The 288358-nt window shown below is 38.5% G+C and overlaps 4 protein-coding genes and 1 long non-coding RNA gene across 8 annotated transcripts; 1 reads left to right on the plus strand and 4 right to left on the minus strand.

The window, feature by feature from the left end:
• Positions 1–722: 722 nt before the first annotated feature.
• Positions 723–156379, minus strand: LOC101156495 (kazrin). Its single transcript, XM_011476908.3, has 17 exons — positions 156251–156379; positions 130234–130423; positions 62901–63008; positions 30543–30734; positions 18696–18832; positions 18442–18612; positions 16273–16356; positions 15048–15237; positions 12884–13020; positions 12408–12531; positions 6332–6540; positions 6097–6215; positions 3607–3838; positions 3417–3518; positions 2935–3101; positions 2583–2724; positions 723–1793 (listed from the first exon to the last, which is right to left on the minus strand). The coding sequence occupies exons 1-17, from the start codon at positions 156284–156286 to the stop codon at positions 1635–1637; spliced, it is 2499 nt and encodes an 832-aa protein (XP_011475210.2). The 5' UTR covers positions 156287–156379; the 3' UTR covers positions 723–1634.
• A 22129-nt stretch (positions 156380–178508) lies between these two features.
• Positions 178509–187903, minus strand: LOC101156736 (PR domain zinc finger protein 2). Its single transcript, XM_023956502.1, has 5 exons — positions 187770–187903; positions 187436–187548; positions 185991–186049; positions 180804–184577; positions 178509–180077 (listed from the first exon to the last, which is right to left on the minus strand). The coding sequence occupies exon 4, from the start codon at positions 184459–184461 to the stop codon at positions 180823–180825; it is 3639 nt and encodes a 1212-aa protein (XP_023812270.1). The 5' UTR covers positions 184462–184577; positions 185991–186049; positions 187436–187548; positions 187770–187903; the 3' UTR covers positions 178509–180077; positions 180804–180822.
• Positions 187904–196077: 8174 nt separating this feature from the next.
• Positions 196078–204264, minus strand: LOC101169033 (podoplanin). 2 transcript variants are annotated; one of them, XM_011476913.3, is made up of 5 exons: positions 203835–204264; positions 199263–199703; positions 198993–199101; positions 198572–198620; positions 196078–197952 (listed from the first exon to the last, which is right to left on the minus strand). In XM_011476913.3, exons 1-5 carry the CDS (start codon positions 203896–203898, stop codon positions 197896–197898), a joined length of 720 nt encoding a protein of 239 aa, XP_011475215.1. In that variant the 5' UTR covers positions 203899–204264; the 3' UTR covers positions 196078–197895. The 2 variants fall into 2 exon arrangements, with proteins under 2 accessions (XP_011475215.1, XP_004070410.1); XM_004070362.4 differs by lacking the exon at positions 198572–198620 and having other exon boundaries at positions 203835–204262.
• Positions 204265–206382: 2118 nt separating this feature from the next.
• LOC101156973 (forkhead box protein J3) lies at positions 206383–282687 on the minus strand. 3 transcript variants are annotated; one of them, XM_023956507.1, is made up of 14 exons: positions 282206–282316; positions 282038–282118; positions 268403–268517; positions 267717–268193; positions 238953–239027; positions 234713–234796; positions 226658–226759; positions 223626–223784; positions 217354–217564; positions 215206–215448; positions 211632–211733; positions 210083–210343; positions 209710–209802; positions 206388–208264 (listed from the first exon to the last, which is right to left on the minus strand). In XM_023956507.1, the coding sequence occupies exons 4-14, from the start codon at positions 268080–268082 to the stop codon at positions 208146–208148; spliced, it is 1815 nt and encodes a 604-aa protein (XP_023812275.1). In that variant the 5' UTR covers positions 268083–268193; positions 268403–268517; positions 282038–282118; positions 282206–282316; the 3' UTR covers positions 206388–208145. The 3 variants fall into 3 exon arrangements, with proteins under 3 accessions (XP_023812271.1, XP_023812275.1, XP_023812272.1); XM_023956504.1 differs by having other exon boundaries at positions 282038–282137; positions 282206–282314; XM_023956503.1 differs by lacking the exon at positions 282038–282118 and having other exon boundaries at positions 206383–208264; positions 282206–282687.
• LOC110015342 lies at positions 279405–282685 on the plus strand. The gene is made up of 2 exons (XR_002290527.2): positions 279405–281775; positions 282197–282685. It is a non-coding gene; the product is annotated as an uncharacterized LOC110015342 (long non-coding RNA).
• Positions 282688–288358: the final 5671 nt, after the last annotated feature.

The following is a 288358-nucleotide window of genomic DNA, read 5'->3' on the forward strand; positions in this document are numbered from 1 at the left end:
TATCTAAAATGTATCTTTGACAAATTTGAAACCAAAGCTACATTTGCAAAGAGCATATTTTTTTCCTCGAAACTTAAATATCAGAGATAGCAAAAATCTTATCATTCAATTCAATCTAGGCTTTTGCACATTATGGCAAAGTTAAGCAGCTACGCTCCAAACATGGTCATACTTAATCTGGCATAAAGACTGAGGCACTGTGGATAAGGAGCCATTTCATCAATCTGAGTTGCACAGGTGTGAGTCAGCAGAGAGAGAGAGTTGATTACTGACGTGACTCATAAAATGGTTGTCGAGAAATCAATTGACAAGTAGGTAGTACGTGTGAGGACTGGTTTGACCCCCAATGAGCAGCACTTATTGCTTCATGCAAAAAATTCTCATCTGTTTTTATCTCACCTCAAGAGCTGAAATGGTATTGAAGGTTTTGAATTGTGTGTTATGTCGAGTCATTTTTACCATAAATACTTGATAGGATTAAAAAAAATAATAACTGGGACATAAACGTAAAACATTTCTTTAAAACAAAACACCCATGGAGTCAAGAGTGCTGACAAAAATGTGTCACCATTGTTTAGCAACAATTGTAAAAATTTATGACATCACATGAATAATTATAAATGAACATTTTTAGACTGTAGTTTCTCTAAAATTGGATAAATATGTCAAATGCAGACATCATTTTTTTAAGGTTATAAAGTAAAAAATAGAATACATTCCAAGCAAATTGAAGAGCCATTTATTGCACAGGTCTTGTTAGTTACAACATGTTTTTACTGGAACTGAAAAAGTAGACTATGATGAAGAAAATGAGTAAAAATTGGAGCCACGAAGTGAAGAAAATGAACATTTTAAATTCCACTGTTTTATTTAATGAAAGAAAATATTTGACAAACTTTCAGCAATCCTATAGATGGCCCTTCTTAAGCTGTACATTAAAAAAACATTAAGAATGCTTTTACATTTATGAGACACAATAGTATAAATGTGCAAAATTAACAAAACACCCTTGAAGAGAAATTTAAGCTTAGTAAGTCTGTTCTTGTTTTTGCATTTCTAACTAGACACATAATCAAAGTACCACAGACAGCCTACAACAAAGGTTTATTTTTATGATATTAGACTTATTGGATTAATTTGATCAAATATTACATTGTATACCTTTTTTTTAATAAACAGCCCTCTGAGGAGAGCTCTGTATCATCTGTGACAAGTGACAGAAAACAAATCTGTGTGGTAATACTGATTTATACTTAAAATTAAACACAAAAAATTAATTTAGCTTCAGTTTTTTTATTCCCTTTGATCTGAAATTACAAAAGAAATTTTGAATTTAGCAAATTACCATTTTTAAAGTTTGAGGTTTCTCACACTTGATGGCAATCTGGGTAAAGTGTCTTGTTCAAGGATACAATGTGGGATTTGAACCCTTAACTGTTCATTTGGCAGAGGACTGCTCAACCCGATGTGCCACTGTCATTGGGGTCTTAAAAAAGCACCCTTGAAACGTGATGTGCAACTAACCTTAAAACGCAATGTTATTTAAAGACTCATGTCCCTTTCACAAAGTGGGGTCCGGCCCGTAAACACTTTGAAATGATGACTGGCAGAGGTTTCTGTTCAGCTGTATGACATCACACATTGGTGACTTCAATGCTGGTACACCCCCGGATTGGGCTTCCCTCTGCTCTGGGCGGAGTGTGGTCTCGAACCTCTCGGGGTAGAGAGCCAAAGGTCCTATGGCGGCTCTGATCCCCCCCACCATGGTTTTTGGGACTGAACCCTAAAGGAGGCTGAGACAGAAAAAAACCTTGTTTATCACTAATACAAATGAGGAACCTTTTTATTTCTGATGCCGGGCATCCCAAATTATACCACTGTTTGTTAAAGACCCACTCCAATGAATTTTTTGTGTTTTTAACATGTTCTTGAAGCATGTTTCATGTTATAAGGGACACTTATTAAGAAATGAACTTGCATTTTAGGGCAATTTTTAGGCAGAGGGTTGTGATGGTTTTTCTTTATTCAAATCATTGTGAATCAGAAGCAGACAAAAAATGTTGTTGGAAAAAATTACAAAGCTCCCTGCTCCGCTCCATTCTGATGCATCCACTTGCAAACAAATAGATCCGTGTACATCTTTGTTTTCCTCGTCAGAGCACCTGGTTCAAAACTGTACATCTGGATAACTCCAGTTTTTCTCGCCATTTTTGTTGCACCACTAATGTTAGGTTGGGAGTGTGAGGGGTTGCAAGCTAGCGGGAGAGCATGTAGACAAATGGATGATGAGAAATGAAAGAAAGCTCACTCCACGCCAACAGTCACAACTCTGAGGCAAATTTCTGATGAACTCCTGCCGCTCTGCAGAAACTATGGCATTTTTGGCCATTTGCGGCCAAAATGGCATATTCACAATTAAAGGACCACTGGAAACTTACAACAGATCATAAGATGATTGGAGTGGGACCCTAACACATGTGATTAAATATTTTACAGAATTAAATTATGCATTTATTTTGACATTATGGAATTTTGGTAAACATATAAAACAAATTCAAGGTGAACGTCATCTCCGTGTCTACCTTCACAGCCCTCCTTTTTAACAGGCTCTCTTCATCAGTGTGTTTGCAGTTGGAGCTGGGCAGTTTGCCTGGGGAGTTCTGGCACAGCAGGGTTGGGGGAGCTCCAAGGCCTAAACACTCATATTCCTGCTTGGCATCAACTCTGCCAGAGAGCAGAGCAAAAACATTTGGGAGATACAAAAATGTGCTGTTATATTATATTTATAAATCAGGGGGAGCAAAAATTAAAAAACTAATTTTTTTTTGCTAAGGTTAAAGGGAAATTCAGGGGGGGGCTCTTTTTTATGGGTTTTAATAATAAAGGAGTTGTCACTTTGTCTATTCTTCTTTTCTATTGATCATTTCCTCAAACCTTGCTGAAGGAATGAGTGTCCTCATCTCCTCAACAAGGTGCCGCCTGACCATGTGCTTGCTGGTGGGGATCCCCAGAGCTGTTGCCATGGCATCAGTGTTGAATGTGGGGTCAAGTATCAATACAGCTCCATGAACTCCACTGTTTTGAAGGTTGTCAGCAAATTCCTGTGCAAGGATAGAAAAAGGAAACAAGTTGTGATTTATTTTTGTTAAAATAATCTACTCTGGTGATGGTCTTGTGAAAACTTGGGAGGAAAATAGATCTGTAATAAATTTAAAAAAAGTAGGAGAATTTTTTTATGTCACAAAAAATCTAGAATTTAGTCCTTGGATATGGTCTTTGCACAATCAAATCTAACAGGGATCTAAAACAATTCTTAAGCTCAATCACTTCAATGTTGTTCTCCAAATCTTGTATATCAGAAAAAGATTAATCTTTTCATTTTTGTAAAATTTAAGCCCCTCTCTGGTTTGTCCCACCTTGAGATCAATGTCTCTGATCCATTTCATGACCCGATGAGAAGTCCACACAAGCGGGTCCACATTTTGGTGCTCACACTGTGCCCGACGAGCCTGAAGTGCCTGGAAGAAGTTTGACAAATATTTTTTTCACAGTCCACAGCTTCATTGATCACATACAGCCTCATCAAAGTCTCCGTTCCTGACTCACCTCCTTCTCAAAACTGAGCAAGTGTAGCAGCTCGATGCCCAGCAGCAGGCTGACCTGGTGGAACTTTTTGGTGACATTGAGGTGATATTCCAGATCAAACCGAGTCAGGGAGTTCAGCACGCGTCCGTCGACGAGGTGAGTCTGAAAGGCCTGGGAGTATTGAGGCAGGCCCACATCATTAAGCCAGGCCTTGGCCACCCAGTGGTGGTCCATATCTGCAGCCTTTGACAGCCTACAGACAGACATGATTGCAATTTCATATTTATATTCACAGCAAGTAGAACTGGAACGTCTGACTTGCAGGATATTTCTTCCGGCATTATCGATCTCCAATCGTCAACCCCATAATTTTCCCATACAACCTGGTACATTTTGACTTAAAGCTTCTTTTATTCAACAATGTGTTAATTCTTGATTTAAAATGACACATGCGTCTCCCAGAAGTCGATGTAGAAACGGCATCCCTGTGTTGAACGGAAATGTAAGTAATGTAAGTAATGTAATAGGCTAATTCCCATCTGTAGTTCCCTGGCAGGTCACAAGTAAAATTGATTTTAAGAGGAAGAAACTAAAAATAAGAATATAAAACAGGTAATACTGAATACAGTATTAAACCCAATCAAATATAACATTTTAAAATCAGTGTATTCGGTTCTAAAATCTTCTGATTCATAGTCAAATGTGATTACCGGTACATATTTGAGATTTTTGAAGCCACAGCTACAATTGTCTCTTAAGGATAAAAAAAGACTTGTATTTTGTCTTATTGTAACAGATATGCTCTTCTGGGAAGTTGAGCTCTGGTAAGACAGAACTTGTTCAGTGTTAAAAAATAAAAATAAAAAAAAACAGCATTTATTTATTTATGCATTTGAACAAATGTGACAGAATATTCTTTAAAGAAAAAAGAAAGAAGAAAAAAACATAATTGTTTTGGCTGTTGCAGTAATTAAACTGTTACTGCAATGGCCCAAAATATGTTTTAATGTCTCCCCTGCTATTTGTGTCAATTTGTCATCTTGCATAAGTTCAAATTCTTTCAGGGGGAAGGGTCTCTGTGCCACCACCCTGAGCTTTAGCTCCCTCCACAGATCCTTAGTGGGATTTAAGCGAGGCCACAGCAAAACTATCCTGTTGTTCACTAAACATATCTGAAGAGTTTTTTCCGTTTTGGGTCGCTGTCATTTTAAAATCCGGTTAAAATGTTCACTGGAGGCCAAGGCTGGTGTCTTTGCAGACTGCCAGTTTTTTTGGACATCCTGATGACTTCTCATTATTTCCATTTTACTGTGACTTGGAAAAAAAAAATCTTTTGTAGTCAATCTATTAATTTTTAGTTTCACCAGACCGTGGAACAGAGGACATTTTTGTTTGTCCACATGAGCCCAGTTTGGAAGAGATATTGTGCCTCATGTGGAGAAGCGATGTTCTGGTGTGGTGTGTTCTGTGTCCATGGAACCCAAAAGTGTCACCAGCAAAGCTCAAATTCCCAAGAATGACCTTGGTGAAGATCCTTGGATTGCTTTATTTTTCCATCTCTCAGTATCCTCCTGTCAGCACAGATGACCCTTTTAGCTTCCATATCACTCTTCTGAGATGTGGAACGACTTGTATATTTTAATAATATTTTGCATTGTTACCACTGTAACTTGAAAACACTGGTTTATGGGATTTTTGTTCTTTCCATACACAAGAACAACTGCAAAGCAGAGCTGCAGGTCCCCTGAGAGGTCCTTTGTCTTAGTCTAGACGTCCCAAAATCTCTCAAAGCTGCTATTTTTTACCTGTTGAACTGATTGAAACACCTGTAGCCAATGAATCCAGGTATTTTGAATAAATTAGAACAACTTGGGCTTTTTGGAATGGTGTAAGTATTAAATTTCCAATAGATTGACAGCCTTTCAGTTTTTGTTTGATTGTAAATAGAGGCGGAGAAATGTTTCATTGAGAAACATTTCTCAGCCTTTTGAAAGGTTTCCACAATAAAGCCTATTGTACATCAGCTTGATGTGTTTTTGGAGATACATTTGTCATTTGTCAAAAGAACGCTTTCTGGTCGAACAATAACAAGTCAAAATTTGCTGGGGTTATGATCCTTTCATGGCTGTTTTTTTTTATGTACATGCTGCATGATGCCCCTGCGTATCATAGCCAGAGATGAGTGTGAATAAGTGCTATTAAACTGAATTGAATTGTTTTTGAAATTCTTATAAACTGCAATAAAAAAAAAACATAAAACTCAAAATCAGTTAAGTTCTAGAATTACAGTAAAAACAAGTCGATTTTAACAGCTATCAATTAGAGAGATAGGCCACTGTGTTAACCTTGAATGTCTGTGTGAAAAACAAGTTCTGAATGTAATTCAGCCATTTTCCTGAGCATCACGAAATGCTGCCTCTTCTTTAAAGGTGAGACTCTATTTCCAAATTCAAGTTCAGGAATTTTAATATAAGGATACTGTACCAGACATGAGATTTTACGACTTCATACCCTTTGCCGTTATCAGCGTCTCTGTAATCTTCAATGGCGAGGCGGAGTTTCCGGCGATGCATCAGATTGGTGACGCCTAAACCCTGCTCCAGGTCTTCATCCGTTAGTCCCAGTAAAACCTGCACAATGTTCAAATGACAGTGTTTTTACAAACTACTTCATAAGTGAGTAATGCAAACAACTGCAGGCAGATTCGCTGCATTATATTTATGTAAAGTGAGCAGTTTAAACCAACCTTTCCACTTTTGACATTTTCTGAGCAGGTGCGAATGTACATAGGCATTGCCATGACAACCTCCAGCCATGCCTGCACGGTGCCCGCTCTCCACTGAGACATGGGTGTCATCCTGGCCAACTCCACCTGTTGGAGGCGGTCCAGCTGGTCCTCTGACCCATCTGACAGATTGAGGCTGAGGTGGGCAGAACTGTAGAGGCTTTCTGAGTCTGGGTGGGTGAAGGGATGGTGCAGATGTTTGGGTGATGCGGTTGTGAGTGAAGATACAGTTGGCAGTGAGAATAGTGATAGATATCAGACATTAAAATGCTAAATACTGAAAAGTAGTCTTTAATAAAATCAACCTTTGTTCCCTTTTATTTTATAAGAAAGATGCGGGTTACAAAAACAAGCTCCTCACTTAAGAAGTCCATTAAAGCAGCATCTGTTTTAGCAGTTGAATTAACATGACTCATCTGTCTAAATTAGTCTGCCGCACCAGCTGCAGAGGAAATGGATGGGTATTTTGATGCATTAGGACGGCGTCTCACTGACATTATTATAATCTACTGTCATAAGTTTTCATTTGCTCCTCGTTATTCACTGCAGCTTTCTGAAGACTCTTTACTTTGGCACCAACTCATCTAACTACTGTTGTTTTCCTAAAAACAAACCTGTCAGCAGGAATGGTCTGGCCAGGGGGAAAAAAAGTGGGCGTTCATTTCAATGCCACTGCCAGCAGGTGGCAATGGCGCCACAGCTTTGACCCTGGCTTTGCTTCCTTGTATTCTGAGTGCATTAACCTGATAGCAACTCTAGGAATTACACCGTAATCTTTGACTTGCTCTGTGCCTGACTGTAGGCTGGAACCATTAAGGATAAAACTGGAAGGAACACACAGAGGCTAATGTGCTGTGGATAAAAGCATTCTTCTTACATCCTTCTGTTAATGGAAAGAGCAGAAGCTTTTTGCTTGTTTGTTTTTCTACTCTGCATCTCTTTTGTTATTTCAGTGGGAATGCTGCTCTCTTTGAAAATCAGTCACAATCAGTCATCTTTATTTTGAATCTTTCATTTTTGAAAAATTCATTCAAGGTTCTTTGTTTTTCCATCGCTTAATTTACCAAGATCAGCCATTGGATATCCTAACGACTGATCTTTTTGGCAGCTTCTACCACCTCTTATTAGGCAAAAGATTAATAAAATGACTGTTGCATTAAAATAAACCTATTTTCATTAAAGCTGGCTTAAGTCATCTTTAGAAGCATTCTTTTACTTAAACTCCTGGAAACAGAGCACAGACTTGAACTGAGTTCAAAAGTACAGTTTAGGGGATAAACTTCACAGAATATAACAAAGTTTGAGACCCATTTTTAAAAATGGAAATGTCAATTATCTTCCATTTGCACCAGGTTGTCCTGATTATCTTAGACATTTTTTAGATAATGAGAGGAAAGTAAAATGTAAAAATTGGTTTGAGAATAACAAGCATTTTAAATGGGGAAAACTAAATTGATAGGTTTTGGTGCAATTAAATAAAGGATAATATTAAACTTTATTTTGTTGGAGTAGAAAATGAATGTGTTTATGAAACAAAGTTCCTTGGATTCATTATTGTCCACCAGCTTAACTGGAAGTCACATGTTGAACATATAAAAGAATATATATCTAGAGCCACAGGTATACTTTACAGAAATAAAACCTTAATTCTTCCATACTTCCTGTCTGTTTTGGAAATTGAGGGAAATATATATAAAACAAATATTGATCCACAAATTAAACATCAAAAAAAGAGAAATTCGAGTAATTATTAAAGATGGTTTTGGTGAATCCACAGAGGTGCTGTTTATACAATCAAATGCATTAAAAATGGGGGAGATTGTGTATGTGCAAGAATGTTTGAAATTTCTTTTCGTGCCTTTCAAAACAGTTTGCCCTTGAGAGTGCAGATATATTTTGAGAAAAGGGAAACATTATAATTTAAGAGGTAATTTTTGTTTGAATCATGCATCTTCTGTTTTTGGAACAAACCCTTGGAATTCTTTGGATAAAGATCTTAAATTAGTTAATACTGTTAAACAATTCAGGTTACTGTTAAAATGTGAAAAAAATGGCAAATACTAGAGAAATTTTATTTTGTATAAGTACATTTATATTATTTTATGTGTAATACATGTTTGTATATATATGTATGTATATGTGTATGACTGTGTATATATGAATATGTATTTGGTTAAATATTTAGATTTTTCTGTTTGTGATACATTTGTGAACTTCCAATTAGGTTTCGTTTCTGTGTGAATTGTATCTTTTGCTTTGATGAGCATGATGCTTCAGCCCATTTCTGTTTGGTTAATGTTGATTATCATTTAAAAGTTGCAAAATGTTGCATTTATTGAACCAAATAAACTTCAACTTTGATAATAAAGAATTTTCTGTTATTAAAAACAACGCAGATAATTATCACAGAGTTCTGAAACTTTGCATATTTATACTACGGTAGTTTGTTAAAGCTTCAGTTTTATCCACCTTAACCCCTAATGGTGAAAATATGTATCAAACCACTTCTTCTCCAAACTTACCTTAATTTAGGATCTACTTGAAAGCAAAATAATTTATGTGTTTTTTCATAGCTGGATATAATTTCAGGTTTCAAGGGGTAAAAGACATTGGCATAAAATAACAACACTCGTAGTTATAGCGCCACTTTTTTATACCAACCTGGACTCTCGGTTTAGGATTAGATAAATTATTTGATTGTTTCATTGATGTTGAAAATAAATCATGAAGATGAAACGCTGTCTGATGTGTCCGCTGCTCTGCAGTAAGAATTACAGAGTTTTAAACAAACAGGCCGCTCATTTGGTGCTGGGTTTGGTCAATGTGATGGGTCAGACGGCACATCTAGTGCAGCAAGTTATCACCTAAATCACCAGCAATATTAGTGTGCCGTCAAACACTCATCCTACAAAAAAGTTGGGGAAAAATGGTTTTGCCTGCGAAACACACTTTACCCAGTCACTGTTCTAGAATTTTAGAAATAGATAAAAATGCAAGCATCCCTGATGAATTATAGAAAGTTTCAGAATTTTGAGAATTTCTTCTCGATTTTTCTTAGATTTTCATAAATCCAACTTGAAGAAGAGCTGAACTAAAAGGTCAGTTCAGAATGTTTTTTTTGAAGCAGATACAAATATCTACAGAGAGTTTATCTCCAGCAACCTTCTCCTATAGTAAGTTTCACAGGAATTTCACAAGATGGTCAGAGTTAGAAATGGATTGATCATATCAAAATAGACTCATGTTAACATACAAGTTCTCCCCATTTCTTTTTTCTCATCTTTTTACTTTTTTTTTTTTTTTTTAATATTATTGATCCCAATTTCTCACACAGAAAAGACGCAGATGAGAAAAAAGGAGGTCATTTGAAGGCACAGTCCACCTACAGAAGGGCTTTCTGGGCTGAAGGAAGCCATGTATGAGTTAGAAATGCCAGCCGAACCCACAAATAAACACCAACACAACACAAACCGGTTAAGAGAGGACAGCCACATGAAAATGATCACTTTGCATTTTATTGAAAATAGTCTTATTTTTCTCATTTAGTTCTTTGAAGGGTAACTTTGTTGTCATGCCTTGAAAAGTTGCTACTATTCACTGCTAAACATCTCAGGGCTTCAGAAAAGAAGTCTGGCCATGAGGCCTACATCTTTAACCTTAAATAAAACTCTTTAGCAATAATAATATTCATTCATTTTCTGTATTGTAATCTCATTTACAAAAAAAAAAATATTTATGAAAAAAAACATTGTGGCTCAAGAAACAAAATAGTACAGTAAGCTTCTTTTATATTTTTTCACCATTAGCGGATTCAATTTGGTTACATTGAAAAGTAAAAGTAGCCTAAAGTTTCATACATGTTATTGAATATTTGATAAATTAAAGTTGTTGATTTCTTTGTTCCTATGCAAAAGAAATGACTAAAACATATATTTAAATTTCTTACATGAACACTCCTAAAAACACTTGTTAAAAATAAATCCAATGTAATCTGGCACTCCTTGTGGTTCCAGATGAGGATGAGTATTACACAATGTTGGTTAAATATCAAGAAGAGAAAAGATTTCCTGGGAGGGAAGTGCAGACTCCAATCCAGAGAAAGGATGAAAAGAATTCGATGCCTTTGGACATCCCCCCCCTCCCCCCCGATGAAATGGTTTTAACCTTTACCTCAAAGTTAATTGCTTTTTTGCAGCACTGGTTTAAATTCTGCAAAAGATTTTCCGGTGAGTTCACACGGTCATGGGAGACGGTATGTGGTTGCTTGATTAGTGTATTTAAATCCTGATTTTTAACTTTTAATGGCTGCCCTCCCCGATGTTACAGTGGTTTGTTTAATGTCTGCTTATCTTCTTTGGGATTCTGGTTATCGTTTTAAATAACCTTAATTCCAGAGGAGCAGAGGTCATTAAAAAATTTTTATAGTCTGCTTTCTGGTTTTGAGCTGCAAGTGAGTTCCTGATAGAAGAAATGGACAAAAATGAAATGGTTTCTTGCATACCCACTTAAAATGGTGTTTTTAGTGTTTCTAACATACTCTTTTGGCATTTTTCTGATCATGGAGGGCATATATTAAAAACTTAAAGGTTAAAAGTGCATTTATGAGTATTTTTCGTGTGAATCTGGGGCAAAAAAAAAAAAGCAGTTTGAAAGAGATCTTATTTGTGACGTAAAAAATATACTGACCAGGCCACAAGCTTCCTGCTCCACGACTAGATCCACGTACGTCTTTGTTTTCTTTTGCCCTAGAAACGAATCACTGAATCAAACGTATCATTGGCTAGCTTTAGTATTGCTTGCCATTTTTGTTGCATCAATAAAATTAGATTTAATTGCCTGTCAGCTAGCGGTAGATTGTTTAAACAGTTAGTTCTCAGCAATGGGGAGGTGAAGGGGAGACGGGTTTGCTCTGTGCCAGCAGTCCCACCCTCAACTCAGAGGCAAATTTGGAATAAACTACTGCCGCTCTGCAGAAACTATGTCCTAGAAAAACTACGCCGATTTTTTATTTGGACTAAAGTCGTCATAACCATAATAAAAAGACACTGGCAACGCTTTTATAATAGATCAAAATGTAATTTGAGTTGTTCTTTAAATATAATCACGTGTTCTTGACAAAATCAGTAACTGACCTCTCTTTTCAGCATTCACAGGAACAGGCGACTCTGCAGTGAGGTTCTAATAAACATGCATTTGGAGACGGTTCATGCAAGGCAGAGGTTACGCATCTTCTATCTGAACAGATAGAAAATAAGTTTTACATTTCCTGTTTGGCTGTGTAGAATTGGGAGAAAAGATATTTTGAATGAAAAAATGCTAGCTGCTTTTTGATGTTTTTACATAAACAGCAGCACTTCTGATTATTTTGTATTTTAAATTGTTAAAGTAGCATTGGATTTGGGGAGTCTGCATGTTGCCTACAGGAAAGTGTTCTCATCATGAACATGTGGAAAAGGGAGGGATTGAACCAAACAGGACAATGAATAGAGGCAACCGTAGTAGTAAGGGAAAGGGAGGGTACAATGTTAAGAAAAAAAAAAAAAATCCAGGACATGAAGACATTTACACCCACAAAGTGCACGACAACCAGTTATTATTTACAGATACAGCAGTCCTTCAAGTTTCCAGTCGAGTGAAAACAAAGAGTCAAATATAAAGAATAATTAGACAATCATTCCACACAGCTGTTTTGGGGCAGATACAACAGAGCATGTCCACACCATCGCTGTGTTACACTCACCACGCTATTTACATGAATTGTACACACACGGTTGCAATTTTCTGTCAAGATTTACCCTAACGAAAGCAAGGCTTGCTTTCCAACATGGTTTTGACTGGCATTCATAGGGAAAGTGTGCATGCTGGTGAGACCACGCATACTTGTTCGTTATCCGCACACAGCACCCCATCTTCGCACACATTCAATGTACTGATGTCCTCTTAAAACTGCCACAACGGCTCTGTAGGGGGTTCACTCAGACTCATGTGTTTTACCAGTCTGCATCCTCCTCTATGTAATAATCGGGTGTTGAAGTACCATCAAACAAACCGGGGTCCAAAGACTTGCGTTGCTTCCCCCGAGCAAAGACACGGGACAGCGAGCCCAGCCCCATCTTCTCTTTTTTCTTCTTACGCTTCGCCTCCTCCAGATCTTCTAGGGACTGAGAGAAGGGGCGCCAGAGGGAGATGAAGGGATGAGCAAAGAGGAAGAGATGCAGAAGTGGAAAGGAGTCAGTGAAGGAGTGTGAGGAGGAACAGAGGTGAGACCTTAACACAGATGGGAAGTGGCACTTTCCATGCTGCTAGGCATGCACTTTTTCCATAACCACCACTGGTTTCCACAATGATTCAAGTCACGACTGCAGAGTGAAAACACAACAAGCAGAGGGGCAAACATGAACTCAGCCATGTGGGAGGTGTAAGGAAGTGACAGCAGCTATGCAGCAGAGAAATCAGCAGTTACTTAAAAGGGAGGCGATTACTTGGGAGGGTGCGGTGGTGGGCAGCTCTTACATTGCAGAGGGAGTGAGTCCGATGACGTGGGGAGTTGATGTCGCTGGGTGTGGATGACCGATCCCCCTCCATTGCAGAGGCGTCAGAGATGATGGAGGGCTGACGCGAGTGGCACGGGCTCACCCGCACAGCCGCCACTAAACAGGACGAGAGGGAGAAGAGTGAAGCCTCGTTTCTTTTTGCGGGTGTTTCTGGGAGCGAGGCAGTCAACTCTGATCTTCTTACATGTCTCGAAAATTGCGCTGAAAGCTTTAAAGAATGCTGTAGCCACAGAAGAGTTATTAGCAACCAGCTGCAGTTGCTTAGCAACAGGAAAAACAGCTTCACAAATGTTGAGTGCGTGTACCAGCGCAGCTGATACATGAAGTACAACTAATAAAATAAGCTGGGGTTGATACTGTAGGTGTTTATGCATAAGCCTATTTTGAGGAGTTTTGTCTCATATTTTAGTCATCAGCTGATAAAAAGTAATAAAAAGTAGAGCTTCTTGATTTCTGCAGCTGTTACTTATGATTTTGTTCTTTCTTAGTTCTACATGAACCTTTCATTCCTAAAACCTTTGAGTGACATAACAGGAAAAAAAACATGTTGACACAGTAAAAGTTAAAGTTTTAGAATACATCAAAAGTGTTACTGACCATCTATCCATCCATCCATCTATCCATTAATCCATATACAGCAGGGGTGTCAAACTCATTTTCACTGAGGGCCACATCAGCATAGTGGTTGTCCTCAAAGAGCCAGATATAACTTATACAAGTGTCTAAACGTAATGAAAAATAAACGTAACTACTCCTTAATGTTGAATTACTAATTTATTTATTTATTATAACTTTTTAAAGTGACAAATACAGTTGCATAGAAAACATATGTTTGCTTGTTACTCTAGCATAAATCCTTTCAAATTGGATTCTGTCAGGTTAGGTTATATGGAAAATCCGATATTTAAAGTCAGATTCCCCTTAGATATGAATAAATACACACAAATTTTTATTTTAAGAAATGAAAAACGTTTATGCTCTCGCGGGCCACATTTCGCCTGCGGGCCTTGAGTTTGACACATGTGATCTACAGTATCTATCTAAAACTTGCAAAGATTCCAAACCTATCTTAGACATTCAAGATTTTTACTAGGTTTTCAGTTGTTTTAACTTCTCTTTGCTTTAAACCTTTCCAAGCTTATCTAAAAGTCAGCACAATTTGGAATGTTTTGTCCAGTTAAAATATAGAATCTAGAAATTAGTGAATTATTATAAAAATGAGTCAAAAGTCTTTTGCGGCGAACTCCTGGCAACAGAAGAACTTAAATTAAGACTCAAAAAAACTCAAATGAACCGCCATTTTAAGGATGTTATTTTAAAGTTTGATAAATGTTAGTAAGTTACACTGGCATCCATTGCTATTATTATGGAATAATAATAAGTGCGAGTTTTAGATTTTACAAGGATTTAATGAAATTGACCAACTGCTAAGAAAATGCTCTCATTTTCTCCACCTTTTGTTCTGAAATAAGTACTTTCCTCTTGTTACATTGTTTTTGTCACCGTAACAAAATGAACTATTGGGGTGTTTAACATTCATTTTGCAGTAATTCTTTCTAACAGCTTTTTTTTTCTTGTTTTCTTTTTGAATGCATGTGTGAAACTCCTTGTTGTAGAATTTGATGTCCTATAAGAATTCTTGTTAAGTAAGAATGGCTTGCTGCTTGGTTGGACAGATAATTTTACAACTTTTTAGGGATTTTATTCTTCTTTTCCTATTTTTAGGCTACCTTTTTTGGATTGTATCTATCTATAGTGTGTTGTCAATTATTTTGAGGAGAAACAAGTTGTAGAGAAATAAGGAAATGGGAAAGTGTGCAGCTGAAAAATTGATTGATTAATAAGCAAAAATATGTCAACAATAGTTGAACTAAAACACTTTCATTTTTAGTGGAGTTTCAGTATTAAGTTAACCAGCAAACCCTGTTCAACATGCAGCTGATTCAGAGCCAGCATCAGTCATAGGTGAGACAAACAAAAGAGGACAGGACATCATGACCACAGGAAGCAGATGGTAAAACTGAAAGCATGTTAAACAGCTTCAAACAAGCATGCAGAGGCTTCAGGCCGCACTATGTGGTCCAGTTCATATGCAGGGAGAAGGTGCACTCATACTGGCCTACCTTGTCTGTCAGTGGGATGGCCCGTGTGGACATAGAGAGTCTGCTGACTCTGTCTGATGGCAGCAGTCAGTGGCAGATCTGCCTGCATCACCCACTCTTGATTGTTGCCGTTGACGACCGCCTCCGTGGGCATGGCCAGAGAGTGACGCTTGGGCACATCCTTTGTTAAGGTGGCTAAAGACTGTTTGGCCTTAAGAGGGAAGATCGACATATGCAGCCAATCAGTGAGCAAATCAGCATCGTGCAAGCAAACCGTGAAAACAGTTTAAAATGAACATACAAAATGAACATTTTTTTCTTCTTCTGCTCTACATGCTCACATTTTCATATTTATAAGCTTAGTTATAAATTCTGAATTTTTAAAACAGTTAGAATTTAATGTCGATGTTCTGTCTGCCTTGCTTTCCTGGTCCTTTGGTAACCCTGCCCTGCATGTCTGTTTTTTCCTGTCTAAAGCTTCAACTCATCAGCTCTGCATGGAGCTGATTATCAGTCACAGTTATGTGAATCAGGTTTACTAGAGACATAAAGCATGCAAGACAGAGTTCCTCAGGAGCAAGGCTTGGAAACTCAGCTTTTTGTGTTCTAAAAATTCTGCAACATTTCTGATTTCCTTTTGCTTTATTCAGAGTCGGGTAACTGAAAACAATGAAGTCTTTCTGTTGGTGCAATGAATACATTTGCTCTGAGCTGTCATTTAGAAGCGACAACAGACGGCTAGAGCCTTGGGAGATGTGCTTGTTTGTATTTGCAAAATGTTCTTTTTTTTTTTCTTTTTTTCTGCCTTTTATGATTAGCTGTGACATGCTGTTGTTCAACAAATGCAAAAAAACTCTTTTATTTGAATGTTATTATCATGCCAAGCACAAAAAGACTGCAAACCAAAAGGACAGTCAGCTTCACTGCATTCATCTCTATCTACCAAAAGCACATTTCTTATCAGTCTCAATCTTTTCCATGCATAACACAATAACCTATTGTCAGATTTATTAATTGTGAGAACAATGGTAATTGTTTGTGTTCTTTTTCTCGAGCAAATAAGACTTAAAACACATCACAAGGGAAGACTGGGATAACTGAAGTTGAGATCACTGGGATCACTGAGGGAGGTTGAAGATTAGTCAAAACGTGCATCTGAGAGGGGACTTAAAAAACAAACTGAAGAGATTTCCAGGGACTGGGAGGGACATGAGAGGTCAAATGGTCAAACTTGTGCCCATCTTACCGCTATGAACCTAGGAGAGTAGTCCCTGTCCCCAAGACGCTCAAACAACCGGAACTCCATTCTCTGATTGACACAGTTACTCATCTGGGGGGTTGGACACATGAGCATGTCTGTACTATTATTTTTATTTAGATCTCTTTTTATGAATTCAGGCAAAACATAGCAAATGAGAAAAAAGCAGTTCAATCATGACTAAACTTCTTTGTTACTGTAAGTACAAGTCAATGACTAAGAATCAAGGATAATAAATGTCAGTCACAATTTACCGAAAAAAAAGACCTCATAAATTTAAAAGTTAGACAATTGTTAAAAATTCTGAAAAAAGAGTGCTGCATTCAAGCACATCACTGGAGAACAGAACGGGGAGAAACAATGTGGTTAAAAAAAGATGCAGAGGTGACAACACCCCTGAAAGGAATTAAAAATGAAACCCGGGGGGGATATTTCTATACAGGAGTCAGTTGCAGGAATCAATGATACATGGACCACCGTACATCCAGGAGATGGTCTTTAACCATCATATTCATTAGGCGCTCTTTAACCAGATAAAGCTGTACTGTAGAAGTCTCGACTGAAACTACATCAGCAGTATTGTTCGTTAATATAAAGTCCTCTTTTCTTTAGAAATCACCAGAGTTTGGATCAAGAAAATACAAGCACCAAATCCAAGTTACTTGATGTCTTGCAGAAAGATTCCTCAGTAGACGTATAAAAGAGTTGTATTGTCTACTGGCATTGGTCCACGTCGTTTGATCAGGTCCAAAGTCAGTGTCTACCAGGAAGTGTTAAGCTACGTTCACACCGGGATGTGCAACGAGTGTTCAAGCGACCACTTCCAATAAAAAGTCTATGTGAACGCACACTATTATATACGTATTTTTGGGGCTTCCTTGTTCAAAACTGTCATGTTTGTGCATCGCTACGCAAGTTTTATGTCCAATTTTGGACTCTACCTTCAAGCCATTGAATGCATGTTGAAAGTTAAACCAGTTGGACTTTGACCAATCAGGGACTCAGATTTGGTTGTGATGTATGGGTAGCGTCCTTTTTAATTCACGGAAGTGTCAACTTTGAAAATTGGTCATGAGGAGAAAATAATAAATGTTGCTTGTGCCCGGTCACAAACCAAGTCTTTGATATATCGGAATAGACCTATAAAAGAAAAAAGCCTGTAGACTGATTCGCAACATTTGCCCCGCTTTGACATTTTGCACCAAGCCTCTCCCAACTGTAGGTGGCGGACATGCACTAGTATCAGGTAGCGACAATCCAGTGTGAACATCATATGCTAGAAGCGCATGGAAGAACCCAAGTTTGACGTGTTCTTGAACGTGCAACACATGCCCGGTGTGAATGGACCACTGTAGAACTTCATATATTCCCCTGGTGCCCATTATTTTTGACTATGATCATTTTATTTAACAGCAGGACCTGGTACCAGCCAACACTACCAAAAATTCCAATTCCCAGTTTAGGGGACATCCCTGTGAATGATGAGAGAATTCCACGGAGAATCTATGGGACGACATGGGACACCAAACCAAGAGCCGAAGGCCTCAGACAGAGTAACCTGGGCATCCATAACTCCTCAGCTTGTCCACAGACTTATAGCATTTCTGCTGTTATTTATGAAAATAGATTTTCACTTTATGAGTTGATTTCCCAAAATAAATTAGCTTTTAATTATTGTGATGAACCCATCCATGAACTAATGATGTTTAAAGTGAATTCTGTCTTCTTAAAGTCAGGGGTTTAAGGGGCACATTGTGTTTAAGGAAATACAAAACTTTAAGACAAATGCCTATAGTTAGAGCAACTTCTTTTCTAAAAAGTAATTTCATTTTTTTCATAACACAAAAAATTGTCTATTACATTCTTAAAGGCTTTTATGTTCCCCCCCCACAAAGCAGAGGATAATATACTGTCCTGTACTGTTCAAAACCACTTCTATAAGTCAGTCTAAGTTAAAATGATGTCACAAAGAAATAAAATAGATCTAATAAAAAGCACCAACTGGAAAAACTATTGAAATAAAAAAGGTGATTCTGTCTGCAGAGGTGAGGGTTGATCAGTGCCTTGTATCCCACTTCAAACTGAGCTCAAGGAAGAAAGAAGAATTGAAATAAGAGAGGCCGACTGAATGATCTCCAACTCATCTGTCTTTCTTACCATGGCCAGCTCAGCTTCCAGCTCCTTGATGCGGTTCTCTTTGAGGTCAAGTTGGGAGCGCAGCATCCCTGTGTGCTCTGTGGCTTCCTTAGTCTGTCGTCGGAGGTCCCACTTCTCTCTTTCCAGTAGATCTTTCTCCTTGGCCAGAGCTTTTACTGCATCCTCGCTCTCCTAGCAGACACACAGATCCTGATGGATCGGTTCACACATTGTTTTGCTGTGGCAGATACACGGTGTGAGCATGAGTGTCATACTTTTCTGTGCTGCTCATAGTTGCGAATGAAGTCACGGAGCTGCTCCTCTCTGCTTTCCAGAGTGGCATAAAGTTGCTGCATCTGGTTCACCAGGTCAGCTTTCTCTGCCTTCAGACGCTTACGGTCAGACTTCATGGCTGAAATAGAACAAAATGGAAAAAAAAAGAGAAGGGAAAAAGTGGCGTTTTAATTTGGCATCAAATTTGCATGGAAAGGAGACATTTCATATGTTTTTGGTAATTTGTTTCCTCCAGTGAGGGAATACAACTCAAAGACACAATTATAGATTTTTTTTGTTAACAAACACAATCAAATTAGAAAGCATCAGCTGTTCATTTGTTCACAACAGTCTTTTTATTTAATTACAAACAAATCAAATTTGTGTATTAAATATACATTCTTTCATGTAAATCACATAAATTTTACATTTTATTTGAAAACCATTAAAAAAGGATATAAAATATGAAAATGAAAGCCCCACTCCAATCAGCACTTGATATTGCAAAAGCATTTCCGGTGGTCTTTTAATTATAATAAATCTGTTTTTAGCCAAAATGGAAAACAAATCCATCGATTTCTTGGACATAGTTTCTGCAGAGCGGCAGGAGTTCATTAGAAATTCACCAGTTGTGGGCACAACTGTTGGCGGGGTGTTCATTTCCCACAATTCCTTTGTTTGCACTCTCACCCGTTAGCCTACAGGCCCTTTTCAACCCTAAGCTAACATTATCTGTACAACAAAAATGGCGAACAATTTTAGAGCTATCCAGCCGCACTGTTCTGATATTCCAGCTCGGACGAGGAAAACAAAGACGTACATGGATCGAGTTGGGAAGGGAGATTGTGGTCCGCTGATTGAACTACAACTGTTTTCAAATGGCATAAAGATATTCTGAGAAACACAGTTTAAAACATAATTTTCTTTATATATATCCTCCATCAAGAGATAAAATTCTTCAAGAACATGTTAAAAACACCCAAAACACCATTTTCATCGGAGTGGGTTTTTAACTGAATGATACGCCTGCCGTTGCTGCTGGTCCAATAGGTGTGACTCCTTGTTGATTGAGCCGTGAATCACACGTGAACATCTCTGTCAATCTTCTCCTCAGCTGGTGCCTTGTTAGTGACTGAGACTTGCTTTTCATCTATCTCTCTGCCACACGCTCTCTGTTCTCCAGACTCTCCAGCTCTGCGCCCACGCATCCTGATAAAGAATACTTTTCACAGTGGTGATTTAGAAAAGCTGTAATTTTCTTGAACACTGCGTCTCTTTTTCCCCCCTCTGTTCTGCATCTGCTTTTTCTCCTGCTTTTATTTGATCCTCCAAGCCTCCTGTCAGCAGTTGAACTTGTGTTTGTTTCAAACGCAAGTTCAGTTAATAATTAAATTGTTTTGATTTATTCCTTTTTTTTGTATTTTGTTCCACCTTTAACGTCCTTGCTTGAACAGACCAGCAGAGCAGCTCTCTCTGATTTGTCACGAGACAAGAATCCCTGTTTTTCTCAAGTGCTTGGCGTAATGTGCTCACCCGAGCCCTTCAACTCCGCTGTACATCATCAAATAACAAATATCAAAGCTTGGTTTACTGTGTCACAAGTACATCTGGGGAACATGCTCAGGCTATCAGGATGAAAAATTCCTCCATTTAGAAGCATATTTGGCCATCTTTTCCCCTTTCCTTTTTAAATACTCATATCTCTTCTTTACACTTGCTCCTCCGGGTGGACCCATCCAGGCAAAAGATAGAAGATATTCTGGAAAATGAAGAACCCCTTAGTGACCACCAAAAAAAAAAAGAAACCTAACAGCAGCTGCCTCAGGAAGTGAAATGAAAGCCATCTTTAAGATGAGCCAAAATCTCTGCTGCTGCCTGACATCCTGCACCTGCGACCGTTTGGCATTGGAGACCCTCCTGGTGTTGGATGCAAGAAAGACCTCACTGTGCCTCTGTGAAAGCACCCATTCACTGCTGCACACCATGTTACTGTTGGTTACCAAATGAAACCTTTATCAAAACACTTTTGGATTAAGTGTTCAACTGGTAAATCCCTTTAAGAATGAAAAAAGAAAATCCCAAACCTTTGCCTGCTTGCAGTTATTTTGACCATAGCAAACATGCAGGGAGCCACCTGGAGTTTCTGGACTAGGAAGACAGCCTATGAAGAAGCAGTTTAACGATCTATTACTAACAAATGACATGTCTGTGCAAGCACCTGTTCTCCTTCTTGTCATCAACTCCATCTACAGAGGAGTCCAAAAGTCTGATGTAAACCTCTATAAAAATCTGAGCACATTTGCAATTGGGCCACATAAGAAACTATTCTCATTGTTCTAATAAAAATTCCTTTTTAGAATTGAAATACATTTATAAACTGATAAAATAATGGAAATCCCACTGAGTCTAAACATGTTTGGTGAGGGTCCTGTGTTTACTCTGATCAGGCTAGAGTCTAGTATTAAATTTAAGTCAACGTTTGGGTTTGTTGGAACCATCTATGGGATTAAACAACAGGAACAACAACATCAGAGGCCTGGTTTGAAGCCACAGTTAAAAAAACTGAATGAAGAAGAAATGTGTCACTGTTTATGAAAACTCCTTAATCCCTTCACGCCGTATGCTGCTAATTTGCAAAGTATCATTTAATCTCATGGTGTTCTAATGACGCCAGCCTAACGTGGAATTGGAACCAAAAAATTGGCATTGGAAAAATATATACATATATATATTTGGAAAAATAATGACAAGACTTACATTTTAAACCAAAAGTAACTTTAAAAAAATTCATATACCTCTCAAGTCAAACTTATTTTGCATTGTTAGTCTTACTCATCTCTTTTTTACACTATTTTATTTTTACCATGTCCGTTTTCTATTGATTCTTTTACTTTCAATGCCAAAAAACTGGCACTGTTACAAGAAGCAAAGGGGCGGAGTTTGAGGGTCATGGCTCCGAATCGCTCGGATATAGAAAGGGCTTTTTTTTAAAAAAAAAGAGAAAAGTGATCAACTAAAAATGCAAAATCAGATTGACTTAAAACTTTTTAATCTTTTACGCATTCAATGTAATCCCAGCGGTTTCTGAAACAGAGAAAAGCACCATTGAGCTCATGTGCAACACTTTACAGTATCTTATGCAATGAATGTAAATTAGCTTATCTTGATGAAGAAAAAAAATGGATTTGCACTGTTATGCAAATAAGTCAATATGAAAATTCACTTTTCTCCACGTTAGAATCACAGTGATGGCGTAAAACCGGAGTGTCCAACTCCAGGGCCCACCGGCTAACATCCTAGTGCTTTTAAGCTTTGTTCTTCCTTCTGGTGATTACCTGGATCAGGTGTCTTCAGCCCAAAAAAAAAAGCTTTAGAGGTAGGTTAGCAGGAAAACATGTAGGATCCTGGCCCTTTTTTCATGGAGTTCCAGTTGAAGAGTTAAGATATATCACAGAGCATGTATTACTTAGATGCTGCCAGTGAAATCTGTGTTGTTAAAGGGTTAAAAGCTACACTAAGACCATACTTTATCTCATTAGTTCCCCTAAAAAGGATCTAATATGTCATCTTTCTCTGTCTAGCTGAAGTGGGGCATCTGTGGGCCGTCTAGATTGACAACAAATGCTTCTTAGTATCTTGCAGTGTTTACCTTGATACTCCAAAGTCTGCTGTTGATATCTTGTCGTGTTACAAACCATTCTTCATAACCAGAGTCCAGCCTTTGACTGAACATGCACTGGTGGATGGATCTGATTAAGAGTTTTACTCCAGAAAATATAAATACAAGGTCTTCCGATGTGCTCAAACCACTGCAGTGTCACCGTCTCCTTGGAAAAAACGCTCCTGCTGTCATCTTTATCACTTTGTATGACACTTTCCCTCCAGTTTGTGCTTAATGCTAGCATGGCTTTTCTCACCTGAAGCTGCATGATCTCTTGTGTGAGAAGTCACAAAGTGTAGAAATGTATGTGATGCCACGTCGAAAATGTCTGAGACTTGATCTCATGCTTTTAAATTAAAAATAAATAACGATTGAAATGACCTGTTTCAACAGAACAACACGATTAGAACCGTTTGCTCAGACAGAAGCAGATAAAGCAGGTAAGTCTCCATTTTAATTACATATTTTTTTGCTAAACAAATCAGCGAGTCACATCTGGTGTGGGTCCTTGGGAAAGACCCTTAATGCTACTGCCTAACTATGTATCTACAAGTCTGGGTCCCCCTGTGCCGGTCCCCAGCCCAGCTAATATACAGCGTTGCGTCAGGAGAAGCATTCAACGTAAGAATGCAAATCAGTGAAAGCTGATTCGCTGTGGCGACCCCTGAAGAGATATGCCGAATAGTGAATAACAACAACAGCTGAAAGAAGTGTGTTTGTATTCAAGAACAGGGAAACAATCAGAAAGCAACCGTTTGTTTTGACACCAATTTCACTTACATTTCTGCAAAACAACATCAATGTCCATATTTCCTAATTAGCCGACATGATGTCTGATCACACCCTGTTTGCACTTAGTTATATCTGCATAGGAGTTTATCAGCTCACCACACAGAAGCTCTTCTGCTGCTGAATCCCTTGGGCTTTGAGTAGTTTAATGTGCCAGTCTACTGTTCCAGTGCGCTAAAAGCCCTCATCTGCTCGGCTCCTCAATGATGCTTTGCTGCTGAAGGATTTAATGAGGGAGCAACAGAAAAAGTGGACTTAGCCACCCATTCAAGCAGTGGCTCCTAGCATTTTGAAATTGGAAAAAATATGTATTTGGAGTTCTAACACTGGTTGACACACACATTTATGTAATTCTAAAAATGAAGAGTCTGATGCAAAACCAAGCAATAGGGTTGTATCTTTATTTGTTTCTGCACATGTTGTTTTTTAATAAAGATTTCTGATATGTTCACAATTTTCTTTAATCTTTTGATGATTGTTTTTGGAAAAAATGGAAGAAATGAAAGTTGAACATCACGTTTACAACAAAATCTACTCAAATATAAGCCTTATGACAGATTTTACTTTATTTTAATTAACGTTTTTTTTGTTAAGTCAATATATGTATTATTTTACTTAAAGTATTATACTTAACACTTAAGATTTTAGCTTTGCTTTGTAAAAAAAAACGTTTTTTTTAATAGTTTTGGTTTTTAACAACAGCAAGGCCACATTCAAGCAGTGTGAGCCTCCCTTGAGAAAACAGCCTGCCTGAGGATGTGAGGGCTTCTTCCACTATGGAGATTTTTAAGGAAAAAACTTAAACTTCTTGTTTTTAACTAAGATTTGAAGTCGGTTTTAAATTTCCTCATGTTTTAATTTGATGTTATGGACATTTCTCCCCGTTCGATTTTTTACAATGTGCAGATTGTACATGATTACTATTTTTACTATTATTTTATTACAATTAATTTATGTAAAATTACTTTGAGGTGTTTTGCAAGAGGAAAAGTGCTTTTTTCTTTTGGAATGTAAATCAATTCAATAAAGCACTTTAAAGAAAAGTCCTTAGATAGATAATCAGCAGTTCCTCTGAATCATAAGAACATACTCAAGACATTCCAGTCCAAACCTTTCATAAAACATCCTTCTTAAAATAATGAGAGACCAAGTCATGGTGACAACTCTCCAAATTGTTTAAGTCCTCAGAAAAAATGCTTTTACTCAGTTATTACTATTATTATTCTCAAGAGAAATAAACAGACATTGACTCATTGACAGAGTTCTATTGTTTGCATTTGAAATGCTAAATCCATCAGCTGAATAATGAAGCGAATGCCTCGAGGCGGTGCGGCTTGCTCCTTCTCTTTCTCAGTAAAAACAAACTCATGATTTGTATGAGGCTTTGCATGTTTACCATAAACAACCGTCACAGATAGATTGCGTGCCCCCCCCCCTTCTTTTTTTTATTATTTTAACCTTCTTTTGTAAGTAAGTGAACCACTAAAACCCAGATAAATGACATTTGCTCAAAGTTTGAAGCTGATTTGTGGGTGGACTGTTAAAGCAGAGATTTTTCCAAAATGTTGGTCAGCTCTTAAGTAGTTAGTTAGATGTAGCAACCCTCTGTCCTGGTGTGTATGTGTGTACATCCTGATGTTTTTGTGTAGCATGGAATGACCCTAAACAGAGCAGGCTGTGTTCTCTGACGACTCGATAATCTATATCGGCTTCCCTCCATGCCGAGACTCTTCAGCAACAGTCAGAGGAGCACACTGGGCTTAAAAATTGTAAAACAGAAGTTCGCTAAATAAACACATAACATAAAAGATCATTTTGATCAGCACACTGTGCTTTACTCTTTCTTTTTTAATATAAATTGCACCATTACAATGTCATTTCTGAGCTCAGACTTCGCTGTCTGAACCAAAGTCTTTTAATTAATCCCACGTTGTGTGAGAATAGAGAATATTAACAAGGAGAGCAGGCGGATGTAAAGCATACGTGCAGAGAAAATGAAAAGTTTTGCTCTTTGCTCCAGTTCTCATCTTATATTCATGGGTGCTAGAAAATCTGAATGTAATTTGGCTGCAAACTGTCTTAAGTGAAGCTGGAGCAGCAACAGAGTTTCTGTGAACCATTTGCAAAGTAAACAGGTATTATCTCAAGAGGCAGAAAGCAGGGAGGGGAGGCAGATGAAGGTGTGATGCCTTTCTGTCGTGCTACACCCCATTTCCCCGAGCTTCTTGCCTTTTCTTCTGAAGCAGAATAAAGGAAAATGAAACAGCTTCTCTGCTTTCAGTGATTGCTGGTGAGCCATCAATAAAAACACTCATTTGCTCAAGTTTGGCAAAACTGCTGCCATTTTTTTGGCAAAAAAACAAACAAAAAAAACACTTGGCATCTGGTAAGACGCCACAACATGCTAGCTTTAAAGAAAAAGAGAGAGAGAACGAAAGAAAGTCAATATTTTCCTTTCAAGCAGCAGCATATGGAAAATGTTAATGAAGTATAAGATAAAGAAGGTTTTCCTCCACATCAAAAACCTTTTCAAAAGGAACACATTTCTTAACTCCGACATAAAATAATGTTTATGGTCAAATCCATACAGAAAAATATCTCTAAACACCTTATTTGAACTTAAGATTTGTTTCAGTTATTACACATCTTTTTCTTATTAAGTGAACCTGATATGAGCACATCTTCATCAAACAAAATATTAAACTTTTGTTTAAGGCAGCTTCAAGCTTTTGCTTCACTAATGAAAGACTTGATAAAAGCAAAATCATTTCTTTGTTCAAAAGCGTCAGATTTTAATTTAATGAGGCCATTTCTTTTGACCTCATAGAACAAACAGTTTTATTCCATGGCCATTTTATGTTAAGATTTGACAAATGAGCAGGAAGCAGAGAAAGAAGCAAGACAAGATTAACTCTGCCTAAAGTCCTTTGTCCTTGTTCCCCATCCTGCTTTAGATGCTTATAATGATGCTGGAAGAACCATGTCCTAAATATCCCGGCAATGTGCACTTTACATCCAGACCGCTTTACTTAGCTCATTTAAAGCTTTATTTCTATTTTTTATATACTTTTACTTGACACCATCACTTATTGTGGGTTTAATGATAAAACTATAATCAATAAAAGTGTTCAGAAAAAAAAATGTGAGAAGAAAAGCGATGGCAACATCAGGAAGAAGGAACGTCAGAAACTGGAGAAAGCCTGGAAAGTGAAGGTGACAGTGGTGCCTGTGGTCATTGGAGCACTCGGGGCAGTAACCCCAAAGTTGGAGGAGTGGCTCCAGCAGATTCTGCAAAGACCTCAGACCTCTGAGTCCAGAGGAGCGCAGTGCTAGGAACAGCTAGCAAGATACTGCAGGACCCTCTGGTAGAGGACCCAGAGGGTGGTAGTGTGGTAGTGAAGTAATGTCCTATTCCAGTAAGAGGATCGGTGTAGAGTGAATAAAGTTTTTGCTTTTGTAGATGGAGTCAGATGTTGACTTCTGTTGCAAAGAACAGATCGGAAAGAAAAATAAATCTTACTGCTGTTACATCTGAATGCAAACACATGAATGTTTGAGTCTGTGGTGGAAAGCTCAACCTCAGCTTCAACTCTTACAGATTCAGGAATAACAAAAAACGTATTTTTTCTTCAGGTTCACAGTTCTTTCAATTTGCCTGTCTGAACCCACTCGGATGAATCAAACTTCAACAGCCAATTTCCTCTTGTTCTCCCACATATCCCATCTTAATTGGACAGGAAATTTTCTCTGCTTAACATTTCTGGACATTTTAAGCCAAGCAAAGACCCCTTTTATCAAGCTTTCATTACACACTGATTACTGTTACAGCTTGCTAGGATGGCTAGACTTTTGCTTTCATTAACAGAACTAAGTCATAAATGACAGAATGGCTTTTGAAACTACACTGTTTACAAAGCCAAAGCTGAGCAGAAGTGCACTGTGGTGTATTCTGCCTCAGTCCATTTAGCTTTCAGGCCTTTTTATGAGAAAAAGCAGCAACAACAAGTATCCCTAGCTTTTATAATATCACTAAAAAAGAGCTTGCCATTTTTTTGACTGCATCTCATGTTGATAATCTCCAATCTATAAAGCAGAGCCTGCTTTTTACTAAAACACTCATGTAGCTCCATATTATTGCCTTATTAAAAACACAGCCACACTTTCTTATCAGGTACCCCATAACATGGATATAAAAACACTTTATTCCAATTTAGGACTATTAAAGATTGACTTTTTTTAAGTCTGGCTGTTAATGATAAACTTTAGAGTTATGTCCAACAACATGTTATCATTCTGCCTTGATTAAAATGTTCCGATGCATTGACTTATAATATTTTTTATTACATGCAAACCAGCGTGATCTGAAATGGCAATGCAACACTAACTTTAACTGCAATTACTGTTTTAAAGACCCACTTTGATGAAAACTGTGTTTTAGCGTTTTAACATGTTCTTTTGGTATTTCTCTGATGATGGAGGACATGTATTAAGAAAATAATCTTAAAATTAGATTTCTGAGTATTTATGTAATCTGGGGTGAAACAAGAGCAGACAAAAAAATGCAGTTTAAAAATGTTCCTCATTTTCCTCATCTGAGCTGGCATCAGGCTCACACTGTACGGCTGGACAGCTCCAATATTCTTCATCCTTTTGTTGCAAACGATAATGTTATGGGGTTGCGAGGGGCTGTAAGCTAGTGGGAGAGTGTGTAAACAGAAAGCTCTCTGCAACGAGGATGGGAAGGGGCAAGATTGCTCCACATATTGTGAACAATTACATGATCACAATATGTTTGATGCATTTTACACAAAAAGACTAACATTATTTTGATGTTTTCTGTAGCTACACAAAAAGTGGACATATTAAAGTTCTATTAATTTTTCTCTTGTCTTAATCAAAGATGAAGTCTTTGAAAACTTTGAATAAAATCTTTTATTTATTTTTAGACGAGCTTTAGCTGGTATTTTTGTTGGAACTGAGAGACTTTATCAGCTAAATCGGAACAAGGAAGTGAAGACTTTAACCACTTCTGATTGGTCAGACTGATGACGTGTGATTAAGCCTCCAAGGATGATTGGTGGAGAGAGTTAAAGGGGCGGGACTTTTCAGAAAACAGAGCTGAAGCTGCGGCTAAATCGCGGTACCGTCATTCTTATCAAAATGTCTTTAATAGAATCAAATAAACACAAAGAAAAAAGTATTTTATGATCTTTCATATTCCTAACTACTCAGTATTTTATCAGGGCCTGTTTGGATGAACAAAGAGCTGATATCCTGGAGATATTAAATGTTTTTAGATCAGTTAATGAGGGCAATTTCCAACGGCACAGCTGACCATCTCCCATGGCACACTAGTGTACCACGGCACACTGGTTGAAAAACACTGTTGTAACCCGTTAAGATGAAACTGAATTCTCATTTAACATCAAACATGCCAAAAATTGAAGCAAACTCACAGGGACTGATGTTCTGGTTGGTATTTTGTCGCATAAAAATTAAGACTAAGGAGCATAATGCAGCAGGAGTGGGACTGGTAAACAGAAAATCTAAAGGAGCCGACTGCTGAGTGACAGCACTTTGCTCTGTGGAAAACATTGTCATTTCACTTTGCCTGTTTGTGTCTTTCTGTTATTTTCTTGCAATATGTTACCTTTTTTTCTAAATGTGAGTCTCTGAATCTCCAGTGATGTTTATAATTTACGGTTAATGAAAAAAACTGAAGTAACGTGAGTAACACTATTGCAAAATCTTATGACAACAAAGCCAATTTCTCTGTAACCTTTGTACTTGGCATCTATGTGGATTCATTAAATGCACAATGTAAACATTCCCTTCCTTTGTTCTTGACAGCATTGTTATTACATGACTTACTGTATTTGAACCGCAGCTGGGAAGTAAGATAAAAGCCCCGCGTAACACAAGATTGTCACTATGAGCCTCCAAACACAACTCTACAAACACACAATGTGACAACTAAAACCCACATCACAGAAAAGTTAATCATACAATAGCTGTGGTTGATTACCCACATTTTGGATATGTTGTGCAAGCAATAGCATACTAAACTAAACGCCGCCTTAGTCTACCATACGTTTCCAACACCAAAATAATAAATAAAAAAACTAGATAGATGTACAAAAATACAACTAAAACATGCATCAAATATTAGCTAATTGTTGCCCTTTCTGGTAATAATTTTCATTGGCTGAAAAAACATCTTTTTTACTTTCCTTCATTATGTTTTTTTGTTACTCATAAAAAAAAAACACTTGGTAAAAGCAAAACATATACAATGAATCTTCCCTGTCTGCTTGAGAATTGTCTCCAACTGAGAAACTTCCCTCTCCAGGGTAACAATGGCTGCCTCTTATCAGTAGAGGGGGCAGAAGGGGCTTTTTTCATCTTTTTCTTGCAGCTTCAAATTCTGCTGATCTTGGGGTTTAATTAAAACTTGAGAACTGGGTGAGCATCAAGGGAACTGTGCTAAACTTCATTTGCTTTTTTTTAAACCAACTCTTTGAAGGAAAATCTCAAGGCTCAATCAGCTCGGATATTTTGGTGTACCACAGATTTCATTTAAGGTCCACCTTTGCTTTTCATTGACAGGTGTCTGTCATGTCATGAATCCACAAATCCCAAATACTGGGTTTCTGTCTGAGTTGAGGTTAAAATTGAAAGAAAACTAAACATTTTTTGTCAGCGCCTCTGCCTTAGTAATGAATTGAATGAGTAATTTATTCCATCAAATTATCACTGACAAATTAAAGTCCTGTGAATGTTTAGGCCCTGCAAAATATTTGCTGACCTCTGATAAGACCATTTAACATTTTAAACATTTGTAAGGCAGGCATGTGCAAAGTCCAGGCTGTGGGCCAAATGCGGCCCACATATAATTACCACAGGAACTAGAAAAGATAAGGACAAATGGTGGAACCTAGCTACTGCTAAAGGCATTATGGTATGGGCATGGGACTGCTGTTCGTAGTATGTTTGTGCTGTTATATCTGTCATTCAATAAATAAAATCAATTCAATTTAATTCAAAAAGAAATGTTGATCATAAGGGCCACCACTTCCAGGAGAAAGTGAATATTGGCAAATGTTTTCATTGTTTTTGTGTTTGACAGTAATTTTTGTTAAAAAACAAACAAACTTTCTTTTGATATATTTTTTTCTATGTGAATAAAAAAAAGCATGCTATTGCAAGTCTGAACAATGTCAGGCCATACAGTTGATCCTGAAACATTTTCATCTCCCCAAATCTGGCCCTCTTTTCAAAAAGTTTGGACACCCCTGTTCTAAGGCCAGAAAAAGCATTGGTCGGTTTTATGTGTTGAGCGGAACAGCAACAGCCTCCCCGGTCATGTTGCATGACTTGCTGCGACACGCTCTCCCCTCACCTTGCAGAGCCTCCTTGGCTCGGTCCAGCTCCTGCTCCTTCTGCGTGAGCTGCACACGGAGCTCTGTGATGGAGAGCACATCAGCTGAGGATCCGCCCTGGGTTTCCTCCAAGTCTTTGCTCAACATGTCCTTCATCTGTCGCAGCAGGTGGACCTCCTCCTGGAGCTGCGCCACCTCCTCACGCAGCAGAACTACAATGCAGAAAGTGAGAAGCAAGCTTTAACCAGAAAGGTGAGGCAGTGTTTATGAACAAGAAAACACCCCAAAGCAGAAGATTCAGATTAAGTTAATTGACAGACTCATGCTGTGCGCCTGTTTCCATCAGGTTGCATAAAATCAATTTTAGATCACTACAGGGGACTATGTTTAATTTTTGAGTGAGATAAAAGCTGCATCAAATTACGTACCGTCTGTGATACCAATCACAGAGATCCCGCAGATTAATACAGATAAGACGCAGATCCTTTAAATTGTAATTTTCTTTGAAAATGCCTTTAAACAGGAGGTAATCTCTCTCTGTTGGCAGGAATTATGACAAAAAAAGTTTCCATTTAAAGTTCACTGAAGGATGATGTGCTCTGTTCCACTCTGGTTTGTCAAACCATAAAATATGAGAAGCATAAGAAAATTGGATTTTTCTCATTCAGTTTGAATCAAAGAAAACTTGTTAAATGCTTTCAAAGCACTAAGAAGAAAAAGTAATTTAAAACAAAACAACAGAAACATTTCATGCTTTATCTTCACGCATAAGGTTTGACAAAGAACGGCAAAATAAATTAAAATAACTTTCACACAGTGAAAATCCTTATTGTTGTGGTGTAAGAAATTTGATGAGTTTTAGTTTTTTTGCTCAATCCTCATCACTTGGAACAACTGGGAAGAAAAAAGCCGATTTAATCAATTTTTAAGTGCTTTAAATTACTCAAATCTTATACTCATATCTCTAAAAAGAGGAGACATAAAACCCTACATACGAAAGGCATAAAAATTATATATTTATTTGCAAATATTAAGAATAATGTGGTGGGGATTGGAAAAATACACAAAGAGTTAGATCTGAATGTAAAGTCTGGAAAATGTTTTAAGAAAAACGTCAAATATTTGCAAACATTTAAAGGTTGGTGGATTTAAAAATGTGATGACAAGCAAAAGTCCCACAGCATGATATTTAAATGCATCATTCTTCTCCTATTAATAGTAAATGAGAAGGTTGATTTCCCACCCATATTTCAAATGCATTTTGCTTCTGCAAATAAAATAAATAACTTAAATGAAAAGTTTTAAACTGTCCGCACAGAGGGAATCAGATTGATTTAGTTAATTATAGATTTAATGTCAGTTTCTGCTTTAATGTTGCAGTTGGAGTAACATTTTCAATAAAGGTTATGTGAAGAAATATTGTTGTCTTAGGATCTGCAATATTCCAGAGTGTCATAAAGAATGTCTGGACAAGGAAAATGAGCTGAAAAATCTGGAACAAAGTTAATATAACTCAATCATAAACGCTATAAATGTTAGAACCACTTTTGGTAGTTAGTTGCAGAGCATTCACCGTTTGCAAAAAAGAAAAAAATCAGTGATCTTGGAGAAGCTTTTGCAGCACATCGAACAAATCAATTCAAAGAGTTCTGAAAAACACATTCTAAATGCCTCAACCCACAAGGATCTGAAATGTTTCATTGTTTTTGTTCCTCACCACTTTTTCTTTAGAAAAACGGAGGATTATAACTCCTGCATGGCTTCAAGACTCCTAAATCCTTCCTCATACCACAAAAGATCACAGAAATGTACTGTCTGTGAAGCAACAATCATCAGCAATAAAACGCTGCTTCTCTTTTGAAACTGTTCACAGGAAGAGTCAATGCAGCTGATGCCACTTCATGCTAAGGAATGAAACTGAATTGTAAAGGAGAGGGGTCAACCACGAGATCCTTCAGCTCCATAAGTGTCATTATGCAGAGGTGAAGCACATTTTACAGAGCAACTCAAACAGCATTACTGTTGGAGAAAACTCAAATAAATCTTGAAGTCACACTCCCATCCTCTTTATATCTTTAAAGTGTTCAATGTGGTCTTTCATTTAAATATGCAATTTTTAGCCCCAAAAACCTGTGTGGAGTTTCTAGGACATATTTTCTTCAGAGGGGCAGTAGTTCATTAGAAATTTGCCTCTAAATTGTGGGCGTGGCCACAAGAAAGGGTGGTGGCTCGCCCAAATACGCCACAAAGCTCTTTTTAAAAAGGCATTTTTTCCATCTGCTTCATCTGATTCACAATGATTGGAATAAAGAAATACTAAGAAATGCAATTTTCAGCTTAATTTTCTATATATTATATACTACACACTATGCACCGTCAGAAAAATTACCAGAAGAACATGTTGACAACCCCATTTTCATTGAAGTGTGACTTTAAAGAAACTGTAAACCAAACGCCGCAGCACACTGGCTTTTGAATATCCAACACTAAATAATTCCTTAAATCCCTTATTTATTAGGTTTGTTTTCATACTGATTGTGCAAGAAAGCAACACAGTATAAGAGAAAAGAGGGAGTTATAAGTTATAATCTGTCCCAAAATCTCCCAAAAAGCATCTCTTCAACACTTCTCAGGAGAGAATGTTACAAAACATAGAAACTTTTTTTACTTTGAAACTTAAGCACAGTTCTAGCACAGTTGAATGAACTTGAAAGATGCAAGATGAAGTAAGTCGTTGGTTCAGAACAAATTTTTAATAGCAGACAATTCGTGATGATCCACTTTGTAAAACCACAAAATGACCAACCATCCCTTCTTAAACATTTATAGTTGTCATTTGATTTTAAGACCTTATAACCCCCCCCCCCCCCCGTCATGAACTGGCGACCTTGTCCAGGGTGTACCCTGCCTTTGCCCTGAAGCAGCTAGGGTAGGCTCCAGCCACCGCTACACACAAGCACAAAGATAGCTTATCTTCTGCAGGAGAACTTGGAATCGTGGAAACATAAAGTGAAGTCTGCTTAATATTTTTTCAGTGCCTGCATAGCCTCTAGGTTGCTTAGAAGCATGTGCTAAAGCTTTGCATTACAATGACAGAGTGGAAGCCTCCTGATAACTCCTATCTTTCCTGCTCACCCTTCCAGGGTCTTCCCTGCAGGAGCTCCTGGGTCGAGGAACTCGCCGACACATTGAGGTGCTAAAACTGACAAAAAAAGGTTTTACTGTTTAATTTTATATTTTTAAACGGTTTATTCCCTGTTGCAACTTTACAAATCCCCAATTGCCATCCCCCATCTCATTCAAAGGCATATATGTCTCTTCTTTCTTTATTTTTTTTTTCAACAATAGGAACATCTTTAATAACGGAATGTGAATTTCACAAGTCTGTAATCCTATAGTTAAACATTAGTTTGAAAGATTTTGATCTCAACGCTTCATAATACACAATCAGATAAATCCCAGTGCATCAACAATAGCAACTTGTCATCGGGTTTGTTTTTCTCTGATGGAAACCCAATTGACTATCAATTGCCAAAAAATAAAAGAACCTTGAGAACCTTAAGTTCTGATCGGACTGAGGAAAGCTGCCTAACCCAGCAAAAGCTGGAGGTGGATAGAACCGGCCGTGTCACACAGCCCATAATTACATTTTACCCATTTCGCTCTTTTTTGATATTTTTTCAATGTGTGTAGATGTTCTTTGATGGTTTGGGTCGACAGGTCTATGTATGATTCTGGTTTTGAGCTGTTTAAATTTTTTCTTAGTTGAGTTTACGTGTATTTTACATAGTTTATACGCCATTGTGTCGTAAATCTTATGCAATCGTGCGTGATTTTTATGAGATGCATGCAGAAATTTGTGGCTTTCCATGACCATTCCAGGTATGTCCACGTATGTCTAACAGACTTTTCACGCATGTACAACTGATGCATAACTTTTACATTGTGTATTTGGCATTCAAATCACATTAAAATTATGTAATCGACAGATAGACACTAATGAATTGCATATAAACAGTATAATAATCACGCACGGTTCATGTTCTAAGTTGATTTTTCTGTTCTCTGTGTGGTTTATTCATATCTCCCTGGTGTTCAGCGTAAACAGAAGAGCAGACACTTTGTTTCCGCTTTGTAAAAAATTTGGACGTGATGGAGTCTTTCCTCAAACCTTGAAGATCCTTCTTGAATCACTGATTTACTGCAGTCAATTAAATGTGAGATATAGAGCTGATGCAGTATCTTTTCATAAGACAAACTGACATGTGAGGATGAAACATGGCTTTTAAAGGACACTGAAAGGCCATGATGGATGCAAAGTATCCTAACCAGAAACATATCTGCAGGAAAGAACAACCTTAGTGACACTAAAAGATATCATTCATCAAGCTCGAAAAAAAAAAAAAAAAAGCCTGTCACATGAAAGTGGGCAGTTGAAGCTCACACGATTCAGGTTCAAATTCCACAGGCAATGTGTCCTTGAGCAAGACAAATAGCCTCCAATTGTAAGAGTAATATGTAAGTCACTTTGGATAAAAGTGTCAGCCAAATGCTGAGTAATGTAAAATAAAATGAAGAGGGTGTTTGAATGCTGGGCTAGAAAATAAAGAACTGTTTTCTTCTATCCATCCGTCTATCCATTCTTCTATCAAGAAGACCTTGTCTGAAAGTCACCAGATGGTTTCTTTAAGAAATCACCTCAAGACAAGATTTAGTGATGAAGACACAAAGCAAAGGTCACTTTGCAATTACCCGGTGCAAGTACAGGATCAATAAGAGCACATTCCTAAAAGTGACATGTCTGCCAGAATGCTAATTTTGCATCAGGACAAGATATGCTTGTTGGTTTTATTAAACGAGAAGCAACTGCTCATCCATAAGTCCAACTCCTTCCTGCATAGTCTTACTGTTGATGTATGGTTTTCCCACTAAACGCTACATGCTGTGCCGTCTGGTTTTTGAAGACCCACTCCAATGAAAATGATGTTTGTAGTGTTTTTAACATGTTCTTGTGGCATTTTTCTGATGGAGGACATATATTAAAAAAATGTACACTTAAAATCCCATTTCTGAGTATTTCTATATTCCCAATGTGGTGAATCAAAAGCAGGTAAAAAATGGCTTTTGAAGAAAGCTAGTCGCTGTCATTTAGAACATACAACATCAGGCCACAAACTTCCTGCTCCGCTCTATTCTGATGGATCCACTTGCAGACGACTAGATCTATGTACGCCTTTGTTTTCCTGGTGTGAGCTGGAATGTGGCACAAAACTTTACTTCTGGATTGCTCTGATATTGCTCGCCATATTTCTTGCACTGGTAATGAGAGGCTGTAAGCCAGCGGGAGACGGTGTTAACAGATGAATGATAGGAAGTAAGGGAAGCCTTACTCTGCAAGAATGATCTCCCATCCATTTAGAGGGGGATTTCCAATGAACTACTGCCACCTTGCAGAAACTATGTCCTAGAAAACCACACAAGTTTTTTGATTTTGGCTAAAAATGGCATAATCATAATTAAAGGACCACTGGGAACGCTTTTAAAACACATTAATAGATGATCAGAGTGCGACTAAGATCTCTTGAAGCTATGGTTCCAATTGTGACGATGAGGAAGGGTCTGCAGTGCTACCAGACTCCAGACCACTGATTGGCCAGAAAAGGACGTTGCAAATCCACAGCATCTGTTGTTTGCAGTCTGTAAATAGGATATTTTACCTTCAAAAGAGAAGCAATATAAAGATACATTGCGACTTCTTCTTTCAGCAAGCACCACGGACTGTGTCCATTTTAACCATTTAATTTTAACATTTTCCCTCTTTTCCACTGTTTTGATGAGTCATTACAATGACTGTATGTCCACAAAGGTTAAGATTGTCAAACTACAAACAAGCACAACCACTTTGAGGCTTGTAGATAACTGAAATTCAGCTTAAACTTGTGGAAGCAGTTCAGAGTTTAGAAAATGACACAGAGCTCTTTGTATACAACTTCCATAAAATAATGTTTAAAAATATATTATAGGTTATGAACATGAGTATAGATAAATTAAGAACTTCTGACTTAATGTTTTATTTTATCCCATGGGATACTAACAAACACATTAATTATCTTATTTTCCATTTGGTTGCTATGGTGAATCATCCACCTCCTCTGCATCCTCTTCACTCACTCCAACCACCCTCATGTCCTCCTCGACTACATCCACGAGAATCCTTCCTGAACTTAATTTAAACCTCTTTCTTGGTAGCTTTAACCTTTACTGAGCATTTTTTAAAGTGGAAAATAAGACTTTGTTCAGATTTGTTGAAGTGGGGTGCTTGAAGCTTAAAATATTTAATTTTACCTCATTAAAATGTGCATCTTTTGAAGTCTTGCACATCTGTTCGATGCCAGAAGCACTTTAATGAAAGTAATGAAAGTTGTCAATGGAATGATGGATGAATTATGTGCATGCAGTGATCCACTTAATGTATTCTGTTATTTTCCTTAAAACTAGCTCTCCTTCGGCTTTTATGATCCACCGACAGTAAATAAAATCTGTGATAGTGATCTAAATGACTGCTTAAATGCGTGGATTTGCATAACAGCATCCATGCATCAGCAGACATGCAATTGGTAAGGATGAGTTATGAACTTATTCAGTGTCATATCCTATCTGTGTGATTCAACACTGTCTTCATATAATCCTTCCACCACTTCAATGACCGCTTTTGTGCTGCAAACAGGTAATCAGGTTTTTAGTACCTGAGCAGTTTTTTGAGAATGTGACTTTTATGGGCTATTTTTGATGACAACAACATTTCTGTTATATCAAGGAGATGGGGGGGGGGGGGGGGGGGGGTGTCTTCTAACCTGGAGCTCCTGCTGTCACTCTTCCACAAAAATACAGAGACCCACAATCCAAAGTTGCAAAAGGTTCAACAATTTGTTAGAACGTGCAGTGGCCACAAGGCAGCTGAAATTGGAGTTGGTTTGAACAGCAGTGGAGGTGGAAAAATTGATAGAAAATGCCAGAAAACGTCTGGGAGGGGGTTATGTGTAGCTTGTTTTTCTTTTCCTCTTTTTTCCTCAATTTTCTTCAGATACCAAAGATAAAATCAATGATAAGGTTCCAATGAATTTGTTTAAATCAAACAACAGATTTTCTTGTTGTGGTAATCACATTTATTGTACAGAGGTTGATTATCTTTGAAAATCTCTTTTATTCCACAAATGATTACCGGTAATTGTCAATCTGATAAAGTCACAGTTCTAAAAAGGTGTTGCTTGCAAGCATGCACTACAATCTGGATTGTTCTGTAAAAGCAACTTTGAATTTGTTTTCCCGTGAACATAAATGGATGTGCTCACAGTGAGGTTTGCTGTCTGAAGCATTTGTCCCACTTGTGCTGGACAAAGGGACAGCCCACCTCAGGAATGTGTTAATAAGAAAGGGGATGTAAGAGCAGCTGAGGTCAAGAATGTGACTTTGACAGGAGGCAACGGCTCACTTCCTTCTGTTTATTTTGAGCTAAATAACGAGCCACAGCTCAGGCATCAACCTCACATAAACTCAGAGATAATTTCGTGATGAACTAATGGTGTTTACGATAAAAGGTCATTGGTCAAATTAACTTAAGACCTTTTCATAAATTCTGCTTTGACTATGTTTAAGTCACAGGTCTATCAACCCAATCCAAAGAGAACAAAACATCCACGCCATCTCTTTCAGTGAGACACAGAGGCATTTTCAAACCAGCCAAGACACTTCCAAGTTTTTTGGGTCTTTGAGGCTCCTCCTGGTTTGAGATATCCAAACACACCACCAAAACCCTGACCGGGCATCTGACCCGTCCCAGCTGGCTCATCTTAAGCTGCGTACCCATAAGTCCTAGTCTCTCCAGCACAGTCTTACTATAAATTGATTTCTGGTTTTCCCACCTAACGCCGTGGCGTGCTGTGTCGTACTTTTTTAGAATGCTCTAGGCTGCGGCTGCAGTTGTGCTGACCAGGACTGGATTGTCAAGTTACCAGGCCACTGGTCGGTCAGAGATCAATATTACAAACACATCAGTTGTTTATGGTCCAAAGGACAGCTACTGTGGATATTTTCTCACCAAAACAGAACAGAGTGGAGCTCCCTGGAGACTTATATGACCATCTTTTTCCCTATAGTGGCAATTTTGTTCCATGTTCACACTGATTCCCCTGCTTTACCAAAAGCTGGAATAAAAATATCTAGCAGAAGAAGCACTCCCTAAATTGTCTCCATCGTCAAGATGATACTCTTTTAAAAATGAGACATGTTTGCTGCACTCAGGAAGATGGTAACACATTTTCAAACTCAAACCAAAGTGTGTCACGGTGTAAAGAGACCATGATGAAAAAGTGGCTTTAAACCGGAGTAGCAGACCTTTCACTAACTAAACCACTAAACCAGCCTTGAAAGATTTAATCAAATCTCCCTAAAGTAAACAAACTTCAGCTGTTCTTTTATTTACTGCTGATAATGACAACTAGTGCTTGGGGGTTTAAGTGGAAAACAAATGTAAATAGCTGAAATATTGTTTTCTTATGAACTATTAATTGAAAATCATTTTGGCAGCATTTGAAATTAATACAAATATTGCCAAATAAAACATTGCTTTATTTTACAGAATCATTTTTTTCCTCCAGCACCAAATGCCTATAATGGAATTTACCAGTGGCATTTTAACAAAACTGTTTTTGTAGTAAAAATAATCGAACAATACACAGAAATGTGTTTTCAAATACATTGAAAAAATAGTTTAACTGATTTTTTAGAATATTTTTGGACTTTTTGAACTCTTATCTGCATGTCGAATATATAATCTCTCCTTTTCAAGTTCTTTATTGCTGCTATATATTAAGTAATTGATTGAAATTGAATCGGTTAGTTCAAAAGGGGTCCAAGTCCAAGAGTTTTTTTTCTTCCAGGAAATGATTTTAATTGCATAGCTTAAAAGGAGGCTACACCAAATGATTGATACATTTCCCAGATTTAGCACCAGTTCATAGCTTACAAATGCTATAATATGAAGCACTTCACTTTTATCATTTCAGAGGACTAGCAAACTAAAGTCTCTGGACTTGGGTCCTTCTTGAATAAAACAGGAGCGCTGCCATATTGGATAACTAGTGCTGCCATCTATGGGATAAAGCTAAACCCATGAAAGAAAGCCCAAGTCCAGGAATTTGGCACTTCATGCATTTTAAATGTCAAGCATTGTCAATACATTACAATGGAATTGGGACTTTTTTTGCACATAATCAGATAGCTTTTCCCTTGAAGACCATGGAACATAGAAAATATTTTGAAAAAACTGTGGATTTGGGCCCCTTTTGAACTAACTGATTCAATTGGTTCAACAGTAATGAACGGCCACAGCGTCATTCCATGTAAAGCTATTGTCCTTCAGGCAAAGAGTATTCCCTAGACAGTCACAAATTACATATGGGAGGAACAGGGGATTGGATTCACCATGACATGATCTACAGAGTTTCATTATTGATCTTGTACACAGAATTTGGGAAAGATGGCATAAAACCATTGAATAACTTTCCCTAATTGAGATACAAGAATCATTATCAAAGCTCTGAGTGTCTCTTTCTTACACGGACCCTCACTCTGCAAATTCATCAATGTTGTAACGTAAAGCTCTGACTGATGAAGGCAGCCTGCAGCGTCTTCCTTGTCTGGCAGTTCTTTGCTCGGGATCAGCAAGTCAATTCTCATCACCAAAACAATCTCCCTGCATCGCCTGAGGAGACGGCCGGGTCACGGCTGATGAAGAGTAAAAAAGAAAGAAAAGAAAAAACACTTTGCCTCAGGGTACTCCATTATAGAAATCACACTAATATTCTGAATCAACAGAGACAGTGACGAGAAGAAACTGTTATTGAGGATAGCATGTGAATGGATTGTAATTTATCGATGAAAACACTGGAGTGGAGGGCAGGCCGTAAGTCATTGTCTTTGCTGCTCATAGCCCCATGCGAACTCATCATATAGTAACTTCAATGATTACCCTATTTTCTGCACTATAAGGCGCACTTAAAAGCCTTATATTTTAATTTTGATTATTTAATTTTCAATAAATTTTAATTTATTGTTACTTTTGAACATTTCATTTCATTTCAGTGAGAATTGTGGACTTTCTTTCTTTAACTGAGGGGTACCAACAATTTTGTTCACCACTGTATATTTATATAGATATATAGATATATATCTATATAGATATTTAGATATACCGCGCAAGACCCTCAAGCTCCCAGGCTCCTTTATTATTTATTTCCAGTAGTCTTTATTCTTAGAATAATGATTTTTTTTCCCTGTATCTCTCAAAGACCATTTTCTTCAATTTATATTCAAAGCAATGGATGTCTGTGCATTGTTTTAGCTGAGTCCCAAGTTCATTCCAGCCATGATTTTAAAATAGACCATTTGTTGATGTTATAATCAGGTGTACCCTATTATATGGAAAATATGGTACAAGATGACAAGATAAGGAGTAACTGAAGTGTATATCAGAGAAATAATTATGAATCTTATCTGAATATAAGGCATAAAGGCAAAGTTTTTAAACTGAAAGAAGAAAATTGCAACTATTTTTATAGGAACACTTAAAATTCATGGTGAGCTTTTTCTCATCGTGAATTGTTCCTTTGTCCTTTATATATTATTTAAAACCAACGCATTCCAAAAAACTGTTTCAAAGTTTACACTGAAAAAACAAAACTGTAGCTGCAGAATGGAGGAAGAAATAACTCAAATAAAGATATTCAAATCAAAATGTCACAGATTTTATGAATTGTTCCCTTCAAGTCAGTCAGCGTCAATCAAGACGTCGGCGCCTTAACATCATAGAATATGGCATCCACATGCTGGCAAGCCTATTTCATGCTTCAAGTCCTCAGAGTAACGTGCGCAAGAGCACGGCTTAGAACAGAGCTCAAAGGCACCCAAAAAAAAAAAAGATTGGAGCGAAAGATATGTTCAGACACATTCTATTACAATCCATGTCTGTTGGCTTAAAACCCTCTCTGTGGAAAGCATCAGCAACACCAGCTGAAACTTGCATCACTGCCGCTGGAAAAACACAGAAAACTGTAAGTACTTAGTAAACATAGGCAGCCAAAAGAGCATGAATAAATAAAAAAACATGTTGGCATAAATGTTGTCCATGTTCTGTTTGCCTAATTCGTGAGCAATCATATATAGTTGTGTGTTTGGTGTGTCACTACAGAGCAATCATATATAGTTGTGTTTGGTGTGTCACTACAGAGCAATCATATATAGTTGTGTGTTTGGTGTGTCACTACATTAAATTGACAGTTATTTATCAGGATAGTGTGCTTTTTTTTAAAGCTAGCTGTTATCTCTTAAGTGAAAAAACCACAAGACATAGTTCCTAGGAGGCTGCAGATAGACAGACGGACAAACGTACACGACTGACTTCTGAATTTCTTTTTTCATGGAGATTAGCAAAACAAGTTTCTTGAACTGAAGGAGATATGGTTGAGGTCATGAGGGAAAGCCAACCAGATGCAAGATAAGACAGCTGATGTGAAAGAGCAGTTCTGTGAAAGCATCTGGAAACGGTTGGAGATGTGGATTTTTTTTTTGTTTTTTTTAAGTTTCTTGGAAAACACTACAGAGAAAAGGAATTACTGTGTAAATATGTGAAGGAGAACAAGCCGAGAAGAACATTTCCACAACTTATATTGCTTGACGCAATATAGCTTGCCCCAAATATTTCATCAAGTTCATAAACCTTTTATTTACATTTGACTTGCTTTTTCCAGAAAAATAAAGGTTTTAATTTTGATTTTCCAAACCAAATCTTTAAACTTCACCTCACTACATTTTATGAGTTTATTTATGGAGCATAATATTATTAAACTGTAGTTTTTTTTTTTCATTCAGAAGTGTTTAAGCTGAAATAAGGATGACTATTCACAAGTCTCAAAGTATTTTACCTTAATTAATTTTTATTATATAAAATAATTAACGCTTTGCTGATATTTCAGAGGATAGACATAATTCACTGAGACTTAGACGTCTGAGGAATTTTCTCTTTAATTACTATATATTGTGAATTATAAATGATGACTTCTCTAAAATGTTAGGCAGAAATCTATTTTCCTCTAAAATATAAAAAAAACAACTCTATCCCTTGTCTAGCAGTTTAATTATAGTGTAAAGTATGGGGTGCTCAAGCATGATATCAGGTAATTCTACTTATTCTTCAAACAATTAGTTAGCTTTCTACGATCCAATAATCATTCAAACATGTGAATTGATTTAAACAAATGACACAATTACAGTTTCAAACCACAGAGTTCTCTCTTCTATACATCCATTAATCAGTGGAAAACAGATAATTGAACTACATAAAGACGAATGGCTAAAATCATGGCATTACCAATGGACTAGCTGAGAGGTAAAAAGTCTTTCAACAGAATTATTAATGAAGTAAAGATAACCAACCATTCATCCTTAAGGTCTCCATATTAGTGCATGTCATTTGGCATTCTTTATTATGTAGTAGGAATTCAGGTGGGGAATAAAGATGTTATGTGAAAATTCTTACAAATGTTATTAGGTGACTCATTTGTGCAGTCTTTCCATTGACGGCCCATTATGTTAATGGTGTTTATTTAGTAAGCAGAGAACAGTGTTATGGTTTTGTTGAGTATGGCAAAAAAAAAAAAATAGCCATTTATTATCAGTGTGTGCTTTCATTCTGGTTATGTAGTAAATCAAAAAGGAAACTACAGAGGGCACAAAAACCATGCATTAGGACTCCTGCAGACAATGTATGTCTGCTTATCGTAAATAGTTATGTTTAATGTCTTTATTCATAAAAGAATGAGAAAAACTGTCCATCCAATTTGAACCAAAACCTGCTTGTTAGTGGTGTTGCTCAGCTTTCCTCAGACATAATCATGTATGGAGGCTAAAATTAGTTATCTGACTATTTGTCTTGCCTTCAGAAATTAAGATGTCAATTTAAACACAGTGGGAAACAAAGTGAAACATTCTAAATAAGATGGACAATTTTGTGGGAATAATATTATTTTACTACCTGTCATTCTGACTCCTTCCTTTGCAAATGTGTTCTCTGTAGAGGAGACATTTTTAAACCTGAATATCTCCCAACCACCGCCTAATACTGAATTCACTCCTTTTGGTTTCTACAGAGGATATTTTGGGCTTTTCAGTGGTGCCAGATGTGAAGGGACGGGTCTCTGGGAATTGTAGTTTTTGCTGAATTTAAAAACAAATGTTGGCTGAACAACTTTTTTTCCCCGATAGATGGGAAGCTAGGCTTATTTTTTTATTGTTACAAATATTAAAGCATTTATAAGAGCTCCAACAACCAAATTGCTTTCATCAACAAAAATGTGAAGGATAATCTAAAACAAGTCAACCAACACCTATAAAATTAATCGATTTAAGTCTTTTTTCAAATGTAACAAGATGAATGCTTTAACCTGTCATTGAACATTCCGCTCAAAGGTTTAAATGCGAGTCATTTTATACATAACATAGCAGGTGCAAAGCATCCTTGATGTCAATGAGATGGTTCAGCAGAGATGTACACGCAGCGTCAGGATAGCTGCCACTGTGACAACACTGTGTAATCTTCTAAACAAACCTAACACAGATCAGCAAACACGCTCTGCTGCCCAAAATAAAAACTGCCATCTTGATGTGCCAGTGCGACAGAGATTTGGCAGAAAAGCTCAAATATGGAATGTCAAGACAGACTTGCTCCTTTTTGGAATACTCAAAGATTTACATGCTGGAATGAAAATATTACAGTTGTGACATTACATTTGTTTAGTTTTAAAAACGAGCGGAGCTTTAGCTGATGCACATTTGATGAGGTGTGAAGGGGAGGAAGGGGTCTGAGAACAGCTTCACACAGAGGGATGAATTTGATTTGCGATGGTGCCAAGCAAAGGACTCAAATTAATCTTTGCTGTTGCTTTGGAGCAAATGTGATTAGGCACAGAAGTGTTCCAAAAGACAGTTAAAAGCAACATAATAAAGGCTCCAATCAGTCTGTCATGATTGAAATAGAAAATAGCTTTACGTGCTCAGGCAGTTGCACGGCTCATGATTATTATAGTTGCTCTACCATTATCCGTGACTTGATTCTGACAGTTAGCTTATTTTATTCTCTGTAACTTGGTCCAAACTGTCACTTGTGTGTGTTACAATGAAAAAAAGAAGAAGCAGGCAACCTTTTCAGCTTACAGCTTTTCACTGTATACCCCTCAGGTAGAAGTCGGTACGAAATGCCAATTACACAGCAAAGACCAGAATCAGCTGCTCTCACATTTATGTTGCTACACAGGGCTGACAGAAAATGATGGGTGAGAAGATTAGCTGAAAAAATCCCAAGAAAATTTTACTATTTAAGTCCAACGGTTTCTGGTAATTAGCTGTTAAATCTTGCGAAACTTTATGAAGTTTGAAAAAAGGAAATTGAGTCCGAAAATCAATAATGAGTAATTTAGCCCAACAATCACAGGAGTCACTCTGAAATCCAATTCATCTCTGCTATTATGGTTAAAAAACAACTTTTTGAATGTCTCACAATGCTCAGAAATGGGTTATTATCTCAAAGGAAAATTGAAAAGCATATTTATTTCAGGCAGCAGTGGATGCAGTTTATATATTTATAAAAAAAATGTTTCATTTATGTTTCCAGTGCTGCTATAGGGACCACCACTCACTGCTGTGTCAAAGTTCAAAGGAAAGCAAGGTCAGGAAGGTCTTTCAGCTTTTGAAAAAAATCTAAAAGTGAAAGAGAAAAGTATGTTCCTTTTATATCTGAATGGGGTATTAAAGTAGCATCTTGTAAAAAATGTGGGATGGGTTAAAAAAGCTTACTGTGGCAGTAAATCCCTATTTACTGGGATTCCTGGCACAAGAAGTTGGCTAATACAAGTTAGGACATAGTAAAGACACAGACATTAAAGACATTTTGCAATTACAACATAACTATCATTTAAAGTATAAGCAAAGTTTTTAATTTTGTTGAAGACAATACTTTGCTTTTTTTTGTTTTTTGCCATTTTCTTGTGATAATGACAACTACTATTTTTTTTTGTGATAACAAGATAGTAGATTGAATTAATCACCAGAAAAATATAAATATATGTCGCGATAATTTATCCTTTTTTATTGTTCTACAACCGGTGGCGAAGCAAAGCACTTTGTCAGAAAAAAATGTTAAATGCTAGAAGAACTGGTGGTCTAACTCAGGCAGAGAAGATTGTGCAGAAGCCATTTATATGGTTTTATGGTTTTTATCCATTTATATGGATAATGGTTTTTCTCATTATCATGAGAAAACAAGTTTTTGTTTTTTTCTTCTAGATAGTAGAAATCATATTCACAAGAAAATGATAAATAAAAAGAAAGGTAGATGTTAGTATGAGAAATACATGTCGTTATCACATGAAATTGTGAAAAAAATAAAATAGATAAAACAAGGTAGGGCGTTTGCAGCATCTGTAGAGTTTAGAGATCTGAACTAAATATTTAGACCAAAACACATATTTAGTTTTTTGGACCATCACTATGAAGGGATATGCACAACTAAATGTTGACTCTTGTTCAGGTGCCCCAAACGTGTCTTTAGATGACACTTCAGATGAAGCACAGTGAAGCTGCTTCATCTGAAGTGGAAGTTTTGGGAAAGGAAAAAAATGAAAGCAAAACCAAATCTGCTTTTAATTTTGAATTTTCCACATCTATGATGAAGCATACTCTGCTTCTAAGTTCACAGAAAATAAAAGCTGCATGACTAATGTCCAATCCTGGCTTATTGGTACTTTTAACATCTTACTCTGTAATAGCATTGTCAAAGAAACACTCCACAAAGGTGCTTAACTGAGCAAATTCAAGCTAAACAGGCGCACCTGTGATGGTAAATGTTGTGAGAAAACAGTCATCCATAACCTGCGGTGCGGGGGTTTTGATTTCATTTTGAAGTGTGCGACAGCCCCACCTCAAAGTTAAGCTTGAAGATCAGTATTAAATGCTTAGAGAACATTACTCTCAGCTTCAGCACTTAAAAGCCACATTTATGTGTTTAAAGGAAAGAGTGTCAAGTAAAAATGGAGAGTGAAGGTAGCATCTGAAATTTTACCTTTGTATTGGTATAGTCTAAAAGTCAAAGGTATTTTTGCAGCTTCTATGCATGGATTTAGAAATTAATTATTTTGTGCACATTTTGCACAGATGAAAATTGGTCATACGTGAATATATGTAGAAAAACTGAGAAAAGTTGTGGTCTTTACGTGAAATTTTCACAGCTGTTTCACGGATGAACCTTGTTAAAACCACAAAAGAACTACAAATAAACCATGCAAAGAACACATTAATCAACGTAAAGCATGAACTGTGCGTGATTATTGCACTGTTCACATGCAATTTATTAGTATTTTGTGCATCAATTATGTAATTTTAATGTGATATGTGCGTCGTATACGCGGTATAGAAGTTATACAATTAGACATACATGGAATGGTCATGGTAAGTCACAATTTTGTGCATGCCTCTAACAAAAATCACACACAATTGCGTTAAACACTACATAATAACTGCGTATACAATACCTAAAAAATGTGTCACTACGTAATTCTCAACTGACTGAAAATTCTATACAGCTCAGAACTGAAACCGTCAGCCGAGACCTGCGACAGACGAAAGCAAGAAACACTTGTGAATTATGTATAACACGCATTGTACAACAAAAGCCAAAATTTCATAAGTAGGAAATGTGCAAAAAGTAAGTAGTGGCTGTGTGACATGGCCTTCAAGGGCAACTGACAGCAGAAATCATGGCTGAGGGTTTCAGTGAAAAAGCAATGACCGTAAACCAACTAACCTTTTATTATTAAAAACTCAAAAAATAAGTCCACTTGGCCAAACTAAAAGACTTTTTAAAGATGATGTCATGGTTATCTATGTTTCAGATCACAATCTATCCAGAAGGCTTCAAAAAAATTATAAATTGAGAATCCTGGTCAAACACATGACTGCAGAGGCCAATCAGACGTTGGACAGCCTTCCTATTTGCTGAGCCAAAATATAGCTTGTCCGTTAGGTTAAAGTCCCCCAACCCAAAAACACGTGATCTGTTATCAGACATTTTAACTGCTGAAAAGGTCAAAACACCATGCTGGTAAAGATGCAGATGACAGTTTCAACATGAAATCCTTGAAAAGTGCGAGACTCAAAGTCCGGTCACACTCAGCCAAGCAAAGATCCACTGACTCACCAGACTTTCCTTGCTCCCTGTCTGACCTCATCCCCTTGCTGGAGGGGAAATTTCCAGAAGATTCCAGGGTCAGGCTATAGTGACACCTGAACACATCCAGAAATTGTTGATTTCACAGCCGAATTTTGTTCAAAATTCCAAACTTCTCAGTTTTGCTTTTTAAAAGTATGCTCAGCTGACACCATGATCCATGTGTTTCCCTTTCTGAGTATACCTGTTCAAGGCAGCTCTCACAGGTTCAGTGATACAGTACACCCTGCCCCTCCCCCTCCATTCAAACAGTCATAGGTGAGGAAGGGGAGGAGCTCCGCCGGACAGTAACTAGGATTTTCCCACATTACTCAGTGACACAGACATGCGCAGACACTTGCAGACGCATGTGGGTGTTGATTCCAGACTAATGCATGCGGGCTGAAGTGCAACGGGTCTACCGGCATGCCATTCCCCTCAGGTTCTGAAGGAATACAATTAAAAAAAAGCTGAGAGGATTTTCAAAAACTGAAATGTATTGAAATTACCCATAGCAAAGCAAAACTGAAGATGAGATCTCGTTTCTGTCACATTTACGTCTCCTAGACATAAATGAGAACTGTTTGAGACTAAACTGCTTTTCTCATTCTTCTCAAACATTTCTCCTGAGAAATAAGTCTCACAGTGAGCACTGTTTGAGATCTCAAAATTCTCTCACAACTGTCTCTTCTCCAGATCTCAATTGAGAGAAAAATGAGCCATATTATGTTGCGCTCAAGTATGTCTCAATTTGATATCCTTACTTCAAATTCCTATCTCAGTTATGTCTCAGTGAAAGACATCAATGGTTCTGTCTCTCGTTGCTCAATAATTTAGATCTTGTTTTAGCCTTTTTTTTTAATTGTCTCAGCAAAAAGAAAAATGAGAGTAGTACAAGCCCTAAAATGAGTCTTATGATGACACCATTACAGTTCATCTCTAGAAAATAATATTTATTTATTTATTTTATGTTCAACTTAAAAAAGTTGTTTATTGCTTACACATTTATATAACTCAATTACAATTTCAAGAGAAAAAAAGTTAAATCATTAAGACGGTCATGTCCTCAAAAGACATATTTTTGAAACTTTTTAAAAAACATGAAATTTCAAGACAACGTTGCAGTGTCGATTTAATAAACTTTTCTTTTGACTGCTTAGATAAACATAAAAGAACAAGAATGTATGTTGGGTTAATGATGCTAAGTTTAGTTAAACACAAACACACGCATGCACTGGCACACATGCATACACGCATATGTGCATATACGCACACTTATATATTGGTGGGTATAAAACATTTAACACATTGATGTCTGAACTAAATAAAGGACATTTGGGATCAAATTTGGATCACCTTAAAGTGAACAAACAATAGATTTGAAACAAACAAATAAAATACATAAATGAAAATAATCAAATAAATAAATCAACTTTAGGGCGGTACAGATTTATGGGGTTCAGTTTGAGTTAATTTATCTTTGTCTTTAAAAATCACCCTTCATGCAGCCTTACAAGCTGAAAATGTTTTCTTTTTTCTTGATCTTAGTCTGCATCATATTGAACAAACAGAAGCCTGGAGTAACGCAATTTGAATTTTAAACTGTATCACAGCCTCACTTGACACCGATTTCTGATTGGCTGATCACGGTGGGAGGGAAAACACTGTGGTTGACGTCACCAACGGGCCGGAATCTGCAAGCGGGAGAAGTGCAGAGAACGAGAGACTTTTGACGAGCGCTTGTCGTATTTTTTCTGCGTTTTAACAATCCGTGGGATGAATCTCCAACTTTTTTTTTGCTTGTCTGGAAAAGATTCAAGTAAAATCTTTGAAGTTTGAACGGTAAGTTTGCGATTTCTGTCCTCCAACTCTGAACTCAGTTGAATGCTAAAGCTGTTTTAAGCTAGCTCCGCCAGTACTGCAGACGTCTGGGCTACTCGCGGTGGCTGTGGCTGTATAAGTAATTATTAAATTTTTCAAAGGTTTGATAATAGACATATTGAATTGTTATTTGCGGTGCAGAGTTTACAGGAATGAGCCTCGATATTTTTCCAAACGCGTGAGTCCTAAGTAACTGTTGGAAGACATTTTGCTCTTCAGTTAAGGGTCTGCAGGGTTCGTCCATTCACAGTGTGACGACACCACAGACCATTTCCATTATTGCAAACTTCAAAATGTACAGTTCCACTGTATATGCATTTTTACGCTAAAGGCCTTTTCTTATTTAAAATATATATATATTTTTTTTTTACAACTTTATTGAACAAAGCATAAGCATACAAAATCCAGCATCAAAGACTCAGAAAGAGCATCAGCAGTGATAGTCAATGTCATCAATCCAAACTTATTGAATCATTTCAAGAAGAAAAAAATAATAATAATAAAATAATCAGAAATATATCCAAAATAGAATATGCTGATAGAAAAATAAATTATCTTAAAATATATAAAAGGGGATTACAAAATAATGATAATAATATTTATAATACAAAGTTTTCTTAGAGGAGGGGATTACCTATCAAACAAAAAAGCACAAATTATTTCAGTGTTACTTGCTTTGGGTGTATTAATTTTTTTTATATATTCACTTATTTAAAATATCTTGCAGACGTTTGGCCTGGCATGTGACGTCATCTTTTGAAACTGGTTATGGACATGTGTTTAAAGTAAAGTCATCATTAACTGCTCACATGTCTAGAAATCATAATCTGAAAATTTAAGTATGCATATTAGGGAAACATGTTCTCAGCCCTCTGTCAGTGGTGGAGATGTTTAGAGAGCACAGATGTAGCTAAGCCAACAAATGTCAACACTGATATGTAGGAGGATTTTAGTGAATCATATAAATCATATTTAAAAACCTATCCAGATCTTACTTTGTGCTGTATAAAATGTATGTACACGTTTTTTTTCCCCCTCTCTGATTCAAGGTGATCTAAATTCTACACGTGAAAATGAGTGAATCAGAACCCATGTTCCTCCACACTGCCATTATGGAGGTCCTACCAGAGCCACAAAAGACATCCTGGAAGAACACTTGCAGTCCATTGGAATAAATGGAGTTGTATGAGGATCTACGATTCATAGAAGAGGCTGACTTGCTGCCAGCTTTGAGACCTGTTCAAGCCCGGAAACGTCTTGCTCTCTGGAAATTGAAATGTGAGTCTCAATGATGAGATGTTAAAGAGATGCGCTTTCTTCTGCTCCGCTACTTTAATGAGGAGGATGCCATGTTCTTGTAGAAGATGCAGACGAGGTCCAGATGCAGCAGGTGCCGTTGACTCTCACTGTTATTGTATGTGGTAAGTAAAGTTTCAAATGTTAAATTATTCTAAAGGTTTTGTCTTTGTACACTGTACATGAGTGACATGTTTACTTTATCCATTGATCTGTCTTTAGGGCAGTCTTGCTTTTCCCCAAGGAGGTTCATGCTGAGTTGGGACCGCTCCATCATACACAACAACATTGCAGCACTGTGCCTGATGTTTAGAAGCTACTTCTGCTTTAACAGTCATTATCCAACTGAGCTGGCTTCAACCCTGGAGTTTCTGCAAAGGTACATATTTATGAGTGCTGTCATGCGATTCATTTTTGGGTGTGATTAGTTAATCATGACCTGCAGTTAATTATTCTAATTAATCTTGTATTAATCTAACTCAGGGCTGCTCATCCCTGGTCCTTGAGATCTACCAGCCTGCCTGTTTTCCAACTCTCCCTGAATTGCTTGCTGCTGATTACCTGGACCAGGTGTGTTCATTCAGTCAGAATGTGGAGACATCTGATTGAGCTGATCAACAACTAGCAGGGCTTGGAGATCTAGAAAACAGGCAGGGTGATGGATCCCAAGGACCAGGAATGAGCAGCCCTGGCTAACCTAAAATTTAGCTGTGAAAAATCCTTATTTTGGGGTAATTTGATTTAAATAGCAAGATTGTGTCACAGTAAAAGAAATATAAAATACAATTTAAAGGGTGGCTTTATGAAGTTTTCTTAGTGTAACAGACTTTTTTCCAACCTTTACTTTTGTACCACTAAGTGGTAATTCTTCAGTCTCAAACAGAACAAAGACCTAAGCCAAAGTGCTCTAATTTAAAAAACTACTGGAAATATTCTGAACAATCCAAAAAATATTGACCATAAACTTCTTAATTATACAATATATGTGTTGAAATACCTTCTTCCACAGTTTGCCGTCTGACACGATCAGCCCTCAGCGTCCCAATTAAGACAAGGGTATTATTTTTCCCTTGTTAAGAGCCAACCATGCAAAATGTGACTTGATCATTTCTTAAATGTTTGATCTGGACTGTATCATGAAAAATGAAAAAGAAACAGATTTGAACCTTATTTGTTAAATATTTAATGCCCATTTCAATTCTTTTAACTGAAACAGATGTCTTCTCTATCGACGTGTGGCTGCTTTTAGGGATGACGGAAACGTAATCTTATGGTAGCATTATGCAGCTGCTTTTATAAAACTACAGTTTGCTTCTAGCTTGAAGTGTTATCTTTGTTTGTTATGTGCGGTCTATTATCAATTTACTCATGCCAGATTTTAATGTTCTTGTCTTACAGCTTATGTCCTGAGATGTGCCACTCTACCTGGTTGGGAACAAATTGAAGAGGCCAAGCTCAAGAAAGCCGTTGTCAACAAATGTAGGGCAGAGCAGGTTCTAAGGCCACTGCTATGATCTACAGTATGCGGACTGGTTTCTCTTCCATCTTTTTTCTTATTTTTAATCTTAATTTGGTTCTCAAATTGGTTCATGGATTTGGTAGGCTGCAAGTTTCAGAGAATGTTTTTATCAGGTTCTTTTTTACGTGGTTACATAATCTTGTTTTTTTCCTTGTACCTCAGCAGTGATGTCAGTGTGTTTGTTGTTTAAAATCTGGAAGTTTTCTTTACCATCATGTCAGCCACATTTAGTACGCCACAGTTCATGTACTTAATGCATTTAATATTTTAAAAAATGTGTAATACTGCTACCACAATTCAAATGCTGTACTGATGATGGTGCTGCCCAAATAAAGTGTAAAGCATTTACATTTCTAGTATTGTTTTTACTGTTACTGTATATCAGTGGTCTCCCATCCTGGTCCTTGAAGGTCACTGTCCTTGATGTTTTAGCTGTTTTCCTGCTCCAACAGATCTGCTGCAGTGGTTGAATTGCCTCCTCAAGTTCTGCAGGAGGTGGTTAATCACCTGTTGATTCACATCTGGGGAGCAAAGAAACATCTAAACCCTACAGGATGGTGGCCCTTGAGGACCAGGATTGGCGACCACTGCTATAAAACTAAATTCTCTTTTCTTTCTCAAATATATCTCAAATATAATTCTCATTAACGGCTTTGGTAAGACATTCAAGAGAAATGATTAAGACATGAAAGAGACATCAGACAGACAATGATGAGATCTCTTTTAGGACTCATTCTTCTCAGATTTGTCTCATGAGCGTCTTAGCTTCGTCTCTCCCACTTCTTTATTATTGCTCAAACTGTTATCTCAACTCAACCTCATTTGTCTCAGTGATGTCTTTTCTCATTATAGCTGAACTCTTGCTCCTAAGGGACCCTTAGGAGCAAGAGTTCAGAAGCAAATGATCACAGAATGATACGAATATGAGACGCTCAAACTGATCTCAAGAGATGAGATCAAGCAACATATGAGCAACAGATTTTTCCTATGGGTAGAGCCAAAACTATATTTTTCTTTACAACATGCATTTAAGTATAACGTAATTTGAGAAATTAAGATAAAGAAGAGTTTTGCATTTGCACCCTCATCCATTTAAATTTCTTCTCACCTCAATAACAGCAGAGATGTGTTAAGAGGGCGGTGGTTGGATGACGGATGGAAGATACAGCAATAATCGGAAAAAGGCCCCGCTCTACCAGGATTCTGTTAAGCATGTGCATTAATTAAGATGCATGTGTGAGAAAGATAAAAATAACAACTTTTTTGAAAAAATGACCCTATGACTAGAATTTCATTTCTGCAATCAAAGTAAACACATGCAGTTAACAACGAGGGAAGCAGTACAGAAGAATTAGGCACTAAATGTCATTTTGATGACGATTTCATTTTTTTTATCCTGTAAAATGTATTTTACATAGGACTTCAAGTTCAGTATGATAACTAGTATGTTTTCAAAACAACATCTTAAAATCTGTAGTAATTGCATGAAGCCCAAGTAGTTACATAATAGAAAAATAATGATCCAGAAATACTTAATAAATTGATACATTTATAATCAAATGTCTTTCTACAAAAGACAATGTATGCTAACATAATATAAAAGATGCACGTGTAAATGTGCATAAGGAAAATGAGTGTTGCCTTCTAAAAGTCATTGTTGCTACCCTCACTGGTCTTCCTCCATGCCGAAAATAACCCCTGTGGTGCAAGTTCTAATTAGGACAGATAAGATAGTGAGGCTGTCATGTTGTGAATGTGTGTGGCTATACAGTGATTTTCCTTCACGATAACATACAGCAGGTAGCGAGCTGCTCAGTTTCACTGTATAACATAATTGGAATGGAGTCATTGGCTTTTGTTAGGACTTATTGTAGCGGCGATATCACTCCATGAAAGATGAATAAACACCTTTCAAACTACTGAGAAGGGCTCCTGAATGCAGCAAAGAGGCCACAAAAGCTGGAATGTGATGCTGGAATGCAATGATTTAGTAAGAAAACCTATTACTGACCAACAATGTTTTTGCCAATAAATCAGCAAACAAATTATTAAGCAATTTAAAATGGTGTTCTTAATCAGACACTTCATGTACTAAAGGGTGTTTATCCGTTTGCTCTACAGAAAATGAACCAAGAACAACACAGATGCACTGAAAGAACCCTATAATCTGCAAATAAAAAGAAAAACAACTTCATTAATTTGACAATATGTTGCAACAATTTAACCCAGCATTGATGTAGTAAAGATTAGATAACACAGCACGGCTGAAAACACCAAAAAAAAGCGGCTAAAGTTAGCTTCAGATTTAGACTTCTGAACCACCAGTTAGGAGGACGTTATGAGGAAACTTGAGATTGAACTTAGTGGAAAAATCCTTTGTTCTGGATTGAGTCCGCTTTATTGTTCCGGATCAAGTAGCGAACTTTGCATTTGTTCTGTATTTAGACTGGCATCAAGTGGACCATTCTATTACGGAGAGAAGCTTGTAAACAAAACCACGTAACTAAAGATCTCTTCAGTGATTGGCCAGGAACTACGAGGGCAGTTTTTTTCTGGACCCTTTTTTCTGTTTGATAACACGACAATCCTTGCTTTATATTTGTCCGCAGCTCATTTGTTGCTTCATTTCTACTCTGTTTACATCGGATACGGTGGCCGTTTTGGCTCAGGGTTGTTTCGCTCCGAGGACAAATTGTATTCAGACTGAGGAATCTCAGAGCGAGCGGAAGTTCAGTCTGCGTGGAAATGAAGCAAGACCACCTCTAAAGATGGGTCAGAGAGTGGTTCCTGGTCCCGGACCAGGGTCTGCTTGGGTGTATTCAGACTGAAAATTTGTTCCGGATTATTGGGGGAGAGGAACTCTGGTTCCTTAAAGCGGACCAAATGTGTCTAGTCTGAATACACCCTGAGATATGTTAACTAAAACTTGGTGTATCCAAAAACGGTGAGTTTTATATGGTGAGCAAAGATTCAATTCAAAATATATTTTTGAATAGTGAAAATTAAAAGAAAGGAACGTTTAACTTTTTTTCCTTATTTTAAATAAAGGAATTTTGGAAATAGTCTTGCTCATCCTTTTTACTGCCTAAAATATTTGTCTTGTGAAAAAAATAAATAGTATTTTGTTGAGTCCTAATGATAAATAATGGAAACAAAGGAATTTGGGGATTTCCTTTGCTTTGCATGAAGCAAACTAACATGGTTTTCAGTGATAAAAAAATGACTCAGTTTTCTCCAGTTGTGGTTGTACGACTGCACTATTCTGTTGTCACATTGTTGCATTGCTGCCATGTTTGCAAATGTTTGCAGTGTGTTGTCAAACTATTGTAGCGCTGCTGTGTTGTCAGTTTTTAGTTGTTTTTTTATTATGCTGGTGTTTTTGTAGCGAGTGTGCGCCTCTACATTCAAAGCATGTTGAGCTCTCAGCCAGTGTGGAAAAGTATCTCTAAAATCATGACAGCTTTTCTTTCAACTGTAAAAAATTGCCCGGTTTCCTGAAACATGACTTGCTTTGGTCCTTGAAATTGGAATTACTCAGCGTTTTGGAGAAGTTTGCGTGTACTAAGGCTAAACACAACAGAAAAAACCCCAGCTCACAGACTGACGAAGGTTAAACTGACAAACTCAAAGAACAAACCTGGAATGCTCTGTCTGTTTGCAGTTAATTAGAAACGTCAGGCTGCAAAATTAACCGACTCACACCCGCACACACAAACAAAGCAAACAATGCCACAAACATCTTCATCAACCATCAAGTAAGGAGATAAAGTCAGCGAGGACATGGGCAATGGCTTAAATTATGAGGCTAATGACACTAAAGACAGAAAAAAATAACTTTTTTTCTTCGTTTGTCCTTGTGACTTTGATTCACAAATTCTAAATAAAGCTTTATTTTAATTTATACAACCAGAGTCGTATTCCTGTTTCCATTTCCAGTGGAAAATGTTATGTGCGTACAAAAAAGGTAAATGGCGTATTCCATTATAACAAGGCCCAAAGTGCTTTCCAGTAACTCATGCACATACACACTGAATGTGCACTTAAACTGGCACAAGCCTCAACCACCAGGGGCATTGTCAGTGACACTTCAACAAATGTGCAAGTTAGGAGGGACCAAACTTACGATCCTCCAATCAGAGGTCGGCCGCTCCAACTCTGCACAACAGCAATCCACCTCTTAGTTTCTGCACGCATCTCTGCAATCCACTTTAATATCAATTAAACGACATGGTCTGGGTCAGTAAATCTGCTCTGACGTGGTCAGCAGTTTATTTAATAACAAGCTGTAGAAAAAGCAGCGGACATATAGTGTGCCAAAATGTCAAGTACTAAAATCCAGCACGCATTTGTGCATCTGAAAAACGACAGCAGGGACAAAATCCCACAGTCCCACACGCAAACAAGCTGAGCAAATCAGAAAAGTTTCTTTGTTGGTGCTTATCAGGCGTTGCATGCGCATGCATTCCACAATGTGTGTGAACAGATAAGCCTTTGAGTGTGAAATTAAGGCATCTGTAAAATTCTTTTAGAAAGAAACATATAAATTATGGATTTTTGTGCATTGTTTAGAAATGGTGTAAAACATTTGCAATATCTAAGTGCCACAAAAAATACAAGGAACTGAGAGGAAAACCAAATAGTTTGATTTTTTTTTTTCTTACTTTATGGTTCTATTTGGTGTTGATCTCATCTTGTGACACTGGATGGATCTCACTGACCAGATGCAAGAAATTCTCCTCCAGACCCCTTTAAATTATGTAAAAAAAACGTTTACCTCACTGAAAGTTTTTCTTTAGATGACAAAAAATAATGTATCTGCCAATGGGGTTAGTAAAATTGTCTCACCCAAAATTTTTTTTTTAAGAAAAAAAGTCACTAAAACATTTTTTTTCTTTAAGATTATTATGCTATTACTTAACTTTTTGACAGGAAATAAGACAATTTTTCATGAAACAAGGGTCTTTTTTACTGAGTGGAGGGAAAAACTACAAGCAAGGGAGGCAGACACTCAACAGCATAAAATCCAGTTTGCCGGTGTGTGTAGTCCTTGTTGTCCAATGTAACTAGGCAAACCTGTCTAAGGAAAGTTGATTTGGTTTAGGTTTATAATATGAAATCATAAGCAATTCTCGGTACAAAACTTCAAGAAACCTAAAATAGCTCAAACCACACAAAAAAGGGTGACTTTTAATGGAGTTCTGTGTTATTGGTGTCGTGACATTACTCAGATGGGAAGATGGCTTGAATCTTGAAAATATAGTTTTGATATTAAAATTCAATACTTCAGCCCGATTTTTTTTTTTTTTTTTTTTTTTTTTTTTTTTTTTATTCAGCCCGATTTTTTTAAGACCTTCAATAAATACAGTGGTTCTTTGGAAATATCAAGTCCACTCCTTCTGCTCAACTTCTGTTCAATTTGAAGCAAACTACAAAGTATCAAATGTTGCAGTTTCTATAAAGACCTCTGGAGGCCGGTTGCAGAAGGGAACAATTCTCCATTGAAACCTTGATTAAACATCTGTAAAGTAAACTTATACAAATTCTAGTTTCTAGAATTCTTTAACCCTTTTTTTATCTTTTATAAAAACTTTACAATTATTTATACCAATTTTGTTTTTTGTTTTTTTAATCAAAAAGGTTAATGTGTGATCTTCAAACTAGTTTTTTTCTTTTGTCCTGCAGGATTCAGTAAATTGTGTCAGAGGAAAAATGTATGCAACATGTTTTCGGATTAAATTGGATTAGAAAAAAAAAGTACTTTAAACTAAATATTAAGTGTTGTTTCCTTTACATATATTTTTTCAAACAGGGCAGTTCATGTTAGCTTTTTCTCCATTTTGACTTCCAAATTTTCTACGCTCTTTCCCACTGTATGTGTTGTTAGTGAATGGGAATAAAGGAGCAAACACTGGCTGGATCTCAGCTTTCACCCAGTCGTGCCAGCTCCAACAGCGACTTTTCTTCTCTCCCATTACTTCTGCTGCCAGTTCACAGTTTCCAGACGGCAGCACAGTTTAGCTGCCAGTGGGTTTAGTAAACAGCCGTTTGAAAGAAGAGCAGAAGGCATTCATTTGGGTTGCATGTTTTTACCAGAACAGCTAGCATCGTGTCGAGCTAGAATCTACGCAAGAGCGTGGAAATAAACATGCACCCTTCTGAATCGATATGGCAAAGAGTCGCTCAAATGAATGAATCCAAAACCTTTCAATGTGTCAAATAGCATCTTTCTACTTTAATCACAGGAATATTGTAAAAAGATAACCCGATTTAAAGAAACATTTATTAAAATTCTGCTGACTCACATTTAAGCTAGAAAGAACCAAAAATTCTTCTCAGCTTTTTCAGAAAACTAAAGGAAGCATGATGTAAATAAAAAAACAAAGAGGTTTCTTTTTTAATTTAGTTGCTTTGCTTTAATTTTTTCATCATTGTGTGGAATTAAGGGGGAAGAGACTCCGCTGAATGGGAGCAGTTTGTGCTTTAAGTTGATTTTTTAGAAACAAAACATTAGAATGGAGGGTTCTTTAAAGAAAGCTGTTCAGCACAGACAAGATGATTGATTCCTTCTGACTTCATGACCTGTGAAGTCTGGTTTTTAGCAATCAAGCTTAAAAGAAAAAAAAGAAAAAACTGCTTCTTCATGGCCAGTGGGATGTTTAGCCTTCGAATAAAGCAGCTTTCACCAATGCCTTGCAAAAGTATTCAGCCCTTGGATGTTTTTTGCTTTTGTTGCTTTCATAAATTCATGATAAAATCACGAAATTTGTCTTTCCTCACACAAACATTTACTAGAAAAAAAACTTCAATGTCAATGGAAAAACAGATTTCTACATAATGATGTCTACAGAGTAATGTCTCATAATTTTCTAAATATGTGCGGCCAGTGCTTTATTCTTGGCAGAACGGACCCAGAAGAATGGTTAGGATTAAACAAATACGTGCCAGCAACATTTAGCCGTGGATGAACTTAAAGTCCCTGCAGTCAATGCAGCAATGTAAGTATGTGGGAATAACATCAGCCTTTATTTAGTCTGGACACGACTGGTAACACAAATTCACGTGATTATTTACATGGTTTCTCAGGGCATTTCTGCATTCAATAGCGGCCTCCACCAGCTCACAAACCGTCCCAAAGCCGCTCCTCTGCTTAAGACACACTTCTCCCCGGAAACACGGTTTTCCTGAGTCGTGCACCTCACTCACACAGAGCAGCCGGAGGGACTGCGGCCCGAAGCCTCCTCCAGAGCACACACCGTAACAAAGCACCCTTCCCTTGCCTGCAAACATGAAGCTACAAGTCCGGCAAGGGAACTGCCAGACCCACCTGCACTCCCTTTAAGATGCATCCGCGCCTCTCTACAACCCTGCACAGGTCCAGACATCCCAAAAAGCCACACCACCCTTAAACAAATCAACAACACCCCCCCAACCACCCCAAATATTGGTGCATGTGCGGAAGGCATTACCAAAAGCAGAGGGACTGTCTTCATTTTACACATGTCTTACAAAAAGACTGCCTTATTTGGCATTCCTAAATGAGTGAAAGCCGGGTTTACAGTCCAACGTGTGATGTGTGTACATGGCAGAAGAGAGGTTTGGGTTTTGTTGCTGGAAGCAATCTAACTGCCACTCTCTGAGAGGCTGTAAGAGGGCTTTGATGAGGGCAGGTGTTTTGGAACATGTCAGCACATGAGAAAAATGGAAGTGCTCAATGGAGACCACTCAGCCACTTTCACTCTTTTGTTCATCTGTCCCTCCTCTTTACTGCATGGCTTTCTCTTGGTAATCATTGTACAGGCTGTACGCAGTCAACAAAGTGTCCTTGTGTAATCTCTCACCTTCTCCTCTTCATGCAGCTCTTCCCTCCCCCCATTTTTCTCTCTCTTTCTCTCACTCCTTCAACCATTTCTTTTTTTTTCTTGAAGCACCATTTAACTCCTTTGCATTGACCTTTCTATTCAGACGAGTCCAGATGTGATGCCTCGCCAGGGTAGTGACATCACACCTGCTTAATGTGCGGGGGCAGCACTTGCCTCCATAATGATCCAGCCTGAGCAGCTTCACTCGTGTTTCCTCTTTGCTTCCCTTTCTCTCTTTTACTGCAGAACTGAGAGGAATTTGCTGATAAGACAGCCCTTCAGTTTGCCGTTCTCATTCTGATGGAACTTGTAGTTATATACATGGCCTTGCCCACTGCAGGGATTTTGAGCATTTCTCCTGACTCTGCACATTTGCAGCACCCAGGAAATGACTACTAGACCTAATGCACCAGTTGCCACATGCTGCAGGAGCTTGCACATGAAAGCTGATGATGTCTCTGTATCCATCTGTGTGAGGGGCAAGTGTCCCTTTGTCTAGACACAAAATCAACTTCTATATGTTTGCATTTCAATTTGAACAGATGAGTGAGTCATTACTTGTGTTCTTCTTCTCCATGTAAGCCTCTATCACGGCACTGACACCACTGCTCATGTTGTGTTCCCGTTGTTGGAAACAGAGACCTTCTGAGTGCTTACACAGTGCCGAACATAATGCAAATGAGAGAAAAGACTAAACAGACCCTGGGGCAGGACATAAATAAGGACAAGGTCCCCACTGGCAGTCTGCTTGACACTTCAGTAAACGCCTTCGACCACAAGAGTCTTACTTTTTATCATGGTAGTGCTAGGACATGGAGACATTGAACACGGAGAGCACAAGTTTCATTTTTTTTTTTAAGTTAATCTTTTTTCCCCCCCTTTTTTTTAAACAGGGACAGTAAACGTTGATAAACATTTCTGTAAATGTGCCAGCGTTAGGGACAGAGATAATTTGCAACTAGTCCCTGGGCAAAATATAGACTGCTAGCAATAAGCAAACCATAAAGGTAGCTCATAAAATACCAAAATAAAAGCAGTAAGTTAGTAAAGCTGCATGAAAGCTCATGTGGGAGACTTTTCCGACCATTCCAAAAGCTGTCACAGAGATAAATACAATCATTAAAGTTTATGGTCCGTTCTTAGGGGACGGTTCTTTCACACCGGAAGACAATGAGCGCACTGATAAAACAAAGAAATACACTAACACAACAATGCACATTAGTAATTGTGATTCTAATCATTCCTTACATCCCCAAATTGGACCATAATGTTATTAAATCAAAATTACTTCAGTCAAATATTATTTTAAATGTTTAAAATATTGCTTATTTTAAAGGGCTTATCTCGTGCTTTTATTAAGCCTATCAGAGTAAACTATATAAATGTATGTGACAATATATCACCTGTGGCACACTAAAGAATGAATTCTATGAATTATTTTTACAGCTCATTTACAACCCAGAAGTGAGACAACTCGATCTGTGAGGCATCGCCTTTCGCTACTTGTGGGTGCCGCCCATTTCTTGATGACAACCTAGAGATGGCCTCAGCAGCGTGTCTGCGTTTCGCCCACAAAAACAGACAACATCTGAACTTTAGTGAAGATGGATGTGGTTATTTAGGAACCACACAAAAGTGTCTTTGCTGATCATTGTTAGCTCCGCAGAGAAAGTGTAAGTGTGTGTGTGTGTGTGTTAGCCTCTCTACCTGTAAAGGGCTGTTTCTCACTTATCTATCTATCAATGAGAGAAGCTGTTTTTATGGATTGGGATGGGCTGATCCTCAAAGCGCAGGTTTTTAGAGGAATACTTACAAATGTGTGAATGGATCAAAATACTGCTTCAGGGTTGTTTTTTGTGAGGAATTAACATTATAATACACTGAAAAGCTCAAAAAAGTTGATATTGCATGATATAAGCCCTTTAAAATAATTTAAATTACTGTAAAAAAAAGTTTAAAATAAGTGAATAAATGCAGACAGGCTTTCAGGAAACATTTGTTTTTTTGTTTATACTCCGAAAAAGTATAAAAATAAACATTCAAGAGTATAAATTCTTTACAATTTCTCCCCTCACAGTGGTAAGTCAACTTCAATTTGAAAAGGCAGGTCCAAATGTTGTGCTCCAACAGTTTCATTCACAATTTTAGACAGATTTATCTGTCTAAAAACTCGTGCAAACCAGCACGAGTTCGTGCTGGTTTGCGGCGCCTTCCATCCGTGAAACCAGGGTTCGACTCCGGGCTGCTCCCTGTTCCCTTCTTTACCTCTGCCGGTTCCAAGCCCGGTTTGAGAAGGTTGCGTCAGGAAGGGCATCCGGCGTAAAACATTGCCAAATTTACCATGCGACTTGTTCGCTGTGGCAACCCCTGATGGGAGAAGCCGAAAGTGGAAGATCTCAAGTTTGCCTTAGAAATTTTTCCAGATGTTTTTTAGCTAAGCATCACTACCGAATAATAGCTGTTCAACTTCATCCACACAATCAGTTCAATAGAAGCCATAAACACTGACCTTTGTCCAGCGATGCATCTGGAGAATGAAAGTCCATGAGGCTGCTGATTTCAGTCTTGTAGCACAGATCAGTAGCCGATGGTTTCTGCCTTGGATGGGATGGAGAATCTGCAAAAAAATACAACAAAGCAACATTGTTTAATGACAAACTGAATTGTGTGTAGCAAACATTTGAATGATGGAATAAGTGATGCAGAAAGGTAATGCAATTATTCTTCAATTAATTGGAGAATTTGTTGCTTTAAATCAATAAACAGCAAATAAAAGCTTAAAATTATTTTAAAAAATATGTTAAACTAGAAAAAATATTTTTTAACTTCATAAGTCAATTTCATGAAAAAATAAATGAAGTTACTGTGCAAAATTAATGGAAAATACAGTTAAATTATGACAGCAGTAAAACAATGTATATTCTAATATAAAAATTACAGATTTCTGTCAAGTAAAAGCATCTCAGAATTAAGTTTAAGATCTCTAGGAACAAATTGTCTTGCAGGTTACAAAAAAAATATAAAAAAGGTTTGCAGCAAACAGTAAAATTCATGCACTACAGCACATAAATGAATTCCACCGAAAATTTGACAAGTTCTCGTAATAAACGTGGACTCTGTTCTGCAAAGTGAATCAAATCTGCAATCCATCAGCTCAGCCGCTTCGTCCTGAGAGAGCATAAATGCAGAGCCCACAGCACAAACAAAAACAATCTGCAGCACATGCCGACACGCAAAGACACTACTTGGAGACGAGACTGCACCCTAGTGTAAATATTAGCATATTTATTACCAGAGTGATTTGGTTTGTGAAGTTCAGTGGTTTCTAATGCAGTTTTCAATTTTCAGCAGTGCTGCATGTTGAATGAATTGCTTGAGGTCAGCTCACATAAAAGTGCTAAATTGATGCTGTCACCTATTTCGACAACTTCTCCCATTCTAATGCATGCATGGCAGATTAGATCCCTATATGATACTTCAAGACTAACAACCACCAACAAATCTTAAATAAAAATAACAGTTTGAAAGGTTTGCTCGGCTCACACAGTAAAGTTCACCTTTCAGAGGCTGAAAATCCAGTTGACTCATCAGACTCTGCTCCTCTTCTTTTCTGTTTCTTCTGCCGTAAACCTCTTGGTTAAATTATTTTTTACATTTCAAAAGGTGTTTATGTTATTGCTATTCCTGCTTTTTGATTGGAATATTTTAGGGTAACAAATAAGTGTCTGGCTTCCTGCTTTAACCTCGAGTTATTCATGACAACATTTTCAATTTTCCTTTCATTTTTATTCACAAAAACCTCCTAGATTCTTTGGTTTTTTGAGTGTTATGTGTGTTGTGTGATTAAATTTAAAGAGCAAGTATTTTGCTTTTAGGAATCTATTTAGCTTTGAAAAAAATATTCTATTACAAGTTTGCTTAAAAAAAACAAGGTTAATGTCAATACTAAACAGAAAGAATTTGTAACAAAACATACTAATTGTCTCTATAATGCACCAGCTTTTGTAGTTTAGTGTTATTTTTTTGTTAAATTAAGGACTTCTCCACGGTGGCCCTGAAGTGCAACATAACATTTTTGAAAAACAAAATTTCCAAAACTAAACAGCATTTTGTAAAACAGTAGTTTTCAGAAATCAAAATGAAATTATGCAAAATAAGAACCGGAAAAGGTGTGTATGGGACGTCACTTTTGCAGTGGCTGTCGTCAAAAAACGTAAAGAAATGTCTTCTGTTGGAAGATGTCGTCAAATAACTTCCAGTTTAAAAGGTGAACAGACGTCATCATCCAATCAGTGATGTTCCATGATACCTGCCTTTTCCGGTTTCTTATTTTGTATCAGTTTTACCATTTTATTTAATTGAGTTTTATGAAATACTTCCTTTTTTAGAAATTAATTTTGCTTTTCATTTTTAAACTTGCTTTTCAAACTGTTGCAATCTTTTATACGTCTTTGAGTTGAGTGATCTGTTGATGTCCTTTGCACTTCAGAGGGTCATGGTGGTGAAGTGGTTAGCACTCTTGCCTCACAGTAAGAAAGCCCTGGTTTGAATCCCGGGTGGAACCTTTGTGTGTGGAGTTTTTGCATGTTCACTTCATGGATGCGTGGCTTCTCTCTGGCCACTCTGGTTTCGTCCCACAGTCCAAAACCATGCTTCATAGGTTGATCGGTTACTATAGTGTCCCTAGTGTGCATACCCGTCCAGGGTGTACGCCGCCTTCACCAGTTAGTAGCTGGGACAGGCTCCAGCAACCCCATGACCCCAAAAGGGTTACAGCGGGTTAAGAAAATGGATAAACTAACATCAAGACCACATTAGTTTTCATATACAGTTTCTGTCCCCTAATCTCAGAATTTTTGTAACTTATTAACAGTAGAGGTGTGGATGTGTTTGAGTCTTTTTTCTAGTTGTTAACTCATGTAATGTTGTCACACATCCCCACTATAAGGGCTGGATTTTACAGTTGATTGACAAAAACAATAAAACTATTATCACTCGTGGGAATTCTTACTGACTACCTGCTCCCTCACAAATGATTTATTGTAGAGCCCTCCATTTCTGCTCATTGTATGACAGATGTTTGGTGTGATCTGTTAAGGATTTAAGATAAAGGCATCATTTCCTCAGCCTGCCTCCAGCTTCTTTATCTCTGCACTGTTTTTCTCATTTCCTCACAGGCCAACATTTGTGAGACATTTTGTCTCACAAAGACACAAAAGACTCAGCTGTTATCAAGCTGCAGATGTAGATCTCTGCCGCATAGAGTTAAGACCATCGTATCAGAGAGGAAGTATGTTTGCATGACGTGTATGATGCAAACTTTCTTACGAAAGAAAAAGGGTTTATTAGTATGAAGCAAATGTGGATTTCATTTCCGATTTCCTCATTTTAGGCTCTAAAGAGAACCAGGTTTGTGAAAAGTGACAGTCATCACTTTTTATCAACTTTGGCCCTATTTTGCTGTAAAACTAAATGCACAGTTTTGTTTGTGTTGCCAAATCATTTTGTAAATCTTGTGAGGTGACTTAAAAAGTCCTCCAGCATATGTCATATGTACTTGTTTTTTGCTCATGAGAAATTTTTTCTCATGTTCTTTATTTAGGAATAAAACTGTGTATGTGTCTTTGACGTTCCTAAATAAATTATTTCTGTAGAAATGTGATCTTCGGTGTGCTGTGTATGTGGAACTACAGCAGAGGAAAGCTCTTACTCTTCCTCCCGTCAGCACAAAAATACAGCTCTCTTAAAATAGACTCAACAAAACCTATTTCATCTTGTGCAGACATGAGTGACACGAAAAAACTTTGTTACTTGAAATGGATTTCTTTGTTGTCAAGACAGTGTGGAATAATATTCCAATACATGATCTATAAAGCTTATGAATTTCCAAACAATCAAACCTTTTCTATTTTTATTTCATAAAAGGTCTACGCACAACAATTTTATATTTTATCTTTTGAAGTGTTTTACACAGAAAAACTATTGAGTAGATAAATCTCTTGCATTATTGTGTCATAACAATGAAGTACCAATTGTGGCTTAAAAATTTGAAAATTAACAGGTTGTAAAACAGATTTTTTTTCAAAATTAAACTCCAGTGAGCTTCCATTCATTCTTTCACTTTATAGCAAACTATTAGCAGCTTAGCTTCAGATATCAAAGGCACCAACTATGACAAATCAAAAGTTTTCTTCTTTCATTCACAGAAAAAGATGAACTGGCATCACAGTTTGCTTCAGAAATATCTTTAGGACTGACTCCGACATGTCACCACCCATAAAGTCTATAACCTTCCCCAATTGTGTTGTGCCACCATAAATGTCCACAGGTTTAAATGAATGGTTTTATTAGTGTTGGGTTTCTTTACAAAGTTGATATATAGCATTTAAATTCAGTTAGGGTTATTAATTACTGTTCCTTCATTATAACATTAGGTTTTTACCCCTTAAAAATGTTTTTTATAGATTTTTTATTTTTACAATGCATTGTAATTCTCATTTATGTTGTGTTTTTGTTGTCAATTTCACTTTGTTTTTTGGGGAGACACATTTACCAGTCTGTCCGGGGACTACTGATGAAAAAAAATAGCCTTCTGGCTAACTCTGGTATTTGCAGAGATGCCTTATAATACGAATGTCTTCGTCAAAGAAATTAAGAAATAAAATAAATAAAAGGCCAGAGTGTCAAAGTCTCCTTTTCCCCTCTCTTTCTCTAACACACCTCAAACACCCCAGAGTGAAATAACGTTTTAAAGAACACAAGTTCTTTAAAGATTCAAACAGATTTTTTGTTGGTTTAATGATTCAACATGGTGGATTAAAAAAAAAAAAGCTGTGGCTGCTTGGAAATCTGGGCTAAAACTTTGCTTTGGGAGTGTCTGGGGTAAAACTAACTCGGCCTGATGAAAACATGAGGAACTTTAATGATCACTCAGAGAGCTCTGTCTGATGAAGCAACACCTTGTAAACCTGAGATGCTCCCTTTTTTTTTTAAACAGATTGACAGGCTGGTATCAAATACAATGTACGACAGATCAAAAGCCACATCTGCATTATATGAAGCAAAGATGCGGTTATTTAAAAAAAAAAAGGCTTTCCACACTTTATTATAAAGCGTACAGATGGATAAAACCATTTTACTCGGTCATTGGTGCAGGTTATGGTCTTCCACAGCCTGAGGTAATTTGTGCTTAATTGTGCATGCAGATAGAACAACTTTTCCCCGGCTGTAATGCTATCTATGTTGAAAATCTCATTAGTCGTAAAGAGAATTAGCTGTTTGTGAAGTTGACTCTTGCATATATACCTGTTAATGCCCCGGCTCCAGCACTATTTGTCCTTTTGGATGGCACATTTTCCTCATTTTCTTTGTATAATGGGGGTCTCAAAGCTCTTCTCTCTTTTGAGCTGGCATTACTTCACATGCAGGCAGAGTGAAAGGGCGATGACTGGAACAAAAGGGGCCCCTAATGAGTAGAAAAGAGTTTGGGGGAATGAAGAGACAGTGCTGTTGGAACATTCGGCACACTTCCTATGCGTCTCCGCTCAGTCCGCAATCTGCAGACTGACAAAGCCTTGCCTTTTTTATTCCTGCCACTCGCCTTTAATTGCGCCGACATTCTTCTGTCCCGAACCTGCTGGACTGCTGATAACGCTTGGGTATTCATGCATTAATCACTCTCAGCCAAGATAGGCCTCTCTGCACTCCTTCACCTGCTTCAAGACCTCAATTCAAGGCACCCTATAACTTTCCTGCAGATAATAGAACTAATGGACTGGGGGTGTGATTGCAGGGAGCGAGTGTGTAATGTTCTGCTGTCTACACTAACCAGTCCAAATCTCAAGATGCCTGATCGTCACTTTAAACTGCTATGAAAGGTTCCTGAATGTCTGAAGCAGTCGATTCCGGAAAACAGGTGAGCTGGGATGTCATTAGCAGATATCAAGACTCCAGAGACAATGGGCTCTTGCTTGAGACCAAACCAAAGGTCTTTTGTTAGCGCCTGAATGTCATTTTCACGGGCACCATTCCAGGAACGAACACATCACTTCTGTACACTTAGAGTGAAAAATGGTCCATTTTGGCAGGTCCGTGACAGTGCACGGAGAGGTTTTTTAAAAGCACCTGAGCATGGCCAATTCCTAACATCCGTTACTGAAATTGAACCTCTTGAAAGCCGCGTGGCAGCTTCAATCAAGAAAATGAATCGTGATGTAGCTTGGATTTGTTGACAACATCCCACATTTGATGAGCTTTAAATCATACAGTGTAGACACACTCGCTTGTATCTTGCAGGGCTTACTGCTGCTATAAGTTTGTACATTTGACTCATAGTGGGGTCTTTGGATTTCCTTAATGTCATCAGGCAACATTACATATTTTTTGCTGCTATCCTGCTGCTTTACATATTTATGAAACATAGAGGGTGGTAAGAGGGTCCTTACTTTTATTACTGGCTTATTGGGTTCATTTTGTTTTTTGGTCTTAATAATTTCCGACACTACATATTTTCTCTTAAGAAAAATGACCTTTTAATCAAAGACTTGTTTTAAATCTTTTTTTCTTTATTAATCTCTGAAGTGGCTTCTGTCTTCTCTTTTATTATAAATGAGTGCATCATTTTTACAGAAATGTATACAATTCTTTCAGTCTAATCATTTCAGAGGAGTTTGGCCACTTCTGAAAAATCTGATTATTCATTTTCCTAAAAAAAGAAGCAACATAACCCCCTAACGCGCAATTAAAAACCCACTGCAATGAATTTTGTGTTTTTGTTTTTTTAGCATGTTCTTGTGGGATGATGGAGGACATCTGGTCAGAAACTATGTCCTAAAAAATGACAAGTTTTTGGAATTTGGCTAAAAACAACATAATCTTAATCTAAAAAAATGACTGGGAACACTTTTACAACAGATCAAAAGATGATCAGAGTAGGACTTTATATGTATATTTTAATATCAATTATGTCTTCATTTTACAGAAAAAATGTTATTCACTACCTCTTAAATATGATCAGAATAGTCAGTTTTACACCAAGTGTCTTTAAAGAAACATTAAATCCCCACTTCTGTCACTTTAAATTCTTTCTAGCTGAGTTTCTCTCATACAAGGATGAGAATTTTTCATGATTCTGTTAATCAAGTTAAAGTCAAGTTAGTCTGTTAAATCAAGTGACCAAAATAAATTTGAACTGGTAAGGATAAAAGATATTTACAAAGCTGAAAAAATAATCCAAAATGGCATAATAACTCAAGTGATTTGCTGGGAGTCTGTTGGCTTTATTTTCTTCCTTTTTTGTCTTTATCCATCAAAGAAAAACAACTATTTAATAAATTAATACTGTCTTCAAAGCATTCAAGTTCAAAGCATCTAGCATTTAGGATTTTCTCTGATTAAAACTTTACTTCAGATTAAAAGATTTGTTAAAAATATAAAAGAAAGAAACATCGAAGGAGTTTGGTGGGATTATTTTAAAAATAAATGGCACCTGGTGCTGTTAATCCCTAAAGTTTTGAATTCTTATAAGCAAAGTTCTACAGTAGATGTGAACACTATAATCATTTGTCGATGTTTAAACATAAAATAAAATAAGGTTTTAACCAATGACCGTTGACAACATTAGTGACAAAAAAAAAACTTTATTTCCCTGAGAGGACATAACTGACCACAAGAAATGAAGCAATATATAGAAAGAACAGATTGATATTTCACATGCAAAAAAGATTTACCAGGAAATATTTTGGAGGAAAAAAGTTAGTAGATTAAAATGGTGAGTTCTCTGGATTAAATTTTTATTAATTTTTACTGAGGAAATTTGCTCTGTCAAACGCTACAGTATGTGATTAAGCAGCATGGAGCTTCTTCAAATTACTGAGGAATTTGTACCAAGTTTTTATCTCAAGCTGGGCTGCACCAATGCCACAACTTAAAATCGCCTTTTGCTGCGGCCCTGCAGTAAATGCATATTACACTGTGCTTTTGAAGAAACACACTACCATCTTTGTAATGTTTAAACTTTGCATGTCCATCAATTTTTTTTTTTTTTTTTTTTTCATGGAGATGTGGCAAATTGTGGGTCCTTGCTGGAGTAAAGTGCCTGTTTCCCAATCATTGTCAAAAAGGTGCTGGTTGGTAAAAACCAGGGAAGTACACTTGGCACAAAACAGATTTTGTACCAGTGCAGCATGGGAAAAAGATGCACACAGAAACAAAATAATTCTGTTAACTACTCTCAGCTTTCTACAGACACTACGTCTCAAGCAATTATAAAACACAAAACATTCTTGCAACAACATTAGGTAACAATGTCAACCTGACGTTTTCAAGCAATACCAGTCCAAGACTACAGGTAAACAAAACCAGAAAATAAAAGCTGCATGATTAACAATCTGCTACATTTGTGTTGGATGAACACAAAACCTACAGTAATTTATCAACCTCAGACAATCATTGAAGATATCGTTGCCATTGACAACCGCATCTGTGAGCCACTAAGGCAAGAAACATGAGGTAATTATATGCTCCTGTTATCTGAACTGACATTTCAGGAAAAGACATTCTTAAACAAATGTCACAAAGAAGAAGGGAGCAAGGAAAAAGCAATAACTTAATTCAAACCAGATAATGTCTGATTTCAGGGAGTGCTTTGTTGCAGCAAAGTAAATTCCCCAAATCCTTGATTGCATTAGCACTTTTCTGTGTTGTGGTTTTCACTTTGTAAATGAATTTGTCACAAAATTAAGGGACAGCTGTTTTCACACAGTGGTATGGTTTAGTTGACTTTCAAAAGTGTCAGCTGTAACAGCATTCTCATTCTGTGTTTTCAGTAAACAAACAGATGGAGAGGGCAGTGGAGACTGGGGGAAGTCCCCGAATGGCTGCTCTGGCGGGGTCTTCATTTCCTCACTGAGGTGTCAAAGGCTCCATCCTTTCCTCCAAATGCTTCAAAGTAAAAGGAAAGAACATTTACCTATTATTAAATATGCTTAAACTGAAACAGCAATTTACCCGTCTGTGGACAAAACACAAACATATATGTTCTATCTCAATTTTAAAAAATGCTTTCCTTTGACCATAGTTGACTGTTTTCAGCATGCGTATTTATTGTAATTTTGTACAAATAAAGTTATACTAATAAATTCAAGTTTGGACTGAATTGAAAAGAGAAGCTTGGACTCTAACTTTGCATAAAGTCATTTATTGTCATGCTTCTGTTTCTGATTTTTATTTTTTATTTTATCAGTTCAAAATTAATAAATTAATGAAAGAAAATAAATAAATAAATACATTACGGGGTATCCTCATTTTCAAAACACAGAAGTGCCAACCAGTTCAAAATTGATCATGGAAGAGAAATCAATAATTTTGGTTTGTGACCGGCCAGGATTATATGACACCAAGCGACACAGAAGATCAAGAATTTAACGGATTTATTTATTTAAAGTGATGTAAAGAATTTGGTTCTTTATTATCTCAATGACTGTTCATATGTTGCTCTCATGATATAGACCAGGGCTTGCCAACCCGGGTCCTCTAGTGCCTCAAAGCTGCCTGATTTCTAGCTCTCCGTGGACTACTCGATTCTGACTACCTAAACTAGGTTTGCTCAGTCAATCAGGATGTGGAATCACTTTAGTCAGCCAACAGCAGAAAGATGGTCAATGAAAGCTATAAACCAGGCAGAATTGTGGCTCTTGAGGACCATGGTTGGCCAACCCTGTACTGGACAATTATTCAATTCTTCATATATTTCAAATTAAGCATTAATTTATTGTAAAAGTCAAGTGTGCACATCTTCATGCTATTTTTTGTATTTATTTTGTTATGTTAATTTGCCTTTCAAGATGAAATGTCTGTTTTTGTTCCTGTAAAATTTCTCCCAAGTGTGACAGACTACAAGGTGTCTTATACAGGGATTTTTTCTTCTTTATTACGCATCTTTCAGCATCCGTGACTTTCCTCTGGAGTGACTTATAGTGAGGTACATTTTTGTTTTTCAATTGCTACAGAGATGACACTGCTGCACAAGTTTGAAAGGGAAAGCTAGAAAAACACTTTTCAGGCAGATCATTGCCGTTTATTGTGATCTTTAAAGATACTTTAATGTAGGTTAAATGTCGTCATGAGAAATGTATGGAGCATAATCCATTGGTTTCCACCTGAGGAAATAACCAAATGTGAAACATTTCTGCAGTACGGAGCCCGTGTCCTTACATTAAAAAACTAAAATATATCTCATTCCCATCATCCCACAGATTAATATCTTGTTCACATTATGGTGGTACGCTCTCCGTCCATCTTGTTGCAAAAGCTGCTTTCTGCTGCTACTTCCGTGTCTCTGTGAGCATTCAATAGGGGTAAAAATAAAAGCAAGAATGATCGATCTATTATTGTCTCGATGAAAATCAGAAAAATATCATAAGATTAGGCTGGCGGCTTCGCCTACCGGACTTGCATCACGCATACTCAAGATGCATTTCGACCAATCACCGTGTCCCTGTAACTGAAATGTAAAAACAAGACCAATGATTGGCTTGTCGAAATGCATCTTGGGTATGTACCAGAATATATAATGCTCTTGAGCTTTTTAAAATAACTAAATCTGATCTCTAAACATCCTCCGTGTCTTCAATGCAATGTAATGAGACACACACAGACAGAAATGTGAAGGTAACGGCTGTAAATCTATGACGTATAGCATGATTAACGATCGACTAGTAGTTAGCATGTAGCTTACAAGCCTTCGAATGTAAAGCGACTACTAAATAGTATGTTAATGAAAGACAAGTACTGAATATTATTATTCCTATTTGACCCTAAACTACAATATCAGCTGGCTGTCTGTCTACCGGCCAGCCAGCTGCCCGAATGCCGGCGTGACAAGCAAAAGAGCTTCGCGGCGGAGCGAGGAGCTATGTCCGGTGAATTGTATGGCAAAGCAGCAAGCCTAGGTATCATAAATCTTATGGTATTTTTCTTATTTTCATTGAGACAATAATAAATTGATCATTCTTGTTTTTCTTTTTCCTTTCTTGAACGAAATTCTCTCCGTCTCCGTCCGGCCACTGAAATATCCGTCTTTCTGAATGACTTATGACGTGAATAATGATTCCGTTCGCACAAATTAATTATTTTGAGGGAACGAAATAGTATTTCGAGGGAACGTAATATCATCTTGTGGGAACGGAATATTATCTTGGCGGAACAAGATATTAATTTGTAGGAACGAGATATATTTTAGTTTTTTAATGTCAGGACACGGGCTCCGTACTGCAGAAAAGGCAGCAGCAAAAAAAAAGAGAAAATTGTGTATTCACTAGGTGTTTTTGTGATTGTTATTAAAATCCAACAGTCAGACTTTTGGGATGATTGCACATAACAGAGAGAGGGTGGGTGTTTGAATACGTATTGATCGGAATAAGATGGGTTTCGTTTGACAGAAATTCATGCGGGAAACTTTTGAACAGTGGGCATATTAAAAAATACATTTAAGTTTCTTTGGAGTAAATTACAACAAAGAAAGAAGACAAAATTTGTTTCTCTGAACATTTCTAGTGATTTAACTATGCAAACGTGTACTTTTGCTAATGTTCATATGAACGCATCTGTCATCTCAACTGGTTTCAGAGAATGAGCAACAAAACATGATAAACACAACTATATTAGCAGAGCAAACATATGTCTGACAACAAAACTGTGGGGTCTTTGCATTCTGATTCCTATATTAAATTTTCACAAAAAAACAAAAACAAAAAAAATCAAGACTCTTGACCAATTAAACAAAATCAGATTGTAAAAGTTGGAAATTGGTTAAAGAGGGTTAAGCTACTCCTGCAGAGCGTTACAAACACATCCGCCAAGCTACCAATGTTCCATGAAACTCACAGAGCATGAAGAAGCCCAGGGCTCCTCTAATTATACAATATCTTATCCTGCGAAACTAATTGCAAGTAAAGCATAGCTTACCCACTCGTTTAGGCCAACCAACTGTCAGATAAAACTGGATGTGATTCCTTTAATAAAATAATTACACTGTATATTTTAGAAGTCAACTGGAGAACATCCTGCATGATTAGTTATAAGAAGAACCGTATTCCATCCAAGCTCTAAAGAAACATAAAATATGGTACAATCTGGTCAAATCCATCTCTTAAAGATTTGTCAACTATGTGTAAAATCTTCTCAGAATAACTTTGCAAGTTGTATCTTTGATGTGTTTTAGAAGGAAACAACATTTAGATCCCAACCGAGTTCATCCCTGAGTGTTTGGTGATGATGTCTTCCGACACATTAACACTTTGAATTTGGAATTGTTGAAACACACTAAAGCTGACAACAAAATGAGCCTTCTCCACACTTGCTCTCAGAAATTAGGAGTTCAGATTCAACAGCTGAGGTCAGATTCAAGCAGCCACTTAACCCCTTTTGCTGCTGCGGGAAAGTGGCTCATCGAGCATCTGCAGACAGCTGAGAAATCCCGGCAGGACTCCCAGATGGTAGCAGGATGTGAGCAGAAAAGGAAAGAAGGATTTGAAAGACAAAGGTGCTAATTATTTTTATCTATATTTTTAAAAAAAAGTTTACCCCCATCAATCCAACACATTTTTTTACCTTAAATTTCTATTTTTATTGTAATGTATTGGTTAAAAATATTGTTTTTATAATTTACATTTCCCATATCATTTACCATTTCAATAAATCACACCAATTGGGTTTTTAATCATGTTTTGGTGTTTTCAACATGTTCTTGTAGCATTTTTCTCATGATGGAGGACATATATATAAAAAATTAAGATTAAAACTGCGTTCATGAGTATTTCTTTATTTAAATCATGGTGAGTGAGGAGTAGACACAAACATACAGAACATTGGAAAAGCCTGTAGGTGTGACTTAGAAGCCACTACGGCAGGCCACAAGCTCCCCGCTCAGCTCCATTTTGATTCATCCACCTGTATAAAAATAGATCCACGCACGTCTTCATTTTCCTTGTCTGAGCTGGTATCTGGCACAAAACTGTGAGGCTGGATAATTCCAATATGGCTTACCATATTACCAAGCTAGCGGGAAAGTGTAAACAGAGGGATGTTGGGAAGCGGGGGATCCTTACACTACTGCCAATTTGCAGAAACAATGTTCTAGAAAACGAAAAAGTTTTATTAAATGTTGCTTAAAAACAGCCTAATCTTAATTAGAAGACACCACGAACACTTTCAGACAAACAAAAATTATTGGAGTGGGACTTTAAATCTTTATAAAAGTTTTACCTGCTAATAAACAACTTTTTGTTAGTTGGCCATTTTTGCTATATGTAGATTTAAATAAGAAATAATCCTGGATTGGGTGAGATAAAAAAACATTCAACATATTTTTAAGGCCTGTTTTTACCACCTCCAATGCAAACTTTGAACTAAAATGACCAAACCAATGAGTGAAAGGATTGTTATTAGCTTTAATTTGAGTCTTGAAGACAAAAGTTGAACTTTTCTTGTGGGCATGAAAAGTAAGTTTGAGTCACCTCAAAGTTTAGCATCGGTCTCACTGCAGTCCTTGTGTGACAGGCAGGTTGCGTTGGGCCTTATCATCACTCTTGGTAAAGCTGTCAGCAGCAGCTGGGAGTTGGAAAGCATTCAGGGACGTTTCACACTATTATTGATTGGCTAATGAGCCAAAAGAGGACTCGTACCGATGTTAGGCGTTGGCCTGGAAAACACATTTGGAGTGACTTGATCAGCAGTTGGCACCAATCAGTGGCCTTGTTTGGGTCTAGCTGTCAGCCATCAATCTGAGAGCATTTTTTCTACTTACATTTTGTTTTAACTTACAAGCTCCTTTATACTGCATAAACTGTATCAAGGGCGTCCTGTAGATCTCATTACTCAAGAAGTTTATGTAACCGATGGCAGCAAATTTCAGTAACAGCTAATTTTACAGCTGACATGACTTTAAGTCACAAGCAGCAAAACACTTCTAATTCATCAAACTCCCTTTTAGTGTGATTTATTCATAAGCTAACAGTTACGCTTCAGAAGAGAGGGGGGGGGTAATGTGTTCCTCACAAAAGATGAGTAAAATAAGAAAAAGAGCTTTTAGGGGAAAGATGAGGACGCCTGGGTCACTTCAGGTCTGCAGCTAACAAGCTCCTAGGAGACATATTGGATGGGGGGTTGAATGTGGTGTGGCCACATTAGTCAATGTGCCAGGGGAGAACAGAGTGGAAAGCTCAATGACTGTAAAGCCTTTTCTTTGTGGAGAATAGAGGAATAAAAGGTCTGGGTTATTGACACTGCAGCATGGAATGATCAGAGGGGAAATAAATGCAAAACAATGCAGTGCTTGGGCTTTTTTCTTTTACTGTTTTTCTACCTCTAAAGATACCTGCAATACTACAGAATCAGAATGCGTTCTCTACATTTGATACACAAGAGACCAGTGAGCGACAGTTTCAGCTTCACTCTCTGGGAATGTTTGGTGCTTTAACCTCACAGTTCAACCTTTGATTCCAGGTTTCAAGCAGGGAGACATTAGATCTTCTAATAGCTAAGCTGAACTCATAAAAATACGTTGTTGTTGAAATGAAAGTAGGAAGTCATGAGATACATATTTATTTTTATCAGGAAGAGAAAGATACTTTAACACATGAAGGAACAAAAAGTAAAAAGTAGTCACCCATCAGAACATCCTGAGAACGTATGGTTCTAATTACTGAGCATGAATAGTAATTAGAATGCCAAACAATATTTGTGCTTTTAAGAAGCAAATTTTAATTTTTTATGTTTCTTATTTTTTTTTTATCAGAGTGGGTCTTTGATAAAAATCAGGTCTATTGTTAAATTATTTAAACTTATCATAGTACCATATTTTACCACTATATGGAACCTTACCTTTTAAAGAAAACGTTAAGCCTTATAATCTGGGGTGCCTATACATGGAATAAATCTGATTATTCTGTTGCAAACAAGGTTTTGTCAATACACCGACTCGGTTAACGTGTAGCGGTATCAGACAGTTTTTTCTAATGTGTTATTAACAAGGTTGGGAGTTAGCATAGTCATAGCAACGTTTGTTTTACAGGTATCAGTTGTTTTTTTTACAGGTTACAAAGAAGGTCAGGAGTTCTTGTGAATATTCCAACATGTCCAATGGGGCTAACGTGTAGAGTGTTACACGCAAGATCTAGAGTTACTCTAAACCTACCGCGTTACCTTCATTACCTTTCACTACCCTCCTTCATTACCGCGAAGGAGGGTGTAGGGGCAGGGATGTCCAGTTTAGCTTAGTCAGTTTGTTAGTTCAATTTAGTATGTTCCTATTGAATTCAATGTATTCATGATCCTTTTTATTTTGTGTTTTACTTTTTCAATTACCGATATGAAGCCCATCGAGACAACTGTTCTTGTGAATTTGGGCTATACAAATAAAACTGAAAATTGAAATTAACCGCAGTTAATAAAGTTTGACTGACAGACAGACTAAGCTCTGAATCTTTTGTCTCACTTAAAAACAGACCTTTCATTGATGTTGATGGTGCACCTTATAATCCTGTGCGTAAAATATGGCACATTAAATTAATGATCCAACTCTGTTTGCCACATTTATGCCCCCAAAATCTATAACTTAGTTTTTTAATTAACATAACTTTTAAAGATCCCCCCAAAAAATCATGTTAATTTTGGAAAAGATGACTGGCAGCATGGTCAACAAAACAGAAAACATGAGTATCTTGTGGTACACACGTTTCATTTTCCACGCTTTCCCTTCTCCATTTCACTGCTGGAAAATGCTGGGAACGACTGTGGCACAGGCATGGTGATGTAAGCTGTCACAACACTGTGCTGCAACAGCAAAGAGGAAGGGGGTTTTAAGTGCTGCACTTAGTGCTTGTTGACACATCTGACTCCCACCAACAACACATGGTGCTAATAATAAGGCTGTAAACACCTGCAAAAGACGGTGGAGCACAGGCCGCTGCTCTTTGAATCCTGACATTTGCATCTGTCTGACCCTGCCAAGTTGTTTTGTCTATACTTATCATCATGCTGTTGTGTAACTGTCAGTGTTCAGCTGCACCTAATTGTCTCATATTCACTCCAGCTAAAATGACAGACAGAATTAATTTGTGAACAGTAATAATTGCTTCAGATTTCTTTTAATGCTCTGCATTTCTATTATTACTTTTGAAAAGTCATTAAAAGTCTCAATGCACAAATGCATTTAACATAAATCATAGCTGACACCTTAACGTTTAGTTTAAAATTATTTTCATGCCTCTTAATTGTCTTTATCACTTTTGTGCATTTCACTCACAAGAAGCAAACGTTACTTTTTGATTTGAGACTTGGTTTCTGTTTGGATGCCCACTTTTTGTTTTATCTTAAAGTCCCACTCCGATCCTCATTTGATCGATTTTAAATTGTTCTTAGGGGTCTTTTAATTATGATTATGCACCCCCCCCCAATCTTTCTTGTTTTCTAGGATATTCTTTCTGCAAAGCAGCAATAGTTTAGAAAATTGCAGCCGAGTTGTGGGCGAGGCTGTTGTCACAGAGCAACCTCGTCTACTCTTCCTTATTGCTTTATAGGTAAAAAAAAGAAAGCTAACATCTATATGTGTGTTTTTTATAGAATTCAACCCACTACAGCTTATACATGTTGATTCTCCATCATCTCTCTACTCCTCACACACACCTGAGCGGGCGTGGTCGCAGGGAGCTGTTGGCCCACCCAGTATATTTTAGTTTTTTTTAACTTGCCACAAATGCCACAAGAACATAGTAAAAACACAAAAAATATGATTTTTATCTGAGTGGGTCTTGATTATTTTTAATTGCACACCTGGGATTTCTTTTTTTTTTTTTTTTTTTTTTTTTCATTCTTTTTAACTTGTTCTGTCCAACAGCTGAGCAAACAGATTAGAGCTGAAGTCTTTTTGTGTTGGACAGGTTTTACTATCACAAAAAGAGGTTATATAGCTTCAAGAAACTAGAGTGTAGATTTGTATAAACCCCTTTTTGTCGTATTATTTTTTATTTATTTGTTACATTTAGTGTGTGTGGGGAGGGAGAGGGGAAGAATGTGAGGGGAAGGTGGAAGAGAGTAAAAGGAAGAAAGGTGAAAAGGTGGGGGATACAAGCACTGATTTGACTAAGTTATTAATTTAAGCTGTAACAATTATACCAGATCTGCTGGAAAGACGAATGTTACATCAAAGGTGAAAATCTGACACTAAGATGAGCGAAAAAAAATCTGTCCATCAATACACTGTAGGTAAGGAGGAGGGATGAAGCAGACAGGGAGTGTGGCAGTGTGCACGTGCACGTGGGGGTGGAGATACATGCATGCTGCCGACGTGAACCGTGTGTTCATAAAGGGAGCCAGAACCTACCCAGCCAGACCAGCCAGACCAGGAAAGGGGAGGAGAGCCCCCCAGGCCAGAAGCCCCCCCAGCATCCGGACCCAGGCAGCCCGGGAGGGGAGGAGGAGGGGACCGCCCACCCCACCAGCCAGGCACAGAGAGGGCCCCCCTACAGGGGCCCCCCCAATGCCCAGAGGCACAAGCGAACCCAGTGTCCGGCCCCCAGGCCACAAGACAGGAGCGCTTAGCCGTACCAGGCGGCAGCCATGGGGGCCACCGGGCGCCGGACACCGAGACAAAGGCCAGGGACGAAGCCAGGGCCCCCGGAACCCATGAGCCAGCCACCACCCGACCGGCGCCCCGTCCCCGCAAGCCAGCCCAGGCACGCGACCTTAGCAACCCAGGGATCGCCACGCACCCACAGCCACAGCCACCCCCCTAAAACCCTACGCACTACAACCCCCCCCCCCCCCCCCCGCCATAATATCTGACCCCCCCTCCCCAACCCTCTCAGTGCCCTCCCCTCTCTGTGATGGGGAGGGAAAGCCCCAGAGGGTCCCAGCGAGCCAGCCCTCAGGTCGGTCCTACCCATGCACTCACACACACATACTCACAATCATCTGGCTACCCTCCCTACCCCCGCCGCCACGCAGTAACCCCCCCCCAGCCGGCCGACCCCCAGCGCCGCATGCCCGACCCTTCCCGCAGCCGACAGGATACCCATAAGCCCGGCCGCCCTGAGAGGACCAGGCGGGTGAAGACCGGCCGCCCCCCCCCGACCCCACCCATGTATGGAGGTGTGGGAGTGCTGTGTGTGTGCTGCAGGTAAAATAGGAGGTCACCAGTGTGGGGGGCTCCACCGCTGCCAAGCCGCAAAGCCCCCCACTCCGGAGTCCCTCTGTGAGTGGTGTGTATTTGCTGTGTGTGTGCTGCTAGCATGCAGTGTGTGTGTCTACAGAGGAAGTTAAAATTGTGGGGGGGGCCAGCGAAAGGTGAGCACGGATGTTTCACCGTGCCCCCCTCCACCAGACCCTCTCCACAAGGCCCTAGATGAATCAGAGTGTCTAATATGCAAGTAAAAAGCGGGGTGCCAACGAGAACCCAGAGAGGGGCATCCCCAGTGAGCCCCGCCAGCATACCCCTCCCATCCAGATCCCGGGGCCCTATGTGCCTGTGTGCAATATTTGTTTGGGTGAGAGCGGGGAGGAGCGGGCGGATGGGCACAACCGGGGGAGAAGGCTCCCCCGAGCGACCGGCCCCCCAGCCGGCCGCGGTAGGCGCCCCCCCTCCCAGAGCGGCCGGGCAGCCAGAAACGGCAAGCCAGCCGCAGTTGGAGGCCAGAGCCTCGCGGCGCCGAGAGACAGCCAGCAAGGAAGGGTCCCGGTGCCAGAACGGGGGGGCAGGGGGTCCAGCCCCACCATTCATACCCTGGCCCCCCTAAGGACTAGCACACTGCCCCCCCAGGCCCCCCCCAAAAAAATAAATAAATAATAAAATAATACACACCTGGGATTTCTGATTACAGCCCAGCTGGCCATTTTAACAATAAATCCTTCATTTTATATGTTACTCTTTCTTCTAGATAATGCTCTTTTTTTTACCTAAAACTTTATCATTATTACAAGTTTAACTTAGCATTTTTTTCCAACAATACCTCCTCTATTTATGTTATCCTCCCCGATCAATATTTTGTTTCCATCCATCATTTACATTCATTTTATCCTGATTAGGGTTACAGAGTTTCTGGATTGTTGTTGCTTAATAATTTCCAGTTCAGTTTAATTGCATTGTGAAATTACTTTGCAAAAGGAGAAGTTATAACAGGTAAGAATCTCTTTTTGGCTTTTCGAACACAAACCCTTGAGTTTTTTCAAAAAAATCCAAATATATGTGTGTGTAAAGTCAATTACACAATCACAATTTGTGTAAAGATTTTTCTGTTTCAAATGTTTCAATCCTAATAAAATGCAACAGCTCATATATTTAAAATTGTTACATTTTCATCTCTTTTTTAGGATAAAACATTTTTTAAGAAAGATTTTAATTCCAGGTTCCATGATTCAACTTTAAGACAAACATATGATGTGTTTTTCTAGCAAATGTCTGCCACTACAGCCTTAAGCTTCTTGTGGTGAAATTAGTAAACTAAACCCAGCTTTGCATTTGCATGAAAATTAAACTACCGTAGTCTGATAAGAACGTCTTTCACACATAACTCCTGTGATAAAATTTTGGTTTAAACAACCAAACTTTATCATGACTTTGACAATGGAATACGGCGCTTCCAGAGTCCAGTTGGCTCATCCGTGCTCCTGTACCTGACCATGTACCTCGTCTCTGGCTTGTCTCTACTACTCCTCCTACACCTTCACCTGACTGTGGATCCTGTCTCCGGCTTGTCTCGCGTCCCCAGCCGTCCCCCAACTTCATCTGGATGAAGATCATTTGCTGGACTTTAAATGTGTAGTTGTAACATTAGATAAGTTAATTCTTCTCTATGAGTTCTGTTACGTCTCCTGTCCGCCCTGGGGAGGATCGCGTCCTCATGTGGACACCCCTGAGGTTTCTGCGTTTTTTCCGGAATCCGTTTTTTTTTTGGAGGATGCCAGTTTAGTTTAGTCTTTTTAGTATTATCCTATTGAATTCTATGCATTTATGATCCTTTTTGATTGTATGTTTACCTTACAATTACCAGTACGAAGCCCATTGAGACGACTGTTGTTGTGAATTTGAGCTATACAAATAAAATTGAATTGAATTGAATTTTAGTTCTCCAAAAATGGGTTTTGTTTGGATCATTTTGAGTTAGATAGACCTGAAAATGCAGGTAATGGTTAATTTAAATGCATCCAGAGTGTGTTTGTGGATTATGCTCACAGGCATACACTCCAATGACATCAGGGCTTTTGCTGGAAGCTTCAAGGACCCCTATGGTACAAGTGTCAGCGCATTGCTCCAGGGATGAGATAAGATCAAAGCCTGAAAGCATTTTTGTTCCCACTGCGTAATAGTGGGTGTTTTTTTGGGTTGTTTTTTATGTGAAGGTACACCACTGTGAAACATTGCATGGAATCAATTAAGCATTAAAATGCTTACTAGTCATGCTAGATACTAGTTTCATTAAATAATAAGCTGAAATAACCTCAAATATGTATTAAGGATATCTTGTGAGATCTACCCAACAAAATAACACAGTACCACACAGCCTACTAATACTCAAAAGGACAGAAAAGGTGGTTGAAGGTGTCAAAGGGAATTGAAGCAACACGCAGTCAACAATCTTAAAATTCAAGGTGGGAGAGGCTAATATAAACATAGTCATTATTTGGAAATGGACTGAACATACAACACAGGAGCTGTTAGGAACACATCACCTATTGGGAAAGCTTAGAAGCTTTAACCTTTTCTGCAATTTGGCGCACATCTTCTATCTTTGGACAGTTTTATTAGCTGTGATCTGTCAGAGCAGCAGCTTCACAGCCAATGACTGCAAGACCCTGAATGGCTCTGAACTAAAAACTGCAGTAGAATCCCAAGAGTGGAGAGCACATAACAGAATGCTGCACAGGCCGGTCCCCATAATGAACAACCCTAAACACACCAAAGACACAAACCCAAAGACATTCTTCAGTCTGTGGCTTCATAATTACCACAGCAACAGGGACCAGTAAAGGAAGCCTGTCCAGCTCTACAATAATTCAACACAACAGCCTTTTGTCACACAGTCAATACTAGAAAGGATTAATGCACTCTCATTGCTTGCTGCTGTCCAATTTCAAATACAGACCTGATGCTTCCTAACTGTGCATTGGATGAGAAGGCACAAAGGAACTCCAACCAATAAGTATAGACTGATGGTGCATCGATCTGCCTTTAATTATTTGTATGAATGATCAAGCTGAACAAAGAGCACATGTAGAAAAGCTCACACATGGATCCCACTCCGGATCATCTTAAAAAAAATATTGTGTTTTGGGAGTTGAGAATAATGACGATCAATGGACCAAAGCCTGAACACACCCTTCTCTTTTGTCTGCTCCAGACATGGACAGGTGCTGCTTATGTTACTGCACTTCTGACCAAATGCAGGATGTTCAGGAGGTTCTTAGAGGGGATTAGTGATCTCATTGGCCATGGGTTTGTGTCTCTTTTGTTCTGGATACATCCTAACTTCACCTATTTTTACCATCTCCTCTCAGACACAATACTAGCAGCTTTTCATTTCTTACCACTGATGCAGATTAGACAAATCAAGATAAATTAAAGAATTTCTAAGAACGTAGTGCTATAAGTAAATATTGTATTGTATTGTTTTCATTTCTCCAGTTAATTCCAAAAACTAGATATTCTGTTTTTGCCAAAGAATGATAATAATAAAGAAAAACAAGCTAAAGTTTAAACATTTTTTATAACCCTATAGTGATTTTTAGATTAGAAAAGCACACCCCCTTTCTGCTGAAGCTCTGGAGCTCTCAATTGGTTTTAAGCATTCTCTACAGATGGTCCATGTGTGTCCTGCTTGTAACCTTAAGTGTGTCCGTTGCATAATCCCATGCTGTTAAATGAAGCATCAGCTGCCTCAAGGACAATCAGACCTCTTTGTTTCTTTATGTGATAAGACGAAGGTCTCCATCATCCACGCATGTGCCTCTTCCAACTTGTTTTGAGAGCTCCCTGCATCTGAATCTGCTTAACTTTGGCATCTCTTTAAAGCAAAGTAAGCTTCTGTCGTGTTTAGGCTTTCCAGCATGAGAAAGACAAGCTTTAGGTCTGGCCTGGCATCCCTGATCCTTCTGCAGCAGGGACGCAGACTCAGTGGCAGGTCTGCTTCTGTTCAGATGTGTCATGCCTGCCGTCACAGTGTCACTTTGCCTCTCTCCCACTTTAGATCTCTTATTTTCCCTCCTTGTGTCTTGCTGTTTCTCCACCTCTGTAGAGTCAGATCTCCCAAGTGAATAGCTCTCTGTCACTCCAGGCTCTCCTTCACTTTAAGGATACACATCTGACGAACCAGCATGTTGTGTCAGTGGGGGGTTTCTTATCCATGTTTTTATTCCCTTTCAGTTTACCTCACAATTTCAACACTGCAGCTCACACAGACATGTCTGCCACTGTGGCTCACATGTTACATTTCTGATTTAACCCCCCCCCCCCATATTTTAGGTGAAGTAAACATTTAAATTAAAGAAAATTTAAAAACTACAACCAGCTATCACTCAGAACTCTTTTAAAGTACAGTATTTACAGCACACCTGATTTTAAGGCGCACCTTTTCAATGGATGGGCTAGTTTTGAACTTATAAAGTCCACGAAAACACAACAAGTCTGTCAGCCAGTCAGATTTTACCACTCGTGTTCACAATATTTCTACAATTTATTTGTAACAGGCTACAAGTTAGACGCATCAGAATATTCACAATACCTGCAACTCCCAGCCTGGTCTGTAACATGTAAAAGAACAGACTGATGTCGCTAAACTAAACATTACTGTGACTATGTTAACTCCTAACCTTGTTAGTAACCATTTAGATTAGATAAATGAGTTTTGCTTTATTGTCATTGTCCGTTGTACGGTGAGATTTAAAACTGCTTCAACATCAGTAAATAACCATAAATAATCCACATGAAAGAGGCGTTCTGGATTTTAAGGCTTTAAGTGCACCTTATTGTGCAGGAAATACTGTATACCAGCAAAACGAAGGAACGTGAAGGTGAAGTTGTTTTCCCTTTTGCCCTTTGGAATTCAAAATGGCTTTGATTTCAAGTTCAAGAGGTGATTGAGAGAGATGTCTTATCTCAGATTCTAGTTGAAAACTGTCATTGTACTGTTCCGAAAAAGGATGAAAAGACCGAAAACGAATACCTTGTCAGGGGCGCTGGTGCTGCTTTCATGCGTCACAGAAAGCCTTCTCATGGGAATTATCTTTTATTTCTGAACTTCATCATTTGGGGATCTATGACACATTCCTCAAGGTATTTGGATTTTTTTTTTCCTCAAGAAGACAGATTAACTTAATCCTTTTCCACAAACACACATGAATACTTTGAAAGAAAAGCAATAACAGGACAGTTTTACAAGCTTCCTGTTGTGCTTTTCAAAATAGAAAAACAAAGTTGCATGAGTCTCAATGACTTCTCATACCAGTCCTCTAATACATAAAAAAATGTAATTACGCAGAGAATCCTTTGAGTTTGCAGGAGATTTAGTGACTTGAAACTTGCTTCACAATTTGTAGAGAAGCCAAAAAAAAAACAAAAACAAAGCTACAACCAGGAAGACTAACAATTGGAGATGATTGACTTTAAGGCCGAATTCAAATTCTTCCCCTTCCCCTCTGGCTGCTCTCTATTCCTCCAATTGTAGGGGCGTTTGGTGGAGTAGGGGTGTCCAAAATAGTTTTTTGAAGAGGAAACAGTTGCGGCGGAGGGATACAAAGCCCTCTGTATGGTAATCATCGTCTCGCTGTGCCACAGAGGTGAAACGCATTTCTTCATGTGGGTGTGCTCTGAAGCACAGCAGTTTACATGTAAATGTTAGTATCGACTTACTTTTACATAATGGGTTATTAAACTGATTTTGTGCATTTTTCAGCGCTGGCAGATACGCCCTAACTTGGATGACCGGTGACTATGGATGACGCCATCGAGTCGAAGTGACGTCCGAATTAGAAGACACTATTTTTCTATAACTCTTCGTTTGGAGGGCTAAATGTAGAGGTAGGGAATGTATTCGGATTTGGCCAAATAGTGCCATTTGATTAAAACAAACTATCTATAATCAACTATTTATATGTTGAGTTTAAAATGTGTTAAAAAGGTTTTTTTTATTAGCCAGATGATGAATCTGTTTTCATCAGAAAGTTACGAAAAAGAATTTGACTTTTGTATTTTCAGAAAACTAAGCAAATAACTGCTTTAACTCCCATGTCAAAGGAACAAATATTTTCAAGTTTTTCCTTTTCTGTCTTTATTCACTAAATTTTACAGTAAAGGACATGTAAACTCAGTTCATTCATAAATCAATAGTTCACAGCCAAGGTTGTCATGAAGGGAAACCCAAAAGAAGAAAACAAATCTGACATAGGTTCATAAATTATGGATATAATCCAATCTGATCCACATAATTCCACTAAAACCAGATCTCCTTAATTGTATGCTAATGAACTACATAAGTGATCAACAGATTTAACTAAAGGGTTATTGGTGTGACCTTCCTACGGAGCAAACAAAAGGCAACAGGGGAGAGAAAGATCCTTAAAATGGAAGATTAAGAAGAAACCACTGCAGAACCAGACTCAGTACAGACAGATGCAGCAGAACTGTTTATTCTTTTAATAGTTTTGCTTGTAGCAGTGCTCTTATCTCGGCCCTAAAGAGCTACCATCCTGTTTTCTTTTTGTTGATATTCATGTTCTAGTTTCTGCTATATTCAGTGTGTTCAGTCGTTCAAAACATTAAATTACCAAGTCTGGCTAATTAAATATAGCTGGAAAACAAGCAGGTAAGTAGATCTTAAGGACCACGGATGAAGTCCGCTGCTTTACAATAACCACTATTTTTCATTTTCCCATGAAAATAAAGCTCTTTTTGGGCTGAATGCACGTTTTTATTAGACACAAGAGCACAAACAATAAGCAACCAGTAACTCGTTTTGTCATTTTAAAGAAATGAAGCAGAGAAAATAAAAGTCCCACCAAAGTCCTTCTGAAGATCTAAAGTAAATAAATGTTTACAACAAGACTAAAATCTGCAATGATACTTTGTCCTGTTAGCCTTCTAAGAGGACAGGCCCTTTTGAAAAGGAAGTGATATAGGTGTCATGACACAGAGGCTGCTTTACTTGAGATTTACAGACAACATCAACTTGGCAGCTCTTTAGCCTCACCATCTTATTGATTAGAGAAGTGCTTGAGAGAGTCTTTTGTGTAAAAAGATTTAACAACTTCAAGCGAAACCATAATATATGCTGCCAAAAGTCAAAAAGGTGACTTTTGTTGTGTAGTTTCACAGATTTATCACACTTTTGCTAATGCAAACCGAATATCTGATCCCGGATCACTAAGTTATTGAAGTTTTTAAACTCCAGGCAGCTACTTTAAATCTTTTTTTAGAATTAGCAAAAGAAAATTGTTTAAAAAAAAAGTGTTTTTATGTTTTGAGATGCTCAAAGTGCTTCAGTTAAAAAGAAACAAGCAAAAAGTAGTCACAAAAATGTCAACTAAAACCACCCCAAGTATAGCACCAAGGAATATTACTGAAGATCTGGATAACAAGTAATTTACATTTTGTTTGACATATTTTCTCACAAGCCCCACAAAAACAGACAGTGTCAATCTAATCGACCAAAATGAAGAACTCTAAATAAATAAATCCCTGTGTGTCCATACTAACATCTGCAATATTTATACGTTCTGTAAGTTCAGATAAGTGTGACTTACAACTTCAAACATCCAAATTTTTACTGATCAAAAACATTAAAAAAAATACATCAAAAATATCTTCTCGTTTAGTACAGTATGTCTGTAAAGATGTCCCTCCTCCACGTATACCCTTTAAAATCTTCTCATGTTTTTGGGTTGTTTTTTTTTTTTTAAAGATAGTTTTTTGCAAAGCAAAAAGCAATGGGTTGCCTCGTTCTAAGCAACAAAACTCTAAATAACTATTTACTTTCTCATGTCGTCATTTCTACACCAAACTCTTGCTAACCTCTTTGTTTAGCTCTTCTCTTCTTATTTCATCAGCCCCACCCTAATAATTAGTTAATTCAGGCTGACCTTGTCACAGAGACGAGTGTCAGTCCTGCGGTTTGGACGCCTCTGAAGTGTGTTTTTCTGCTGTTCTACCATCCATCTGTTAGCAGATTAAAAGAGTGATGGAAGCACACTCCTACAGTTCATCAAAGAAACCTATTTATTCTCTTTTTGAGTGTGTTGTGCTGCAATTCTGTCACATTTCTTTGCAATAGGCAACCAAAAATGAAATACAGGACAGGAAAAGTTAAGCTGAATGTGCTTAGATTGATTTTTTAGCTTAACTTAAACATTAATAAAAACTGGCAGTTTTTTTCTTTCTGTTCCCCAGTATTGGTCTCCTAAAGGTGGATGGCAAAGGTGGAATTCCAAGAGAGATGCACCTCAAAACACAAAAGTGGATTGTAGTGGACTGAAGCTGCTTGAAAGACATTTACATCTCATAATTAAAAAAAAAAAAACTACATGTCCACACCAACAAACCCCAATACAGAGAGAGAAATACATGACTTCAAACAAACATGGTTTCCTTGTCTTGTCAATGAATGAAACCGCTTGTTCTAGAAAGAAACATGGTTGATATTGTCTCGCTTCTGCAGGAACACCAACTGTTTACAACTTGGTGCTGCTTGCTGTAAGTAAATGCCATTTTATTGTGAGCCAGCATTTTTTTCTCACATGCATTATGGTTAGGATTGCAATAAAGTCTTAAACACATTATTTACATTTATTTTAGTGATTACATGTGGTTATTAGAAATAATAGTTTCCAGTGCATATCATTTTTTCTACTTCTTGTAGTTTGCTATAAAAAGATTTCAGATGTATTTGGACAAAGACAGTTTACAGTTTATAACAAAGATTTTGATATTCTGGTATGTTTGAATTTATGCTTTATATTTACCGGTATGTTTAATTACATATTCAGTTAAAGCTGAATGATTTTAGGTTTTAGGAAAAATGGCATTTAATACTTGTTTTTTTAATCAAATAATTATAACAGTGGCACACAGATAGAATCCATGTTTACCAAACATATATATATCTATCTATTTTTTTAATTTAAGGTTTTTCCTCAGAAGAAATATTATAAATGTATAAGTATCAAATGAGTATCCTGCAAGAACTCTCTGAATGACCTTGATGTATTGTGATGTATTTTTTGCCAGAGGAACTTATGATGAAAAACAAACAGAATGACTAAGTCATTAACAGATAATTAAAGCAGGTCATTTGATTAATGCTTTTAAATACTGGTGGTAGATGTATTAATACAGTTTTTTTAAGAAAAACATGATTCCCCTCTTTTCTTAAACACATCCCAGCTGTACATATATGTATTTATTTAAATAAGTCATCCATCAGCTCCCTGCAGGGATAGATAAGTAATGTCTGCAGGTGAGACGCAGCTGCTTCCAGATCAGAGGTATTGATTTGACCCTCAGCTTCAGGGACATTTGGGCTCCCAAAGGAAACAGTACAAGGGCGAATGCAGGACTCGTCTGGCCTCTCTGTCCTTTGCATTGTTATTCTATCCAGTTAAAAAAAATAAAAATAAAAACTTTGATAAATATAAAAGTTCCCTCCCTGATATAAAATGCTTTGTTGCCTCTTTTGTCCCAAAAGCTTTTATACACATAATATATTCTCTTTTTATTTTACTGTTGAAGGCTGTTTAAAAATAAATAAGCACATCTCCTCCTGACCAGTTCCAAATGTTGGAGGGCAAATATTCATCTGTTGGACTGAAAAAGATGGAATTTAGAATAGAATCTCCTTTAAGCCAAAACATGCTGCAAAATGTCTACAAATCTGTGCAAGACATATCTTTTTATTGTGTTGCAGAATTGCTGACACTAATTTTGCATGTTTCATATCTTTTGCAGTCTCTTTTTTCACTGGACACAATGTTGTAGAGCAAGAGGGTGAAAAACTTGCTTAACCTAAAAGTACCACCAAATACCCAACACATTGGCAGCTATAAGCTGTGCATACTCCCTCTAAAGGCATTCAGTCTTTGGCAGACAGAATGCTGCATAGGTAGGGGAACTGTAACTGAATGTTTCTGCTTTTTTTTTTTTTTTTTTTTTTTTTGCATCAGAGCTGTTGGCAAGCCGATCCATGAAAAGACAGAATCCTTTCCAGGCTTTTGTGCTTTGTAATAAAAATCAGCAAAACTGAATGAAGAGTGAAGCTGATGAAGTTGTCATCCTGTGGTTTTCACACTCAAGGAGATTTCATTTTAATGAGGGAGAGATTCATAATTTAGTTTTTACTCCAGTTTTTGCTGCTGAGCAGTGAACTCAGATAATCTATTTCATTATTTATATCAACTTTAAATGCAATGTGTTTGGCCATTTTAACATGCAGCATCCGTAGTAGACTGAAGTGTTATGCAGAATTTGTATCATGATGACAGCATTTTAATTTAGCCAGTCATTTACTAACAGCTAAGTTATCAAGTTACCATCTTTGAAAGTATTTAGAACCACATCAGACAATGTTTCATTTACTTCTCAAATCATCTTGGCTTAAAGTCCCACTTGGATTGTCCTTTGATCCATTCATTTATCAGAAATTTGCCTTAAAAATCTGAGAACGGGACCGTTGGCATGGAGTAAGTCCACCTCCTTTCCATCATCCACCTGTTTGCAATATTAATGGGAATTCCGACTCTTCTTAGAGAGCCGTCTCTTTTGGATCGGCTCACTAAAAAAAAACGTCTCTTTTTGCTCCCAAACGGCTCTTTAGGTTATTATGTTGCTTCATTTAATTTATTATTAATAAATATATAAATGTATGCACAAAATGAATAACTAATGTAAAAAATGTACTTTTATTCAAGTGTATGACATGTATATACTATTATTCCTACCAGATAAAATGCTCAAAATAAATTATAAAAAAAGAAAAGCAGCCATTTCCCAAATAAACTTTTAACTACTGGTATTTAAAATGTTAAGGCAAAACAACACAAAACACTGCAACCAAAATACAAAATACAAATAAAAATGTGCACCACAAAATGGAGAAGGTTCTCTCCCGGTTCCTGAGCAGGTTGGTTGTGGAGCCAGTTCTAGATAGAATCATTTTCCTGCAGACTCTACAATCTTTCTTTGAGTTATCAATAAAGGTGAAATGGTTCCAGATTTTTGCTTCTTTTTTCAGTCTCACTCATTTTCTCTACTTTACGTTTTTGTCTTGATGTAGTTTGTTGTTGTTGCCCCTCAGGCTCTCTCTGTCGCCCTCATACTCGGTTCATGTGTTGCTGCTGCTGCACGTATAATGACAACTGCACCCTCGCGCACGCACTCCATGCAACCCCCTTTACCTCATTCCCCGTAATCAGCCCAAACTATAGAGTGTAAACATAGAAAATATATATGTATATGGTGCAAACACGTGATCTTGAATTTAAGAAAAGGGAGCTTGAACAAAAACAAAAAAAAAGAACACGGCTCCCAGAAAGGAGTCGGCTCTTTTTATTCACTCCAAAGAGCTGGATCTTCATTTGTGACTGACCCATTTCTAGTTTACATCATCTCCTGCTAGCTTACAGCTCCTCACAATCACAATCTAACATTAACGGTGCAACAAAAATGGAGAGCAAAATTGGAGCTATCCAGCCGTACAGTTTTGAGCCAGATTCCAGCTCGGACAATTTATTTCTCTGTGAGCAGATGCATCAGAGCTTGTGACCTACCGATTGTAGATTTTATGCAACAACAACAAACTTTTTTTAAAGCTAGCTTTATCCATCTGCTCCTGATTCACAATGATTTCATTATTTAAAAAAAACTGAAATGCAGTTCTACTCTATATTTTTTCATATATCTCCTCCATCAACAGAAAAAAATCGACAAGAACAATCTAAAACACAATTTTCATTGAAGTGGGTCTTTAACACCTAGAAAATGTCCTATATGATCTTGTTCTAGGAAGAATATTGGCTAAAGGGACAGCAGCATGTGACCCATAAAAGAAAAGGAGAAAAGCATGACATAAATGTGTATGAGATGGTAGAACAAAAAACAAGAGGCTGTACAGAAAACAGTACACTTGTCTCTCAACAGGAACAAGTCATTTGTTGATTTCAAGGTCTTAAATAACATTAAAAGCAAGCTCTGACAGTGTACATGTAAAATTAACTTTAAAAAAAGCACCAACGAGGTCTGTTGAAGTACGTCCTAATTCTGTTTCATCTGATCTACACTCTTTTCCTTTAACCTGCAGGTCAATTACTGTAAATGCCATTTCATCCTTGAATTACATGTAAAATGAGCTGTCATGTTTCACTTTTTCCGGCTTGCTGGCATCCAACCCCTGATTTGAATGAATTTCTATTGTTCCACTTTTCATGGTTTCATCCCAGTCCAATTCAGTTAAGTTTTAAAAATGATAAAATTGAACAAGAATCCTATTCAAATCAGCTGAGCTGCCATAGCCAGACTAAAAATTGTCATCAAGGCATCAGTGGCGTTTGCTGCTGAAGATAGTGAAAAACATGTTTTAAATAATTCTCAAACATCTTAATACAGAATTATGATGATCAAAGAGGGCACAGACAGACAGACAGACAGACAGACAGACAGACAGATCGATCGATATAAATAAATATATATATCTATATAGATATCTGTTCATATATATATATATATATATATATATATATATATATATATATATATATATATATATATATATATATATATATATATATATATATATGAACAATATGCAATCTAAATCAATCACTATATTCAAGCCAAGAAAAAAAAATATTTATATTTTTTAGATGAATTTTAAATGCAACTCTATTACTTTAAAAAAATAAAGAATATTCATAATTTTACTTTAGCGTCACTTCTGCACTCCCATTTTTTTTTTTTTTTGTGTGGGAGGTATTTGTGCAGCATTTATTATAACTGTTAATGAACAAAATCAGATAACTGGGCCATTTTGGTTCAGACAATAGAAACAGAGCAGAAACCAGCATACTGTAGTAGAAAATTACCGCTGGGACTCTGACACGCTCTGACTGACAGCCCTGGTTCATCCCTGGAGAACAGCATTACTAATGCTTGGCTGGCACATGGGCAGCTGGGTATTGATGGGCCATTTCAGCATGCAAATGGGGCAAGTGGGTGCAAGGGAAGGGGGAAGTGACTGTTAATGTGCGATTAAGACACTCTTTTTATTTATATATATATATATATATATATATATATATATATATATATATATATATATATATCAATGCCAGGATAAGTGGGTGTCGAAAACTAGTGTATGTCTATGTTAACAAATGATTTCCATATTCAAGCAGATATGGATGCGCGCACACTATTGATTTATCACAGCTTCACACACACACACACACATATAGACTGACATTTTACAGACATAAGCCTTGAGCTGGCTCTGTACACAGAAAAGGGCAGCACACAAAGGCAATGCTCAGGAGGGTACATGCTCCATCCAATGGACTAATTAACATCTTCCACAGCCAGCACTCATGGTGCCCCAGTTAGCATTGGGTGATTATACACAATACAACAGAATGTATCACCATGAATGTCCATGTCTAAACAACATCTGAGCTGCTCCCCTAATGCCAAGCTAATGACGGCAATTAGCAGCATTAGATTCCAAGCTGAGGCCCCGGCTGGCAAAAACTTGAACAAGTATTTCAGGCTTTATGCCACAAAACTCTGTGCATGAAAATTAGGAACTAATTACTTTGAGCAAAAGCACAGAAAGAGCATTGGGTTAATGGCCAGCTTCCCTATTTATTTTCTTGGTTCCCCCATGTCGTATAACTCTCATTGTCTAAGTGTCGTCAAGTGTCTGGAGTGATCACAGACTTTAGGGTTCCTCAGCAGAGGACAAATATGAAAAATCAAAATAAAACAAAATAGGATTGAGACAGGATTTGGTGACTTTTCTTAATGGTCAATTGCTCAGTGAAATCTTTTCATATGCATAGAAATTTAGAAAGCATTTATTTTAGAATGACTTAAATCAAGAGACACAGAATACTTTTTTTATCCCAGAGGAAAAGAGCAGGTTCAGCAGAGCTCTGATCTCCAAATATGAACATGAACAAACAACGAAAAGCTATGCTACAGTGCAGTGCAAATTAGCAGTGAGATAACAGTTTTAGACAAAAAAGTTACCATATGAAAATTGCAACTCTTACGTTAAAATCTTTATTTAGCATATTCTGAGTTAGCTTAGTTTTTTTGGGGGGGAATGCTAATATTTTTAGAATAAACATATTTTAATGCTGAATTAAAAGTAAAGTAAAATTGTGCACACACATTGTGAACCTGTGTGGCCTTTACATGCCTTTGTATGGCCAAAGCACGTAATCAAAGGCATTTTTACATCTAAACTGTAAATTCCAACATTAAAAACTGATTATTTGGGACTGTCAAAAGACACAAAGCAGTGCCCTCGGGGTAAAAAGGTAAATATGAAATGGTTGTCCTGACAAAAAAAGCAGTTTTACTAACCTGACACTGAGGGGCCTTTTGTACAAGGAGAAACCAGCAGCTGGGGTTAAAATGACTGGCAGAAAATATACACTTTCATGCTTTTATTTGTTTTGTTACTTGTGCAGAATGGAAACATGACACAGATCCAACCGTTCATCTCAAGGAGATGTTGCACAAAATGAGCTGGGACTATGATGGTAAACCGCATTCACACTGTTATGAACCACACCATGATTCACTTTAAAATGAACAAAGAATTTTGTTGTTGCTGAACCAGAGTTCAGGTGAGCTTCCTGCCAAAAGGAGAAGGTGATCTAAGGAAAAGTCTGATGTGAACCACATACCTTAACTTCTACAACAACAGTGGTTGGTGTTAAACATAAATCATCATGGACAAAGTCACATGTGCAGTTTGCACATGTCTTTAAAGGCCCATTCTGACAAAAAATAGTCTTTTGGGTGTTTTTAATATGTTCTTGTGGCATTTTTCTGATAATGGAGGACATACATAAAGAGAATTAGCTTAAAATTGTATTTCTTTTTTTTATTATTCAAATCACTGTCTTGAAAAAAGCTCACATCTGTGCAATGAATAAATCAAGTATAGGTATGGAGAAATCTGCAGCACTTTGTTGGTCAATCTCTATTCACACAAAAAAAACAAAGTGAAACTCAATATTAGAAATGTAGATTTGATTTTTTTACACTCATTTAGACATGAAGGGGAGATTTGTAGGACATCATCAGCTGTGTGGACCCAAAAGTCACTGTGACCCAAGACTTTGGGAGCATTTCCCATCAGAAGGCTGTTACCGCAAAAACAGTTCTACTCCCAGAATAGCAGATCAGCGGAAATGTAATCTGTGAAGTCTGTTAAAATAGCCAGACAGGGTCATTTTCTGACAGAGAAACAGAATGAAGGCTCAGAACCAGAGGCACATTTCACATCTCTAAACTCTCTTTAAAAAGGAAGTGGAAAAGAACAATGTTTCAAAGCAGGTACATGGTGGTTACAGTAGCTGACCTTTGACACAGCTCTTGCTGATAAAATAAAGTTAGTTAGGAATATCTGGCAACTCTTTAAATAATTTAAGTAATTAATTTAAATAAATAAATACAATGCAACAAATCTTCCTCTAGAAAGTTTACAAGAATAGTTTTTTCTGTAGGACAAGAAACAAAATCTTATGCTAAAGCCAAATTCTCTTAAGTATCCTGAAGTCTCTCTTAACAACCATTTACTTTAACGCCTCTTTCTGCGCTGGATAATTAACAATTTGGCGAAGCTTAATTATCCAGACATGGGAGCTGATTTGATTTAACTGGGAGAACCCTTTGGGACTGGGACAGGGCCTGGACTGAAAAGACACTGCCAGGGAACCACTGGGAGTTCCATAACAACCATCAGCTGCTCCCCCTATCTGGCAACGTGTCACTGGAAGACAAAATGATTGCTCTCGTCACAGAACAAGGTTCTTTAGTGTTACTGATTGTTCATGCACTTACACCTACTAGAGGACAAGCAGAAAATTCACATGTAGATGTGTAAACTGGTATGGACAACCATCTGCAACCTCCTGCTTCCTCTCAGCTGCACCAATGGGGAAACCATCTGTTCTGGACATACAAATGTGTGCCGTCTTTGTGCGGTGATCCTCATCTGGCATATTACTCAGTGTCAAGGCTGAAACAAATTAAGACTTCAAATTTAAGACATGAATAGAACATGTGCCCGTTTGAAGAGGACAGAAACAGTATTTGTTTTGCTGCAATCGTGAATAGCTAAGTATAGTACTTATGGGATATTTCTGTCAGCTTTCTAGAAGTGACATCAAAAGGTTGTCTCACAATTTCTGATTCCCGGTCTGATAAAAAGCTTTTATGTTCTTTGTCATCTTCACATACCTACAAACTTGCTGCTGACAAACCCCTCTTCTGCATTTAGATGTAAAACCTCATTCAAACATGAAAGGGTGACAGCAGCCGAGACCCACAACAAACAAACTGAAGGAACATAGCATAGCAATTTCTTTTGTCCCAGCATTTTCAGTCTGGTGGAATAACGGAATAAAGGAAAAACGGGTCATGGGTGAGTTTTGCATGGGATTTCTTAAAGACCTACTCTAATCATCTTTTAATCTATTGTAAAATCTTTTCCAGTAGTCTCTTAATGATGATTATGCATTTTTTTAGCCAAAGTGAAAAAACCTGTGTCATTTTCTACAACATGGTTTGTTAAAGAGGAGCAACCACCTCCCCCCTTCCCGTCGACCATAACTGAGCTAGCTTACAGCCCCTACCTAACTTTACCGGTGCATTAAATGGTGAGCAACATTGGAGGTATCCAGTCGTGCAGTTTTGATCCAGATTCCAGCTCAGACAAGGAAAAAAAAGATGTGCACAAATCGAATCGTCTACAAGTAAATGCATCAGAATTGATTGTTCTGCTGATTTTTTCTTCAATGTTACGAATACAATCTTTTTAAAACTGTAATTTTTGTCTGCTCCTTTTTGACAACAAGAAAGACTACGAGAGGCTATTTTAAGCTTAATTTTCTCAATATATGTCCTCCATAATGAGAAAAATGCTACAAGAACATCACAATTTTCCCCTACAGAGGGTCTTTAAAGCATCTGGATAGACTGAAGAAGTGATCAAAAAATGAACAATTTAGCTATTCTTTAAAATGTGCACAAGAAAGGACAATCTCTACCTAAACAACACTTTATTTTTGTAATCACAGTTTGATTTGAAACCTAGTTTGATTCGAGCCTTCTGTATTAGTGCTGCCTTTCTGTGTTGAGGGGCAAGTTTCCTCATTTGTTATTACAATTTTACATATACATTTGTCTTTCCCTTTCTAACCTTCAAAAGTTATTTTCTTTGGCAATTAATTAGAACAGAATAGAATAGAATAGAATAGAATAGAATAGAATAGAATAGAATAGAATAGAATAGAATAGAATAGAATAGAATAGAATAGAATAGAATAGAATAGAATAGAATAGAATAGTCATTGTGACATGTTGCAAAAAATTCCAGAAAGTGTCAGTAGCTCAGTTTCCATTGACTATGAAATTGGGAAAATTTGATTTGTGATAATTGCCCAATGAAAACATGACAATTTAAAAAATAATATGTATATATATTATTTTATTTATTTATTTTGATTGCATTTATAAAAAAAAAAGATTTTGCCTTTGGAGGAGAGGGTTTTTGAGGCTATCGAAATGCAAATATTTTGCAAAACTGCAACAGAAACACTTTTTTTTTTTTAAATAAATAAGTCAGATAGCAATGTCAATGTGCTTCCTGGTAGGAACTGGCTGCCTTGGGCACTGCACAGCGGGCGCCACAGGAGGTCCCACAGCATCACGCAGCTCATCAAAAGTTGAGCGTGTCAATAGCTCCTCTGTAAAATGACCAACCACGGTTTCCTAAACAGCTTCATTCGTAGCCGCTCCCACGTGTAAGGAGCTTGCCGCTCCATGGCGTGAATAAGACGACGTCTTCTTTGATAGATGATGACGAGCTCTACTGCCGTGGCAGGAAATTGAATGTACCTGCTGTAAATCCAAGTATTTTTCACATCCGTCACCATGTTTGTGAATGACATCGCGTGAGTTGGTTTGTGTTTGTTCTCATAATTATGATTTAATGGAAACAGTGTAATTGCAAAATTGTGTTTTTTTAAACATTTTTTAGGAAATTCTGCGCATGTAGAAAGGCAGCTATTCAGTTGCCTATTCATTAAGTAAAACACACAAACAATATTATAATCAAGTTAAGGCAAGTTTAACACAGCATAAAAAAGACTAAAAAGACTAATCATCATACTAGTCCACTTACTGTAAAAAGAATCACAAAAACAAATTTCAACTTCCACTTCTGGGCAAATGAATCGAAAGTGCAAAATGGGTCATGGCGATTTTAACAACTACTGCAATTTTTTTTGCAGTAGCGCATTTAAGGGACTTGTCACTGTTTTGTGAATGACAGAACTTTCATTGGTTTTTAAACGCCCAACACAATCCAGCCATCTGGGCTCCTAATGTACTGAACAAAGCTGCGTGTGCCAGCATAATGTGCCCGTGTCATCCAATGCACAACTCCTCTCACTCTGTCACACCTTCTGCAATCATACCACCAACAAAACACTTTTTTGGTAAAACAGTTTTGAAATTTATACAAATTACACCCCCCAATGGCAAAAGAACTGAAGTTGCTCAACTGGAACATTTTTTAAGTCACTTTTTCTACTAAATAAAGCGGAAAAAAAGACAAAGATTTCTCAGGCATCTATATCTGTCCTTGAGTGAGTAGAGAAGCTTTTAAAAAAATGCCCTCCTCAATCTCTGGGAAGAACTGAGTCTGTCAGCCATTACCTCCAACCGTTCTCGTTTTCCCAGGTTCGGGGCTGATGCATATCCAGCGTGGCAGCCGCTCTGCAGCACTAAAGCGGGATGAATAGTCCATCATCCCTGCTCCTCTCTTCCCTTCTTGACTCTGCTCTGTGTCTCTTGCTGGAGCTGTTTGCTCAGCTGTCCCCCCCTCTGACCGCATTTATCCCAGATGAGCAGCAAAGCTTACCCCGTTAATCTCTGTGTGACTGCGCCTCTGCGCAGGTTTGTGTGTATATATTGGCGTTTCCATTCAAGGCATCCTCTCATTGTCTCCCTTATGACCATCTGAAGACACGCCCAGATCGGCACACACACACCACAACAGGACACAAACAGCACTCAGGGGCCAGACAGCAGGAGAGCGGGTCATACAGGTTCATAAAACTGGAGACAGCTCAGCATATTAAGGTTTTAGGCATTTTCATATCAATAAAACCAGCAGGAATGCCACTATTCAGCAATGTTTTATTATTAATTTAGTTAAGCAAAAAAAAACAAGTCATTCTATCATATTGGTCTAAAAAACAAATTAAACTATAAGATTTCGCCCCTTGGCACCTGAATTTATTCCCAGCCTTAAAAAAAATGTCACTTGTGCTTTTGCTTTTTCACGTAAATTCTAAATTAAGTTTAGAATCGAAGTAGCTTGATGCATATTTACATCAATGGGCTCAACGGGTCAAAACTCAGACAAAAATTTCCCAGATTGGTTAAATACACACTCCAAACCATGTTTAGCGTGTTTTTAACATGTTCTTGTGGCATTTAATGCTTAAAGTTGCATTTCTTAGTATTTTTCTTTCCAAATCGCTAAGAGTCAGGGACAGACAAAAAAAAGGATATTTGAAAAAGCCGTTAGCGGTGACATAGATGCTACACTCGCCAGGCCACAAGCTGACTCCTCTACTCATTTCTGATCAACACCTTTGTTTTCTTCGTCTAAGCTGGCACCTGGCTCAGGATTGTACTGCTGGATGGCTCCCATATTGCTCACCGTTTTTGTTTTACCGCTAATGTAAGGTTGGGGATGTGAGGGGCTGTAAGCCAGCGGCAGAGCGTGTAAACAGATGGATGATGTAAAGGTAGCAGGCTTAATCCTTGCCCACAGTTCCGCCCACAACTCAGAGGGAAATTTACTAATAAACTACTGCTGCTCTGCAGAAACAATGTTGGAGAAAAATGTATTTTTTTCCCCATATTTTTTGGCTAAAAGCTGCTTAAAAGATCAATGTAAACACTTCAAATAGATCAAAAGATGACTGGATTTCAACTCTAAGATTAGCCCAGGGGCTTTATCTAAACAGAGGCTAAAGTTTTAAATAAAGGTGTTAACAATTGGTATCAAAACTTCCAGAAATACAGTGTCCTGTATTCATATTAGAAATGATCACGCACACAAAAACATACAAACACAAATGTGTAGTTGTGTGTGTGTGCTTTTCAGCTTCAAATTATACCATGCAAGCAAAACAAGCCAATTCTTCTTAATGTCCATCACATGTTTTCTTTCATTTTAGATAAATACTTCATATAAATACTCCACTTCTGTCCACTACCATGTTTTTCTGTGCACAATGAATGTTTAACCCCCACTGCTTCAACCAAGCACACTTGCCGGCTCGTGCATAGTGTCTCCAGGGCCACAGTCTGCTGGATAACATGCTGGTAACCGGACATGAGCAGCTGTTACTGCGGTTGAGCCAAACCCCTTGTTATTTGTCTTCTCTGTCCTATTAGTGTGTGTGTGTGTGTGTGTGTGTGTGTGTGTGTGTGTGTGTGCATGTGCAGGTGCGTGTGTGGGTGCGCAGTGGTGTATATGATGTAAATCAATGTCACATTTTACAACCTTTCTAATCTAAATGCAGCCACTATTCTTTAAAGACCCACTCAGATGAAAGTTGTGTTTCTGGTGTTTTTTTAAGTGTTCTTCCAGTATTTTTCTGCTGCTGGAGGACGTTTGTAGAAGAATTTAAGATTAAAAACTGTGCTTCTGAGTATGTCTTTATTCAAATCATTGTGAATCAAGAACAGACAAAAAAAAAGGTCCTTAGAAAAAGAGTTTCTAATGAGCTACTGACGCTCTGCAGGAACCTTATAAAAAACAAATACTTTTTTTAAATTTTGGCTAAAAACAGCATAATCAATATTAAAAGAGCACTGGGAACGCTTTTACAATGTACCAAAGTTAACCTGAGTGGGACTTTAAGCCTATGAGCGCTCCAGCGGCACCCCACTGCCCCACAACTTCATCCATTAGTTTGTCTTTTTCTTTCTCAATTCTCTCCTCATAAGTTCTGCTCAAGAAAACTCCCGACCAGTTGAAGCAATTATTCTTTTCCTCCATTTGTCAGGGAACTCTGTGGTTTAACTAAGATAAATGCCACATAAGAGCAGTGGGCAGTTAAGAGTTTAAATGTTGGCTTTGTTTTTCTAAACGCTGAGTTGTTCATGATCCATTAAAGCTCTGAATGAAGAGTGACTGAGCGGTTTTACTCCAGCTTTAAACACTGACGAGTACAAAGCTTCAAAGGTGATGCAAAGGCAAGGGCATTTCTTTTGAACACATTCCGTGTTTTTTCACCTTAAAAAAAAAAGCCTTCGGCTTCACATAGTCGTGCCCTCAAGGTGAAAAAAAACCTGAGGCAAAGAATTCTTTTGCTTCAATCAGACTTTTCTTTTTTTACACAAGAAATAACTACCGGTACTTCATAATATATTTTTTTCCCTCCATTTACTGATCTACTCATCCATTATTCCATTCGTAGTCTGAAAACTATCTCGGAAAACTACCCACTCTAATCATCTTTTGATCTATTGTCAAGGCGTCCCAGTGGTCCCATAATTACGATTATGCTGTTCATAGCCCAACTCCAAAAAACATTTGGGATTTTCTAGGACATCGTTTCTGCAGAGCGGCAGGAGTTCATGAAAGGTTCGCCTCTGAGTCGTGAGCAGGAATATTGGCACGAAAAAGGCTGCATTCTTTTCCCATCATCCCTTGCTTATCCTGCTTGCTTACAGCCCATCACAACCCTAACCGAATATTATTGCAACAGTACTGGAGAGTAATAGTGGAGCTACCCAGCTGTACAGTTTGGACCCAGATGCCATGTCAGATGAGGAAGACGTGCATAGATGTAATAGCTTGTAGCCCGGTGATTATAGTTTTTCCATAACAACAAGCTTTTTCAAACATAATTTTTTCGTCTGCTCCCGTTTTACAACAAATTGAACAAAGAAATACTCAGAAATCTTATTCGTCTTTATTAATGTATTATGAAAGAATGCTACAAAAACATGCTAAAAGCACCAAAAACACATCAGAGACTTTAAAAACTGTGTATTTTTAAGTCAAATTCACATCCACACAAATCTGAGGTGAAATCTGTGGGACATTTCCAACCCAACACATGGCAACCCAGCCACTCATGTTTGTTTCAACATGTCTTTCAAGCTTCCACCGTGGCTTAAATGCAAAGGTAAGCTGATCTCATTCAGACTGCAACAGTTTTTGTTGTTCGTTTCACAGCACTCCATCCTCCGCTCTTACCAACACAATTCATAACTCAGGAAATGTTGAAAGAAGGCAGAGAAGAAAGCGTCAAAATGGACAGCTAAATGCTTAACTGCATGTTTGGTGGTCTGACATATGTGGGATGACAAGTGGCTACATGAAGGATGGAGAGGTCTTACAAGAAAAAGAAAAAAGATTAAAAATGTTAATGATGCAAGTTGTCGGTTTCATTGATTTTATTGTGTCAGTAAAATTGCTGAAGCATTCTTTCAACTTTTAAACTCGAATAGCTGATACTGCATTAGGAATTCATCTAAATGACACGTAAAAATGAGTGAATACTTTATTAATCCCACGATCAGGGTGTGGTGGTCGGCTATGCATAAGAACTTTATCACAAGTCATCAAACCTTACAGAAGAAAGAATGAAAGCTAAGTCAGATCAGCTGATACACTTTTAGGGAACCAGCTTTGTTTCAAATCCCACAAACATGCATGAGTTTTTATTCTGTTCCTGCCTCCTAGGAGAGATTCATTTTGAACAATAGGAACTTACCATATATTGTTCAGATTATTACCTAAAGTATGCTATTTTATTTTAATTTTGTGGTTTGTTAGACTTTAACTCATTCTGATTTTGCCTCAACGCACAAGTGAATCATTGTGTGCAGACTATTTAAGTTTGTATTTATGCCCATGTGGGCACTGCAGACTAAAGTTCTGATATCCATATTAGAAGAAAGAATTGCTGGGGTTGTATTCTGTATCAGTTCAATATGTCTAAAATATTTAAAATAAGTAATGGCAAATTCTCCTGACGTGAACTCCTTAAAACACCTTTCCTCGTTTTGTTTTTTTTCACACTTTTTGCTGATTCAATTGAAATTCATTTTTGATTGAGAAAAGAAGTATCCCACTTTAAACTGTTAGTGACTTATAGTCTGATGGACAGGAGTGTGTTGATATCTTCTCACTCCTTCTGTTTCTAATTGGTTTAACAGTTTGTTAAAGGATTTTATCTAAATCTGAGGCAAATTCTGGATTATATCAAACAAAATAATTAGTAAACTAGAATTAAGTTTTTAAATTTTAATTACCTTTTTTTATTTTTTAAGATTATGTGGCTGAAACATTTTAATTTTAGTTTTCAAACCATAAACTGAGAACCAGCGTGTGTCCTGGTTTAAGCTGCTAAAAGCCTCATCTGCTTGAGATGCAGTGGATGGCTGCCTGTTTTAGCGGGGACTAATGGATAGCACAGATGCATTATTGTTTGCCATTTATCAAGTTAACTTCTCACATTAAGAAGTTGAATTAGTTTCTAAGAGACTGTGTCGGTTTTTACAAGAGCAGCAGAAGAGAGGCATGTAAAAGAACACAGTGATTAACTCCTGGGATGCCCTCACTTATCAAACTTTGTCTTTTAAAAGCTACATGTAACAGGGAAAAACAGAAAAATGAATCTACTTTTATCTTTATTTTAACAGTGTTTCCTCCTTTTCCACTAAACTCTACCATCCGCTGTTAAATGTACTGAGGATTCCAGTAAAAGCCGATTCATCTCACAATCTGCTTTGAGCTTACTCTCAACCCTTACTAGCTTTCTTTCCCCTGTGGCATTCTGGGATAATGGGGGACACTTGAAAATGTGAGATGCATGACTTAGAGCACAAACCCATGGCATTTTGATACAATATTTGCCATCTGGACAGCTACAAGTGTCAAATCTGCTGCATAGTACTTATATTTATCAACCATGTTCAATTGCAGGTTATTGCATGCTCCGTTTTACCAGCCAGAAACACATTTCACCATAATTATTTGATTTTTTTTGTCAGATATCAATTTGTTTAGAAAACCATTTATTTTGCCAATGTAACCTAAACATATGTGGATTCACTCAAATATAGAGTGGTATTCAATTAAATCTAAGGCATAAAGTCTGACACCAAAAAATAATGGTCAAAAAAAGTCTAGATATAGGGATCAAAATGAAGATTTTATGAATGATGGCTTACAATAAATGCTAATGCTCTTAATAATGAAAATTCCTATAATAAATGGAAAAATAATTTAAATTGACCCTTAATGGTAATTTCTTTTTTATTTCTGTAAACAAATGTGTGGTCTTTCCCATTATACGATATGCAAATTGCCATTTAAAAAGTAAAAACAATCGTTGATTTGATTAGTTTATGGAGACTGAGCTCTTGGGGACTGTATAAAAACATTCAGCCTAGCCGGGACTGAAAACCATCCTGAACCGACCCCTGAATATTTTCCCAGCTCTCTGCTTGAAACTAAACCAGGCGCCTTGGAGATGCATGCACAATGCTCCATAAAGAAGGTGGGAATGTGGGGCCAAAGGTTTTGAAAACTGAAAAACAACTTGAAACTAAAAGCTGAAGAACTGGTGTTGAAACTCAAAATAAAAAAAAAATAAATAAATACAAAATGATGATTCCTGCAAGTCTAATATAATCTTGATTTCTTTTTAAGTTTCAAAACTCAAATTTTCCCTTTCAGACATTTTTCAAACTCTTTTTTTGGTTCTATTTATTTTGAGTATCAACACCAGTTTTTTTTTTTTTTTTTGCTTTGGGCCCCCCCCGTTTGTGACAAAATCTGTGTGCAAATCTTAAAAGAAAAATTATCAAGAATTTATACATAAAAAAGCAACACTCATTTGAGCACATTTTTCAAGTGACACAAAACCTGTGTGTGACATCACTGTTTCCGACAGCAGCACTGGAGATAGTTGATGTCCAAAAATATAAAATGATACACATCATGTCTGATACAGGCAGATTTGACTCACATTTGGGCACTAATGTGTTGGTTTTTGTATACACTATTTTTTTTTTGATATGATAGAGCAAGAACGACCAAAAATGGCTGAATAAAGAAAATCAGGTCATTTTGCTTACGAATTACGTAACAATGAAGTGGAGAATAATAATCACAATGCTCGTGTGTCTCCTTAAATAGCAACTGTTCACCCAACATTGTGGCATTCCTTTCACCTGTCAATGGAGGACACCTTTAACCCCTAATCCACACAGTTTTATATACAGACAAGCAGCAAATGGACAGCTTTAAATGTTCTTTATTTAATACACAATTGAGATGTAATCAATAGCTAGGACTATTTGCATTGTTATTTATTAGACATTCCCATTGCAGTTTTAAATTTAAAAAGTGTTTATGGCATTGAAATCATCAGTTTTGTCAGCAGCCTTTTATCAGGGTTAATTTTCCACAATTCACTTTAAACAGTGAAGCTTCCTTTCCGAGGGCCCAGTTCAGAGCTGGAGCAGAATCTTGAATTGTTCTAAAATTCTATTAACAGTAGAAAAAAATGAATGTAAAGATTTTCTGCAGTTTTTTCACTGGCTAAGGCCAGCCTCAGACTGCACAACAAAACAACGTCTATTAAACTCTGACAGTTCTGATGAATTTTTTGTGCATTGCATGGTTACTTTTTGCAAGTGTTTAATACAACAGCACTTGGAATAACTACAAGTGGATGCATCAGAATGGAGCGGAGCGGGGAATTTGTGTAGCATATCTTCTACGTCACAAATACAATCTTTTTCAATTGCATTTTTTGTCTGCTCCTGATTTATTTGAATAGAGGAATACAATTTGTTATCAAAGTTTAAGACTTTGAAATATTTAAAGAAATTAAGGTGTTTATCTACTTCCTGCATGTCTAGATGAGCCCCCAGAGCTTCAACTAGCTCAAATTAATAGCATAAAGACCACCTTGAACATTGATGGCCTGTTTTGTCTCATTAGACTGTTTGCTTTTTGTCCCTAATCCATCCAAGCATCTATTTTCCAAACTTACTACCTCCTGTTCAGGATCATTGGAGCCTTTCCCAGCTGCCATCAGACTAGAGGGGTGTAGACTTGGACAGGTCAGCAATCCATCACAGGCCAGCACAAAGACAAATGAATGAAACAGTGGTCCATACTCGCTTAGCCAAAATTGTCAAATCTGACAAGAGTAAGTGTGTGAGATAAGACATATGCCTTTTCAACTGCTTCTGTTGATCATGTTTTTACACAAAAGTTTGACATTTTATCTTATACACTAAAGTCACAGAAGGGAGGAGTTAGCCCATACAATGAAATTGTGCTCAGCGTGTGGGCAGGTGCCTCTGCATGTAATTATCCAACAAGTAATGACTTGAGACTGAAGGAGTAACGGCTGTGGCAGAGCTCCAAGGCATAAATAAAACACTTAGCAAATTTGTTCCCTCGTCTAAAATTAAGAACATTAATAATTAACTGGAACAATAACTGAAGGTGGCCTGTGGGGTTTGTAAAGGAGGCACAAAGAAGATAAAGGCAAGCTGCAGAGGGACTAAGATGGTGCAGCAGAGGGTAGAAAAACACTTTACTGCTAAGACAAAAAAAAAAACGTGCACTGCTGAGATTTTGAAAGTTTACTCCAGCAAACCCTTCAAGCAAAAAAATTAAAGGAAAGAAAAATAGAGTAAATAGGGTGATGAGTCATGGGGGGGGTGGGGGGGTCTTCTAAGGGAGACTGAAATGAAAGGAAAAAGGGGGGAAAACAAAACAACAAGCACCCACGCCATTCTCAAAGCTGTGTGCTCTCTACGGTCAGACTGAGCCCCTGGATTTACCTCGCCATTGTTTACCCAAGTCCAAGTCTTCTAGCCAAAAGCAGTTCTAGCAACTTCCCCTCAGTCGCCATGGAGACTGTAAAGTTTAGGCCGTGAACTTTGCAGGCTCATTACCAGATAAAGTACAGAGGTTCAACCTCCCATGCATTTGAAGAGATACAAGAACAGGAAACATAATCAGAGAAAAATAAACGATTCAGTCTCTCTGAGAGTGCGAGTCACAGATGGACTAAGGAAAAATACAAAAGAAATAAAATAGATATGATATAAGGGTGAAAACAAGGCAAACAAGCAAGGAGGATTAGACCAAATGCAATGTTTCTTAAATGTCATCCAATCACATTGCTTCAGAATGACCAGCATGCAGCTCATGGTCGACTAAAGAGACGAGGGGAATTTGTTCAACTGAGTCAAAGTTTGGAAGATATTAATTATAAATTTAAATCCAATAAAGTTGAAATATATCACCAAGATGGTTAAGATCATCTGATTCAATAAATTATCATGCTAAAACCTGGAACCATTGACTGTACATGCGAATTGGAAAAGGTGAGGCCTCCATCGTGGCGTTCCAAACAGGAAGTACCCGCTGGTTCCAAGAGGCCAACATTCAATTGAGAAAAAAACAGCTATTACTCAGTCATTCTATTTGTCAGAATAACCATTCCTGCTCTGCTACCTGTTTTAACATGTTATTGCAAATCCATTTTTTTTTCATTATAATTTTACCTTATGGCTAGTCATTCAAGTTTTAAACTGACCTATCAGACCTAACTGACAAGTATGGGATTTTACCTGAACTGCTCAAAGTGTTTGTCAGATTCCGCTTTCAAATGGTAGGGGTGTGACCTTCCAACAAGCTCACCTCTGATAGGTGAGAGTGGTTACCATGGAAATGTAAACTCAGACCAACTTGGACCAATCACCGCGTACTGCCGATTTCTGGTTCCAACATGGCGACATCTGCAAAAAATGCCCACTGAATTGACGTCATTTCATTGGAGGGTCATTTTCTGTGAGTGACGTCACACTCACTCAATCCAGTTCTCATATACGGTTAATGGGGCGAACACAACACCTATAAAAAACAAAAAAACTGAAGGATTCCAGGATGTAACATTTCCAAGGGGCCTTGTTTAGAACTGCAAATGCTCTACTTTCATTCTAATCAGGTCACAAATCAAAAGAATAAAATTATATTAAATACTGCAAACCAAAACCAACATTATTAAAGCATCAGCTGTGATGGTGTTAAATTAAAAAGGCATAAAAAAGAGCAAAGATGATGAAGGCAAAAGTATGGGCAGCCACTCGACCACTGGCACCAACAGGCTGCATGAAACAAGTTAAACTAATGGAGCAGAAAATAGAAGGATCGTGGGTCTTATCTCCCTTCTGATCGCAATCACAACAGAAAAACTAAACAGGAGGGAAGAGATGGAGTAAAATAAAAAGGGAAGCAGAGAAAAGCTTCAGGGTGTCTGTAATCTTCATCCTTTCCAATCACATCCAAGGCCCCGTTGCACGCCTATCAGCATTCCCTAATACTTCCCATCATTAGCTAGCTAGTTCATTCACCATCACTATCATTCTCATGGGCGCCTCTCTATCAGTAATCCAGTCAGACAGCTCCTTTTAGCGTGTCCAGGCTTACAGGGGCCGACACTCCCTCTCCCACTCCCCACCACCACACCAGAGTAAAGTCCCGTTTTGATCTTTTTCTGACGTTCCATTCTTTTTTGTCTAATCAGTTCTTCTCATATAAACCTTACCCAGTGGCCACTGCTGAATCCTAATGAGTAAAGTCTTTTTTTCAGCGCCCTAAGCGAAATGCACGCTGCCAGCCGTTCATTTCTTGTGTGTGCGTAAACACATTGACAAAACCTTTATGTATAACAAAAAAATCCCTCTACAGAAATCGCATTGAAGATTTTCTGAATAGTGGCTGGCCCAATTCTTGGTGGAGCCGTTAACATCTTAAAAGGGTTTGAGTAGACTCATGCTGAGGCATGTGCATGAGCTTTGATAAAGCTATCATGCGGTTAGGGTAACTGTGCCACTGGACTTGAGGCAAACACTCAGAATGTGGCTTTGATCCTGTAGCAACAAGCTGCTGAATCAAAAGCCGGTATTTTTACTGAAAATGGAATTGTAGGAGTACGTCTTAATGGGACTAGATAACAAACGGGATCAAAGGTACATATGGAATGCATTTGGAATCCATGAGAAAGGAAGAAGGTTTGACATAAAAAATAAGTCAATAAATCAATAAGTGTTCATGCTAAAGACCACCGTCGGGTAGCGCCGAGGGTGTGTCTGCAGCTGTGAACGCCGACAAGAGTCTGTCATGGGATGGAAAGTTTTTCTGGAAAGACAGTCAGTGGTGATCTCGTAGCGGACACATGAACGCCCCCAAAAAAAGCCTTTTTTTTTTCCCCATGCGGGGGACAACAACGAACAGGTAGAGAGGCGGGGGGGGGGGGCTTAGACTCACTGCTTATGATTCCAGACAAACTAACAGCTGCTTCCTAATTAAAAATAAATGTCATCCATAAAATTAATATAGTTTATTGGGTTTACTGGATTTGAAGAAAAAAAATAGAAACGAGTCTCCGTCAAAGTGAATTTGTTTGAAAGACGGAAAAGTCTATTCAAGGTTGTGGAAAATAGACAAAAGATCAAAGGAAACATCACGCTCATAAAGAATATAAATAATTAAAATAAATAATTAAATAAATATCCTGACAACATTTTGAATCAATACAAGTATTGCCAAATGAACTATCGTGAAATATCTGCAAAAAAAATTTTTTCTAACACCCCACTGCGTCCCTGTGCTTTCATCTCAGTGGGAAACTGATCAAAATGGCTCTTTGAGAGGTACAGGTTGCCGACCCCTGACTTAGTGAACCAGAGTTCATTTTCCCCAATAATCTGGAACAAATCTTTAGTCTGAATACACCCAAGCGAAAGGGCGTATACTTATATAGCGCCTTTCTTCCTACAAGGACCCATTCACCCAGTGACACACATTCACTCACACATTCACACACTGGTGGCGGCTCCGCTGCCAAACACAGGCGCCCGTCTACCACCAGAGGCAAGGTGGGGTTCAGTGTCTTGCCCAAGGACATTTCGACTCATGGGCGTGCAAGGCGGGAATCAAACCTGCAATCTTACGATCATGGGTCGACCGCCCTAACGCTGCACCACGGCCCAAGCGAACCCAGGTCCGGAACCAGGAACCACTCTCTGACCCATTTTTTAAGCCTGGTCTTTGTTCGTTTCCAATCAGACTGAGCTTCGCTTCGTTCTGAGTTTCTTCAGTCTGAATACAATCCGTTCTTGGAGCGTTGCAACTGAAGCAAAAAGGCCACCGTGGCCGAAGTAAGCAAGCTTTAGTCCAGAACAGGAAAGTCCCCTTGACGGACCAAACGGTATTCCCAGTCTGAATACACCTTCTTGCACATAAATTGCCAGAAAATACCTGTCATGAGTTCCAGGAGTCCAATAGCCATCAAACATCTCATTTTCTCAACACATTTAAGTAAGTTCAAACCTGCACTTTTCCCAACATAAAGAAGTGCTACAAATAAACTCTGCAAACTAGAAAAACAGAAAAAACAATCAGAAAATGTAAGTTAGTTTCCAGTTTTGTGTGAAAGCAAAATTAATCTGAAGTCTATTAAAATCCTACTTATACCATTTCTAGACAGAATCAAGAAACCTGTGTTGTTTTCTACAACAGTGTCTGCAGAGCGGCAGGAGTTCATTAGAAATTCACCTCTGAGTTGTTGGCAGAACTGTTGGGGTGGAGCAAGCATGCTCTCATTTCCCATGATCCATCTGTTTCTCCCGATAGCTTACAGCCCCTCACAGCACCAACCTAACATTAACGCTGTAACGAAACTGGCCAGCTATATCTGAGCCATTGAGGCGTAAAGTATTGATGCCAAATGCCAGCTTGGATGAGGAAAACAAAGATGCACATGGATCTAGTTAATGCACTGGAATGTAGTAGTGGAGGGAGTTTGTGGGCTACTGTTTGTAGCTTCTTGGTCACAGTTACAAGCTGTTTCTAACTGTGTTTTTCATCTGCTCCTGATTCACAACAAATTAAATTAAAGAAATGCTCTGAAACAAAATTTTTAGCCTCATTTTCTTAATATACTGTATGTCCTTTATGAGGAAAATTCCACAAGAACATGTTCAAAACACCAAAAAAACATTATTTTCACTGTTGCTCACACACTGCTATAAGAATGGCTCGAAGCACATGCTAATGTAGTTTTATACTGAAGCTTTCTCCCTTCCAAATATTCTTTAATCATCCTGATTATAATCAGATGGATTCATGGCAGACGCCACATTTATTGTTTATAGAAGAGGTCCCAAATTTTCAATTCCTCTAAGGTGTATTTCTTTAAAAAATAAAAAAAAGAGTGTTTAAGTTTCCTTTCATACTTCCCCCTCCCTGACAGTGACACTGAGTGCAGCAAAAGTACTGAAGAGTAGGAACTCCAGGACCGCAACAATCAATAAATCAATGCTACATTTCAGCATCACTGTGCACAACATAAGTGGGAGAGCAGTTCTTAGACACCCCAAGAAGCATACCAATATTTGAGCAGTAAACCTGCACAAAATGTATTTTTCTACACCCTTTGGATCTAAAAGAACGCAGACGTTATATGATCTGACAAATAATTCCAAAAAATATTTAAAAGACAAAGTTATTTATCTATTAAAATAGTTTAAAAAAATAAAAAATACCTTGGACATGTCAATATCCGTGTAGTATTAAAAAGTTCCAGACTTTTGCAGTCTATCAGTCAGTTAAAGACCCTGTTTGAGGGTAAATGTAAAGCCAGGATTCTCTTTACTGATCCAAAAGATTTACAATCTAATATAAGCAGCTTATTATTTGGATCCAGACACAAAAAAATACAATTTTTCAGGTCATTTCTCACGATAACAAGGATGTATCCTGATTGTATTGTATGCACTTTAACAATAGTTTCTTTGTGACAGCTCTTCATTTCAGCAAGTCTTTCTTGTCACCATGTAAAGCATCAGCAGCTCTGTGCTGCTTCAGTGTTGTAGTGTTTGAGTGGCTTGCCAAATATGAATGGATGGCTGTTCATTTTTTGGGCTGTTTGCCTGTTTATTTTTGTCTTGTTAAAACCCAAACAGATGATTTCCACAACAATTCTTGCATTATTCACTGAACAATATTGCTCAGCAGTTTCAAACATATTTATCACAGAATTAGAAACTGTCTGCAGTAGCGCCGATCTTAGGCCGAATACAAATTCTTCCCCTACCCCAATAGCTTCTGCATACTCCTGCATTTATCCATCTAATTCGGACATCACTACCATTCGATGACGTCATCAAAAGTCGCCGGTGATCCACTTTAGCGAGTACTGCACTTGGAAAATGCATAACATCAGTGAGAAAATGCGTTTCTCATCTGTGGCACAGCGCGCCGCAGAAACCTGCGCGGCGGAGGGCTTTGAAAAATTGAGGGGATAGGGAGAAGCTTGAGGGGTGAGGGAAAAATTTGGATTCGGCCAATAAAAATTAATGGAATTACGAAGTTATAAATGAAGAATTCCTAGAATTTTTTTTTAATGAATAACGTGACACTTAAACCGGTTTTTCACGATAAAGGTAATTCCAGCGGATTCTGAAGTGGAGAAATTACTGATTTGCAATGCTAAATAGCATTGAAGTGCCTATGCAATCGACATATATCAAATTATTTTGATGCGGAGCAAAGCGGCTTTGTGCCATTACACAATACTTTATGAAAGTAAACTGGTGCATATTGATGAAAAACTGACATGAAAAGCTGATTTTCTCTGGTTTTTTACATGTACACAGAACCGATTTTCTTATCGCATTCTTGTTATGTTAATATTTGTTACTTGAAAAAAAAAGCTTTAAGTATCTGTCAGCCCTTCTATCTATTCTTGTGCCCTCTGCACACTGCTTTGGGTTGGTGATGGGATGGTGTCTATCCCAGCTGTCATCGGAGGAGCAGCGGGCTACGGCCTCAACCTGTCGCAAGTCCATCACTGAGCTGCAGAGCTAGAAAAAACACACACATGTTCACACACTGACTAAATTTGAACACCAACACAAATGTGGGGTGAAAATGAAAATACATCCACAAGCTGACTTACAACAGGTACCTTTAATCAATCACTGTGCACAACTAACTCATGGTGGACTGTTTAATTAAAAAAAGGAGATATTTAGGCTTCATCTTAAATATTTAAAAGCTTTTGAATCAAAAAGAAAATGAAGAAGCATAGTGGATCAGATTACAGCAAACCCACCCATCTGCTGATCCATTTTCTCCACTGAGAAATATTGTCGTTTTTTTCTACCTTTGCCCAGGCAAAATCCAACCAGATATCAATGGTAAACTGCAGAAAAAACGGCCCCATGTGGATCTTTCCATCCCAGTGTCCACACCAGAGTTTCAATTTTCACCCTCTCAACTACAACCCGCAGAGGCCTGTACTTTGGCTCTTTTTTTATAAAACCCCGACCCATTGTTCAATTATCAGTCCAGATTTGATCTAGATCTGCCAAAAGATTAGAACCGGGCTTTCATTCTGAGCTTGGATCAATTCCCTGTTGCAGACTTTTGATCACTATTTAAAACAGCTAATGAAAAGAGACACAGAACCTATGTTGACTTTTAGAAGACTTTCTGTAGATTTATTCATTGCAAACTAAAAATTAAGGAGTTGGTCCCGTCATTCAACCAATAAAGCTATGTGGGGGTTAAATTAACAATAATCAAATGAAATGTCAATTTAAATGCCTTTACTTTGTCCACAATAATGTGAGTTTGAAAAACAACATAAGATTTAATTTTCTTGACTTTTTTTTTTTTTTACACAAAATGTCTTAAGCAAGAAACGATCACCCAGCTCAAAATGGTGCTTGTTCTGTTTTGGTTTGGTTTTAAATGTTTTTAAATATCTTTTACATGGCCCTCTGCAAAAAAGAAATGAAGTGTATGTGGCCTCTTCTGAGAGAGCCTGCCTGCTACTAATGCAGCAATTAACTTAAATTAGACAAAGTCTCCCAGGTCTAAATCAGTGGTATTTTTATCGTATTGTCTACAAGTTTTACTGCCAAAATCCATTCAAACATCCTCTGCATCGCTTTTAACTGAGAATAGTTATTTTTATATTTCAGCAAATAACAAAAATCTTCTTCTAGAAATACAGCAAAGCAACTTGCAATATTTAAATTAGCTATACCTTTACTATTAAAAATGATGTGAAACACATCCCCCAGTAAATGGACTAATTTGGGCGGTTTATTATGTGCAACCTCAGGTCATTTTTAAAAACCACAGCATGTCTTCCTTTCAAATCAGCAAGCTTTAGTCAAATTTATTTTATCAGAGAATTTAGACTCTAGAGGTTGAAAGAATATCACTCAGAAGAAACAAAAATACTGGTTTTTCAACTTTGAATGAACTCGTTCTGTTTGGAGTGGAAATATGACAAATGCCTCTTTGCTTGAATCACTTGAGAGCTACATCTAGCCTGAAAGAGTACCTGTCAGAACAAATTTCATTATGTAGGACACAACAATTTCTAATACAAAAAAGGCAATGCAAAAGCACTTTAAGGGAATTTTCCTTTCAATACCAATGCAAATTTGGTTGATGTTCTCTTTAACATGTCCTTGTGGCTTTTTTCTAATTACAGAGGATACGTTTAGAGAAAATTAAGCTAATTGGGCTAATTAAGCAAATTTCTATTTCTAAATATTTCTTTAATTCAAATTGTTGTAAATCAGGGAGAGGCAAAAAAAAAAGTCAACTCGATGAGCTTACTTGAGACGTAGAAAAAACACTGGGCGATCCACAAGCTCCCTGCCTCACGCATTTCTGGAGTATCCACTTGTAGACAAATAAATCCATGTACGTCTTAGTATTCCCCGTTTGAGCTGGCTGAAAACTCTACGGCTGGATAGCTCCAATATTGCTCCCTATCTTTGTTGCATTGTAGATTGGGGTTGTGAGGGCTGTAAGCTAGTGAGAAACCGTGTAACTAGTGATGGGAAGTGGGGGTGGGGTTGCTCCATGCCAGCGGTCCTGCCCACAACTTTGAGGCAAATTTCTTAAAACCTATGGCCGCTTTGCAGGAATTACATCCTAGAAAACAACAGTTCTTTTTGTTTGTTTTTTATATTTTGGCTAAAAATGGCATAGTCACTGGGAACACTGAAAATAGTACAAAAGATAATCAATTGGGAATTTACAGGAAGAGATATTTGTAGATATAAGTTGAGCCTGAATGTCTGTGGGGTAACAATGAAACATTCTTTCAAGAGAACATCAATATTTCTTTTGTTGTCTTGCAAGAATAGACCAGAACAGTATAGTAGTTCCAAAAATTCAGAGATCCACATAAAAGAAGGTTTAAAGAACAGCTTTCAAACTCACAAAAAAAAGAGAGAAGGGTTCTGACAACATCATAATCTTCTCCTGAGCATAGAAATTATTAAACAAAGGGGTTTTTTTTTCAAAGAGCAAATAGCAGGGTACAAAATTCAAAGAGGCCAATTCTCTGCAAATCCTGGGGTTTTGTCATTTCATGGAACTAAACAAAACATTTAAGAGTTTGAAATACCAATGGAAATACGTTGGCTTCAAAATACACAAACACTCTGGGGCATGATGAAAAATAATAAAGACAAAATGAAAAAGGCAAAGAGTAAAAATAAATAAAAAAGAAGTACACCCATGGGGGGATAAAGGGATTTGATGCTTTTTCTTTTTCTTTAAAGACTGGATGATATAAGAAGCTTGTTAAAGTTACAAGAAAAAGCTGTTAGAATGTAGGCAGAGACAAGATATTATTTGGTGTGTTTTGGTTACATGCGCTGTTCATCTTTGTGATATCAGTCAAATTCTTTGAGTTTTACCCACTGATGCACATTTTTTAAGTGTTGCTTCAGAATTTTCAGTCAGAGTTGCATCTCTCATCTTACTTTTAAAGGGACCTCGCGTTCAGAACATTCATAAGCTAGAAAGTGCCTACCGCATTAGCAGATTATTTTGTTTCTTCAAGTTTGAACAATTATTTTCTTAAACGTTAAATGTTTGTGTCTATATTTAGAGGTTTGGCTATCTTTATAGGGGCAAACATAAGGGATGACTCATTTCTTACTTTTCTGAAGTGAAATCAATCTTTAAACTCCTAGTTTTTTTTGGAAATAGCAGGGAAGTTCTGAAATAAATGTATTTTATGTAACCTGGTGAATCTAATGATGCGGGCTTAGTTCCTCATGAGGAAAGACCTCATTTTGACTATGTGCGAATCAGTTTAAGTACATCAATGTGAGTTATCTCTTCTGTCTTTCAGAATGATGCAGAGCTTTGCACAGAACACACATTTGCTGGTCTCAGTTAAAGCTTCACATAACAGTACAAGTGGACTCATATGGCAGGTCCATTCTGGTTTTCTTGGTGGAAGATTCTTCAGATTTTCCAAAGTAGGTATCAACGTGTCTGAAGAGGCCCCCTTCTCTTTCCTGTCACACATGCTCAGTCTCTCCTCCAGCATGTGACTGTGTGACAGCCCCATCCGTGCCAGCAGGCATTATGATACCTGATGGTGGAGCCCACCTGCCACCACTGTGACATACAGGCTTGGCCGTTCTGCTCCAACCCAGCAGGCACCAACTGGCTGGATAGACTTCATGCTGATAGATGGACAACTGGAGGCTGAGTATTTATTTAAGCAACGCACAGTCTTGGCGTAGTGCAAAACACAGAAATAGTTTTGTGTAGTTGCTGATACAGCCGTTTAAGAAAGAAACAACACAAGTAAGTAATATTCATATTTTCCAACTTCATGTATAAATGTCTGAAACTTTTTCAAAGATCACAGGTTCAAAAATATTTATCAAAATCTTCCTTTCAATGGTTATTAAAAAAATATGAATCTAGTAACCTGCAGAATTGGTGTTTGAGTCCCACTCCAATCATCGTTTTATCTATTTTAAAGCGTTCCTGGTGGTCTTTTAGCCAAAATTGAAAAACCATTGTCGTTTTCTGGGACATAGTTTCTGCAGAGCAGTAGTAGTTCATTAGAAATTCACCACCGAGTTGCAGGCGGGACTGTTGCCACGGAGTAAAGCCCATCCCCAGTTCCCATCACCAATCTGTTTACACACTCTCCTGCTAGCTTACAGCCCTTCACACTCCCAATGTAAAATTACAGGTGGAACAGAATTGGCGAGCAATATACGAGATGTATTGAGCCAAATATCAGCTCAGACGAGGAAAACAAAGACATACACGGATCCATTTTCTGTAAGTGAATGCTTCAGATTGTGGTCTGCCGATTGTAGCTTCTCTGTAACAGCTACAAACTTTTCCCAACTGCTTTTTTTGTCTGTTCCTTATTTCACAACGATTTGAATAAAGAAATTCTCAAATTCTATTTTAACCCATTTGTTTTCTTAAAAATAAAATTAAGTGCATTTTACAACAAACCTAGTGGACCACAGATCAATTTCTGATATGTTTCGGTTACACTCATGTGTTCTTAAGGGTTAATCTTAATATTCTTTTTATGTGTACTCCATCATGGGAAAAACGCTACAATGTTTTCAAACTGTTTGATTACAGCTTCAGAAAGAAATGTGAGAAATAGTCTTAGTTTCAGTGATAACTCAATACGCAATACAAACAAGAAATAAAGTCAAGTACAAAATGTGGGAGGTAGACAGAAGTGTTTATTAGATAGGTACCTTAGCATCATGTGTGCCTCTGAACTCCCACTGACTCATGTCTGTAAACACTGTATGCGATCTCTTTAGGCCAAGAACATAGCATCCCTTTGCCCTTTCCATTCAGTGTTGCTGCAATGTCAAAGCAATGCTTCACCAGCACTTTGAAACACATTTGCAGTTCCCTTGACTGGTCCCTCTGAGCTTGTAGACTCTGTTTGCCACTTGAGTGGAGACTTTATTCAATCACTGATCCGAGGTACTACTCTATTTTTTAGCTCCTAATCGGCTGCAGTGGGATCCATGCAAGAGAAGATCTGACCCAAGTCCACGATACATCTCTGAAAGTGCTCCAGGGTAAGGTAATGTCTTTGCAGGGATCTGCAGCAACTCGGTTTGTAAACTATTGCTACCACAATACTACTTGTGTTTTTGGAAGCGCACATCACGCATCTATTTGCAAGACTGCAAATGCGCCAACAAGTCTGAAAAGCTAGACTTTGCCATTTTACACAGATCCCACACCGTGCAGTAGCTTTTTATAATGCTGCTGCATGAACTCAAAACAAATACATATGGTTGAACTAAACACAACACAGACCACATACATACACATACAATACAGATTTCAGCAGTAAGAGTATGGAGTTAATTCCTCCATATAAGAGACATTGACAGCATGAGAGAACTGGACTGAGTGACAACTATTACTATCATCAAATTTGTCAGAATCGTCATTCTTACTCTTACTGTTTTTGACATGGTCTTGCTAATACTATTTTTTTCTTAACATTTTTTTCTGCTTTGTCGTTATTATTCAAGTTATAAAATGACCAGTCAGTCTCTTTAAAAGTAGGTGTTCAACGTAAAATGTTTAAAGCGTTCGACAGATTCTCCCGAGCCCACTTCCAGTGGTAGGCAAGAGTGGTTGCCATAGAAACAATGACTCAGAGCAACTCGGCCCAATCACTGCTTATTGATGTAGTCTGGTTCCAAAATTTCGGCGTCTGCATAACAAAAAGTGGCGACTGAATTGACTTCATTTTGTTGGAACTGGATACAAGTCTTTTTTTCTGGGTGACATCACAGTTGCTCGGTTCAGTTCTCATTTACAGTCAACGGTAGAATTAAATCATTGCATTAAATTAATTTGCAAACATTAAAAAGTATATATCATGTTGTATTAATATATATATAGCTAAAGCGCTATAGATGGATGCAAACTGCAATGTGTTGCTATTTATCATGACGTGCAATGACAATAAAGTTGAACTCTATTCTACTCGTGCTCTCTCTTTTTTGACCCTTGCTGTTTAAAGCTCTGCTAGAAACTGGTGGTTGTGAAAAAAGCTAAGTTTTGTTTTCCATGTTCTCCAACAGGAGACAAGGTCAGAGAGGTGTGTGTGGCTGTGCTGGGAGTTTTGTACAAAGCCAGAATATGGTAAACACACTCATAAGAGACAATGTCACCAGCTATCGATGACATTTGTTTGGGCCACCTGGCGCTGAGTGCAAAACATTGCTTGTGCTTCACTTAACAGGAAAGGTGAGCGGAAAAACAAAGGGCAACGTGAAACAGCCATGTGAGCTGTTTGGTCCAGACAAAACTCAGGTTTTTTTTAGACAGTATGCTGTGTTTGAGCTGCTGTGGAAGCTCACCTCACTTCCTGTTTGGTCCAACTTAGCAAACTGATCAGACCTAAAACAAGTGTCCTGGTTTGCTTGGAACTGTGGGTTTACCAACAGTTGCCTTGAGGACAGATATGGAGAAGTGAGGAGAAGCAGCTGCTCATTATGCAATAAAGGTTTTTTTCTATTCACTTCTTCAATGAAATACCTCCACTAAACATGCAAATGTTACAGAATGGGTGCAACATTTTAACTAATTGAACCAAAGGAAGTTGAGAATTTTGATGGAATTCCCCATCAAATCAAAATGAGGAAGGGCTTGTAAATCGACATTTTAGATTTCATAAGATGAGTGTGTAGGGGTGTGTGATTGTGTGGCCCTGCAAGAACTGGTGACCTGTCCAGGGTTTACCCCGCCTTCGCCCTATAGTGGCCGGGTTACGCTCCGGCGATCCCCTAGGGAATAAAACGGTTTTGGAAAATGGATGGATGGATGTATATTTTGTACGAAAAAGTAAAAGTCAAATCAAATTTTGTTTATTTGTATGGCGCTATTACTCGACCAGAGTCAAACACTAAAGTTTAAAACATCAAAAACAACAACTAAAAGGTTAAAAACAATAAAACAAATAATAATAAAATATAAAATAAGTGACATAACACTGATAAAAGCAAAACCATGAACAAAATAAAACACAGAAGCAGAGCAGAGTCCACAAACAAAATACTTGATCTGTCACACAATTAGATTTAACTGCCTCTGAATAATTCTAGGAGGGTGAACTTATTTGAATGGGAGATGACTTGCAGAAAAAACACTAATGTTATGACCAGCCGTACAGGAAGCTGATGTACTTGCTCATGACAAGGATGAAGAGGCTTTTGGTCCCACTGTCAGTGCTTTACACACCCAGAATGTGGTGAGCACATGTATAAGAAAACAGCACATAACACACTGTAACTGTGTTAAAGGTAGTAATCACTTTGTTGTTGATTGTATGTAATGAATGACTTTAAAGAGTATAATTTCCAACTGACATCAGATATTCTTTGCTGTTCAGCTACACATTTGTGTTTTAGCTTTCCAGCTTTGAATGTCTCGTTGGAAGTAAAACGGGAGCAGCCTGGCACGTCTAGTTTCACTCTTAGTGACTTAAATAAGACTTACAGAGTTGTTTTATAAGAAATGCTTGTTCTTGTGTTTCTGACCCTTTGAAATGGACATGTTTAAATTTAGATCATTTTTAGGAGGAAACTCTGACCTTAATATGGAAAAATGGATTACTGTGATAAGCTAAGTAGGCTGCAGAAGGGGGTACAGCACACAGAAATGTGGTTTGTCTCATAGCAGACGTAGCATTCACCAGTGAAGCTCCTAATTGTGTCAGCTGTACTGTGAAGAAAAAGTAGCATGACAAAATAAGCTATTTTAAAAAAAGCTAAACTTTTTTTCATTCCAAAAGAATGGTTTTACAAAGTGGCAGTGAATGGATTTTAATTTTTTAAGAAAAGCCACATAATAGATTTTGTTTGTTCACAATACTTCACAGAAGACAACGTGTGGAAACATGCATGGTAGGTGGAATAGCCACAAAGCTGCTCCTTAATTAGCAACTGATGATTGGCCAAGAGTGTTGGTGAAGGAACATTGACCCAATTAAAACAGACACAAAGTGAACCACTCCAAACAGTCCCTTTGTCAGCAAAAAAACAGCTAGTTGTCAGAAAATGAATGTATTCTAATATCAATGAAAAAGTTGGTGTCCCTAAAAGAAGAAACCAAAATGTATCAGAAATAACTTGAAAATGACAATAGAAATTAATAATATATACTGAAAATGCTGAAAATTTGACTTGTTTTACAAAATAGTTTCTGTGTTCAGTTTGCGAAAGTTTACATAAATCTTTGATCCCGACCAGATTCTCATTTTCATTCTAAAATCTGGACTTATTTTGTACGAAGGTTTGAAATTAAGTGTGTTTTTAAGTTGTTTTTTTTTTGGAGTTTTTCCTTACTGCATAGGAGGGTCTAAGGGCAGGGATGTCCAGTTTTAGTTTGGTTAGTTCAGTTTAGAATCTTTCTATTGAATTGTGTGTGTTCATGATCCTTTTGATTTATGTTTTACCCTACATTTATCCGCACAAAGCCCATCGAGACGACTGTTGTTGTGGTTTTGGGCTGTACAAATAAAGTGAAATTGAAATTACTACAGAACACCGATAGTATTTACAATTAATGAAACCTTCACGCATTCAAGACACCGGGTGCCAGAGGCAGCAAAGCAGCCCAAGAGCATAAACAAAAAGCCCCAATGTTTCCATGTTCCTTTTTTAACCTGTTTCAATTTTGTCAGTGAGTATAAAGCCAATGGTGAATTTTCTATGCAAAAGAAAAAAAATACAAATCAAATATTAAAATCAGTCTAATTTTTCAGTTTTCAGTCATTTCAGTGACCATTTGGGGTTTTTACCTTAATTGTCAGTTAGGAGATGTACAGTCAAGACCATAAATACAGTGTTTGGACAGAGACACGTTCTTTCTCATTTTGTTTCTGTACATTACCACAGTGAATTTTAAATAAAACAACTCAGATGCCATTGAAGTGCAGACTTTCAGCTTTTATTCCATGGATTGAACAAAAAGATTGCATAAAAATGTGAAAAACTAAAGCATTTTTTAAACACAATCCCTTCATTTCATGGGCTCCTAAGTAATTGGACAAATGAAATAACTGAAAACAAAATGGTCATTACTAATATTTGGTTGAAAACCCTTTGTTGGCAATGACAGCCTGAAGTCTTGAACTCATGGACATCAGCAGATGCTGGCTTTTCTCCTTCTGAATGCTCTCCCAGGCCTTTACTGCAGCAGCTTTCAGTTGCTGTTTGTTTGTGGGCCTTTCTGTCTGAAGTTTAGTCTTCAACAAGTGAAATGCTGCTCAATTGGGTTAAGATCAGGTGACTGACTTGGCCATTCAAGAATATTCCACTTCTTTGCTTTAATAAACTCCTGAGTTGCTTTGGCTGTATGTTTTGGGTCGTTATCCAACTGTATTATGAAACGCCGCCCAATCAGTTTGGCTGCATTCACCTGGATCTGCGCAGACAGTAGTATGTCTCTGAACACCTCAGAATTCATTGGGCTGCTTCTGTCCTGTGTCACGTCATCAATAAACACTAGTGTCCCAGTGCCACTAGCAGCCTGCACGCCCAGACCATCACACTGCCTCCACAGTGTTTTACTGATGATGTAGTGTGCTTTGGATCATGAGCTTCTCCACGCCTTCTCCATACTTTTATCTTGCCATCATTCTGGTAGAGGTTGATTTTGGTTTCATCTGTCCAAAGAATGTTTTTTTTTTCAGAACTGTGCTGGCTTTTTTAGATGCTTTTTAGCAAAGTCCAATATAGCCTTCCTATTCTTGAGGCTTATGAGTGGCTTGCATCTTGCAGTGTACCCTCTGTATCTACTTTCATGCAGTCTTCTTTTTATGGTAGACTTGGATATTGATACGCCTACCTCCTGGAGAGTGTTGTTCACTTGGTTGGCTGTTGTGAACGGGTTCCTTTTCACCATGGAAATGATTCTGCCATCATCCAGCACTGTTGTGTTCTGTGGACGTCCAGGTCTTTTTGCTTTGCTGAGTTCACCAGTGCTTTCTTTCTTTCTCAGGATGAAGCACACTGTTGATTTTGCCACTCCTAATATACTGTAGCAATTTCTCCCATGGATTTTTTCTGTTTTCTCAGCTTACTGATGGCTCCCTTCACCTGCATGGAGAGCTCCTTTGACCGCATGTTGTCTGTTCACAGCAAAATCTTCCAAATGCAAGCACGAGTCCTCTAATCAACTCCAGGCCTTTTATCTGCTTCACTCATAATGACGTAACAAGGGAATTGTTAAATTGCCCACACCTGCCCATGCAATAGCATGGAAGTCAATTGTCCAATTACTTACAAGCCCATGAAATGAAGGGATTGTGTTTAAAGAATGCTTTAGTTTTTCACATTTTTATGCAATCTTTTTGTTCAACCCATGGAATAAAAGCTGAAAGTCTGCACTTCAGTGGCATCTGAGTTGTTTTATTTAAAATTCACTGTGGTAATGTACAGAAACTAAATTAGAAAGAATGTGTCTAATTCCGTATTTATGGTCCTGACTGTAACTTCTTATCCATTGCTTTGTTTCACTTGAAAAAACTTACTCTGATCTGAAATACATCAAATAAAACAATAAAATTGTGCCACAAAAATTAAACCTGGGGACACCAGTCATGTTTTTCTCACAAGTCATTCATTTCTTTATAGGCATAAACTTTGAAAATGATCTTTGCTGACAAAACAATAATGAGAAGTGTTGCCATTTTCACAGCTAGGGGCAGCTCATTATAGACACATAGAGCTGCAATTATGTTATAGCCTTCCTCTTTTGGTTTTATTTCCATTCTGCATCGAATGTCTGAGTGAAAACAGCTTCATCTCTCTTTCAATTCAAGAAAATTGTGCGTTGAAAGGCCACAAAGGTAATGACATGTTGCACAAAATAATCTGTTACATGTTGAGTTGAAAACTAATTTGTGTTCCTGCTCCTAAAAAATGCCCAAATTATGGAAAACCAGGTTGTAAAAAAAAAGAAATTAAAAAATACCCATAAGAACATAGAAGAATTTGACTAATATACCATCTATAGATGTTTGAACACATGGCTAGGAAGCAGTTTGTTCCATGTTCTGTTTGGTTTGTTTACATTCACATGTGACAGCAGGAATTTGGAGTACATGGCATATTTCAGCATGAGAATGAATACAAATATTCGAAATTTGCTTCTGAGCAGTAATGAAGCATTCACTGTGCAAGACGTATCTCTCCACTAAAGCATCAGCGGAGTGCTAACGCTGTACAGAGAATGACAGGAGCCCCACTGAGCAGAAAGGTTTTACACTCATGCATACAAATTGTAATCACAAACCAAAGTAATTTCACTGAAATGTCACGTTACCATACTGATCTTGATATGACAACTGACGTCACTGAAACAATTTGTGCATTTTTGTTTCACACTAGGACTAATTCGCTCACTTTCTGGACTGCATGCAGCACAGATGAGATAATGACAAGTTCTGCATCTTCACCGGTGGAGAAATGCTTTGCTTCCTTCGTAAACTGTAACTGGGGGGCAATATTTTTTGGCATGCAAGCGACTTGTGCAATGACCAGCTGCAAAAGATCTACACTTACCCACATACACACATATATTCACAATAAAATAATAAATTATAGAATCCTAATTTTACATTTTATATATTTATGTGCTTGAATACACAGACGTATTTTAGATGGAAGTGAATCAGGCAATTATTTTAGGGAAAAAAGAAGAAGATACATTTAGCCAAGTATTTGTGAATTCGCCACGTCAAACAAACCTGAATTCGACCAGTTTGTTTGTAGTTGTCAACGCCACCGCAGCGTACACTGTACCAACAATAGAAACTTCTATGTTCACTTTGACTGACTTACCTCAGACCAATTCAATAAAGTTCATTGTGTCTACTAATTTAACACTGAAAAGAACCCTGACCTCAGACCAGTCGCACAAAAAATAAGGCACATCAGCAGCTACATCCCTGGTTAGGAGTCTGATGCTGAAGCCTCGCCGCTTTCTGAAGTTTAGGAGGAAGATCTGCTAGTGGAGCATAGTGCTTAATGTAGTTTAGCACACATATGCACCAACGTGTCTCAGAGGATTTCCAATTGGCCATTCTGCATGTGAATCAAATGACACACTTCATGGCAAGGCAGATAATTGGCTGACAGTATTTTGTTTTCATATTATTCTCTGTTAACTAATATTTGATGGATGCCAATCTAGCCACATTTCCCTCGTAATGGACCGGTCTAATACTTAAAGAATCTGAAACGCAGGAGGCCCTAGCATAAGGAGTTATGTTTCTTTTCAAAAGTAATTTGCAGTTGTAAAATGATAATTTTATTTGCAGCTCCAACAAAAATTGTGCTTTTTAAAAAAAAAACAAATCCAAGGGCAGAATAATTGTCTTTTGCTAAATCATTTTTTTTTTTGCATAAAAATGAATTGAAAATATCTGAGCTTGTGTTTTGCACACTTGCAAAAAGGTTTCTGTGTTCCAACATACTTTTCTGGTCCTCAGAGCATCACAAACATATGCACAAGTGTTGTTTATGAATGAGAACGCAAAGATGCAAAGACACAAGTTACAACCTCAGACTTTTGACTGGAATATTATATCTGAACTGATTAACCAATCAGCACCTTTCTCCTGTCAGCAAGCAGGGTATCTCTCACAAGCTAATCAGACTGCAAAATGTTATATTGATTCATTTTGATTGATTTTTTTTGTTAATTTCTCTTAGTTAATTTGAATTATCAAATGAATGATCCATACGAATTATTGCCATCTTTCATTTCTTCTGCTGTGCAGAAACAAAACAACAGCCTCAGAGTTGGTCAGCAGCAGAGCAGTTCAGAATTTTTCCTCACATTTCATGCAATTAGTGAGATTCATTTGATTTTGATGACTACAAGGTTATTTTTTGGTTTAAATTTTGTAAAATTATTTATTAAAAGGAGGCACATTTGAAAGGAAGAATAGGGGCAACTCAATGGCAATTGTTAACTTTTTACTAAGTGATGAAGTAAGCAAAATCTCTTACTGCAAAACACTGATTGTTTAAAGATTACTTTATATGTTTAAATAATAAAAAAAAATTATCAGTAATTATTTCACATAGTTACCCCGAGGTTAAAAAAAACACATTTAACTCTGATATGTGGCAACAAGGACAAATGCATCATTAAACAGGTCATAACCAAGCAATTAAAAACCAATAAAACACAAACTTCGGAATATGTATCCAGTTTTCAAGACCTAAAGGGATTCTCAGAATTTTTAATGATTATTTAATAATGCTGTAATGATTTTGCCATTTATAAACCATAATAGTTTGCATGAACTCTGATTTTAAGGTCTAAAAAACTAATGAAAGTGTTTTTCTCAAACCAAAACCAAACCAAATGAAATGTTCCAGAGTTGAGCTAAAACACCCAAATATCATTGTTTTTAAGATGATTTATTGTGACAAAGTTAAAACTGCTCTGATTAATTTTGATAAACGTGTTCATCTTAATTTAATGTGTTTTAGTGCAATTTCTTTGTTTACTGCAGATATTATTCAATTTGGGTTGTACCTTATTTTTTATAAGTCTTTACTTTAGCATTATAAAATGTTTAGATGCCTTAAGAGGAAGAAGAAAATGACATAGCAACATAATAGTAACATAATAGTACAACAGAGTTTTTGGGTCACCAAAAAAAAGGAAAAAAAAGGAAATTTACGAGAAAAAACAAATAAATTTACGAGAGAAAAAAAAAAATTACGAGATCAAGTGAGCGAAGTGAGCATACAGTGCAACAAGTGAACGCCACGCAGCAGCCGAGCAGACCGAATTAGTTGAACAGGTGAGCTGAATGTTTACCGATAACCTTAAAAATGTTTGAAAGCTCATTTGTTTGATTTACGATTTTTTACTGTTTTATTTATGATGGGTGGCTGATTTATTGCAGGATCTCTACAGCCCGTTGATGAAGCCAAAGGTATCCCTGCAGCTCTCCACTTGAATCTTTTCTTCCTCCTCCAAAGACAAGATCTCCAATTCTGTGTGACACTTCTGTCTGAGGCCCAGTTTTCAGCATTTTCAACGTTCTTATGCTAATATAACAAACCATTTTCACCTTTATTGTTTTATGTTGAAACGGGACGTTTTATCTGGAGGAGGGGACGTAAGTAACAATATTTACCTTCCGCATTGGTGTGCGGATGACAGGTTCTTGACGTAAGGTGACAAATGGACTTCTGGGTATGTGAATGAAAATGAAAATAAAGTATCTACATTTACACCCAAACGTGTTTCAAAGCTCCTTATTTCCATATGAAACTCGACCGACACCGAACCCAGAAAGCCGGCAATACTGACAAGTATCTGATTTTGAGTGACCAAAAGGTTCTGAATTTTTCTGTTTTTTGAAACCTATCCAGAAATAAAGCTTCACAAAGTGCTCCACATCTTTCATCTTTAAGCTAGGCTACAATAGACAACTTCTGGGTTTTTTCCTCGCTAATTTATAACTTTTTTTCATGTAAATTTACGACTTAAAGTCTTGTAAATAAAAAGTGGAAATTTAAAAAATATATATTTGTTTGTAAACTGGCCCTAAAACTCAGTTGTATAATGGAAAATGTCAAACAGCATGAGAGGTGAAATTCCCAAATAAATGTCACGGCACATTCCATATAGACATTCATGGAATAACTTCATAAATACTTCAATATTTACTGGAAGGAAGTCAAAAGAAACTCTTATTTTCCCATTCACAAAATTATATATCTGCATTAACAAAGACTCTTCATCTGCTTAGATTTTTATCCACAAACTTTCAAACACCCCATATTTAGTTTAAACAAGTGAGAACTGTAATAGTTTTAATGACATGCCTGCATATCTATGCTGACCACCATATACTCAAATAATTAATGAAAAGCTCTCAATTCTTCATATCATTGCACCATGCAAACTCAAGCTGCAGAAAAGCAATTCGGGTCAGCCGGGCTCACAGCAAGGTTAGCGGCGCTGGCAGTAAAGTGCCAAACAGCATCCCCAGCACAGTTTCCCTCAGGACTTTGCTGGCTGTGCAATGAACCAGCGACCCTTCCTGTTGCAGCCACTGGTGATAAATTACCTAATCCCCCATCCCCAATTGTTTCCATTATACACCATAAGCTTATAGAGAGCAGTTAATAAGAAAGGGCTAGAAAAGATAGTATGAAAAAAGGAGATGAGCAGGAAGAACAAGGCTAAACAATCTGAGACAATCACAAAAAGTAGCAAACAGAAGCCATGAGCATTTTATTTTTTAATAAGTGAACATTAATGAACATAAACTTCTATATTTCTGGCTGTAGCTCTCATCAGTGAATAATTCCTCCTGCAGGTGAGGAGCAGACAGCCTTTCCGTAGTGGTGATGTAAATGTGCTCTGTATCAATGTCGTCACAGATGACTGTGGCTCTGCTGCTGAACATGCTCATCTCAGGCATTGCTTTAGATTATGCCTGCAGCCTCTTGATGCTGCTGAGAAGCAGCACTGACATCAGTGATCGAGCCCTCCCCGAGGAATGCTCGTTGTTCTTCACACTGGTACGCACACTGCTATGGAAACAGCAGGAATGAACGCACGCATCAGTGTTAAAGGGATAATGCAAAGCACACCCACACTAACACAAGAGAGGGGGAAAAAACAAAGCCACAATGCAGACACACGTTCTGACAGCCTGAGTTCACATTTTTTCCTTCTTTTTTTTAAATGCACAGCAGAGGTCAACTGAGGACTGAACTTCTCGCTGTCAGTAAAAATGGAAAGCTGGTCCACAGTTTTTAGAATGCTTGGGGAGGAAAAACTGCAGGTCTATTACCGGGCTTGATCTCGGAAGTGTCTGAGAGAGATGTGGTTTCACAGCACAGTGCTGCCAAAGCTCATGGAACGTGTCCTATCAGACAGCTCACTGTACCAGCTGACTGCTACAGAAACAGCAAGACGGAGTCCGTGCCAGAAGTTTAAAGGACACGGAAACCTGCAGGCGCACATTCCCACACAGACTCGCGCAGTCAGCCATGCTTAAGCGTGTACACAGACACTTAAGGGAACATCTGTTACCTCTCTTTATGTCAAACTGAGTGGAAACACTGAAAAGGACAAACAAAGCAGCTGCGGCGCACACAACCAAAAACAGACCGGGCAGACATTCAAACAGCTCAGTGACTGTAACCCACAGCAACCCTGAAGCCCTTCTTCCCCTTCCTCCTCAAGAGACTCAGATCCTCTGCCCAGTTAAGAGAGAGCCAGTAGAACTAGCACACAGAGTGCCTGTGAGTAAAAAGACGCTGTAACTTTACCCACTCACCCTTGTGAAGCACCACCCCCTCCCCAAAGGTTCAGGGGGTTAATTATTCAACATGAGAATGGATTTAGGTGGATCCAAAAGTAGACACATGGTAAGAGAAACCTATCTTCTCTTTTCACTAAAACACATACAATTTCTAAGACTTTAATAACATTGATTAAAGGAACAAACTCAAAGATTCTTTGACACACTTTGCACAGCAGCTCCAAGAAGAACCCAGACTTCTCAGCATGCAGCGTCCCCACACTGTCAGGCTCACTCTGCACTCCAGGTCTTACCATTGTGGTTGTGCTGCAGGGTCTCAAGAACGTTGACAGAGGGGTCTGTTGCTCCCAGCTCTGCCAGTCTGCGGCTGGTGGCGCTCAGCTCCGACCGCAGGTTGGTCACCTCCTGGCTGGCTGACTGGATGGCCCCATCAATTCGCTGGGCCAGCTGCTTGTTGTCATCCATCATTTTCAGGATTTTTGCCTGACGAAAAGAGAGGAATCCAGACAGGATGACATGCTGTCAAGTGGACCAAGAAAAGTGTCTCCTGATAAAATCCTCCTCTTTTCGTGTTTCTTTCTGCTTCCTGTTAAATGGCAAAGTCAAGTTCCTCAAAATCCACAAGCAAGTTGTCCTTTGCCTCACAGAGAGGCATCTGGCTCAGTGGGAATGTGTGAGTGTGCGTGTAAGTGTGCTGGAGTGAGTGTGTAATTTATAGGTGTTGTAAGTGTGGTGTGAGTGCGTCAGTGTGAAAGCATGCTTGGTGGTGTGTGTGAGAGTTCTGCAACAGCACGAGTTTGTCTGTGTGTGTGTCAGAGCCAGCACTGCCCCTGTGAAATCTGCACCCTGCAGCTGACTGTTGAAAGGACACAGCATTGCAAGATGACAAGCACCTTTTTAAATGGACTGTACCATGTTCAGAGAAAGCCAAGGGGAGCGTCAGACTAATCCATGAGAAATGCAGAGAAGTGAGGAATTCTCAGCTGCTTTCATGAGATACTGCTTCAAGAGATAAGGATTGTGTTTTTGACTAAAGTGTTAAAGACCCACTCCAATGTTTTTAACATGTTCTTGTTGTCTTGGAGGACAAATATAGAGAAAATTAAGGTCAAATTTGCATTTCTCAGTATCTCTTTATGCAAATCATTCTGAATCAGGAGTAGATGGAAAAAAATGCAGTTTGAAATCAAACATATTTGTGACACAGAAAATATGCAAGACATGGAAAGGGGAAGGGGGGCGGGGCTGCTCCACACAAATAGTCCCTCCCACAACTCACAGGTAAATTTCTAATAAACTACTGCTGCTCTGTAGAAACTGTCCTAGAAAAAGACTCAGGTCATTTTGATTTTGGCCAAAAGCAACACAATCATAATTACAAGACCAATAGGAAAACTTTACCAATAGCTCAAATTATCAAATTATGAAGATCAAATAAACAGTTAAAAAAAGAAGAAAAAGATCAAGTTTTTGTCACAATAAATCAACTAAAGTATGAAATATGCATATAAATTAGTTTTTTTAAGATTCCATTTTTAAATTTGGAATTTAACGAATTAGCACTTTTACAGTCAAGAAACACCATTTTCTATTTGAATTGTATTGCGTTAAAACATTGTGTGTGGATTTATGGGCTGTAAAAAGATCACTTTAATGCTTACGAGAATGAGCTCTAAAGGCTTTATTTATTTATTTATTTATTTATTTTCGAATCTGAGAATCTCCCAGGTTGATATTTATATTTTGAAGAACGTTGTAGGAATCCATTTAGATCTTTTGATGATGAAATTTCATTTGGGACAAACACTTTAAAAAGAAAAACTAGGACAACAACAGAAAACTGTGCAAGAAATATCCAAAACTGAGTGACAAGAAGTAGAAGCCTTCTCACCCCCACGCCCTCTAGCACATTTACTGTTACACCGGCCGTGGGGATTGGTAAAGCGGTCAATCTCTGATCAGATGTTTGCAGGTTTGGTTCCCGCCCTGCCTGCTCATGTGTTGAAGTGTCCTTGAGCAAGACATTAAACCCCCATTGCTCCTGATTATAAGTTGATGCCAGTGTTCGTCAGCGGAGCCACCATCTGTGTGAATGGATCTGGGCAAAGGCGAATGGGACTATGACTGTAAGACGCCTTGGACCTTCTAAAGCGCTATATAAATATATATACTATACTATACTATACTATACTATACTATACTATTTACATCCAGTGTAGCCACTATGTATCTAGTCCTGATCCCTCTCTAATTAGCACACATTCAGTTTCAAACACCCATATACACACCTCTAACTACACAAATACCGTATTTTCCGGACTATAAGTCGCCCTTTTTTTCATAGTTTGGCAAGGGGTGCGACTTATACTCCGCAGCGACTTATATTAGAAATAAATTGAAATAAATACATTGTTAACCCTCCTGTTATGTTCATTTGTGAGGAACAGAGATGATGTTCCTGGCTAAATTTGATGTATGAGGTATGTTAAGTGTTAAGAGTATGTTAAGTGACTCAGAGAATCAGCAAACGTTTTTTTTACAGTAAGATCTTGAAGGCTAACAACATAATATTCTACTTTCCAATGATTTCATAGATTCAGAAATGCAATAAAAATGACAACTGTTTCTACAAATACAGGATGAAAACAGAGTATTAGTTGGCCAATGATGCTTCATGAAAAGAATATATAAATAGGTTTAAGAAAGAATTACTGTGAAATTATGAGATAAACAGTCTGCTATGATTGTGTCATATGAGGTTGTGAAAGTTGTTAGTTCTTGGTCCCAGATTTTGTCTAATAAATTTCCCGTCAAAATGCGACTTATAGTCCAGTGCGACTTATCTGTGTTTTTTTCTACTTTATAATGCATTTTTGGGCTGGTGTGACTTATACTCCGGAGCGACTTATAGTCCGGAAAATACGGTATATAGATAAAACACATGGAAACCCAGTACTCATTTAGTTCTATTTAAATGTTATTTTCCAACACACCCAAATGCATCCCCACTCGATTCAAATTTATATTCATCAATATTCACAGATAGATCACAGCTTAAGTTTGTAAGATGATGAACAATGACTACATTTGGTCTTCAACTCCTTTATGTTTGGAGATTATTTTTAAGTGTAAACTGGTTCTTTTCCACAGCTTTACTCCACTTGTATGAAATAAATTTACCTTTTACTTTATTATTAAACAAAATACTTATCCAACAGTAACACGTATTTATGTCAGTACCAACACTTTTTGGAATAATTCTATTTCAGTTTCCTGGTTTAACAGTCAGACTACTCCAACATTTATTTTTCAAAATAGGCCCTGAATTTGTTTTTGTTTTTTAGAAACAAGAACATCCTATAATAAGCTTTGATGTTATTTTTGCACATGTGCAATTGTTTTTTCTGACCGAACCCTGTGCATTTACCCAAACTTGGGACTGGAACATCAAAACACTGGGAAGCACCCCCATATGGTTATTGCAGCACCTTGTAGTCTGCAGTCTGCCAACCTAGTACTAACTAGACCAGAGCCACTGCTGCTTAACTTTTACAATTAGATGGGATATAAGATAAAAGATGTAAAAACAGAATTTGTGTTAATTTTGAAAATGATTTAGGTAGTCATCCAAATACAGGCAAAGACTTTTGCTTAACAGAAAAAATAAATGAATAAATAAATGTATTTATTAACTGTGTTTTGTCTGTTTTTGAATATCATTCCCATTTTGTTCTTTTTAAAATAGATTTTTTAATGCATGTGTTATTTACTGAGTTTGTCTTATGCATATTTACTGATGAGCTGGGTACTGAGATATTTACTTCTGAAATAGAGCAGACATGCTGACAAGGACTTATCTGGTCAACAGTTTCGGTTTGGAAGTAGAAGCTGTTCTGTTTTTTTTAGCAGTATTTTGCAAGTTGTTTTTTTGTTTTTGTTTCATTTTATTCGCACTTCTTTATTTTTTGGCATTGCATTCATAAAACGCATCAACTTTTTTTTTTTTTTGACAATTGTTTTTTGTTATTTAAAATCAAATTAAACTTTATAGATCTTATTGCTCTTTTTATTGTTTTTGTCATTCACAAAAACAACTTCTACAGAATTTCAGTATTTTTTGCAAATATATTACCGGTATTTCACATTTTTTTCCAAACATTTTTCATACACGTAGATTTTGACAAACGTCTAATAATATCAAAAGTGCTAGAAAAACATTGCATTGTCATACCTAATTTGTCTGTATGAGTGGACTTTTTTCTGTGAATATGTCTCATTTTCAATCATTTTTTTGTACATTAATGAAATGTGTACTAATTGTAATATAATAAATGACTCATCATAAACATAAAAATTAGGCTATCAGTTGTCTGCAGAACAGCCAGGTGTTGCTTTTCATAGTTAAAGATGTATTCATCGAACATTATGGGACAAAAGCTGTCCTTCAACAGGCCAGCAGACACGAGCTCATGGAAATGAAGCATAAAGAACATAAACCTGTTAAATGACCTCCAATGTTTAGTCAGGTTAAATGTTAGGATACCAATTAACATCCATGAATAAACCGTCTCCTTTAATAATGAAATGCTTTTGATCTAAGAGCGTTAGGCAAATCCAAATTCTGCTGCAAAACTCAGGTCAGCGCAGAAGATGAACAAATGGCAACACATTTCTCAAAGAAGCTCACTTGAGTTGCTGTGTTTGGCCTCATGACAGACACTCCAAATCAATCCAGCATTTTTTAAGACATAATCTGACATTAGGCCGGTGAAGCAAACCAGTTCACTCAGCCTTAGAGCTTTTTCATTGTTTCACATGGCTTTGTGAGCTAAGACCCCAACAAATCCTGCATGCGGTGAGCAGATATCAGCCACTGTTCTGCTTAAGCCACAGCAGTGAGCAGCTGCTGCAAACAATGCCGCAGCGCTGTGTGCTCTTCTAATGTTTTTTGTGGGGGCAAAGTTGTGAGGTCCACATTGCTGTCTTAAATACAAGTTAGTGAACCCCCACCCCACACATTGAAGAAAGTCTCGCATGCTGACCATTAGTTCATTTATCTGCAAGGCACCACCCACCTCTCTTGCAACATGAGTGAACGTCATGTTATTTATAGATGTTCCTGCTTCCTAGTATGATACATTAATCCCAGGGAGCGTGGCAGACAACACACTCACTCAGAGACGCATAAGGACATATCTGAGGCTAAAGTCATGTTTCTTATAGAGGGAATGTGGGTCTTTGTCCGGTGTGAAAAAAGTTTAATGAAGGTTTCTTGGGAAGTTGCTCCATCAGAACCTGTGTCTTCCATGTTAGATCAGTAAAGCTAGAAATCAGATCCAAGTCAAATAATGGCATGGTGTATGATAACTAGGAGTGTGTATTAGCTAGAGTCGGGGGATATTATACGTATCGCAATATGCGTCTCACAATACAATATGTATCACAATACATCTCAAGTGTCACTTATTCACATCTTATTAAGCACCATGTGGTACTGGCAGCAACGTGACATAGTGTTTTTGGTTCGGAACCCATCCCACGCAAAAACCAAGTAGGACGTGTCTCATAAAAAAAACTGCAAGGCTGACAGCATTTAGCATTTGACACAAGCTGATTGTCGCGAGATTTTTTGGTGCGGAGTAGAGCTGATCAAAGTTGCTCAGTGGGCAGTGATGCCACCTAGACGCTGAAGAACTATCATAAATCAATATTGTTGACAGCATTAAATATTTTATTTGGTGATACAGGTATCGCCAAATAAAATATTTTAAATATATCACCGAAATGATTTTTCCTTACACACCGATTAATAATGTGGATTTGCCTCACAGGATAACAGTGGTACATTTTTGTTCAGACAAATAAAATAAAAAATGTAATATTACAACTTCAGATAGGATTGCGTCCATCCATCCATCCATCCATCCATCCATCCATCCATCCATCAAACCAGATTAATCCATTTGGGCCCAGACTCGGGTTCCAAGTCCATTGCAGGGCCTCAGATATGCAGTTTTAAGTTAATATTCATTAATAATGCCATTGTTGCATTACTTTAAGTACGTACTTAAAAAGATTGATATAATTTAAGAAAGCAGAGATATTTATGTCATAAGACATTTACCTTGTGCCTAAATTATTCTTACAATATCTATACTATCTATAATCATTACTCTAGATAATTATTTTTCCTTTAGTCATCTATAACATTAGAAAAAAATGAATGGTATCTACATGAAAGCTGTGATTAAGGATGTAATTACAGTTGGAGTACCTCCAATCAATCATTAAAGTCCATACATAAGAACAGACTTAAACCTGCTGTTGATTCTGGTCAGACATGACCTGTGTTATAGTTTGATCTCTAAAAGATGTGATTAATTGTCCATCCATCCATCCATCCATCCATCCATCCATCCATCTTCTTCTTCGCAGCTGGGTCCAGACATCCCTCTCCCCGTCCACTTCCTGCAGCTCTTCTGAAGGGACTCCAAAGCGTTCCCAAGCCAGCCGAGAGATGTCTCTCCAGCGTGTCCTGGGTCTTCCCTGGGCCTACCGCCCACTGGGACATGCCTGAAACACCTCCCTGTTGAAGCGTCCAGGAGACATCCAAACCGGATGTCACCTCAACTGGTTCTCCTCGATGTGGAGGAGTAGCGACTCTACTCCGAGCTCTCTGGGGGTGACCGAGCTTCTCACTCTTTCTCTAAGGAAACACCCAGCCACCCTACAGAGGACGCTCATTTCTCCAGCTTCTATTTGGGACCTCGTTCTTTCTGTCATGATCCAGAACTGAATGACCGTAGGAGAGTATTGGAAGGAAAATCGACCAATTAATCACATAAAAATAATGGAAACTCAGTGAACTAAAGTGATCATGTTAAACATTATCCATGATAGAAAGTGAATGGCAGACATTGAGCGTATAAAACACAGTTTAGTATTTTTCAGATAGTCAAAGGAGCACATTTACACTCAGAGGTTATCATTATTAACATAGTATTGCTTCAGCTCAGTGGTGTCTACCCTGTGACTGGAAGATCGTGAGTTCAAATCCAGGCTAATTCATAGACTTTAAAAATGGCACTCAATGCCTCCCTGCTTGACACTCAGCATAAAGGGGTTGGATTGGGGGTTAAACCACCAAATGGTTCCCGAGCGCGGCTGTGTCTGCAGTTTACCGCTACCCCAGAGGATGGGTAAAATGCGGAGAACAAACTTCATACACCTAGGTGTGTGACAGATAATGGGAATTTTACTTTTTTTTTTTTACTTCTGTATGTTTTGTTTTGACCAGCTACACAAAAATGTGTACAATACAAAGATATTTTGTTGAAAAGAGTTATTGCATTGTGGTTTCAATTTATTTCCCAGACGCTGGTCATTACAATAATGGTCTGCATCTAATAAACCCTTGAAAATTCATAGTTTGCTAGCTGTTTAGTCTCAATAGCTAAGATTTATCCTCCCATTAAGCACATCCCAAGATACTTAATGTTGTTTTTGTAATTAAAGTTTCAGAAATCCATGGATGTTTGGAGAGCCTGCCTCTTTTCATGTAAATGGTCTTTCAGGGAAAGCTTTTTTTTGGCCTTTGAATGTGTCAGCTGATCACTGGAGTGAATCAGGGCACAGAGGATCGGTAATTAGAGGGTGTGGTGGAAGTTTGGATTAGCATATGAAAAGTGACAGTAGGGAGAGGAATCCACTCTGCACCACTCTGCATTGTGCTGCAGCCGGACATTAAAAACATAAAAACCTACTGCAGCCAAGTCACTTGATTCTAGAATATTGTTTACTTAAGTGTATTTGGACTAAAACTGATTTACAGATGCACTTATATAAAGCATTTATTTTACACACAGCATTGCTTAGTTAAAACAATGCCTGGAGGTTTGCCTGGATAAGAGTGTGTACTAAATCTAATGTATTTTTCAGAATTATAAATTGTGGATTCTTTTTGCACAGTTTGGCAAGGGGTGCAATTCACACTCAAGCCTCATGTATTCGTTATTTTCCCACTAATAACCGGTTCGCCTTTAGCGGTCGTTTCTCACCAACAACCGCTAGAAGGCTCTGTAGGTTTGTTGTAACAGTATTTGCTACAGACAGCAACGCAGAAGAAATGATAAACAAAAAAAAACCTGTAGGATTTTTTGATTTGATTTGAAATGGTTTATTTCAAGCAATCAAATAGAAATAATATGTAAAAACAACACCATCATCAGTTATACATTCATACAATAACTTATCAAACTTAGGATAATTAGACATATTAATAAATATTGCTTGAAAGGGAGTGGAAGGAAGCGAACTTATATTATCCCACCCCTGTTCTACCGTAACCATTTTATTACATGGGTTATCCTTATCCGGTTCCCAGCTTTTATCAGACAGTATTAAGAATCTTGAAGTATCAATAAAGCACATAGAAAATTACTTAAATTATTTTGTAAAAAACAACTTTTAGAAAATATTTGCAAATTATGTTACTTATAAAAGTCATTGTTATGATTAAAAAAATACTTTCAGTAAAATAGACATAACACTGTTTCAGAAATTTTCATAGCAAAATTTGATCAAGTATCAAAAGTTAAAAATATGTGCAAAATTATGTTACATTAGGAAAAATCATAAATCAACTTATCAATATTTTTGGAGCAAGTGAAGTAATATCATTAACAGTCAATCAATGTAACCATTTTCAATAATTGATTAATATTAGTTTTATTATATTTTTGTATTTTTTTTATAATAAAGTAATGCTGTAAGGGAAAATAAGGATCTGATCCTTCTTCTCCGGAATTTTGTATTTTTCTTTTTTGCTTCAAGACATTGTTAATTTGTTTTTTTCTTCTAATGGAGGAGAGCAAGTCATCAAACTGGGTTGCAGAAGGACAGAAGTAGGGCCGTCATTCAGACGCAGCTACTGCAGTGGATTGTAGAGCTCGCCTTAACATTTTTTATAAATAAACAGAATGATCAAATGAACCCAGACTTGGAGACGTGTTAATCTTTGTTTTTGTAGAACTCTTCAAAATAAAGAAAACTGATTTTTTTATTGTCATCCATGTCTTCTGTGTATTGTAAATAAGATAAAGGCTACTGCTTTCATGCAGTGATGGGGTTAAAAACTTGATTGTAGCTCCTCCCACATGCAATGGCAGCAGCTTGGCATTGTTGCACAGAAGAATTGCTCCTTTCTCCCAAAAGTACGATTTATACTCTGGATTGACTTTTTTTTTAAACTCAAACCATTCAATCAGGCCAAAGGCATCTTTTCTTAAAGTTTCTATGTTTTTCCTTTCCAAGACGGAGGGTCTAAGGGCAGGGATGTCCAGTTTAGCTTAGTCTGTTTAGTTCAGTTTAGCCATTACCTATTGAATTCTATGACTTCATGTTCTTACATGAAGTTCTTACATGTTAATTATACAATTTCCAGTATATGAAGCCCATTGAGACGACTATTGTTGTAATACTGGGCTATATAAATAAAATTGAATTGAAACATTTCAGTAAAACTCGTCTTATTCTAAAAAAAACAAAAAGAAATTTAAAACCTGAACATCTGGTAAACAATTCTGCCATGAATGACTGAGTTTGCCCTGATGTATATTAAAAGTCTTAATTATTATTGCTAGCAGAAGTTCAAAATGTCGATGCAGTGTGTGCACTCCTTCAGGCTGGAAAAGTTCAAGCGTGGCACATTTAGGCTTTAGGCTCTATAGTGGGTTAAAAACATGTCACGCATGAAGTCTTTTTACAATCATGTCGGCTATAGAACGACAACTTCAGCAATCCAGGCTCCCAGACTGTAAAAGTAAACCATAAGCAGTGACAGGGCATATAAAATATTGAAGCGATTGGAAATAAAGACCGATTCGAATTTTTTGTGATGCTTTCAGGGCCATGTGCGTTAGAAAGGTTAATAATTGGAAGTGCCCATCAAGCGGCACTCAGAATGTCACAGGATTTCCACCGCTGTAGTTGGTTAGCCCAAGGCTTTGATAGCTTTCTTTCTTTTCTGAGGATTCCATTTTTACGATAAGCTTCTAGTAATTACTGATTATGCATGGCTAAACAAAGAGCAAGAAATACACTGAGTTTAGGAGAAGAAATCTTTTTACTATCCCACCCATGACACTATGAAAAGATGGAACCTTTTTTTCCTGAAATTATTTGTCAAATCCACTTCAGTCCATCTCCTTATAACACATTCTTACAAACCAAAAGTTTCCAAAGTTGTAGTGGTTCCTGCTTTCAGCATTTAGGGTCATTGCAGATCATTTAAATAGTGTAATGATTCCTACAAACAAAAAGAAAACTGCACTCAGTGATTCAGACTATGCCTCTGCAATGCAGAGCTTGTGGGCTGCACCAAAATCACCTGCTCATTGATACCATCTGAAAGGGCCAGTCAGTGACGTGGAAAAGGTGCTGTAATGCAGGGCCTTGCTGATGTTAATACTTTTTTTTTCAGGCAAAAGGAAATGGTTTAATGCCCCAGAGGCGTGAGGAAATTAAGTTTTCTGGTTGGATAAAATCTTGATTTCTTATCAAGATAACATTTTGTCACAGAGAAGAAAAGATCAAAAACATTTGCTCTGTCACAAGAGTGAGGACACACAGGACTCGAGACTTTAAGGGATGCAAATGTCAATGCTGAAAACGTACGAAAATGGAAAAACATTGGTATTTCCTGCCAAGATCAAAGAATCCATTAAGTTAAGGTCTTAATGTATCTCAGTGTCTCAATGCTGCATTTAGTCCTGGGGGGGAAAAAAGACAAGCTAGCAGCGTTTCCTTTAGAGCTACACGAGAAACCGGTACAGGTACTGTGTGGACTTTTATAGTCCCACTCCAATCATCTTAAAATATACTGTAAGAGTGTTCCTAGTGGTCTTTTTATTATTATTTATTAAATTATCAATTAAAATTGAATTCAACTTTCTTTGTATATGCATCATGAGAAAAATGCTACAGAAAAACAAAATGTTTTTAAAAGAAACTGATCTGGTTGGATCTAAATTCAAGACACTCTATTTGCTGAATGTGATATATGAAGATAAAAATGTATCTAAATGGACGAGAAGATTTTTACACACAGATGTAGATTTTTGGTGAACAAGTTTTCGCATTCTATTTTACATGTTCTCACATCAAACCTACAAACTTGTCCATTTAGACACATTTTTACCTTCATAGTGTTTCTTTAGCTGATTACTGCATGTTGGACCACTTTGGTAAAGAATATGGCTGGAGCTGGAGCTATGCTATTTGCTGAGCAGTTTTATCCACAAGCAAACTGAACAGGTTTGATAAAAGCATTGTAAATTTTAAACAAATCAAAAAGTTTTCTTTTTAAGAACACGCATGATCAAGTTTCCTTTTTTTTTTAAATCATAGTTTGTACTTTATTGCACATGCACTGATTTCTTCAGGGAGGGTCAGTCTATCACATGGAATCATTCCATACTGCAATAACAGTTTGGACCCCTGAATTCTGTCCCTGTTAGTACTTTCTGAAAGTGGATGATACAAAGCAGCTGGAGGATGGAAGTCAGACCGAAATGCATTCCAACCCAGAGGGATTACAAAGACAGTTGCATAACCAAGAGGTCATGAGACACCCACAACACTTACTCAAATGTTTTCCTGAACCAGAATGTTTTTCAAAGTCTTGAAAGAATTTACCTCCCACCAACCTAAAAATTTGTATATGTTTAAATATAAGCATTAATATAATAATAAAGATCTGAGTAATCTCGATTCAATGTTGATTCAATCAATTAGCTTGAGGGTTTGTCTGACTTTAAACTGGTCCGTGGCCTGAAAAAGATTGGGCACCACTGCTTTAAAGTAAAGCAAGCAGGGGTTTTTCTTTAAAAACAATTTGATGTCTATTCAAGTGTTTGCTGAAAAAGATGTTTTCACTTCACATTTCACTTCAACATGCAAGTCAACGAAGGTTCTAATTCATAGAGGACATTTGAAGAAAAGTAGTGGCATTTGGACGCAACGTTTTCTGTCTTTACAAGAAATTAACGAGAATTATTGTTTTCTTGAGGAATCACAAATAAACGTTAAAAGCTTAAATTATCCAGAAGATAAACACAGAACTGACACCCCTTCATGTTTGCTCCTAGATGTCACTTGTTAATATGGAAAAAACTGAATAATTGTTCTGACAAGCTGCATGTTTATGTTGCACATAGTATGCGTTTCCTATCCCAACTCAGAATGGTCAGGAAAACATTACAAGCCATTAAAGAAAACAAGCAAATCTTCTCCATAGATGAGCTATAAAAACCAACATCAGTAAACTAAATTCTAAAGCAGGGAAGTTTGAAAAATGCAGCACTGTGACTTTTCCCAGCAGCACACAAATCTTTACTAAACAAAACCTAAAAGCCCTTTTAAGCTCGAAATGCTCATGTACTCAGCAAACAACCAAAATGTGGTTCATGGCTCCTACTTAAATGAGTAATAAATCGTGTCACTAGCTGGTGACCTGAAAAAATAACAGATGGTCTGTTTTTCATGCTGTAAAAAACGTGTGGTTGTACCTCCGACTGGCACTTGTGTCGCCTTTAAAGAAATGAGAGGTGCCGATCTTTCAGTTCCTGTACTTTGCTGAAAATGTTTGTCCCTGTCCGTCTTGTGAGTGTGAGACAAAGTAATTGTGTCGTTCCTGCTCAGTATGCTGCTGCCATCGCCTTGTGTGATAACAACTGAGAGGAGCTGTGTTTAGGTGCTGTAGGGGGTCGGCGCTGGTTGGCTTGATGCATCCTTTCAAAAGCACTTTCCCTCATGAGTGCAGCACCGGTATGGCAGGGCTTTTCCACACTTTTCCACCTCACCACACATAAAACCGGGAGACAAAATGTATGTTAGGGTCCTGTGGCATTACTTTGATGAGATATATAGTTTACATCCCCAGGGGTTGGAGGTTGTTCAGGTTAGTCAGCAGAGGACTGCATCCTTACTTCATGAAGATGGTACGGCCCTGATGGCTTTTATCATCAGAGTGCATTAGGAAAGTCTGTAGCATGAATCCAATAGCCAGTAAGATTAAAGCTGCTCGCTTTCTTGAATAATACTGAGTTTGCTCTCTCTCAAATGCTTAAAAATAAAAAAAAAAGTCAAAAGCCACTTCATTTGAAAAGTCTACACGCATTTCAGGATTCTGTGTTCAAAACTCTCGTAATCATGCGTAGCTATGCACGTTTTTGAGACTGCTCCACTTAGAATAAGCATGGTCATTGAATCCACATTAGAAGTTAAACCAGTTGAACTTTTGACCAATCAGGGAGTCATGCATACATCACTGATTTGATAGTAATAGTAATTCATAGAAGTGCCAACTGTTTAAATATTAATCATGGAGGGGAAATCAATAAATGCGATTTGTGCCCGGCCGGAATTCTATGACACCTTTCATATATCAAAACAGAGCTGTGAAAGAAAAAGCCTCGAGCCAGATTTTCAAGATTTGCAACGCTTTGACATTTCGCACTGAGGCTCTTCTAATTGTAGGTGGTTGACATGGAATTTTCACAAACATGACACACACGTGACTTTCATCTGATGTTATGACAGGATCACAAAAAACAAAATTCATTTATGCTTAGAAGAGTTTGAGTATAATGGTATAGAATATGGCTTTGGTTGCCCCTTTGAAAAACTATTTCGGTCATATCGGTAAAATGACTGTCAGGCATGGCGTGCATTGCGACATTCTGCATTCAAGTCGATTAGGATTTTCCACGGCGTCCCCCACCTCTGTTTTGATACACGGCGAATTTGCTCTTAGACGCCTGGCCAAAAAGGTGTTCATAAAACCTGATACTTCCCGAAGGGGGAGGTACTGTCAAAAGCTTTTAGAAGTCTTGCGGCATGATTTAAGGGTCACAGCGGTCTGGTGGCATTGCGTTTCAGTTGGCACTGCAAAAATTCAGACACAACTTCAAATATCTGAACTTTGGCGAAGAATCCGCACCGTTTCAACCAATCAGCTTTGACCCATGACGTATAGATGACATAATCAGTGGGTGGAGTCTAAAACCAACATGGAGGAGAATCTGAGCTCTCAGACAGGATCACTGACAGACGGAAGTTCAGCTGAAAACGGTCGTGTCTTCCATGCATTATAAATGAGATATACAGTCTATGCTTCCATGAAGCGATCAGGCTAAAAACTTTGACTGGTGGTTGTTTCCACATGCGCCTGGAGCATGTAGGTTTTGAACATACTTTTGGACAAGTGTCCAGCAGCAGATTTGGTCAGCGAATCTCTGAAAAAGTACTGTAAGTTATTAGTAAAAATACTTGGAAATGTTTGTACACACTGCATTCTTCAATGTGCTCATTTATTATTCACAGTTTCAAGATTCTTTATTATTCATCGAATAAATAATTGGCCATGAGCATTTGGACACAATATATACCTCTGATAAAAAACTAAAAATAAAAATCTATGCATTTCCTAAGAACAAACGTTAAAAAATAAGAATTTATTTTAAAAAAAAGTTCTACAGCAACAGAATCCTTTTGGGTATCCTGCAACTTTAAATGAATGAGTCAGCATCACTTCAAGAACAAGAACCTTTTTTTGCCACAATCATTAAAAGAGAGCAAAGGTTCTTTTCTTTTAGTTGCTAAGCAGCATTTGCACAATGCTGACAAAGCATCAAATTTTAATCTGTGAATAATGATAATTGCTTTAATTCCATTTCTTCTCCTGAGCCAGTGGTTGAATTCCCTCGGCTGTAGTTAATTTACATCAGTGACACAAGACGCACAGGTGGAACTCTAAGCCCCTCAAGTGATCAATCTAGGTGAGAGGTGTGCAGGAAGAATTACCATGATTTATGGCCTTCTTCACTGTTATTTACTATTGTGTCAAAAGTCAGAAGATAGGAAGCAGCTCCTGGGAGCCCCTTCAACGAGGACAGAGGACATCAGAGAGAGCTAAAGTGTAATAATCTGAGAGACGGTGAGGGGGACCAAAAGTGATGGAGAAGAAACTGTATTCTTGCGTCAGTTGCAGTACAAACATGATAATAAAAGGCTGAAGGAAAAACGAACAAATGCATTTTACACAATAACCACTCACAACAACTTTTCCATGGCATTTCTCTTCTGTAAATAAGAATGAGTTGAGGATGTGACAAAGTTTAACTTTTAAGAAAGGAAACTGAGATTTACTCAGCAAAACTGTCACGAAAATGATCAGCAACACTCTTGTGATGACTCACACACCTAATACTGGATCAATACTTAGATATTAATGCTATTTTGGAACAGAGATACAGGAAACTAAATAGTATATTCATGGGTAATTTAGTGTCTCCACTCAAGTGCCAAAGTTGCATTTGTGGACACTGATAAGCCGACGGCAGAAGCTTTTAAGGTGGCAACACATTCCTATCATGCAAACACAATATCACTTTCATTCCAACATGTCCATTACCACCCAGATCCTGTCACAGTAATAATGTTACAAACTGAAACAAGCTTACGGGATTACCGACCTCTCTGAAACCTGCAAGCGGGGCTAAAAACAAACATTTGAAGAATGTTACTTCAGAGATTCTTCTTATGCAACAACAGAATGATCACAGGAAGCCATATTTAGGTTTTCATTTAAAAGGTTGGAGTCTTCAATCCTATTCAAAAAATCTCCAAAAACATCTAAAAAAAAAAATCTAAAAAAGAACAAAAAACAAAAAAATATCTCCGTCGCAAATGAGGGAATGTGATCGTTTGCATAAATGCCGGGAAGGCAGCTGTTTACCATCGATAAAGCGAGGTGCATTCATTTGGCTGTTCCAATGTCCTGATATGTGGTTGTAGTATTTTCCTTTCCTATTTATAGAACGCTCCAGTGCTTGTTGGCCTCCCGAGGAAAGGACAAGTCCTCGCTGAGAGTCATTTCTTCTAATTTCACATTATCAATTTTGTGCCAGCTGTTATCAGGAGATGCAAAATGAAAAGATGCGATAAGTGTACTCGCCACTTGAAAAAAATAGGGGGAAAAAATCCACTTTGATTTAACTAAATAAATAAATAACAGAAAACATATGGAAGAGGTCTGTCTAAATGTTACCAATGAGGCGAAAAGAGCACAGTGCAAACACTTGTTGTTATTCTCTATACTCTTGTTGTTATTCTGATCTGCTGTGCAATCCTGCAGGAAGTCACATGCGACTGAGGAATTTAAAAGGTCGTGTTTGTCAAAAAAAGTCCAATGATTATGCAAGAAAAAAAATAAGAAGTACAACCTCTTAACCTGCAAATCTTTGCTTTAAACTTCGACTAAAATCGTTGCACAAGCAGCTGAGCAGAAATATTTATCTGAAATCGGTTCTAGAAAGGTTAAGCTCTCAATCTAGATTCCATCAAAGGGCTTTGAATGCTCTGCCAAATACGCCAGGAAAACTGTCTGTCAGCCAAACAGACTGAATAGTGCTAGAAAGCTCAAATCATAGAAAATGTCTGCCAGTTCAAAACACTGAGGCTGATGAGACAAAGCATGGAAAGCATTTCTGCAGCTAACAGACAGGTAAGTGCATGGTTGGTGGTAGATTCAAACAGCTGAATGGATGTGGGATTGCTGTAGTTTAAAGGGTTGAGCTGTCCGTCTGCAAATGGTACAGGAAAAGTATAATGTGTAAATTATATTGGATAAAAGCTTCTAATAAATGTGTTATGGTAAACAATCTTGATGTAATTGGTTACATATTAGAACCCACAGATACAGACCTCACACACATGCAAAGAAGCAGGATGCAGACTCTGAAGGTGATGGTTTGAATCCCTTCGTAGCCCTCATGTCCTCAGAAAACAATCACACTTTCTTAAAAAAATTAAATGACTAAACTTTGGGGAGAAGTGCGTTGTTTGGCTTGTTTACCCTTAATAGACAGAAATGATCTAAACTAGTGACAGTACATGATAAAGAAATAGAATAAACAATTAGAAAACCCAATTAATGATAAGTATGTAAAAATTAAATAAATAAATTAGTTAAGCATGAAATGGGTGGGGCTTTTTAGGTTCCTCCCACTCCCTTTCAAGCAATTGAACTCCTTTTAACAATCAATATGTGTATTGATGATTATGAATAATTATTTTCAAATTATTTAAATTTGTATGTGGATGTTTATATTTTTCAATCAGACTGATAGAAAAGTAGAAAAAACGACTACCGGTAGGTAAAGTTTGATAATTGTACTCATCTCTTTCAAATTTATTGTTTGTTTTTATCTGATGGTGTCTTTTCTTATTTTGCATATAAAACAGAACAAAACCCCACAGCCCCCGGCACCAAATGTTTTTACCATCACCACCATCTGCAACATTTGTACCCAGTCCAGCTGTTTAAGCTGACTCACAACCAAGCTAATTAGTGCAATACACTCAATTGAACATGTACACACTGCCACTTCATGTTTTCCATTGAGTACTATTGTGCCTGTCCTCATATTATAGTATTGTATAGTACATTTGTAATTTTTTTTCAATTCGTCTATGGGATGGAAACCTTTTCAAAAGCTACTGTCTCCACTTTAAAAAAATTGCCCCTCAGGGATAAATAAAGTTGTTTGAAATCAATTTGAATATGAATTTTTAAAAAACATCCTTAAAAATCAATACATTGCATCCTCTTCCTCCTTTATGTCAAACAAAACAGTGAATAGTTACCGTACTTCTAATTGGAACTAACTGACAAAAGGGGAATTAAACTTTGAATGCTGAAGGCCTATACCACTGCAGGAGCAAGACTCAAAGATAAAATCCAATCAACTGTTGAATGCAACTTATTTTGAGTTTGCAGACCTTCACATCACAACTGACTGGAGGAAAACACAAACCCTGGAAAACACAAAAAAAGTCTACTTTTGTTAAAAATGGCTCATCAGGTTTAACAGAGGCTGCACTGAATTTCCATCTTCTTAATATAAGAATACACGAATGAATAAATATATAAATCATAAATAAATAAAGACAAAAACTTGCTGATTTTAGGCTGATTTGGTGCCGTTTCCATTCATTTATTAGTCTGTGAATTGTTATTCTGAAAATCATTGACACTGTGTGCACCCTATACAGTTTATGTCTTCTGTTTTTTTTCCTGCTTGACTAAATATTGACAGGAAATTATTATTCATCAAACTTTGACAATGTCTTCTAAGCATCTGTTTCCATAGTAACGTATTGTTCCCCCTGAACATGTAGCACAGCCCCTCCACGCAGCTGCTCAACCAACAGTGATTAAGCTTTGGTTGAATCAATAAATAAGCAAGTTACATTAGGAGGGCATTATCCCTGACCTAAATTACAAAAGCTAATGTACGTCTAAGCATTTTCCAGTTGCAAGAGGCAACTTACCGAAAATTCATTCTGAAATAAGAAACTCTTGTTTACTGGAATCTGCAATCAGTTAAAATTAATACATAAATTCATGTGTTTTTCTAATATCCCTCTCTTCTTCCCTCCTTTCCTTTTCCGTCCGGTCCAACACAAAAGATTTTGATTAAAATGAATAAAGTTTGTTCTCATATTACAAAAGGGGTTTATTCAGACATACCTCTGGTTTGTCAGAAGATTCATAATCCCTGTTAAAGTAAAATATGCCCAACACAAGAGGCCTTTAGCTCTCATCTGTTTGCCCAGCTGTTGGACAGAACAAGTAAAAAAAATGAATAAAAGAGAAATGATAAAAAAAATTATTTGTTCCTTTAAAAAAAAAAACAAATACACAACACAACCCTGCAATCTTGGTAGGAACTAGACATTAGGGGTGTGACGATAACCTCATTACCTTTTTCTTTTTAAAGTTCTGCATTTGATGTGTGATTTGAACTATAATAAACACATTCATCTTTGCTAATAATTTACTTTATCTGCAAGTCCTGTGTTCAAACTTCAAGGGCTTTTGGGGGAATTTCCATTGTATTCACTTCCATTACAAGCTGCATGCGTTCTTGAGTGCGCGACGCGGCCGCACGCCGTTGTAGGTACCATAACCATTCCGCCTGCAATAACCGTTCGGGGTCCTTTCGACTGAGGATAACGTCACACTACGGTAGCCCCACTTGGACAAACTATGTAGCGTGGAGATCTGTTCAGGCTCTACATATTTTCATTTCACATTTCCTTTTGTAACCTAAAGTTCTTTTCCCTCATAAGTCTTGTCTGAGTCTTGTCTGTAGTGTTTATAGAGAGATTTTGCCACAACTTTGTAAAAAGATTTGTGGCTGTTAGAATGAACCGGCTGCTCCACACAAGTGAACCGTGTCTCTGATCAGAGCAGCTGGAGTCTCGTAGCATCGTATTTGCAGGCAGGTAAGGTGCTTTGTTACAGTGTGCGGACCGGAGAAGGGTTCAGACTGCTTAGTAATAATCATAACGATAATAAAAGCACGTTTAGAAGATAATCTCGCTCCATGTTGGAGCTCTGTTTGTTTACAATGGGCCGCATAATATCTTCTTCTAAGGTAGTATTCCAATTTGTCCAGACCAGTCGCTATCTGACACGTCATCGGACAAGCGGACAGCCAATCACATAATGTGACGGCAGCACTTGCACGGTTATTGCAGGCCGAATGGTTATGGTACCTACACCGGAGGATTTTTTTTTTTTTTTTGGGGGGGGGGGGGGGGAGGGGGGTCTCAAGAGTCCCGACACCGCGACTCTTGGGGCTTCATCTCCACGGTGATCAAAAATCCCACATCGTCACAGCTCTAATTCAGAGCGGTTTAATAAAGAATCAATCCCCGTTCTTCTGGGGGAAACCTTTTATGACTGTTTTCCTTCACTCCGTAACACCCAACATGAAGGCGCACCCCTCCCCCCCAACACTCTTGTGCGCGCTCTCACTCACTCTTGCGCTGAACGCTCTCCATCCTCTTACTCACGCAGCACACATACACATTCTGCAACACCTCTATAGTCATTATATTAGTTTCATTAGTTGTTACTGTTATTTGTTAATAAAGAATAGTGCGTTGTAATTCTTACTTGTATTAATTTGCGATCAAAAATCTCACACCGTCACAGCTCTACTAGACATAATTACACTTGGCAGCAAAGAACTCTCTAAAGAATCAAATGTACACCAGATAGTCATTAGATGGTTCTTTAAATATCAAATACCTCTGAATGTTTTGATTTCATTCAAATAAAACATGCTGAAATGTGGTTCAGTATTGAATCACAGGCCTCACAACCCTACGCTAACATTAGTGGAGCAACAAAAATGGCAAGCAATACTAGAGTTATCCAATCGTAGTTTTGAGCCAGATGCCAATTTAGACGAAAAAAATGAAGGCATAAAAGAATCACAACTGAGAGCTTTTTCAACCTGCATTTTTTTTCATGTTCTGCACCTAAATCACCATGACTTGAATTACGAAATATTGAGAAATGCAGTTTTAAGCCTAAATTCTTCTGTATGTGTCCTCCATCATGGAAAAAAAGCTACAAGAACATGTTAAAAACACCAAACAACGTTATTTTCATTGGAATGGATCTTGAAGTTTACTGCAGTGTTGGTGGGTTTTTAAATATTCTCCTCCTGAACATCAAAGTCAAAAATGGGACATGCTGTAAAGGTTTTTACAGGTGAAGGTGACCAGATTTGTTCTTGAAGCCTTTATCTATGCAGAAAATACTGTTCTCTGGGTTTAAAAGAAAATTTGGTCAAATCTGGTTTAATTCAGTTTATTTTTTGTCCTCCATTCCTTAAAGGACAAAAAAAGGAAAACGTCATGGCTCTGAAGGACTGAAAAAACTCATGAAGAGCTATTAGTCTGAAACTCTCCAGGGCCTGAATCCTGGATCAATGAAGCGGCTGCACTTCTATTCCCAAAGCTGGCATTTCTCCTTGTTAGAGCCAGAGGCCACGACCTTCAACGGGAAGGTTAAAGCTTCCAACACAAAGATGGAAAATGTGCTGCATGCTTGACATCTTCTCCTTTTTATCCCCCAATATTTTAGTTTACCATTATTTATTGTCAATAGCAACAAACGTATTTGATGTGATCAATGTTTAAATGTGTTTCAGGACCGTGAACCCAAAAGAATAGAAATGTCAGTGATGAAAGTACATGCTTGAATAATATGAAAGTGTCAACAGTATTCAACAGTCACCCTAAAATTAAAAACATAAATCTATCTGAGCAGGATAAATGCATAAAAATGTGTTTCCTAACAAAGACGTGTACGATAAATGTTTTTAGAGGCAAAGATGCTAAATGAAAATTTGGCCCTGTGGTTCAGTTGTAACTGCAATGGCAAAGAATGTGGGAGGTAAAAAAATACCCCCATTCATGATTCACTCCAAAAATATATATAATGCACGACGTTGAGGTGTCCTTACCAACTTGAATAGGATCCCTGCACGTGTGCAATAAAGTTGGTACAATTGGCCTTGGAAAAATACTTGTCTCAAAAGATTTACTGTGAGGTTGAAGAGAGAAATAAATATCACAATGCGCCTTAACGACTGTCCAATATACCCTTTCTAGATTTGAAAAGAAAAAAATAAAGGTCTGTAATGGAGCAAAGCGTCCTAAACTACACTAAACTGCAAAAGGGCTGGCTCCTCAGTATTTAAGCATAATTTTTACCATTAAGAGATGTGTTCAATGTAAAAAAATTGTAGAAAAAGTTAAAAATACTTCATAAAAAGTTGCATTAAATTAATTTACTTACAGCGGGCATTTTAATAGTAAAGTAAAAGCCAAAAACAGATTTGTGAAGGGTACAGACCCATACCGAAAAAATTAAGGCATATATAAAAATTGATCTAGATGTGCGAGTATCAGCAGTATCAGTTCAAAACCACAGAAAAAAAGAACGTCGGCAAAAAGCTAAGAAAGTGATCAGGAAGTAAATAATTGGTTTCTGGCCAACTATGTTAGTTCCTCTTTCTGTTTTGCTCCATGTTCGCCTTTTTATGACGTCCAGTCCCAATCTTGCTTCCACCAAGTCGGTTCAATTACAGTTGGCTGAAAGTGAACTAAAGTTAGGGATGTGTGTAGCCCTGTGCCAGATGTGTTGTGCCCTAAATTGCTAAAAACTTTAGAACTTTAAAAAAAAAAAAAATGTAAAAAGAAAGTGAGCATCGAATACAGCAGCAGTAATGAAACTACTGAAACAGCTCGAGTATATCAAAGAAATCATTTGAGAACTGTGCCACCCCCCTCTCCCAAAAAAAAAAGCGAGCGATGCCGCCCCTCAGCTTAACTCCTCTGGAGCCGGATCTAGATTGGTAGTTTGTTCACAAAAAAATTACACAGCCCTTTTTCCCCCCCCAAAGCACTTCAAACAATACCTGAATAAATCATAATGAGGCATTTTTATAACCACAGAGAGCAAAACAGCCTAAAAGACACAAAAAATGCCTGAATTGAATGTTTGAAGCTGCTACGTTGAGGATATTTTTGCTTTTGTTACTTATAATAAAAAGTGCCAGTGATAAAGAAAAATAGTTCCGACGTTAAAAGGCATTTTCATTTATTGTTTTAAATGCCAAATAAATAATATATAGATTTTATCCGTTTAGATAAAAGAATTGGACAAAGTTAATAGAATCTTTTATCAATTCTTTGACCTTTGGAGATGCGCATGGACTCATGTGAGAGGGAAAGATACACATCGCTGCCTAAAACACTTTTTGAGAGCAGATTAAAACTAGGTACCCTTTGAACCAAGCGGTCCAACATCCGTTCTTATTTGTCACTCTTTGGGATGGAGCAGAAAGCTATCAACATAGTGGCACACAGTAGCTCATCTGTCCAGCCTTGATTGGAGCGGTGCCTATTAGGTTGGCCGACAGAGTCAAAGGACGGGCCCGGAGTGCAGATGGAAGCGGGGTGATGTATTATGTATGGGTGAAAAGTGTTTTTTCTGTGGGGCAGCTGAGGCCCTGGTAGGAGATGAACAGATTGACCCAGCCGGACCGTCACACATTCACCCCCCCCCCCCCCCTTCCTCTGAGACTGTGAGCAGCCTCCATGACCCTGACCCTGCCCAGCACTGTTGGCTAATACACCAAGAAGACCGTCATTGTGTTGAAATATTCATTTTGACACCTCAAGGTTATGGTTTTGCACAAAATAAAAGACTTGTGCAGTATTATTAAAAAAATATTTGAAAAACACAGGTGTTTTTTAGTATATTAAGCTGTCTGCAAATGTCAAAGTTGCAATTATGATAGAATGGATTTTGTACATTTTTAAGCAATCAGTGTTGCTCAACTACAGAGCTCTGGACATGACACACACAGAAAATAAACTTTTCCTTAAATTAATTATTTGTGGTCACAAATTAGAATTTTGTGACAACAATTTAGTATTTTAAGCACACAAATTGGTATTTGATGGCCTCAAATTAACATTGTATTACTATTTTATTGGCACAAATTAGCCTATTGAGCAAACAAATTAGTATTCTGATATAATCAATTCCTACTACTACTCAGAACACAAAAAAATGCTGATTTGTAACCAACAAGATTCTATTTTCTATGGATAAAATGCTAATTTACACTAACAAATTACTAATTTGGGTGAACTAAAGTCTCAAATGAGCATTTTGTGCACTCAAAATAGTAGGAATTAATTAAACAAAAAATACTAACTAATTTGTGCACACAAAATGCTAACTTGTGCCAGCAAAATCCTAATGATTAAATTTGAGGGAAAACTTTTTGTCTTGTGTTTTTTTTTAGGTTATGTCCAGGACTCCAGACAGATCTTAATCTTAGCAGGGGCAAAAGAGATCATTCTCATTTTTTCCATTTAGCTGGCATACTAAATTGATTTTGTTAGACCAAGCTAAACAAGTCATCGTATTTGCACACCGTCTTTAAGGTTTTTATTAAATTATCATCTTTTAGGTCCATTTTCTCTGAGTCTTGTTTTTTTTTTCTTTTTTTTGTGAACAGATACTTTGTCACATTTGAACGTCTCCCCTGTCCCCCCCCCCCCCCCTTTTTAAGTAGCAGGCGTGTCTGCAGCTTTCCTCTGATTAGAGAACACTGGAGGTTGCAGGGGGTCAGACACATCCTATTTGTTAGCATCTCCTCTCAGTCACTGTCAAAGTCACCTTTACTGGCCCCCAAAGTGCAACAAAAGCCCACATGCGAAGCATTTGCTGTCCTCCAACCCCAGCTCTTCTCCAATGATGAGTGACGCCTCGGCTAATGTAGTCACAGCTGAGAACAGCATAGGGAAGGAAAATTAGAGGGAGGCCGAGGAGAAAAAGCTCAGCAGACAATCTCCTCCCACAGCTTGATTGCAGGATGCACACCAGATGGGCTTTTGGTGCACAAGGAAGATCCACATGAAGGAGCTCTGCAGTCAGCCTTATATTGCAAGAAAATTGCAGAGTCTTCCTCCTGATGGAATTTAAAAAACGTCCGGGTGGAGAGGAGAAATCTGATGAAGCCAAATTTTAACATTTGTGCTCAACTGAACTATTTAGTCTGTGGATTATCACAGGTTTAGGATCACAGCCGTCTGTGCATTTAAATCCTACAGTCATTGTTTCTATGTCATTCTGTCATTGTGGTTGGACTTTTTGACTGTTATTGCAGTGCAGCAAAAAGTATATGACAATTACAAAAAGAAGACCTTGACTACAGCTAATCTGAGGTTTTTGATTAGGATTTAATATACTATTTTCATCAGAAGCTTGTCACCAAGGAAATATTGAACAGATTCCACCTGAATCCAGGTGTATTTTATTCTTGCAGTGCTGTTTGTTAATTGTATTTTTATCAACAGGTTGTTTTTGCTTTTTTATCTGACAGTCCTTTCCAAAATTACACCAGTCACATTAGCGCCTTAAAGACAGAATAAAAAATATATCAGAAGCATGTTTTTCTACAACGATGAAGCTCTCACTGCGAGTATTGTCTTTATTTTTCTCTACAAGATAATTTAAATTCCATACAACTGTTTAGCAATTTTATATCTCAAAATGAAAACAAAGCAAGGATTACCGATTGAAAATTAGGGGAGGGATTAAAAAACTTAACAAAACAGAGTCTTGGACAGCAACCATTATTAAAAGAGAACAAAAGTGATAAGCGGAGAAAAGACAGGAGCACTCGGGGTCAGATCAGCAGCCACTCATGAGTCCTCGCATGTCTCCAGTCTTGGCCCGCAGTCGTGTTTTCACAGACCATAATAATAAAATACCCTTTAAAACCCCAGAGAGAGGAAACACTGAAAATGACACGACAAAGAAATGTGAAGCAGGTTGTTGTTCCAACCGGCGTGGTTGAAGCCACTGGATGAGCTCTTCTGCACCCTTTCAAAATGAAATCTAAGAACGCCCAAATATGGAAGTGACCTTTGAGTGTTTGAAATGAAATAAATCTTAAGTCTTCATCACTATTTAATCAAAAAGCATCTGGAAAAGTTCAGCCTGTCCAGAACATTAATTTGGGCAAGTGAGAGCAGAGAACATATGCAAACATAACAAATGAACACAAAACGCCTGTTCAACTGCAAAAGACTCAATCACACATTAGCATTTAGCTGAGTGAATCCTCCCTCCACTAATTGAGGGATATTAGGAATCCAATCTCCTCTTCCTCCTCTCTTCAACAAGCACTTGTGAAATGTTTAACAATAAGGTGAGAAAAAAAGAATCATTTCAAATGTCATGCCCCTGTTGCATCTTCCCAGTAACAATTGATTAAACTAATTTGTTATTTACCAGCAAGAATCATTCAATCAGTTCCAACACAGTGGGACCAATTCCAAATAAGGTTCAAATCAGGCTTTTGCAGGACTGATACAATCTGAAAAAGAAGAAAAAAGTAAATGCTGCTTGATTTTCTCACACTTTCTCTTATAGAATACATCTGTTATTGTTTGAGAGGCAGCCGAAGCACCAAGTGTAACCTTGTTGTTTCGCCCTGTTGCAGACAGTCAATACCTTCATCTCATCTGAGGCTCTTTGATGGAGGAGCTCAGAAACAGCACTCGATATCCTCCAAACAATATACACTACAGTAAATGAGGCAATGCGCACAAACACCACACATCTGATCTGGACCATTTCTCTTTTCAGAATCTCATCCTATAATAAGCACTGTAGTGTACTGAGTCCATAGTTTTTCTTCAGAAGAAAAGTGGATTTTTGATGGCAACTAAACCACTTGAAATGTTTCATGGGTGAAGCTCTTAAGAAATGACTCATTGGATTTCTTTGTGTCTCTATTTTGTGTTGCATCAGAAGCTGGACCCATAAGTGCTGCACTGGTTCTAATGTGAGCCGTCTCGTACCTGGGCGTCGACCAGGAGGTGCCTCATCAGGCTCATGGATTTCTGCAATGTTTCTTTCTCAGGATGAGGAAAGGGTTGCTGCACCTCCTTCTCCTCCTTCTCCTCCTCCTCCTCCTCCTCCTCCTCCTCCTCCTCCTCCTCCTCCTCCTCCTCCTCCTCCTCCTCCTCCTCTGGAGACTTGGGTCCAGTCACCATGAAGCTCGCAATCTGGTCGTTCAGGCTGTTCAGAGACTGTACAGCTAGAGGGAGACACAAGCAGTTAAATCATTGTAGATAACAGCAAAAAAAAAGAATATTATGTTGGGCAGAAATTATGGATTAAACAGGTTGTAGACGTTAACATTGTTGGGGTTTAAAACAGGAAAAGAACACTGATCTTCATAAAATTAGAATTATCTGTTCATACAGCCAGTCATTTTACTTAAGAAATCCAGAATAATTGTTTGAAATCTAAAAACAAGGATTGAAAAAGATAAAAATGAATAATGATAACCGTTAGGCAGAATTACCAAAAATTGAATTTTATACATTATTTTGAATCAAGCTCTATACAAATGGTTTGTATTAGGGATGAGTTTTTAATTGTAGTTCATTTTGATTACAGTGATACAAAAATAAGTGATAATTAGAAATGAAAAAATATTTGTGAAACTCAAACCTGGCAGTTAGTCTTAGAACATTTAAAATCTAAATTTTTGTTTCCAGCATCATGACAACGAATGCCAGTCAAACTTATTTAAAATAGCATCCTTAAAATTGAACCAAAAATTACAATGTTAAAAAAAAAAAAAATTTCAGCTCTTGAAAATTTAAATAAAATGACACGTAGCTTCACTTAGATCAAGCAAGTTGAGTTTTTTCTTCATCTTAAATCATGTTGTTATCTTGTTAAGAATTTGGAGCAAAATAATTGTAATTCATTTTTAATTCAATTTTTGCACACAAAATGCTAAAAGGTGCTAATTTGTGCGCAAATTGCTAATTTGGTGGCTACAAAATTCTGAATTGTGCCCACAAAGTGCAAATTTGTGCGAATAAACTACTAATCTGTAGCCAGAAGTTATTAATTTGAGGGAACAGTTTTGGGATTTTTTTGTACAGTCATGTGAAGGGTCTCTGTGTAAAACTGCTTAAAACTTGGTAAAATATCTTAAATATCTAAAAACAAGGTTTCTATTATTTGCGAGTATAAAAAAAACCTAAGAGTGTGTTCTTGATTAGAGTTTTTTTAGAATTATAATAGTCTAAAATATCTTCCAAATGGGGCCCTCTACAACATACATAAACATTGTTTGATTAAGAACTTCCAATCTTTTGGCAGGAACCAAGATAATACACTAAATTCCTACTGTCACACTGTTAGCAGTTTTCTCTGTCAACACCCTCCCTGGTCCAGAATGTTCCACATCCGCCTGCGAGACATCCTGTTTTTGTTTCCCTGTTCTTGCCCTTGTGTGTCCCTGGCAAACCTCTCCTTTCAGGTTTCCTCCCCCACATGAAAAATTAGCAGCCCTTACTGTATTTCCTCCATCTGAAATACATGCGCAGACACTTCCTCATTTCACTTTCCTGATGCAGTCTGATCACTGAAGCCAAAAACATCTGAAGTCACCTCATTGGCCCACTGCAGTGGAAGTGTTGAATGAAATAAATGCATCGTATTAAAGTGATTTCCATATTTCAGTGCTACTTTGCATAAGTACCTGTTGTATTTTTCATGAGACGCCATACTAGCTCCTGAAGTCTCATTATCTGTCTTTCCAGCGCAGAATTTTCCAAAAATTGAAAATTACAGCTTTTGTCAGTTAGACAGAGAAATGAAGCTGCAAGGATTGACCTTTGGTCCAAAGGGGATCTCATTCAAATTCTGAACCACATCTGTTAATTGTAGCAGAATGTCATTTCTAAAGAAAATACTTTGTCCCTGTGAGTAGGCTGACTCCAGCATTGTTGAGCATCGCTCAGGTTTCAAACAAAAACTCTTATTCAGAGATGAGAGAAAGAGGGAAGCAGCGTAGATTAGTGCGTTATGCAACTAAAATAAATAAATAAGTTCTTTCTCGGTGTGACATTTTCAAGCAAACAAGCTTTGAGGGGAAAATGTGACAAGTCGACACTGAAGGCAGCAGAGATAAGAAGGGAACGAGGGGGCTGAAGCAGAAGACTGTGTCCCCTGGAGGTGAAAGTGGAGCAGACGTCAGACTCATAAATATGGGAGCCGGGCACTTGTCGCTTTATCTCAAAGAAATTATACATTAAAAATTTGGGTTGAGTTGATTGATTAAAATGCAAAAAGAACTCTTTTTCTCATGTTTGCATAATTTCTCTGCAGTTGTGGATAAAAGCAATTTTTCAGAGAAATGTGATCCATCTGCACAGTTCTTGCGCCCTCTTGTGGACACTCCCTGAATAGTGAAGTATTTTGATCAAACCAGAACAATTTTATGATTTTTAATAAAACATTCTCTATTATTTGAAGGATCTTTAACTACCAACAAATCTGTGGGGAAATATTTAATACAAAAGGCGATTTTGTTGGAATTTGAGCCCAGATAGTCAACTTTAAGGGCAAAATTTGAAAACAAAAAAAATAACAACAACCAAAAAATAAAATAGAGATTCTGTTCAAACACCTTTAACCCTTGTGCTATCCTAAACACGTTAACATCTGGAGTGGGGTCATCTAGACCCACTAGACAGTGCTCTGAACCTTTTTTCTTCAATGATTTGTGAACCTCACTGGTGTCCATGGATTACATGAAATCTTTCCACCTTTATCCACCTTTGTCATGGTAGGGAGAACAGGTCAATGTGAGGGTGGGGTCATCTAAGATAGCACAAGGGTTAAGCAGATTTTTTAGCTATAGAAAAAAAATAATATTGCATCGTCATCCAAAAAGGATCCATCCTATGGGGACTATGTTCATCTTTAAAAAGAAAAAAAATTGGGAAAGTTCATTAGATGTCCATCATGAATTCCAGAACTGCAGCCACCCTATCATAGATTGTTTAAAATGTCCAAAAACAATTATATGCTGACTGGTTGATGCATGAAAAAGACAATAAAAGCAAACATTACACAGATCCATATAATGCATGCATACAGATGAGACATGTAAAAATGACTGCAGGGAAACTACTTTTTTTTTTTTAAATAATTGCACAAGTAGACTTTTAATAACACTACTGTGTCTATAACATGATATTTATTACTTGTTCTGGTTGGTCTTTCCTGAACTAAAACTCAATTTTCCATAGTGACCATTAGCACGCAATGCACAGACTCCAGTATATAGAACCAGTTTAAATGTAGAGTAAACAAACACCACTGAAGGGATTCAAATCCATAGGCATTGATTGTAGCAGCCAGACAGTGCACAGAAATCAATGCAAAACATTTTGTTGCACCACACAATACATTAACCTTCTCTGAGCATTTTAAATATCAAATGGGATCATGAAGGAACTCAACCAATTCTAATTACAATGCTTTTGAAGATACTATGCCAAACTATCAGTTGAGCCATTCATATCTAGATTCCTGCAATTATTATTTAATTATCAAAAATAGGAAACGTTAACCCACATCCATCCATCTTATCAACTCGCCCTGGGCTCGCGGGGTTGCCGGAGTCTACCCAGCGACTGAAGGGCAAAGGTGGGGTTCATCCTGGACAGTTGGAGGGCAGGGCAACACAAACAATACACTCACTCCTAAATGACAGTTTAGAGTCACCAGTTAACCTAAGAAGCATGTAAACTAACACCAGAATTAGTTTATTTCCAGCACAAATATAACTGCCATATGAAGCAAAGGTACTGAGATGGGGAGATCCGGAAGCCAAGTTACAAGAGTAAAATATAATTGTTTTAGTTTTTAGTTTAGTGTTTGCAAGTTTATATTTAGCCCACAAAAAAACTTTGAAGTGTTCTATTGGTCCATGTGAGCAAAACGAGGCAACAATCTTTCAGGCTCCCAGGGAAAAGAAGTCCAATGACAAATGAGAAGAATTTAGAAAGGCAAACTATTCATGAGTTCAGCTGTCAGGCTAAATATTAGTGAAGGAGTTTAATAAATTGGAGTATTTTACACCATGAAAATCAATTAATCTATTGCTCTAAGGTCAGACATTTATTTACGTTGCACAAAAAACAGTAGAACAGATTCCCTGTGACTCACCATGAGCTGACTGGATTCTCTGAAGAGCAACAACAGTCACTTCAGTAAATGGCAGACAGTAAAAGATTCAGTATTATAATGAAAGGAGTTCTTGCTAAATGTCATACCATAAACTGTTAAATGGCCAAAACAGCTGCCAAAAGGTTACCATATGGAAGGAATTTGGCCCAGAGGCCCTCCGAAGAGGAGATTCGTGGATGCAGTGAAGGACAGGAGGATCGTTTTTGTGGGTAAAGAAGAAGTAGAGGGAAAGGTCAGATGGAGGTTGTTGTCATGACCCTGAAGGAAGCAGCCAAAAGGCTAAAAAGGAGTTTCTTGTTCAAGCTTTTCATACTTTTGCCTATTTTCCTTACAAAAAAAAAAAATGAAAAATTGAATTCCCCACTGAGACTACTGTTGTGAATTTGGGCTATATAAATAGAATTGAATAATACATAAAATAACTGTTTTGATTTTAAATATTTATCTTTAGTATATGATTAACTACTCAAAGAATGGTACATTGTTGCTCAACACTGCCCCCATGCGGGAGCAGTTAAACATTGCTATTGAGGGCTGTGCGGGGGGGGGGGGTCAATTTGGTTTAATGCAAGTAAAAATAATAATAATTAGGGTTCCTATTAAGATGCTCAAAAACACAAATATTTGCTTTAATTTGTAATTTGATTTGGTTTGAAATGGTTTATTTCAAGCAATCAAATAAGAACAAAAACTTTACAATTATCAGTTATACTTTCATACAATGACGTATCAAACGTGGGATAACTAGACATTAAATTAATTATTGCTTGAAAGGGAGTGGAAGGAAGCAAATTTATATAATCCCACCCCTGTTCTACCGTAATCATTTTATTACATGATTTATCGTGATCAAAATCCTTCATGGTGTTAACAACCAGAACCTTGGACCGGTCCGGTCCGGTGGACCGAGTGGTTTGACGCAAATCCTGCAGCCTTTAACCCAAGTGTTAAAGGCTGTTAAAGGCAAGTGTTAAAGTAATGATGTAAGATGAAATGAGAGTGATGTGACGAGAACAAACATCTACACAGAAACCTATACTTTCCAATACATTTTAGAAATATTTATTTATTATAGAAATTAAAAGTAAGTAATTGTTTTAGCAATAAGCTTGTTAGATATTTTTATTAAAATTTTTAGGATACTTTGGATAAAACAGCAGCACACCTGAGATCAACATGCCGACGATGAAGAAACAGAGATAGTGCTGAAAGTGAGGAACACACAGACACACACATATACACGTCACTGGGTTGGTTGAGCCGAAGCCCGGAGGTGATGCAGCAGTGAATTATAGAGCTCATCTCTGCAGAGCTCATTAAATCCCTGCTAATCGTATCTGTTACTGCTGTACAGGGCGAGATCAAGGGAGAAACCGAGCCTCTGTGTGCTCTCATGGTGGCACAGGGTTGTGCCACTAAGTGTGTTTCTGAGTGGGTGCATGTTTGAAGGAGAAATCGGGCTGTGGTTCCCCGAGTCTACCCACCACTCGCTGCAGCAGACAACGCCTTTACCCTAGAACATCCCCCTCTTCTTTTCTCTGAACTTCCCATCAGCCTCCTCATCTCTCTGTTCTCATTCTTAAGGACTAAGATCTCCTCTTGTGTGATCATCAAATCAAAGGCTGGACAAATGGATCACAGGCTGGCTTCATGATCAGCTCTATTCCAGCAGGAGAAATGAGTAATAAAAGAAGAATCCGGCGTTGGAATTTATAAAACCACAAGTCAAAGTATTTTATAGTCTATCACTTAAAACAAGATAGTCCAATAGGTTTCTCAAAAGCACATGAAAACAATTCTTCATTTGTGACAGATACAAGTCAAAATAAGAATTAAAATCAGAGTAATACAAATGTTATCAAACAAAATTCAGGAAACAAAAGCTTTTAGAGACATTTTCAATCTCAGATGCTTCCAAGAGATGAAAGAGATGGATACCTGAAAGTGATGCTGTGTGAACACAGAGGCCTGTTATGTGGGTTTAAGGGGGGGGGGGGGGGGTAGAATGATTAACGCATGACAAGACAATTTCCTTTCACTGTCATCCCTGCTGATTTTGCTGCAGGGCCTGAACGGCTGCTGCCACAAAACATAAACAGGAGGGATTACATGTATAATGGAAGACTTGTCTCAGGATGTCAATTAAAACTGAACAGAGCTTTTCAAGCACCTTTTTTTTAACTCAGAATTGATCCTTAGACATTTCCTCAGGTTTCTGGTTTCATTGCAACATGAAACACTCTGAATAATCTCTTCAATCTCTTATTGTGGTCCAAATTTCATTGACTACTATTTAAGGGAAAATCTTAATCCTAACCCTGTTTGTTTACATAATTTTCGGTGTGGAGGACGGTTGTCTCCATTCTTTTATTGACAGAAGGCTACTTTAGAAAATTATTTAGAAAGGCAGGAAAAAAAAATTGCCATTTCATTTACTTTACATTTCATATTTGCGTCAACAGAGTCGATAACTACTTATTTTAGATCCAGTATCTCTCTATAAATCAATTTTTTATAAATCAATTTTAATGTCATTCACTCTATTTGTTTGATTACACTTACAGTTGCAACTTCAGAATTGTTTTCAGAAAATAAATTATGCATTTGGAGCACTTTTTTAAAGCTAAACAAAAAAATTCAGGTGAAAAAAGGAGTGTCAAAGTGTAATTTGTTTTGGATTGGAAACTTGAGATAGAAAAAACAAAAAGGGGAATACAATTTGGCCACTTTAACATGTTGAAGCTTGAAATCTATTTTAACTTAGCGTTAACTGTTAACTTTCTCAACGTATGCATTTAATTCTGAAACAAGTTTAAACTATGTTCACGTCACCCTCTGCAACACAAATATAAATGAAAAAGTCATATGTAAACGACCGTTTTCAGGCTCTATGTACAAAAACGTGTGGCCATTGAATGTGTGTTAAAAGTTAACCAGATCAAACTTTCACCAATCAGGAACATGGATTTAGTAGCAGCAAATGGATGGCATCCCTTTTAATTCATAAAAGTGTCAACTGTTTGAATATTGATGATAGAGGATAAATCAATAACTGCAGTTTGTGCTGGACGGAATTCAATGACACCAAATCTTTCATATATCAGAACAGAGCTGTGAAGGAAAAAGCTTGGAGGAACATTCACCAGATTTGTACCACTTCAATATTTTGCACTAAGCCTCTACCAACTACAGGTAGTGGACATACGCAAAACTAAAAAAAACAAGAAGAAAAAGCCCCTCCTGGCTTGTTCAGTGTAAACACTTTGGGCTAAACGTGTCAAATGCCTGGTGTATCCTTGATTTTACTTATTCGTGATGGGATTGTGGCGCCGCTAAATTGTTCACAGTCATTTAAATAAATAAAAACATAAATAATCTCTCTTTAATTTGTGCAACATCAAAACATCATCTTGGTCATTTATATTCTGTGGATTGGTTCATCTCACTAATTTTGGCCAACTTTTTCAGTAATTGCCATCAACCGAAGCATAACCATACTAAGCTGACAACCTGAAGTCGTTTCTATGGAAACAGGGCAAAAGTAATGTGACACCTTTGCACTTCCAAGGAGGATAACAAAAGCTTCAAATCTGATCTTCAAAGCTCTTTTAAGAAATCTCATTTAATTCTTACTTGTTTCAGTTCAGATGCAGAAAATGTTTGAAGTGGAGCCAAAATGCAAAGCAAGACAGAAAATAAAACAGATAAACTAAAGAGACAGGCGCTGCAGAAGAAGACATCCCTTAAAAAGAAAAACAAAGCAGCATTAAATAAAGTACATAACCCTAAAACATCAAGAACTGGACATTTGGAGCAGAAAAACTAAAAATCAACCATCCTATCCAACAGAGTTGGATTTTAGAAAGTTAAAAAGAAAATTCTCAAAATAAACATAATAACAGACAATGAAAGATGAGTATTTTGTATGTTTTCCATTAGTGTTCTCTTAAACTGAGATTTTGTTTGTTATTAAAACTGGTTTTCTTCTGGCTACTGAATGGGCCTAATTTGACCAACAAATTAGGAGGTCTGTTAGTGACAGTTAAATATGTAAATTATTTATCAACTGATCAAAGTTATCCATTGAGATGAACTGTTGCACAAGTGAAAAGAGATCAAATCCAGATAAAAGTTTTATCAATGCTCAAAAAGGCACAAAAGCCTCCGTTTAAAAAAAAAAAAAAATCCTAAAGCAGTGAGTTCTATCATAAAAGTACGTCTTTCATAAAAGTGGAAACTAAGGTCAATATAAATAAAAACTAACATATTTTTTTCCTCAAAATTTGTATTTGAAAAAAGGATGTTGGAAAGTACAACTTTTGAGATTTGAAAATTAAATGTTAACAAATTTCTTATTTTTTGTTCATGACAGCAATTTGCCATCATTCATATCCAAATAATTAATAAAAGAGATAAATCATTTTGTATATATATTTTTTCCATATATGAAAGAAGAGCCTAAAAAGGCTTTGAGTACTTGTTTTAATTTCAATTGTTAAAAAAAGGAAAATCAAAAAATACTAGATATGCAAGATAATAATTGAAAAGTGGCTCACTATTGTAATATTTTATTCTGAAAATTTCTTATATAAATAAAGTTCAAAAGACTTCAACATCATTAAAGAATTAAAATATTCAAGGTGCAGAATGAACAACAAGTTTTTTGGGTTTTTTTTCCAGTCTAAAGTTTAAACAATATAATCCTGGCCAATTAATAAGATAAAATTTTAAAAAATCTGATACAAAAACTCTGCTCTCCATGTTTTCTGTTCACTGAGACAAATAATAAACATTCTTTTAAATCGGGGATCTAAAATTTCAGACACAATTCTCTATCCCTTTTGAAATTAATAACTAGTTACAACCACATTAGCAAACATTTAAAATATTCACTAACATGCAAGAAGTAAAAAGAACTGCAGCAAAAAAACAGCTAAACATTCTAATTATAGTCATATTCTCAATTATTGATTCAAAAAAATGCTATTTCTGAATGAAATCACTTACAAACTCATCTTCACGGCACCTAATTGGCAACTATTTCTCCAAATGTTTTGCCAGGAAATCCATTTTAATGAGTGTAGGAGATGGAGATGAATAAATAGGGACTTGTAATGTCATAAATAACCAGACTATTAACATGAAAACCCCAAAACAGTGCCATGAACATTTACTGGGACAAACTGCAACCTGAGACAATAATTAAGTAAAGCAGAAACAGCTGTGAATTTTAGTTCATTAAAGCAGGTGTGATTGGGACACAGAAAGACCTGACAAAAGCCTGATAAATTATTTCTTTTTCTTTTTCTTTTTATCTCAAACACAACATCCGGTTTGGAAGTCAGCGGTCAACATTTGAGATTGCCATGTATTTCTCATCTCCTGAAGAAATCCTAACAGACGTGGATTTTCAGGACGGGAGAACAAAAACACTGCAAGAGAGGATTTATGGAGAGGAGTGTTAAAACATGTGACTGGGAAAGTAGTTATGCAATTTTCAAACATCTCACAGAGAAATGCTGCAGGAAACATGCAAACCCTTTATAAAAGATTTCTCTACTGTTTTAAGAGACTTTGTTAGGATGGAAGAGAAAAAGAATAATATTTGTCTGACCAGCAATTTTTAATTAAAATCTTATACCTCTAATAGGTAAAGAAAAGATAAATATTATTATTTGTTTTTAAACACTTTTAAAGGATTTTCTTAAAATAAAAGCACCACAAATTATTTTCTTTCTCCATTTTTGGCTCTTTGGCTTTGTAAGAAAATGCTTTAAACAAGCAAAGGGTTTGGAGTTTGTTAATTTAAGTTTTTTTTTAGTGTCATTCATGTCTACATTTTAACATGTCAGATAACTGAGAAAAATAAATAATTAAAATAAAATGAATAAAAAGTAAAAGGTTTAAGTTACTTGAGTGGTTTACTTTAGCTTTATTTTGATTATTTTAGTTTTCTCCATATTTTTTTTAATTAAATTCCACACCAATGTGTTAACATTTTTAATAAAAGGAGGAAAAAGATGAAGCTCTACCAGAGTCTTAATAATAGAATGCCATGTTTGACTTGGCTTTCTTACATTTGTAGTTCAGCAGGAGGATCTTATTTTGACACTGTCTTTTAAAAGGAACACAGAAAAGTCACACAAAAAGAAGAGTATAACATTGCTATAATTAAATTACTGTAAATATTTAATCACTGCATTTCATAAATTAATGACTTCATGACCACCAAAAAAGAATGGTGAATTTCTCATAATCGTTGAAGTGGAGCTCTCGCTTTCGCTGTGACTGGACCAAATGGCTCTTTTAGTGTTAAAGGTTGCAGACAGACTTCTTTCTGCATTAGAACATATGAATTTTCAATAACACACACATGTATTGATATCATCTACCGTAATGGCCTTAAAGTTGTGTGCAGTCTTTACCGTGGGCGAGCTATTTCTGGATGAAATCTTCAAAATATCACAGATGCAATCTGTGTTTATGACCTTCACTGTCCCATAGATACGATCTGTTTGCTTACTACCTGCCTCACTAGTTCTACATCTGATATGAAATCTGCCTCCTGAGAAGAATCACAAAGAAACATCACAATCATTTTAAAATGGGTCATTTGTATTCAGAATGAGTCCCATGTACCAGGCTGTGCAAACACACAAATTCCATATTAAAAATGGGACTCACTGGAGGATGGAATTAGGATGGTGAGCATGCAAAGATTGAGTGTGCTGACTCTACAGGCAGCCACTTCTGCCAGCTTACTCTTTTATTTGAGCTGTTACAGTAGTCCTGTTTAAGCCCCGTGAACTTGCAAAGGCAGGTACATTGCACTTTATTTAAATTTTTTTCCAAATTTCACCCAGTGCTGTTTGCTGGATGTGCAAATTAGGGAGACTTGGGAGCAGCTTCAAAAAAAGGAAAAAAAATCCCCTGAGATGTAAACACTTTTGATAAAACGAAGATGCAAACATAATTTTATAAAATTAAGAAATTTGCACCGACGTTAAATGTCAAACATCCATACGTATCGGATCAAAATGATATTCTTTCACACCTTTTTGGATTTCCAGCATGAACGACTTAACAGAGTGAGAGCTTTGCATCTGACACATGACTCTGATGGGATTTAGCTCCTCTGATGTCGACCTGCTGGTGCACACGGATGACTTGCATTCATCTGTGATTAACTTGTCAATAACAGGCCTCGAGGAAACCATTTTTATTACTCATCACTCATCTTTTCCTTGCAAGGGATACCTTTCATTTTTATCATTTGTGCCGGTTTTTAATATTTCTGCTGGGAAAAGCTTAAATCAAATATCAAAAAAATATGAATAAATTGAAATACCACATCCAATTAGCATATAGAAAATGTAGTCATGCTGACTTGTAGGGATGTAACATAAGTTTGAATCTTTGTAGGCGGAGCTCGGATTCATTTACGAGTTAAAAGGTCCTTTATAGAATCAAAAACAAAGAAAAAAGGCAAACAACCTCTTTCATGGCTTTCAAATGTTTCACAACGTAATTTTATAAGTTTTCCAAATTGCAAAAAGGTTTATCCTGAGTTTTTCTGAAGTCACCCTCAAAGAGGTTGGCTACTGATTAGCTAAACCCACAGAGTGAGGAAGGAAGTGCTGCCATGTAAGCCTGTTGGAGCCAACGTGAAAGCAGAACAGGATTTCATTACTTTAAAGCCGACCGAAAGATCTCCCAAACCTACCGTGGTTACACATGAAGACTTGACATCAGCTGTCCTCAGCAAGGATTGACTTCAGGTGTGATGAGGCATTCGGGGCGGAGCACATTGAAGGAGACAGAGATCTGCCAAACAGCAGATCATTGCTATAGTACACTGGGAATCAAACGTTTGGGCACCCCAGGTAAAACATTATATTATTGTGCCTAAAGAAACCAAGTTCAACTTCAGCTTTTTTTAACAGATGGCATCAAGTTAGTTTTCAAAATTTGCTGAAACTTTGTTGAATCTGTTCTTCTTTCTACTCGTGAAATGTTTCCTGTGCTGCCGTCTCCAATGCAACCCCCAAAGCATGATTTATCCAACCCCCATGCTTACCACTTGAACAGAGGTTTCTTTTCCCTAAACTCTTTTACTCTTCTTTTCCAAACATACCTTTGCTGATTACTTCCTAAGATTTACATTTGAACCTCGTCACTCCACAGAACTTATTGTCAAAATGCATCAGGTTTGTTTATATGTTCATTTGCGAACCACAAACATTGAATGTTGTGGCGAGGATGTGGAGGAGGTTTTCTTTTGATGACTCTTCCATGAAGATTTGTACAAGTAGCTCTTTACAGTAGAACAGTGTATCACAACTCCAGAGTCTTTCAGGTCTTTCAAGAGCGAATGTGCAGTGAAACGTGGGTTTTGACTTGCTTTTCCCATAATTCTGCGTGCTGCAGGAGTTTTCTTGGTCTTCCAGATCTTGCTGTAACTTCCACTGTTCCTGTTGACTGCCATTTCTTAATTACAGTTAGCTAGTTTCAGTTTCAGTGTTCTAGACAACTGCTTGGAGAAACCCACAATGCTGATTGCTGGGGAGGGTCAAATGACTCAGATTATTTAAAATCATTGGGATTGAAATCACCTGGTCTTTGCAAATGATGGTTGTGAACAATCCATGACACTGTCAGGTCTCAGCTTTTCCAAAAGGGGGCGGTGCATGCTATAAACCTTTGCACATGCCATTATTTTGTTTTCTGTTATTTCAAAAGGGTAAATGATGAAAATTAAGTCTCTTTGTTTTTTGTTTTTTCAACAAATTACAAGAATGTCTCATCTGTGATCTGATGCCTTTTGAAAATTTTTTCTTCTTTCCTTGGCTTCTTTATGCACAATTGTATGTTTTACCTGAGGTGCCCAAACTTATGATCCCCGCTGTATGTACCATAAGTGACTCTAAAAATTCAGTTCATTTTTTAGGACAGTAGTCTACATTTAACAAAAACAAAACAAAACACAGGGGCGTAAGCTACTTTCTTTTTTGTTGGTTCTATTTGTGAGTGAGTTGTGAAAATTGCAATATTATAAAGTTTACCTGTTTCACAACCTAAATATTAATGGCCATCAAACAAACAGGAGCAGCTGAGGGACTTTTGATAACACAAAGATGAGCGCAGTACGAAGCACGCTGCCAGTGGGGAGTCAGAGAATCCTAGATGGATTTTGCACCTGGCTCTGCCACGTGAATACAGGAGGAAAGAAAGGAAGACGAGTCCTGCATGGGTACCAGCCGAAGCTGGTTAATATTCCCATCTTTGGGCACGAGGAGCCCTTATGAAATGGATTTTCTTTCCCAATTCAAGTTGGACTTTGTTTATTTGAGGTTCTCCTGATCCAAGGATGCGTAACAGAAGAAAAGAAATGAAAGAAATTCCTCCTGCAATTATTGCCGTGATACTCGGAACCAGAACTGTTGTGGATTAGTCTTCCGAGAGCTATGTAATAGTGTGTGACTAAAAATAGAAGGGGAAAAAAATCCATATCTTATTCACACGGTTTGCAGCTTCCTCACTTTCTTTCCCCCTCTCCCAAACCACACTCTCTCATCTCCTTCGCCCACCTCCCCTCTCTACCCCACTCCTCCAAAATCCCAGACATGCAGCACAAGCTTCAAAGAGCATAGATAAGTTGGGGAAGCGCAGGGCTGACTGTATTTCAACACGTGCAATGAAAATGTCAATTTCACAAGCAGCAACTGGCATTTAGGCCTAATTCTCCCAGCACACGCACCTATGCTGGATTACGGACCTATATGATGCTCAAAGAGGGAAGACATGATGCAGAAAATAAAAACACTGAATGCTTTAGTTACATTATTTCATAGAGACTAAATAAGAGTCACGACACACACCAGCTGCCCCGAGGATGTCTGCATGAATAGTTTAGAAAGTTTTTCCCTTTCAAACTATTATCCAGAAGGGGCCTTATTTAGTCTTTCGGTTTTGCTGTTTGCTGTACGGCACTGAGCCTGGCTGAAGCGCCCTCACTGAGTGATTGTTCCTGTTACCGAGCGTCTGAATGTCAATAACTACGGTGGCCCTGAAGTGCAAATCACATCAACCAATCACTCAAAGCAAAAACAGATTAAAGATCACAACGACAATTACAAAAGCAAAACAAAATAAAACAAAAAACAACATTACATTTTAGAAATCAAAAAAAAATTCCAGAAACCAAAACACAATTACAAAAATTGAAATGAAGTAAAAAAGTGACGCTTCGGAAAACAAAATAATTTCCAGAAGTCAAAACACAACACAATGAGAAACTGAAAGAGGTGGGTCAGATGGGACTTCACTGATTGGACGAGGATACCCAGTATCGCTTTGTGCCAAATAACTTTCAGCTAGAAGGATGGATAAAGTCATCCAATCGGCGATGTCCCATGGTACCTACCTTCTCCAGTTTCCTCAAATGGTCCCGTCAAATGGACGAACACTGTACACATAATTGGCCACTACACTTTATCCTAATTCCATTTGGTATTGTTTCCTTTTTTTTATTTTATCAGAGTTTCTTGTACTTTGTTTTAATTCCCTAATGTCATGTAGTGTGTTTTATCATTTTATTCTTTTACTCACTATAGCCCTGTGCATTGCTGCTGGACCACCCGCAATTTAACTGCTTACTTACAATAAAGTATATTCTATTCTATTCTATTCTATTCTATTCTATTCTATTCTATTCTATTCTATTCTATTCTATTCTTCCATAAAAAAAACTTCCAGAAAACAAAAGTGATTTCCAAAAAACAAAATGAAATGTTAAAAAAATGAAACAAAAGAAGAAACCGGAAATGGTAGGTACCATGGGACATCGCTGATTGGACGATGATGTTGGTCAAGTGAAAGTTATTTGGTATAAAGCAATACTGAATAAGTAACTTTTGTAAGTATGAGGACACTGAAGATGCATTTGAAAAAACTTAAATCAATCAAACGTCATCATCGTCCAATCAGTGATGAGCCATAAAAACTTTTCCATTTTCTTTTTGTGTTTCGTTTTTTAACAATATATTTTGATTTCTGGAAATCACTTTTGTTTTCCAAAACAATTCATTTTTAATTCGATTCATTTTTTTTGTAATTGTGTTTTGGTTTCTGATATTTTGTTTCTCATCCAAAAATGTAATATTGTTTCTATTATTATTAATTTTGTATTCTTCAGCTGTCGTGATCTTTAATATGTTTTTGCATCAAGTGATTTGGTGGTGTGACTTGCTCATCTGAAACTAATAAATCATTTTAAGAACTCGGAAAAGGTATCAAAGTCTATTATTTATTCAGAAAAACAATGTTTCTAATGCCTATAACTAAAAATACATTTCAGCAAAGACCTCCAGCCTGTACACGTTCTGCAGTATGCTTATGGGAAGTCATAACTTACTCTGCTTCCCATCAGGTCAGCCTCGGCTGAAGGCTGCTGCTCTCAGGACACCTTTTTAACATCCCCCTCAAAAATAATACACACAGGTTTTGTCAAGCAGACCTCCATTCCTGCTCCAGGAATATATCAGATTTTCAGGCAGTCTTATGCAAGAAGAGACACTTTGAACTGATCTGCTCAAACACACACAGAGGTAGAGTGTTGCGTCTGCTGCTCAAAATGAAGAAAAGGCTTTAAAAATTCAGATAAACTCCAACCATTTATGTAAATCTAATCGTTTGCTGCTGTAATTTCTTTTTCATCACTCAGCTGCCATGGCACATTACAAGGAGACTTTCCCACCAAGCGGGAAAGCAATATCCACTCCTGTGTAATAAAGTTAAAGAGACACCTCTCAAGCTTCAAGAAAGGCATTAAAAATGCAACAAAGGAATTTGCTCCCTGGCAGTTTCTTTGGATTTCACTACACATGTTTTCCTGCTGGGTTTTTTTTTTTGGCCTGCTGTTGTCATGTTTCCTTTCAGACATGCGGCATAAGAGTCACACAGATATCAAAGGGCGGCACCCTTGAAAAGTGAGCGCCCATCCTGCACATCAGCCAATGATGTAACCGCACACGTTTTCACACCTTAAAAGCTCTTTCATGCTCCATCAGCATTACCACGCATGTTACTGTCACACCGCATCACGCCACAATTAAAGTAGTAAATAAATAATGCCAAACACTTGGAGTAGTCATGCAGCTATTAGAAAATGCAATGGATACGAGATTTTCCTATGTTATACAGTAAATATTAAAAATTAAAAGACTAAAAGAGGCTGAAAATAAATCAAAACACAATAAAGTATATTACATTTTTAAACTACTTTCAAATTACTAAAATTCATGCAACATGGGAAATGTATGTGTCATGTGTCATAACTCACTGGCTCGCATGAGTTGACCCTGACGCCCAAAGACCTGAGAGAAGGGGCTTCGGCTGCAGGTGAGAGTCTCCTCCATAACTGAGCTTCTCCGAGAGCAAAACGTCCTTTGAGAGGAAAAAGTGCACGGAGGGTCAGCCTCCAACGGCTCTAGATACTGCACTTTTGGACTGGAGCCTTGCCCCTTTCACTCTGATCACAGCTGAGCCTCTGAAGCCTCCTCACGACCCCTACTGCCTCTTTAACAGAGCTGTCAGACACCCACAACCCCCCCCCCCTGCGGTTGCTTGAAGGCTGACTGTGGATGAGTCCAGATTCTGGCCGCCCTTAAATGCCGTCTGAGTTGCTGCTGCTTTTCAGCTGGTGGAAGATCTGTGTTGAGGTTGCTCTCATCCGGCTCCGCTGTGCCTGCTTCAGATGGAGAGCAAGCACAGCATGAACAGAGCGGGAGAGAAAGGGAGAGGAGGAGGAAGGAGAAGCAGGAGCCTGCTGCAGAGAGGAGGCAGACTCTACCCCCTGACGAAACTGTGAACAAGATGACTGCACGTGTCTGGGTGTAAATGTGTGGATAACCAGCTCCAACATTTCACACTAGCTGAAACCATATGTAGATCTTGGGTTATGCTTGCCTCTTCCTCTTGATCTCTTCTATTAAATCCAGCATCTCAATGAAAAACTTGAGTTCTCAAAGAATCACCCCAATGAAAATCGTGTTTTTAACATATTCTTGTGGCATTTTACTCATAACGAAGGACAAATAAAAAGAAAATTACACCTAAAATTGAATTTCCAAGTAATTGCTCGCCCTTTTTGTTGTACCAGTATTGATCAGTTGGAGGTTTGAGGGGCTGTGAGCTAGTTAGAAAGCATGTAAAGGAAAGACAAAGGGATGATGGGAAATAAGAGCAGGCTTACTTTGTTCCATTAGTCTCGCCCATGACTCAGAGGCAGATTTTTTAATAAACTACTGCCGTGCTGCAGAAACTATGATTTTGACTACGAATAATCACATTCAAAAGCCCACTGGGAACGCCGTAGAGTTTTGATTTATTGGAATCTTCAAGAACTGCCTTTGGATTGCTTTGCTGCAAACGGAATTTGCTTTAATAATAAAGTTTCAAATCGTTTTCTCTCCTCTCTTCCTTCATGCCTTCCTCCCTGGAGGATTAAATTTCTGAAATAGGGAAGATTATGTCTCTCAGTGTCTCCATCACGCACCAGCAGTCAGGTGTATGTGCTTTAATGTGGCACTTGTGTGGGCGCACACGCACGCACACACACACACACACACACACACACAAAGGAAAACATAATCCTCTCAAAGCAAAACACATTTTTTAGAAATACACTCAACCACAGACAAAAAAAAATTGTTTGCAATAAAAAGAGGCCAATGGATCATTAAAAATGGATCTATGTACTCGTTACCATGTCATTCAAGCTCCCACAGGAGCAGCACTGAAGAGGGGGAAGAAGTAGTTTCAGAAATGGTGCCGCACTACTGGATCATGCAGGGATGAACGCAAATCTTCTTCCAAAGCCGTGCTTGACTTGAGGTGGGTGTATTATGCCTAAAAAGAAATGGTTAGTTCATTTAAAACCGAAATAGTTCTTGTTTGGTATAGAAACTTAGAGGCATAATAGGTAAAATCCACAAGGCCTTAACAAGAGATCGTATACAAGATATCTAGAAACAAGGAGCTCAACACAAACAGTCAAAGGAGGAAAAATAAGCTAAATAAGCTCACAGGCCCAATAATAAGTCATTTTTACCAGTTCTAAGCAAATGCTTTGTATTATATATTTTATTAATCATAGTCCATTTTGATGACAGTTATAAAAAACTAATGTAACAGGTGGAAATGATTCATTTTAGAACAAAATATGAACACAATGAGAATGCAATCAAGTTGTCCCATCTTAATTACTCTTCATGTCATCTAAAGCTAGGACTTAGACTTAAAGCATAGATCTTAATTTTGTTAAGAAAATAAGTTTTTTGTGTCTTATGAACCTTTCTTGAAGCCAGCATTTGAGTTTTTGTCAGTCTTAAATCAGGTTTTTCTATTGTCAAGAGTTTGGGCAAAAGTATTGGAGTCATTTTAAAGAGTAATTCATAATTTCCTTCTTTTTAGATCCTAGCTCTTAATGAGATTTTTTTTCTTGACTGTGCTGATTTTAAGAAAATATTTGGAGCAAAAGAGAAGTTCAAACAATTTGAATGTCTAAAAACAAGGTTTGAAATCTTTGCAAGTATCAAATAATTTTCATGGTGCACCTACAGTGTTGAAATCACAGATTTTGCAGAATTTGCTTGAAATCCAGCTACAACAAAAGTCTTTAAAAAAGAAGTCTCACTTTTCTTTTTTTTTACCACACTTTGCAAAACAAAGAATTGGCTTATTTCTAGGTCCTTGTCCTCAGTTTCCCCATTTTTATTTTTGTAAATTCCCATTGTTTGTTTTTTGGTACAAACTAAAAACCTGTACACTGCTGCTGCAACAATCCCCTTCACAGGTTAGGATCAATAAAGTATCATCTTATATTATTACCTTTGCTATATGTTAAAGCAGCTCTGTGTGAGAAGCGATGACATCCAGCTGCAGACTAAAAAGTTGCTTATATAAAAATATTGACTTAAATCCAGGGGGCAGAAACTTTGATGTTTAAATCGCGCATGCTAAAGTGATGAAAACACAGTATGACAGACATTTTTATGTAGAATTCATTTTTATGATTGTTGTGAGTGTTGTTTAGGTCTCCAACACAGCGAAAAAAGAGATACCCTACCTAGCATGAATGAGTTATAAACCACAATAATATGTTATTTTAGTTGCATATTTGATTTATTTCTATGAAAATAAATAGTCTAACATAGTTATGATTCAGACTAACCCATGAGTTGCAGTGGAAAGTGTTAGATAAAACATACAGTAGCGTTTTTTTTTTCTTTAACCCTTATGCAATCCTATGGGGTCCAGATGACCCCACTCTTACATTGACATGTCATTCCTACCATGACAAAGGTGGACAAAGGTGGAAAGATTTTATGTAATCCATGGACACCAGTGAAGATCACAAATCATTGAAGAAAAAAGGTTCAGCGCACTGTCTAGTGGGGTCTATATGACCCCACTCCCAATGTTAAAGTGCCTAGCACAAGGGTTAAAGCCATGTCACACAACCACGACGTACATTTTGAGTATTTTCCACATATGAAATTTAGGTCTTTAATGAAAAGAGTGATATTGGTAATTCAGAAGTGTTTCTTGCTCGCGTCATTTGTCCGCCGAGGGTCTCGGCTGACAAGTCTTTTTGTGAATTCGGTTTTGAGCTGTTCAAAATTTTGTTCGGTTGAGAATTGCACAGTTTGTGTATTTTACGTTGTTAATAATAATATAATATAATTAAGACATATCTCTTACGCAATTGTGTGTGATTTCTGCGAGATGCATTCGCAAATTTGTGGCTTTCCCCGACTGTTCCACGTATGTCTAAGCTTTTTGACAAATGTACCACCGATGTATAAACTTTATGTTCCGTATATCACATTAAAATTACACAATTGATGCACGAATTTTGGGCCAGATTTGGCTTTTACATTGATTCACGTGTTCTTCGCGTGTTTAATTTGTGTTTCTTCCGTGGTTTTAACATAATTCTTTTGTGATAAATCTGTGACATTTTCACGTAAAGACCACAACTTGTCTCACCTCTTTAACATATATTCACGTATGACCAATTTTCATCTGTGCAATATGCACAAAATGTACGTAGTGGCTGGGACACGGCCTTAAAACCTACTAGCTCCTGTCATATTTTCTGACGAAAATATGACCTCTGCTCCGTAGACGTGAAAAAACCCACAATCCATCCATCTCTGCGCTGCTGGTTTCAGCACAGCTCGTAAAGAGTTTAACAAACTTTCAGAGAATGATGAAATTAACAGGAAGATGATCAAAGGCTTCTCTTTGGACCTTTGGGATGCATGTTTTTGTTTCATTGTAGATCATCTCTAATCTTGTGTCCTCACTTCTCCTTCTAACTTCCTGTGAGAATTCCAGAAAGCCATGGGCAAGAGCCTGTGCTGTGTGGAGCGAATGCAGCATCACGGTTTGAAGTTCCTGCTGAGCTTGTGGGCTCTGGGTTGTTATGCTCCTCCTGACTGTGCTTTTATCATCGGATATACTCTGGCACAACTCAAGACTAAAAAATTATGTCTCATCTCTGGTTTCTACAGGATTTTGTTTACCAGATGTCCCTCAGGTACATGCCATTTAACACTCATGCTGTAAAAAAGACCAAAGTCTCCATCGATCACTCAGCATTGATGCTGCTGGTTTTCTTCGTGTTTCTGCTCTAGGCAAAGCTGTAGGCAGGGATGCCAGCAAAGGCCCCTTTTAGGGTTTTCTCAGATTCTTTCTCCTGCATGGATTCCATTCATTTTTGCCCATTGAGATAAACGTTCCACACGGCTGCCGAACTCCCAATTAAATTCACGACTACTGCTCTGCCCGTTGATGAGCAATTTCTATTATGCAGAGATTACTTTTGCTCTGTGGATACGTTGATTGAGAGAGCGTGCATACACGAGGCTAAGCTTTTCCTGTACAGACAGCAAAATCTGCTGCTTCAAGAGAGTCGGGATTATAGTTAGTCCACTCCACGCTTCACGTACATCCAGTTTAGGGAAACGTCTTCTTTTGAAATTGTAACTGCTCTTAGCTTCATCTACAAATCTGATTGGATACGATCAATAGTTAACAGCAAACTATCAGACACATTGCAACAAAAATGTCAAAATCTTTCAATAATAAAGTTAAACACTTCCTTTTACGGCGTACATGCAATATACTGTTCATTTGTGCTCCGCCATAGGAGAGAAATCCACACTACATCCTTTGTAGGTTACAAAATCAAGCAGTAGGATATTTACAGCATACTAATCAACCTTTTAGATGGTTGTAATTGTTCAAACTGCACGATCTAGTAAAATATCAAACAGTGCTAATATTATATAAAGCATAGTATTGCCAAATAACATCCAGAAATTATTTATAGTTGGAGAAAATTCCCTAATCTGAGAGGAACAGGAACATTTAAATTACAAATGGCATGAACCAACCGTAGGGGAATCTGTGTGTGCCGAACTTAAATTCGGAATAGTCGGGTTTGAAAAAAAATGATGTAATAATATTCTAAAGTTTGAGAAAAGTTCCAAGCATATGGAATACAATTCAAGAATAGACGATAAATGCTAGCATTTCTAAAGATAATTATGAGGACATTAAATATATATTAATAATAGTAAACATGGATAGTCATATACTTATTGTCACTATTGGTATTGTACATTGATGAAGATAATGATCATTACATTATAATTGTTGTGTTATTTGAGTATTGTTTTAACACAGAAATGGCCTTACTTTAAATTGTCTCTCATAAAATAAAAATAAGGTGCAGTCCTTCTATGACAAAACTTATTTTTCAGCATTCATCCAACCATTTTTTCCCAGGACAGCTGCTTGATTTGTCAAGGAAAACATCTGACTGTACGGAAGAGAGGCTATGGCACAGAGGAGGTGTGCCACCATCTGGCCACTGAATGAACTTAAAGTCTATAACATACACTAACTATGCATATCTAAAAGAAAAATCCTAACAAATCAACATTCATTATACAGAGTCCCACTCTCCCAAAGAAAGCTTCAGAACCATTCCGTTTTAACATTCTCTCTTTATTTTCTTTTTTTTTGCTTAAAAAAAGGCTCTAGTGCAAATCATAGAGGAATTATTCAAAGACAGATCAATTGATTTTAAATTATTAATAAATAAGTCAATTTGCGCTCCAAGATGCTACAAGCCCTTTTCACAGTTTCATGACAGTCTCCCAAACCGTCCAGTGCATCTAAACAGGGTGCAGTCTGAAATTAACAACAATTACCAGCAGGCCTGCAAAAGCCCCAGAAGAAGAAAGAAATATTCTCTAAAGTACAGTTAGCAAGTTTCAGTATGACCAAATTACGAGTTTGAATAAAAGCCTTTAATACCCTGTTGGGCTCTTCACAATGTTAGCCTATAAAATATTTAAATAAAGTGTGTAATGTCTGACATTTACCATGCTGCAGCCAAAACGTTCAGCTCCTACAGGCCGGATTTCATCATAAACACATCCCACTACAACTGTTGACAACGTCTAGAGATAAGTGCAAAGATGAAGAGCATGAAGAAGACCATCAGACTGTACATCTTATCTGTGAGGGGAGCAGAAAACAATCAGCATTTTTTACAGGGAAGGTGCAAAGAGGCGGAAAAAAACAAACATAATTATAGGAGATGTGTAAGGATTTCTGTTGGGGAGCAAAGAACTGAGCTGTACAGACTGAGCAAAGTACAAATGTCAACTGCAGTGCAAATATATCCAAAAAAAAAAAAGAAGCAGTTTCCCAAATGTCACAAAAGTGAAGTGTACAACCGCCAAAATCTGGAAGGAAATATGTTAAGCATTAAATGAATAGGTTGAGGCCAAATTTACCAAAAACTTTTGAATTGGGTTGTCTCTTTCCAGTTAAATATCAAATTCAATCCTTCATCTGGGAAATACTGAACAAAGTTACATTTTCACAACTTGAATGCCATATTTGGTCACATTATAACTTTGTTGGCACACAGAAAGCACAATTCTCAAAATGATTTATACAGTACATCCAGTAGCAGCAGGGTCAAATATCATACACTTTTCTTTTATCATCTGAGAATTATATCTTACATTCACAAGCTATGAAAAACTTAAATTACGAATTATAATAATGACATGCTTGACGAGGCTTTTCACAGAGAGCGTGATGCCAGGGTTCACCTGTTCAAAAACCCATATTTACACTTCCTCACATTAGACACGCCATCCATGTAAGGTCAACCGCTTTCTCTCATAATCAGTACCTACAGAGGAACCGTGTCAGACCAACCCACTTGATTTCATGGAGCTACAATGGAAACGTACAGACGCCATGCTGTGAGAGTTGAAGCAAATAATTCCAGGAGTGCAAAAGCATTGCTGAAGATGATTGCCGCTTGCCATCCTCTTCCTCTTTTAGTGGAGCTAAAGTGTCAAGCAACAGAAATATGTCCGTCCATGTACATGCGTGCTCACTGCGATAAGCCTTCAATGTCTGTTGCAGCCGTTGGAAGAGTCATTCATGATCGAGTACAGTGCAGTCTGATGGGCTTACAGTGCAATGACCAGCGTCTCCGCCATTACTGAAACACGTCTACACAGCAAAATCCTGGAAGAGCAGACAAACAACAGTATAAAGGGATGCATATGTATTGGGTTATTGTTGGATTCTTTAAAAACCCACTCTGATGAAAATTGTGTTTTTAAAATGTTCATGTGTTATTTATTTTTTCATGATCGAGGACATATCAAGAAAATTAAAATTGCATTTCTATGGATTTCTTTATTCAAATTGTTGCAAATCAGGAGCAGGTGAAAACAATACAGTTTCTAAAAGATCGCATTTCTGACGTAGAAAATATGCTGGGCAGGCTCTGTTCTGATGCATCCACTTGTGGACAAATAGATCCACGTACGTCTTGGTTTTCCTAATCCAAGCTGGCATCTCGTTCAAAACTGTTCGGCTGGATAGATACAATAGTGCTGGCCATTTTGGTTTCACAGGTAATGTTAAATTGGGGGTGTGAGGGGCTGTGAGCTAGCAGGAGATAGTGTAAACAGACAGCTCTCAGTAACGAAGAGGGGAAGGGGGGACGGGGTTGCTCTGCGCTAATGATCCTGCCCACAACTCAGACGCAAATTCTAACAAACGACTGCCGCTCTGCAGAAACTATGTTCTAGAAAACGACATGTTTTTAGGGATTTAGGCTAAAAACGACTTGATCCTAATTGTAGATCAAAAGATGATCAGAGTGGGTCTTTAATCCATAACACAAGACTTTATATACCAATCTAAGGTAATGGGGCTCACAAATGAAACTTTAAAGCAGTTTACCTGCTGATCTCAGATGTTCTCACACTGAAGTGCTCTGCTCGGAGAGCCGGGTAACGGCTCTGCCTGCTTCCTCTTGGCTTTTATTGGGAGTGTCTCTCTCCGATGCAGTCTGTTGAGGCCTCACCACGGTGATCTTAACGGGAACTCGGACGTTTTGCTGCACTCGGCTATACTGCCGCATGGAAGGATTGAAAGTGCGAATAGGGATTTCTGTCAGAGTGGGCGACTCTTGCTTTGGCTCAGCGCTCTCTTTTATGCTGATTTTACTTCTTTTGTTTGGGAAGACAGCTTGTACCGGTAGGATGGCGTGCCTCTTTGCAGAACCAGAGGTCTGGTGCCGTGTTTTATGTGGAGGTGACGACTGTTTTTCATTCACGCGAGAGACTCCCCGATGAAGGTGTCCGTCATTTTCCTTTGTGACAGAGATTCCTCCCTCTTTCCTTTTGGTCATCTCTGTAGGTTTCTTGGGGCAGACTGCCATGTGTTTGGTTCGACTCCGCCGCATTGTGAACTCCCTGCTACAGTGAGGACAGACAAAGACCTCCTGTTGCCTATCCACCTGTGGAGGAGAAGCTTTGTTTGACGAAGAGACAGACTTGTTCCTCTGTGGCAGAACTCTTTGCACCAACTTTTTCTTCTTTTTTTTCAATATTCTTAACTTTACCGGTGATTCTTGACCGGGTTTAGACCTGCTAGCTGGACTGACTCTAATCGAAGCCTTAATTCCGTTAGAGGAGTTGGTAATCCAAAGGACTCCATTTTGAGCTTTTGCAAAGTGTCGTAAAGGGATGGGGTTTTTCCGTGGCGTGTATCGTCTTTTGTCACTAGCGTTTGCACACGCCAAAATGTGGTTGTGTAGTTCTGGCATATTGTCAAAACTTTTCCCGCATTTGGTACACCTGATAGCCGTGGTAAAAGTCTGTGGGATGTTGTGGGTTGTGAAGTTTGTGGCAGAAGCGACTGAACCGGCAGGTGATCTGTTGTGATAAGGAAAAGGAGGCGGCTTGAAGCTGGGATAATGCTGGTAAATGCCAAGTCGGACATCGGGCCCTTTGACTTTGCCACCATCTGAAGCCATTATCTTAATGGTTGTAAAAAGCTCTTCAGCAGCCACATCGACTTCACTTTTTTCCTTTTTTACCAAGTCGCTGGGCTCCTGTAGAGACTTGGCAGCCGGAGGATCTGTGTTGACTTTAGTTGAGTTGTTGTAGTTTTGAGGTCTAAGTTTTCCCTTTTCATCTTCAGTGTATGTACATGGCTGACCGGGATGCAATTCTTCTTGATGCTGTTTAAGATTGCAAAGGTAGACAAATTCTTTAGTACAAGCACAGCAGACATAAGTCTTTCCGACGCCGTGGAGGCTTGATCGATGGTCGAGCAAAGCTGAGGGTTTGCCAAAGAGCAGCACGCAGAACTCACATTTGTAAGGCCATTCATCAGCATGGTCACCTACATGATGGCCTAGTTCTTTCATTGAATGGAAAAGCTTATCACACACATTACAGATGAAGTTCTTTGTAAAGGTCTGCTCTTGCACATCTATAGTATTATGGACTGGTTCTTCAGCTTTTTCTGGCAGAGACGAAGTCATTTCCAGGGCATTCTCTGACAGAGCAACAGATTTGTCAGCAGCGTCCTCGTCTTTTCCCGCAGGTGACTCCGGGTTAACCACAGGCACTGCTTCACAGTTTGATTCACCCACAACAGAATTCCCAGACATCACCTCTGCGTTAGCAGGCAGAGTTAAAGATTCTGCAGCGGAGGACACCATAATGCTGGGGTGAACAGTTTCAGGGTCAGGCAGTAAGTGCTTGATAGGATTTACAACCATCTGTGTTGGCGTGGTAAAGTCTGTGGCGTCCTCTGGGGGGTTAACTGCAGCAGGAACGACAGTCCTTGGGCCATCGAGAGCTATCGTACACTCGATCAACACGGCGTTGCTGGCAATGTTGTATGAACTGAACAGGGAGTCACTTAAATTGACTGAGGGAGTGAGGGGCACCTCTGACACAGGGGTGGAGTCGAGAAGCACGTGGCTGGGTAGATGCAGGGCTGGATCGAGAGGCTGTGAAAGGGCGACAAGGTTTGCAGAGTTTGTTGTGGCAAATGCAGTAGCTAAATCACACTGGGAATTGAATGCGTTTTCTGTGCAGATGACCATGGGCTCAGAGGATATGTCGGGGGCCATCACCTGGATTGGCTGGCATAAGGGGTTGGAAACAGGTGGCGGGGCTAAAACTGTGATTAAGGAGGGCGCGGTGGGAAGCATGCTATGTGCGACTGGGGAAGCAAATGCGATTGTGCACGGAGAAGCCGACTCCAAGGCAACGGGGCCGAAGGAAGCGGAGGGTGGAGGTAGGGAAGGTGGAGATAGGGTAAGCCCATAAACAAGGCCTTCAGCAACAGGCTCCACGGGGGTCACAATTTCTGAAGCTGTTAATAGAGTAATTATAGGAGATTTTAGACCTTGACTCTCTTTTTCTTTTCCTGTTTGCTTTAAAGCCTTCTCCCCTAAATTTAATGACAGTTCAGAACCACTGTGGATGCTTTTCTGCAAACTCAAGTCCAACACAGCGGAAGCGGAGTCATTTGCTTTGACGGTGTTGGACAGGTCCAGCGGGCGCTGGTTGCATGAATTTCCACCGGTTACAGAAGGCTGCCTGTCCATCAGAGCCGGTTTAGGTGCCTGCTCTCCCACGCATGGAATCATACAGTCATTCATGGTTTGCTGTGTACATGACCCCTGCAGTCCTGTATTTGCAGCAACAACATCGCCTGTATCTGGGGCTGCCGTTCCTTCACCTGATGCTAGGTTTAGCTGTGGGAAGGTTGTTGGAGAGCTTGTTCTTCTTTTAAACCTTCCAGACGGCAGGACAGAGAAAGTGACGGGTGAGGATGGCTTCTGGGTATCTGTAATGACGACATGAGTGGGCTTCAGACTTTCCTGCTTCAGGTTAGGAGTCAGAAATCCGGTTATTTGTTTCTGTTCATCTGTAAACTCAGAATTCTGAGGATATGAGCTCTGTATTACAGGAGGAACAAATGGTGGTGATGATGATGATGTTACAGCCAACTCAGACTCCAGATCAGTTCTGGTTTTGGGTGAGAGGGGGTGTGTTGTAGTGTTCCTCTTGCTATGCTGCAGATCGGGTGGTTCTGTATCTGTACTCAAAACATTGCTCATCTCAAATCCAACTACTGCTGAAGATCCACACTGACCCTCAGCTACTTCACAGTTACTGACGTTTCTGGTTGGCACGGTCTTTCCATCAATATTAAAAGTCAGATTTTCGGAAATGCCCTCATGCTTTCCAGGCAGCGTTCGAAGCTCAGATGCTTCCTTCTCTAAAATCTGTGGACTTTCCTCTGGCTTATACTGTTGTATGTCTGATCCGGCTGAAACCAGAGGCTTTCCTTCCTCGTGCCACAAAGGATTAACATTTGAACTTAATTTTTTATCTGTGTTATTACAGCAAGCGTGTTGTTCCAATCCTTGACTGCTGCTGAAATGTCTTTCACAGAAGTGGCAGAAAAGAGACTCTCTTACAGCTCTTTGGATGAGGGTCATGTAAGGGTCGGTGCAGTCAGAACTCATGTCTCGTTCTTCTTGGTGACTGTCTTCCTCTTCTTCCAAATCCTGGTGTTGGAGATCTGACATGTTTAGGTGTGTAAGTGTGTGTGTGTGTGTGGGGGGGGGGGGGGGGGGGTCAGCTCTTTCGTCGGAGGGGGTTATGTGAAGTTCTCTTAAAGGGTGTATCTTGCCAGCTGTCACACCTAATAAAACATAGAAGAGAAAGCGATAATGGAAATAAAGAACTATTTTTTTGACTAAAGTAAAGCTGTAAAATAATTCTAATTTCTTTTTGACAATTGCAAACAAGAGGATCATATAAAAAAGGCATGGAAGGCCAACATCCTGCTAGTTTTTCAGATGTTTCTACTCGAACATCTGAAAAACTAGCAGATTTTTTTGCTAAGAAGTAGTCGCAAAGATAGTCCCAGGGTGTCACACAACTAAATATTCTTTCATACATAATGTCACATTCTAAAAACAATCATTGCTATGAAGCATCATAACTTCACGCACTTCCAATCCTGAGAAGACAGATGGTTTTTTTTCCTCTTAGTATTATTATTTTTTGGAATCACAGGATGTTCCTGGGTCATTTCCCTTGATGGGTTATAATCCCTGGATGTGGAGAGCGTCCAAACCTTCAGGTTTCCTCATCTCTGCTGAAATCTCCTGGACATCAAAACTATCACGTCAAAAGGTTCAGCAGTGGCTACACTGGTTCCTCAGGAAGAACAATCTCAACGGCAACCTGCTGCAGACCTTCTACTGTTCCAGCTGACATTCTGCATTTCAGGTACATCACCAGTCCGTCTTGGGAGAGGATCCCCCCTTCATGTGGACACCCTCCAAGGATTTTCCAGAATCCTTTTTTTTTTTACCAAGAAGGAGGGTCTAAGGGTAAGGTAAGTTTAGCTTGGTTTGTTTAGTATAGTTTAGCCATAACCTATTGAATTGTATGACTTCATGGTCTTTATGATTTCATGTTTATTATACAATTACTGGTATGAAGCCCATTGAGACGACTATTGTTGTAATTTTGGGCTATATAAATAAAATTAAATAGAGCTACAGTATGGTTTGGCAGCTGCACAGTTAAGAACAAAAAAGATCATTGGGACCCCCCACCCCCCAAATTGACATGTACACCTCCCACTACCTCAGCAGAGCAAAACACATCAAAGACTGTTCACACAGTGGCTCTGATCTGTTTGACCTGTTGCCCTCTGGGAGGCGCTACAGATGCATCAGAACTAAAACAAACAGATTCAAATGCAGCTTTTTTCTGAAGACTCCAAGATTTCACTCCATCCTGACAGATGTGCATGTGTATATTTGTTTATTTATGCATTTGTTTTTTAACATCAATATTTTTCTTTGACCTCCTTATGTCAAAAGGACTTTTATTTTCTTAATTATTTTTTATGAAATATACATTTTCTACTTCATCACTGTATGCACAAAACCTACTTGTTTATATTATGTATACCGTAAACAGATTTTTTTGCACTGATATGGAGACAGCTTTCTTTTTTTGTGAAAATCTTCCATTTTAAAACCAATCACACACGTAAAGCCGTGTTCCAAATGCAGAGAACATGTCGTCATTATCTCACCATTTTAACAATCAGTTGCTTCACATGTTTTTGTTGGGCAAATCAACAGAATCTTCCATCTGTTGGATAAAAGAAAACATAAAAAATTCTCAATGAAATCCGTTTTTGATAAACTGTTGCAACAGATTACAATGAAATGCAGTCATTAAAGCAAAAAGAAGAGACAAGAGGTGTTTCATCACTTATAAACCCACTCCGATCATCTTTTGATTTATTTTCAAAGCGTTACCAGTGGTTTTTTAATTATGCATGTGCCGTTTCTATCCAAAATTTTAAAAAATAGTTTTTCTAGGTCATTGTTTCTGCTGAGGGGCAGTAGTTCATTAGATATTCCCTACTGAATTATGGGCGGAACTGTTGGCATGTAGCAACCCCGCCCATACAAGCAGATAGCTTCATAACTGAAGCTATCTGCTTGTATGACAGCTTACAGCCCCTTACACCTCCAACCGAACGTTACCGGTGCAACTAAAATAGCAAACAATATTGGAGCTATCTGGCTGTACAGTTTTGAGCTCAAGCAAAACAGACCATGACGTACATGGATCTAAATCTCACATTTTTCTTATAGAATATCTGAGAAGCACTAGAAATTAAAGGCCTCGCCTTCACAACATCTTTCCTCTCATAATATGTTGAATATTTAATGCATAAATATGCATTTAATGCATATTTAATGAGTAACTGGGAACGATGTGGAACAGCAGTAAACAGTCAAAGTAGATTTCACGTTTCCTAACCATTTCCTCATTTTAGCCTGCTGTGATTGTCCAGCATCACATTCACACTTAATCTAACAGATTCCCCTCTGACCTGACAGCCACAGCACATCCGATTACCTCAAATATTAACTTTACTCGCTGTTGAGGTGGGGAAAAACCAAGAGTAAAAAAAAGAAAAAAGCTGTAAACAAAAATAGCGAGTTTTGACCTGCATCTCGTGCTGAGGAGACAAACTAGCAGGCCGGTCTGTCACATTATTTGTGCTGACGACTCGCTATTCCTCTGAGCATTAATAACATAAATACGTCTTTGACTGCCGTTTAAACCGCACTTTCAACAACGTTGTCATGTTTAAACGGAAAAAGAATTCAAGTTATTGTTGAAAACAATTTAATTTCAAGCACACAGACTAAAATATATTGTATTTTTAATTCCAGTTTAGACGTCAACATTCGGTTGTCTTTAATATACTAGATAATCCTTTTATTCATGTGGGAGAAAAACAAATTAAATAAATTACGTTTCCAGAATTACAGATTTATGGGCCTACAACACTAAAATTATCCATAAAAAATACACGTATATTAGTATATACTGTTGAAATTTTATATTTGCTACAACAGGATGATTTGAACCCCATTAATGTTATAATATTTAGGAATGATTGCTTTTTCTAAAGTTAGTAAATGTAGATTGTGTTGCGTTCAGGCGCATCTGTTTCACCTGGTGCGATGACGCTCCCCCGTCCTTCTCCATTGCTAACTGGTCACACAACACGTCGTCACAGTCTGCTCGGGCTACATGGACTTCAAAGTCGTTTACACACGACTGCTTTCCTGAATGCAAATAAACTCTCGTCAATATTTTTTTTTATTTTTTAAAGAGGACACCAAATTACATGTTTTGATACCAAAAGCCCTGTTTCGGGGCTTAAGAGGATGAAGACATTTTCAAGTGTTACCATCCTATGCTTATGCTAACAACAATGCTAAGCTTTAGCTACATTTAAAACGTAACTGATCCAATAAATGCAACATCCTACGAGTTTGACACATACTTGCATCGGACTCCAAAGTGCGGTAGAAGGATTGACACGGAACTCTTCAGCAGCCTGTAGTCTTGCTATAAATATATACATACATGTTTTTTTCCCCTTTCGTTCTTCCTGTACCAACACAATCGCAGCATTCTGATTGGTCAGCCAGTGACCCCGACGAGGAACAGACGAATCAGGAAGCCGCTTATTGGAACTTTTTTTTTCGGCTGTAGTATTTTTTTCCCATTATTGTTATTATTTATTTTTTTCATGCAAGCTGTATATAAACGTTAGAGCTTTATTTGATTGCCCAAAAAAAAGTAAAATGGAGAGATTAGTTTATATTAATTGCTGTGTGCGTCCGTTTTTGGCATTAGTCCCACATGCATTTATCAGATTAATTTGATCTATGTGGCTGATCTGTGTATTTAGATTCTATTTTATTTTATCAATAAATGTATCTAGGCCTCATTAATAAGATATGTATTTTTTTATTTTTATAATAGTCTCGAGTTTTTGTGTAGGTTGTGTAGGTTACATAAAAAGTATTCCGCTAGATTAAAATAATCAGACTTCATCTTATTTTTTTAAATAAATATTATTGGTCTTTATGTTTTTAATGTTTTGTTTTCAAAAATTTCAGTTAGGTAAAACAGATCATGCTTACCAAAAAATGTAGAATTTGCTTTTTATTTCTCACTGATAGTAATTGTAATGTTCCACTTTATCCTCTAGATGGCGCAATATTTAAAAAACAATGGTAATTTTAATGTGTTGGGACTTTTTGCACATGCTGTTATATCAGTTCTTCTTAATGAGTTGTTAGTTTAAATTCAACAATGTTTGCACTTTTACTGCAACATTAAAAAGATTTACAAATTAATAGTTTGTTTTTAAGTTTAATTAAAGTAAATTCAAAAAATAATTTTAAGCCCACATTTGGATCTGAAAAAACAGTTGAATATTTTTCATATCCTTTGTCATTCTTGTTTAAACAGAAACCACAATGTAGTCTATTGACAAGTCCAGTCATAATGGTTTTCACTAGTGTTTTATTCCCAGCAATAGTTTTCTTCAACAATTGACAATTCATTCACAGGGCACTGACTCTCATAAATCTAACACCTACATCACAAGCAGCTGGCTGTCAGAGCATCACATCACATTATTTTAAACCTGTAGGAGTCAAACGCACCCCACGTGCACAGCTGTGGCATCGTGCAGCACATGGGTGGCGTTCTCGTGGTACATGCATGGTATGCCTCTTGCTGCAGTGTTGTATGGGGGTTTAGTGGTGTTTCACTGTGACACCACATGCCAGGCCTCCGCCAGCTCTAATGAAAGCTCATAAATAACAGGCCTCCCTCTGTTCCGAGCATGTCAGCATTTCCAAATTTTGCAATTAAGCTGCTGAGACAGTATGGTGTGATAAATTCAAGATATTGCCAGAAGGGCAACCATTTTAGCTGCTATGAATTAGCAAATACCGCAATGTGTTCATTTGAAGCAAGTTTTGGTTTGGTTTTTTCAAAACGTCTTTTACAGATGACACATCTAAGCCCCAAATCATAAAGTACAAGTTGAAATAACTAATTGTTGCATAAATACAACAATTAATTGCAAAGATACAGGTTGAAAGGATGTCCATGGATCTCATGATAAGTCCTGTCCAACAGCTGAAGGCCTATTGTGTAGGACATATTTTACTGTTACAACACAACAGGAGGTTGTGAATCTTCTGATTCACAAGGTGTGTATTTGTGTAAACCCCTTTTGTAATTAAGGCTAAACTGAGTGTTTATGTTCTGCTGGGGTGGATGATGGATTGTAAAAAAAAAAGAGTCTCCAGTCATCCCCACACCAAAGCCTCAGCCAAGGCAGCAGCAGCAGCCGGGAATCCCCCCTACCACACACACACACACACACACACACACACACACACACACACACACACACACACACACACACACACACACACACACACACACACACACACACACACACACCCGCATGGTAGCAGAAAGAGAAAAACTGCCCACCGGGCCAGGGTTTGAATGTTCTTGAAGCCTTGATATTTTACACCTATTGTATTGTTTATAGTCCAAATTGAATTAATTATAACAAGGTTGTGAGTTGGATCTTTTACACTCGTGGTTGTTGGACTTCCAAAAAACTGTAGATAATTAAATAACAAAAAATACTTTTTTTTTAACTGGGTAATTTTAAAGCATAGCATGACATTAAAATATTTGGATGGTTACATTCAATTTTATGATTATAAATTCTTCAGAATCAGACCAATATTTCATCAAACAAGGATAAAATAAATCAAAAATGGTTTCCTTACTTGATTGGCAAAAAACAAGACTCTACTAAGTTTATATTAAATCTTCTTAACTGGATACATTTGATGTATATTCTTAGATAAGACTTCTTTTCATTTTTATTATTACATTATTTTACAGTATTAGCCTTTTCACAATTTAAACCACCCATGGTTGAATACTTAAAAACTTTGCAGCAGGTGGAATCGTACAAGAAATTGGATTTCTTGTACATGTATTGTAATGTCTGTATTTCCAAATATGCTAAATTGATGACATTTTAAATGTCCTGAAAGAAATGTGTGGTAGAAATAATGCACTGGAGGTCTTCATGAACACGCCAAATCCACGCAGGAAGCTGAACAATGTCGCTGTGCCCCCCCCACCCGATGCTCGTCCTGGCAACTGGCAGTGGGTGCCGGTCGGTTCCAATGACTCTGCACAATGAAACATTCAAAACCCACATGAACATGTAAGAGAAACAAAGAGCAGGAGGTGATCCACAACATGTTCACACATCAGACGGAGCGGGACCCTGGCATGAGACAATGAGTCTCTTGCAGACGATGTGTGCCACAAAACCCAGACAAAGGCTGGACTGTGATCCCATGACATGTTAAGTCACTTGGGGCAAAGTTGGATTTATTGCGTTGTGTTCAGGAGGCCAGATGTGCCGGAGGAAATATGCTAATGTCAACAAGCAGGAACGCAAATTGTGCTGTGAACAAACAACATACTGTACATGAGTGGCCCCTTACATAAACAGTGTCCACATTTGCACTGGAATAATACCTCTGTAGGGTTAAATAAATCTCTGGCTATAGGCTGTCTTTTGTAAAACTTTACCTCTCCTTTTGCTTAGAGTAAAATCATTGATCAATTCCAGGTTTGACCCAATGAAAACATATTTAACCCTTTAGCAATCAAAATAGATAAATCAAATTAATGACAAATCAATAAAATAAAACAAAAACTTTTTTCTGCTGCTTAATATTTTGAGGGAGTAAATGTTTTTACTCAAGTTTTCTCAATGCGCTCTACTGTTTGATTAACGAGACAGTTAAAGGGTTTTTAAAAAAAAAGCAATATTAAAGCATTTGACCCTTTCTGTAAGTTTGATATTTTTCTAATATTTTTTCCCTTTAAACGATTTAGATCAAAATAAAAAATAAAAATACTAAAAAAAAAACTAAGTTTTAAAGTGATATTTTTCCTAATTAAAGACGTCAAACCACAACATCTAAGCTTGTTATCCAGCTCTGGGTCTCCTCCCACTCTGCTCCTCGGGGGTCCCCCTTTGGGCTCAGCTGTCTGTGGCACTCAGAAAACATACAGCTGACATTTTTATCACTAAATCTCAAAGTCCTGCCAGCAGACTCACACTTCTGTAAAGTTTCAGTCACTGCAGGGCGATCTTAGTGCCAACTCTGGGAGGAAAATATACAGGATGAAGATCTGAATGGCATGATGATTGTTTTTTAACTGTTGTTGTTCTGTATCATCTTCTTTCTTAGATTTAGGAACCGTTTTGTCCTTGCAATTTTTAAAAAATCATAGAAAAAAATTAGGGTTTTTGTTAAAAAATATATATCTTGATAAATTGTCTCTTTAAGACCCATTTTGATGAAACTTGTGTTTGTTTTTTATATGTTCTTGTGGAACTTTTCTGATAATGGAGGACGTGTATAAAAAATATTTTACTCAAAATTGCATTTTTGAGTATTTCTTTATTCAAAGGGTTAGGGGTTTTACAATTTGCAAACTACGAGCTTCTTTCTTCACTCCATTCTGATGCATCCACTTGTAGACAAATACCGGTACATGTAGATCCAAGTGCGTCTTTGTATTCTTCGTTCATGCTGACATCTGGATCAAAACTGTATGGCTGGATTGCTCCAATATTGTTCCCCATTTTTGTTGCACTGGTAATATTAGGTGTGTGAGGGGCTGTAAGCTAGCAGGAGAGTGTGTACGAGGAGCTCTCAGTTAGGTGATGGGAAGGGGGGCCGGGTTGCTTTACCACAACAGTCCAGTCCACATTCTAGAGATAAATTTCTTGTGTACTGCTGCTCTGCAGAAATTTTGTCTTACAAAGGACCCAGGTTTTGATTTGGGCTAAAAACGGCATATTTATAGCTAAAAGACCACTGGGAACGCTTTTACAACAAATCAAAAGATGATCGGAGAGGGACTTTAGGCTGCATAAGAAACAATTATTGTCCATTCTGTCCTGAGTTTCCATCTCCCCACATCCCCCAGCTTCGTCCCACATAAAGACACATGCAAAGCCTTTGGCAGGGCAGCTCTTAATTGCTGATGAGTGTGAAAGTGTCAGCCTACATATGGATGCCACGTGTGACCTGCATGACCCTGTTACACTTTAGGAAACTAACAAACTGATGGACAACTGTTGATAGATGGTGGTTTTAGCTGACACATTCTGGTGAATTTTCAATTTAGCATGGCTACAAGTAATTAAATTAGTAAAGTAGAAAAGAAAACATGCACAAGATTCCACAATAAGTCAATTTGTTCGTTTTGTTTAATGTTACTTTTATTTTGGAATACTTTTAACAATAAAAATGTATTAATATTGACATTGAATTTTTCAATAAAATGCCTACATTTGTGTAAATCATGTCCCTGGAGTTAATAAATATGAATCCTATATTGTTTTCTTTATTTGTTATTATGTTGTTGAAGGTTCTCATTCATTCAGGTGATGCTGACTGATGAAGCTACTTGGATGAGTAAAGGAAGAAGATTGCAGATGGCATGACTCAACTTTAAGACACATTCACATGTTCATCTAAATCATTAATTAAAAACAGGTTCAGATCACCTGATGGTTTGGTGAGATGCTTTTCTAGTTTCAGAAATAGATTAAATGTATTCAAAAAACCTTTCTAAGTTGCAGCCATGTACATTTTTTATTCACATCTTTATCAGGTTTCTCTTGTTTCCCTCTGCTTGTATTTTGGTATTTCTGCTGAATGACACGCATACAAATGAAATGAGATGTTTTACAGTGTAAAGTAACCCATGTCAGTTTAAAGTCCATTTATATTTCAACAATAAAGCACAGAGGACATAGAAAAAAAAAGAAGTCCAGAATTTGTCAAATTTTTAGAAATGTTTACATAATCCAAAGAAATTATCAATGGACTAAAAAATGGTTTTACGTACCCATTGAGACATGTTATTTTAAGATAATATTTTGCTAGTCAAAAACTTTCTTGTTTAGACTATCTTTATTGTTTTATTTGTTTTCTTTTTGTTGTCTTCTATTGCAAGGACTTAAAGATCCAGTTTTTGCAGTGCAGAACCATTTCTTTTTTTTTGTGAAATTCTTTTAGTTATGAGACTTTGTGATAACATTAGTAAACATAATTAAGTTCTTTAATTAATTTGACACGCAGACCTTCAAGAGGCTACCATCGTTCACATGTTAAACCCTTCAGTGGGCTTGGTTAACTTCATTTAACTGTTAATGTCAACAAATAACCGACCACGACATCTAAATCCTTTTGCTGCGTCAAAATCAATTTGAAAATTTGTAACTGGACTTTTTTTTTTTCAAAAATCGTGTTTATTTTAGTATTTTTCCTACGTTTCCTTTTTATGCACACATTTGTTTTTTTTTCCATTTAGCAGCAAGCAGAGCTAGAACTAAAGTGCGATTTGCACCTCCAACTGAAGACCAAATGAATTAAACAACAAGTGTTCAAAAGTGAGTTCAACTGATTCAAACAACAATAATGAATGTGATGAGATGATTCAACATTGTGACTTAAATAGATCCTAAAAGAGCAGAATTGTTTTTGCTGCCCTTTTAATATAATGATGCTACTGTTGGTGTGGACTTCTCTAATGACTGTGGAGAAAGGCTGCAGGGTAAAGATGGTATCCAAAAAGAGTGAATACAGAACAGATCAGATAAAGTTTGAAATATAAGTCATTTGTACAATGCACTTGTTCTGATATATTTTTAGACTGATGTCACTTCAGTGATGACATATTGGTTTACTTCAAGGCAACATTTTGTTTTTTCCCTAATATTATTACAAAATTCACATTTTTAAAGACCCAGTCCGATTGAAATTTTGTTTTTGGTGTTTTTTAATATGTACTTGTGGCATTTTTCTCATGACGTAGGATATATAAAGATTAAAAACTGTTTTGCTGGATAGCTTCAATATTGTTCGCCTTTTTTTTTTAACCCGCGAATGTTAGGGCTGCGTTGCAGAACCACTACGTGCATTTTGCGCATATCCACATGAAATATCAGTCTTTCGTGTGTGATATACGTGTGTATACGTAAAAAATAAGTGTTTCTTGCGTTTGTCTTTCGTTAGTGTGTTTTCATCCGTGCACTATGCACAAAATGTACATAGTGACTGCGTGACACAGCCTTCAGGTTGGCGTTGTGAGGGGCTGTAAGCTAGCGGAAGAGAGTGTGAACAAAGGGATGATGGGAAATGAAGGGAGGCTTACTCTACATCGACAGTCTCACCCACAACTCCTGCTGCTCTGCAGAAAATATGTCCTAAAAATTACTTTTATTTCATAATGAAACAACCACTGGGGGCACTTTTACAATAGCTCAAAAGATGATCAAGTGGGACTTTAACAAGTCTTCACTGGTTAAAATGATCATTTATGTGGTTATCAGATTTTTAAGCCATGACTGTGATCACACAGATAAAACTGCTACAATTCCCGTAAGACAACCAGTAAAGAACGTCACTAGAATGAAACTTTTAGTGTTTATTTTCAGGCCTGATCCATCTTTTGTTACAGCCTTTATTCATACGGGTGGGATTAATTTCTGCTGAGTAGACAACTGCCTTTCCCCAACAGAATTAACGGCTTTGCCTGGGCTGCCAGAAAAACCCACAAAGGATGGTGTGCTTTCGTGCCGGAGCAGAAGCCCAGTGTACCTGTTTGTGAAAGCTGACGGACCTCTCTGTTGCTTCCAGACTCTTGTCTTCTCACAAGTGCAGCTAGAAAGTTTGTGTAGAAGCTATAAGCAAACAAATTCAAGAGTCTGACCATTAAAGACGAAACATAATTCTCTGATTGCATCTGAAAGCATGTTTACATGTTAGCAAATAACTAAATTGTCATAATAGCTGCCCTTACTGAAACATTTTCCTGCTGCTATAATAGTTTTAATAGGGTATTTACGTCCACATTGGTCATGATTAAGCTCTCAGTTGGAATATTTTCATGTTTTCTGTGTGTGTAAAAGCACATGCTGTATGCTGGGCCCACCCAGGAAGTGACTCCACCCGGCAGCGATGAACAGAATTCCCCCTTTGCTGAAAGAAAGAGCGCGAGCCACGGCTCTCCACATCTCCATTTTCCCCTCTCAAAAGACTCCATTGTTCCCAGACGTCTGGGGCGGGAAAGTGAGCTGAGGGGAGTTATGAAGCTTGCCAGTGGGGCAGAGGCTGGGATGGTGGGTGTTGGGCCGCTGCCTAAAACCACACGGAGAAGGAGCCAGAGACAGAGCATCTCTGTGCGACTAACGGCCTTCTGTTGGAGCTTTGCCTCAGATTAACAGTACGTTATGAAAAGCTTCACAACACGACACAAAAAACACACCTAACTGTCCGGGAGGTTCAACGAACCCCGGGCCACGCGCTCCTCCATGTTAGGTGCTCTTTGTCTAATTGACGCCCCGCCATACACACACACCTACACACATGCACACACACACCCACACACAAACACAGCTCCCTGCATATTTATTTATTTTTTCAATCTGAAGTCAATTCAAATTGGCCAATCCGAGTGGGCAGCTGGATCCAGCCGCTAGCAACGTCTAAAAAAGATGTTTGTGTCTTGTACTTAGAAATAGAAAATAAGTGTCATGAGACCACAACGGTCACAAGCATAGAAATGGGAATACGGAGCTGGTCAACAATGAATTCACTTTAGTCTGTCTCCATGGTAACTAATAGAAAGAAACAAAGAAAACCTCTTGATGACCAATGCTGTGAAACATTTTCAGTTTTTTTCTTTTTTTATTGAAACAGTATGAACAAAAAAACACTGCAATTAAATAAACGGTTTGAATGAAATCATATGGCACAAATTAAAAACCCTAAAGTAATGATATAGGGCGAAGCAGAAGGGAGAAAACAAGTCTGTCTCGTTGCAAACATCTGCAGAGTCTAAAGTCTATCCATCATGAAACATTACATCTCCTATTCAGTGCACATGAAATAAGTTTAAAAAGCAAGGCAGGGGTAAGCTGAGACTATTTGTATGCTCATTTGGGGCACAATGAAAAGTAACTGGCTAATGATGAGCTGTAAAACAGAAAGCAGCTATAAAATCTAGGGCTGTGTGCAATCTGGGGTTAACGACAATAGGGCTGCTCTGGAACTATTAACACTGAACTAGGAATATGTTGACACGCCGATGCTGTCATTACGTCTAATAACCACCAGTAGAGTGAAAGGCAGGGGCCCTCCAAGTAGTCATCTTTGGAATGGGTGTCAGTTAAAGTACAGTCAAGTCACATCAATAATGCACTTCAAAAGTTACATCCCAGCAATGAGCAAGAGAATACCAGAGACAGTGGCGCAAACCCTTCCGCTAAATTTCACAGATATGCATTTTGCTACGTTCACACCGGATTCGGATACGCGCATTCAATCGACCGCTTAAATGAAAAGTCTATGTTAACGCGCGTGTAAGCATGTTTCGGGCTTTCGCGTTCAAAACTCTCACATTCTCACGTGTACAAGTTTTACGTTGGTTCTTGGGCTCTATCAAAACGCAAAGCCACTGAACATTTGATGAACGTTAAACCAGTTTAACTTTAAACCAGTCAGGGACTCAGATTTGGTAGTGATGTATGGGTAGAATCCTTTTTGAAGCACCGAAGTACCAACCATTCAAAAAAAATAATTTGATGGTCAAGGAGATATTGATATTTGCGTTTTTTTTCCTGGCCACCATTCTATGACACCAAGTCTTTCATTTATCAGAGTAGAGTTGATGAAGAAAAAAAAACGTGGAGCAAGGTTCACGAGATTTACGCCCCTTCAACACGTAACCTATCCTAGTAACGGGTAGAGACAGTCCAGTGTGAACACCACATACTAAAAGCGCGTCCTTTTTCATCAAAAAAAAAAAAAAAAAATGCGGTCGCAGCAGCTTCTGCAATGAGCATCATACAGTCGGCCTACTTGTCAGGTATTTGTTTGCTTGTGAAACTGACTAAAACGCTGCTGTGTGGGTGCTTTATTCAAAACAGAAGCACACAGTGGCCTGCACATACTATGTATTTTTATGTAAAGCTAGCCTATGCAAACTGCTATCAAAGAAAATGGCCTAGGCCTTATACTATGGGCTGCCCTTATATCAAATATTCATACATATTGGGAAATTTGCAACATCAATGACTGCTTCCTAACCCCCTCCAAGTTATTTTTGATCATTTTTAATTCTCCTTTGTGAAACTTAAAATTGACTAAGTCAATCAGTTAAGTTAAAGAGAACAAAAATCCTCCATCCTGACAGGTAGTCTAATTACTTTTTTTTTTTTTTTAGCTTCATAAAATGCATTAAAAAAAAGTCCTGGGTGGATTTTTTTTCTTCTTCAGGGATTTAAAAGAAAACAGAGCCTTGAATGTTAGCAGCTCCTCTGGATCAGGGAGGTAAGCAGGAGGATGGCACCTTATACCCCCTTGTCTCAAAAACAATGCCCTTAGGTAGGCATCAGTTCAGAGTCCTGGTTAGGCTTATTTAGTTCTGGTTGTGGTAACCATTAAAGAAAAAAATAAAAAGTGACGGCACAGTTCAGTAGTTCAGTTTTTCCAGAACTTTGCACTTTGTTTCTGCTTGGTCGGTTTCTTCCTCAGGGGCTGTGGGGACAAAAAGAGATCAAGTCAGTCATTTTCATTAAGGAAATTTCCGTTTGTGGTACAGTGAAAATTGGGTTTTGAATCATTTTAAATGACAACCAAATTACAGGTTATTTAGAATAAATTTTTCTCATTAGAGTCACACAAACATAAAATATGGGTGATAGAGAATGCCAGATAATGTAAGGTTTATTTCAGTTTTTAAAGGTACTTTTTTTTTAGTACACCTTAAAGTTTTAAGATTATATGGTGGAAGATTTAGAACACCAGAATATTCGAAGAAATTCTTTTTTTTCTTCTGTTTAATATTGAACAGAAGTAGTTGACTCCACGTCCAACAGAACACACTCCTTTTGTTTCCTGTGGTCAAATCAGGAAGGTCTGATAACCGCTTACCATGAAGTCTTATAAACAAGGTCATTTGAAAGCCAAGGGGGCCATTTATCACCTTAAATCGCTGACTTTTCCTCTCAGAAACACAGGAGTGTGTCCGTTAAAGCGTCAAGGTTTTAAGCAGACTTGTTTGGGGGAAAGTAATCGTCAGTTAAGGGCTGGTACGCCTGAAACGTTTTTAAAGGGTTAATTAGCAGGAGGGGAGAAAAAAAAAGGAAACATTTACAGAAACCACAGCGCTGTCTTTTTTGGCAGATTTTCTGCTTTTGGCAGACCTGTGACACAAAAAGACATTTATCATCATTACTATTAGGCAGACACCATGTTCTCACAGGGGATGGAGCTGTCTGTGGGAATCCAGTCACTCAGCGTTTGTTTGCTCTCATGAGGGAAAGCTGCAGCTCCGATTATGCTTAAAGTCATGACACCAATTATGGTCAAAATGCTGCAAAGCTTGAATGCATGTTTTCACACAGAACAAGTTCCATTAAACCACAGGATGGATTCAGTCATTTTTGGATGAATGAGTTATGACTAAATGCTTCTTGGCTCCGTTGAGAAGAAGCTGAAGTGATGACTCTGCTAACATCGACAGTTTCTTGACGCTCACAGCTTTCTTTCTTTGTCTAAAGAGGTGAGGTACTCACGAGTATTTGCCCATCCTCCTGACCACTGCAATCACCACAGCGATGAAGATTACCACGGCCAGCAAGGCGCCAATCACGATGCCGATTATCTGGCCGGAACTCAAAGACTCTGCGAGACATTTTTGGGTTCAATTTAAGGGTTGCACATTTGCAAACATTGCTGCAGATCACTTGGCACATAAAAGAGGAAAAACTAGTCCTATGATTAGAAACAAACTGCAACATATACAGCACTTCTTTAGTAATTCCAGAAAACTCAACTTTCTATACCTTCTTCAACAGTCACTTCATCACCCAACTCTTCCTCCATTTTCGGGCCCTCGGTGTAGTCTTCTTGTTGTGTAACAGGGTTTTCATGGCCTGGATCTTGAGGGTCGGTCACCGCGTCTGGAGCAGACGTTTCCGGAGCCAACGTTTCCACAGCAGGAGCTTCAGTTTGAGCCGCGTCAGTCGCCGTCTCTGTCATAGGTTTGGTGAAGACGTCTTGCCTTTCAGTGAATACGAAAGCTGTGGAGTCGTATTCTGTGGTTGGAGCGGCCCCGGGAGTAGACTCTGTGTCAGACACAATTCCAGGGAGAGCTTCTGGTTGTGTTGGAGGTGGGCCTGTGATAACCACTACAGAGGTCTCAGCCAACACTGAACTGTCAACATTGGAGGTTTCTTCATTTTTCTCAGGACTGGCAGACAGAAGTTCTGTGGGGAATGTGGGACCTGGGGATGGATAAATGAAAAAGAAAATTGCAGATTCGTAATGATTAATTTTCATCTTCTTTGCACTCTAGAGGACTTTTTTCTGTTAAACCTTTAAAAGACATTTAAATATCAGTCACTTTTCAAAAAAAAAAAGTGAAACATGCATTTTGAATTTCCAAAGTGTCGTCCCGTCCCAGTGATCGCATTAAGTGCAGCAGCAGAAGCAAGTTTGTGACTTTGTGTGCTGGAATGCTTCATTCACTGCCCAAATACTGAAGTGGGAGTTGGCGGAGGGGCCTGGCAAAGTTGTTACCTCAGCTCCTTCTAAAGGAGGTGGAGCAGCAAGGGAAAAAAAGATGACTTTCTCCAACCTGTGTATATAAACTTGAGATATTCAGCACAATAATCTTTTTTATTTTGAAGATAGCCACAAGTAGAAGACTCCCATTTTTACCAAACCATCTATTTATACTTGAGTCTTTCATCAAGGACTATAGCCCAGAATGGATTCAACCTAATAATTTCCCTCCAATAGTCCTTGCTCCTTTCACAATGTTCAAAATGCTCCCAGCCACAACTGAAAATTCATCCCGGACGGGAGTGCTTCAAAATTAAGGAGGCGGGCTTCAGCATGGCGACCAAAATTATAGTCTGCAATCAACTTTCTGCTGACAAAAACGTGGCCTGAAATTGTTTCGCCTTTTTGGTAAAAGCAAAATCTACTAATCCCTCAAAAGTTTCCCTCTGAGAGCGTCCTCTAAACTTAGCCACTGACATCATGCTCTCGCCATCTGCTTTTATCCGGCTCCTTTAAATATCTGTAATAATAGAGAATACTCTGCAAGGGCAGAAATAGCTCTGAATAGCCTGCCTTCATTAGCAACAGTCAGGGTAAATATAACAAAACATTTGTTTCCTCTGTGGTGGACTACTGAAGGGGGTTTCAGTCTGTGAGCAGTGATAAAATGCTCTGCGCTTCACAGACTATAGCTGCACACTAAGTGTAATCAGCCCTTCAACCTCCACTAACAATTGTTTCATTATGTGTACAGTTCCCACAATTAACTCATGGTAGTGTTTCCTTCCCACAGAGCTAGCCCTCCTGGGTTAATGCAGCTGCATTAGAGAGTAACCCCGCTGGAAGCAGCATCCCTTCTCCTCTCGTCTCCTTTTAATCTGCTTCTCGCTTGTCTACCTCCCACTCCCCCAAGGGTAGGTTTGGTGCCGGGGAAACCTCTGATAAGACCGGGTCCCTGATGAGAAAGAGGCAGAAGGGAGGAAGGGGGCAGCTGGGGTGAGGTGGTGGGCCGGTGTTATTCTGAAGTGGGGTGCTGTGTGGATCCATTAGGGAAAGCAGAGGGAGTGACAGATCCTGCTTTGAGAGATATTCTAATGGCTCTTTCATATTATGAGGCCTGAACTCAGATTCATCCCCCCTCAATTACATCACTGCGACCACCAACACTCACCCGCTTCTATTTCAGAGTCAAGAAGGCTTGAAACATCATCCGAGCTGGTTGGGAATGCCACAGAGTTCATGCGGCACATGTTTGCATGTGCGTCATCAGCTTTGAGCTAAAGCTATGAGAGGAAAATAAACTCCTAATAGATTTAGGGGAGGAAAAGTACTTAGGTGTTTGTTTTTTTGACCACAAATTCTTGTAGTTTCTCAAAAAAGCTTTAAGGTCCAACTCCAATCATCTTTTGGTCTATTGCAAAAGCATTCCCAGTGGTCTTTTAATACTGATTATGCCGTTTTTAGCCAAAATAATAAAATAAAAAACCTGTGTCATTTTCTGGAATATAGTTTCAGCAGATCGGCAGGAGTTCAGTACCTCTGTTGGTGCGGAGTAAGAATGCCCACACTTACCATCATTCCTTTGTTTACACTCTCTTTCTGCTTTCTTACAGTCCCTCACAACCCCAACCTAACATTATTGGTGCAACAGCTAAACAGTCTAGAACCAGATGCTGGCTTGGACGAGGAAAACGAAGACTGTAGCACCTACGTCACAGCTACAGGCTTTTTCAAACTGCATCCTTTCATCTTTTACTCTTTCACAATGATTTGCATAAAGAAATACTCAGAAATACAGTTCCAAGCTTACTTTTCTTTAAGAGAAAAGTAGAAAAATGCCACAAGATCATGTTAAAAACACAGTTTTCATCGGAGTGGGTCTTAAAGATGCAGATAAACAGGAAGGCAAACAGGCACCTGCTTGACATTAAACCACAGGAAGTTACGGAGGTGTACAACAACATACAGAGTGAGACAGGAAAGGAGGGAGTAACAGCTTCCATCCTCCTGGACGATAGTAATCAGCTGCCAGTGCAGGCTGGTGTTTTCTGTGTGTAGGAGGGAAACACCATGTGAGCAGAGTGACAGTGTGTCCACCTTTTGGAATCAGGAATGTTTTCATGGCGCTGAAGAAGGGAAATGAGAGATACAGCCACCCTGCCCCTCTCAGGGAGGGTGCCGTATCACATACCCTCCTCTGCTTAGCAAGCGAGACCTCTCTAAAAATACCCTGCCAGCTCCTACACTCCAGGGACTTGAAATGATAAACAGACCAGAGTGGAAGGTTTTTTAGTGTCCATTCTCACATGGGATTTATTGTTTTCCTGCCATGGTCTAAACAGGTCCCATCTGGTCTCTATCCAGAGAAAACTCCTTTGGGAGTTTCCAGTCATGATCCCCTTTTCACGTAGTTTGATAAGTTCCTCTTTGTCCGACACGCCGCGGCAGTCTCCTATCATCTGGGCTCCAACACTTCTCCTTGTGCAGATGTTTCTTTCTGCCTTTTTTTTCCCTCCCTACAGTGAGGCCATCTCACCGTGAGGGAGGAGGCCCTCCTCATGGCACCTCATGTGTCTCATATTTGGAGTATGAGCGCAACATTTGAGTCATTTCTACGAGCAGGCACGCACAAAGGGCATTGACCCCAGCCCTCCGGCAGCCAGATGTGATGTGTATGTCACTGCTCCCGCACGGCAGACAAAACTCATTAGGAAGGAGAGAGAGGGTGTGGTGGTGGTGGGTTAACAGGAGCCGAGCAGAACAAGAACTTCAAAGATCTGTCTCGTAAAGTAAGAACGAAGACGGATTAACTGTGTATTTCTAATGGATCGACGGAAGGATTAGGAGTTTTTAAGAGGGATTAGGTTTTGTTTTTGTATAGGCTGAAAGGTACAGCCACCTACACCAATAAAGGTTTGAAAATAAACCCACCCCTCTTTATTTCCTTGCTGTTTACACCAACTCACACTTTACAGTCATCAGGTTGAGGGGAAAATAAAATGGGGAAGATGGCAGCTCTTTTAAAGCTCCAGGCCTCATAAAAAGATTGGGTAGGGAAAAAAACACAGGGAGAGGAGGAAACCTCTTTAAAATCATCACTTCTCCTGGTCTTCAGGCCTCCATATGGCGCCTAAAATACAGAGTCCCTCACTATTAATACACACATGAAAGCCAGGTCTGCTGTTCCCTCAGCCACACCCCCTCCTCTATCCGTTTTTGCCGGCTACCTCTTGAGGTTGAGCAAGCAGACCCGAAGAGAGGGGCAAAAGTGTAGAAAACTGGGAATAAAAATGCACGTCACAGTCTTCACCCATTTTCTGTCTCATTTCCTGAGTCTCCGGAGGATTTTCCTTTCCTTTCCTTAGCAGTGCCAAGAATTCACAGACATGAGGCAGGAGAGCTGCTATTACATCATATCGTTCTCTCATGGCTGCAAATGAATCATTTCCTCTGGTCTGGTGGGCAACATTTAGAGAAAAAAAAAGAAAGACAAGGAACATTTATCTGTAAAGTCAGATAAAAGTTTTGATTTTGAGTGGGTCTCTTTTGTTAAATTAGGGGTACAGCACAAGCCTGAGGGGTTCATTTCAGCAGACAGTTTTTTAGAGGTTCTTTTACATTATTTAAAAAAAAACATTTATTTTGAGCATTTTTATTAATAAAAATATACATTTTGCATTTCCAGTGGTGCCAAATCAAATGAAACCTCCGTTTAGATCCGCTCTCCAGAGTCTCATTGTTCAATCAGCGGGATTACAGCAGACAAAGAGTGGTGTAGTGAGAGCACATGGAGGCAGAGGCAGAGAAGGGGACACAGTGTGCCCCTGGACAGTGAGAAAGAGAACACTTACTTGCACTTGTGAAGGCACAGAAAGGCCCAGCCAGGGCAACCAGGAGCAGCAGCTGGACCTTCATTTTGGTGGAAACTCTCCCAGAAGTCTCTTGTCAAAGTCTTGGGGCACTCCTTCGTGGGACGAAGAGCGCAACACTTGAGACCTCGCACGCACTGCTGTGGGCCACTCCAGACAGGAGAGGTGGACGGATGCAAAAACAAAAAAAAAACGACAACAAAACAAAAAAGTTCAAGAAAGCAAAGAAAATCTTTGGAGGGAGAGTGGCGGAGCAGCAGGATGACAGATGGAAGGACTTGTGGAAGGAGGAGAGAGAAGTTAAACAAAGAAAACCAGAGGTGGAGGGATGTGGAGAGGAAAGAGTGGACCACTTTGAGGAAGTGTAAGGAGCAGAACGAATGGCTCACAGTAAAAGAGAAATGAGGGTGTGTGAGTAACTGAAAATGGAGGGGGGGGGGGCTGGTACTGGTGGGCTAGGCGGGCTGGGGAGGAAGGAGCAGGTTGGGAAGGGAGGAGGCTCTTAGGCTCTTATGGATAGGGGCAATAAGGTAGTTTGAGCCCTGGCAGTCCAGCCCCATTCCAAGAGGCAGTCTCTCGTTGCACTGCACAGCCAGGCTGTATCAGCACGTACGGTCGCACATGGCAGCTCAGATAGGGGCAGAGCTCAATAATCTACACCGGACAGGAAGCTGCAACTGACGGGGCAACAGAATCAGAGAATTAAAGCAATGACGTTTTGAATGTTTAAATGAAGACAAACTTAATTCTATAATTCTGCTTTACCTGATCCTGCTGTTTTGTAAAGCAACTATGGACAAATAAAGTTTCTTTTGAACTTTTAAAACAGCAATAGCCGCTTTTATCTGTTGCTGACAGACAAGCAGGAGTTTGCTGCTTTTCAAAGGAAGGATTTACTATTACAGTAAGAACGCCGTGGGGCTTTCATGTATGGGTGGTGTGAGAAAATGCTGCTTGACACAAGCCTGACACCTGTTGGACAACAAGCTGCAAGTTTTTCTGACAAATCAAGAGCTTCTCTGAGTTCAACTTTACGTCAAAGAAAAGTACACTGCAAAATATTTTATAATTGGCAATCTTTCAAACCTCGTCTTTAGACATTCAAGATATTTTACCATGTTTTAAGTCGTTTTAATGTACATTTGCTCTACACCTTCAGCTTCACCTTCACATCAGCACAATAATCCAGCTAGGATCTAGAAATAAGGAAATCCTTTTGCTCCTAACTCTTAACAATAGAAACTCTTGATTTAAGACGCAAAAAAACTCAAATTTCACTGTAATTTTGGGCTCAATTATATGGATGCTATTTTAAAGTAATAACATCCATGTTAAGAAATGTTAAGAAAGTCAGACTGGCATTCATGGTTTTTGTTATGGACACAAAAAAATTGATATATATATATATTTTAAACTGCTAGATTTTATGAGGATTTATTAAGATGGAGCAACTATGATAGTATTCTCATTTGGTTCACATTTTGTGGTAAAATGTCTTATTTCTTCTCATTACACTATAGTTTTTGTCACTGTGATTAAAATGAACTACAATTAGGTTCATTAAAATTAAGAAAATACAAACCATCTATGTAGTACTAGCTTGTTTTCATATTAGTTGCTTTAAGATGACATTTCTGATTCTGTCTGCATTTAAAAAGCTGAGATCCCAAAAAACAAAAACAAAAAGAAAAACCAAGTTGGCTCAACTTAAAAAAATTGTAACTTCTCTGCCTTAACATTCCGATTTAGGATAGCATTTTTTTTCCTATTAATTTGATGCGACGGTACTTTTCCAACTTAAAAGATCAAGTTCACACGACTTGTTGCTTTGTTGTGGATACTTTCTTTTTTTAGGTTATAAAAAAAACAGTTTAGTTGTTTCGACAACGCAAGTGAAGAAATGGTCTCTCAACTTTAAATCTGGCTAACACATCTTTAAAGTCATTTCAATTTAGTTGCAAGTTGAAATGACTTAATTGGATTCAATCAAAAAGGAAGTTGAGAATCTTTGACTTCCTTTGTTTATACAATAAAGATATTTGTTCATTTGACTTAAAAGAAACATTTGCCAAAACAAAGCAGTAAGTGATATGAACTTGATCTTTTAAATCGGGGAAATCATTTGACAGCTTTAAGCAAAGTCTGAAGGCATTACAATTCTTTTACAGTGTGGCCAAAAATACTTATTTTTGGGCTGTAAAACATTCAGTTTTCAACAATTCTATCCAACAGTTAGCTTTTCAAGCCGATTTTTTTCCCCTTTTGAATGCTGAATGCTGTTGTGCAACTTCTCCCTTAGATTTTGATAATTTTTAAGATTTCGAGTTGGATGCATGGACAGATTATTTTACTAATTTCTCGTGATTTTCTTCTCAAGATTAGTGTTCTTTTCCCATTTCTAGGCTACTTCTTTTTTTGCAGTGTAGCAGCCTGTGTTCAGGTGTCACATGGCAGCCTGTCCTACATCATAAAAGCTGTTTATAAAAGTCAAACATGTAAACGGTGAGGAAATAACAGCAGCACATGCAGGTTTTAGAGCAGTAAAAATGGTTCATGACATTTTAATAAACACTTAAACAGATTTGAACCGTTAAGTCGCCTTACACATTAATATTCATGACACACAAAATGCAAATGTCATTGTCTTTTTTTAAAATCACCTATTTACAATATAATGAAAATATGTACACAATGCATCTCTTCCAAGGCAAGTAACAAAATACCGTCTACATTTTCTGATTTTTTTTTTTTTTGTTTTTTTTTTTTAATCAGTCTGAGCTTTTGGGGAGAAACAGAAGCGCAACTTACTGTTATTTACAAGAACAACAACACAAACACAGAGGATATACACAGGCTGGTCACTGTTTTACAGCATTAAATGGTAATAAGAAGTATTTTCTTTTTTTTCCCTTCTCCCTCCTCCTCTTTCTCTTCAGTGAGATTTATTTGAGCCACCTGAATAATCACTGAGATTTTCCAAGCAAACAGCATTTAAAGATCCTCTTTTGACTCCATGAAAAATGGCAGCTTAAAGTGTAAATAAAAAGCAATTAATTTGATTCATGTGCATTTTTTTTGTTTTGTTGCTGCGCACTAAACGAAATCAGAGACAACTACACACACCTGTACACACACAAAATTAACATCACAGTGAACAAAACATTAAACATTTTGTCTTTGCTCCCTAGGTGAGCTTTTTTTTCAATTTCTTTTTAAACAAAGAAATAAAAATAATCACTGATTTTTTTTTTTTACTTTTTCTTCGCTTTTCATTGACTAGACACCATTCAGTTTGTTACTGTGCAAAAACTGCTTGTTTTTTCCCCCCCTAAGTGTGGCATCTTTAACTTCCAACAGACGTTCTTGTCAGAAATGATTTGCATTTTCTCCTGAACTTGCTGAAGTTTGAAATATGGATCACGTCTCCTAACCTTTCAGGCCGGCATCTTGTTCTCATCTTCACTTCCCAGTATTTAGCGTCTTAGCTTATAGATCTGAAGACAGTTGAAGGTGTGCTTGATGTTAGCCAACAGGATCCCAACACTCACAGGTTGACCTCACATGTAAAAGCAGACGAACAGGAAGATGTGTGTTTGACCGTTCCACCCTGAGAACTTAGCATGATAAACTGTCGTGTGGGACTGTGGTACGACAATAGGGAGGATATTTTTGAATTTAATGCCACCGCTAAAACAAAAGAAATCCTTAAAGAAGGAGACTGAGGGACTATTCTAAGGGCATGAAATAAAAACTGTGCCTCTTGCACCAGCAGGTGGTGCTCTACTCATCACTTCAGCAGCTTTGGAGCTGTATGGCAGCATAGAAAGGGCCTGTACTCCAGAAACAAAATATTCAAGGAGGAAAGGTTGGATATTTGAACATATGAAAGAAAAAATGGTGGAGACATTTTGCAGACACGCAGCAAACTTGTTGCAGGGAAATCGCTAAAGAACAGAGGAAAACGGTTTACAAACGGGACAACACCTTGGCGACAAGTAAACCCTGTTGACACGGAGGACATTGTTTGTCATCCGGGCTTCAGCCCAAGCAGATCAGGCCTGTCCCATCTCTCCTGTCATGATTGTCTCATAAATCATCAGCCACTTATATATTTAAAAAAAAAAAAAAAAAAAAAGGCCAGCTTGACTTAAAAAAATGTTCCTCCTACTTTCTGTTGGATTGTCTTCTGTTTCTTCACACCAGCAGATGAGTTCAGAGCAGGTTGGCCACTTTCAAACCCAACAATGTGTTTGTCCCAAAGCTCGTCCCACTCGGCATCAACCGGAGTTCGGCTTAGACTATGGAGTCCCAGTCGAAGTCGTTCTGGATGTCGTCTGCGAGCATGTGCCTCACCTGAAAGTGTCCAGACTGCAGCGTGTTCTGTTGGGGTCGACCCAGCTGGCTGGGGTGACCTGTTCATCCAAAATAAAATAAAAGGGGAAGGGACTGTTATACACATGATGTGTACACTTTAGGACTGATTGTGCATCAGTTGCAAAACCAGATTAATAAATATTTACATGCAGAAGTAAGAAAAGCACAGAATTTATAAGACAAATGAATAGAGATAGGTAACTAGAATGTTTTTAAAATAATGATTTTCCAAACTTGGCCTCAGTAAAAAAAAAAAAAAGAAGAAAAAAAAAGAGTATTAATAAACAACAATCTAATGTAATCTTCTAAAACTCTGGGAAAACTTTAGAGCTGAATGATTATTTTGCTGTCTCTGAACAAATTCCAGACATCAAAAATGCTATGTGTCTCTTGAGTCCTCTCACTAAAAACACTAATAGTGTGCATGGAATTAAAGAGTTTTGTGGTTTGCCCCATGTGCCCCTGGCTGGTGCACTCCTAACTACTTGATCCTTGCAAAGATTTCAAACCTTCCTTTTAGACCTTCAAGATATTTTACCAGGTTTTCAGTGGTTTTAACTTCTCTTTGCTTTACATCTTTCCAAGCCTTTTCTCAAAATCTAGAAATAAGGAAATTATTATCAAACTAAGTCCAAATCCTTTTGCTCCAATTCTGGACAAATTTTGATTTAGGATTCTCAAAAAAATCTTAAATTTCACTGTAATGTTTGGCTCAGATTTAAAGAAGTCTTTTTAATTCCAATAAATGTTGATGAGTTAGTCTGGCATTCATTGTCATTTTGGAAACACAATTTAGATTTATGTTTGAAGAATAAGGTCTAGTTTTTTCTAGGATTTATTACAATGGGTCAAGACTGGAAGGTCAAGAGTCCAAATCCAAGGCTCTAAAAATGGGACATAACCTTAAAAAATAAATAAATAAATAAATAAAAAATAAATAAATGGGACCTAAGGCCTCCCCTGGTTGACATTTGGAATTAAGGGGTTGGTTTAGGGGGGGGTTAAACCACCAAATGGTTTCTAAGCGCGGCACAAGTATATAAAGACTCCAAAAATACAAATCATTAGATAAAAACTGTCAACAAATGTTTTTTTTAGGCTGTACAACACTCACGTTTTAGTAATCCTATCAAACAGCTAGCTTTTTAGTTTATTTTTCCTTTTTAAAATGCTTATGTGGGACTCCTTGTTTGTAGGATTTGGTATCTGGTGACTTGCTGCATGGGCATCTTTTTCAGTGTAAATGATGTGATTTTCATAAAGTAACTACATTTAGTAGTTATAGGGAATAAAGTAAAAAAATAAAAATAAATTCCAGTTTTTGTGTGTACACAATCCCTATATGGAATACAGTCAAATCTAAGGTGCCTTAGGAACAGTCAGATATTTGTAAAAGTTAACTTTACATTTTTGTTAGCAAGACATCATTGTTCACTATTTCCACTTTTATCCAAAGCCACAAAGAGAAAGGCAGAGCAGTCACCTGTCATGTTTGGGGCCACAAGGCGCATGTGAGGATACCCAGGAGGTCCCATCACAGAAGAAATGTTCTGTCTGGATTCCATGTACATGTTCCCTGTGGAAGAGCAGACTCTCAGATCAGCATCCCGGCTTTCAAACAGTAATCACTTTACTCTGTTAAACCAGATTAAAATAGTGATTTCTTTTTTCTAAAGAGCCTGATAATAGGCCACAATCTTTTATTTTTTTGTTCTTGTAGGGTCTTGTTGCTATTCTAAAACAAAAAAAAAAACTGCCAAAGTATTTTCATGCAGCTACTGGCTTCACTTCCACAAAGGTCAGTGAGGTTGCTGGTTAAAATTAGTGGTTTTGCAAAGTCTGCCGTGTGGACTGACCTGCACTGATGTGTTGGTTATGTTGCCCATGCTGATTATGAAGGCTGGACTTTGGATGCATGGCTCCATGGGGCTGAGCGGAGTGCAGCGGTGCTGCTGCTGTTGAGTGTTGGACCTGAGGTTGAGGATGAGAGCCACCCTGAGGGGGGATGATCCCAGTGGCTGTGAAGAATTGGTTAATTGAAGAACACAGGTCAGCCATCTGGTCTGCATCTAGGGACCAGTTACTGAGCTCAGCCTGTCGCATGCTCTCCTTCAGACCTGGCAGAGAGAAAGAAGCAAAGAACACACTGACAATCCAGATTGAGTCCTCTTGAGGATTCGAAGCATTAGACTTGTGACTGGAACTGTTAATAAATTTACATAAAGGTGATGAAGATGATTGATGCTTATAAATAAACCGTTTTGCTTGGAGTTTTATGACCGTTTAAAATATATATGTGTATTCACAGTAAGAAGAAAGATCCCACACCATGGTGCTGCCACCCCATGCAAAATAAATAAACCCTCCAGTTTTCCATGCACGCAGATGAGAAACACAGGCACCGCTCCATATAGCAATCAGGCTAAAAACATTAGCTGGTAGCTCCTCCCACACGCAGCCGCAGCGGTGAGCTTATGAACACATTTGGTCAGGCGGCGAAGGAGAGGCGGGCCACGCAAATTTGCCACTCGAATCGCATTCGGAGTGATCGCAGCTTTAAACTCAGACAGAACATAGGACAATCTTTCTTGAAACAAGGGGCTTTTTACTTTTTTTTTATGATTCAGTTTTTGCAGTGTAAAAATGTTGCTTTGTGAGTTAAAGTTAGCAAAATAAACAAACTGCTGTCAGTGTTTAAAATAGAAACTCTACATCGCTCCTCCCATGTTCACATGTGGGGGAGCAGGATGCGGAAGAGGCAGCAACTCCTGTTTGGACATTACAAAGAGTACACACACAGCCAAGAAAGGACCAGTATGATATTTTTCCCAAATCAATTGAGTCTGCTTTGTGTTTAGTGGCAACAAAGACGATCCTGTCCCTGCTCAGCCCAGACAGAGGAGGAGGCGTTACATCTGAGCGAAGGAGGTCAAGCATTGTGGAGGGAGACAGAGAAAATCAGTTGCAGCCTAAGTGTTACAGAACCAGCCGTCTTCCTCCAATGCAGGAACGTTTCTGGCTTTGTGCGCAGACTGAGATAACAGGCTGTAACTGAGCCAGGATTTAATTGGATTATTCTCATCATACTTTTGGCAAGATGCACAATAGTCTGTGTGTGTCTGCACAGCAGTGAGGGGGGTGGGGGTGCTGCTATAAGTTCAACACTGTTAAATTATTATAATACTGAATATGATGGTGCTGCGTCGCACGGGTGAGTGTACACACGAGCACAGCGAGGACTCACAATGCTTCACGTTAAATGAACTGATCGGCATCGTCATTTCTCTTTGTGTTATGAACCAGACCGCAGCAGACGGCTTTATCAGCGATCAGCTCAGATCTTCACACTGATTGAAATGTGACTGGAGACAAACGCACAAGTGTGCGTGTGTGTGTGTGTTTTACCCTGAAATGGGGAAAGATCTATGTCAGCCCAGTTGTAGCTGGTGGCGATGCGGCAGCTCTCTTTCAGCCACTCCAGGTTGGGGTACCAGTCAGACGGCATGCCTGCAACACAGCACATATACTTCTGAACACTGAATCCATAATGAAGCATCTACACTGACAAAACTGCATCTTACGTATAAAAGACCTTTGTTACAAGAATGCTTATTTAAAGATAATCTGCCAGTGGGGTAGGAATTTTTGACTCATTTGTAAATGGGGCCAGTTTTTGCCGTGAATCCCATCTTTTTTAAAAGAATCACTCCAATCATCTCTTAAGGCCAATTTCAAAGCATTCCCAGTGGTCTTCTAACTATTATGATGCAATGTTTAAAGCCAAAACAAAAAAAAATGTGTTGTTTCCTAGGACTGCCATGAGCATTTTCTACATCACTTCTACATCAATTTGATATTTTTCAAACATCATTTTTTCATTTGCTCCTGATTCACATCGATTTGAATAAAGAAATACTCAGAAATGCAATTTTAAGCTTAATTTTATTTGTATATGTTTTCATCATCATCGGAAAAATGTTGCAAGAAAATGTTAATACACCAAAAATTGGATTTTCATCAAAGACAGACACAAATAGACAGACCATAAATATTTGGACAGAGACACATTCTTTCTAATTTAGTATCTGTACATTACCACAGTGAATTTTAAATGAAACAACTCAGATGCCATTGGAGTGCAGACTTTCAGCTTTTATTCCATGGATTGAACAAAAAGATTGCATAAAAATGTGAAAAACTAAAGCATTTCTTAAACACAATCACTTAATTTCATGGGATCGTAAATAATTGGACAATTGACTTCCATGCTATTGCATGGGCTGGTGTGGGCAGTTCAACAATTCTCTTGTTATGTCATTATGAGTGAAGCAGATAAAAGGCCTGGAATTGATTAGAAGAACCGTGCTTGCATTTTGAAGATTTTGCTGTGAACAGACGACATGCGGTCAAAGGAGCCATGATTAAGCTGAGAAAACAGAAAAAAGCATGGAAGAAATTGCTAAAGTATATTAGGAGTGGCAAAATCAACAGTATGGTACATCCTGAGAAAGAAAGAAAGCACTGGTGAACTCAGCAATGCGAAAAAAGACCTGGACGTCCACAGAACACAACAGTGGTGGATGATGGCAGAATCATTTCCATGGAGAAGAGGAACCCGTTCATAACAGCCAACCAAGTGAACAACACTCTCCAGAAGGTAGACGTATCAATATCCAAGTCTACCATAAAAAGAAGACTGCATGAAAGTAGATACAGAGGGTACACTGCAAGATGCAAGCCACTCATGAGCCTCATGAATAGGAAGGCTAGATCGGACTTTGCTGAAAAGCATCTAAAAAAGCCAGAACAGTTCTGGAAAAACATTCTTTGGACAGATGAAACCAAAATCAACCTCTACCAGAATGATGGCAAGAGAAAAGTATGGAGAAGGCGTGGAGAAGCTCATGATCCAAAGCACACTACATCATCAGTAAAACACTGTAGAGGCAGTGTGATGGTCTGGGCGTGCATGGCTGCTAGTGGCACTGGGACACTAGTGTTTATTGATGACGTGACACAGGACAGAAGCAGCCCAATGAATTCTGAGGTGTTCAGAGACATACTGTCTGCGCAGATCCAGGTGAATGCAGCCAAACTGATTGGGCGGCGTTTCATATTCCAGATGGACAACGACCCAAAACATACAGCCAAAGCAACTCAGGAGTTTATTAAAGCAAAGAAGTGGAATATTCTTGAATGGCCAAGTCAGTCACCTGATCTTAACCCAATTGAGCAGCATTTCACTTGTTGAAGACTAAACTTCAGACAGAAAGGCCCACAAACAAACAGCAACTGAAAGCCGTTGTAGTAAAGGCCTGGCAGAGCATTCAGAAGGAGAAAACCCAGCATCTGCTGATGTCCATGAGTTCAAGACTTCAGGCTGTCATTGCCAACAAAGGGTTTTCAACCAAATGTTAGCAATGACCATTTTGTTTTAAGTTATTTCATTTGTCCAATTACTTACGATCCCATGAAATGAAGGGATTGTGTTTAAAAAATGCTTTAGTTTTTCACATTTTTATGCAATTTTTTTGTTCAACCCATGGAATAAAAGCTGAAAGTCTGCACCCCAATGGCATCTGAGTTGTTTCATTTAAAATTCACTGTGGTAATGTACAGATACTAAATTAGAAAGAATGTGTCTCTGTCCAAATATTTATGGTCTGTCTATTTGTGTCTGTCTTTGATGAAAATCCAATTTTTGGTGTATTAACATTTTCTTGCAACATTTTTCCGATGATGACACATACCTTTGGTTTGTCTGAAGATGAATAACCCCTCTTGTTAAAATAAAATATGTCCAACACAAGAGGCCCTCAGCTCTCATCTGTTTGCCTAGCTGTTGGACAGGACAAGTTAAAAAAAAAAAAAAAAAAAAAAAAAAAAAAAAAAAATTCACTGTGGTAATGTACAGAAACTAAATTAGAAAGAATGTGTCTCTGTCCAAATATTTATGGTCCTAACTGTAAATATCACAGCAAAGCATCCTTCTGTTATATTTTGTCCAGGAAATTATATAGATGATATATCATCTTTGCATTTTCTTATGATCAATGATCAGTTTAATGCTGGTTCCAGGTTAGCTGTTGTATCAGTGATGTATGGAAATGTCAGTGACTCAAAGGTAAACTGAAGAAAGGTCTGTTTTGAAGTAAAAGCGTTTTTCCAAGATAATCTTGTCACAGAACTTTTTTTCTCTCATGAACTATGAGCTGTTAGTTAAACAACATAATACATCAGTTAACCAGCTTTCTGCTGATCAGTTTATCAAGGTCCTCTACTTTTGTTTTACGTTGTAGGACTTCATCTGATTATAATTTAATCATGTTGTGCTTTAATATAAATATTACATTTCTGTAAATAAAAGTGGAAATATGTCTATTTCTGATTTAGAGTAATTATAATGGCATCATTAACATTTGTATGTGGATGCATAAGGATGTGTATGTGTACATAGATGTATATAAATAGTAGACAGCATATACATATAAAAATGTGAGTGCATTTCTTTACTTTCTTTTACTTTTTTCTTTTCCCCCCCAAGAAATGTGTTTTTATGACACTTATTTATACGTTTTACCTATTGTTTTAACCTCTTAGTGTTGTTTTTAATGTTTCTGAGTTTTTAATGTACAGTGCCTGATTTGACTGGTGATTTTAAGACATCATATACATAAATACTAAAAATAAAGCAGTTTGTTTGTATGTCTTCTTTAATTTTTCTGCTTTTATTGCTTGAAATAAATCAATTTAAATTCCAAAAATTCTAAATTCAGTTAAAAAAAAAAAAAAAAAGATTGTCTTTCTATCTACCGGTAAACATTGAGGTACCATAATTTCAAATTTGATTTCTGCTGCTTTTTTCCCCCCTCTCAGTGCAATCCAATGGTAAATCACACCAAAACAAAAGAATGGTAATAAATTCCCACATCTTTCTATTGACTGAAAATAACTACAGTGAGCCAGAAGTGAGCCTCACCTGTTGCAGGGCAGGTCTGGACTGCGTGGCTCTGGTGGGACAGAGACGAGAGCTGCTGGGAATGGGCGGAGTGCTGCTGGCTCTGGCTGTGCTGCGCATGCAGTGAGAGGTGAGGGTGGTGCGAGTGGCAGTGGTTGTGTTGGTGGTGGAGGGCTCCGTTGCTGTTCCCTGCAGCAGGAGTGTGTTGGTAGGAGCAGGCAGTTCGAGCCGGCTGGCTGGAGTTACATGACATACTTATCAAACCTGTCAGAGAAAAGGGACAAAAACATTTAAAAAGCTCCAACAACTGTCACTAACATGTTTTATATTTTCTTTTGTGTTTTATTAACACAGAAGCTTTTTTTAAGTTTGAATATTTACAATTTTATTTTAGAAACAAAACAAATTTGTATTTTTCTAAATAATAAAAACAATTTGTGCAAAGAAAATTAGCAAAACTGATTTGATAATAAAGTTTAACTTTTGAGTCAATTTTCCCTATTTATGTTTTATTTGAACAAAAAACTGTTGACTGCATTGTCTTAAAAGTTTTTAAAGTGCAGGGCTGCAATGTTCAGTGTACGACAAGACTGCTACACTTAAATAGAATTAGATCAGGCTGCTGACTCACACAACACAAAACAACAGTGGTCCAATAATCAGGAAAAAAAGTACATTATTAATTGAAGTCTATTATCCAATTACTTATTGTTAAAAACTGAGCTGAAATGTTTAAAATATGTCACTTAATAACAAGTCAGAACAAACATTTTTGTAGCTAAACTAAAAAAACGTGAATTTCTATAATTCAAATGTGTTAAAATTGTATTGTCTAAACCAGTAGGTGGGTACTGTTCTGTGGGACAGTTGGTTACCGGGCTTCAGAGAAAAAACATGGCCTACATTTTTTTGGTTTATAATCTGATTCTGAAGGAAGTTTTATTTTGGAAAACTACTGGATTCTCCCCACCACTTATGACTTATTCTTGGCGCATGTCTGGTCGCTTGGTCTTTTTTTTTAGAAATCCATCATAATAATCCATAATATCCCGCAACAGCCTGTCTAATATGACGAGGATGCTGCTAATAAAGTTGTTCAAAAGTTGGATTCCTCTTTGTAATTATATTAAGTAAATACCAGTTTTAGCTCTTTAGCTAATAATTTTTTTTAACTTTTTCTGTTGTATCCTAAAAAAGTCAGCCGAGGCTGAACTTGGCGTCCAGCTTCTACTTTGACAATTCTGGGTTAAGAGAAATTTTATATCACCTTTTAATGGCTCCTACAAACTATCTAATGTAAGTAATGTATAAACTTTACCCTCAAAACTTGAGGAGAAGGTGAAGCTAAAATAGAAAAAATAATCTGATGCCCACTACAGCCTTGTACAGACCAGTCTGTGAAAATATTGTCTGACATTTAAGCATGAATGGCGTTCTTGTAATTAATAATCATTTGACATCTCTGCATTGTACGATTTTCCTACAACTCAACGAGTCTTTTTAATTGTCTAACTTTTTCCAGCCTGCACCACCCCTGACCACAAACTGAAGGAACGTCAGACGATGAACTGAAGCTCCGGTTGAGGAGCTCAACAGAGCGCATCAATCTCCCCGGTTACAATACCTTCTTGCATGTGTGTGGGGAGAAGTGAATCAGAGGAGGAAGGTGAGAGGAGGGTGAAACAATGGTGGATGATCCAAGAGGGAGAAGGCCTGGTGACCTGAAAGCTTCAGGAAGCAATTAGCGCGATGCTTCACAAACTTTAGCACCAATCTAATTAGCTGCTATCAAAGCAGCAGAAACCTTTGCGCCGCTCTGCTGAAGATGTGTTTGTGAGTTCTTTTCTCCTTCTGTTCAACTTTTCCTCTTAATTGCCTTTACTCATTTGACTGAACGAACCGGAAAATGCAGATATGCGGAACAGCATTGTTTATTTAAAAAAAACAACACAGGGGTAGCAATGTATGCTGGAAGTTAATACTGAGAAGACTGCAGAGTTAAAGTGTCTGGATTTGAATGCAATCCTAAAAGTGTCTGTTAATTATGTGCAGAAAGCCTGACTTGAAAGTTTACAATGGTCTTGCTGCTAACTAACATGCCATCGAAGGTGTTGGAAAAAGGCTCACAATAAACAGTAGCACTGATCCACTGTGAGAGATGACACCCACCTTGCTGTGAAAAGGACTGCTCAAAGACACACTTGTAAAGGCTGCGGAAGGAAGCGCTCAAGTCCTCGAAGTCAGAGAAACAGAGCTGCTTGTCCCCCGACACGGGGACAGGTAAACCGTACTGTGGCTGTGGAGGCGGAGGAGGAGGTGGAGGCTGGGCGGGCTGCTGGAGGCTCAGAGATTGGGATGACGGCTCTGAGTGGCTACTCACCTTTGAAATACACAAAGAACAAAAGATCCACTCAGAGGGGCATTAAAAAGCAAGAGGAAACCAAGTTATGAGGAAACACTGACAAGAATCTGAATTTATTGCAAATAAATGAATAAACAAAAAGAGCTGCAACAACATGTCTCGTCAACATATACAATAATGACAAAAAATTTCAACTCTATAACTCCGACAACTGGTCCCCAGGGGTGAAAGATTTTTTGTTTTTGCCGGCACTTTGACAAATTACGTCAAAGTAAATCTTTTTAATAGCAGTAAACAAACTGATTAGAAGAGCTGGCTCTGTAATCGGGACCAAAATGGACACATTTGAAGCTGTGATGGAGAGGAGGACTTCTATCCATCATGGATAATCCTGAGCATCCTCTCCATCCTGTTCTGGATGGTCAGCGGAGCACCTTTTCCAAGAGGCTAAGGCAGCTTCGCTGTCACACAAACCGCTATAGGAGATCATTCCTACTTCACTCCATCGGACTCTATAACTCATCATACATTTGCAACAAATTAAGTGTGTCACAATTAATCGATGGATTGATTTATCCAATCAGATTGATCTGTCTGATGCAAGCTGTTAATTGAGCCGAATAAAACTATACTATTTATAAAATCATTTCAAAATGAAATAAACCGCTTGTAGTCAATATTGAAAAATACCGTGTAGATTGAGGCAGTGTAGGTTTATTTTACTGTAACGTAAAAACAACCAACTGTATCATAGCGGAGAACACACGTGTGGTGACTGCAAAAAAATGATCAAGTCATCATTTCAGTCCAATGTGTGCAAACACTTTGAAGCTTACAGAGACATGAGACCATACGGTGTGCTAGAATGTTCTAATAATGTTCCCTTTGGATTATTTGGATGTGACCAAAAAAACTAATTCTGGAAAAAGTACCCAGATATTTATCTCTGAGTCACACTGATTGAACTTTTGCATAAAGACGTCCTGGATCGATTTTAGGTCAGTGAATCTGTTCGTTCGAAATGAACTAATATTGACTATGAATCGGCTCAGCAACCACAAATTATGAGAGGAATCCTTAAAACGAATCGTTGGTATTAAGTTGTAATCAAAGTGCATTTATTTAACAGAATAAATAAGGGTAAAGAGAATGTTAGCCTCAATAAGGTGAACCAACTCATCCAGTTAAAGTCCTAATCCGATCATATTTTAAAGTGTTCCCAGTGGTCCTTAAATCATAATTATGATGTTTTTAGGTGAGGAAAAAAAATAGTGTCATTTTTTTGGGACATAAATGCCGTATAGTTTCTGCAGAGCAGCAGCGGTTTACCAGAAACATGCCTCTGAATTGTGAGCAGGACTGTTGGCACGGAAGTAAGCCCCCAGTAATTTTCACGATCCTGTTTACAATCACTCCCACTAGCTTACAGCCAATCACAACCACAACCTAACATTAGCAGTGCTACAAAAAAAGTGACCAATATTGGAGTTATCCAGATGTACAGTTTTGAGCCAGATTCCAGCTCAGACGAGGAAAACAAAGACTTAAATGGAGCTATTTGTCTGAAAGTGGATGCATCAGAATAGAGTAGAGCACATGTGTCAAACTCAAGGCCTGTGGGCCAAATGTGGCCCACCATGTCATTTTATGTGGCCCTCAAGAGCAGAAACGTTTTACATTTCTTAGAATAAAAAAATAAAAATTGGTGTATTTATTCATATCTAGTGGGAATCAGACTTGAAATATCGGATTGGGCAACTATACATTAGGACTTAAACACTGTCAATATAACCTAACCTGACAGAATGAAATTTAAAAGGATTTATGCTAGAGTAACAAGCAAACATATGTTTTCTATGCAACTGAACTTGTCATTTTAAAAAGTTATAGTAAATTAGTTATTTAACATTAAGGAGTAGTTGCATTTATTTTTTATTACATTTAGTTACATATATAAGTTATATCTGGCCCTTCAAGGACAGCCACTATGCTGATGTGGCCCTCTGCGAAAATGAGTTTGACACCCCTGGAGTAGAGCATGGAGACTTTGGCCCGCCCATCACAGTTTCTATGTCACAACTGAGAACTATTTCAAGGGCATTTTTTCCATCTGTTCCTGGTTGACCATGATTTGTATAAAGAAATACTCACAAATGCAGTTTATGCTTAAATTCTATATGTCCTCCATCATGAAAAAGAATTCAACCATGGTAAAAACATCAAAAACATGATTTTTATTCGAGTGGGTTTGTAGATTTCTACATTTACAGAAACAGCAAAATGTTAGAAAGGTATAAGAAGTTTCTTTTTTTTTTTGTTGCATGTTAACCCTGGAAAGCCAACTGCTAAAAATGAGCAATGCACATTCAAATGACCACTTCCAATAAAAAGTTTGGTAAATGTGTTTCAAACTCTAGCATTCACGCGTCCTTTTTAATTTATGGAAGTTCTATATGTATAAAAATAAATCACGAAGGAGGAATTTATAATTGTGGTTTGTGCCTGGCCGGAATTACATGACATCAAGACAAGTCTTTCATATATCAGATTTGAGCCGTGAAAGAAGCCTGGACCAAGATTATCGAGATCTGCAACACTCCAACATTTTGTACCAAGCCTCTTCCAACTGTAGGCGGCGGACATGCATTAGTAAACAGTGGAAAAAGAAGTAGAAGCACCTGCCTGCTTGTCAAACATGAATACTATGAGCTAAATGTGCGCCGAAGAATTTGCGTTTAGCGCGTTTAAGTATCAATGTGAACGTAGTTTTGTGATATGTTGAGTGATTTGTAATGTTTGCTTAGGACAATGTTAGTTTAAGATGCAGAGATATTGATGCGAGTGTTCAGAGAGACAAAAAAACAACCTTTTCCACCCACTATCACAACATTTGAAACAAAGCGTTTTAATATGGTGTAACTGTACTATAAAGATATAATTATCAAAAGAATTTGCATTCTTTCGATACAGCAAGTAGTCATAAAACATTTAAAAAAAGAATAACAAAAGATGTGTTATTCCTACCAAAGTACGGACAATTTGCAAATTTTTCTGCCGAAAGTGTTTTTTGAGATTTCTTGGAAGCAGTCATTTTGAAATGAGCAGGAAAATCCCTTTTACTGCCTCTAGTGGAATGACAGTGAACTACAGGGCAGAAAACATGGATCAAGTGATATACAATGGGCTTTTGAGAAAAGTTTAGATCATGCTAATGAGAAAAAGGTCTCAGAAATGCGTGTATCAAACAAAAGAATGGTTATATATAGGGTTATGAATGAAAAATTTCCATTTTTTACATAATAGTTTCTGAAATACTCTGATAGACAACAAAAACCCATGCTTTTAACATTTTGATACAGATAAGCCCTTCTTTTTAATACACTTTAAAGTTTATGATTGGTTATCAGTATTGGATTAGTATTGCTTCAACTGTTACAATCTAAAACAAAACAAAAAACACATAATTTAGAATTCATGTAAGATAATAATTTTACCTATAAAGGTTCTAGTGAGTCCCCAATGAGGATAAATATTTTTGTCACTAAATTCTTTCTAAATTGACAAAAACAACCTGTTGTCTTTAAATTTTCTGAATTTTTTGTGCCTTCCTCCCATCTTCCACCATCACCTTCACCAGCAGTCTCAGCACCCACTAAGGCATCTCCAGTAATTGATCAGCTGTGATCAGTGTGCCTCAGCCAATGTGAGCCAACTTTCTGTGACGCATCACCCACACATCTACCTTCACCCAGTAATGGCAGCTTCTCAGAAAACCTCGCTGGCTGTCTGAGATCTCTGCTAGAGATGCCACTAGTAATCACCATCAGTCAGGAGGGTATCACCTGCACCAGGTAATGAGTCAGAACTACCCCTGATCATCGAGGACCAGGCCTGAGACAATGGGAAGGGAGGTGATGCAGGGAGGAGGAATAACAGAAGATGTCCTCGCTAAATGAGAGGTTAACGAGACGAGATTGCACTGACCTTTACTAATGCAGGTGGGAGGTGAGTGAGATAAAATGATTGATGGCATAAAAAGTGAGCAGCTGGTTCCAAAGCAGAAGTAATGAAGAGCTGGGATTTGCTCTACCCTCTTAGTCTAAATGTTTTACAACAGTCTGGCTTTAAAAAATAAGCCTACGAATTTCTTTAAGAAAACCAGACACAAGCTCTGGCAAATATAATTTCACTTTTATCTTATTTAGATCTGGCTCAAGTGGTTTTTAATAAGAAAATCTTTTGCAGCGCAAGAAGAAAAGGGTTTGGAGGAAATAAAAGCTCAAATAAAAGGGAGCCAAAATGCCAAGCACGATCTCACTCCCACAGGTTTCAGCTCTGCTAGCATGAATATACATGGGCTAAATTATGAATGGAGGGAGTAGCACAGACTGCTGACAATGAGAGCATGAAAAGGGCTTCTTTTGAGATGCTAAGTCTGAGTTTTGGCCTGATGGAGGCACTACAGGAAAGGTCATAGGAACACAGGTTTTTCAGATTTGGAACAGATTCACTACTACCAAAAAAAACATTTTTCAAAAGTTTTTCCACAAAATGAATGCACGCTTTTTTGACATGCATTCTAACTAAAAAGGATTTCCCCTGTGACACAAATTAGAAAATGCAAATGAATAAATAAAATGTAGATGTGGGCTATCTGAAATCTGTTAGTTCACTTCCTCTGCAGACACCTCCATCCCTTCAGAACAGTAAACAAAGCACTTTTATTTCAAGATTCTGCTACTTCTGCCTTCCTCAACTACGTTTTAACACGTTTAGCTAAATGAGGACAGAAACTTCTAAAATGTGTCTTTAAGACACTGACTTAAAAAAAAAAATAATTTAGAGTCTGTCCACATACTTGCATACTACTAAGCAAAGCACATATTTACATACTATATTCTATTTTTCGACAATTGTTTGTCAGTAATGCTTTTTTTTTGTTTTTTTCGTTTTGTTTACACATACATTATGGTTTACTTCAAAAAGGAGTTGGAATGAAGAGAGGCTTTTGTTTTATTCCCACCCCTTGTAAATGTAAGGGATCATTGCCGACAAAGTCTGCATTATCAGAAATAATGCACGGGGTGGACGCCTGAACCGTCCGTTAATTTCTGATAATGCACACTCCGAAGGCCATTATCATAGACACTTTTGACATAGCCAAACCTCTATGACTGTTTATGTTTTGGTATTGTTTATTCCAAGAAGGATGAGAAGTTTTGAACACAAGAAATGTTCATATTTCACAGGAAGGATTGGTACAAATTCAGGTTTGATGATGACAACTCTCCGCTAGAGGAAAAAAAAATTTGTACTTTCATTTGAAATTGTCAGTGATTAAAGACATTAACAAAAAATTATGTTTCACTTAATCAAATCTTTCATCCAAAACAAGCCATGTCTTGAAAAGCTTTGGATGACCTCACCCTCTTCTTCACCATGAGTTCTCCCAATGATTCTTTCACACCCTTAAGATAAGTCCAGCAGACTTAATTTAAATGAGCTCTGATACGAAACTATCCATCCTGTTAGGTTTGTAATCACACTGAATTCTGACTTATTCATGCTTAATTTGCCAATTCTTCGATTCACTTAAACTACTTGGTCTGCTGCTCCATCTCCATCTAACAGGTGAGCCACACCAGAGTTCACTTGCAAGGAAACCAGTATTTTTGAATTTTGTGCATATAAGGGTTCAGCATTCACAGCAACTGAGCAAAGCAAACTATTCAAGACAAGGACCTCTGGTGTTAACCAAACCGGCTGAAAGTGGTCTCAAAAAACTCTACTTTGGTGATTATCAGGCAGCAAATCACAATAAATAACCTGTTGATTCAGAGTCTATGTCATGAAGTGGTTTCCACCTCCACGGACACATGATTCAAAATGAGTCATCAGATTATGCTGAATATATAATACGTAAACAAAAAAAAAAAGAGTTTCAGAAAAAATCCCACAGGTGAACACAGTGAAATCCCTGGTCAAGCTGTTCCCGGACAGTCAGCTGTACTTCCTGGGCAGTGAGCACGCTCCTACAAACAATCATTAAAACCGCATCCACAAAAACAGGGGGTCTTACAGGTGGGTAGCTCTGTACGTTGCTGCCGCTGCTGACGACATTGTTGAGGCTGTTAAGGTTGACTGATGCCAAATTCTGCTCTGAAAGGCTGTTGCTCAAGCTGCCACCCAGACTCCCAGGACTCTCGCTGCCTTCCGCCTCTGGGTTGTACAGAGCAACCTGAACACACACAAAACACACAGAAGAGGGCCATGTTAACACAACCTTCAGTGGCAGCAACTGAAGACTTCATCGCCCCTTGTGGCCCAATTTATAGCCTTTGAAATTCCCTCACACCAATGAAACTAAATTCTGTTGTCCTGTTTTGCATTTTCTTTTAAAAAGGAATTGGGTTTTTTCTGTCAAATATATCAATTGAGGAGAAAAACCTTGAGTCTTTGGAGCTGTATCATAGTCTTGCTGTGACAGATCACACAGGGCTTAAAATCAGCGCCTCGGGGTAATTTGAATCATGTTCCTTTTGTTTTATTTGATTGTCAGGACTCGTGAGACAAGAGCGCCAGCGTTACCTCAAGGCAACATTTAATTGTAAAGACAAATGTGAAAACATAGCCTTTGGGTAAGACAGCTGTAAAGGCTCTCTGGGGCAGTCCTCCACCCTTTGGAACATCTTGTAGAAAGGGAAAAAAGAAAGTATTTTCCAGGAATGACTGCTTTTATGTTTCAGTCAATTTGGTACATTTTGCATTGAAGAAAACTCCTGATACTGAAGTAAAAAATGAAAGTTGTTTTTTTTCATTTTAGCATACATGTAAAATTACCATAGCTTAAAAACAAGGGGGGAAAAAACTAAGAATTTTAAACGATCAACTAATAATAACACTAAAAGTTTTTAGGATTTTTGTGACATAATAGTGATTGTCACTAAATTTTCCCCACTGCAAACAGAATCACAGTGAACAAACGTGTCAGGGAAAAGACTATGACACACTGCTGCGCCTGCAGGATGCCACCTGTCTGGACGTGGGCGACGATCATTGACGTTAGCATCGGCTTCATTAGCATCAAGGTCTTCCTCTCACTGCTCTGAGTCATTGTTTGCCTCCATGAGGCGCGTCATGTGTGAGCCTTTCCAGTTATTGTGCTTAAAAATGAGCACCAAGTGAATGTCAACAACACTAGTCAAAATGTTTTGCTGTTTGTTGAAATGTTCTTAAAAAAATTGTTGCTGGTTGAAGTTCTGTGGGCTGAACAGCCACCTGATGGCTGGTTTAGCAAAGGCTTCAACTTGAGTCATTGTGCAAAACATTTAACCCAACATTGTTCTCAAACCTTAAGAGGCATGTTTAAAGTAAAAATCACAGCACTGTCTTCACTTCTCAAGATGAAAATCAGAGAAGGAGATTTAACTCTAAAGGCCCCCTTTGATCATCTTTTAAAATACTGTCAAAGGTTTCCCAGAGGTTTTTTAATCATGATTATACCATTTTTAGCCAAAATCAAAAAACCTGTGTCATTTTCTAGGCCATTGTTTCTGCAGAGCGGCAGGCATTCATTAGAAATTCACCTGACTCAACATTATCAGTGCAATGAAAATGGTGAGCAATATTGGAGCTATCCAGCCGTACAGTTTTGAGCAGGATGCCAGGTCAGATGATGAAAATAAAGACGTATATGGATCTAGTTGTCTACAAGTGGATGTATCAGAATGAATTTGATCGTCTTAACTCCAGCCCTGGTAGGAAAAACTGAAATAACTCTTATTTCATTAAATATGTGTTCTTTAGTGTGCCAACGTTACCATATTATCATATATATGGATACAATTTGCTCTGAAAGGCTTAGGAAAACTCAAAGGTTTGATTTCATCTGTGAAGGACAGTAGAACTGTTTTTGAAACTAATTAACAGTTATGCAGTGGATGCAGTTGTTTTTTCCAGAAATAACTTCCACAAAAAACGCTTTTCTTTCTCTGTGCACATAGAAAAACATTAAAAACAAAACCCAGAATTAGCCTGAATTTGCAGTGAGGCAACTTTTGAATGATGTAGTCTCAATGCAGTTGGATTTCACTTGAAACTGTCATATGGGGGAGATACAAGTGGGGCAAAAACAATAAAAAATGTGGCAGTTTTAACCCTTGTGCTATCCTATGGGGTCAAGATGACCATTGACGTGTTCTCCCTATGACAAAGATGGATAATGGTGAAGAGGATTTTATGTAATCCATGGACACCAGTGAAGATCACAAAACATTGAAGAAAAAAGTTCAGCGCACTATTTAGTGGGTCTAGATGACCCAACTCCCAATGTCAAAGTGCCTAGGATAGCACAAGGGTTAAATCAATAGAGAAGAACCTTTATTGATCCCAGAAGGAGGAAATTGATTAATTATCAAGGCAGAAATTCTTGTTATACATATGATTCTATTCAGGTAGCTTTCTTATATCTTTCATAAGTTTCCAATGTGAAATAATTTCAAATGGTAAAATTTAATAGATTTGACTTCAACAGTATCTTGACCAATTTATTTTAAAGACCCACTCCGATGGTGTTCTTTTATCCTTTTTCTCAAGAATGAAGACATATCGAAAGAAATTTAGGCTTAAAAGTGCATTTGTTGTTAATCGGGCGCATATAAAAAATGCAGTTTGAAAAATAGAATATTTGTGACATTGAAAATATGCTGGGTGGGCCACAAGCTCCCTGCTTCACTCCAGGCGAAGGGGTACGGGGTTGTTCCACGCCAATGGTCTTGGAACAACTGAGAGGACAATCTCTAATGAACTGCTGCCCTGCAAAAACTATGTACCAGGAAACGTACGTTTTTGGCTAAAAGCAGTACAATCATTATTAAAAGACCACTGGGAACACTTTGAAAATATGGTAGATCAAAGGATGATCTCAGTGGATCTTTCAACAGATCTTTACATTCAAAGCTGATTATTTTACAGAATTAGTCAAGTTTAACCGTTTTATTGTCATTAGATGTTCATCTCTGGTACAGTAAGTGTGCTGCATCTGCATGGTTGTTCCAGTACTCATTTTGCACCAGTACAACGTCTCCAATGATCTCAGTCAAAGTGTTTTACCTTGTTAGTTGCAGCATTGATAGCCATAGTTGGTGACGCCCCACCAGACATGATGCAGTCCATTCTCAGAGACTCTGACTCCAGACTATAAGGGGCTGAGGCCTGCAAACGAAGCAAAAGAACCAGATTAAACATCTTTGCATAAAAAGGTACGTTCAAATTTTACTGAGTTACAGTTGCAGTTTGAATGAGCCCTGTACCTGTACTGTTAACTTCACTGATCAAAGCGTGTCTGCAGTCAGGCATCAACATGAAAAGGTTGAAGAAATTTTAGCTGGTGTCAAATGTGTCATGGTGATCTGCAACTTGACAGATTGCACATGCTCTGTTTTAGTTCTATACTCCTAGTGGTAGCTACTCTGCTGGTATAATTCTGCTTCCATGTCAAATTCTGAAAAGGCTGTTGCAGCAGTAGATGCGGCTTAAAATTAAATTCCAATTTTTTTGCACCAAATTTGATTTCAATTCAATTCAATTCAATTTTATTTATATAGCCCAAATTCACAACAACAGTGGGCTTCGTACCGGTAATTGTAATTTCTGATTTGAAACCATTTTTTTCTCTCTCACGTTATTTTTTTTAATCAAAAAAGACAAACAACAGACTATATTTAACAAACGTTTTTTTTTTTTGCTTTAACATCTCTTTTGGGAGTGCACCTGAATTTAAAGTGCAACTAAATACGTATTTCTGTTTCAGTTTTAGAACAAATTCCTCGTACTCCCACTTAGTGGTAGCAACAGCCTTTAAACAGATTGTGTGTTTTGTTGCTCTGCAGCAGTCTAAGGTCCAGAACCAGTTCCACATAACTGAAGAAACTGTTCTGTTTTGGGAACAAGCTCCCCTTTGCTCATTGCCATTTTAATGTCTGTGCGTTGGGAGAGACGGGCGGGCTGACCTTACTCCAAACCGAAGCCCAAGAGAGCAGGATGCTGGGAGAAAATAAATCCACACTTTCCCAAAAATACATTTTCCTAAAACGGCAAATTTAAATGAATCAATCAAATTGGTTGATCGCCCAACTCTATGCAGTTGGTATATATTTATATCCGTATAAATACAAAATTCAAATTATTTATATTTATGATACTATAAGAAAATGAAATAAGAGCCATTTTCAGATCCTCTTTTAGTCTCAAAATAGCTGCAGACGCTTCAGGAATGCCAGGTAAGTGTTTTTTATCTTTTTAATTATATTTTTAGATATTCTTAATGTTTATTTCTCTTTCTATTTATTTATTTATTTATTAGGCTGACAGTTGTGGGCCCTGTCCTCCAGGTCCCAGCACACCACTGAATATAAAATGAAGAACTAATTAGAAATCTTGTGCAGCTGTGTTAATTAGTTTCTCCTTTATGTTATACACAATTTCTCCTGAGATCACAAAGGATATCAGGGGATATGTAATGTATGAGCACAGCATTTTCCCACCACAATAACAAAACCTAAATGCATCCCAGGAAACTTATAGTTATTATGCTAATGCTTATTGGATGTTCTCCAAAATCTTTGAGTGCCAGTGACCCAAAACACTCACAAAGACACAGAAGATGACTACATTGGTAGAAGCGTGGTGAACTCTTACAGAGAACTTAAAGCTAGGCGAGGTTAAACTTTTGCATTTTGAAATAAAACATGAAATAAACCATGTCAAATATGTGCAACTGAATGCAATGAAACCAATGAAAGCAATTTGTATCTAAATGTCCTGCTGTCCCCAAACTATCTAAACCAGGGGGCTTCAACTAAAATTTAAAGACGTCCAGTTAGAAAACATTTCTTAAAGGTCCAGAACAAAACTTATGACTAAATATTCAGTGCAATATATTTTTAAGTAGCCAAGGATTGGTGGCACATCTGCATGTCATTTATATCCAACTCTCACTTCAAATGAATTCATTACAATTTAAAAATGTTGACACTATGTATTGTCACATACCATAAAACACAAGGGACTGTGTTGAAGAAGACTCCTGGTTTTGTCTTCTTCAGTTTCCTCACTGGCTCTTTTCTCCCCAAAGAAACTTCCCAAACATGTCTTTTTGTTTGGCTTTTGTTTTCGACCTTTGTTGAACTTTAAGCTTTGGACTTATAACTTAGCTAGCTCTCCGAGCGAGCAGCCACTTTATCTCACGCAACAAGGCAAGACAGGCGGATGTGGTGAACAGAATCCAGTAGTTTTCCAAACTAAAATTTCCGTCTGATATAGAAAATAAAAAAGCAGAAAGAATTAAAGTTAGCGTAGGCATTTTTTCCTGTCTGTGTCCCTGTACCATGCAGCACGTCGAAAAATGCAGGACACCAAATTAAGGACACCCAAAACATCAAAAAGGGACACGGAGGGGGGCCCGAAAATGCATCCATACATGACGAGTAGGGAGTGAGAATGTGCTGGTTTTAACAACAACAAGAGCTGCACCGTTGTATTAGTTTTGCGTCAAGTTTGGATCTGGGTCCGGGTTTAGGTCTGCATAACCCAGCGTCTGGGTCCAGATTCGGACCAGCTCTGGTTTGAATCCTGGCTGTGTGGAGTTTGCATGATCTCCTCATGGATGCGTGGGTTTTCTCCTGGCACTCCGGTTTCCTCCCACAGTCCAAAACACATTTAATAGGTTAATTAAGGACTCCAAAATGGTCCCTGTAGTGTGAACATGAGTGTGTTGGTCTCAGGGTCTCCAGGCCTTCGTCTCACCTTCCCCTTTCAGTAGCTGGTTAGGCTTCAGCAACCGATTGACCCCTATTTCTTTGCTTCAGACAGGCTTTTTTTCTTTATTTTAATTTTGGTCTTCAAATCAAAAATCTACAGTAATTTTGGTTTAAAAAAAACCTATTTAGATGTATATGTATGTTTAGGCAAATCTGTACGAGGCGCGCAGCGACCCAGGCAAAATTTTAAGATCGTGAACAACCCGGTGAGGCCACAAGGCGAAAATGTTTATGCACATACTTTTCTACGGGCATTCTGCAGCCATCAGGTGGTAGTAAACACTTAAGTGTAAGAAGGGGGGAAAAAAGTGAGACGTCGTAAAGATTCTTCCTTTTTTTTTTTTTTTTTAAACACCCCCATCCTCCTATCTTATGCATTGCGCAAGAAGCTCGATAGTGATGTTCATGTGATAAATGCTCGCTCATTGTGAGTCCCTTGCACGAAGCACGGCTGTTAGAAATACGGAAATCAGATCATTGTTTTTGTGGGTATCCTACGGGCATCTTACGGCCACTTACGTATCACGTGCACACCCCATGTGTGCAGCATTGTGTGCAGTCAACAAGGAGCCAGTACGCGCACCTTACTGGAGCTGGAGTGCCGCATGAAGGGCGCCGTATTTCAGCATCCCCCCCTATGTCATAAATACTACTACAAATACTCCACAGTACACTTACTGAACGTACAACAATGGTACGTTCCATTTTCATGAGGTGGACATACAAGCCTCAAAGAAACTGCAGGAAGCAGCCCCTCTACGGACACGGACAACCCAAAAGCTCGCAGCAGCTGTACAGGGGTCGACCTGTATGGGATCATGTGACTAAGGTGGTCTGGACGCCTTTTGGACTCAAAACATTTTAAACCAAAATAAAAAGCCCCCCCTGAAAATTCCCCCACCCCCATGTGCTCCTGAAAATAAACAGGAGCACATAATTGATCAGTAAATATGTTGTTTTTCTGGAAATCAAAATGATATGGATTAAAAAATGATACATACTGCAACCGAAACATAATAAACTACACTTTTTATCCTCCATCATACAAAAGGTTTTTTGTGACAAAAGGTAAATATCTGTTAATTCAGCTGTGGTGGCCTGCCATCTGTTACTAAACTTAAGCTGCTCGTCCTGATAAGACTGCAGCTCTGAGAAGGAATTTAGGACTGGAATGCATCCCTGCAGGACCGAGGAATCACCAGACACCGAGGAAGCAAAGATCAACTTTTACTCACAGCTCTTAACTTACAAAGTCCTGACTCTGATTCACTTGACCTATTATCTTAACCACAGCTAAATGATCAAATATAAATATGAAATACAAAAATAAACAAATTATTGTGTAGCATATTTTTCCGATTGATATGTAAAGTTAATTGAATTTTTAAATCCTTGAGAAAGTCACTAAATAATAAGTGAAATGGAAGCCTTGTGGTATTAAAATAAGAGATATTTGGTAAATAATGTCTTTAAAGATTATCAACAGTAATAAATAGCTATGCTGTTTATTATGCATATCTATTTTTATCTGGTTTTATAACATGAACAAGAATATCTAGGTAACAGACCTAAAAAGTAATTTCCTTGTGCCACAAGTTTATTAATCCTCAGAGAAGCACCTGAACTCCCAGCATGCCTTGAGCTTGAAACTATATAGACTAGTTGAGGCGTACTTGATGTAAACTGCAGGAGTCGCACACAGTCTGGGAAGCAGACCCATCACTTGATAAGATGAATCAAGTCATCTTCATGCATTATTCACCCGTGTACAATTTATTCAGCAGTATGTTCATCAGAGCAAACGCAGGGTTAACTCTGAGTGAAGAGATGAGAAATTACTCAAAGATCGATGAGAAACTGCCTTAAAAAGGAATTTTACAGATATGTTTCCTCCTTGTCTGACTGCTTTCTGGGTTTAAGAGAGGAACCTGCTTCCTGTCTGAAAATGCTTACAGTAAGAGGATTGGTAGGTAGCAATGCAACCCTTAAATCATGATCAACTCCTGGTTGAAGGTTTTTGTTGGAGGCATTTACAAAAATGACAACAAGGACATGAGAGGAGAAGGAAAAAGACTGAAGACATGGGCAGAATAGTTTTCTTATTGAGTGGTGACAGGCAAAAAGGAAAGCCCTGCATGAGAAGAAAAGCAGCAATTATTCTGAGAGCAACAGTAACTAAGGTACATTTCTACAAATGGATGCAGTGCATCTGACATTTAATCCCACTGCAAACTTGAAATTGCTGGCCGTGAAGCCTAAATGCAACAACAGCTATATTAAAATGCCGATACATTTTTAGTGCACAGCAAAGCAACACCATGAATCTTAGCACTTAAAACCACCCAGCTTCTCCTCAGCACATGTGACAGCCCATAGTGTGTCTGCGAGCAGTGCAGCAAGTGAGGCATAAGAAAAAGGTTCGAAGGGGCCATCCATGTAAGACGAGATGACAAGGCTCTGAATTAATTAATGTTAGTAATAAAAAACATAAAAAAAAGAAAAAAGCGGTGAAGAAAATATGTCTAACGGCAGCCGCGGGGCCTTCTGTTGTAATTAACTGGAACACAGGACTAGAATACCCCTCCTCTCCCTTTTTACTCCTTTTTTTCTCCCTTGCAGCTTGACTATTTCCCTCTACGCTCCGTCTACCTTGATGTCTTGTTTCGCTACAATTTTGAACCCTTTCTTTCTCTTTACCTCAAGCCTTTCTCCAGTGAGCAACGGTGATTGTGCACTTTGCCGGCCTACGTCTGTCTGAGCTCTCTGGAGTCTGGGAAGCGGCAATGTGGGCAGAAGCGGGGAGGACGGAGTGGCAGACGAATAGAAAGATAATGATCATGTTGGTGCAAACAGTGACAGAGATGAAAGAAAAAGAGAAGGCTGTGATAAATGACTGCAGGTTTCCTTTAATGCAACCACAGCGTGGAGTGCACGTTTAGAAAAGATCAGTTGAGCAACTATATCTGAGAGGGATCTCCAGGATCCAATAAATACAATAAAGTCATTCAATAACAATCACTCAATACAGATTTCCTCAAATTAGAGCTAAATTTATTTTCTTATTTGGGTTTTACTGAGATAATTAAAAGCATAGGATTACTGACGGGACAACTGATTTGACTGAATGAACCTATTCTGATGATGATAAAGAAAGGCTAAAATTAATATTTCAGGCATAAAATTTGAAAAATGTCTCTGAAAAATAATTTCCCTAAGACCCACTCCAATGAAAATCAAGTTTTTAACATGTTCTTGTAGCAATTTCCCATGATCGAGGACATTTAAAAAGACAAATAAGAGAGTATAAAACGGGATAATAGGGAGTCAGAGCAGGCTTACTCTGCACCAACACTCAAACACCACAACTCAAAGGCAGATTTTTTTATAAACTCTTGCTGCGCTGCAGAAACTATGTCCTAGAAAATGACAAGGTTTTGGATTCATCCTAAAAACTGCATTACCACTGGAAAAACTTTTATAAAAGATCAAAAGGATGATTGGAGTGGGACTTTACAGATAAATTGCTACAGGTGTAATTGCATTCAGCTGTATTTTGCATCGCTGCTTGGCTCGGTGGATATAAAAATTCTAAATAAATTCAGTATAACACAAGAAAAACTTTAGTTTAGTAGCATGAAAAGGTAGTTTCCCCCACTTTTACCACCAACAAAGTAAATAGTGATTCTTAAGGCATATAAGATTTCATCTGTTAAAAATACCTAATGGATACTGCATAACTGTTGTGGTTGTGTGTGTAACATGTCACAATGACATTAAAAACCTATTTTATTCTATTAAGGAGGCTTTTTCAGGTTAAAGCAGCCTTTGACTAAATGACACACTTCATGCATCTCCAAATCCTCTCTTCCACAGGGGAATGAACTGTTTAAAGCCTGGTCATAAAAGTTTAGACTACAACATTAATTTGGACTCGCATTACAATTAACAACCCTTGAAGCAGATTTTATGGTATAGGAGAGGGCATCCAGGAGGAAGTCAGAATTTACACAGCCACACGGCAGGCAGAGCTCCAACGCACACACCAAGCTAGTTAAAAAGAATGCAAATATCTATGAATATTTTAATGAATGTTAGTGGTGGTTTGATTCTATTGCATGTATTTCTGAGAATAAAATACAAAACAAAAGACAGGCAGCATGTCACAATGGTTACACAGCTTTTGGATTCATACCTGTGGGTTAACGAGTGACTGCTGGTTGCAATCTGGTGAGGGAATTTACTGTAATTGACTCACCAGAGAATCTCTTTAAGAGCTGCAACACAGCAGTTGCAGCTGTAGTCATAAACACAGAAGCTAATTCGTTAGCAGATAGCGCATTCTCTTCTCTAACCTCCAACGCCAAATATTTCTATTGGTTAGTTGAGTCTTTAATATTTTTAATTGGTCGACCAAAGGAAATGGGGACGGGATTTGACAAATTTAAGGAGGTGGTAGGCCCCGCCCTGATGAGCGTCTGACAGTTTGCATTTCAATTTGAATTCATAATGCTATGTGAAAATGCATTGCATCAGTGTGGGGGGGGGGCGCTGTTTTGCAATTTCACTTAAATTTTGACACAAAAAAAGCACAACATTTGACAATGCAATAGATTTGAAGTTCCTAAAATGAATTTAAAGCAACCCATGTATTGAAATATCATTTTTTAATATTGAATTCTAATTTAAAACATGTATTTTCATATTCCAAGCCTGACTTGCATATTGAATTGTCCATTGAAAAATGCATGAGCAAATTGGAAATTGAACTGTCAATTGAGAATGGCGTATTACATTAAATGATGACTCAAAAAAACGTCCATTGACCATGTTCAGTGAAGGACTACTGAGAAAGCTGTTTTGATTGTGCTCTTTGGTTCTTCACCTAATTTTTGCAGTGTGGAAAAAGTATGAATGACTTTAGCAAACTTTTTTTTTTGCTTTTTTGATGCTTAAAAAAAACTTCCTCTAATCTGGATTTAAAATCTTTTCACATTTGTAGCAATTGGGTAGTTCAACCGATTTTATCAACATATCAGTAAAATTCTATTTTATCCTAAATGCATTTTTTTGTTAATGAACCCATTTATAGTGAGTGGTTCATTAAAATAATAGACTTGAGTTTATCTGACTGAAAGAGTTTTACTGCTTTTTTTTTTTTAATCTTTGGAACTTAGACAGGAGTGAAATTCAACAATAGGGAACAATGTAAACTTTCCCAGAAATAGTCAACCAAAAAATTACTCCACAACACAACAACTTACCCAGAAGGTCATGAAAGGAACCCAAAAACCTAAAAGCTGCAGCACAACTGACTACTGTGAGATGAAGTAGGTGTGCTGGAACGTACCCGTTCTCCAGAGCGAGGCCTCTTCTTCGGCCTGCTGGGTAAAGTGTCTTCTTTAGGATTGTTGTCTATAGCCCAGTAGGAACCCTGAAAAATAAACGAGGTTAAATTAGGCCGTGCCGTTTGATGGATGACAATCTATTGATACTAAAAATTCAGTGAATGTTCAAGAAGATTTTAAACTAAACAGTCAAACAGATTAAAAAAAAAATTCCCCCCCCAAAAAAGAGTAAACTGAGAATCTTTTGTGTTTATATACTGATAATCAATGAATTTTTTTTTTTAAATAACTATTAATTGAAAAACAAACCATAGTTCAAATTTTTTGAGACTTAAAGCAGAGTTGTACTATTTGACCTGTTAGCAGTTGCATTAAAAGGATATAGTAGATACATTCATGTTCCAAGTTGAACATTTAGACTTACAAGGTAAGCGTGGTCATAAAAAAGTAGCTTGTTAAAAAATTGGAAAGAGGCTAAAAAAAACTGAAAAACGTGACAAAGATAGTAGGAAATCAGTCTAAATTAAGTTACTGTCATAGTTTCAGATAAAAACCTTTTTTTTATGTTGGTGCGTTAAACCTGACATTTCAAGTTTTATAAAGACATTAATATTTAATGACATTAATAACATTTAAAGTATGAATAATAAGTCTATTAAGTTATTCTATACAAGAATCATTCAAAAAGCTGATTCAGAACATTAAGGATGCATTTTCACTGTGCCTTTGAGCAAAACGTTCCCCATGTAGAAAAACAAAAAATGAACCATGTTTTTGCACGCATTTGGTGCCCGGTCTTATAGGGCTCAAAAAGATCCACCAGCAAAACTAAAGAAAAACATGTGTTGGGAATATCCAAATGAAGATTCAAAATTATGGGATGGCCACAGGATCTATGGCTTGGAGGCAATTTTATGGCAAAGTGTAAAATCTGGCAATTTTCCCATTCACCCCACAATATGGAAAAAGAAAACTTGAGAGAAATTTCCCAAACAAGTTCGGTCTAAAACCACAACCGACGTTTCATTGACCTTTGACCTCGGGAAAAGCCATCATCTTGAAGTTGAAAAAAATAAATAAAATTAAAAAAAATCACCTTTTGAACTTTTACAGATTTAAACTCCTGCAATGCATTTCGATCTATTGCCTCATAACTCATTAAGCATCCTTAGTAGGTACTTGGGGGGGGGGGGGGGGGGGGGGTGTGTAGGAAGTAGAAGGTGAAGATTTTGAACTGTGTTAGCGTGGCGAGCTTGCAAAAGTGGCGTTGTCCTGTTGCAGCCAGATTTTTAACTGGAATAAGTAGGAAAACATGCATCCCTGGCTCAAACTGAACAAAACAATATTATATACGATTTGAAGTGAACATATTAGAAAAGTGGGCGTGGGTAACAAAAACCTCTGTTGCCAAAGAAATCCAAATGTTTACTTTTGTTTGTCACTTTGGTGCGGCCAAAAAGTAAAATCGTTGCCATGGAGATGAAGCATAAAAAAAAAAGCTGCCATTTTGAAAAAAGTGAAGGTTTTGTTGAATGAATTTGTCACATGCAGCTCTGACCAGGTAAAGGGGGTGAGTGAGGGGCATTTAGCAGCCGCTCAGTCAAAAGAGGGTGCTGGGTAGCGACTGAGGGCCACACAAAGCCGCTCACAGCTTTATTTATTTATTTATTTTACATTTGTATAACGATGGAGCAAGCTGATTGTAGCTGAGAGCTCCTCCAGGTAAACAAAAACCGTTAGAATAGCTACTTTAAAGGAGACTAATTCTAACATGGGCTCAAGTCGTCATTCCGCTGACCAGCCTACAGCAAAATAATTTAAAAGGATTGGCTAATCAACAGAACACGCGACATGTTGTGCATTGTGCAACTAAGTCACACAAGTAAATCAGACATGCGTTATTGCCACATATTACTGGAGGGGCAATGCTCCGCTAATGTGCCGCTGCTCACAAATCCAAACGTGTACGCTGCAGCACAGCGAGCAGAAATCAGCTGAAAAAGGAGCTCATGTGTGGATAAACTGACTGATCTACAGGCAAAATAAATGAAGGTACTTTGTCTTTCACCTAATGTCATTAATCAGGTGACATTTTATCAATATTTGAAATTATTACAGTTTGAGTTTATAAAAAAAAAAAAGATTAATATGTGAATGCATGGTGGAAAAAACTCTGAAATTAATAAAACCGATAAAACTCGCCCTCACCTCATTCACCAGCATACCTGTATGAAGTCTATAGTTTAGTGTAACCTGTTTATTGAAGCTACACAGCACTCAAGCACACAGTTTTTTCATAGTTTCTAATTATCCCTTGGGGACAAATCCAGTGTTTTTGAATTGAGCTGAGGTTACACAGCAGTTGAATGGTTGCACTCTGTGTCTGTAAAAGCGCCCCCTGTTTTAGTACGAGGCTCAAGGACAGTCCTCAAATTTGCATTCGGCACACAGACTGTTTATCTCAGACACTAAAAATAGTGATCGACTAGAACTACTCACAAATGGTACTAAGACACCTTAACCAAAAAACGTCAAGACATGTTTAAAAAAAAAAAAAAAAAAAAAAGCTCATATCTAAAACTTTCACTCAGTTTTTTTAGGACATTGGGACAAATAAGTGTTAATAAACGTAGATTGATCAAATTGAAAGTTTTGCCTTTCAGAGCTCTTCTCTTAGAAGCAAAACTAACTACTGCAGAGTCGACGTCGCTGCAGACGATCCGAAGTCGGCAATGCAGCCTCGGCTGTCATTATACACTTTTCTATATCAACTCACTTTTCTATGCTGCCTCTTTCCTGCCGTGCTCACTGCTTCCTTCCCCAGATTATCCACTCAGATCCTTTCAACGCACAATGTTCAAATGCAGCAGCCTCTAAATCAAAGCACACAAAGTGAGAGACGAGGTAATCAGTTGCTTTTAGAAGTCTTTGATTTCCTCCTGGTCTCATTTTTCTCCACGTTTCGCTTTTCCTCTTCCCTCCCCAGGAGGTCTAAATCTGGAATCCGAATTCAGGAGGTTCATGCAGACCACATAAACACAGCTCAGCCCTCCACAACAGGCGAACCCCCCACACACACACACACACCACCACCACCACCACCTCCCCTATTCTTGCCTTTTCTTCTCCCCTGTCTCTCAGTCCCACATCGCTGAGCAGTACACAGCCAATTAACGTTAGTACATGCATGATTTAGCTTCTCCCCTCTCTCTGTGGCTTCAAACACAGCCTGTACATTCAACTTCTCCACAAACAGATGACCTCGCCCCCCCAAGCTGAGGTATCGACTACTTTGATCCATGATGTGAATTAAGGTGCTGGTCAGGTCCAAGTAAAGCCAACCAGGGGGGAGCAACTCTCTTTTTCCAGAGTGTGGGGCTCCACTCAAGCCCAAGGATTTTGTTTGAATTATTTAAACCTTCCTACCCCTAATTCATTTTTTAATGGCTCCAAAATCCCATCAGAAAAGAGAAACTCCCTCCTCCACCCAATACAAAGTGAGGAGACTTTTGAAAGCTCCATGAAAAGTTTTAGCAGCTTTTTGTTTAACTTTTTTTTTTTTTTCAAAGTTATTGATAGTTTCAACACATCTAGGCTGCCGTGACCCCAAAAATACAGACTTTAACTAAAGAAGAAGTCATGTAAGGAGAGGCCTAATTATAACATTTGTCTGAGTGAAGAGTCCTTTGATTGAGCAAGAACATGAAGTTGAGAAATTGCAGCTGAAGTGGCCCCGGCTGCTGGTCTTCCTGTGTGCAGCATCAGCAGCATCAGCAGCAGGCCAACATTTAAAAAAGGAGTCTTGTGAGCGACGGAGAGATGCAGAGAAACGGGCCCCTAATAAACCACAGCAGATGCATGAAAGGCCTCGTACCTGAGGGTGTGTACCTACATATACTTATTATTCATTACTCTCCGTGCCACATTATTACTTGGCAGAATCAATATGGCAGGACCGCAGCACACAGAAATAGCAGCATTAGGTATTCAGCTCAGCTGCTTTAGGAGTTACAAGCTGCTTTTAACTTTAGAAACTGGATGTGTATGTATTTGACTCAAAGAAACAGGATCCGTCTGTTTTTTGGGGGGTATATTGATGCACGTACGTGACACTAAAGCAACTATACCCTTGAAAAGCTCCTATATTACCTCTGTGAGCTTGTTCATACAGAGTTGCACATGGTGTTGGGAGTGTTATTTGATCATTTAAACTCAAAGGGATAATGTTTAAGACAAACTTACTTTTCCAGGGTCATCCTTGGAGCGAGGCACTTTAAGAAAACACTTGTTCAAAGAAAGGTTGTGTCGTATAGAATTCTGTGGGGAAAAGACAAAAACAGTACAAAAGAATTACAAAGTGAATAAAACAACATTATAATGGCTTTGCTGTGCTCTTTACAATCTATAGACCCACATAAAAAACCTGATGGAGCTTAACCCTAGAGCACTATCGCCGGGTGATTTTCACCTGAGCATTTCAATATGTCGTGTGTCAATGAGTCTGTGCCTTCACCAGAGACGTCTCACGTGTCCCAGGAATGGGTGGCCCAAACACCACGTTTCTAGAATGTTTTTATTATTTTTTTAGGAATCTTTTGTTCTCAAATTTTTTATTTTTCAGTTATTCTTGAGCATGCTTTTAAGAACTTCCCATGTTTTTCTTTTTCATTTTGTTACACATACCACAGTTGAAAATAAAAGAAAACCACTCTAATTTATCATGTGTTGTCATGTTTGGATCTATTTTTTATGACAAGTATTTTTTGCTGGGTATATTATATCTGGTAAAAATTACCCGGCAATAGTGATGGTGTAACTTTTTTTAACAAAAGTATTATAGGGTTAATCTACTACAGAAACTCCAGCTATCTGTCCAACCATCCAATTCAGGGGTTGACATAGCCCAGAAATTTGCACTGGCCCACAGGGCCAGTAGTTTTTGAAAGTTACTGGCCCGACACCGCGCACAGCGAGACCCGCCGCTCCGCAGGTGCTTGCAACTTTAGGGGGGTCCGGGGGCATGCTCCCCCGGAAAATTTTATTATGGTGCAATTTGGTGCATTCTGGTGACATCTAGCACTTATTTATACACTTTTCAATGACTAAAAATAGAGCATATCAAACTTAAATCTGCTCTAGTCTGTTTCAGATGTTTTGAAGAGAGCGCTGCAGTGTAGTAGTTAACACTAGTTAAGAAGTGTTCATGCTGCTTCTAATCACTGCTATTTCACATTTGTTCCTAATCAATAGTTAAGAAGTTTTATTGACTTTTTTGCCCTGACTGCCTTAAGGTTCTGCTTTTTGTTACTGTTGCAAAGTTACATTTACTTTTTAGTTACTTTAGTTACCTAATTAAATTAAATAATTGAAAAATTAAATACAATTAAATTACTGAGATCATTCAGCTAACTAGAAATACTTACTGCTTACAGTGTTGTAAAGAAAAACAAAATTAAGTAGTTTGACCTTATACTCCATTTGAGTCTGAGATTCAGGTATTTTGAGTTGCCTTTGATTCTTTGACATTCAGCTTAAAGCTTAGTGCATACAGTTTCATCTTCAATGCATTCATTAAATATCTTGCTGTCCATACTACTAATTCCACCCGTCACTCCATCTAACATATTCCTATCTATTCCTGCCATGTCTTCCACATCTCTGACATGCTTCAGTCTCTCTTCAGTGACGGTGTTGGATTTATGATCATCGCGGTGAAAAACCACCAGGGGGCGCGCTGATATGTGTGTCAGTTTAAATATATCTGCCTAAAATGTAATAATAACCCACTGGCTTGTTCCTTCGTTGTTGCTGTTTAACATTGTTTAGTATTGAATTGTTACATTCAATAAAGTTTGAAAAAAAAATTGAGTGAGCGCGTGCCGCGTGGTGCTGGCAGTGACAGCCGCGCGCGCAGGCGGGAGAGGAGGAGAAGAGTGATAAAAGGTTTCCCATAGAAACCCTTGAAGTCTGAACACAGGACTAGCAGAAAAAGTGAATTATAAAGACGAGGTAAATCTACACGTTTTCGCAAAATATACTTTATTGTAAAAGGTGAAAAATGTATTAATTGTTAGATATTTTAGTGGCCCGAGCGGACAAGTAAAAAATAAAGTCTTGTGGTCCGTACTGCTCGAAAAACAGGACCGGGCCAGCGGACAAATGGCTATGTCGAGCCCTGCAATTTCTAAACCTGCTTTATTTGTTTTGAAGTCACAGGGTTCCTGGAGCCTATCCCACCGTGGGGCAAAGTCAAAGTGCACACTGGATGGTTCGTCAGTCTATTCTAAGCCCGCTGAATCCTTTTCAGGGTCACTGCGATGCTGGAGCCTATCCCAGCTACTGTTGAGCAAAGTCAGAGAACACACTGGATAGTTTGTCAGTCTATTGTAGGGTGAAACTCAACCTATTGATTCAATTTATACAAATACGGTCAAGGCAGAAGATGCTTTCTAGATCAACTTTTGGCACTTCCTTAGTTAAATGTGGGAATCATAAAAATCAATAGTAGTATTTCCTTCCATAATCTTTAACCAAGCAGCCGATAGCATATAAAAATGGTCACTGTCCGTTTTAAAAGCTGAGATTCTGCCATTTTTAAAAGAAAGGCAGTGACAAACACACTCAGCTTGAAACTGAAGATAATTCCTGATAAAGTTCCTATCCAGGATTAATCCAGCTCAGACTTTCCAATGGACACAGGAAACAAAACCTACTAACACACAGATGAATCACCACCAAAAAAAAGTATATTTATTCCTATAATGCTTAAAAAATAGCTAAAAGGTCAAATCCAACATTAACTATTCATTTAAAATTATCTTTAATCTTCACTTTGAATTCGACAATAAAACCAGAAGAGTGTTCAAAAACAGCGCTGTGTTGACAGTCCAACAATTTAAATTCCGCCCCATATTTGAGCAGTATGAATCGCCTAAGATGCTTGTAGAGCCCTGTGCTTGGTTTCAAACAGCTCTGGCTTTGGGCTGGAGTCCTGGTATTTGAAAGCAGAGCAGGCTTTCATTTTGTAGTCCTAACCATGAGAGAGGGAAAACAGACAAGCTGCTGTGCTGCAGAACCAGACAGGTGTATTGATTAAAAAATGAGGCATCTCTCCTCTGTAAGACACACTGAACCTGAAGATTAAAAAGTGAAGCTGATGTACATGAATTGCTTATAGATGGCTGGTCAACACTGGCATGTATGTATGATGATGACATCGCAGGGTTTTGGGAGGTTCCACTACACGGAGATGTGGTCTGAACACCATGATCCGTTTCAGTTTCCAGTTTTCTATCAATTTAATCATAGAGTTACTTCAAACTTTTGACCTGTAACGTATTACATTTTTTGTGATATTGACAATTAAAATGATGTATAGGATGTTTCTGCTATCTATGCCTTTCCTGCCGAGTCATGGATGCAAGACATTCTCCTGTTAACTGAAAATCCTCATTTCTAGGTTACTGATTAGGGTGCAATGTTCTAGGATTGGCTGCACATTGTTTTAAGCCTGTGTGAGAGTCTATCTAGGGTGTAGATATAAGAAAAAGGAGGAAGGAAAAAGGAGGAGAGGAAGGCCTTAAAAGAGGGGCCCACAACTGTGCGCGCTAGCCTGACACGAACCTGTTCTCCCTTCAGGCTCCCCTTCTCCACTCATCTGCTGCTGCTAATTAATACCACTGGGGAGGTGGAAGGGAAAGATAGACTGATGGGAGGAATTTATTTTCCCTCTTCTCGCTGGTTATACCTGCTCCAAACCAGATTTGTTTCTCCTACAAAAACCGTCTTCTCTTAAGACGTTGAAGGAACCCTGTCCACCTCTGCTTCACCCTAATCCTCCAGAAGAAATGCTTCAGCGGTTTTTAGCTGCTTTACTTAGCGGGTCACTGACTGTTTGAGGCCATCCATCAAGAAAAGACGTGGAAGTCGGATGGTGGAGAGAGGAAGCAGGAAGGCCACCAGCATAATCATTTATAGGGATTTGGGGGTTGTTGGGGGGGATTTACTGGATCGCCTGCTTCCTGGCTTTGATAGATGTGACATTTGTAATTAATTTTTATTTTTACTCTATATTTTGTCATTTAAGGGGATTTGCTCACCTGGGCACCATTTAAACCACCTCCACATCTCTCACAAGAGAAAACTGGAGAGTAAACATACAAAAAACGATTTTTAATCACAACTAAGCTATTGAAAAACGTAGGACAGTTCTTGTGCTGTTCTTAAATCAGAAGCCAAACTGGGTCTTGATGTTGCACTTGAATGTGGCTGGAGAGGTCTGTGGTTTTGAATCATCCAGCTATAAATATCAAAATTCTCATAATTCGTTGTATCTATTTGTGTGTTGAGCACCACAGCTATGCCAAAAGCGGGAGTTGCATTTATGATGCCTTTTTAAGACCATTTCTTTTTAGCATTTTCTTGTGGCATTTTTCTCTTGATGGAGAACATATATAAAGAAAACTAAGCTTAAAACAGCATTTCTGAGTATTTGTTTATTCAAATGGTTGTTTCTTTTTCTTTTTTACATTTGGATCACAGCTAGTGTGACAGTTAAGATCAAAAATTAGTCTGAATGTTTGTTGTTCGATTAAATTTGGTAGATGTTTTTGGAACTGTAGAGGGAATGATTGGTTTCTATCCATGAGATGAAATGGTTTTGGAAAACGGAAACCATATTTTTTAAATGGTAAATATGTACATAATAAACAATACAACATAAAGGTTTTTGAGCCACTTTACAAGAATTCCAGATATCAGATAAGAAATAGGAAATAAATAAAGATTTTTTGGGGGAAATAACTCAATTTTTTTGGAGTAAAAAAAGACAAAAAATACGAATCTCTACAAATGTACTAAGACTTTTTAAAAACATTGTATATGATCTGATGTGTTTGTATTTGTTTGAATATACATTCCTAAATTTCTAAAGCCACACAGAAATGTTGTCTGTATTCAAAAAACCGTAAATACTTTATTTTCAGTTCCAGACAGCATATTCTCTCAGTAGATGTCTGATTTGCAGTGCAGTGAAATAATATTATCTGATTCAGTGCCATGTCTGTTTTCCACCCAATCTTGCCCTGCTTGATTAACCATCCTTTCTATTTTATTTTTTTAACTCAGCTGGGGTAATATTCCTACCCTTTACTGCCCCATAACACACATCCTGGTTCTATCCTTACAGGCACATGCAGGATAGAGAAGACATTTGTGCAGCATCTTGGAACTGACAAAGTTAGAATGGTTACATGAAGGTTAAGCATGAATGATTTCATGGCATCCTTGAAACTAATAAATGAGAATTGTGCTAAAAAAAATAGACTCTGAAAATAAGTTTTATGAGAAGGAGGATGAAGGAGAACAGAAGTTGTACAAAAATTTCATGGGTCCCGATGAGGTTTTCAAGAATCAATGACAACGTTTCTGAAATGTGTGTGTTTGCATGCAGAAATGAAAAGATGCACGTTAAAGCAGCCTGGGGGGGTGGTCTGGCCACAGGCAGGAATTCTGTTTGTGTGTGTAGGAATGCAATTACCAAAGAAACAGGTCACACGGAGACAGGAGACATTACGTAAGTCGTGAAGTTTGGAGGATTTAGGCTATGACAACTGAGGTTAACACAAAGAGGCAACATAGAAAAGTATTTACTCTGAAATGAATTTAACTTGGTTCAAAGTAAATTTAGTCAAGCTAGGATGTGAAATTCTCTTTATGGCTATGGGGCCTTTTCAAATGACTGGATAAGTGTTTCAATTTAAAACTACGACAAATTAACCTTTGTTTTTTTAATATTATTCCTATATGTTTTGCCCATTTAAACTCAGACTAGGAGGAAAGCCCCAACAATCATCCATCCACCAATTTTCCACATTGCTTTAATGCATTTCGGGGTCACGGGGTTGCTGGAGCCTAACCCAGCTACTGTTGGGCGAAGGCGGGGTACACCCTCTGCGATTTGCCATTTCATCGCAGGGTCGCCCTACCAACTGTTCAGGTAGAAAAAAAACCACAAGGAATGCAATAATTCACTTTCTCCTGATTCAGTTCAAACCTCATTTTTGGGTCACAGTTTTGTTTTGGTTTGACATGATTTGTGTATTACAAAAAAAGAAGTAAAAACTAATAAAAATGAAAACAAAACTTTTTTTTAAATTTGCCAATCAAATAACAGTTAAGTAATACCATTCAGTTGGCGTACACCAAGCATGGTGTAATATAAAAAAATAATAAATTATATATCCTTCTAAATTTAGCACAATGCATGTGTTTGACACGTAAACATAGTGATATACATTGGGAATGCAACAAATCGGTTTACTGGTGGAACATACGGTACGATTTTAAACAGAATTGTGACAACCCTAAAACATATATATATGAAATTATATATGACATATCGCATGATGCGCATAGCGCATCAATCAATATTTTTATCATCAGAAACGTTTAAAATTATGCAAGCTAATCTCTGAAAATAATTAATGTATATTAAACTGTTCTTGTGTTCATTTCCAGGCGTAGACTTCAAGGGGCCTTTGATTTTTTGCCCTGTGTGAATCTAAAATGCTATGAATTTTCTTTAACAGCAGAATTCTGCCTCTATACTTATGTGCAGCTTAAGCAATGTGAAATGAGGGTATATCATGAGGGGAAAAAAAAGCTACACAAAGAAAGATGTGATTTCCTTTAGTCATAAAGCAAGCAGGACCACTGTTTACTTATGATTTATCATTGTGTCAGCATGGTATCTACAGCTCATCAGCAGGTAACTAAGTCTTTGTCACACCTTGATTATCAAAGAGAAACCTAAATACCTGTAAAACTATAAACACTAAAGCTGCTTGGAGCTTCTTACATCATTACTTTAATATAAACTCACTGCACCTTAAAATGCAACAAAATGTTCTGGTTACTCGACTCTTGGCTGGCGGAAGATATAATGCGAGCATCTGCAGCATTTGTATTCACTATAGCACATGGGTTTAGACCTCTAGGTTGAATGAAGCTTTGTCAGATATAATGTTTTGGAAAAAGATGTCAGTTCAAGAGGCATAAAAAATGAAATGAACCAAAATATTGGAAATCTGTGAGTGTCTTCTCAACCAGGTCAAATGTAACCTATTTTTTTCTGTGTGTTGTGCTGAAATCGCAGCACAAATGTATGTTTGATGGAAAATTGGAGTCAAAGGGCAAAATGCTGGCTGGACCCTTTTTTTTCCCAAAGGAGGACCTAAGTCTGCATGAGTTAGCAGAACAAGGAAAAAAAATGTGGGGAAAGTGATGCAGCCCATGTGCACCATAAACAAGCGGGGATTAACCCTTGTGCTATCCTAGGCACTTTGACGTTGGGTGTTGGGTCATCTAGACCCACTAGACAGTGCTCTGAACCTTTTTTCTTCAATGATTTGTGATCTTCACTGGTGTCCATGGATTACATGAAATCTTTCCACCATTATCCACCTTTGTCATGGTAGGGAGAACACATCAATGTAAGGGTGGGGTCATCTAAGATAGCACAAGGGGTAAAAACTGAAAACAAAAACTGAAGTACTGAAGTGAGGGGAAATAGAAAGCAGCAAATAATTTTAAGTAAACAAACATACAAAAAGAAAAAGGGTGGAATGTAGCAGAAACTTTCAAGGTATGACTGGAGTAGGAGGTAGGTCAATGGAGGATGCCAAGAACAAAGAAAGACAGAGCACAGAGCACGGTTCATCCAGAGTATGATGTCCAGCATTACAACTGGGGAAAATTTGTCTTTTTTTAATCGCTAAGATGGATAACCATTCTTATGTGACAAGAAAGATGTTCCTAAACGAGGAAAGAGAATTAAAGTTTTGCATTTTGCAACATGACATTCATCAGGGATTTATTGTGCAAAGTTGGGGTGTGTTCTCTATAGGTATACCGATCTCCTTAGATCCTTAAACAACATATTTTCAGCATCAACAGAACATCTCTGCATTGCAAAGAAAACTCCTGCCAAAACTTTGCTAGTACATTCCCAACTATCCGGTTTTTATTCTTTTTTTGCAGCTTTTTTCAATCAGGTCGTTGGTTCTGTTGCAACTCCTTCTCAATGAAATTTTAAATTAGAAGGTATTGGATCTGACAGCTTGTTCTCTTTTCGAACCGGCCCCAAATTGATCAAATACCTTTTATTCCTTAAGCTCTGGTACCTCTAAATCTCATATTGGATCTTTTATTCATGTCTTCTGTTTAGTGAGTCTCTTTTACCTTTCTACCTCAATATATGGGCATCAGAAGAAGAATAGAAAAAAAAATACACCAGTGACTTCGGCACTACAAAGACTTCAAAATTTATAGATGCCATGGTCATTAATCAAAGTTGACTGGAGTAAATGTTTCACAGGTCAGCCATACATTTTCGCAAATTTTTTGTAGAGTACAAAATGTTTTAAGAGGGCTCAAACTGTTTTTACTTTCTACATCATTCAAATAAATGGATTGCTTTAAATCCCAATGAAAATTGTGTTTTTGGCCTTTTTAACATGTTCTTGTGGCATTTTTCTCAAGATGGAGGACATATATGAAGAAAATTTAGATCAAAATTACATTTCTGAGTATTTCTTTATTCAAATCATGGAAAACGGTAATCATGGTCAATCATGGTAAATCAGGAGCAGACTAAAAAAATGCAGTTGGAAAAAGTTTGTATGTGTGATGTAGAAGCTATTATGGTAAGCCACAACCTTCCTTCTCTGCTCCATTCTGATGCATCCACTTGTAAACAAATAGATCCATGTACGTCTTGGTTTTCCTCGTCAGAACTGGCATCTGGCTCAAAACTCTACAGCTGGATAGATACCATATTGCTCGCCATTTTTGTAGCACTGGTAATGTTAGGTTGGGGTGTGAGGAGCTGTAAGCTAGCGTGAGAGAGTATAAACAATGGATTGATGAATGCAGGCTTCCTCCCTGCCAACAGTCCCACCCATAACTCCGGCAAATCTCTAGTGAACTCCTGCCACCCTGCAGAAACTATTTCCCCGAAAACTACAGATTTTTTATTTTGGCTAAATAATAATAATAATAATGGATTGGATTTATCTGCGCTTTTCAAGACACCCAAAGCGCTTACATTGTGTCCATTATTCATTCACTCCTCATTCATACTTGGTGATGGTAAGCTACGGTTGTAGCCACAGCTGCCCTGGGGCAGACTGACAGAGGCGTGGCTGCCATTTCGCGCCTACGGCCCCTCTGACTATCACCGGGACCATTCATGCACATTCACACACCAGTGGAGCCACACTGGAGGCAAGGAGGGTGAAGTGTCTTGCCCAAGGACACAACAACATTTTGGCTGGTGGGAGCGGGGATCGAACCGCCAACCCTTCGATCATTGGACGACCCGCTCAACCACCTGAGCCACTGTCGCCCCAAGACAGCCTAAAGACAGCATTATCATAATTAAAAGACAACTGGGAAAGCTTTCTATATAAATTAATAGATGATTAGTATGGGACTTTATCATTTAAAAACACAAATGAAACTTGTAATTAATTTTAATTTCATTTCAATTTATTTAATTTCTAATTTCTTTTTAATCACTTGTTACGCAAAAACTGTTTTCATAACCCACCATTGGCAATTCGATTCAAAATTTAAACCAATTTGGTAGTTTAGCAGGAATACCAGTTTGTCTTCATATCACTGGATGATGGTGATTGCCACTATGACTTTACTAAAACACAGAGGATCCAACAAAAGTGCTACGTGACTTACATATAATGTGTACAACGCTTGCGTGCAACATTTGCAGTAAGGGTCCAGTACTTACACTTCACTAATGACCAGAGTGTGGCTTAAGGGAACCATACAACAGACGTCCCCTGAAGTAGCGGTATGAGCCTTAAGGGAACTGCAAGAAAACCTGCACTCCTCTCATAAGATGCAGTCACTCTTCTCTATGATCCTCCACAGTCACAGACAAACCATGAACTTGCCCCACCCGTACGGGTCACCCCCCTTATACAGGTGCATGTGACTAAGGCTTAAGTTTGAAGTACAAGTTCAGGAGAAGAAGGAAAAAGTGGTAAACCTTTGAGCTAAAAGCTTTTTTGACTCTTAGCATAGTATTTGAAGAAAACTAATCAGAGAGGTTATACAAGAAAGATGTGAAGGAGTAAGTTTACAGTATATTCTCTAAATCAGTGTTTTTCAACCTTTTTTGAGCCACGGCACACTTTAAAGGCCCGTACACACCGGAACGAATATTCGCCAGGCGTTATTCGCCAGGCGTTATTCGCCACGTTTTTTGTGTTCACACCCAGGCGATTTTCGCTGACGGTGAGCCGAGCGAACATGCAATTTCATTCCCTGACATTAGATGGCGCTTAATGTAAACAGAAATACTCCTGTACACAAGGTGGCGCTGCGCAACTTTACGATTCTTAAAGTCGCTTTTCACTCAGAAGAAGAGAGCAAGTATTTACGCGCTTGTCAGAATAATACAAAGAAAACATGAATATTTCAAGCATCAGTAGCTCCAACTGGTACTTGGTAAGGGAATATTTTAGAATGTCCGTCATTATTTCTTTGCGGCAGTGTAGACGCTACTTGGCGTCTATCTTCTTCGCTGGTATGTGTGCTCAGCAAGGCAGTTTTGTGTTTGAGCGCCCCCAAGTTGTGTTTTACTGTAACTTCAGAAGCTCCAGACACGTGTGCAAATTCTCATTGGTCGAATAGATTTCGACGCGACGCGTCGAGAAAAAAAAACGAACCCGAGGCGTTTTTTTTTTTTGACGCTTTGGCGCGTGGCGTTTTTTCGCGTCGGTGTGAGCACTCTCATTGGTGCCCTTTGTTTAGTCACGAGGCGTTAAACGTCGGCGAAAATCGCCGGTGAAATTCGTCCCGGTGTGAACAGGCCTTAACCCTGACAAAAATCCCGCGGCACACCAGCATCCTAAAAAAAAAAAAAAAAAACAGCAGAAATTCATGGTCTGTATCGATCGACAGCCCCCCCCCCCCCCCGCGCGCGCAATCTCTCGTGGATTTTTGTGATAATTGTGGCAGAAAAAGCAGGAAGTTGCGGCTGTTTTTTTCTAAGAGATGAACCACCAGCTAAAGACGAGCTCTAGCTGGTATTTTTGTTAGAACTGAGCGACTTTATCAGCAGAATTAAGAACAAGGAAGTGAAGACTTTAACCACTTCTGATTGGTCAGACTGATGACATGTGATTAAGTCTTCAAGAATGATTGGCGGAGACAGTTAAAGGGGCGGGACTTTTCCTTAAAGTTATAGCTGCAGCTCAATCGCGGTACCGTCATTCTTATAAAAATGTCTTTAATAGAATTAAATAAACACAAAGAAAAAGTAATTTTAAGATCTTTTATATTCCTAACTCTTCAGTGTTTTATCAGGGCCTGTTTGGATGAACAAACAGCTGATTTTCTGGAGATGGAAAATGTTTTTAGATCAGTTAATGAGGGCAATTTCTCCACGGCGCACTTGACCATCTCCCACAGCACACTAGTGTGTCGCGGCACACTGGTTGAAAAACACTGCTCTAAATCAAGGAAGTTAGAAACATGAACTTCGGTTTTGATCTGTGATCCTTTTTGTTGTTGTCACATGCAAGAACACACACACACTGCCTCACATCAAGAAGTCAAAAATGTAAGTTTTTATTTTTTTTTTTGATCAGACACAGCCAAGGAGTTTAAAATTACATCTTGATGTAGTTTCTTTGTGGGAGAATGTGATTCAATGAAATGATAAAGCTACAAGACCTTCATAGAAACAGCAGAAGAGCTGCTTGCACAACTGTTAAAAATCTGACAAAATAACCCATCCTTAAGTTTTACTAGAATCCCATTACCTTGATAAAATCACAACACTATTCCATATAAAGAGGCTAACAATTTCAAAGCTTGAACGTTGTTGCACTCAAAGCACATCCCCTCAGTTGAACCGTTTTATGACTCAGGGTGGTGTTATTTAGGGTCTGACAAATGACAGACTCATGTCAGGCGGATATAAAACCTATAACTAGAAAATAAGCTCATTCTGTGGTATAATTGTTGCATTCCAGTGTACCAGGGAAACCAGCCTTCAGCTTGTTATTACCCAAGTAGAGAGGGATATGGGGCCTCAAAGTTAGAGAAGGAAAACAGGGCTGGATGAATGCCAAACTCGGAAGGAGATAGCAAGAGATATTCCTCACTTTTAATTAACCATTTCAGAAGGAGACTGGTATTAGTGATTAGTGGATAATTAAAAGCTAAAGCATTTTTCTCACAAAAACTTAATTAGCATGGTAACTGCATCTATATCTATTCATGTTTATAAAATATAGAAGATCAATGATTGAAAAAAGGATGCCACAAACCTCTAAAAACTATTATAAGTAAAGCTAATGTATAGAAGAGTCTACAGAAGTAACTTTATGGTGAGAAAACTACATTTTGACTTTGTTAACTAATGCATTTATTTAGTAAATTAGAGGGAAACAAAAGGGAAACAAGTTTCAAGGACGGGCTGTTTTCTAGACTAAAGTACTATGCTATACATTGGCTGCATAAATGGAAATGCATAAAAAAAAAGGTCTTATAAAAAGGAGTTGGTGCTAAATTTTGGTACAGAAAAATTATGCAACACAATAATTTTACTATTTATTCCATGATAACTAAAGAAACATTCCACCAAAAATAATTTTGGGGGGATTTCTTTTGGCCAGAATCCCTTCTTTTTTAAAGAATTGTCAGCATTACTTAGACCTGCAAAGCTGCATCCTAACAGACCACAAAGTTGATGAAACTATTTCCTTATGAATAGAACTGTAAAAAATGGAGATGTCTTGCAATGAGAATACTTTTTTTTAAGTGCGTCTCAAGACACACAAGGACAACAAGGAATGTGTAGTTCAATGTTTTTTCACAGACACGTTTCAACACAAATACCTTAAACCCAGTGCAAAATACAGCAGCTGAGTGTGGAGGATGAGGGATTCTTTTGTTCCCAAAAACCTAAAAGTCAGTCAAAGTTTTGCATTTACTTCGACACAAAGTAAAAGATTCTTTAGCTCCTTACCTGAACTTTCCAACTGGTAAAAAGCTTTTTACACTCCATTATGTTCTGCATTAACCTGAATTTGGAAACCAAGTTTGAGGAAGTGGAATGATCAGCCCTCAACCACAGTGTTTTAAATTTAAGTCACACCCACTCAGAAAACATCACTGAAGCCAGTGTCCATCTGGTCCAAGGTATGGCTCTTTTGGTAGCTGTGTTTGCACATGTGCTATTCCGGGGTATTCCCAGTGATATCACAGCCACGATAGCCAAAACAAAGAACAGTCTTAAGTTCTTTGTTTTGGGGGCAGCATTTACTTGTATTTGGTGCGAGACATGGTATGGCTTGTGTACGTCATCTAAAAGTACCTAAATATTTCTACAGTAAAGACATTACAGTTTTAACCCTTTAACACCAGAGCTTTAGCTCCAGTGTTGACGCTCTTTTAAATACCATACTTCTTTGACAGTTTATGCAATTGATGTAATTCCAACAGATTCCAAAGCGGGAAAAAACAGCCTTTTCTCTGCTTTAGCATCCGTTGGAATTAAACTAGTTGTAGTTAAATACTCAAAGTCTTACAGTCGTTTAAAGAGTGTTATTTGCCGTCGCCGGTGACAGCTCCGGTGCTAAAGAGTTAACTTCCTTCCCGTTACATTGGAAAAATACAAGTTATTTTTTACTTTGATTACTTTGAGCATCAGACATAAACATAGAAATTCCTCTAAAATGCAGCAGGAGGAGGTTGTAGTATATTGTTGCCCAGATACTGTCAGAACTTCCCAGTTACTTCAGTCATGGGTTGCACTATTCTCCCATTCATTAGGCCGAGTTCTACCCCTACCCCTACCCCTCCGGCATCTCCCTACCCCTCCAATTGTAGGGACATTTGGAGCTGGTGGTGTCTGGGTGGTGTTTTTTTAAGGGGAAGCCGTAGTGACTTAAGACTGAATGTCCCTCGGGTGCTCGAGGAGAAACACATTGCTTTATGTGGGTATGCTCTGAAGCACAGACGTTTACATTTAAATGTAAGTAATGACTTTTTGTTTCTGCATGAATTTTTAAAATTATAAAACCAATGCTATACGTTTTCCAAGAGCTGGTGGCTACGCACTAACGTAGCTCACCGGCGTCTATTCATGACGTCATCGAAGGATAGCATCATCCGAATTTGAAGACACTATTTTTCTATAACTCTCCGCTTGGAGGGATAAATGTAGGGGTAGGGAGAAGCAAGCTGTAGGGGTAGGGAAAGAATTCTGATTTGCCCTTAGTCGAGGGGCCGGTGCTGTGACACCCCTTTGCAAGGCGACGCAGGGTCAGACTCAGTACCCAGGCAAGGCGCCAAAGCAACCACAGCTACCAAAAAAGCCATACTTTGGAGCTAAATGGATCTGGCACAGCCTTACAGATGACATAAAAATAGACCATTCGTTTAGAGTGCGCCCTATAGTGCACAAAATACGGCAGTTATTTTTTTTACCTTAATTGATTGCATAACTGTGCTTAAAAACCTAAGATTTTAATGAAGTCCATCCCCAATCTAACCCTAAACGCAACCTTCAGCTTAGTTTTTTGAGAAAGTTACCCCCTCAACAAAAACTAAATGCTGGATTTTACACAAAAAGAAAGAAAAACCAACAGAAAACACAAAAAAGGAACACATCTGCACCATATATAATGGTCTAGCATGGCATGCAAATGTGGAATATTCAGGCACATATAGGAGCTTTGTATGTGTTACTTAGTAACAAGAGAATAAACAGAGGAAACACTGAAAAAGAACAGAAAAAAAGTATTTTGCACTTTCCCAGTCACCTCTATCAGACTTGTTTAAAATGGATCTCTTGAATATACAGACGACAGGCGCACAGAAACACTGAGACATGCAGCTGCAGACTAAAGCACCGTGCATTGAAACACAGACATGTGTACTTCATTTGCCATACATAAAAAACACTGTTTGAAAGGTGAGCACAAAAGAGGGATGAACAACCTCACTGCAGCCACAGAAACATAATGTGTGCCCCCCCCCCCTCCATGTCAGCAGCCCCCCCCAACTGACAAAAGAAAGTACATTGGACACTGAGCATCAAGCACAGCTGTCCTCATAAGAGAAACTCAAAAGAAAAGGACTGGAGTCGGAATAATGGCCTGATGATTCATCAGGTGATCCTCTGTGGCATGTTGTGGTCTGCCAAAGGCCAACAGAAAAAGGCCACCATGGCACTGGCGCCCTTCACAATGTCATATTAGGCCTCGCTAATTTGCAGACAATTAGCTTGGCTGTGAGGGCTTCTCAAGCGAGCCGGGCAGGCAGCACAGGCTGAAACAAGCCATCTGCTGAATGTAAAAGGTCTAAACTGAATTCCTCAAATGGGAAATAACTGGCAGACCTTCGGATTTTCCAACCTTTCTTTTACAATCGAAGCGACACAATAAAGCGAAGCCTACAAAATCAAGCAGTTTTCTGTCTTTGTAAAATAAAATGTAAAAATTAACCCCAAAAAATAAACAAATAAGAGAAAAATGGTAAAAATCACAAAACCCCGGTGTGAATTTCTGTTAGTTCACCAGAAGAAGCAAAAATCGAAACAAAACAACCCAAGGGCGAAAGAGCAATGCACGTCTTTTTTTACCGCCTTGTTTTAAAGTGTCATCTTGTTTGACAAAGGACCACCGTGGGAGGAAATTACAAAAGGCATTTCATATCAGGACAGACAGAGCATGCTGTGTTTGTAAAAAACCTGTGGAAAATATGAAGCCCAACAGCTGAGAAAAGAGGCAGTGTCTCCATTTTATGTTTTTAAATAGATATATTGGTGGTACATTTTATTCCCAAAAATTGAGACAGTAGGTTTAAGATTGTACAAAAACACCCTGACGTCTGAGGAACTTCAATTATTTTAGCCATTTTCATCAAAAATAAAATCAACTAGAATGTTCCCAACTCAGATTATTTTTTTCTTTTTTTTTTTTCTTTTTTTTCTCTAACTTGTCCTGTCCAACAGCTGGGCAGACAGATGAGAGCTGAGGGCCTCTTGTGTTGGACAGATTTTACTTTAACAAGAGGGGTTATTAATCTTCAGACAAACCAAAGGTATGTCTGAATAAACCCCTTTTGTAATTGAGGCCAAACTTTATTAATTTCAATCATGTCTGAAAATCTTTGGTGTTGGACCGGACGGAAAAGGAAAGAGGGGAAGAAGAGAGAGGGACGATAGAGAGAGGGGGGGTAGGGGGTGATAATAGGAGGGGAAGGGGGAATCAGACCATGAAGCAGCATAAAGCAACAAGTTTACTGGTTGTTAATCATTATGGTAAGGTTCAAATGTAGTACAATAAGGGCGTAGCCTGTCCACACACACACTCAAATGTTATAAACACACCTGCTAGCTGCAAAAATTGTCCACCTGTCGATATGTATACAAAACAGATAGTGTTCACACGCATACTTATGCCTTAAAACCAACTAGTGTGAAATATTTCAGTCATTCAGTCATGCAAACTGTTAGTGCAAAGGTGAGCTAACACCTGTGCTCAGGTGAGTGTTTATGTTCTTCTAAAATGGATGGTGGAACGTGGAAAGAAGGAGGGAGAGTGCCCAGCCATCCCCACCCCAAGACCCCCACCGCAGCAGCAGCGGCAGCCGGAATCCCCCCAACGCCACACGGGAACCGGCAGGGAACAACCGCCGCCCGGGCGACCAAGCCCGCCACCCAGGCCAGGGCCAGCAGGACCGCCGCAAGGCCCCCAGAGCCAGAGAGCAGGGAGGCACGGAGGGAGAGAGAGCGCCGCCCCAGCCCAACCAGGAGAGCAGCCCCCCCGGCCCCACCGGAGAAGGACGCCCACAGCCCCAGATGAGCACCCCACCACCACCCAGGAGTTCCGGGCATCCCCCCGCCCCAACCCCAGGTACGAGCCAGGACCCCCCAAGGGAGACCCGCTCCGCACTCCAGGCAGCCATCCGCCCGGCCCACGGTTGGTCCAGGGAGGAGCGAGGCAGGGGCCCGCCGCCCCCGCCCAAGAGGGGGGAACCCCGGGGAAAAAAGAGGGCCCACATGGGGTGTTGTAAATATGGCCCGACCAGGCTCGGCCACAGTTGGAAATTTGGCGGGGCCCAGCGCTCAGGAGCAAGGACCAGAACCCACCCCCCAGGGACACGAACACTCCCGGCTCAGATGTAATGTGAACCCCCCCGCCGCGCGGAGAGAGCACCGCCGGGCCCAGCAAGCCGGCACCCCGGGGACACGGCCGCCGTCGCAAAGGGGCCCGTACCCCCCACCAGGGAAGAGGCAGGGGACAGATGGTCCTAGGTCCCACCTTCCTTGCAAAATGTGTGTGCGTGTATGTGTGTTTGAGAGGGTGTGTGTGTGCATGTGTGTGTGTTTATGTTGGAATGTATATATTGAGGGGGGAGGGGTGTGTGTGCTAAGGGGGGTGCAGTTAAAATTGGCGGGTAGGGCACTGAGGGGACATCTCCTGATTACTCACAGTGACGTCCCCTCACCCTCCCCACCAAGGGACCCTAAATGTCTAAGGTGTGGTTAAAATTGGCGGGTAGGGTTCTAGGAGGACATCCGCTGCTTGCTGGCAGTGATGTCCAAGCACCCCCCCTACCAAGGGCCCTACATGTCTAAGGTGCAAATAAAACCGAAAGAGGGGGGGCCCACTCCATACGGCAACCATAGGAGGGGGGCCACTGCCTAGTAACCCCCCCCCCCCCCCCCCCCCCCCCCCAAAGCTCATCGCAGGCTAAGCCCCCCACCCCCTCACCCTATTATGAGGTTATATGAGGAAGGGGGTAAGTTGGGGACAGCTGGTAGACTGTCCCCCGGTGGTCAAACAGCTGTCCCCCCCCCCCCCCCCCCCCCAGCAAGGCTCCCAACCGGAGGCTCCCAACTCAGATTAGCTAAACTTTCACCATATGTGAAAGAAAAAAAAACGTGAAATTTATGGTTTCCCTCAATCTCTTCTATAGCTGAATAGTTTTGGGTTGTCAAACTGTTCCTGTTCGAAGGCAAAGCCAAAGTGGGTAAATTTAAAGCTAATTTGGTGACAGCAGGCTAAAACATCTCCTCCTCCAGTCACCACTAATTGAACCCATCAGAAAATAACCAGCACAGCAACGTCATGAAAAATCCTACTGCCATATAGACCAGGGGTGTGCAAACTACGGCCCGCGGGCTGGATCCATGTTTGGTCCGGCCCACTGAACAATATCAGAGACCCCTGTTTTTTTATTTATATCTGGCGAGACCATCAAGACCCGCATGGACGTGACATTTTATTCCACCCTTCTGCAGTCTGTGCTCCAACCGGAAACCCTGTAAAACAGTGTTTTTCAACCAGTGTACCGTGGGAAATTGCCCTCATTGACTGATCTAAAAACATTTACCGTCTCCAGGATATCAGCTCTTTGTTCATCCAAACAGGCCCTGATAAAACACAGAGTAGTTAGGAAAATGAAAGATCATAAGACATTTTTATTTGTTTTTATTTGATTCTATTAAAGACACTTTGTTAAGAATGACAGTACCGCGATTTAGCCGTAGCTTCAGTTCTGTTTTATGAAAAGTCCCTCCCCTTTAACTGTCTCCACCAATCATTCTTGGAGGCTCAATCACAAGTCATCAGTCTGACCGACTGAAGTGGCTAAAGTCTTCACTTCCTTGTTCTGATTCTGCTCATAAAGTCGCTCAGTTCCAACAAAAATACCAGCTAAAGCTCATCTTTAGCGGTGCAGCTTTCCAGAGAATCCGGTATCAGACCGTGGAGCAAGAGAACAAAACAATGAACCTCAGAGACGCGAGTCTCTCTGCATTCGGCGGCTGTTTGCAATACATCTCCCATGATGCATTGGGTTAAAGTGACAGCGTCTCAGCGCACAATGAGTCATCCTTGTTAAACGTCTTGAAACCACAACGAACACAAATCAAACAGTTTTTAAACCTTTTGACATAACAGCTGCAGCTGAACATTTTCACTCCATGAGCTCACCGAGCCGTCTACAACCTTAATATTTTGACCTGTACAGGTTTGCCCATTTTTCACCCGCAGGCAGCCCAGCCCGTCCCTGCTCGTAGGGGCCGATATGACTATGGCTTAAGCTGAGTGCATTGTATTCACCATCAGACTCTTTTTCCCTTATGAATGCCAGATGATAAACTATCTTACATATATTAACCCAAGCACGTTTGATTTTAGGGTTTAAAAACTATTTAAAAAAATGAACAAAATTGGTCAAAAACTGCTTGTGCTTCCTGGTCGTAACTCGTGTAGAGTGGGGCTTGTGGCCTTGGGTGAAGAGGAACATAAAACTGGTGTACTAGGGCTACAGTGGGCTCAAGAAAACAGGTGGTGTTCTTTCAGACACAGAAGAACAAACTTCCAGACATGGTACAGGGTAGAGAAGAATATTTCACCGATGCTAAAAAAGAATAAAAATATACAGGAAAAATGCATGATGCTTTCTGTTTGCATTCCAATAGTAACTCCCCTCCATTTTATTTCCATGGAAAAAACAGATGAAAATAGCATGCAGGCTCATCACACCAGATAGTTTTAAAAGCTTCGACAAGCTCCATAAACAAAATCACTTGTGCATTCATGTGCTCCTAATTTCAGCTTTTTTCTTGTTATAGATCAGTGCCAGTTATGAAGGAAGCTCCTCATCATTACCTCCTAAAAGAAAAAAAGCTTTCTTTCGCAAACAATATGATTTCTTTCTGCACAAGTCGCACACAAAAAAACACAACCAAGCAAAAGTGCATGATTACAGATAGCCCTATTCTTTTCTGAACGCATTTAAATGTGAGACACCGTGTCTGGATGTACCAGCCATCCGGATTCTGCTCCTGCAAAGTGAAGCCGGTTCTGGTTTTTGTGTGGTTTATATGACTGCGTTGTCCTGGTTTCAACTCCACCGTTCCTGCACTGTCACATTATCATACAGAGCAGACGGAGTGCGTGTGCTGGGTAGTAAAACTCTCCTCTGCTTTCTGACAGCACCCCACCCCCCACCCCTACTTCCCGCCTCCTCCCATCTCATCTCCTGCTGGGCTCCATAAGAGTAATCTGCAGACTGCACACGTACACTGCTTACCTGAGCGGGGATCTCTCTGTGGGTCTATGAGCTTCTGTGTATGTGTGCGTGCACTTATGGTAGAATGTGAAAGAAAGTGAAAGCATTGAAACATCATATGATGTGTTTTCTAAAAACTTAAGATCAGATAACTCGGGAAACAGATTTTGGTGAGCACTTGTAATGTTTATGTCAGTGTCAGCCAACAATGTTCGCAAGATCGTCTCTGTGTCTGTATTGTACTGTATACAGCTGACAGCAATCACCTGGAATGGAGCACACCAAACTTATGTAACTTTTCTGTTGTGACTGGTTACAAACATGTTCTGGTGTGTCAAGTTGGGTCTTGAAGGTAACTTTCAAAGACTTTTAGTACACGTCATTTGATTAACTGGCTTTCTTGATTTTTGTTTCTATGGTAAAGTGTAGTTTGGAGTCCATCCATCTTCCTCCGCTTATCCGGGACCGGGTCCGGGGACAGCAGTCTAAGCAAAGATGCCCAGACTCAATTATCTTTTGATCTATTGTGAAATAGATGGAGCTTTAGCCCCAGTGTAAAAGCAGCTGTAAAATGAGCTTTAGCTCCAGGGTGTGTATTTTTGACTACTGTAACATTTTAAGTGTTTATGCCATGAACGCAATTCCAGCGGATTCTGAAGAAGGGAAAGCCGCATTGGACTGATACGCAACACATTACAGTAGTGAAGTGCTTACACAATCTACGTAAATCAACCAATTGAAAAGCTTATGAAAAGCGGTTTTGCACCAATATTTATCGATGCACAGCAGATATTAAAAGCCGCTTTTCTCCCAATCAGAATCAGCTGATTCCCATTGATCGCGTAAACGGTTGAATAGTTGAAGCATGTCAAAAGAGGGTTTATTATTCAGCCGTTTCCAGTGACATCTCCGATCTCCGAGTTAACGTAGAAGCTGTCTTTCCAAACTGAGACTCAAAACTCAAATTCTAGATTCTATCGACTGCAACCATAATAATGATGGGTCAACCCAGAAAAATCCTGTTTTTGGTTAAATCACAAAAAAATCTGAATGAAAACATATTGCACACAAAAAAGAAAAGTAAAAAAAAACAAATTAAAAAAACAACCAAAAACCTAAACAGTCTTTGGTTGCAGTGTGTATCAGATAATGCAAAAGTTATTTAAAGTTATGAAAAACATGTATTTATAGCTGTGGTCCCACGTGCACCTTTCATTACTACCAATCTTCGAAGAGACCCTATCAGAATCATTTAAGATTGCTGTTCAACATATTTATGGGTTGCCTTTAGTGAAAAGCATCCTAACTCAGTGCTCTTTATTTGGCAGAACCGCTTTCGCAATAGCAACACGGACAAATGGACATGTGAAAAGAAAACCAAAGTGCCATCAGCGAAGAGCCTTAATGGTCTGACTAGAATGCAACCATACACACAAATCAATGCTTCTTGCAGTATAATTATGGGTTACTAAAACATCCTAGCACTGCAATATAACACTCAGGAGAATGCAGTCATGACCTGCAGAGAGAAAAAGCCAGAATGGTCTCAGTAACCCTTATTCCCTCTCTGCCAACACAAAACTAATTGTTTGAATCCTACATTCAGCTAAGGAACTCTGCCAACACAACCTGGCTCATATCATAACCTTTTTGTCTCTGCTTCTGGCATGCATCTGTGTTTAGGAAGCAGTGTGTTGAAGATTACAGATGAAGAACAAAGACTCTGAAAGGAAAAAATAAGAGAGGGCAGGAATGAGTGACAGAAAGAGTGACGGAGAGGAAAGAAGTTTCGATGGAGTGCAAGTGCTTGGGAGATGAAGACAGAAAGTGAAAGGAAAGAGAAATAATGAGAGAAGCGGAAAAATGTTCCTGCTCTCGGAGAGATGAATTGGTTGATGGTTTGTAGACAGCCTTTTCGGAGCATCAGAGGAAGGACTATATCCATCCTCCTCCTCACTAATAAGCCAGAGAATCCCCCAGACACAAATGCAGGGATCTATTCATTTGTTTCCAATAACACAGCCACCTTTCTGCTTGTATTAGTGAGGATTTGCATAGCTACATTTGCATAGGAATTTAATAATGTCTTCTGAATGAGACAAAATGCAGCTGTCAATCATTCCAGGTTCACTGTATCAAATCTGCTCACTGATTCAGGTCGACTTAGCATCTCTTACCTAATGCAGGCTGTGATTGTTAAATCTTAATCATTCAATAAATAAATATCTAAATAAAGAATAGGTTTTTTTTTATCAGTTGTGGCTGCATAGTGGTGTGGTGTTTCACACTGTTGCCTCAAAGCAGGAAAGTCTCCGCTCACATCCCAGTTGGAGTTTAAATGTTTTTACATCTGTGGGTTTTTTCTCAGAATAATCAAACCGCCTTCCAACATTCAGAGACATCAACATAAGGTTGACTGGCACACGTTCAGTTTCTGTAAAGAATTGGCGCGTGGTTGTTGGTGGCCATTTTCTCAATGTGTCCTTACTCCAGACTGTTTTACATTTATTACACAATAATAAACTGTGTCATTGCAGTATTAAGCCCCAGTTTAACTAAATTCAGTTTAAGTATTGCACCGTCGCTGTAGTGGGACCTATGAAGTTCAGCTGAAAGTCCATTTTAACATTTCCAGCTGCCTGAGTAACTTCTGGAATCCTGCAACAGCCACGAATCTCACAGGAAAACTTTCATCTTAACCTATAATTAGACACCAAGAAAGCAAAGCAGTTGTGTGATATTTGGCTCTGCAGCCTACTTATAGCAACTCATGGCTTACTTGAAATTTTGAATTTTAAAGCCAGTTTAACTAAGTCTACTCCTTTTTATCTATTTATTTATTTTAGCGTATTTAAGTCCCACTGTTTTTGACATGTTCTTGCGTTTCTCTCATGATGGAGGATATATACATATAGAAAATTAAGCTTAAATTGCATTTCTGAATACTTCCAAATGCAGTGGGAAAAAGCCTGTAGTTGTGACGTAGAAGCTACAACCAGAAGGCCACAAGCTTCTTGCTCCGCTCCATTCTGATGCATCCACTTGTTGACACTTGTTTTCCTCGTCTGAGCTGACATCTGGCTCAAGGGACTGAGGGACTGGATGACGGGAAGTCAAACTTACTCCGTGCCAATAGTCCCACACATAACTTGGAGGCAAATTTCTGATGAACTGCTGCTCTGCAAAAAACTATGTCAGAGCAAACAACACAAGTTTTTTTATTTTTTCCTAAAGAGGGCATAATTATAATTAGAAGACCACTGGGAACGCTTTTACAATGATCAAAACATGGTCTAAGTGGGACTTTAAAGGGAAAAAAATCCAAATAGAACTTCTTAATCTCCTAAATTAATTGATAAACGGCTGCTCCGTTGCCTTACATGGTACAAACCTTAACCACCAGGGTTTAATGTCTTGCACAAGGACACTTCAACACATGGGCAGAAAAGTAGGGAAACAAGTTTGTGAGCCTCCGATCAGTGGTTGACCGCTCTACCTCTGCACACAGTGCCTTTGTGTTGCAGAGCGACTGGTAGTGGCAGGACCATGGCACAGTGCAGCCTGATTACAATTGTAACTGGTAGCTTTTGGGGGTATTCATTACATTGTGGTATTAATGACTAAAAGTATTTGCTCATTTGAATCCAAATCCTAGAATAATCTTTTTGGAGCTGCAGCAATACGGTTAATTGCACTCTTCTAAGCTTCACTTCCCCAGTTTGTACCTTCCATCACGGAATCACAGTGTGTTTGCTTTGAGAGGGCAAACAAACTTTGGTCTAACAAGCGTCCGGATGAATTTGGGGGATTTACTTGATTCCAGGAACCAAAGGCTTTCCACACTAAGAGGTGTTTAACCTTTTAACACCTGAGCTTTATTGCTAGGGTTGACATTATTTTGACAACTATAACTCTTCAATTGTTTATGCAATTAATCTAAACCCAGCAGATTCCGAAGCAGAGAAAAGCAGCCTTATGCAACACCTTACAGTTGTAAAACCTAAAACTTAAGCGATGTAAATCCGCTGACTCTGTGGCAGAGAAAAATGCTTTTGCTCTGTTACGCAACACTGTGAATTGATTTATTGGTTTATTTCAAGCATTATTTCAGGCATTAATTGTAGACTATACAAGAAAAAAATAAAATAAAATCACACAGATTTATCAGACTCATAAAAAAAACAAATGCACTGATTAAACAACATACAAACAAACAAACAAAGACACAAGCCACATTTGATTAATATAAAGCGTTATTAACTAAGTAGAGCATGATTAAGATATTAGTAATGTGTCGCTTATCAGCAAGCTGTTATTTTCTGCGCCAAAATCAGCTGAATTACGTTGATTGAGTAAAGAGTCAAAAAATTACAGAATGTCAAAGAGTCTGTGTTATTTAGGTGTTGCTGGTGACACTTCCGGTCACATAGAGCTTTTGCACCGCTCTCACCTGCTTGAATCATTGATTGATGGATTTCTACCGTAATTTCCGGACTATAGAGCGCACCCGATTATAAGCCGCACCTACCCATTTTCATGTATTTAACTTCTTTTGTACATACACAAGCCGCGTCTGTGTACAAGCCGCATGCATTACGCAACATGGTCAGCCTGACAAATCACGTTTAGACTCCCAAACTGAGTGCATTTCATTAACACACTGTGGGAGGAGACAGCCTTGCCTCAGACTCATGTTTTTGAATACACCCACATCTGCCAAACACCATGGACCTCTATTCTGTTCACAAGTTCCTCAGTTATGGGTTTTTTTATTTTATTTTTTTTAGGTTTTTTTTTTTTACTTATTGACAATCTAGGTATCATACATAAAATTACAAAAAATAACCATATAATCAACATTACATCCCTCAGTTATGATGAGGAAATTTACATCCGCGATCCCCCAATTCCCATGAGTCTTAGGGGCTAAAGGCGGGTCTAACCCGGCTCGCCATACTGTTGTACGTGTTTAAGAATGAGCAAGGAGCAGCAGTGGATGGAGGGGCGAACGGAAGAACAGCTCTCCTTCCGCTTGTGTCGCGGCAGCATTATGGGAGTAACAGGGCTGGTTAAAAAAACACACCAGTAAAATAAAGCAGCGGCGACTGAAAAGCACGCGCGCCTCCGCGCGGCACGTGCGTCAGAAGTTTCCTTCCACCCCTCCGTGCCCCTCCGTCACCCCTCCTGTGGTTGCCGTATGGAGTGGGCCCCCCCTCTTTCGGTTTTATTTGCACCTTAGACATGTAGGGCCCTTGGTAGGGGGGGTGCTTGGACATCACTGCCAGCAAGCAGCGGATGTCCTCCTAGCACCCTACCCGCCAATTTTAACCGCACCTTAGACATTTAGGGCCCCTTGGTGGGGAGGGTGAGGGGACGTCACTGTGAGTAATCAGGAGACGTCCCCTTAGTGCCCTACCCGCCAATTTTAACCGCACCCCCCTTAGTACACACACCCCTCCCCCCTCAATATATACATCCCAACATAAACACACACACATGCACACACACACTCTCTCAAACACACATACACGCACACACATTTTGCAAGGAAGGTGGGACCTAGGACCATCTGTCCCCTGCCTCTTCCCTGGTGGGGGGTACGGGCCCCTTTGCAACGGCGGCTGTGTCCCCGGGGTGCTGGCTTCCTGGGCCCGGCGGTGCTCTCTCCGCGCGGTGGGGGGGTTCACATTACATCTGAGCCGGGGGTGTTCGTGTCCCTGGGGGGTGGGTTCTGGTCCTTGCTCCTGAGTGCTGGGCCCCGCCAAATTTCCAACTGTGGCCGAGCCTGGTCGGGCCATATTTACAACACCCCTTGTGGGCCCTCTTTTTTCCCCGGGGTTCCCCCCTCCTGGGCGGGGGCGGCGGGCCCCTGCCTCGCTCCTCCCTGGACCAACCGTTGGCCGGGCGGATGGCTGCCTGGAGTGCGGAGTGGGTCTCCCTTGGGGGGTCCTGGCCCGTACCTGGGGTTGGGGCGGGGGGATGCCCAGAACTCCTGGGTGGTGGTGGGGTGCTCGTCTGGGGCTGTGGGCGTCCTTCTCCGGTGGGGCCCTGCGTTGGGTTCTCCCGGCGCGGCGGGGGGGCTGCTCTCCTGGTTGGGCTGGGGCGGCGCTCTCTTTCCCTCCGTGCCTCCCTGCTCTCTGGCTCTGGGGGCCTTGCGGCGGCCCTGCTGGCACTGGCCTGGGTGGCGGGCTTGGTCGCCCGGGCGGCGGTTGTTCCCTGCCGGTTCCCGTGTGGTGTTGGGGGGAATCCGGCTGCCGCTGCTGGTGCGGTGGGGGTCTTGGGGTGGGGATGGCTGGGCACTCTCCCTCCTTCTTTTCACGTTCCACCATCCATTTTAGAAGAACATAAACACTCACCTGAGCACAGGTGTCAGCTCAACAGACTGAATGACTGAAATATTTCACACTAGTTGGTTTTAAGGCATAAGTATGCGTGTGAACACTATCTGTTTTGTGTACATGTCGACAGGTGGACATTTTTGCAACTAACAAGTGTGTTTATAACATTTGAGTGTGTGTGTGGACAGGCTCCGCCCTTTTTTTTTTTTGTTTTTTTTTTACATTTGAACCTTACCATAATGATTAACAACCAGTAAACTTGTTGCTTTATGCTGCTTCATGGTCTTATCCCCTTTCCCCTCCTATTATCACCCCCTACCCCCCCTCTCTCTAACGTCCCTCTTTCTTCTTCCCCTCTTTCCTTTTCCGTCCGGTCCAACACCAAAGATTTTCAGACATGTTTGAAATTAATAAAGTTTGGCCTCAATTACAAAAGGGGTTTATTCAGACATACCTTTGGTTTGTCTGAAGATTAATAACCCCTCTTGTTAAAGTAAAATATGTCCAACCCAAGAGGCCCTCAGCTCTCATCTGTCTGCCTAGCTGTTGGACAGGACAAGTTGAAAAAAAAAAAAAAAAAAAAAAAAAGAAGTTTCCTTCCACAACAAACACTGTTGCTCCGCGGACGCCTCGAGTAAGCCCTGGCTGCAGCCTGCAGAATGGCTCGACGCCTCCGCGCTCACCCCGCGCGCTCCTTGTCTCCCCTTCCTATCTTCTCTGACACCCCTGGCCAGGGCGGCTCCAGGGAGTAGCGCTTCGTCCCCATTGCGCCGGTGGACGGAGCAAATCGTGTCTGTGCAGAGCAATCGGGCTTAATACTGTACGTTTTGTGTATGAGGGGCGGATGAGTTGTTACGTGTGGGAGCCATCAGACTGCCATCGGCCCCGCAGCTCTATGTGAACGAGCAGCAGCAGAACATGTCTCCAGCTCACACGGAGGCTGTGAGCTTTTCAAAGCAAAATTCCGCTCAATCCTTAGAAACAGTTAAAACGACCACGTCAATTTGTTTTTCCAGTCGTGTCCCGACAAAATAAAGGCTGATGTTATTCCCACATATTTACGTGCAGCCCAGCTGCAGATTGCAGCTTTTCCGTCAGCAGCTGACCGGCTTTTCCAAACCCGTTGGTGATGGTAGATTTTTTCACGCTGCCTTTAACGATTGCTTTTAACTTGAAAGCTGCATCATAATGTAGTGGCGATCACGTGCACGTTGGGTCTAATGGCACCAAAGGATTCTGGGATGCGGCCGGGCATGCGTGTTTCTTTTTGTTGAACCATGACTGAAGTGTCTAAGACCTGAACTCAAGTCCATGCTGTTTGGCTGCTTAGAGGTGTGGTGAAAAATAAATGACATGTTGCTTGGAGTTAGATAGAGAATTAGAAACCATGCACTGAGTCCAAAAGTACGTACATGGCGGCCGCCAATTAAATCCATAAACTAGCCGCGTCACTGAATAAGCCGCAGGGCTGTAAGCGCAGGAAAAAAGTAGCAGCTTATAGTCCGGAAATTACAGTAGTTATTTTCAAACAAAAAATAAAATAGTTAAATAAATGTGATAAACACAAGTGATAAAATGCTCAAAAAAGGAGTGAGTAGAGAAACAATCTTAATCTCTACCGCCAATCTTACTTTGTTTTTATGCATACACTTATATAAATATTAAACATATTATAATCGTTCAATCGACACAAAATACATTTTAAAAAATTGTTTTTAAACATGAGGCCACCAAAACAAAATCACATAGTCAAGATTGCCCGAACATTGTCCCATCAGACTTTTCCTTTTTCCAATTTATTTGTACAACATTTGTACTCATTTTAATACTCTACTCCATGTTATTCCACAACCCCACCCTACAGATGCACATACTTTTTGTGTTGTGCTTATGGTTGTTTGATTTCATTTTTCTTTCTTAGAAAATAGTCTAAGTGATGAAATGTTAACTCCCTGCTCGTCAGAAGTCAGAGCTCTGTCTCCCCCTCTGGTCACCAGTAGGAACAGTCTCCTGAGTTCTAAGTGCACTTCATCTCCCAGCAATCCCAGCGCACAGTTTCTGGATGCCACACACCTGACTCCTTTGCAATCACTCAAAGTACAATTAATTACTGTACTGAGCCTCACTCAGTGCAAAGTATTGTTTGTGCCACTCTGCTTGCATTACTGAGCGTTATATTAAGACCTGATCTTTTGATTTCCTCATCCTGTTTTGTCTCTGATTCCGTTTGCCTGTTGCCTGCCCCGAATCTCGCCTGGATCCTGACTACCCCAGTCCCTTCACTGATGATCTCATGCCTGTTATTGACTCCGGCCTGACTGATCCTGATTTAGCTTTGTGGACTTTTAACTAAGCTAATAAACTTGCTGCATTTGGAACCAGCCGTCTGCCCATTCTAGTGACTCTACTGCCACATCATTACTTAATTGTGCAGTTTATTATTTAAATACTCAAACCTGTAGCTCCAAACAACATAGTATATCTAAAAATTACTTCTCAACTCTATAAAGGAAAAATAAATAAATAAATAAATAAAATCACTTACCTTCCAGCCACTGCCCGCTTCTCTGTAGTACGGGAAGTTGTCACAGATCCACTGATAGATCTCACTAAGCGTCATTCGTTTGCGAGGCGAGCCATTGATGGCGAAGGTGATGAGGCTGGCGTAACTGTAGGGCGGTTTGCCATCTCTGTGCTGTGCGGCTTCCTCTTGGTCCAGTGTTGTTCCTGGGTCTAAGTGTACCATTTTTTTGCTAGGCCCGTGCCCGTGGTGGTGTGCGTGATGGTGGTGGTGGTGCCCCTGGTGATGCCCATGGTGGTTTCTCAAATCCACCTTCTGGATGGCTGCCCTCATGCTTAGCTGAGGAAGCCAGTCCATCGAAGTGAGGCTGCTCTCCAGCTCAGAAGTCATAGTGCTCGTCGGTTAAGGGCTCTAAAGGGATGATAGGCTGCTCAGCAACGTTGCACTCTGAAGCTCACAGGACGGGCTGTGTGCTTTTTGTACAGCAGACTGGGCTCAAGCCTAGGAAGAGTAGAAGGCGTGATTACTATGCTATCGGCTGAAAGACAAAAGCAGACATCATTTTCCAGATACAGTCTATGTTTTCTTTAAAAGTTAATTCTTTTAAATTACTTTTTTTTTAATCTATACTAAAAAGTGACATGGATTTTTCCATTAGTAGCACACAAAGTAGCAAGATAGTGCAAGTTCAAGGTATGAGTGTGCCTTACTCTTCCCATTTCTTTCCATCTTTCTTTGAGCCAAAGCATCTGGGGAAGCAAAAGTTGGGGTCGTCCCCTTGTGCATCTTCACAGGCTCTTCATTGAGCCGCTGCCACGTCTGCTGCTGCAACACACAAAACAAAACATCTCTTTTATCACACGGTTTATCCGGCTTTTTCCAAGCAGATTAGAACTGGTCTGTTTTTTGTTTTTCCTGTATGTGTACCCAGGTTTTCTCAATGTCTCATTCTCTTCAATGTGGAAATAGCATTTGGATCTGCAGAGTGACTGAAAGCTGGAGAATTGTTTTCACAAGTGTCTGCCAAATGGGGGGGGGCAGCTCGAGAGGAATTCCAACCCTCGAGAGGAGCTGCATTGTCCCGTGTCTCTCCCTGTCTGAGATCCGGCGCTGACCACTCCACACTCACTTCGGCTTTCTGAGAAGACATCTCTCACTTCCTCGACAGCCCCCCCTCCTCGTCTCAGACGCTCTGGTCCTCATCCAGACAAACGAAGGGAAAAAAATTTAAAACTCTTTAAAGAATCATTCCAATGAAAATTGTGCTTTTGATGTTTTCAACATGTTTTTGTGGCATTTTTCTCATTATGGAGGATATATATTAGAAGAATTAGACCCAAAAATCAATTTTTGAGTACCTCCTTTTTTCAAATCATTGTAAATCAGGAGCAGACGAGAAAATTCCATTGGAAAAAGCTTGAAGGTGTGATGTAGAAGCTACGATGGCAAGCCACAAGCTCCCCACCCTGCGCCATTCTAATGCATCCACTTGTAGACAGACACACAGACCACAAACGTCTGTATTTTCCTCTTCTAACTGGTCTCCGGCTCTAAACTGTATCACTGGACAATATTGGTAATTCTAGGTTTGTTTGTAAGGGGCTCTAAGCTAGCAAAACAGCATGTAAACATATGGATAATGAGAAGGGGGTGCTCTTACTACCACAACTCAGAGGTTAATTTCTTTTTTTTTCTGAGGCGAATTTGTGAAGAACTGCTGGTGCTCTGCAGAAACTATGTTCTAGAAAACAACACAGGTTTTCTTATTTTAGCTCAAAATTGCATCATCGATATTAAAAGACCACTGGGAATGTTTTGAAAATAGCTCAAAATATGATTAGAGTTTAATCACAAGATCTATTTTTAGAGCTGAGCTTACAAAGTCCAATTCAGTAGAATCCCAATGAAATATTATTTGGTAAAAGTTTAAGGCCTATTTTTGGACACTGAAGAGAAATTACTCACCAGCTGTTATGTACTTTAGTCAGTATCAGAACATTTGAAGCTTCGTCACTTCTGAACTTAGAATGTCAAGCGACTCTTACTCATCAAAAAAAACATTGCTTTCAAACCGCGCTTGGCCCAAACAAAACTACATCTCTATGTTTGAAGAAAGACGGACATATTATTATGGCAAGTAGAAAAAAAGAAAGGAAAATATGAATGGTAAGGTTAAAAAGTAAAAAACGAACCAAGTGTTGTGTCCTTCAACAGCTCATCCTATTTATACTCAGTCTTCATTCATGCCATCAAGGTAAGAGAACTTCAACGAGTTGATAAACTGAAATTCCTTCACCCGTACCCACGAGGGAGCCCCAAAGCAAACATGAATAGATGCAAGCGTCATAGCAAACCTTTCCTTCAATTACAAGGAAAACCAAAAATATTGAAGCCAAACAACTGAGTCAATGTGAGGAGGAGAAATAGAAAGGCTCAATGAGGCTTCCAGTACAAGACCCCCCCAAATATATATCCTCCTTGAGGCCACTGTGGGAGAAACCGCCAAAATCCTTTTCCCACTCCTAGGAAGCCATCTAAATTGGAGCACCGTTTTTTTAATGTGGTGGGTAGGTGGTAATGGGTGTGGCAACACGCAGGACAACATTAAAACGGATACACCAAAAAACAAGCTCTCTTTTTGCCCTCATTAAGAGGAGGCTCAGACTGAAAGTCAGACTGCCACAAGCCCCAACCTGCTGCACTGCTGTGGCTGTTGTTGTAAGGTTTGGGGAGCGTGGGCTGGCTGCACCGGCGCGCAATGAAGCTTTGCGCTGCAAGCCTGGTGAAGTGTTGGGATGATGAGTAATAACAGAGAAAAGAATAAAGAAGGAAAGAAGAGGGAGAGGACATGACTTGGCTGCTGGGGAAAGGGATCCCGCTGTGCGGATTTATGCAGATAAATTACCCAGTTGACTCAGTCAAGTCGTCCTGCTGCAGTGCTAAACTATATCAAACCCTCAGTTTCAGCTATCCACCTGTATTTTTGTTTTGTTTTGTTTTTTTAGACTACCTCTAAAAACATGCAAACCCAAATTTCATGTCAAAAGAAAAGCTGCTATAGGCTGCAGCTTACTGAATGATGTGCACATTTTACTCACAAAGTGAATTAACTGAACCAGAGATGAGAGATAATCATAAACATATATTTGCTAAAAGAAACTTGTACAGAGATGTGTGTTAGCATGTGTTTAAGCACTGGCATAGCCATTAGGAGACCATATTTTGCTGCAATGTTTTCAACAGGCTGAGTACTAATCTGCAGTGGAGAGCTGCTTGAAGAGTTTTAGGCGTCTGAGGTTTAGATCCTGCAATGCTCGCAGAAAACATTAGTTACGAGATTCAATTAAATGAAAGAAAAGACTTTAGCCGGTTTGAGAAGCTGATTGAGCAAATACAATTAGATGCTGCAAGCTGACGAGGGGGACAATCTGTCAAATATCATGTGACTGACACTATTTATTATTAGAGTTTAGCCAAACGAAAGGAGTCAATATTTTAGACTACATTTTTTAGATGTCTTAAAGACCCACTCTGCTGAAAATAGTGTTTTTAACATGTTCTTGAGGCATTGTCTGATTATGGAGGACATGGAGAAAATTAAGCTCAAAATTGCATTTCTGAGTATTTCTTTACTCAAATTGTTGTGAATCAGGAGTAGATCTGGTTGCTGGGAATGGGAGGTGCAGTTATTCCACAGCAACAGTCCCACCCACAAATGACAGGTGAATTTCAAATGAACTCCTGCTGATCAGCAGACACTACGTCATACAAAACAAAATACTTTTTTTTTTATTTCAGCTAAAAAAAAGTGCATAATCATAATTAAAAAAAAGACCACCGGATCACACTTCTGCAGTTGATCAAAAGATGATCAAAGTTGGACTTTATTATCCATGAGAACATTTTACGTTTGCTCTCTAAATAATCTAAAGATGGATTTTGGAAAAGAAAATGTCTGAACGTCCAGAAGAATCATAAATCTGAACCGTTGAGACCCTTTTCTACCAATCAAAATATTATTTTGAGAGGCACATCCATCTTTCTGTAGCACAAAAAACTGAGAAGGTCATTGACAAATGCCCCCAGTTAGAGTCCAATTTACATTTAATCAGCCATGGGACCATAACTCGTGCATGCGTGTGTGTTTTATCTGTCATCCACACTGACATGCATGTAGATAACTTCTTATAGGATGAGCTGTTTTGAAAGGGATCAAACTGTGCCGATGTCCTTGTCCCAGCACAGTTGGGGATCCATTTGTTGGTCTGACTAAATCCATTTAGAAATCCAGTGAGTGCCAACATCCCCTTCAGAGTATTACTCATTGGCTTTTTTAAGCTAACCTGTTAACAAATCTAAAAAACAAATAGCCGAGTTTGTTGGTAGACCTTTCCATGTTGATTGATGAAATTGACGGGATAAGAGATCAGCTTGCCTCATAGGTGTAAAAATGTGTACCTTCCTAATGTGTGTATTTTTTTGTTGATGCTAATCTTGTATTCTTCTGTATCCTGTTTACATCTATTACATGGGGGGGTGGGGGGTCAAAGTCTAAAAGGTTCTATAGGTAAAAATGTCTTTTGTCACGCTGAATAAATAAATGCAGGAATAATTACAAACTACGCACAATAAATTGCAGATTTATCGTTATCACGATATTAAGCTGTGCAATATACGCACACCGCAAAAGTCGGCAAAAATTGTGATAAATGGTTACCTTAAATGTGTTAAAAACAATCTTATGGCAGCTTGAAGTATCCAATAAATCAAATACATCCCTTTATGCATTTGACCTATCAGGTGGACCCCTTTACATTGTTGACCAATCCTTTGATGTTAGATGAGTTGTGGGCGGGATCATTGGTGCAGAGAGCCGAGAGCTCTCTGTCTACATGGCCTCCTGCTAGCTTGGAGAACCGCACACCTCCAGCCTAACATTACAGATGCAGCAAAAATGGCGAGCAATATCAGAGCTATCCAGACGTACAGTTTTGAGCCAGATGCCGACTCAGATGAGGAAAACAAAGACGTACATGGATCTGTTTGTCTGGAAGTTGATGCATCAGAATGGAGCTGAGCAGGGAACTTGTGGCCCACCCAGCATATTTTCTATGCAGCAAATATGCTCTTTATCAAACAATTTGAATAAAGAAATACACAAATGTAATTTTTTGTCGTATTCTTCTTCATACATGTCCTACATCATCAGAAAAATGCCACAACAACGGGTTATAAACACCAAAATCACAATTTTTATTGGAGGGCATCTTTAAAAAAAATGAAAGAATTGCTGCCGTTTATGTCTTGCGACAGACTCACGACCTGTCCAGGTGTACCGCGCATTCACCCAATAGTAGCCAGGACAGGCTCCAGCAACCCCGTGACCCCGAAAGGGATATATTGGGTTAAGAAAACGGATGGATGGATGGATGGATGGATTTATGCATAGCTAACATTAAACCCAAATTTTTCTAAGAATAAACAGTTGGAAAAACTACAGGAAATGCTTGATTTAATATAAAATGTTTGCTTTGAAAGATTAATCTTTAAAGTTTGAACTGATCTTTAATCTGATCCAATTCGTATTGGAAGACAGCGATCCCTCCTCTGTACATGTGTTTAGTCTGTGTATCCTGCAGGGTAAACAGTGTTTGGGGTGAAGGTAAGAATAACCTCAAAGCTTTCTTAAAAAGTCTTCTGCAGATGAAATGACACTTATGAGGAGAATAAACTGATGCAATGACTGAGCAATCATAAAAGTAATGAGTTTCTGTAAATGCTTAGTAAAAACCCACAGGAACTTTCCGTTCCTGATGGATCCTGATCATTTCCGCTGCGTGAATTCATCAAAAATGTTTGCACCTTGGTTCACTTAGGTAGGACATAGAAATTTTAAGTAGAGACAATCCGTCTGATTAAATAGCTAAATGATTTTTCAAAGAAATGTTCTCATGAACAGCTCTTTTTATCATGAAACAAAACATTTTTTAAAACCATTTCAAATTTTTTAACTTAATTTAAGGAGAACTGCGAGTTTTCTCTTGTGTGCTGCCAGATGTGAGATATCAGTTGGTACTTAAGATTGGACGTCTGTGAGGCTGAAATGCTTCACCTCTTCCACGACATTTAAATACACCAATCTGTGCACTGTGGTGGGTGCTTTCACGACCGGGGAATATTGTCCCTTAAAGAGATGAGGATGTGTGTGCGACTGAATACATTCACCCATTAGACTTTGTAGCTGTGATGCACTCAGTTGTATGCATCACTAACAGCTAACAGTCCCCCGCTGCTAGCAGGCTTTTAGACGGAGAGAGGCTTTACAGTTCTGCATTTTAATAAAGAACTTTGAATGGAACGATGGGGGATGGGTGAGCGGAGTGGGGGGGTTGAGAGCCAAAGGAGAAAAAAAGAGGCATCAAAATATTTTCAGAGGGAAATGAAGTCGTGACAAAATACCCACCCGGAGTGAGCAGAGCAGAGAGAGGGGGCTTCTGGGAAGTACTGTTTCGCCAAGTGTTGGGCTAATGGGTCAACAGAAACTCTGTGGGCACACTCAGCGCTGACATGTGGAGAAGTGTGGGCCATTCAAAGGCAGGAGGAAAAGGTTCAGAAAGCAGTATTGAACATCCTAATTGCTTCTTGCTTGATCAAAACATAACCCTGAAAAGGTTCAATTATAAGATACCGTGGCAAATCAGGCGCCCTCATAGTCGCTGTTTGCAAATCCTTAAATGGAGTCCGGCTTAGCAATTATCGCCTGATACTTTTTCTTTTCTCCCTGGAGGACCTGGGCAGGCATCAATGACCTGCGCTATAATCAAAGTGAAATACACAAGTAACCCTCCTGACTAAAAAGAGTGGTAAGGCAAACATTGTTTTTTAAAAATGAGAATATGAGTGACATGAGACTTTACAATGTCAGAGTACTTTTATCAGCTTGCTTCTAGCCAGCATACGGTGGCCCTGGGGGGTATTCCAAAAAGCAGGTTATGCGAGTTACCACGGTAAGTTTTAGGCTAAGATAGCATATAACCTCCGCTTCCGGTTCCAAAAACAGAGGTATGTTTCAGGGTATGCTTGGTGCCCATGGCAACTCCTGCTCTGAACATAACCTGGTCTGGTGCAGGTTTAGTTGAAGGTTAGTTTGTTTTCATAGAGGTGAAGCAGCAGGCTGTGTCCATTTGAAGATGATTTAGTGGATGAAGAAGCTCAGATAATACTTTTTCCACCGTGTATGGATGTTGTAGAGATAAACTATTTTACATTAATCTAACTTAATTATTTGCTTCAGTTAAGATAAATATTAAAAATAACACATCGTAATCAGACAGTTATTTTACTTTCATTCAAACTAATTCAATTAAGTAGGTGTAACTTTGGTGCTGCTGTTAGATCAGCAGCGAAAGGAATTGTGGGATACGATTCCCTTTGCCAGTCTGGACGGATTTGGGTAGAAGTGTAGGTTTTTGTCCAAATATGTTTAGTTGTAGCTGTTTTACTGTGTTTTTCAGAGTTATTTTACCCTGTTATGTTTAATTCTTTCTGCACCATGAGTGAGAGGGAGGGAGAGGATGATGAGTTTATTTAGCACCACTAGTGCAACAGTGTGGTATAAGAACTGAAGTTACACTCAGTCATGATAATTAAATGTATGATATATATTATAAATCTACACTGTATCATTTATTTTAATTTTATAAAAATGAGAAAATCTGCAGCCTCCAACATAGACAAGTGAGAGTTCAAGAAGTACAATAAATAAATTAATATGGAAAAACAATTACCGCAATTGGAGTAATATTCCATTTAGTTAGATAAATATGTACATTTGAATTGTATAATCAATTATTGAGTTGGATAGACATTAGAAATTAGGTTTAATAAATTTAACTCAATTACTTGTTACCAATTGAATCAATTCATTTAAGTTTTATAAGTTGTATATATATTCATCACAATGTAATTGGAAATAAGAACAGAAACTCGTGCATTTACTCTGTCCGTTATTTTTCTCCAAGCAGAAACTCTTTTCTGATGCAGCCATTTTCCTTTCTTGATGGGCACATAATCTTCATACGCCATCATTAAAATCACAGACTCCGTCTCACTGAAGTATAGCGCTCTTTTTTGTTCTCCACGCGTTGCCATGGTGACTCTGGATATCGGCGATCCATTGAGAATGCCTTTATGTACTTGATGTGCAGGCGCATTAACCCAAGGTTACCAAGTCAAGCGTAATTACGCTAACTCATATCCGGTCTTTTGGAACCGACATGCCCAGAGTAAGCAAGTTCAGGCGGATTTCAGCCAGAGTTCAGGCTTAAAGTCAGGGTAGCTTAATCTTGCTTTCTGGAATACACCCCTGAAGTGCAAATCACACCAACAAATCACTTGACACAAAGACATTTCACAAGTAAAAAAGATAAACAAATAATTAAAAAAATATTACATTTTAGAAAACAAATTTTTTTTTAAAAGTGAAACGAAATTAGAACAAAACATTTCAGAATATAAAAGTAATTTTCAGAAATAAAACTTAAGTGTTAAAAAATTAAACACAGACACCGAAAAAGGTACGCTGACTGGATGATGAGGTTTGAGTTTCTTCTAATTCGTCTTCAATGTCCCAATACTAATAAAGGTTTTATGATTAGTAGAAAACATATCCTGTATCGCTTTAAGTTAAACAACTTTCGGCTGAAACGATGGACAAGCGTTATCAACCGATCAGCGATGTCCCATCATTCCTTTTCCGGTGTAGGTACCATAACCATTCGGCCTGCAATAACCGTTCGGGGTCCTTCGAGTAGTGCTGACGTCACATTATGTGATTGGCTGCAGGTTGGTCCGATGACGTGTCAGATAGCGATTGGTCTTGACAGATTACTCCACTAACATAGAAGAAGATATTGTGCGGTCCATTGTAAACAAACAGTGCTCCGACATGGAGCGAGATTATTTTCTAAACATGCTTTCATTGTGATTATTATTATTAAGTGCATTGCAGCCAAACGGACCACCTGCGTGGCCACTGACCTGGACACGGTTCACTATGGAAGCGATTGTGTAGCATAATTAAAAATAAAAGTCAAAACCAGAAATGCTTTTTTATTTTCAAAATGAAGCTGCATCAAATGACTCAAAATTAAAATGAAAAATCAATACTTCAAAATGCTTTTTCCTTTTCTACTTTAAAACCGCTTATTCTGTGTCATAATTAAAATGAAAATGCAAAAAGGGGATTGCATTTGCGTTTTCACATCCACCCTGCGAATAGTGTCGCATAAGTCAATTCCACTTAGCATTTCCAGAGGTTAGGCGGGGCGATGACGTCAGTGTTATCTCCGTGTGTCTGGCTGCTAAAAGACACAGACACTAGGAGCAGTGCGGCCAGGCTTGTGTTAGCGGCAGAGAGGGCTTTGTGTTGGTTGTGGTCTCCTGGTGATTGTACGCAGTTTCTCAGGACTACGTAGCAGCATTTCTGCCTACTGCGCCATCTTTTGGACGCACCACGGTCCGTCGAAACTTTCCCCCGGACGACTAGCTTTATCTTAGGACCAGCAGCCAGTAGCCAAAGGCGGAAGTGCTGCTACGCAGACCTGAGAAACTAAACCATATGAATTTGTGTTTCCAGTGGTGTCCAGACAAAATAAAGGCTGATGTAATTCCCACATATTTACATCCAAGATAGTAATACAGTAATAAAAGGACAGATCCGTGGCTGTGTTGCTCCAAAAGATGCGTGTTGGTGCAACCAGCAAACGTTTAGAATTGCGAAACCTGCTGGAGCTGTTGATGGGGCTCCAGCTGTCATCGAATAGCAAAATCAGCGCCACGCTGCAGGAGACCATCTTCTGTGCTGTTATTGCTATTATGATTATTATTAATGGTTTGCTCATTCATAATGTTTTAAATCTGTACGGTCAGTGCTTTTTTTTTGGCATCAAAGACCCAAAAGAAGCGTTAGCATTAGGCTAATGCGTGCTAAAAACATTAACCATGGAGGAACAGAACTGCAGGAGGCCAATCCAGCAAGGAGCAACTTGGATGTAAATATTTGGGAATAACATCAGCCTTTATTTTGTTCTGGACACCACTGGAAACACAAATTCATGACGGTTGAGAGTTTCTCAACCATCTTTTTCTTTGAGCACCATTTTCTCCTCCTGCGCTTCCAACCTTCCTCAGACAAGCTTCCACTGGGCTAGTGGGCCGGATTTAGCTCAAAGACCAAGTCCGAGGGAGAAGCTTCGATGCGTGCGGCAGCGGGTCTTCCGAAGGAGGCTGTGGTCCCAAACTCCGGAACGCATAAGGCGGAAATGCTGCTACGTAGTCCTGAGAAGCTGTGTACAATCATCAGGGGAGCACTAGCGTCACAAAGCTATCTCCCCTGCCGCTAGCACAAAGCTGATCCTAGCATGTCTGTGCATTTTAGCAGCCGCACACACGGAGCTAGCACTGATGTCATCGCCCCGCATCCCCTCTGGAAATGCTAAGTCGAATTGAGATATGCGACACTATTCGCAGGGTGGATGTGAAAACGTAAATGCAATCCCCTCTTTGCATTTTCATTTTAATTATGACACAGTATCAGCGGTATTAAGTAGAGAAGAAAAAAGCGTTTTGAAGTATTGATTTTTCATTTTAATTTTGAGGCATTTGATGCAGCTACATTCTGAAAATGAAAAAGCATTTCTGTTAATCCATTTTAATTGTCAAATTAGACATTTCTAAATGAATTTTGCTACACATTTACCAGAGAACTTTTTGAAAACGGAATGTCAAATACCATTTTCTTCTTCATTTTCTTTATCATTTTAATTAAGTGACAGAATAAGCGGTGTTGAAAAAACAAAATGAAAAAGCATTTTGGCAGATTGCTTTTTCATTTTAATTTTGAGTAAAAAAATGCAGCTTCATTTTGAAAATGAAAAAGCATTTCTGGTTTTGACTTTTATTTTTGATTATGCTACAGAAATGCTTCCATAGTTCACTTGTGTGGAGCAGCAGGTTCATTCTAACAGCCACAGATCTTTTTACAAAGTGGGTTGTGACTAAATCTCTATAAACACAAAGAATAATGTCAGACATAACTTATGAGGGAAAAGAACTTTAGGTTACAAAAGGAAACGTGAAATAAAAATATGTAGAACCCGAGCAGATCTCCACAATAAGTAGTTTGTCCAAGTGGGGCTACCATAGTGTGACGTTATCCTCAGTCGAAAGGACCCTGAACGGTTATTGCAGGCGGAATGGTCATGGTACCTACAACGGTTCCCGTAAAAAATAAAGAAAAAAAACATTTGTGAAAACAAAAGTAATTTCCAGAAATGTTAAAAAATAAAACACAATGACAAAGCGGTAAAGGACGGAATATTTTCAATCCAAGGTTATTTGGCATGAAGCCATTCCAGACATGCTACATACTTATCACAAAACTTTTATTAGTTTGCAGGCATTTCAAACATCTTAAAAAACTAAAAATGTCATCCTCCAATCAGCGATGTCCCATCGTATCTTTTCTGCTTTCTTATTGTGCTTTGTTTTCAACATTTCTTTTGTATTTCTGGAAATTACTTTTGTTTTCCTAAACATTTTATTTGAATTTCATTCCTTTTTTTTTAATATTGGTTTCTGGAATTTAGTTTTGATTTCTAAAATGTAATGTTTTTTATTATTCAATTTGCTTTTTTAATCGTCATTGCGATCTTTAAAATGGTCTTGTCATCTAGATTGACACCATTTTTTTGGAGCGTTGAAATAAAATTTGGTTCAAAATTATGAAAAAAACAAGAGTGGATCCCCTTAATCCCTTCAGGCATGGAATTAAATATTTAACTCAGCAAGCTCTCACAGAAAAACAACACCTGAAAACATCTGCGGAGGTAAAAAGAGTTAGCGACCCTCAAGATATACTACAACCAAGCGAAAAAAGCTTTCTGAATTTAGGATCCTGACAACGGCGGAGTTAAAAAGGCACATTTTGTCATAAATAAAACATACGCGGGCAACACACACAACCCCCCCACCACCACCACCAACAAAAAGTCCCAAGAGACAGATGGGATGCTGTTTGTGAACTCATGCTTTGCACAGCAAAGGAGGCTATAGCACTGCGTCACTGCGACTCCAACTACATTCCCACATCCAGCCCCACATCCAGCAAGGACTAGTCCTGTTTAAAAATTCATTAATTTACAGCAAAAATAGATTAAAGGGCCCAACTGCAGCAACCTAAAAATTTGGCTGGTGAATTGCATTAATAATGGAAGTGAGCATCCCAAACCTCAAGGCCCAGGCTCAGAGGCATGGCTTTGGTTTTGTTACGCTTTATAATGGAGCATCATTTACATTTTTTAGAAGTATCGCAGCTTTTTGATGCTTGTTTATAATTGCATTGTTTTACATGCAAATTGGCTAACAATTGATAGTCATTAAAGCCTAACTGGTAAGAGTGCAACTCTCCCTGCTTGTGTAAGACACGGGCTTCAACATGAGGAAGCTTTCTGCTCAACTCCTGCGTCGCTGGCGGCGCGGGGACCCAGTTCAATCCAAACAACGGCACATAAAAGGTGATCATCCCTTTCTTGTCTCTCACATCTTCCTTTTTTTTTTTTTAAATCACAGGGATGCTTTACTAACTGAATCAAAGAGGATTTCCACTAGATAAAAGGATTTGCAGCATTAGAATTTAAATTGCGTGATACTTTACCAGGGGACACGACAGAGGTCGCATTGAAAGAGATGGCACAAAAAAAAAAAAAAACAGTAGATCCTGATGTTGAAATACTATCTGGTTTCATCCGACTATCCAATTCTTGGGAGTGTTAAACTATCAGGTCATTTTAATAAATCACTTCTAAAGGAGCTGATAACTGATGTGGCTTGAGGTAATTAAAGTGACCCCATGACCTGCAGTGGCCTGGCAATTAGAGGCAAATTAGAAGGCTTCCAGCTGAAAGGACATCTCATCCACACCTCCTTCAGCATCCACCGCCGTGCTATCTGCCTGCAAGACATTTCACCAGAAATCCCTCTGGAGGAAGAGTCTGTGATGAAGAGGAGCAGACAGCTTCCAGGCATCAATCTGAACAACAGAAGAGTGCTAAAAAAAATATATCGCAATGTTATGTTGAATGAAGTGATCTTTTTTTCAAGGTTAGCCGCTGATTCGGAGAAGTCAATGCAGCAGCTCTAATCATCTTCTGCTCAGCACGTCAAACAAAGATGACTTAAAGAGACTTTTTTCAAAGGGCGGCTAATGCGGATGATGCGGGTTCGTCAACATGAGCCGTGCAGCAGTCCGCAGACGTGTGCTTCACTTCCACACAAGAAGCACACAAAAGTATTAATATTCAATATTGCGCATTACTTGCTTAACAATACAAGTTGCCCTTGAGTTTCTTCCATCCAACTTATCCCGACAGACTCATTTGTAAATACGCTCAAAGGGAATGATCAAGAGAACATACCTTTTTTCTATAAATTAAAAAAGAAAAAATTAAAAGGCCACGAATACATCAGACAAACTGAGATGTCTGTAATTTATCCACAAATAACCCTTCATTCAACTTTCAAAAAGTCATTACCCACACTTGCTTCTTCAGCTAGCATTTGCTGACATTGACGATAATTGCAACGACCTTTCTGATGATAAAACACAAATCAGTAAAACATTATGATAGGTTCCTTCTCTTCACGTTTCACGAGATTCTCCATAACGTTTTAATGAGGCATTTAGGGGTCCATGAGTGATGTGCTGAAAAAGCCCTACAATGGCAATCAGCGAGTGAGTGTGGCAGCTGTTCGGCAATTAAAAAGCCAAATTACCCTCAATCAACACCATTTACAAGCACAAGTAAATCTCAGAGCCAATAATGATGAGAGAAATCTGTTCAGACAGCACTCATCTTGATGGGAATTAAGGGGGTGCATGGAAATCAGAACCAGGGGTGATCTGTCCATAAGACTTTTCCAGAGTTGAGACTGCAAGCAAGATCCCTGATGGAGATTTTCTTTTAAAACAATGTTTTATATCGATCATTTTAGAGACATTTTTGACCCATTTGATGGAACATTTGTAAGTATTTGATCATAATTGTCTGATAGTTGAGTTAAAAAAAAAATATTATTTTGATTAAAAACTGTTCTACGATTCCCCCATCATTGTGCTCTGACCTTGCGGTCACATCAAAAGTCCCGAAAACTGTGAACGTCGCACGTGCGGCGTTCACAGTTTTCGGGACTTTTGAAGTGACCGGGGGGTTCGGTCACCTGGACAACAGCTGAAACATGAAAACACGATGATTAAAGCTCCGCTGCAATGCTGATAAAAAACTTACAGAAGTTGAGACAGGCGAGCATTCCTCCAGTGTCTGCAAACACCAACTTGTCACGGCCTGCCGTCTAACCGCATCCTTCAGCTGACAGACACCTTCATGACTTACATGCGGGCATTATTTATTTTTTATTTGATTTTTTTATTCTTTAATTTCCTGCAGACTACTCACCGCCGTGCGTGGATGTGAACTGGCTCCCTTTTTTTATTTATTTTTTCTGTACTCCAGACGCCTATGGTTGTGCTCCTGAAAATCCCATCCGAAGACAAAAGCTCCCGCGCGGCGGCTTGTCTTTCCCTGCGTCCTCCGGGGGCACGCGGCTAAGCACGCGTGCAGCGACCGCCGCTGTGGTCACTTGGACTGTCCTCGCGACGCGACGCCCGCGACCCGCTTTCCTTCACGTGAGCTCAGTCTCTGAAGAAGACCCCGGCTCTCCGCTGATCTGCGCTCCGCTGATAAGCCACCGGAACTACTTCCAGCGCCAGCCGGAGCACGTTGAAGATGAATTCATGCACCACAATAGGAAAAATGAATTCACATCCATGGAACTAGTCCCCGTTTCGGCGGCAGCACTGAGATTTTCACAGGGACGTGAACGCCGCATGTCAGAAATATTGAAAATAAAACACACATTTAGATTTTTTTTTTAAATCTGTGTTTGGTTTATTTGTCATATATGAATAGAAAATGAATTAATGTCGTAGAAAAACACAAAGAAATCCGCTCCAATTCTCACATTAACCCTCCTTATATCAACACTAAAATACTTACAAAAAGGCTAAACAAAGATGGATTGTTGTATTGTTAGAAAATATATTCCATATAGTGCATACCTGGGATTTCACGACTGAAGGCTGACGTGAAGTCACAGCGCACCCACCTGGACATGACAACACCAGTCACTGCTATTTGTACACGTCTTTTATCCAAAAGTTTGTACTTTTTCAGCAAATTTGAATACATTTTCTTGTAGTGTCCTTAGTAAAAAGTACTAAAATTTAAGCATATTTTATTAAATATACTTGAAGTATACTATAGACCAAGAGTGTCTAAGCTTTTTGCAAACAGATTTGGTGCTGTGAAAATGTGAGGGCCAATCATTCAGCCTACATTCTTTGCAGCCTCATAACAAAGGAAATGCCACACAGCCCTTGCGAATATTCCACGGGGGAAAATTGATCATGGAAAATTCTGAATTTACTCTCAGAATTCCAAATTTAAACCCGGAATTCTGACTTTAATCTCAAAATTCTGACTTTAAACTCAGAATTTGGACTTTAATCTCAGAATTCTGACTTTAATCTCAGAACTACGGAGGCCTGTGAGCTACTTCCTTCAGTTAGCTTTAGCAGCAGTGGAGTCATACATGCCGACTGGAACTAACGAAAGTGTCCTCTTTAAGTTTAAAGTCAGGATTCTGAGATTAAAGTCAGAATTCGTACATCAATTACGTAATATGAACATATGTGGGGCGCACAACGATACATAAAAGGTGCACAAAGTACATGCGTGAAAAGTCTGTTAAACGTGCGTGAAACGCTGTGGAAAGCCACAAACTTTGTAAGATTTGCGTAATAATTGCATAGAAACTACATAAAATACACATAACCTGAATATTTCTCAATGGACCAAAACTTTTGAACAGCTTAAAACTGAATTCATGTAAAGTCCCATCAGCCGAAACCCTCGACGGACATTTGCGCACATCGACGAATGACAAACGCGACAAACTCCGATGAATTATGTATATTACGCATGAATCACAAAAAACCTAAGTAGAAAATGCACAAAATGTAAGTATTGGCTGTGTGACCTTTAAATGCAAATGAACTGTTTCATTTGTTTCTATTGCGATGGGATACTTCGCATTTTTTTTACATTAAGCAGAAATACATTTAAACACATTTTTAGCAAAATTACTGTGAATTGAATCTCTGATTTGAAGACCAAAGCTAAGATTAAAAAGACTCTCTGAAAAATTAAATAAATAAATTGTCAACATGGAATCTGGATTCAGGTAAGATTTTACAAATTATTCACGATTGAAGTCTCACTCTAATCATTTTTTGATTTATTTGAAACCATTCCTGGTGTCTTTTCAATTATGATTATGCCATTTTTAGCCAGAATCAAAAAACGTGTGTCATTTTCTAGAACATAGATTCTGCAGAGCGGCAGGAGATCATCAGAAATTTACCTCTGAGTTGTGGGCGGGACGTTGGCACATAGTAAGCTTGCCCTCATTTCCCAGGATCCCTTTGTTTACAATCTTTACCGCTAGCTTACAGTCCCTCTCAATCTCAACCCAACATTGTCGGTGCAACAAAAATGGCGAGCAATAATGGATCCAGCCGTACAGTTTTGAGCCAGATGCCAGCTCAGACGAGGAAAAAGAAAGACAGATATGGATCTATTAGTCTACAAGGATGCATCAGAATGGAGCAGAGCAGGGAGGTTGAAGCCAACCAACTGCAGTACCTCAGTCACAGCTACAGGCTTTCTCCAACAGTTTTTTTAGGATTAAGAAATTCTCAGACACACAATTTTGAGCCTATTTTTCTTCATACATGTTCTCCATCATGAGAAAAAAGCCACGAGAACAATGTTAAAACATAAAAAACAAGGTTTTCATTGGAGTGCTCTCTGTAAACTTCTAAATGTGAACCTTGCGAATTGGATGGTAACAAAGATAATTGTCTTATTCATACATTACTGTGGTTTTGATTACAGGAACAAATAAATGTTTTCCTCTCATTTGGCCCTTAAGGCTCTGAAGGTCGAGTAGCCAAAACTTGTTGCCACAGTTTGACAACGGCTTACAACATAATTTAGCCAATCGCTATCAAGAAATTGTGCACAAAGCTCTTAGAAAGCGCTGGGGGCCGCACGTTATTGATTCTATGACAGGTGCCTGCAGACTAATGAAAAGTTGAATGCAGGCCACACTTTGGACGTGCCTGCTATAGGCCATGTACTTGTAGTGTTGGAAGGAAACTAACTGAATACTTCTTGAGACTAAATTGGAACAATTTAAGTTTACAATATATACACATTGTATAAAAGTGCATTTCAAGTATACCTTCTCACTTTTAGCATGAACAAGTCTGCCCACAATTAAATAGCCTACTTTTTGCTGAGGGTTGGCATACGTCACTTAAGACATCTCAATGTTTCCTTAACTCCAGAATTGATTTTTTTTTCTTTGTACTGCATGTCCAGTATTCTGTTAAGGTACGTCACATTTTGTTTGTCTGTTTAATGGCAGGTAAGGCCCAAAGGATTCAGAATGTTGAAGGTTTTCTGCAGCAGATGTTTCTAACCCTTGTGTCTTTGGTCAACCTTTTTCACTTTTTTAAATTGTTGCATTCATGCACGAAGCAAAAAGTCTTAATGAAACTATTTGTTCCATTTCTCTGTTTAAAAATATGTCCAATTAAAAACCACAAGTTCAGAGTGTTACTAATCTTCAGAATGTAACTTTCCAGCGTGAATCCATCATGAACAATCCTCTTTATCATCATCATCAATATATGGGGAGCTCCTTCAGTCAGTCAGTGATTCCTTCAGTCCCATCGCTGCAGGACGGAGCCTTTTTTTGAAGATTTTTCTTCCTGTCACACGCTACAACACCGCATAGATACTTGACAATAATTCTTGTTTTTATTCCATTTTTAAGAGTATTTTTTGTTATTTATTGTCTATCTACTGTTTGTGTTTGGTACAGAGGTGATTTCCTCTTTGCGTGATCAAAAGAGTTTTATTCTATTCTATTCTAAATTGTCAATATTCAACTGATAAGGCTATGAGGTGAATCACACAAACAGCTAAAATTTGGTCGGATTGTTTTTTAACGTGCACAGGTTACAACATGTTGCTATCTTTACTGTCACTCTGTCCTTTACACCTTAGATTGGCTAAAGCTGAGGTTTTAGGGTCAGGCAGTTAACTTTATATTGTTGTGATTATTTTTGTTTGTTTCTAAAGTGATTTGTCAATCTGTTATTGTCATTTCAAGATATTTGGTGAAGTGTATCATTGCAGAATCACCTCACAGCACTGAATCACTTGGAACCTTCTCATGGATCTATTCCTCACAAATTCAAAATGTGGAATATTTAGACTTTGTAGTTTTAAATGTGTCTGTGGTATGGCTGTATGTGGGTTTTTTTAAATGTTGATAATACATATATTTGCCTCATGACTAACCGTGGCTTCGACAACCTTCAGTATTTTTCACTTTAACGGATTAACACACATTAACATAAGTACATTTTAACATAAAATACATAAATGGGACACCTATTCTAACATTAATTTCCTATTTGTTGTTCCAGTAAGTCAATCTTTACTACATTATCACTTTTTCCTGATGTGTTTCTCACAAAAGCGACACAATAAAAGGCGTCTTCATGATTTTCTTGTGGGACAAATGTTTAACAAAGACTGTGTAAAAGTGTGTCTTAAGTCTAATGCATAATTCAACAATATATGCATTATTATTTTGTATCTGTGATGTGTGTTTTTTTTAAAAAGGTTAATTGTCAGTTTATCTGGCTTCATCTGTGTGCTTTGAAAAGCCTGGTCAGCTGACAACTCAGTGCAGGACTCGTACCCTGTTCACTGCTGCACTCTGCTGGTAAAGAGGCTGCATGACATAAAGCAACAGGCTGTTCCATGACTGCATGGATTTCTGTCACAAAAGGACAAGTAGAAAGCAGGCAGGCAAGCAAATATGTAAAACAAGGGCAGAAAGTTTTGTGGGAGGTGTCATCTGGCATCCTGCCACTAGATGGCGCCGTGACCAAAGACTCCTGCAGTTTTAAATTCCTGCAGGCTGATCTCATAGACATGTGGCTTTTCCAGACGCATTAAAAATGTAAGCCAGAAAAAAATTAAACGAATACACCGTGTTTGTTTCTGTTTCAAGCCTTAAACTGTGTTTTTTTTTCTGGGATTGAAAAAGGATTCAGACTGACGGGGAAAAAAAACAACCCTATGCGCCTGAATATGCCAGCAATGCTGGATTTTTGCCCGATTATGACGTACTTATTTCATCACAAAGTTTGCACGATTTCAGAACCTTTCCGTTGGAACTATTCGAGAGTCATAGTTTGAATGATCTGAAAGGAAACCCGATTCCGTGAAATACTGCAAATTGCGCCGTTTTTCTGCGCAGGTAGAGGGCTGGGCAGCAGGACCGGCTCTGCCCAGTTTGATCCAGCTGGCGCTACAGCTCTGTAGAGCTTCCACTTTCCAAGAAAGGAAAAGGACTGCAGTTTCTCTTCCTGCAACATATGAATCACTTTGTTTAGCTGTAAAAAAAAAAAGCCTTGTTTTATAACTAGACTGCAAATTAAAAACAATTACACAAAGAAATAATAACAATTATTATGCATTTTATTTATAAAGACTGTTCTGTGACATGTGACATAGGATATCTTTGTATCTTAGAGACTAAACATTAGGAGATCATAAAATGCTATTTTTTACTCATTGTTGACATTTGCCTTTAGCAAAAAAAAAGTAAACTTGAAGTTTATTGTAATATGTATACTTTAGTACAGTATAATTATAGCAAGTCTACTGCAGACCATGTATAAGTAAGGAGGTATATTAGGGGTGTAACGATTAATCGACTTAATCAATCAATCGATTTATATTCATATGCAACCAGATTGATCTGTCTGAGGCAAGTTTCGAATCGACCTTTACCATTATAAAATTGTTTCAAAATGAAATAAATCAATTATTCTCGATAATGAAAGGTACCACTTGGATTGAGGCATGGTAGCTTTATTTTACTAAACGACCAAGCGCATCACAGCGGACAACACACACATGATGAAAGCAAAAAAGAATCAAGCCAACATTCCAGTCCAATACGTGGAAACACTTTGGTTTTTGCAAAGAGGTGTGACCATACAGTGTGATACTATGGTCTAATACTGTTCCCTTTGGATTATTTTGATGTGGACAACTGTAGGCTGAACTTTAGGAAACAGATATGTGAACAGATTTGCCATTAATTCTAGTTTATTGTTTTGACATACACATATTTCATTTACACTTAATTACATTGCAAGAAATTGGAAAAATTCCCCTGCACTGTTCAGGATCCAGGTATTTATGTCACTGGTTAAACTTTTGGCTAAAGCTGACCTGGATCCATTTTATGTCAGTGATTCAGATTATTCAAAATGAACCAAAGATGGTATGTAAAAAAGTAAACTTCAAGTATACTGCCTCACTTTTAGTATAGACTAGGTAATTTGTAGTATTTAACTAGACCTTGATAAGGATGTTTATAATGAGCTTTTTTAATAG

Source organism: Oryzias latipes, chromosome 7 (assembly GCF_002234675.1).
Source record: "Oryzias latipes chromosome 7, ASM223467v1".
In the NCBI taxonomy this organism is placed as follows: Eukaryota; Metazoa; Chordata; class Actinopteri; order Beloniformes; family Adrianichthyidae; genus Oryzias; species Oryzias latipes.

Bases quoted from the DNA above. Each gene is read 5' to 3' on its own strand.
- LOC101156495 (XM_011476908.3), bottom strand. From the start codon at position 156,286: ATGAGCCTGATGAGGCACCTCCTGGTCGACGCCCAG. The intron at 18,613-18,695 runs GTATGACACTCA...TGTGTCTGCTAG, and splicing joins ACTATGAGCAGCACAGAAAA to GAGAGCGAGGATGCAGTAAA. The intron at 13,021-15,047 runs GTAGGCCAGTAT...CGTCCTGTTTAG, and splicing joins CCATCCCACTGACAGACAAG to TGGCGGCTGTGCGGGTGAGC.
- LOC101156736 (XM_023956502.1), bottom strand. From the start codon at position 184,461: ATGTCAGATCTCCAACACCAGGATTTGGAAGAAGAGGAAGACAGTCAC.
- LOC101169033 (XM_011476913.3), bottom strand. From the start codon at position 203,898: ATGAAGGTCCAGCTGCTGCTCCTGGTTGCCCTGGCTGGGCCTTTCTGT. The intron at 199,102-199,262 runs GTATAGAAAGTT...AATGTCTCGCAG, and splicing joins TGAAGTGACTGTTGAAGAAG to AGTCTTTGAGTTCCGGCCAG. The intron at 198,621-198,992 runs GTGAGTACCTCA...TTTGTGTCACAG, and splicing joins AGGAGGATGGGCAAATACTC to GTCTGCCAAAAGCAGAAAAT.
- LOC101156973 (XM_023956503.1), bottom strand. From the start codon at position 268,082: ATGACTTCTGAGCTGGAGAGCAGCCTCACTTCGATGGACTGGCTTCCT. The intron at 234,797-238,952 runs GTAAGTTTGTCT...TTTATTTTTCAG, and splicing joins CCAAGGATGACCCTGGAAAA to GGTTCCTACTGGGCTATAGA. The intron at 210,344-211,631 runs GTAAAACACACA...TCTCTCTGCCAG, and splicing joins AGATCTTTCCCCATTTCAGG to GTCTGAAGGAGAGCATGCGA.